Source organism: Pseudophryne corroboree, chromosome 8, assembly GCF_028390025.1.
Source record: "Pseudophryne corroboree isolate aPseCor3 chromosome 8, aPseCor3.hap2, whole genome shotgun sequence".
Taxonomy (NCBI): Eukaryota; Metazoa; Chordata; class Amphibia; order Anura; family Myobatrachidae; genus Pseudophryne; species Pseudophryne corroboree.
The window spans coordinates 441,601,133-441,889,490 of NC_086451.1; the positions used below are offsets into that span (position 1 = coordinate 441,601,133).

General features: G+C 48.8%; 4 protein-coding genes and 3 long non-coding RNA genes across 21 annotated transcripts; 2 read left to right on the plus strand and 5 right to left on the minus strand.

Moving 5' to 3' along the window:
• Positions 1 to 44,544: 44,544 nt before the first annotated feature.
• Positions 44,545 to 162,407, minus strand: BAG6 (BAG cochaperone 6). Of its 9 annotated transcripts, none has more exons than XM_063938101.1 (28): positions 161,921 to 162,407; positions 158,750 to 158,835; positions 87,067 to 87,184; positions 86,801 to 86,988; positions 85,748 to 85,807; positions 85,292 to 85,348; positions 82,547 to 82,621; positions 69,431 to 69,561; positions 69,210 to 69,336; positions 64,920 to 65,114; positions 64,493 to 64,751; positions 64,356 to 64,406; positions 63,125 to 63,223; positions 60,932 to 61,068; positions 60,716 to 60,788; positions 59,588 to 59,892; positions 52,895 to 53,180; positions 52,601 to 52,770; positions 51,988 to 52,041; positions 51,740 to 51,842; positions 51,515 to 51,639; positions 50,636 to 50,782; positions 50,464 to 50,523; positions 49,233 to 49,292; positions 48,298 to 48,447; positions 48,021 to 48,131; positions 47,790 to 47,936; positions 44,545 to 46,841 (listed from the first exon to the last, which is right to left on the minus strand). In XM_063938101.1, the coding sequence occupies exons 2-28, from the start codon at positions 158,825 to 158,827 to the stop codon at positions 46,746 to 46,748; spliced, it is 3,462 nt and encodes a 1,153-aa protein (XP_063794171.1). In that variant the 5' UTR covers positions 158,828 to 158,835; positions 161,921 to 162,407; the 3' UTR covers positions 44,545 to 46,745. The 9 variants fall into 9 exon arrangements, with proteins under 9 accessions (XP_063794171.1, XP_063794169.1, XP_063794170.1 ...); XM_063938099.1 differs by having other exon boundaries at positions 48,298 to 48,450; XM_063938100.1 differs by having other exon boundaries at positions 48,298 to 48,450; positions 50,464 to 50,520; positions 161,921 to 162,406.
• LOC134949498 (uncharacterized) lies at positions 162,287 to 190,079 on the plus strand. The gene is made up of 4 exons (XR_010183169.1): positions 162,287 to 162,380; positions 176,875 to 177,185; positions 185,479 to 185,543; positions 189,760 to 190,079. It is a non-coding gene; the product is annotated as an uncharacterized LOC134949498 (long non-coding RNA).
• Positions 177,232 to 178,288, minus strand: LOC134947945 (uncharacterized). The gene is made up of 2 exons (XR_010182876.1): positions 178,170 to 178,288; positions 177,232 to 177,460 (listed from the first exon to the last, which is right to left on the minus strand). It is a non-coding gene; the product is annotated as an uncharacterized LOC134947945 (long non-coding RNA).
• LOC134949497 (uncharacterized) lies at positions 186,037 to 187,235 on the minus strand. The gene is made up of 4 exons (XR_010183168.1): positions 187,190 to 187,235; positions 187,018 to 187,057; positions 186,193 to 186,211; positions 186,037 to 186,064 (listed from the first exon to the last, which is right to left on the minus strand). It is a non-coding gene; the product is annotated as an uncharacterized LOC134949497 (long non-coding RNA).
• Positions 190,080 to 225,161: 35,082 nt separating the features above from the next.
• TYW5 (tRNA-yW synthesizing protein 5) lies at positions 225,162 to 246,298 on the minus strand. Of its 6 annotated transcripts, none has more exons than XM_063938113.1 (9): positions 246,275 to 246,298; positions 243,312 to 243,400; positions 241,882 to 242,036; positions 234,540 to 234,609; positions 231,111 to 231,155; positions 230,475 to 230,612; positions 229,352 to 229,439; positions 226,605 to 226,721; positions 225,162 to 225,675 (listed from the first exon to the last, which is right to left on the minus strand). In XM_063938113.1, the coding sequence occupies exons 2-9, from the start codon at positions 243,393 to 243,395 to the stop codon at positions 225,419 to 225,421; spliced, it is 954 nt and encodes a 317-aa protein (XP_063794183.1). In that variant the 5' UTR covers positions 243,396 to 243,400; positions 246,275 to 246,298; the 3' UTR covers positions 225,162 to 225,418. The 6 variants fall into 6 exon arrangements, with proteins under 6 accessions (XP_063794183.1, XP_063794181.1, XP_063794179.1 ...); XM_063938111.1 differs by lacking the exon at positions 246,275 to 246,298 and adding an exon at positions 246,138 to 246,218; XM_063938109.1 differs by lacking the exon at positions 246,275 to 246,298 and adding an exon at positions 245,782 to 246,044.
• Positions 246,299 to 254,146: 7,848 nt separating this feature from the next.
• STK19 (serine/threonine kinase 19) lies at positions 254,147 to 267,812 on the minus strand. Of its 2 annotated transcripts, none has more exons than XM_063938115.1 (7): positions 267,666 to 267,812; positions 266,344 to 266,497; positions 265,240 to 265,385; positions 264,710 to 264,945; positions 254,737 to 254,834; positions 254,516 to 254,663; positions 254,147 to 254,419 (listed from the first exon to the last, which is right to left on the minus strand). In XM_063938115.1, exons 1-7 carry the CDS (start codon positions 267,795 to 267,797, stop codon positions 254,374 to 254,376), a joined length of 960 nt encoding a protein of 319 aa, XP_063794185.1. In that variant the 5' UTR covers positions 267,798 to 267,812; the 3' UTR covers positions 254,147 to 254,373. The 2 variants fall into 2 exon arrangements, with proteins under 2 accessions (XP_063794185.1, XP_063794186.1); XM_063938116.1 differs by lacking the exon at positions 267,666 to 267,812 and adding an exon at positions 267,596 to 267,637.
• Positions 267,813 to 267,905: 93 nt separating this feature from the next.
• On the plus strand, positions 267,906 to 274,001 carry DXO (decapping exoribonuclease). The gene is made up of 7 exons (XM_063938114.1): positions 267,906 to 268,011; positions 270,494 to 270,881; positions 271,257 to 271,483; positions 271,734 to 271,953; positions 272,848 to 272,983; positions 273,333 to 273,427; positions 273,508 to 274,001. Exons 1-7 carry the CDS (start codon positions 267,975 to 267,977, stop codon positions 273,617 to 273,619), a joined length of 1,215 nt encoding a protein of 404 aa, XP_063794184.1. The 5' UTR covers positions 267,906 to 267,974; the 3' UTR covers positions 273,620 to 274,001.
• Positions 274,002 to 288,358: the final 14,357 nt, after the last annotated feature.

Sequence of the window (288,358 nt, forward strand, 5' to 3'; positions counted from 1 at the left end):
ACTCGGAATGACCCCCATAGAGCTTTCATCGTCGGATGAATCATCCTGTGTAATCTGTGAATTTGACGGTTTACTTACACTTGGTTTTTCAGCTTGTCTCTTTGGAGAAGCTGTTGAGGGGAATGGTATACCATAGGTAGGGAGTTGCATGTATGGGTTATTAGTGTACCCCATTCCTGGTAGCGAAGCTGTAGGAATTACCCGTTCAGCTATACTGGACATGGTCTGTGCAAACATTGCCTAAGGTGGATCTATCTGTACCTGACGTTGAACAGGGATCTGCCTTGTAATCTGCTGAAACGCAAAACAATTTGCACATAAACCATCCTGGACCAGATCCTGAGAGGATAATACAGTTTTGCAAGATGAACATGATATGAGTGTTGGTGTTACTGTGAGTGTACCCTCGTCACCTTTGCCGCTCTTAGACATGATAAAGCACTTTAACAGTGTACTACACAATTTGTGACTGTAATCACTTTAACCTTCTAAAGTGATATCAATCTGACCCTACCCATGCACCAGCATTGAGGACCAGAAGAAGCAACTGACAAACATATAATAAAGTCAGAAATCACCCTAGCAGTTAGTCACATGTTATATATTGGTCATATGAGCACATAATCAACTACAAACACATTTTAAAGTATGTAGGAGTACATATTACTGAATTCTGTTTTATACAGATCTTAAAGTATTCAGACGCAATGCGAAGAGAACCACAGTAATGTACACAGACTCATATGCAATAGGCACTTAAACTTAACTATTCATACTGACAAAAGTAGATAGAAATTTTAGTGCTGTGTAACCCATACTCAGTAGAGTGGGATACAGGGAGACTCACCTCACTTCCAAGATCGATCAATACGTTAGGGAATGCTGAGTGGATCCAGACGCTACTAGTGTACACTGCCGCTCTGGGAACTTTAAGTGGACACAGTCGCACTGTGCATACAGACGCACCGGTCATACAGACGCCTGTACTGCGACCGGGTCTCCTCGTGGTAGCTCTTAGTGAACACAGACACAGCGGCCTATGCTGCGACCAAGACCCCTCGTGGTAGCATCTGAGATGGAAGTGAGGCAACAGTTCATAGCGGGAGACTCGCGGAAACTGGTCATGAACTGGGGGGAGGGGCGACCAGGAGAGCGTCTAACTCCCCACCGCTGACATCAACCCTAGGGATCGCAGCCTCATACTAATCCTGGTGCCTTATGATCCCTAAGGCCTAGCGCTGGAGCACCCGTGGTGGCGGCGTGTCAGCTACTGTTTGGTAGTCTCCCAATACAGTGCGGCTGTGTCCGTATTTCCCGACTACGTGGAACCGATGCCTTATCTTGTCCCCGTGCTCCGGCCACAGCCTGGTAGCGTCTGCTGGACCTGCTAGTATATCCGACACAAACGCCCGTCGAGCAGCACTGTACACATGGGTAAGCGTTGTTGCGACCCGGCGGAGAGTTGTTGGAGTGACTCTTTCCAATATGCATATAAGACGCTGTTAAGAAAGATCGCTCAAAAACATAGTAAGACTATAAAAATAAAATAAGAAAGCTTAGGACTGCCCTAGAACAGCAGCCCTGTGACCATGGTCCGGCTCCTGCCGCACCAAACACAAAACTGATTTGCCTGAGCCAGTGAACGGGGATATATGGATGGGCCCATTGCATCCTGGGAGGACTGAAAGCTTGTGATCGACATGCGGGGCGGACTAGCCCTGTGCTGGGCGTCCCCTCGCATGCCTGTGTCAGTGATCGTAGCTGTGCTAAATTTAGCACAGCTACGATCAACTCGGAATGAGGGCCTTTGTCCATTTCCAGACCAAACAGCATATCCACCGTAAAAAGGAGAATTGTGATAGCCTTCTTTGATTTAGTGAATGTACCCGAGTATTTCGAGGAGTGAATGTCTACAGGTCTATAGCTACTTTTCCTAAATAGGAATTTCCTTTACATATGTTATCCACCTGGGTTAATAAGTCGGAACGTGGGGTCCCTGACCTGAGCCCTTCCTCCAGGGAATATACCCACCTTTCTACGGCCTTGGACACCCACACCAGGGCAAGAGTAGGAGGTAGTGACCCTCCAGAGTTGCAGAAAATGAACTTCAGAAAATGTATCCATTTTCTGATCTGTTGCGTCCTTGAGAGAGGCCACATTAGGTATATGCAGGTTGGTAGACTTCACTAATCTTGTAGTCTGTGTGTTCACAGAAGGCAGGGCTTCCTAATAAGCCCTTTCCACTATAGGGTGGAGATAAAATATTAAAATCCTCTTTGAAACCAGAAGACCATTTTATTTGTATGAGACCAAGCTTCTGCTAGAAGGTTCTCCAATTGAGCAGAGGATGGAAAGGAAGCAAACTCCTCCTTAAACCAACCCAACGAAAAGTCAGAGACATACCCAGATTGTAGAGGGCTAGAACCGCCACATCTAGAGGGTTTCAGTATGGCCGAAAGATCCAACATTTTCTGAAGAGAGTTCAAATGTAAAGTAGGCCCTGGCCGGTTCAACTGGAGCTGGAGGCAGACCCCCAAGGATGGGTTGAGTGCTACTGGAAGGACTTCCACTGGGGGGAGGAGCCAATAAAAGGGTGGCCATAGAAGCTGCTAACTGATTAGCTAGTTCTAACATGTCCTGGGACAGGTGTGATGCCCCTGATTGTCCACACTGGTGGTCCACAACCTGGGGGACCCCGCAAATCACTGATCACACTGGCCACCATGATCCTGCGCAGATCTGAAGAATTTTCATAACAGTTTTTGCAGGTATAAGATTTGAGCACAGGAGCTCACATCTCCAGGGTAGCCCTAGAGTAGCTGCCGTAGAAGGCAAGTCTTTAATGGGAGACACACCCCAAAAGAAACACTATACAGTGGTTGTGTGGCACAGAGAGCACAGAATAGGTGGGACACCCCAAATAAACTAATAAGTGGACCACCAGGACGCCTGGATCACGACCGCCAGAATGCCAGCAGCTGAGTTAGAGCCAGGGGAGTTTTAAGAGAGGAGTGGACCCGGGTGCAGCCTCCGTCGTGGGCCCACTCCTCTCCGGCAGCAGTAGACTACACTTGCGCTGGTCTCCGGGAACATGGCCGCCGTCGCGGGACTCCGGAGGGGTAAGTATAATATTGGTGCAGTGTGTGGAGTGTTGGACCCAGGGGCCTGTGTGCACCGCACACACTGCACCCATTATAGAAACGCCTATTATGGCTAGGGTTATTCCTACTTGTGGGTGTTTATGACGCCCATAGAGTGCGAGTAGGACCTGTGGTGAGCTAGCAACCCTGCAAGGGGCTTCATTGCGCTCGTCCCCGTGCCGGCATTCTGGCAGCTGGGATCATATACCCAATGTGTAAAAATACCCCTAAAAGAGTAGATAGCTGGAACTGTTAAGGAAATAAATATATAAATATATATATATATATATATATATATATATATCTCCTATATAATAGCCCAGATCTGTGACTCTGTGCCTGGCCATAACGCTTGGCGGAGTCACAGATCTGGGCGGAGTCACAGATGGAGGAGAGGTGGCTGGATCCAGCCTGCGATTCCCCGGCACGCTCCCCCTGGCTCCTCCACACGGCGGGTACTGGGGTGAGGGCTGTCACTCTCACCCGCCAGGGACCCTCCCTCACGTGGATGACGGCATGATGAGAGCCGCAGGAGCCGCCAGAGCGGTTTACAGGCCAGAACCGCTGCTGCGCCCCGCCACCTGCCCCTCGCCCAGGCGGGCGGCTCTGCTCAGGGAGCCAGTGGGGCGCACAACTGTCAGTGCCGGTAGGTGAGGGGGAGACGGCGGCATCCCCGTGCGCCCGATGCTGGGGTCTCTGTCCCCCTATTTGTCTCCATCCGGCCCACACACCCACCTGCCGCCATTGCGCCTGCGCAGCACATCAGGGGGGAGAGGGACTGAGAGAGGAGGGGGCTGCAGCACAGACCCCATGCACCCTGCACCCAGCCACATGTAACAGGCTCCCACCTCCTCCTATGTTGGGATGGGAGCTGGTGACATAACTGCACTCACCAGGTTACCACAATGACACATCCAAAATCACACAACAAATAAAATGTACAGGTGCAGCTCACTCCCACGTGGCTAAATGTATTGCTGGGCAAAACAGTCCCATCACACACCCGCCCCTCCCCCGGACCCCTCCCCCATGCACAGCACCCCCGCCAATCCCCCACCTGCAGCTCTCCCAAATTTCCTCCCCCATCTAAGGCACCACCGCACAAGCCCATCCCCCAGCCATGGCGCCTCCTGATCCCCTGCCCCAACCGCCACACCACCGCACCCACCTCTCCACCACCCGCAGCGCCTATGGACCCCATCTCCTACCGGCGACACCCACACACCTGCCACTCCCCCACCTGCGTCAACCCCACCGCTCCCCCACCCGCCCCACCTCCCGACCCCCTATTCCACTCACTGCACCCCAGCACCCGCACCTTCCCCACCCGCAGCGCCACCGGAACCCCTCCCCCATCCACCTCACCCCCTCCTCTCCCCCCACCCGCAGCGCCTCCGGAACTCATCCACAGCCCCCACTCCCCCCGCCCCTCCACCAGCCGCATCACCTCCCAAACCCCTCCCCCATACGCAGTACCCACCCCTCCCCCACCCGCCCCTCCCTCACCCACAGCACCTCCAGGCCCCCGCCTCCATCCCTCCCCCACCCACTGCATCTACAGACCCCTTCCGCGGCACCCCGTAACTACCCCTCCCCCACCCGCAACACCTCTGGAACCCCTCACTCAACCGCACCCCCCCTGCACCCGCACCTCCCCCAAACGCACCCAAAAAAAATAAAAATGTAAAGGTGCTGCATAGACAGGCCAGCCTATGGAGCTCACTTCCACATGGCTAAATGTATTGCTGGGCAAAACAGTCCCGTCACACACCCGCCCCTCCCCCACCTACAGCTCCCCCAGACCCCCTCCCCCATCCATGGCACCCCCCAACCCAACCCTCCCCCAGCCGTGGCACCTCCAGACCCCCTACCCCACCCACCGCACCCACCCCTCCACCACCCTCAGCGCCTATGGACCCCATCCACCATCGCCGACACCCCTGCACCTGCCACTCCCCCACCAGCATCAACCCCACCCCTCCCCACCACGACACCTCCCAACCCCCTATTCCACTTGCGGCACCCCAGCACCCGCACCTTCCCCACCCGCAGCGCCACCGGAACCCCTCCCCCATCCACCACAGCACCTCCACTTCACCCACCTGTGACACCCCCGCCCCTCCCCCACCCGCAGCACCTCCGGAACTCATCAACAACCCCCACTCCCCCGCCGCTCCACCAGCCGCAACACCTCCCCAACCCCTCCCCCATCCGCAGTTCCTACCCCTCCCCCACCCACAGCACCTCCAGACACCCGCCTCCATCCGCAGCCACTCATCCCCCACCCACTGCATTTACAGACCCCTTCCGCGGCACCCCGCAACTACCCCTCCCACCCGCAACACCTCTGGAACTCCTCACCCAACCGCACCCCACCCCCTGCACCCACTCCTCTCCCAAACGCACCCAAAAAAACCCAAAAATTTAAAGGTGCACTATAGACAGGCCAGCCTATGGAGCTCACTTCCACGTGGCTAAATGTATTGCTGGGCAAATCAGTCCTGTCACACACCCGCCCCTCCCCCACCTACAGCTCTCCCGGACCCCCTCCCCCATCCACGGCACCGCGCACCCACCCCTCCCCCACCCGTGACGCCTCCAGACCCCCTACCCCACCCCCCGCACCCGCAGCGCCTAAGGTCTCCATCCACCATCAGCGACACCACCCGCACCTGGAACTCCCCTACCCGCATCAACCCCGCCCCTCCCCCAACCACAGCACCTCCTGACCCCCTATTACACTCGTGGCACCCCAGCACCCGAAACTTCCCCACCCACAGCCCCATCGGAACACCTCCCCTATCCACCACAGCACCTCCCCCTCCCCCACCCGCGACACTCCCGCCCCACCCGCAGCGCCTCCGGAACTCATCTACGGCCCCCACTCCCCCGCCCCTCCCCCAGCTGCAACACCTGCCTCCTCCCATCCGCAGTACCCACCCCTCCCCCACCCACAGCACCTCCGGACCCCCGCCTCCATCCGCGCCCCACCCGCAGCCACTCATCCCCCACACACAGCATCTACATACCCCTTACGCGGCACCCCGCAACCACCCCTTACCCACCCTCAGCACATCTGGAACCCTTCACCCAACCGCACCCCCTTGCACCCACCCCCCCTTCACATGCCCCTCCCCCATGCACAGCACCTCCAGACCCCCTCCTTCATCCGTGGCCCCTCACCCACCAGCAACATCTACAGACCCCCTCCTTCATCCGCCCCACCAGCAGTCTCTCTGGACCCCCTCCACCATCCGCACCCCCACTTCTCCCCCACCTGCAGTACCTCTGGACCCGCTCCAACATCCACAGGCCACCTCTCCACCACACGCAGCACCTTGGACACCATCCGTAGCCGCTACCAGTGAGTCCCTGAATCAGGGGTGATCAGCGGCACAGAGAGCCACCTCCACCTCACTGCACCCACCCCCTTTTCAAGCCCCCCCCCCCCACGCTGAACTTACACCTACATTCTGTACATCGTGCCCTGCAGGCGCTGTTCACGCCGTCGCAAGGAGCTACGCCCCCTTCACCATCGGATGCCCTTTTGTTGCGCAATATTTAACCACTAACAAAACTAGCAATGCTGGTAATACTCCATATAATACAAATATTGAACGGCAGAAAGGCGTGCAGGGGTTAAGGGGGCGTAGCCCCTTGCGACGGTGTGAAGAGCGCCCGTAGGGCGCGATGAATCACCTAGTATATATATATATATATATATGTATCTCTGAACCAACCGCACACACTAAGTCCAATCTTGGAGTGCCAGTCACATAATAAGTTGCAATATGGTCCAATATGAGGCCGGCACCTCCATTTAAATGCAAAAAACTTTTATAAGTGATAAAAAGTAGTACAAAAGCATATGTACAAAAAATGCCTCTGCTGCATTTTTTGTACATGTGCTTTTGTACTACTTTTTATCACTCATAAACGTTTTTTGCATTTAAATGGAGGTGACTGCCTCTTATTGGACTATATATATATATATATATATATATATATATATATACATACACAAACAGAAAACCCTGCACTCTCCTAAGCAGCTTTATTCACCTTAATGCTTTAATATACATCTGAATAAACAATGGGGTTTTGGTTTATGAATTGTACAATGCATGTAAGCTTGCGGCCCACTCCACGGGACCCCATTTCACCGCAAGTCCTACTCTATCACATAAACTTTCACATAGATTTTATAGAAACCTGGCAACTGCTGTCACATAGGGGAAAATGTGCTTATCTGGTTTAAAGCTTACCTGCCACACTTATGGCTTTTAAAAGGTAAGACAGTCACCAACACAAATAACAACTACATAAGTGTGCTTACCTGGTTTACAGCTCACCTGCCAACAGACTACTGGCTTTCAAAGTGAGACAGTCACCAACACACCTACATAGCAGCTGATCCAGGTTAAAGGTAAATGAGCTTAGGGGTGTATGAGAGAGAGATATGGTCACAAATGGGCCAATTATAAATTAACCCTGTTATACAAACAAACACGAGGAACCACTGCACTCGCCATTCCCAAGGGTTGGGTTGGGGTGCGGTGGGCTGTGACCACCAAACTACGGGCGCTCTTCACACCGTCGTTAGGGGCTACGCCCCGTTCACCCCTGCAGGCCTTTGAACATACGCAGGCCGGTAGATAACAGAATCAGAAACGCAGGGCAGTATGGAGGGCATACAGAAATGGGGTCCGGTTGAGAAAAGATAGAGAGGCTTAGGGGGGGGGGGGGGGGGGGGGGGGGAGGGAATGTACAGAAACGCTGTGCGATCGGTAAAGGATAGGGAGAGGGAGGGTGGTAGGGAGAGGATAAAGAGAGGAAAGGTGTTAGAGAGAAAATACCGTTGCAAGAGGCTACGACCTGTTAACCCCTGCACGGGCTTCAGCTGTGCTATAATTGTTATTATATGGAGTATTACCTGTAAAAAAAATTATGGCAGTGGGTAAATATTGCAAGGGGGAAGGGCGTGTGATTGTCAAGGGGGCGTGGCCCTTTGTGAGGGCGTGGAGAGTGGCCGCAGGGCACAATGAATAACATAGAGTAGTATATACTGCTAGTGTCTGCATCATGAAGTACCAGATGACTAACAGCAATGCACTGTAGATAAGACACCAAAGTGCTGTGGCCACAGGTAGCAGAGCCGCTTATACACACAATACCCACAGGTAGCAGAGGCGCTTATACACACAGTGCCCACAGGCAGCAGAGGCACTTATACACACAATGGCCACAGGTAGCAGAGTTGCTTATACACACAATACCCACAGGTAGCAGAGCCGCTTATACCCACAATACCCACAGGTAGCAGAGGCGCTTATACACACAGTGCCCACAGGTAGCAGAGGCGCTTATACACACAGTGCCCACAGGTAGCAGAGCCGCTTATGCAAACAATACCCACAGGTAGCAGAAGCGCTTATACACACAGCGCCCACAGGTAGCAGAGGCGCTTATACACACAGTGCCCACAGGTAGCAGAGGCGCTTATGCACACAATGGGCACAGGTAGCAGAGCCACGTATACACACAATACCCACAGGTAGCAGAGCCACGTATACACACAGTGCCCACAGGTAGCAGAGTTGGTTCTACACACAATGGCCACAGGTAGCAGCGCCACTTATACACAATGGCCACTGGTAGCAGTGTCGCTTATACACACAATGGCCACTGGTAGCAGAGCCACTTATACACACAGTGCCCACAGGTAGCAGAGTTGGTTCTAGACACAATACCCACAGGTAGCAGAGCCGCTTATACACACAGTGCCCACAGGTAGCAGAGCCGCTTGTACACACAATGCCCACAGGTAGTAGCTTTGTTTATACACACAGTGCCCACAGGTAGCAGCGCCACTTATACACAATGCCCACAGGTAACAGTGCCACTTATACACAATGCCCACAGGTAGCAGTGTCGCTTATACACATAATGGCCACAGGTAGTAGCTGCGTTTATACACACAGTGCCCACAGGTAGCAGCGCCACTTATACACAATGGCCACTGGCAGCAGAGCCGCTTATACACACAGTGCCCACAGGTAGCAGAGTTGGTTCTACACACAATGGCCACAGGTAGTAGCTGCGTTTATACACACAGTGCCCACAGGTAGCAGCGCCACTTATACACAATGCCCACAGGTAGCAGTGTCGCTTAGACACATAATGGCCACAGTATTAGTGTTTCTTATTAATCCAATGTCCATTGGTAGCAACTATACTCACAGAAGGTCAGTGAGTGTGTGGGGGGTTTGGAAAGGGGGTGGGTTCAGTGAGGTGGAGGTGCCTATCCATGCCGCTGATCACCCCGATTCAGGGAATCACTTGTAGCGGCTGCGGATGGTGTCCGAGGTGCTACGTGTGGTGGAGGGGTGGGTGCGGGAGGGGGTCCAGAGGTGTTGCTGGTGGAGGAGGGGTGGGTGCAGGGGCACGGATGGCGGAAAGGGTGAAGAGGTGCTGTGGGTGGGGGGAGGGGTAGGTGTAGAGGGGGCGCGGATGGGGGAGGGGGTCTAGAGGTGCTGCAGGTGGGGGAGGGGCGGGTGTGGATGGGGAGTGTAGATGCTGTTGGTGGGGTGGGTGCAGGGGGCTGTGGATGAAGGAGGGGGTATGGAGGTGATGTGTGTGCGGGAGGGGCGATGTAGGGGTGTGCGTTTGGAGGTGCGGGGGGGTGAGCTTAGGTGATGGGTTTCAGAAGTGCTGTGGGTGGGAGAGGTGTGTGTGTGGGATGGCACGGATGGGGGATGTAGATGCTGTGGATGGGGGAGGGGTGGCTGCGGGGGAGCTGTGGATGGGGGAGGGAGTCCGGAGGTGCTTCGGGTGGTGGTCCAGAGGTCTTGTGGGTGGGGGAGGGGCAGGTGTGGGAGGTCCGCAGATGGGGAGGGTGTCTGTAGATAATGCTGGTGGGTAGGTGCTGTGGTTGGGGGAGTAGTGGGTGCGGGGGTGTTGCGGGTGGGGTAGGTGATCTGGATGTGCAGTAGCCAGGGGAGGAGCGGGTGCGGGGATGGCACGGATGGGGGCGGGGGTCTGTGGTCGCTGTGGATGAGTGAGGGGTTGGTGCAGGGTTACGGCGGTTGTGGCGGGCCAGGTGTGCTGCTGCGGTGGGTGGGGGAGGGTGCCGGTGCGGTTATACCGTGGTCGGGGTAGGGCCGGGGGTGCTGCTGCGGCGGGTGGGTCAGGGGCGGGGGTGCGGCAGTGAGGGAGGGGTGGGTGTGGGGATGCTGCGGGTGGGGTGCCAGGGGTGGGCGGCGGGGCGTGAGGGGGTGCGGATGGGGTCTGTAGATGCTGCTGGTGGTGGAGGGGCGGGTGCGATCGCCTGTGGATGAAGGAGGGGGTCTGGAGGTGCTGTGAATGGGGGAGGGGTGATGTAGTGGTGGTGCGTAGGGGGAGGGGGGGTATGGGGGTGGGGTGGGGGAGGGGCGGGGGGTGCTGCAGGTGTGGGAGCTACGGTTGGGGGCGGGAGTGCCGCGGGTGGGGGAGGGGCCATGGGTGTCGGTGCTACGGGTGGGGGAGGGGGCGGGAGTGCCGCGGGTGGGGGGCGGATGTGGTGGGTGCCGCAGGTGGAGGGCCACGGGTGTTGGTGCTACTGGTGGGGGAGCAGGCGGGAGTGCCGCGGGTGTTGGTGCTACGGGTGGGAGTGCCGCGGGTGGGAGGGGGGGGCAAGTGCGGCTGTCAGTGATCTTCTATGGCACATTGGCATTTTCCCCTGAACTCTGCGGCAGCCGCAAGACTGAGGCGGTTAGTGCGAGTTCCGCTTACAGTCTGCGGCTGCACTGCCACCAGGGAGTGTACGGGGAGGAGGGAGAGAGGGGAGTGGGCGGAGACGGGGAGGGAACTGGCCGGGGATGGGCGGACAGAGGTAGGGGACTGCTCCTGGTAGATCTGTGACTGTGACTCCGCCCAGCGTTACGGCCAGGCACAGAGTCACAGACTTGGGCTAATATATAGGAGATATATAGAATATAACAAAGCTGTGGAGACAAGTGAGCATAAAAATGATCACATACACAGACCCCGCAGCAAGGAACACAGGAAAATTCAAGTGCTCAGAAACGGAAATAGAAAATGCTACCAGCACCAACAGGTGACGTAGTGAAGAAACTATGGGGGTCATTCCGACCCGATCGCAACCTGCAGATTTTCGCAACGATGTGATCGGGTCTGGACTGCGCATGCGCTGCGACCACAATGCACAGGCGCGTCACTGCCCGGCGACGGGAAACACCCATGGGTCCTTGCAAAGAAAGCGATTGCAGCAGCGATCGCAAGGTGATTGACAGCAAGTAGGCATTTCTGGGTGGCAACTGACCGTTTTCTGGGAGTGCCGTGGAAAATGCAGGCGTGTCCAGGCGTTTGCAGGGCGGGTGTCTGACGTCAATTCCGGGACCTGACAGGCTGAAGTGATCGCAGTGGCTGAGTAAGTTCTGGGCAACTCAGAAACTGCACAAAAACTTTTTGCACAGCTCCCCTGCACATGCGATCACACACTTGCACAGCTGAAATACACTCCCCCATAGGCGGCGACTACCTGATCGCACGGCTGCAAAATACTGCTACCATGCGATCAACTCGGAATGACCCCCTCTGACCGGACACCGGGCTGTGTGAGGTATAGGGGAGGCAGGAGAAGCTTCCTTTCTGGAGCAACCAGTACAGGTGAGTAAAATGGCTTCCTGGCATCTGTGGGGAGAAGGCAGAGAGGGAACCTTTGGGGGCTGTTCTAGGCAGGAGGCATGCCAAATGGTGGGGGAGAGGTCAACAGGGCCAATGCTCCTCTTCCGTACTAGACCCACAGGGACTTGCTGCCACTTACATGGTACCCTGTTACAACTAGTGTACTTGGTGGTCCGGAAAAGACCGGGGCCCGGTCCCTCCACCGGCCTCCTCTATAGGAGCCTGTGCTGGCTACAAACATTAGCTATTTGGTGCCCAGAATCCACAAGGTCCGCTGTACCCATGGTTACCAGTGTCCCCCATGCAGGGCCTGATTAACAATGGTGCAGATACGCTACAACTCCAGGCCTTCCCTTAAAAATAGGCCCATCATAATGGCAGAATGATGATGACCAGCCACCCAGCTGGCCACACTATCGGCCATAAACCATAAGCATTAAAATTGTTTCTGCAGCGGGGTACATTGTATTCCACAGGTAATAACATCGGGGTGTAGAGTAGGATCTTGATCCGAGGCACCAACAGGCTAAAAGCTTTAACTGTTCCCACAATGCATAGGGCCGCCCCCTCTATAACCCCGCCTCCGTGCACAGGAGCTCAGTTTGTAAGTTGTTGCCTGCGGGCAGGTCATTAACAGGGATGCTGCTCCAGCAGCCCTGAAAAGAGCTTTTATATTGGAAAATAGAAGACTTCAAGGGCTGCAGCATAGGTATTGAATATTAGATGTCACTCTGACTTCTCATGCTGCAGCTCCATCGCCTCCTCCAGCGGCGCTGTATACTCCCGCGCCCTGGTTGCCGGGTACTTACAGCTCCGGTCTCCATCAGGGCACACACACTCACCGCTGCTCTCCAGGATCGCGTGGCCGCACCAAGTAGGGAGGTAAGAGGGTAACAGGGTCCCCCAGGCGAAATCGCGATCCGGCGCGATCTTTAGGAGACGGACCGCGCACGCTGGCGTGGACACTGTGGTCGTATAAGGACCCCACTAGACCACCAGGGCAAGGGCACAGGTCGGATTTGACTAAAAATCCGTTTTAACAAGGCCTGCAGTACCCGGTGGTGAAGTTCAAAAAGGGGATAAGTCTTTAACCTGTAGCCCCTCCCCTAGCCCCAGGCGCCATTTACTGCATATGTTCCCGCCCTGGAGCTGCATCTCTCTCTCTCCCTCACTCCCTGTCAGCGTTTCGGCGCCATTTCTCACATGCTGCGCTGATCCTGGGACTGCTGGGCTCTGTCTCCTCTGAGAGGCAGAGAGGTTCCTGCATTAGGAGGAGGTGCAGGCCCTGACATGCCACATGGAGCATTATGGGGTTGTTCCAAGGTAGGTAGCTCTTAGCTTAGACATATTGTAGTAAGGAGCCATTATCATGTGGCTCCTTGCTGGTTAATCTTAGACCCAGATTGGGGTAATGGAGGTGTGAGGTGTGGTGCCTCTGGACTGGCTGGGCTGGATGGCCTTAGTGTGGCATACCTTTACATTCTATTAACACGTTTCACTTATTAATTTCTTAACACTATTTCTCTATTTTAATTGCATTTCATTTTAGCATCACTTTCTCTATAGCTTCGGCTTCCTAAATACTAATTTATTAACACTATAGTTTTTTCACTGGTATGCTACGCTGGGCTTTCTGGCTTATGCTGGTGTTTTGGGGTGCCACACCATGCACCTAGATATAGCGCTAGGGACCCCAAATATACAGAGACGCCTTGATGCGGCTTTGGGGCTTATTCACACATTTGCGCAAATATGTGTAATGAAGATCTCTGAATTCTATTATCATGTGGGATTTATATCTGGTTACGGTTATCATTCAGGGTGCTGGGGGAAACAAATGGCTTTTTTTCTTGCTTAGAAATACCCCTTCCTTTCGAGCACCTGAATGATATCACTAAGCTAATTGAGCATCTACCAATATATATCCTCTGTAAAGCCGCCTGCATCCAGCGCTGTGCATTTACAGTATTCTACATGTCTTTAGACAGCGTTGGTTAAGAAAGAGCGCATACATTCAGGGTTATTTAGTACAAGTACCCTGTGATATACATCCAGTTTCACTGTGTATTGTTATATATATATATATATATATATATATATAATTATATAGCATTACTCTGTAGTCCAGTTACTTAGATTGCTAGTCCAGTGCAGTTTTATTGTTTGTAGTAATTCCTGCATTGTACATGTGACTGATTGTGTGTGCCAGTAGCTGCTGTGTGATTTCTATTCCGTGTATCCCACAGGTCTTGCTATCCCTATATTCTGTACCCTGAGGGAAACTATGTGCGTCAGGGTCCTATAGATATAGTGTTTCACAGGATATACTTGTTTGGTATTTTCTCTGTGAAGTTACAGTCACCGTATACCTCTTAAATTCCATATTTTGTGTTCTGCTTGCAGCCACACTGTAAGGGTCTGTTTTTTGCCAGGTATTCTGTCTGCTTATATTGTACTTTTGGTCACCCTAAGGATACGCTTACAAGTAATGTCTGCTAGACAGGGTGAGGACTCCGGGGCTGATTCTGCACCAGGCAGTGCTGACGCCATGGATGGTCATGAGGAAAATATAGCAGCAGAGGGTTCAGGTACGGGGGTCTCTGCACCCCAGGGTCAGTCGGCAGCACCAGGGGCAGATCAAGTCCCGCCATGGGCTATCTTTACTACTTTACTGACTACGCTGGTAACTAGGCTTACGCCCCCTATGGGGCCTCCTGTGCCATTACAGCCACATATTGTCCCTGCAGTTAATCCGCCATGGCAGTTACAGCAAATTAAACCAGACTCTGGTTAAACAAACAGCTATCCCTCGCCCACCTAAGACCAAGGGGTCTTCTAAATGGGCCATTACCTCCTCACAATCCACACATGTCCCAGATACTTCTTCCGATGAAGATGGCGCTTACACTGACCCCACTGATACTGATCCAGATACTTCAGATGGGGAAACTCTGACACAAGTGGATGTTCCTGACCTCTTGGAGGCCATCAGGCTCATTCTTGAAATTGAGGATGATGGGGAGCCTCCTACTACCTCTAAGAAACCAGATAAGTTTAAACGTCAGAAGGTTACTAAATTGCTTCTGCCCCATTCTGACGACCTGGTTGATATACGTCAGGAATCCGGGGAATCTCCAGGTACGAAATTTTCACTGTCTAAAAAGATGCTGGTTCGTTATCCCCTCGCTGCAGAAATCAGTAAGAATTGGGAAATCCCACCTCCGGTGGATTCACAGGTTGCAGGCCTGGTGGTGTCCTCGGCTCTGCCTGTCACTACTATCTTGCAGGTTGCACGCCTCATGGTGTCAGCTTTCGACATGGTAGAGTACGCTCAAGTTCACTCTCGCCCTCTCCAGAAGTTGATTCTCTCCAAATGGGACGGCTTCCCCCACCGGATCAGGACTCACATGAGCTCCCTGGCTCTGGAGGTTCGCCTGTCTCTGTCCTGGTAGCTCCAGGATTAGCGATTGAGCAGGGGTCATCCCTTCTGGATCTCCAACTGAGTCCTGCTGATGACGGATGCCAGTCTGAGGGGTTGGGGCACGGTATTGGAGCAACACTCTCTTGAAGGGTCGGTGGACCAGGGAGCAGTCTTTCCTCCCGATAAACATTCTGGAACTGCGGGCAGTGTTCAGTGCACTGACACTAGCCCTGCCTTGGATACAGAACAGGCCTGTTCAAGTACAGTCAGAAAACACCACCATGGTGGCGTACATAAATCATCAAGGCAGCACTTGAAGCTGCATGGCAATGAGGGAAGTGTCAAGAATACTTCAGTGGGCAGAACGCCATCTGCCAGCCATATCGGCAGTGTTCATTCTGGGGGTCCTCAACAGGGAAGCGGACTTCCTCAGTCGCCAGGACGTTCACGACAGAGAGTGGAGCCTTCATCCAGAAGTATTTCAACTCCTAGTGGACGAGTGGGGCCTACCAGATGTAGACCTGATGGCGTCTCGCCACAATCACTAGGCTCCGGTCTTCAGAGCAAGAACAAGGGATCCTCAAGCAGCGTTCGTGGATGCACTGGCAATTCCATGCAACTTTCTTCTGCCGTACGTGTTCCCTCCAGTGTCACTCCTGCCTAGGGTAATAAGGAAGTTCAAGCAAGAAAGCGGAATCCTACTTCTACTCGCTCCAGCGTGTCCCAGATGGCATTGGTTCTCAGACCTACAGTGTCTCTCGATAGAGTATCCTCTTCTACTTCCACAACGCCCAGACCTCCACGTTCAGGGCCCCTGTGTCTACCAGGATTTGGCCCGACTGGCTTTGACGGCGTGGCTCTTGAAACTTCCATCCTAAGGGCCAACGGTTTTTCTGAGGCGGTCATTCAAACTATGTTGAAAGTCCGTAAACCGGCTTTGGCTCGGATTTATTATAGGGTCTGGAATTCTTATTTCACATGGTGTGCTGCTAAGAATGTTGATGTATTCAAATTCAGTACTGCCAATCTGTTGGCTTTTCTGCAACAGGGCCTGGACTTAGGCTTGCGTCTGGCCTCTCTCAAGGTTCATATTTTGGCCTTGTCGATTTGGTTTTAGAGAAAGATTGCGACTTTGCCTGATGTTCATACCTTCACTCAGGGTGTTCTCCGAATTAAACCTCCCTACGTTCCTCCTGTGGCTCTTTGGGATTTCTCGGTTGTTCTGGACGCCTTACAAGAGGCTCCTTTTGAACCTTTAGTGTCGGTGGACCTTAAATGGCTTACTCTTAAGGTCTTGTTTTTGCTGGCTATTGCCTCTGCTAGAGGAGTTTCGGATTTAGGTGCCATATCCTGTCGGTCACTTTACCTGATTTTTCACCGTGACCAGGCAGTTTTTAGGACCCGCCCTGGTTATCTGCCCAAGGTGGTGTCTTCCACCTTAACCAAGAAATTGTGGTTCTGGCATTTACCTCAACAGGTTTGTCATCCAAAGAGAAGTCTTTGGATGTGGTACGGGCTCTCCGTATATATGTGAAAGAACGGAGTCGGTTCAGAAATCCGACTCTCTGTTTGTTCTTTTTGGTTTTCACAAACGTGACTGGCCTACTAATAAGCAGACCTTGGCCAGATGGATTAGAATGGTGATTGCACATGCTTATGTACAGGCTGGCATTCCAGCTCCTGATACCATTAAAGCCCATTCTACTCGGTCTGTTGGACCTTCTTGGGCGGCGCGCCGTGGTGTGACCCTTGAACAATTGTGCAAAGCAGCTACATGGTCCTCAGTGAACACGTTCATTAGGTTCTATGCCTTCGATACTTCCGCCTCCCAGGATGCTTCCTTTGGACGCTGGGTTCTTGTGCCCGCTACAGTGCGTCCCCTCCCTTGAGGAACTGCTTTAGGACATCCCCGATGTTATTCCCTGTGGAATCCAGTGTACTCCACTGCAGAAAAGGAGATTTATGGTAAGAACTTACCTTTGTTAAATCAGGATTTTGGTACTCACCGATAAATCCCTTTCTCCGATTCCACAGGGGACACTGGAGCGCAGTTACAATGGGGAGATAGTAGGCAGTAACTGGGAGCTGGCACTTTAAAACTCAAACACTGTGGCTAGCTCCTCCCCTACTATATCCCCCTCCAAGGCAGTCTACATAAAACTGTGCCCGAGGAGAGCTGGAATAAACTAACATTAAAGTAGAGGAGGTTAACGCCGCCATGTAAACCAGGTAAACACAAAACCAACTTGGAACCTAACCTAACAAAAGGTTAACCTGAACCAAACAAGCAGTCACATAGTGATCTGCGAACCGTTAAGCGAAAAAGGAGGAAACAGCGCTGGGTGGGCGTCCAGTGTCCCCATGGGATCGGAAAAAGGGATTTATCGGTAAGTACCAAAATCCTGATTTCTCCTTCATCCACTAGGGGACACTGGAGCGCAGTTACAATGGGGACATCCCAGAGCTCCCAAGACGGGCGGGAGAGCGCTGAGAGTCATGTTAAACCGCTCGGCCAAACTGTGATGCAGAGGCCGCAAAAGTGTCAAACCTGTAGAATTTGACAAACGTATGTCGGCGCAACCAAGTAGCCGCCCGACATAAAGTAGTCATGGATACCCCACGGGCAGCCGCCAACGAAGGCCCCACCGAACGCGTAGAGTGCGCTGAAATTGAAGACGGAGGTTCCCGAGAAACTGCCAAATAAGCTTGTCTGATGGTCAGCCGAATCCATCGAGACAAAGTCTGCTTAGAAGCCGGCCAACCACGGCGGGCAGCATCGTATAGAACAAATAAGGAGTCGGACCGAATAGCCGAAGTTCTATCCACATAGATCATGAGCGCCCTGACCACGTCCAATGATCTCAAATCCGGAGAGTCCACCGAGAGGGCCGGAACCACAAGTGGCTGATTGATGTGAAAATCGGACACCACCTTAGGCAAAAAAGACATGCGAGTACGGAGCTCGGGCCTATCAGCATGAAACACCAGGTAAGGAGGTCGACAAGAGAGAGCCCCAAGTTCCGACACCCATCTGGCCAAAGCGAGAGCCAGGAGAAGAACCACCTTCCAGGTGAGATATTTCATCTCCACTGACTCCAGAGGCTCAAGCAACGAAGATTGCAGAAAAGAGAGGACCAGATTGAGGTCCCATGGTGCTATCGGAGGGCGAAAGGGAGGCTGTATTCGTAGAACCCGCTGAAAGAAAGTCTGAACTTCCAGCAGCAAGGCTAACTTCTTCTGGAAGAAAACCGAAAGAGCAGAGACCTGCACCTTTAGTGAACCCAGTCTTAAGCCTGCCGAGGAAACCCGCCTGCAAAAAACTGAGAAGGCGGGCTAAGCGAAAAACTGAAGGAGAAAACTCTCGACGTTCACACAAGGCCACATAGGCCTTCCAAATACGGTAGTAGTGAGATGATGTGACTGACTTTCTAGCCCGAAGCATAGTAGGTATAACCGTACGAGGAATCCCCTTCTTTTTCAAGATGGCCTACTCAACAGCCAAGCCGTCAAACGTAGCCTGCTTAAGTCTGGATAAAGAAAAGGACCCTGTTGTAGAAGATCGTCCCGTAGTGGCAGAGGCCAAGGCTCGGCCACTGACAACAGGTGTAGGGTGGAGTACCAAGCCCTGCGTGGCCAATCTGGAGCCACCAGCAGGACCAGAGCGTTTTCTCTCTTGATGCGTTGCAGAACCCGAGGCAACAGCAGGAAAGGAGGAAAAAGGTAAACAAACTGGAAATTCCAAGGAGCCGTGAGGGCATCCACGCCCGCCGCCGCCGGGTCCCTCGTTAGAGAGTAATAAATAGGCAGCTGATGGTTCAGGCAGGACGCGATGAGGTCGATCTGTGGTTTTCCCCACCGGCTGACCAACTGTCAAAACACCTGGGGATGGAGTGACAACTCTCCCGAGTACACGTCCTGTCGGCTGAGATAATCGGCTTCCCAATTGTCCACTCCTGGAATGAATATCACCGAGAAGGACAGAGCATACTCCTCCGCCCAGAGAAGGATGTTGGTGACCTCCCTCATGGCCGCACGGCTGCGAGTTCCGCCCTGACGGTTGATGTACGCTACCTTCGTGGCGTTGTCGAACTGAACTCTGACCGCACTACTGCGCAGCAGGTGATGTGCCTGAAGTAGGGCATTGTATACCGCTCGTAATTCGAGAATGTTTATGGGGAGAGCTGATTCGTGGACCGACCAGCGCCCCTGAAACAGATGTTCGAGGGTCACTGCCCCCCCAGCCTCGCAGACTTGCGTCCGTGGTGAGGAGAGTCCAATCCCACACTCCGAACCATCTTCCTTCCAATAGATGAGCCGACTGGAGCCACCAGAGAAGCGACGACCTTGCCTTTGGAGATAGCGTCACCCGCTGATGAAGGAACAGATGAGATCCTGACCACTGATGTAGAAGACACAGATGAAACGGTCGATAGTGGAAGCGACCGTACGAAAGAGCTTCGAACGTCGCTACCATCTTTCCCAGAAGACGAATGCACAGGTACACTGACACCCGACGGTGTCGAAGTACCAACCTTACCAGCAACTGCAGAGACAGGATCTTGTCCTGAGGAAGGAAAATCTTCTGACGGACCGTGTCGAGAATCATCCCCAAAAACAGCAACCGGTGTGAGGGGCATAAGTGAGACTTTGGGAAGTTCAGGATCCACCCGTGCCGAATCAGAAGGTCCCGCGTTATCTGGATATTCTGAAGTAAAAGCTCCGCCGAGCGCGCCTTTATGAGCAGATCGTCCAGATAGGGAACAATCGTCACACCCTGCTTCCGAAGTAGGGTCATCATGACCGCCATGACCTTTGTGAACACTCTGGGAGCAGTAGAGAGACCGAACGGAAGGGCCTGGAACTGGAAATGAGCGTCCTGAATCGCGAACCAGAGAAAAGCCTGATGAGGAGGCCAAATGGGAACATGCAAGTATGCATCCTTGATGTCTAAGGACGCCAGAAACTCGTTTTGTTCCAACCCCGCAATAACAGACTGGAGGGACTCCATCTTAAACTTGAATACCCTCAAATACGGATTGAGACCCTTCAAGTTCAGGATTGGTCTGACCGAGCCATCCAGCTTCGGTACGAGAAACAGGCCTGAGTAATAGCCCTGTTTTCGATGATGAGCGGGAACAGGGATCAGTACTTTTGTGGATAGAAGCTTCTGGACCGCTGCCTGTAAGGCAACTCTTCTGTTGTCGGAAACTGGTAAACCCGTGGTAAAAAACCGCTGGGGCGGTCGGGTTTGAAAATCGAGCTTGTAACCGCAAATGATGAGATCCCTGACCCAAGCATCTGGACAGGACTGTACCCAGACCTCACTGAAGTCCCGCAGACGAGCTCCCACCCTGTGGTCTCCCAGGTGGTAGGGAAGCCAGTCATGCAGTGGTAGTGGTGGAGGACTTAACCTCTGACTGGGTTAAGGCTGTGGAACCTCTGCCTCTAGCCCTATGGCCACGGGAGGCGGAAGCTCCTCCCCTGGCCTCGAAACCTGGAAGGGGCACGAAAGGATCGAAAGGAGGGACCCCTATAGGGCCTGCGAGGGGCTGGAGCAGCAGAAGGAAGATAAGTCGACTTACCTCCGGTGGCCTGAGAAATCCAGGCATCCAGACCCTTACCGAACAGGACCTCCCCCATAATGGGCAACGCTTCTGCAGCCCGTTTGGACTCTGTATCCGCCTTCCACTGCCGCAGCCAGAGAGCGCTGCAGGACGAAATTGCTAAAGTGGAAATCCAAGCACCGAGAATACAGATGTCCTTGGAAGCCTCGCAAAGATAAAGGGCTAATTCATGGATGTGTTCCGCCAACTGTATCAGCTGATCCGCCGGCAAATCGTCAAGAATTCCAGAGGACAATTGCTCCGCCCAAGCTTCCATCTCCTTGTTGACCCAACAACCTACCTGCGCCGGGCGATGTAATACCCCCGCCGCCGAGTAAATAGTCTTCAAGGTGGATTCCAACTTCCTGTCCGACGCCTCCTTAAGCGAAGTCGCTCCAGGAACCGGTAGAACCAACTTCTTGGACAGATGAGACACGAAGGATCCACAATCGGAGATGTCTCATAACGCGTTCTGCTATCTGCGGGAAAAGGATAGGAAGAAAACATTTTTCTTGATACCTGAAACTTCGCGTCTGGATGTTTCCAGGCTGCCGTTATGAGCGCATCCAGCTCCTCCGAAACTGGAAAAGTCACCGGCAAGCATTGATTGGTGCCAAACCTTGAAGGGCGTAAGGCATCCTGCTCCGTCTAGGATATAGAGAGATAGACGGATCTCTAGTGGTATGCCAGTCCCACTCTCCCGTGGCTTATATATATAAAACATTTTTATATTAATATAATCCTTTATAAAAAATATTAAAAAATATATATAACCAGTATAAGCAGACAGCAGCGAATGTCTTGAGACTTGGTCAGAGTCTCTAGCATAAACTAAACAAGGAAAGATCTATAAGACATCGCGCTTAGGAATGTATACTATAATTATATAATATAACGATATAGCAAAAAATATATATAATAATTTTTTTGTTTTGAGAGAATGGCTGTGAAGTGGTCAGAAATGAGGTTGGGAGACTGTTTATAAATAATAAAAAAGATACATTTTATTTTATACCAAATAATCCATCATATGAAAGATAAAATAACATAGTTTTTAAAAAGCATCAATTAATTAATATATTCCAAAAATACGTAGCTAGCTATTTATTCCAACTCTAAGTTGTGTTTATAATAAGATGAATCCTAAAATGTCCTCTTAGGAAGCAATAAATATCGGTAATTACACTCCTTTGAAATATCCACACATTTATAAATGATGGCTGAGGGTGCTGGCGTCCCGGCCACAGTTTTTGGTTAAATAAGGACTGAAGACCGTTGCCCGTAATTCTCACAAATGTAGTTAGGCAGTCTCTCTTATCCCGGTGGTGAGGCTATCACCGCGCCGGGTATAGTGTAGCGTATGTCCGTATGGCAGATAGGATCAAAGGACTCACCCGTCTCCCCGCTTAGATGTTTGCTGCCGTCTCTCCGCTCCCCGGTGGTGAGGCCGTCACCGCCCCGGGTGATGTACTCGGAGGGTCCGTAGTTGTTACTTGCAGAGATCTCGTCGTCTGCACTCTGCGGCGTGATAGTAATTAGCTGACGGGTTGACAGGCGGGTTGTTGCCAAGTGTAATGCAGGAAGGAGCCCTTTGATGATAATAGGCAGCGGTACCTCTGTGAGTTATTATCCAAAGCCAAACAAGTTCTATCATGGTGGACTGGTGTACTGCTGATTATTCAATGGTGTCAACGCGTTTCGTCCCACAATGCCTTGGGATTTCCTCAGGAATATCCTGCTCCGTCTCCTCCACCTGTAATACTGAGCGAATAGCAGTAATAAGAGCCTCAATACCCTGAGTTACTGGTTCAGAGTCCTCATACACCTGTTCGTCATCAGTATCCTGTAGATCTACCACTGCCTCATCTAATTGAGGCATATCATCATCAGATTCCTGCAACACAGAGGCTAGCAATCTCTTTTTAGAAGCCAGGGGAGGGGGGGGGGACTAAATGACGGGGCTTGGGAAGGGATTACAGCCCTAGAGAGCCCTTCAACTGATTTTGCCAGGGAAACAGCCCATGCTGGTTCTGGCTCCGGTACTGGGACAAGCTGTCGGTACCGGGTCGCCTCTCTATCTTCCCGAGAGGCGTTCAGTTCCCTTGTCAACATGGACATAACCTCAGTGAGCTGTGATGTCCATGCAGGGGTGCTCTGGGGTTCTGATGAGGGCTGGGCAGATGGTTCTGACCCACCATCCTCACATAAAAGGTGTCCCTGTTTTTGTGCTGCCTTGGAGCCTTTGCTGGTCATGGCAGCACCTGTCACCGTCCCCCTACAAACACAGCAACAGGCAGAAGGGGAGGGGGGGAAGCAGGAAGGAGCGCAGCCACAGCAGCCCTAAGATCTTCTGCACGCTACTGTGCAGTGTAAGCAGCCCTAATAAAGCATAGGTGCCCCAGTGCCCCCTGTAACTAGCTCACTGTGCCGAATGGACCACTATCCGCTTCTCCTCCCGCGCTGCAGCCTCGGAAAATGGCCGCCAGCGTGCGCTGAGCCCCGCGGAACAGAGCAGGACTTAGCTCCGCCCCCTTCCATAAAGGCGCAAAATTCAAACATGCTGTGCGCCTCCAGCGGGATCCCCGTGCCGAGCGGGGATCCCAGCGGGGGGAGCGAGCCGTGGCTGCCGGGACCAGCCTTCAGAGCGGGGGAGCGGGTAGTGTGATCCGCGGCCGCCGGGACCAGTGATAAGAGCAGGGAGTGTGAGCCGCCGCCGGGACCAGTGATAAGAGCCGGGGAGTGTGAGCCGCGCCGAGCGGGATCCCAGCAGGGGGAGTGTGCAGCATGTGCCACATGTTAAATAAAAATAAAATAATAAAATCATAAAATAATAGCCACCTTAAAGTACAGCTTTTTACTCACCGCTGTGTTGCTCTCGGTGGGGCGGCCCCGACACGCACCGCGCGCAGCGGTGTCCGGTCGCACATACTTACCGCTGCCGTGCTGCCGGAATCTTCTGCCAACGGAGCAGCCCCGACACGCGCCGCACGCAGCGGTGTCCAGCCAGCTCCGGAGAGCCAGTGTCTCCTTCAGCCGGGGCCCATCCCGAGCCGCATGCAGCTGCGATGGGACCCCGCCGGCAGCTCCAGCGGTGCAGACTGGCAGAGGCAGAGCTGCCAGTCTGTGAAGAAAGAAGAAAAAAAATAAGATTTTACTCACCGGTAAATCTATTTCTCGTAGTCCGTAGTGGATGCTGGGACTCCGTAAGGACCATGGGGAACAGCGGCTCCGCAGGAGACTGGGCACAACTAAAGAAAGCTTTAGGACTACCTGGTGTGCACTGGCTCCTCCCACTATGACCCTCCTCCAGACCTTAGTTAGGATACTGTGCCCGGAAGAGCTGACACAATAAGGAAGGATTTTGAATCCCGGGTAAGACTCATACCAGCCACACCAATCACACCGTATAACTCGTGATACTATACCCAGTTAACAGTATGAAATATAACTGAGCCTCTCAACAGATGGCTCAACAATAACCCTTTAGTTAGGCAATAACTATAAACAAGTATTGCAGACAATCCGCACTTGGGATGGGCGCCCAGCATCCACTACGGACTACGAGAAATAGATTTACCGGTGAGTAAAATCTTATTTTCTCTGACGTCCTAAGTGGATGCTGGGACTCCGTAAGGACCATGGGGATTATACCAAAGCTCCCAAACGGGCGGGAGAGTGCGGATGACTCTGCAGCACCGAATGAGCAAACTCTAGGTCCTCCTCAGCCAGGGTATCAAACTTGTAGACTCTTGCAAAAATGTTTGAACCCGACCAAGTAACAGCTCGGCAAATTTGTAAAGCCGAGACCCCTCGGGCAGCCGCCCAAGAAGAGCCCACTTTCCTCGTGGAATGGGCTTTTACAGATTTAGGGTGCGGCAGTCCAGCCGCAGAATGTGCAAGTTGAATCGTGCTACAGATCCAGCGAGCAATAGTCTGCTTAGAAGCAGGAGCACCCAGCTTGTTGGGTGCATACAGGATAAATAGCGAGTCAGTTTTCCTGACTCCAGCCGTCCTGGAAACATATACTTTTCAGGGCCCTGACTACGTCCAGTAACTTGGAATCCTCCAAGTCCCAAGTAGCCGCAGGCACCACAATAGGTTGGTTCACATGAAAAACTGATACCACCTTAGGAAGGAATTGGGAACGAGTCCTCAATTCCGCCTTATCCATATAAAAAATCAGATAAAGGCGTTTGCATGACAAAGCCGCCAATTCTGATACATGCCTGGCCGACGCCAAGGCCAACAGCATGACCACTTTCCACGTGAGGTATTGTAGCTCCACGGATTTAAGTGGCTCAACCCAATGCGACTTCAGGAAATCCAACACCACGTTGAGATCCCACGGTGCCACTGGAGGCACAAACGGGGGCTGACTATGCAGCACTCCCTTAACAAAAGTCTGAACTTCAGGCAGTGAAGCCAGTTCTATTTTGGAAGAAAATCGATAGAGCCGAAATCTGGACCTTAATGGAACCCAATTTTAGGCCCATAGTCACCCCTGACTGTAGGAAGTGCAGAAATCGACCTAGCTGAAATTCCTCCTTTGGGGCCTTCCTGGCGTCACAGCACGCAACATATTTCCGCCATATGCGGTGATAATGGTTTGCGTTCACTTCTTTCCTAGCTTTAATTAGCGTAGGGATAACTTCCTCCGGAATGCCCTTTTCCTTCAGGATCCGGCGTTCAACCGCCATGCCGTCAAACGCAGCCGCGGTATGTCTTGGAACAGACAGGCCCCCTGCTGCAGCAGGTCCTGTCTGTGCGGCAGAGGCCATGGGTCCTCTGAGATCATTTCTTGGAGTTCTGGGTACCAACTCTTCTTGGCCCATCCGGAACAATGAGTATAGTTCTTACTCCTCTCCTTCTTATTATTCTCATTACCCTGGGTAAGAGAGGCAGAGAAGGGAACACATACACCGACTGTTACACCCACGGTGTTACCAGAGCGTCCACAGCAATCGCCTGAGGGTCCCTTGACCTGGCGCAATATCTTTGTAGCTTTTTGTTGAGGCGGGACGCCATCATGTCCACCTGTGGCCTTTCCCAACGGTGTACAATCATTTGGAAGACTTCTGGATGAAGTCCCCACTCTCCCGGGTGGAAGTCGTGTCTGCTGAGAAAGTCTGCTTCCCAGTTGTCCACTCCGGGAATGAACACTGCTGACAGAGCTAACACATGATTTTCCGCCCATCGGAGAATCCTTGTGGCTTCTGCCATCGCCATCCTGCTTCTTGTGCCGCCCTGTCGGTTTACATGACCGACCGCCGTGATGTTGTCTGACTGGATCAGCACCGGCCGGTGTTGAAGCAGGGGTCTAGCCTGACTTAGGGCATTGTAATGGCCCTTAGTTCCAGAATATTTATGTGTAGGGAAGTCTCCTGACTTTTCCATAGTCCTTGGAAGTTTCTTCCCTGTGTGACTGGCCCCCAGCCTCGAAGGCTGGCATCCGTGGTCACCAGGACCCCGTCCTGTATGCCGAATCTGCGGCCCCCTAGAAGATGAGCACTCTGCAGCCACCACAACAGCGACACCCTGGCCCTTGGAGACAGGGTTATCTGCCGATGCATCTGAAGATGCGACCCGGACCACTTGTCCAACAGATCCCACTGGAAGATCCTTGCATTGGACCTGGCGAATGGAATTTCTTCGTAAGAAGCTACCATCTTTCCAAGGGCTCGCGTGCCTTGATGCACCAACACCTGTATTTGTATTAGGAGGTCTCTGTCTAGAGACGACAACTCCTTGGACTTATCCTCCGGGAGAAACCCTTTTTATCCTGTTCTGTGTCCAGAACCATACCCAGGAACAGTAGACGCGTCGTAGGAACCAGCTGCGACTTTGGAATATTTAGAATCCAGCCGTGCTGTTGTAGCACTTCCCGAGATAGTGCTACTCTGACGAACAACTGCTCCCTGGACCTCGCCTTTATAAGGAGATCGTCCAAGTACGGGATAATTATTTCGGCCATTACCTTGGTAAATACCCTCGGTGCCGGGGACAGACCAACGGCAACGTCTGGAATTGGTAATGACAATCCTGTACCACAATTTTGAGGTACTCCTGGTGAAGAGGGTAAATAGGGACATGCAGGTAAGCATCCTTGATGTCCAGTGATACCATGAAATTCTCCAGGCTTGCAATAATCGCCCTGAGCGATTCCATTTTGAACTTGAACCTTCGTATATAAGTGTTCAAGGATTACAATTTTAGAATGGGTCTCACTGAACCGTCTGGTTTCGGTACCACAACATTTTGGAATAGTAACCCCGGCCTTGTTGAAGGAGGGGTACCTTGATTTCACCTGCTGGAAGTACAGCTTGTGAATTGCCGCCAGTACTACCTCCCTTTCTCCGAGGGCAGCAGGCAAGGCTGATGTGAGGTAACGGCGAGGGGGAGTCGCCTCGAACTCCAGCCTGTATCCCTGTGATACTACTTGTAGAACCTAGGGATCCACCTGTGGGCAAGCCCACTGGTCCCTGAAGTTCCCGAGACGCGCCCCCACCGCACCTGTCTCCACCTGTGGAGCCCCAGCGTCATGCGGTGGACTCAGAGGAAGCGGGGGAAGATTTTTGATCCTGGGAACTGGCTGTCTGGTGCAGCTTTTTCCTTCTTCCCTTGTCTCTGTGCAGAAAGGAAGCGCCTTTGACCCGCTTGCTTTTCTGAAGCCGAAAGGACTGTACCTGAAAATACGGTGCTTTCTTAGGCTGTGAGGAAACCTGAGGTAAAAATTTTTCTTCCCAGCTGTTGCTGTGGATACGAGGTCCCAGAGACCATCCCCAAACAATTCCTCACGCTTATAAGGCAGAATCTCCATGTGCCTTTTAAAGGCAGCATCACCTGTCCACTGCCGGGTCTCTAATACCCTCCTGGCAGAATGGACATTGCATTAATTCTGGATGCCAGCCGGCAAATATCCCTCTGTGCATCCTTCATATATAAGACGACGTCTTTAATATGCTCTATGTTAGCAAAATATTATCCCTGTCTAGGGTATTAATATTATCTGACAGGGTATCAGACCACGCTGCAGCAGCACTATTTATGCTGAGGCAAATGCAGGTCTCAGTATAGTACCTGAGTGTGTATATACAGACTTCAGGATAGCCTCCTGCTTTTTATCAGCAAGCTCCTTCAAAGTGGCCGTATCCGAAGACGGCAGTGCCACCTTTTTTGACAAACGTGTGAGCGCCTTATCCACCCTAGGGGATATCTCCCAACGTGACCTATCCTCTGCGGGAAAGGGTACGCCAGCAGTAACTTTTTAGAAATTACCATTTTCTTATCGGGGGAACTCACGCTCTTTACTCACTTCATTCACTCATCTGATGGGTGAACAAAACACTGGCTTTTTTTTCTCCCCAAACATAAAACCCCTTTTATGTGGTACATGGGTTCATGTCAGAAATGTATAACACATTTTTCATTGCCGAGATCATGCAACGGATGTTCCTAGTGGATTGTGTATATGTCTCAACCTCGTCGACACTGGAGTCAGACTCCGTGCCGACATCTGTGTCTGCCATCTGAGGTAACGGGCGTTTTTTGAGCCCCTGATGGCCTTTGAGACACCTGGGCAGGCGCGGGCTAAGAAGCCGGCTGTCCCACAGCTGTTACGTCATCCAGCCTTTTATGTAAGGAGTTGACATTGTCGGTTAATACCTTCCACCTATCCATCCACTCTGGTGTCGGCCCCACAGGGGGCGACATCCCATTTATCGGCCTCTGCTCCGCCTCCACGTAACCTTCCTCATCCAACATGTCGACACAGCCGTACCGACACACCGCACACACACAGGGAATGCTCTGACTGAGGACAGGACCCCACAAAGTCCTTTGGGGAGACAGAGAGAGAGTATGCCAGCACACACCAGAGCGCTATATAATGCAGGGATTAACATTATAACTGAGTGATTTTTCCCCCAATAGCTGCTTGTATACACATATTGCGCCTAAATTTAGTGCCCCCCCTCTCTTTTTAACCCTTTGAGCCTGAAAACTACAGGGGAGAGCCTGGGGAGCTGTCTTCCAGCTGCACTGTGAAGAAAAAATTGCGCCAGTGTGCTGAGGGAGATAGCCCCGCCCCTTTTTCTGCAGACTTTTCTCCCGCTTTTTTTATGGATTCTGGCAGGGGTAATTTATCACATATATAGCCCTGGGACTATATATTGTGATGATTTGCCAGCCAAGGTGTATTATATTGCCCTCAGGGCGCCCCCCCCCCCCCCCAGCGCCCTGCACCCATCAGTGACCGGAGTGTGAGGTGTGCATGAGGAGCAATGGCGCACAGCTGCAGTGCTGTGCGCTACCTTGTTGAAGACAGAAGTCTTCTGCCGCCGATTTTCCGGAACACTTCTTGCTTCTGGCTCTGTAAGGGGGCCGGCGGCGCGGCTCCGGGACCGAACATCGAGGTCGGGTCCTGTGGTCGATCCCTCTGGAGCTAATGGTGTCCAGTAGCCTAAGAAGCCCAAGCTACCACCAGTTAGGTAGGTTCGCTTCTTCTCCCCTTAGTCCCTCGCTGCAGTGAGTCTGTTGCCAGCAGATCTCACTGTAAAATAAAAAACCTAAAATATACTTTCTTTCTAGGAGCTCAGGAGAGCCCCTAGTGTGCATCCAGCTCAGCCGGGCACAAGATTCTAACTGAGGTCTGGAGGAGGGTCATAGTAGGAGGAGCCAGTGCACACCAGGTAGTCCTAAAGCTTTCTTTAGTTGTGCCCAGTCTCCTGCGGAGCCGCTATTCCCCATGGTCCTTACGGAGTCCCAGCATCCACTTAGGACGTCAGAGAAATAATAATAATTCTTAAGAGAGAACCCAAGAGTGACCAGCTCCCTTGGGCACTAAAATAAGACTGGCTTGGAGGTGGATATAGTAGGGGAGGAGCTAGTCACAGTGTTTGAGTTTTAAAGCGCCAGCTCCCAGTTACTGCCTACTATCTCCCCATTGTAACTGCGCTCCAGTGTCCCCTAGTGAATGAAGGAAAAATCTCTTTCTGCGAGTTACACTGGATTCCACAGGGCGCCCACCCCGACGCACTTAGCTTCTTTGGGTTTGTATGGCATTAGCCGCTGATACCTTCTCCTGTCGTGAGAATGTGGTTGTGTGTGGCTACGAACTGTTGTCGTCTCTTTTCTACCTGCTACTGCATTGGACTGGTTAACAAAACTGAGCTCCTGTGAATGGAGGTGGGGTTATAGAGGATGCGGCCCTATGCATCTTGGGAATAGTCAAAGCTTTTAGCGTGTTTGTGCCTCGGATCAAAATCCTACTCTACACCCCAATGTTATTCCCTGTGGAATCCAGTGTACCTTGCAGAGAGAGATTTAACAAAGGTAAGTTCTTACCACAAATCTCATTTTTTTTCTAGTTTTCTCAGAGACATATGCATTTTTTGTTTTTATGTCGTTAGGGAAACAGTGGGGCTGATGGTGTACACCTCGTACCCCCCCCCCCTGAGGCTCTGCCCCCACCCACACCCACCCTGATCACAGCTCCTCCGCATCTCACAGTAGGCCCTTGGATATTTTCAGCTCCAGGCCCATGTTGCTCTTAATCCGGCCCTGTCCCCATGGGTGATAAAGTAGTATACTGTAACCCAGGCGTTCCCAACCATGGCCCTCAAAGCACACTAACTGACCAGGTACTAAGGATTGCCATACCAGAGCACAGATGACTTAAATAGTCTCTAGTACCAGAGCCAGTTTACACACAATGGTGGTCATTCAGAGTTGTTCGCTCGCTGCTATTTTAGCAAAATTGCTAATAGGATAAAGTCCGGCAGTTCTGCGCATGCGTATGCACAGCAGAGCGCACGCGCTAAGCAATTTTACACAAAACTATGCTATTTTACTCACGGGCGAACAAAGCTTTTCAATCGCTCTGCTGATCGTAGTGTGATTGACAGGAAGTGGGTGTTTCTGGGCGGAAACTGTCCGTTTTCAGGGAGTGTGCTAAAAAACGTAGGCGTGCCAGGTAAAAACGCAGGAGTGGCTGACCGGACGCTGGGCGTTTTTGGGACGTCAAACCAGGAACTAAACGGACTGAGGTGATCGCAGTCTAGGAGTAGGTCTGGAGCTACCTCGAAACTGCAAAGAAATACTTAATAGCAGAATTGCTAATCTTTCGTTAGCAATTCTGCTATGCTAAGATACACTCCCAGAGGGCGACGGCTTTGTGTTTGCAATGCTGCTAAAAGTAGCTAGCGAGCGAACAACTCGGTATAAGGGCCTATATATGAGCCCAAGGGTTCATGTGAGCATTAAACACAGGTGCAGCAAAGGATACTGCTTGAGATTTGGAGAGCTTTGATCAGAGATGTGTGGACAAGGTAGGCAGGGGAGAATATTCACTATAAAAATTATTAGAATAATAGAAAATAAGATTTTAAACCTACCGGTAAATCTTTTTCTCCTAGTCCGTAGAGGATGCTGGGGACTCCGTAAGGACCATGGGGTATAGACGGGCTCCGCAGGAGACTGGGCACTCTAAGACTTTAGATGGGTGTGAACTGGCTCCTTCCTCTATGCCCCTCCTCCAGACCTCAGTTATAGAACTGTGACCAGAGGAGACGGACAGTACGAGGAAAGGATTTTTGTTAATCTAAGGGCGAGATACACACCAGCCCACACCATACACACCGTACAACATGGTATATACTAAACCAGTTAAAAGCATGAACAAAACAGCATCAGCCAGAGACTGATCTCAACTGTAACATAACCCTTATGTAAGCAACAACTATATACAAGCCTTGCAGAGTAAGTCCGCACTGGGACGGGCGCCCAGCATCCTCTACGGACTAGGAGAAAAAGATTTACCAGTAGGTTTAAAATCTTATTTTCTCTTACGTCCTAGAGCAGAGGTTCTCAAACTCAGTCCTCGGGGGCCCACACAGTGCATGTTTTGCAGGTCTCCTCACAGAATCACAAGTGAAATAATTAGCTCCACCTGTGGACCTTTTAAAATGCGTCAGTGAGTAATTAATACACCTGTGCACCTGCTGGGTTACCTGCAAAACATGCACTGTGTGGGCTCCCGAGGACCGAGTTTGAGAACCTCTGTCCTAGAGGATGCTGGGGACTCCGTAAGGACCATGGGGATTATACCAAAGCTCCAGCCCGGACGGGAGAGTGCGGATAACTCTGCTGCACCGATTGAGCAAACATGAGGTCCTCATTAGCCAGGGTATCAAACTTGTAGAATTTTGCAAAAGTGTTTGAACCCGACCAAGTAGCTGCCCGGCAAAGCTGTAATGCCGAGACGCCTCGGGCAGCCGCCCAAGAAGAGCCCACCTTCCTAGTGGAAGGGGCCTTTACCGAATTAGGTAACGGCAATCCAGCTGTAGAATGATCCTGCTGAATCGTGTTACAGATCCAGCGAGCAATAGTCTGCTTAGAAGCAGGAGCACCAACCTTGTTGGCTGCATACAGGACAAACAGTGCCTCTGTTTTCCTAACTCGAGCCGTCCTGGCTACATAAATTTTTAAGGCCCTGACTACATCAAGGGACTTGGAATCCTCCAAGTCACTCGTAGCCGCAGGCACCACAATAGGTTAGTTCATATGAAACGACGAAACCACTTTAGGCAGAAATTGAGGATGATTCCTGAACTCTGCTCGATCCACATGGAAAATCAGATAGGGGCTCTTGTGAGACAAAGCTGCCAATTCGGACACCCGCCTCGCAGATGCCAAGGCCAACAACATGACCACCTTCCAAGTGAGAAATTTTAATTCAACTATTTGAAGAGGTTCAAACCAGTGAGATTTTAGGAACTGTAACACCACGTTAAGGTCCCATGGTGCCACTGGGGGCACAAAAGGAGGTTGGATGTGCAGCACTCCCTTTACAAAAGTCTGGACTTCTGGGAGAGAAGCCAATTCCTTCTGAAAGAATATAGATAAGGCCGAAATCTGCACCTTAATGGAGCCTAACTTTAGGCCCATATCCACTCCTGTCTGCAGAAAATGGAGAAAACGACCCAGCTGAAAATCTTCCGTAGGAGCATTCTTGGCTTCACACCAAGATACATATTTCCTCCAGATACGGTGATAATGCTTCGCCGTTACCTCCTTCCTAGCTCTGATTAAAGTAGGGATGACTTCCCCCGGAATACCTTTCCTAGCTAGGATTTGGTGTTCAACCGCCATGCCGTCAAACGTAACCGCTGTAAGTCTTGGAACACACAGGGCCCCTGTTGCAACAGGTCCTCCCTGGGAGGAAGAGGCCACGGATCTTTTGTGACCATTTCCTGAAGATCTGAATACCAGGCCCTTTGAGGCCAATCTGGAACAATTAGTATTGTCTGCACTCTTGTTCGTCTTATGATTGTCAATATTTTTGAGATAAGAGGAAGTGGAGGGAACACATAGACCGACTGAAACACCCACGGTGTCACCAGGGCGTCCACCGCCACTGCCTGAGGGTCACTCGACCTGGAACAATACGTCCAAAGCTTTTTGTTGAAGTGTGACGCCATCATGTCTATTTGAGGAAATCCCCAACGACTTGTTACCTCTGCAAATACCTCCTGATGAAGTCCCCACTCTCCTGGATGGAGATCGTGTCTGCTGAGGAAGTCTGCTTCCCAGTTGTCTACTCCCGGAATGAAGACCGCTGACAGAGCGCTTACATGATTTTCCGCCCAGCGAAGAATCCTGGTGGCTTCTGCCATTGCTGCTCTGCTCCTTGTCCCGCCCTGGCGGTTTACATGCGCCACGGCTGTGACGTTGTCTGATGGCTTGACCATATTCCCTGAAAATTTTTTCCTTGTGCGACTGCTCCCCATCCTCGGAGGCTCGTGTCCGTGGTCATAAGAACCCAATCTTGAATGCCGAACCTGCGACCCACTAGAAGGTGAGCACTCTGGAGCCACCACAGGAGAGAGACCCTGGCCCTGGGGGACAGGCTTATCCTCCGATGCATCTGTAGATGGGACCCTGACCACTTGTCCAGAAGGTCCCAATGAAAAGTTCTCGCATGGAACCTGCTGAACGGAATGGCCTCGTAGGCTGCCACCATCTTTCCCAATACTCGAGAGCATTGATGAACTGACACTCTTTTTGGTTTCAGCAGGTCCTTGACCATGTTCTGGAGTTCCTGGGCTTTTTCCATTGGGAGAAAAACCCTCTTTTTTTCCGTGTCCAGAACCATGCCCAAAAATGACAGCCGAGTTGTTGGAACCAACTGTGACTTTGGTAGATTTAGAATCCAGCCGTGTTGTTGTAGTACTCTCAGGGAGAGAGACACGCTTTTTAGTAACTGATCCCTTGATCTTGCCTTTATCAGGAGATCGTCCAAGTATGGGATAATTGTGACCCCCTGCTTGCGCAGGAGCACCATCATTTCCGCCATTACCTTGGTGAAAATTCTCAGGGCCGTGGAAAGCCCAAACGGCAACGTCTGAAACTGGTAATGACAATCCTGTACAGCGAATCTCAGGTACGCCTGATGAGGCGGATATATGGGGACATGAAGGTATGCATCCTTTACGTCTAGTGACACCATAAAATCCCCCCCTTCCAGGCTGGAAATCACTGCCCAGAGAGATTCCATCTTGAATTTGAACCTCTTCAAATATAGGTTTAGGGATTTTAGATTCAGAATTGGTCTGACCGAGCCATCCGGCTTCGGGACCACAAATAGGGTTGAATAAAGCCCTTTCCCCTGTTGCACTAGGGGAACCTTGATAATCACCTGCTGTTGACACAGCTTTTGTATGGCAGCTGAAACTATTTCCCTCTCTGGGGGAGAAGCTGGCAAGGCCGATTTGAAAAATTGGTGTGGAGGCACCTCTTCGAACTTCGAAGCCTTGGGATACAAATTCGACCACCCAAGGATCCAAATCCGACTGAACCCAGACTTGGCTGAAGAGTCGAAGACGTGCCCCCACCGATGCGGACTCCCGTAGCGGAGCCCCAGCGTCATGCGGTGGATTTTGTAGAGGCCGGGAAGGATTTTTGTTCCTGGGAACTAGCCGTAGCTGGTGTTCTTTTCCCTCTACATCTGGCGAGGAAGGAAGAGCCACGACCCTTTCTGAACTTATGAGACCGAAAGGACTGCATCTGGTATTGAGGTGTTTTCTTTTGCTGTGGAGGAACGTAAGGCAAAAAAGACTTACCCGCGGTAGCTGTGGAAACCAGGTCCGCGAGGCCCTCCCCCAAATAAAACTTCACCTTTGTAAGGCAAAGCCTCCATATGTCTCTTTGAGTCAGCATCACCAGTCCATTGACGGGTCCACAGGGACCTTCTAGCAGAAACTGCCATGGCATTGGCTCTTGAACCCAACAGCCCAATATCTCTCGCAGCCTCTCTCATATGTAACGCTGCGTCCTTGATGTGACCTAAGGTCAACAAAATACTATCTTTATCTAGGGTGTCAATGTCAGATGACAAGTTATCTGCCCACGCTGCAATTGCACTACCCACCCATGCCGACGCTACTGCAGGTCTGAGCAGGGCTCCCGTAATCGCATAAATTGATTTTAAGGTAGTTTCCTGCCTGCGATCCGCAGGATCCTTTAGGGCCGCCGTGTCCGGGGACGGTAGTGCCACCTTTTTGATAAGCGCGTCAAGGCCTTGTCCACCGTGGGCGAGGATTCCCACCGTAACCTGTCCTTTGAGGGAAAGGATACGTCATGATAATTCTCTTGGGAACCTGCAGTCTCTTGTCTGGAGTTTCCCAAGCCTTTTCAAATAAAGCGTTCAGCTCATGAGATGGGGGAAAAGTTACCTCAGGTTTCTTTTCTTTAAACATGCAGACCCTTGTGTCAGGGACAGAGGGGACCTCTGTGATATGCAAAAAGGTGATTTTTGTTACTTACCGTAAAATCTCTTTCTCTGATTCCATCTGGGGGACGCTGCACCATTACTTGTGGGTTAGAGGTGTGTGGTTGTGGAGTTTGGCACAGAACTATTAAAACATGACTCCTCCCCCCTCTAACCCCTCCCATCTCCTTCCTGCCTAGCCAGTACCTCAGTTAACGTTTAGCCAAGCCAAAGGAGATAGATCAAAGAAAATTAACTGGTTAACCCAGACAAACATCTGGGAGGGATCGCAGCGTCCCCCAGATGGAATCAGAGAAAGAGATTTTACGGTAAGTAACAAAAATCACCTTTTCTCTTTCATCCATCTGGGGGACGCTGCGCCATTACTTGTGGGATTTCCCAAAGCAAGCTAATAAGAGGAGGGGGACGGCATAGCCGTCCGCAAAAAGTGACGCCCAACAAAGGCAGTCTACAAACTGAAAGTCTGAAAACTGTAAAACTGTATGCACAGACGAGCAGGTCGCCGCCCGACACAGCTGCTCTATAGATGTAACCCCGCGAACAGCCCAAGAAAACTCCAACAGCTCGAGGCAAAGGAGCTCGGATCGATTTAGGAATTGAAACATCAGAAGACTGTTTGCTGACCGAAGTTACCCAACGAGCCATAGTGTACTTGGAAGTTGTCCAATCTCGTTTTGGACGCATCAATCAAAAACCAACAAAAGCATCCGTTTGATGGATAGAATCCGCACGAGATAAAGAAATCCGTAAGGCCCTAAGGACATCTACAAGTCAACTGGGAATCCTCCTTGGAAGGAAAAGGAGTAAACGCTAGAGGGACGATGAAGAAGTTAACGCTGGAGGGACGATGTCCTGATTAGATGAAACACTGACACAACCTTCGGAAGAAAGGTTTTGTTCGCAGAACCACCCGATTTTCCTGAAAAACCAACAAGGGTGGTCTGTAAGACCATAGCTTCCAATACAGAAACTCATCTTGCGGAGGCAATTTTTAATAGAAAGACAACAGCGGAACGTTCGCCAAAGGCTCAATGTAGATCTGTAAGGACTAAGTTAAAGTCCCAGGGAATAACCGGAGGAACAAAAAGTGGTTAAATCCGCAGAAATCCCTGATGGAACGTGAGAACGTCTGGAATGATAGCCATTCTCTTTTGAAAAAGAACCGACAAGGCAGAAGCCTGACCCATTTGTGAAGAAAGTCTCAGACCCTTATTGAGACCCTCCTAAAGGAAGAATAACAGACAAGGAACTCTAAACAAATCCGGTAGTAAACCACGCTTTTTACATCAAGCACTGTAAATATGCCACAGTCTGTGGTAATTCCAGAAGCCACCGGCATGAATCATAATTTATACAACAGGACGGGAATAAAACTTTTTTTTTTTTAAGAAAACCAGCCGATCCAACCTGGGTGGTGAGATGTTCCTTGAATCATAAGATGTGGATGCAGAGGGAGTCGGAATGGTTCCCTGATGACCACAGTGCGCAGAAGAGCGTACCACTGTCAGTTTGGCCAATCTGGGGCCACCAGAATGATTGGAAGACCGTCTCTCTGAATGCGTTGAAGCAGACTTGGGATCAGTGGAAGTGGTGGCACATATCTCAGTTGAAAGTGCCACAGCGCCATCAGTGCGCCGATTAAAATTGCTTGAGGGTCCTGAGTACACGACCCGTAGAGATGAAATTTTTTGTTGAGACGAGACGCCATCAGATCTACATCGGGCATCCCCGACCGGGCTACTAGAGTCAGAAACCCCACCCGGTGAAGTTCCCACTCTCCCGGATGCACCGTGTGACGGCTTAAGAAATCCACTTTTTAGGTCTCGAGTCCTGGCATGTGAATCGCGGGTCTGGCCGGAACCCAATGTTCCGACCATAGGAGAATCTGATCGTGTCAAGGCAGATCAGCTTCGAGTGTCTCCTTGCTTGTTTATGTAAGTAACTGCCGTGGTGGTGTCGGACTGAATCCGCACTGGATGACCCTGTACTCTGGTTTGAATCTGCAGTAGTGTCTACTGGATTGTCCTCAACTCCAAGATGTTGATCTGCAACTTCTACTCTTTGACTGACCCAGAACCCCTGAAATTGAAGAGTCTGAAAAGCCGTACTCCAACCTATGAGGTTGACATCAGTAGTGACCATCACCCAAGGCCAAAATGTGAACTGAACTTTTGTTAAATTGGAGCTGTAAAGCCACCAGCGAAGCAACTGACAAGTCTGTACCGACAAGCGAAACAGCTGTAAGTGGAGATGAGTTCCTGTACAAGTCCAACGGATGAGAATCTGCGCCTGAAGGAGTCGAGCATGAACCTGGTATATGGAACTGCCTCGAAGGTTGCCACCATCTCGTCTAACACCTGCATGTATCGGAGAACCGAAACCACCTGTAAATGCCGCAGTGTTCAAATTCGGGACTGTATGTCCTGACTGAGGAAGAAATACTTTCTGGTTGTTGGTATCGAATAAGAGTCCCAGAAAATTATTTTCTGAGAAGGAAGCCAAGACGACTTTTGGACAATTTATTATTGATCCGAATGGCTGTAGAGTCTCTATTGTGAAACGCAAGTTCTGTTGAAGAATCAACTCTGACTGTATCCTGAGTAACAGATCATCCAAATACAGAGTAATGTTGACTTCCTGACACTGCCACCGCATGGTCCATGATCTTTGTGAATACCGGAGAAGCCGTGGATAAGCCAAAGGGAAGAGTATCAATAGGAACAAGCAGATAGGCGTCTTATGTCTAATGAAGCCAAATATCCCCCTGGTTCCATGGCGATGATAATCGAGTGGATGGAGTCCATTCTGAGCTTTTGTTGAAACGAACAGTCTAGTTTCTCCACGAGTACAATCCCCGACCTCTCTGCGGAGTGGGAACTAGAAAAATTTTACTTCATTTCGTAGAAGAGTGGCTGTTGCATGATGAAAAGCTCGACATCTGGAGGGACCGTTTGGAAGAGAAGTGAAGAATACACGATATGGGACTGGTTCCTCAAGATCTAACGTATATCCTTTGGATATGACCTCCGTCACTGACCTATCTGGTTTCGACAGGAGCCACCCTTCGTTGAACTGTAGTAACCGAGTCCCAACCGTCACTGCTCCCTCCGGCGTCATGCAGTAGGTCTGTCGGAAGGTTTACTTCCACCTCTGAAACTCTTTTCATGGATATGTGGAGACAGCACGAAAGGAATGGAACTACCGCTGTCCTGTACATGAAAGGAACGATCCCTTGTAGTATTCGGTTTCGGAGGAACCGCCAGAAGAAAGGGACTCCTGCCCTTCTGTAGTAGCTGAAATAATCTTCTTTGATTCCGACCCAAAGAGAACTCACCTTCAAAGGGTACCGCCGCCAAGGTCTGTTTGGAGTCACAATCGGCATTCCAAACCCGAAGCCAAAGAGACCGTCTTGCTGACACTGTCAAGGCAGAAATACGGGAGCGCCGCGTAGTAGAATCAATCAAGGTCTCACCCACATAAGTAAGCCGAAATTTGTTCTGCTAATTGAATGTCTTCTGATGGATCGTCAGACTGCATTCCAGATATGACCTGTGTTAGTCAGTCATCCACGGCCCTGAGGATCCAAGCGCCAGCTAGAATCGTGATGAAGAAAACAGATTTAGGCATTGCTGCCATCGTCCTATCTGTAGGATCTTTCAATGTCACCGACTGTACCGAAGGAATAGCCGTAGCTCCTGCTAAATGGGAAATGGAAGCGTCTACCTTTGGGGCTGTTTTCTGTAAAAGAATATAGAAATTTTAACTTCTGAGGAACTTGGGAACGAGAAACCGGCTTAAGTTAGGGCTCCTTTAAAATATCCCTGTTAGTAATAGTCTGACGGATGGTGCCTATCAGCACTCTAACACCTGAGCTATTAGACCAATCACTTTCCCAGACCGAAACTTCGTCCCACTCTGGGTCTACGTCCCCATTTTCCCATGGAAATGACTCCAACTCCTCCCCCATAAAGTTATAGCGGGCAATGGTTGTGGCTGTGTTGTATCAGAAAAACTGCCGGCAGAGTTTATAAACTTGTTTAGGGATTGAGTTAAATTAGTAATACATGTGCCCATATTTTTTGAGTCCACAGAGACAGGTCCGCAGAACTTCCCTGTTGGACCACCCCAGATGCACCAGAACATGTCCGTTCACATTGTACGCAGGCAATTTAAACCCCCGAGGGTGTCTTCCCCCTTGTAGATCTGTTTAAAACAAATGCACTACCAAAGAACTATAAACACAGTAGAGTAGTGGACAGTATTGTGAAGCGTACTGTGTAATTTATATTGAAACAAATACTATTAACTTTAATAGAAATCCTCTAGGTGACACTAGGATTGAACCCAGGTCCCTCTATACCACAGATCTCTGTATAGAATAACACAATGCCCCCAAAGTATACTTGCTGTTAGGTGATCCCCCCTGAATAAACAGGGTGAGTAGTACTGAAACATTTTCCAAGTTGTGTGCTGCACCGCGTCCCCTGTACTGCCTCTGGAGAAAATGGCACCCGGCTCTGTAGACGCTGGATCAGAGTGTGTGAGGTAGTGCAGGGCGGGAATCCCTTCTTTGAAGCAAGTAAGCGCCGGGTAGCTCAGCATAGGCGCGCTATAACCGGAAGTCTGCAGATTCTGTGTTCGGGTAGCGGCTCCCGCGCACCGCTACATACAGCGTGTCTCTTCGGGAAGCGGCTCCCGGGTGCCGTTACCTACAGCATCTGTTGTTCTAGCAGTGGCTCCCGCACGCCGCTATGTACAGCGGCTCGATCGGTAGTGGCTCCCGCGCGCCGCTACTTACAGCGGCTCTGTTCGGCAGCATCTAGTAAACCCCCAGGGAGTGACTCACCACTCTCCCGGGCTACTCAGAGGTGACCCCCCCTGTAGCAAAAATAAATAAATGCTTGTGCGGGAGGTTGGGGGGGGGGGGGGGGGGGGGAGGAGGGGGGACACGCAAGGTAATAAAAATAAAATCAAATATATATATCTATATGAAAAATATAGAAAGATATAGGAAAGGATAGACCAATACTGTCAGAGACAGATTGTGTCTATCCTGTACCTTCTCACTGCCGACTTCTTAGAAATAGGAATCCAGCCCCAGTGACCGAAGTATGGTGACCTCCAGCGGCAGATTATAGAGTGGGACTTCTATCTAACCCCACTCTAGTAGTACCTGTCACCTGTATACAGGGACTAGGCACTCCAATCATAAAATAAGAAAAAAACCTAACTAAAATCTTCAGAGAAAAAAATCTGTGTCTGTACTCCACAGGCACAAAACAAAAACTGAGGTGCTGGCTAGACAGGAAGGAGATGGGAGGGGTTAGAGGGGGGAGGAGTCAGGTTTTAATAGTTCTGTGCCAAACTCCACAACCACACACCTCTAACCCACAAGTAATGGCGCAGCATCCGCCAGATGGATGAAAGAGAAACATCTTTTATTGCCATAATCATATAATGAATACTCTTGGGTGCAACCTTGCATCATCATAGTCGACACTGGAGTCGGAATCCGTGTCGGTATCAGTGTCTGCTACCTGGGAAAAGGGATGTTTATGGGACCCTGAAGGGTCTTGTAACACAGTCAAAGCCATGGATTGACTCCCTGCTTTGTCCTTGGACTCTGCTTTGTCCAATCTCTTATGTAATAAAGTCACATTAGCATTTAACACATTCCACATGTCCAACCAATCAGGTGTCGGCTATGCCGACGGAGACACCACCACCATCTGCTCTGCATCCTCCCTATACGAGCCTTCCGCTTCAGACATGTCGACACACACGTACTGACACCCCCACACACACTGGGATATATGAATATGGGGACAGACCCACAATAAGGCCCTTTGGAGAGACAGAGAGAGTATGCCAGCACACACCCAGCGCCACTAGATACTGAAACGAAGTCCCAGCCTGTACAGCGCTTTTATACACAAATTAGCACCAAATAAATGTGCCCCCCCCTCCCCCCTCGTTTTTGCCCCGTTACTTGTTCAGCAGGGGAGAGTCCGGGAGCAGCTTCTCTGCAGCTTGCTGTGGAGAAAATGGCGCTGGTTAGTGCTGGAGGATCAAGCTCCGCCCCCTCAACGGCAGGCTTCGTTCCCGCTATTTTCTTTATACTGGCAGAGGATTTTTCATATACTGCCTCTGCAGTATCTATTTATGTGCCAGGCTTATGTGAGGTAAAAATTGCTGCCCAGGGCGCCCTCCCTGCGCCCTTGCTGTGCCTGTGTGTGATGTGGGAGCAGTGGTGCGCAGCGCGACCGCTGCGCGGTACCTCATGAAGAACCGAAGTCTTCTGCCGCCTTTGAAGTCTTCTTGCTTCCTATACTTACCCGGCTTCTATCTTCCGGCTCTGTGAGGATGGCGGCGCGGCTCTGGGACGAACAGAAAGGACAACACCTGTGTTCCGACCCTCTGGAGCTAATGGTGTCCAGTAGCCTAAGAAGCAGAGCCTATCAGTTAAGTAGGTCTGCTTCTCTCCCCTCAGTCCCACGATGCAGGGAGCCTGTTGCCAGCAGTGCTCCCTGAAAATAAAAAAACTAACAAAAGTATTTTCAGAGAAACTCAGTAGAGCTCCCCTGCAGTGCATCCAGTCTCCTCTGGGCACAGGATCTAACTGAGGTCTGGAGGAGGGGCATAGAGGGAGGAGCCAGTTCACACCCATCTAAAGTCTTAGAGTGCCCATGTCTCCTGCGGAGCCCGTCTATACCCCATGGTCCTTACGGAGTCCCCAGCATCCTCTAGGACGTAAGAGAAAGATATTTATAATAACTAGTTTGTATTTTTCATATCATTCTTATAGTCAAAACTCTGGAGGATAAATATGACAGGAAAGGGTCTTCCTCCCCTGCCTACCTCGTCTGCAGGTCACTGCACTGGACTGGATGCAAAATGACTAGAGATGTGCAGCCTGAGTTGAGCTTCCAACTGTTATGGCCAGATGGTCAGTTATGAGTGTGGAGAAAACCCCAAGGCAATGAGCCCTGCATGCCATGCCAACAAGGGACAGTCCAGGGTAGTGGTGGTGGCTCTATGGCATGAGGTGTTTCAGCTGGCATGCACTAAGACCCTGGATACATCACTGAGCGACGGACGCTACGTAACCATCATTACGGATCATTTGCACCCACATGGGAGTGAGCTTTTAGCACAATGCACCACCACATAGGCCCTTAGCCACCAGATTACAGCTGGCGGAGCATTCCACAGAGTTTGGATTCATGGGTTGACCTCCCTGTTCATTGGATTTGTACCCGATGCAACACTTGTTGATGCAGTTCCATTCGCCATCAAAGGCCAGGATTCCATCACTGGCGAGTATTAGGGAACTGTGGAGCATTACTCAAGAGGTATGACGTACTGTACACTAGCTACACAGTATCTTAGAGAGCTCACAGTCCATGCCCTGTTGTGTGGATTCTGTAATCAGATCAAAAGCAGGAGCTACCCATTACTGGACAGGTGTAAGTCTCAGTATTTTTGGCACATGAGTGTATGTGGATAGATCAGTTCCAGAGAGAAAGATAGGCGGGATGTACTAACACTAAAATGCTGTCAAACCACCAAAAACTGCGTTAATAAACACTGCTATGCATGCGATAAGTGGTGGGACATATTGCATGCAATATGCGATGCATGATACATCCAAACATTAATATTGTACAATGCAAAAAAGTGTTTGGCCAGAATGCAAACAATCAGTGACCAGATCATGTATTACTTCAGTGGTTCGCAAACTCGGTCCTCAAGGAGCTTAAACAGTCCAGGTTTTAGATATATCCATGGCTCAGCACTGACAGTTTAATCATATTGACAGAGTTAATAATTAAGTCGCCTGTGGCCAAGCATGGATATACTTAAAACCTGGACTCTTAGTGCTCAATGAGGACTGAGTTTGGGAACCTCTGTATTACATCTACAATCAGACAAGCTTATATATAAAGCTCACTCTAACTGCTCTGTGGAGCTTCTTGCATGGGGTGGCCCACGTGGACCTCTGTCCAGGATAGTTTGGTATCATGGCGGTCACTTGACCGCCACTGAAATCACAACACCGGCGCCGGGACACTGACAGCTGACATACCGCAGATAAGTATCACTGTGGGTATTAGGGTTATGGATGAAGGGGAGGAGGTGGTTGGGGGTAGAGCTAGGGTTAGGCACTAGGAGGGTGGTAAGCCATAGCCACCAGAATTAGCCCTATATTGGGAAGGGGCCAGCAGAGGTTAAGGCACACACCTTCAGGACCTAGAAGTGTACCCAGATGGATTTAGAGAAACCGTTTTAACGGTAAGTACCAAAAGTCCTACTTTTAAATTCACTACATAAAAAAACAACATAGAAAACACATAGTCTACAGCAATAGTTTTATGTTTCAAAGATACTGTGTAAGTCAGGTACGAACACACTTCAACTGTGACCTTCTTCAGGGGGGTAACTCAATGTGTCTTCCTACCCACACCAGTTATGCTGCAGCTCACGTTCTGTGATCCGCCAGCATGCTACAATATGTAACCACGGGTCCTCAGTCGCGTCTCACTATGTGGGCCGAGTGACCCGAATTACAAGCAACCTGCCAACTTAAAGGGCAATGGCATCCCAGTGCTGCGTAATACCAAGCCCCACTGGAGGGAATGCCGAGCCAATGAAAGGTATATTAAAATATTGGCTACTATGGACCCGATTCGGATTTGTATACAAGCCCGATGGTTTACCTACAAATCCAGTGGTGGGGTAACTGCACATGCGCAGTAGGTGTGGCACAGCCGCTTCCCTATGGTTGTGCAATACGGGCCAACCAGAATCGGGCCCTATGGCAATAATAATACCGGGAATTTACTGTAATCAGTGTTAAATATTGTAAGTTACGGACACTACAGAGGTAGGATACTACAGCAGAAACAATAGTTTAATCAGTCAGCAGTTTTTATTGTCCCCTACATTCTCTGGCTCCTTTAGCATTGGGGGTAAAACAACCTTACCCATAAAGAGGTTCCATGATCAGCAGCAGGATCCAGTACAGGTAAAATGCCAGGAGCCCCAATTACATCACTAGTACATGCATAATAAATCAGCAAAGTCCAATAATAGAGCTCTACAATCCCAGCCTGAAAAACAGCTCTGATCATTATCACTCCTCCCCCTTCCCCAACTCGGTCATCAGGAACCCACACAGTTGATGTTTTCCAGGTCACCTGTAGATTTTTAGGAGGGGAATTCAATTAGCAGTGAAAACACACGCAAAATTACTGCAAATCGCGGTAAATTCGCCAAAGTGCCTATTCAATTGTCCGCAAAAATGTTTTTGTGGTAATTTTACAGCGAATATCAATACACCAACTCTGTGCAGGCGATAAACTTGGGGGAAAAAAATCCCTATTTTAAGTTAAAAATGTCGAGATTTGGTTCTGAAACCCTGGGACAACCCCCTGAAAGACTAATTAGGCACTTAGAAATTGTTAATTATTTTTGACTGGCCAATATTGACATGTCAAGGTATGGGACAGGTATATAGGGGTGCTTTATGAGTGGGACAAGTGTTTTTAGACATGCACGTGGGAGTAATCGGTCCGTTTCCACTTTTTTTTTTTAAAGTCCCCTAAAATGATGCAAATATATACAGTACTCATACCCATTTTTATGTACCCCAAATTTAATGAGAGCACTTATTGTGCAGAAAAAAATAGCTTATTTAAAAATAAAAAAAAAAACAATTAAAAATGCACATAACAGCCATTTGACCCAATTTAAGTACCAGAAGTAAGTTTATTATAACTAATAATAAACTTTTATACTGTTATCCAATGTTAGTTTAGCTTATTTGGGTGGTATGGACAGATTTACCCATTTTTCACTTACTGCACCAATTTTCGCAGCAATCCCGTTTTCGCTATATTTGCATTTGAATAAGGTGGAGTGCAGGAGCGCAAATACCCGCGAAAAGTCAGTTTTTGCTGCAAAAATGGCAAAACCACTAATCATAGATTGCTGCAATTACGCCACCAATTAAATACCCCCATAATGTGTGACAGATGGTGATACACAGTGCACCCGCTGGGTGACCTGGAAACCGTGACCCGTGTAGGGTCCTGAGGACTGAGTTTCAGAACTACTAGTCTAACCCATAGGTTCTAAAACTCTGTCCTCAGGAACCCAAACAGTTCATGTTTTCCAGGTCTCCTCACTAAATCACAAGTGAAGTGGGTCTTTTAAAATGTGTCAATGAGTAATGAGGACGCCTGTTCACCTGCTAGATGACCTGGAAAACGTGACCTGTTTGGGGTTATGGAGGACAGAGTTTGAGAACCACTGGTCTAACCCACAACTTATATAAACATATAAGGGGGAGACACCTGATTCCTATCTCTCCTGGGGAGACACCAGATTCCTATCTCTCCTAGAAAAGACAAACACGTTGGTCATGGTTCTTTCCAAATAAAACACAATGACATAGCCCTAGTACTGTATGATTTAGACAATACCAGATACAGTATATAGACCAGCAAAACAAGCATTCTAGTAGGTATTACGCTCATATCTACTTAGCGTTGTACACTGTACACAGCCAGGAAACAAACTTGCGTAGAAAATTAGAGCAACGCGTTTCAGAATTTTGTCACAACAAACCACAGTGAATTATTCCATCTCCGATGTAACACACATCCACAGTCATTTGCTCTAAGACTTTTATTCATGGTTTCAGCATTTTTTGCGGGAGTGCAGAGGGACTGTGCGCGGCTTCTGGTAAAATGGGCTTGGAATTCTAGATCAACAAGGTTAAAAAAAATAAAATAAAAAAAAAAGATGTCTTAAGCAGACAAATCTGGCGATAATGAAGGTCACACGATTTGGAAGGGGTCCGATGGCGTGAAGCACACTGTTCCATGTAATATTATAGACGCATCCTCCCAGGAGCTGTAAGTCTTGTAGCACGTCAGAATTCAGTGAGAGTACTTGGGGAACACAAGGATATTTATCAAGTCTCCCAAAGACACTTTTTGGAGAACAGTCATAAGCAATATCCGTACAATAGATTCGAGGTACGCTTATTAACGGTTATTACACAGGCAAGGGGGCGTTTTCCAGGATCACGAAGTGGGGTACGGTGTCTAGGGGTCTCCCCTAAACACTCTCTGAGTGTTTGGGAATCTCTGGGTGTTGTAGGACTCATTATCTTCAATAATTTTCTGGATATCCTGACAAAGCTAAGAGGAAAAAGATTTCATTAGCGGCCACTAAAAGTCTTCCGAGATGTATACATGCTACAGTAACTAATGTATCGTGCGGTACAGTTATACCTTTATAATTCGCCATCTACTAACATTTTCAGTAACATGAATAATCGCATTGGGTATGCGTTACCGACCGCTGGGATCCCGACGGTCAGCCAGCATACCAACCCCTGGGAACCAGGCAGCAGAATGCCGACGTGGAAGGGGGCGCAACAAAGCCCCTTGCGGGCTCGCTGCACTCACAACATGTTCTATTCCCACTCTATGGGTGCCGTGGACAACAGGAATAGAGTCTGTGGGTCAGCATTTCTAGCGTTTGGGATTCCGGCGTCGGCATGCTGACTGCTGGGATCCCGAGCGCCGGTAAGATAACGGCATCACAAATAATCATGTTATTTTATGGCATAGTCAGACTTTAGCAAGTTAGCAATCGGGCAAAACAGTGTTGCACTGCAGGTGGGGCAGATGTAACATGTGCAGAGAGAGTTAGAGTTGGGTGGGTTATATTGTTTCTGTGCAGTGTAAATACTGGCTGCTTTATTTTACACTGCAATTTAGATTTCAGTTGGAACACACCCCACCCAAATCTAACTCTCTCTGCACATGTTACATCTGCCCCACCTGCAGTGCACATGGTTTTGTCCAATTGCTAACTTAATTTTGGTTTGCTAACATAACCCCCTTTTATAAACTGCAACCTGTGTCTGAACAGCTGCATCTATTACAATTTCCATCTTGATATGAAAGAGACAGGAAGTGGTAACAGATTTTCTTTAATACCTCCCATAAGGAATTATCTGCCCCCTTCACCCATCTCCTAAAACCCCTTGTTAAGTCAACAAAGCCCACTCCTGAGACACTTGTTCCTGCCGTCTTAACCGAGTCGCCCATAATTCCAGATACCCACTTCTTTCTCCTCACCTGTTCTCGGTACCTCATTTGTACCTCACTGTTGTCTAGCTCTCTCCTCAGACTCTCTGCGCTGCTCTCGGGTTTGGCTCCTGTAAATCTCATAGCTCGATTTACAGCCTCTGAGAGGGAGAGGTGAGGCCCCTCGCCCTGCATTGTCTGGAAAGAAAAGGCGGGAGGTACAGGTCAAGGGCAATCAGAGGTTACCATGGCACGCGCGCAAAATGCCGGCCAGACACTTACCTTACGTCGCTTAGCCGGCATCCCACTCAGGTAGGCGTCACTCAGGGGTGGCTGTTGCTGCTTCTGCTTTCTCTGGCTCTGTATATCCTGCCTAATTACCGGAACCCACTCCTAAGGTTGGGAAGAAGCGCACAACACAAAAAAAGACTCAGAAACAAACTCTCTCTTTAGTAAGACACCAAGAGAAGCCACGAAAAGGAGGATGGAAGCGAAAAATTATACAGACAGGAGAAAAAGGATGAAGGGTTAGGAGAGTAGAGAGGTGGCAGGCACTCACTGGTGGTACAGCGGCTGCCCATGGCTCAGATCCAGCCTCTTCTTGTGGGGGAAGCTCGGAGTCTGGGCACAGTGTTGGTGCTGAACTTTGAGGTGGAAGGAACAGAGCCTCCTCCACTGTGGTAGCAGGCGCTGGAGAGGAGGCACCCGGCTGCTGAACAGACAACAGAGGAAACAAAAGCAGGCAGTGAGGAGGACATATCAACTACGGGCAAATACAGAACATCGGAAATAACTGATCACTGGACATAACAGATATCTGGGGGATTTTCCCAGCATGTGCAGTGCTCACCGAAACAGCAACATACTTAAAATGGACCTCCCACCACATGCTCACCATGTAACCAAAACCGGATCCTCTCACCAAATGCTCACCGTGCAACCAAAACCGGACCCCTCGCCACATGCTCACCGTGCAACCAAAACTGGGCCGCTCACCATGCAATCGAAACCAGATCCCTCGCCACATGCTCATTGTGCAACCGAAACCGGACCGCTCACCACATGCTCACTGTGCAACCAAAACCGGACCACTCACCACATGCTAACTGAGCAACCAAAACCGGACCTCTCACCACATGCTCACTGTGCAACCAAAACCGGACCTCTCACCACATGCTCACTGTGCAACCAAAACCGGACCACTCACCACATGCTAACTGAGCAACCAAAACCGGACCTCTCACCACATGCTCACTGTGCAACCAAAACCGGGCCACTCACCACATGCTAACTGAGCAACCAAAACTAGACATCTCACCACATACTTAGTGGCCTACAACTTGGCTACAAGTCTAGCAGGGTGGAAAAAAAACCCCAAGGGAAAGGAGTCTTGGAAACCCTGCAAAGTTGCATGGAATAACCTTATAAAAGGAAGTGGTTGAGGTCACATGACACATTCCAAGCCAAGTGGAGCTAGGTCTGGATTACTCTTACCAGTACATCCGTTTCCATTAATCCTCCATGACAGCACCACTGAGAGGCAGGCCCTCCTCCCTAGTAGGGGACAGGAAATAGAAACGGTTAAAGCCATTGCCCACTCTCCAATCACCAGTGATTACATATGACTACACAGACATAATCCATCGGCAAAGCTAAAATGTATTATCAGAGGGGTCAGGGTGCTGTCATGAAGGCGTCATGGAAACAATTACCGGTGAGAGTTTTCCTGACTCCACTGTATCACCCATTACAGCATCACCAAGACACATCAGCGGGTAATTCAGGGAGGGACCAAATGCCAGATCCCAGTTTGCCAAAACATCCAGATTAAAATCCGTGATAATGGTGCCCCACAATGACCATGGCAAATGCATTACAGATATAAGCCATAGCTCCATCAGCCCAAGACGTGGATAAAGCTCTTCTGCAATGGTTCTACTGCTTGAAGGATTCTTTATCATGACTTCATCACCGCGGCATAGTCTGCTTCTTCCATTGCATAGTGGTATCCGTTAGCTCACTAGGACTTTTGTTGCACCATGTACAGCAGGGCCATCAGAAAACAATGCCGGAACGTCAAAGGGCGATTTGATTTTTACCAACTAGCTATCCATCGAATGATTAATAGTCAAACAAACTTTGATGAGCTGCTGGACGGGAAACACATCTGTCTACAGACATCAGTACATGTTCTGGAAACGGATCAGCAGAACCTGCTTGGGTATTGAGAAGGCCAATAGTGATCTTTGTGAATATCCTCTGTGCTGTGAGAAGCCAGGATGACCGTTTGGCGGGACTGCAGTAATAGTGTACGAGGACACATCTGTAGTTCTTATGTTCCCCAGCAGAATCAGAGACAGACTAACCAGAGCATATGTACAGTCTAAGGTGGTCTTCAGTAGAGGGATCACGGTCTACGGTCGATGGCAAATGTCCCTCCCCTTGCCCCGTATTAATGGCAGTGCCCGATTCTGAGAAAACATTGGCATCAGCAGTCCAATGGTCATGGTTTGCGCATATGCAGCACTCAGCCATCGATGGCTTTCACTACTGCCTAGTACAGGCAGGGACACAATGGTGATTGGGGAGGGAGGAGAGGCTTAAACATTTTCTATTTCCTGTGTCAAATAAGTAGGAGGGCCTATCTCACACTGTACTGTCATGGGGACATAGAGAAACAAATCTAGAACTACGCAATTACTGAATATTAGGTTTAATATTTTACCTGCGTTTCAGCAGGTGAGGTTTCCATCGGCTGCTCCTGCGATACGGGTTCAGAAACCTGCTTGGGAACGCAAAGAGAAGAGAAGTAAAAGGATTGGTAAATGAACTAATATTATTACTATATCTAATAACTACGGCAGAACCTTCATCTTCGTGTCAGCTCCCAAACTCACTTGAGGAGCATCTCCAACCCTGCGGACGTGTCTCTGCACCTCTGCTTCCGTCACTGGCATTTGACCTAGCAGGACTTGGAGTCGAAGGGACAAGACAGACGTCATCCAGGACACTAACTCAGGCGATACATCCAAGGAGAGACGCCTCTGATGGGCAAACAGGAGGAAACCGGAAGGTCAGAATAGGTCATATAACAAAAGTGTCATAAGCCTGAACAGTAGCGTCAGGATAGTACACAGCCGTGGGAACCAATCACGTTTCCTGCTCATGTTGCCAGTGATGAAGCACATGAGTATTACATAATATTGATAAATTAGTCCCAAGTATCTTATACAGATGGAGCCTAGCTCATCTAGCCTTCTCTGCTGCGCCTAGGTGCACCAATGCTTATTAGCATAAGCCTTTGATCTATGGTTCTCAGCTGCAATACAATACAGAGAGAACAATACAGCAAGGGGATTAAGTCATTACAGCAGGGGATTAAGTCCGACTGCCCTGGCTCAGTTAAGCCTAATTAAAGGGATAGATGAGCAGGGCTCCATCTGTAAGTGCACAATTCAAAGTCACTTTCAGGGAAAACGATGGAAGATCTTCTCAACCTCATCTTCAATCCTTACTGTGATATCTGTTACAGCAGAATATTTAAACCATAAACTGATCTAATAGTACAGACCTGAAACACAACTCAGCCGTCATGGCACTTACGTTATACTGAAGACCACAGGCTGCAGAGGGGAGGAGCTACTCTCTGACCGTTATACTGGTCTAATTAATGCCAGCTCCTAAGTCCCCCCCCCCCCAGCAACCCATTGTCCAGTGTCCCCCAAATAGGAAGAAAGAGGAAGTGCGATATAATGCAGGACAGAGGCGCAGCTTACTATTCTCTCATTGATGACCGATGTTAGCGCATTCTGGTCTCCCCTGAGACAGTACAAATTGAGAGCGAGCCATTCAAACAGCGACTGGTTGCACATCTCCAGGAGGCGCTGCCCAAACGTGGAGTCTACAAGATGAAATAGGGAGAAGATAAAGTTAAATGAGAATCACCCCCTGGTACAGGGGAATAAGCCCTCGATTCTATACAGGGCGATCCGCCGACCTACCAGCGCAGTGCAGGATGTGTGTGGTAATCCGGTTAAACTGTTCCTGTAAGAACTCGAGGTTTGTCCTTGTGATGTCTACATCTTCTCGGACAGGAGCAGTGGCCTGTGTGTAAGGAGAGAGAATGGGGAAAGATGAAGAAATGAGATATCAGGGGCGCTGTAGTATCATTAGAGATGTGTCACACTGAATGAAGGACGGCGATAAAACCGGGCGAACACAAAACAAGACAGGAGTAAGGGACACTTACAAAACTCTCACGGATATACTCTTCCAGTCCGTTAAAAAGATTTCGGGATGCCATCTGAAAGTGGAAAATTAAATCGTTCAGAGATTTCCTGATAGGACCAGAACACTTGTTAATGAGTTTGAACAGGATAAAACCTCTGCCCAGGCCCTGCAGAAAGACAGCAGCTCTAATGTCACTCAGACACCGGTGCTTGCATTAGGTCGTTCCTAAGAAAGAGGGACAGACAGGAGTGCAGGAGGTGCTTGTTCCTTACTCCGTAGAGTGAATGGCCGGCTTTCCCTTTGTAGAGCGACACAGAAAAAATGCACTAGGAGCCTGCTGATCCTTTTTGCATGAGACACAGAGAGATGAACACTAAGAGGCCAATACCATGAGCTGCGAGTTCCCTTTATGCCGCACTCCCAGTACGTCCAGACTCGCTGACGTTTGGGGCTGAAAACAAAAATGTAGGAGTCTGAGGCAAGATCACGTTGTGAAGGGACAGAGTTGCAGAGCAGCTGCCAGCGTTTCTGTGCCGCTGCAACGTCAAATCGCCCGGCTTGGACCTAACATATTATTGCCCCCTGCAAGTCTGTACTTTCCATTGCAGGGTGAAAGACATTTGGGAACTTACCTGGATATTGTGTGGTGTGGGGTCAGCCTGATGTAAATACTGCTGGAGGAAGAAGGAGCGAAGCTGAGGCTGAAGGTTCTGTAATGGCTGGGAGTGTCCATGTAACAGCATAACCATATCCACCAATGAGAAGTGATGGCAGATCAGGGACAAGAGGTCACCGAAGAATCCTTGAGGAAGGAAAGATCACCAGAAGCATATTTAGTAGACAAGGGTAAAGCATTAAACTGCAATCTATAAAAAGGGACCATAACACAGAAGTAGTAATGATAGATCACATGACAGATTACCTACCCCCAGGTCCCTCTGCGTCTGGCTGGAAGATGTTGCGGGAGCCGCTGAGGCGCTGGATGAAGGCTGCAATACTCTCGTTACCGCTCTGCTCGGCCGCACTCAGAGATCCCAGCAAGGTGGACAGGACACCATGAACCACACTGGTGAAGAACTCTGGGGGAAGGGAATCAGCAGCAGCCGCAGACTGAGGTGGAGCGGTGGAGGTAGTAAGGGGTGAGGGAGACGCAGGTGTGGGCTGAGCGAATGCCTGGGGTGCAGCGGTGGACGCCTGGATATTCTGTGTAGCCTGTATTGGAGAGAAACGTACAGACAGATACTGTATAGGACTAAATGGTGGAATTAAATAGTTCACCTCGCTGCCTCACAGAACTGAGGTCTTGGGTTCCATTCCCACCACAACCCTAACTGTGTGGAACTTGTTATTCTCCCCGTACTCCACACTCCAAAAATAAACTGGCAGGTTAAATGCTCCAGAAACAAAAATTAACTCTGTGTACGTGTGTGGTAGGTAACACGGATTGTAAACTCCACTGGCGCATATGTGTGCGCTACATAAATCACTGGTAATAAAATAAGAATTTACTCACCGGTAATTCTATTTCTCGTAGTCCGTAGTGGATGCTGGGAACTCCGTAAGGACCATGGGGAATAGCGGGCTCCGAAGGAGGCTGGGCACTCTAGAAAGATCTTAGACTACCTGGTGTGCACTGGCTCCTCCCACTATGACCCTCCTCCAAGCCTCAGTTAGTTACTGTTCCCGGACGAGCGTACACAATAAGGAAGGATTTTGAATCCCGGGTAAGACTCATACCAGCCACACCAATCACACCGTACAACTCGTGATATGAAACACAGTTAACAGTATGAAACAATAGAGCCTCTCAACAGATGGCTCAACAATAACCCGATTTAGTTAACAATAACTATGTACAAGTATTGCAGATAAACCGCACCAGCATCCACTACAGACTACGAGAAATAGAATTACCGGTGAGTAAATTCTTATTTTCTCTAACGTCCTAGTGGATGCTGGGAACTCCGTAAGGACCATGGGGATTATACCAAAGCTCCCAAACGGGCGGGAGAGTGCGGATGACTCTGCAGCACTGAATGAGAGAACTCCAGGTCCTCCTCAGCCAGGGTATCAAATTTGTAGAATTTTGCAAACGTGTTTGCCCCTGACCAAGTAGCTGCTCGGCAAAGTTGTAAAGCCGAGACCTCTCGGGCAGCCGCCCAAGATGAGCCCACCTTCCTTGTGGAATGGGCATTGACAGATTTTGGCTGTGGCAGGCCTGCCACAGTATGTGCAAGCTGAATTGTACTACAAATCCAACGAGCAATAGTCTGCTTAGAAGCAGGAGCACCCAGCTTGTTAGGTGCATATAGGATAAACAGCGAGTCAGATTTTCTGACTCTAGCCGTTCTGGAAACATATATTTTCAGTGCCCTGACAACGTCTAGCAACTTGGAGTCCTCCAAGTCCCTAGTAGCCTAGGCACCACAATAGGCTGGTTCAGGTGAAACGCTGACACCACCTTTGGGAGAAACTGGGGACGAGTCCTCAATTCTGCCCTATCCATATGGAAAATCAAATGAGGGCTTTTACAAGACAAAGCCGCCAACTTTGATACTCGCCTGGCAGAAGCCAAGGCCAATAACATAACCACCTTCCACGTGAGATATTTCAGATCCACGGTTTTTAGTGGTTCAAACCAATGTGATTTTAAGAAACTCAACACCACGTTGAGATCCCAAGGTGCCACAGGAGGCACAAACGGGGGCTGACTCTGCAGCACTCCTTTTATAAATGTCTGAACTTCAGGTACTGAAGCTAGTTCTTTTTGAAAGAAAATCGACAGAGCCGAGATCTGTACCTTAATGGAACCCAATTTAAGGCCCATAGTCACTCCTGCTTGCAGGAAATGCAGAAATCGACCTAGTTGAAATTCCTCTGTTGGGGCCCTTTCGGCCTCACACCATGCAACATATTTTCGCCATATGCGGTGATAATGAGTTGCTGTAACCTCTTTCCTGGCTTCAGTAAGCGTAGGAATGACTTCCTCCGGAATGCCCTTTTCCTTCAGGATCCGGCGTTCAACCGCCATGCCGACAAACGCAGCCGCAGTAAGTCTTGGAACAGACAGGGCCCCTGCTGCCGCAGGTCCTGTCTGAGTGGCAGAGGCCATGGGTCCTCTGATATAAATTCTTGAAGTTCTGGGTACCAAGCTCTTCTTGGCCATCCACGAGTATCGTTCTTACTCCTCGCCTTCTTATTATTCTCAGTACCTTTGGTATGAGAGGCAGAGGGGAGAACACATAAACCGACTGGTACACCCACGGTGTTACCAGAGCGTCCATAGCTATCGCCTGAGGGTCCCTTGACCCGGTGCAATATATTTTATAGCTTTTTGTTGAGGCGGGACGCCATCATGTCCACCTGTGGCCTTTCCCAATGGTGTACAATCCTATTGGAAGACTTCTGGAGGAAGTCCCCATTCTCCCGGGTGGAGGTCGTGTCTGTTGAGAAGATCTGCTTCCCAGTTGTCCACTCCGGGAATGAACACTGCTGACAGTGCTAACACATGATTTTCCGCCTATCGGAGAATCCTTGTGGCTTCTGCCATCGCCATCCTGCTTCTTGTGCCGCCCTGTTGGTTTACATGGGCGACTGCCGTGATGTTGTCTGATTGGATCAGTACCGGCTGGTTTTGAAGCAGAGGCCTTGCCGGCCTCAGGGCATTGTAAATGGCCCTCAGGTCCAGAATATTTATGTGTAGGGAAATAACCTGACTTGACCAAAGTCCCTGGAAATTTCTTCCCTGTGTAACTGCCTCCCAGCCTCAAAGGCTGGAATCCATGGTCACTAGGACCTAGTCCTGTATGCCGAACCTGTGGCCCTCTTGAAGATGGGCACTCTGCAGCCACCACAGTAGAGATACCCTGGTCCTTGGAGACAGGGTTATCAGCCTATGCATCGGAAGATGCGATCCGGACCACTTGTCCAACAGGTCCCTCTGAAAAGTTCTTGTATGGAACCTGCCTAATGGGATTGCTTCGTAGGAAGCTACCATTTTTCCCAGGACTCGCGTGCAATGATGCACCGCTACCTATTTTGGCTTCAGGAGGTCTCTGACTAGAGATGACAACTCCTTGGCTTTCTCCTCCGGGAGAAACACTATTTCTGGTTTATGTCCAGAACCATCCCCAGGAACAGTAGACGTGTCATAGGAACCAGCTGTGACTTTGGACTGTTTAGAATCCAACCATGCTGTTGTAGCACTTTCCAAAATAGTGCTACCCCGACTACCAACTGCTCCTTGGACCTCGCCCTTATAACGAGATTGTCCAAGTACGGGATAATTACAACTCCCTTTTTTTTGAAGGAGTATCAACATTTCGGCCATTACCTTGATAAAACACCCTCGGTGCCATGTACAGTCCAAACGGCAGTGCCTGGACTTGGTAATGGTAATCCTGTACCACAAATCTGAGGTACTCCTGGCGAGGATGGTAAATGGGGACATGCAGGTAAGCATCCTTGATGTCCCAGGATACCATGTAATCCCCCTCGTCCAGGCTTGGAATAACCGCCCTGAGCGATTCCATCTTGAACTTGAATTTTTGTGTTCAAGGATTTTAAATATAAAATGGGTCACACCGAACCATGCGGTTTCGGTACCCCAACCCGTGTGGAATAGTAACCCCGTCCTTGTTGAAGTAGGGGCACCTTGAGTATTACCTGCTGGGAATACCGCTTATTAATTGCCTCTAGCACAGCCTCCCTGCCTGAGGGAGTTGTCAGCAAGGCATATTTTAGGAAACGGCTGGGGGGAGACATCTCGAATTCCAGCTTGTACCCCTGAAATACTACTTGAAAAAAACAGGGATCCACCTGTGAGCGAGCCCACTAATTGCTGACATTTTTGAGACGGCCCCCCACCGTACCTGGCTACACCTGTGGAGCACCCGCGTCATGGTGTGGCCTCACAGGAGGCGGGGGAAGAATCTTGATTCTGGGAACAGGCTGACTGGTGCAGCTTTTTTCCCTCTACCCTTGTCTCTGTACAGAAAGGAAGCGCCATTTGACCCGCTTGCTTTTCTGAAGCCGAAAGGACTGTACCTTTGTCTGTGAGGAAACCTGAGGTAAAATTATTTCTTCCCAGCAGTTGCTGTGGATACGAGGTCCCAGAGACCATCCCCAAATAATTCCTCACCCTTATAAGGCTCTCTATGCGCTTTTTAAGTCAGCATCACCTGTCCAGTGACAGGTCTCTAATACCCTCCTGACAGAATGGACATTACATTTATTTTGGATGCCAGCCGGCAAAATACCCCTCTGTGCATCCCCCATATATAAGACGACGTCTTTAATATGTTTTTATGTTTGCCAACTAGTATCCCTGTTTGACAGGGTCACCGACCACGCTGCAGCAGCACTATCTGCAGGTCTCAGTCTAGTACCCGAGTGTGTAAATACAGACTTCAGGATAGCCTCCTGTTTTTTATCAACAGGTACCTATTAAAGTGGCCGTATCCTAAGACGGCAGTGCCACCTTTTTTGACAAACGTGTGAGCGCCTTATCCACCCTAGGGGATATCTCCCAGCGTAACTTATCCACCTGGCGGGAAAGGGTACGCCATCAGTAACTTTTTATAAATTACCAGTTTCTTAACGGGGGAACCCACGCTTTTACACACTTCATTTATTCATCTGATGGGGGAACAAAACACTGCCTGTTTTTTTTTTTTTTTTTCTCCCCAAACCTAAAACCCATTTTTAGAGGTGCTTGGGTTAAAGTCAGAAATGTATAACACATTTTTTATTGCCGGGATCACGTCACGGATGTTCCTAGTGGATTGTGTATATGTCTCCACCTTGTCGACACTGGAGTCAGACTCCGTGTCGACATCTGTGTCTGCCATCTGATAGAGCGGGCGTTTTTGAGCCCCTGATGGCCTTTGAGACGCCTGGGCAGGCGCGGGCTGCGAAGCCGGCTGTCCCACAGCTGTTACGTCATCCACCCTTTTATGTAAGGAGTTGACACTGTCGGTTAATACCTTTCACCTATCCATCCACTCTGGTGTCGGCCCCACAGGGGGCGACATCACATATATCGGCCTCTGTTCTGTCACCATATAAGCCTCCTCATTTAACATGTCGACACAGCCGTACCGACACACCGCAGACACACAGGGAATGCTCTAAACGAGGACAGGACCCACAAAAGCCCTTTGGGGGGACAGAGTAAGAGTATGCCAGCACACACCAGAGCGCTATATATATACAGGGACTAACTGAGTTATGTCCCTAATAGCTTTTATATAATATACTGTATACAGTGCCAATTTTAATGCCCCCCCTCTCTTTTCCCTCTTACTGTACTGTAGAATTGCAGGGAAGAGCCAGGGAGCTTCCCTCCAGCCGAGCTGTGAGGGAAAAATGGCGCCAGTGTGCTGAGGAGATAGGCTCCGCCCCTTTTCGCGGTCTATTCTCCCGTTTTTTATGGAATTCTGGCAGGGGTATTTACCTCATATATAGCCCCTGGGGCCATATATTGAGGTATTTTAGCCAGCCAAGGTGTTTTTATTGCTGCCTCAGGGCGCCCCCCCCAGCGCCCTCAGTGACCGGAGTGTGAAGTGTGTGAGAGGAGCAATGGCGCACAGCTGCAGTGCTGTGCGCTACCTTGGTGAAGACAGAGTCTTCATGCCGCCGATTTTCCGGACCATCTTCTTGCTTCTGGCTCTGTAAGGGGGACGGCGGCGCGGCTCCGGGACCGAACATCAAGGCTGGGCCTGCGGTCGATCCCTCTGGAGCTAATGGTGTCCAGTAGCCTAAGAAGCCCAATCCGGCTGCAAGCAGGCGAGTTCGCTGCTTCTTCTCCCCTTAGTCCCTCGCTGCAGTGAGCCTGTTGCCAGCAGGTCTCACTGAAAATAACAAATTCTAAGACTATAACTTTCTAAGAGCTCAGGAGAGCCCCTAGTGTGCATCCAACCTCGGCCGGGCACGAAATCTAACGGAGGCTTGGAGGAGGGTCATAGTGGGAGGAGCCAGTGCACACCAGGTAGTCTAAGATCTTTCTAGAGTGCCCAGCCTCCTTCGGAGCCCGCTATTCCCCATGGTCCTTACGGAGTTCCCAGCATCCACTAGGACGTTAGAGAAATAAACATTATACACAAGTACAGCTATTAACACATCAAATATACTACAATTCCCTCACCAATGTGACAGAATAGTCATCACTACTCTGTCCCGCTGAGATACCTTAGGATGTAACCATCTATGTCCCTGCAAGCCCCGTCTTCAGTTACTCATCGCACAATTCCACAAGGTGGCCACCTAACGCGCTGCTAGAACCAACTAAGACTGGCTTGGAGGGGAGATAGTAGGGGAGGAGCTAGCCACAGTGTGAGAATTTTAAAGTGCCAGCCCCCAATTACTGCCTACTATTTCCCCATTGTAACTACACTCCAGTGGCCCCTAGTGGATGAAGGAGAAATACTGAATTTCATTATAACAGTACATTTATAATCTATATTAATAAGTCCTGGTGCAACAGAACCTGTTCTCTTTCTTTCCACACTATGGAACCAGAAAGTGATAATTCAGGATGAACAGTACAACAAAATAAGGTCATCTAGAATGACAATCTACAGCCTCTCCCCACCAGAACCACAGACAGATGGGACACATACCTGTAAAATATCGGTGACTCCTTGGAGAAAGGCTGGCATTCCCGGAACTGCCACAGCAATACTCGGTGAGCCCATAGCTATGTTTGCCACACCCGAGCTGGCAGAGCCCAGTAAGGAGCCCAGCAGCTGGGACAAATGTTGGTCAGGTCCTGGAGGTGGCTGTGCAGATGGAGCAGATGGTGCAGAAGGAGTGCTCGGGAAGGTGGACGTGGTGGAGGTCGTGGATGAGGACGTGGAAGTAGATGAGGAAGAGGAGGTGGAAGTAGACGAAGAAGAGGAGGTGGGGGTTGTGCTGCCGCTCTGAGCTGTATGACGGGAAGAAACAGGACTAGTAAGAGGACGTAGCAGAGGACACAATCACAGAGAGCTAGGCACCATGTAGACTCCACAGACAAAGTCGCTGACGCAGCTGAACAGAAGTCAGATGTAACGGCTATCGCGGTGCGTCCACAGAAATAAATCACAAACCTAGATGTACGCATCTCTGCGGCTTAACCATAGGCTGGGTGTCATAGCCATCAGCATTATTCCCGTGCACTTGCAGAGCGTACTTGTGATTACACAATGTGAAAGACTCATCCAAGACTAGGCGTAATCTCATCTCTGCAATAGCTGGCAATGCCTTTCCATGCTCCCTCTCTACAATGCCCTATTGCTTCCCAGTTACGCCACGCTAGTCACGTGGGAGGTGTCTGAGAGGTGTATAACCTGCATCACGTGTAGATGCTTACCCTTGGTCTCAGAGCATGCAATGCGCGAAAAAACTCAGCAAACGGACTAGCAGTCAGTTCTGCATCAGTCCGGAATGTCTGGGTGTAGGAAGCTAGCTAGATTATGCACAAACATTTCTCACGGGTTAGGATGTGCACCATATTCTACTGTATGTCCATTTCTTTGTACACTATGTTTTCAATAAAGATATTTATCAATGATTGAATAAAAAAGAGAGGAGCTATGACATAACGACAGCATATAAGGTGTAAGTAAAAGAAAAAAAAAAAAAAAAAAAAAAGTTCCTGTAACTTTATTACTAACCTGGGATATAACTAGTACTCATTTGCTTCTGGTTCGGTAAATAAAGACCACACACACAGGAAGGAGAGAAGACCACGGGGACAGGCCACTTACCTACAATGACCGGATGCATGAGCAGCTGTCCCACCAGACCACTGATCATCTGAGTTAGTGAGTTTGGGGCAGCCTGGGACAGATACAGATGTAGAGTTAGCAAGGGTTACATTCCCACCCAGAAGAATGGCAGTATAGTGACGGGACATGGACTTTATTACCAGCAAGGACATTATATAAGTAGTACAGTAGTATATTAATGCCATAACTCCTCACCGTAGTCCCAGGTCCTGTTCCGGGTGCTACTCCAGGTCCTGTAGGAGGGGTGGGGGTTCCAGTCTGGGGTGGCTGAGGAGGGGCGGTGGGTCTTGTAAAAAGTAACCGAGGAACGGGAAAGCCGGGAATCTGTTGCACTGTGTGTAAAAAATGAGCTGGTTAAGTGTACATCATGCAGTTACAGAGAGATAGAGCGGCACAGGAATAAAGCGCTATTAAGCAAAGACTTGTTAGACAACAGGTGGCAGTGATGTCACCTAGCCTCATATTGTTTAGTACAGAGAGATAGATTCCTGCTCGCTGACAGACATAGTATAAATGCACAAATCACTGGCTCAGTTACAAAGATATTTCATTATCTGAAAAAAATATTTGCATGAAAAAAAGCATTCACCAACATTCACTGGAAAATAGAACATGAGGACACAGGGTCAGCAACAGCCAAGGTCCATGCAAGTACAACACTTAGGGGGACATTTACTAAGCAATGATAAGAGCAGAGAAGTGAGCCAGTGAAGAAGTTGCCCATGGCAACCAATCAGCACTGAAGTAACATCTATACAGTAATTTGCATACTATAAAATCATACAGAGCTGCTGATTGGTTGATGGAGCAACTTCTCCACCGGCTCTCTTCTCCGCTCTTATCATCGCTTAGTAAATGCCCCCCAAAGACCTTATTTTTCCTCTTATGGGAAGCATAGGAGAGACGTTGCTTTGTAGCCTCCCCTAACCGGCTAACAAGTACTTATGGGCATCGCTGTCTCTCCAGCTGGCCCTCCCTCTCTCCAGCTGGCCCTCCCTCCTCTCCTGGCCGATTTTAGAAGCTGGAGGAGCAGAATTATGGGGCTGGATAAATTTAATTCAGTCTGTTCCATCGGTAATTAATAAGTTGGACAGGCAGATCAGAGTCTTTGCAGTCCCAGCTGGGAAAGTTTCATATACAGATCTACAAGTGCCCCTCATTTCTGGAACCAATAGCTTAGGGAGGAATTCTTTTCTATAGAGCAGTAATGTCAGTGCAAACGGTTGGGGCATCAGTTTGTTTGCCAATGGTTGGCAGAACAAACCAATGGGAACATTTCCTCCCTGGTCCTCAGCCTAGCCAGTTACTTCTCTTACAGAAAGTAGCCTTTACTACTGACAAAGTAAAAAATTAAAAACAGTAAAAATGAATCTGTCAAGAAGTACAGTGGGAAGGAACCCTAGTGGGTCTTACCGAACTGACGTTACACATCCTAAGATTATAATTTACGTTATTGGGATTTTTGGACTTTTGTTAAATACTTTTCAACCGATTCAATTGGGTAACACGAAGACCACAGAGATGCTTACTGGCATTTTAAAAAAACAAAACAAAAAAAACAAAAAAAAAACGCCTCAAGCTTTCGCTACTATATCCCCCCCATCCCGAAGGAGACAAAATATCATCCTCCTCCTCTGAAAAAAACGTAAGAGGAGAACCAGACAGGTAGAGCCTCTTGGTTTCTGAACAAAAAAAAGGCTTGAAAAGAACACCCAACACTCTAACCTACTGGAACTGGGATGACCGCTCTGTGACTAAACACTGAATGGCACATGGTAAGGCTGAATGTTTTCTGGCCACCCAAAACAGCTAGGACAGAACAGACTGGGATGAATAGAAGGGCAATCTATGATACATCGTTGTTTTACTATGCCCCTCACCTAGGAATCTGAAGGGGAGATGAACAACTAATCCAGAAGCAGCCAGCATCCTACGGCCGCCACTGCAGGATAAGCGGATATGCCTAATATTCCGTAATGCGGACAAGCCGTCTGATGGCTCAACCAGCGGTTTAGAGACAGACACAGCCAATTTATCTGCCACTCAGATTAATTCTATCAGTCTAGTATGGGTATTGGGTCAATCTGCACTTATGCTAGTAACCTCGGTCAGATGAAATCCCAAGAGTAGCAGTTCCTTTGTTTTCCCATACATTAGGAATAGCCAGATACACTGTCCATGTCTCTTTGCACAGATGTTTGACTATACATTGAAGATAAAAGGATTTTAAAAAAAGGGGGGGGGGGGGGCGGATGGGCGGAACTGAAGTATATTTGGTCATATATGAAAGAAGATTTAAAAAAAAGAAAAGAAAAAGTAAGACTACGTAAAGTAGATGAATAGTTTATTATCCTGGTTTATTCCAGGAGCAGGCAGTCTGTTACATACCACCTGATGCGGCCGCAATGGCTTGCTGGGTGATCTGATGGGAAATGGCCTGCATGAACTCCGGAGGCAGCCCTGGCATGTGCATGGGGGTCCCAGTACCTAAACAGAAAAAAGTACACGGTTCTATTACAAACACGTTCAAAAGAAGCCCCTGTAGAGGACTAATGTGCACTGCTAATCAACCACTGCCCCTCGCTCAGTCTAGCAGTGCACTGGTCCGTGTTCTCTAGTGACTTACTGTGAACCCGAGCCGAAGCTGGGCACACACCTGAACAATCTGGTGATGTTGTGACGGCCTTATACAATGTAACAGTATGTCGTGTATGCATGCAATCCATGCCATGGCACAATATATCTTTACAGTATCAACGTTATAACTATACAATGGTTGTTGTGATCCATCGCGGATTGCAAGATTGGCCAATATGTAGTATAGTGTGCACCCAGCTTTATGCAGCACACAGCATGACAGGATAAGAGGGTGAATGCTACATAAAAGCCCCCCACGAAAGCAGTTTGCACTTTTATCTCTCGTTTTCTTCTAAAACTTTGTTTTGACAGATAGACCGTTATGGAAACTGCGGCTCTACAAAAGGTTCAACCAATGATCCCCCTACAGTGTTAGCGACAGAGACAAGAATTAAACGCAACTGTCCAGTAGTGTGGGCTGTACAGGGCACAACATAAAAAGGCAACTGTGGATTCCCCACTACCCAAAGCCCCGGGACAATCCTCTAGGCCACAGGTTCTCAAACTTGGTCCTCAGGACCCCACACGGTCCATGTTTTGCAGGTCACTGTAGATTTTTGAAATGTGACAGTTGGTGATACACAGTGCAGCTGCTGGGTGACATGGAAACCGTGAACCGTGTGGGGTCTTGAGGACAGAGTTTGAGAACCACTGCTCTAGGATATGAATTCACCCCCTATACTGGTGGAATATACAAGACGTGGGTCAACATAACACTGATTGGTTAGCTCTGCTAGACCACGGTCATCTCTCCTGACGCCTTACACCTACTTTTTCCATGTCACGTCCTTCTTTAGGGCTAACTGACATGAATTTGGAAGGCATAGAGCATAAAGCACCCAAACACAATAAGTAACACAACTGTAAGAATGGAACAGGCTTTTAATCACCTGATTGTCTGCACTACACGTATCCCCAACAGTGCTTTAGGCAACGGTTCCCCTAGTTACATTCAGATATAAATCACTGCTTAGTGTCTCACCATGAGCCGCTGAGGGCGGGGAAATGTTTGATGAGCCACTGGATCCTGAATCTAACAAGGAGAAACAAACAAACTGCAGTCAAAGTATTGTGGGGAGGACCGGATTGCCACAACGGATAGCCGGCCGACTACCTCACCCTGGATATTCATCATCATCATAACTGGCTCCACTGTCTGGTGTGTGATACGTATAACCCGTGGGTGTGGTGGAGGAGCTGGGGCAGAGGGGACCTGTGATGGTGTGGTTTCCGCGGTGGCAGGACCCTGGTTCTCAGTGGTACCTTGTGGTGGATCAGAGGCACTGGTGGGAGCGGTTGGAGCGGAGGTTGCTTCAGGGGCTGCCTGACCAGCATGGGCTCCATTACCTGTCATTGTGACCGTGGTGCCAAGATTTATCTAAGAAGAAATTCATTGGATTAGCAAAAAGAAGAGGAGGTATATGAAGAGAGAAAAGTAAAAGGTAATTCAGATTTACGTAAGGATAGGGAGTAAATATATGGGGAAAGAAGGTGGTAAGAGCGGAGAGTGAAATGATGCTACAGAGAGGAGAGGGATCATACACACCTGTATAGGAATGGCTGCTTGCTGGAGTAACATGGGACCTGTGTAGTGTGACATGGGTCTGACTACGTGCATGTGTCGGGGTATAGCCATGGACAGATTGCAGCGCAAGTCCGACACAGCAACCAGCGCATTTCCCAGAAGCCTTAGACACTCCCCAACAAGGTTGATAATACGCTGAGCCTGTGCCCTCTCATCCTGTTGGAAGAAGACACAGAGAGGAGAATGGTTGGCACGGTTCTTCGGATCATCTGTACAAAGAATATCCCCCAATGTGAGGTACAGAATGCGGGAACAGGATGGGGTAACGATGGAAGCCTAGCATCCAACCTCAGGAATCAATACAACAGGTCAACCTGCATCCTAAGCTTACGCACACTCTTACCATTGCCCTACTCACCCAAGGCTCATGCATGGCTCTATTCTCCCCAGGTTAGTTCATGCTCCACCACTGGCTCTATCTTACGAAGCTAGTCCATGTTCCTACCGCTGGCTCTAACCTACCAGGCTAGCCCATGTTCCCTACAACTGGTTCTATCCTACCCAGACTAGCCAATATTCCCTACCGCTGGCTCTATCCTACACAGCCTAGCCCATGCTCCCTACCGCTGGCTCTATCCTACACAGCCTAGCCCATGCTCCCTACCGCTGGCTCTATCCTACCCAGACTAGTCCATGATCCCTACCACTCGCTCTAACCTTCCCAGGCTAGCCCATGTTCCCTACCACTGGCTCTATTCTACCCAGGCTAGCCTATGCTCCTATTGCTGGAGCCACTGTATTGTCCCCAGGCTGCCCGTGTTCCCTACCACTGGCTCTATTCTCCCCAATGCTAACCCACTCTCCACGGCTGACTCTATCCTACCAAGACTTGTCAATCTTCCACCACTAGCTTAATTTTTCCTAGGCTCATATATGCTCACATCTGCCTGTATTATACCCAGGCTTACCCAAGTCTCCATTCTCCCCAGGCTAGCCCATGCTCCTATTGCTGGCGCCACTGTATTGTCCCCAGGCTAGCCCATGATCCTATTGCTGGCACCACTGTATTGTCCCCAGACTAGCCCATGCTCCTATTGATGGCACCACTGTATTGTCCCAGGCAAGCCCATGCTCATATTGTTGGCGCCACTGTATTGTCCCCAAGCTAACCCATGCTGCTATTGCTGGCACCACTGTATTGTCCCCAGGCTAGCCCATGCTCCTATTGCTGGCACCACTGTATTGTCCCCAGGCTAGCCCACGCTCCTATTGCTGGCACCACTGTATTGTCTCAAGGCTAGCCCACGCTCCTATTGCTGGCACCACTGTATTGTCCCCAGGCTAGCCCACGCTTCTATTGCTGGCACCACTGTATTGTCTCCAGGCTAGCCCATGCTCCTATTGATGGCAACACTGTATTGTCCCCAGGCTAGCCCATGCTGCTATTGATGGCACCACTGTATTGTCCCCAGGCTAGCCCACGCTCCTATTGATGGCACCACTGTATTGTCCCAGGCATGCCCATGTTCATATTGTTGGCGCCACTGTATTGTCCCCAAGCTAACCCATGCTGCGATTGCTGGCACCACTGTATTGCCCCCAGGCTAGCCCATGCTCCTATTGCTGGCACCACTGTATTGTCCCCAAGCTAACCCATGCTGCTATTGCTGGCACCACTGTATTGTCCCCAGGCTAGCCCACGCTCCTATTGCTGGCACCACTGTATTGTCCCCAGGCTAGCCCACGCTCCTATTGATGGCACCACTGTATTGTCCCAGGCAAGCCCATGTTCATATTGTTGGCGCCACTGTATTGTCCCCAAGCTAACCCATGCTGCGATTGCTGGCACCACTATATTGCCCCCAGGCTAGCCCATGCTCCTATTGCTGGCACCACTGTATTGTCCCCAAGCTAACCCATGCTGCTATTGCTGGCACCACTGTATTGTCCCCAGGCTAGACCACGCTCCTATTGCTGGCACCACTGTATTGTCCCCAGGCTACCCCATGCTCCTATTGCTGGCACCACTGTATTGTCCCCAGGCTACCCCATGCTGCTATTGCTGGCACCACTGTATTGTCCCCAGGCTAGCCCACGCTCCTATTGATGGCACCACTGTATTGTCCCCAGGCTAGCCCACGCTCCTATTGCTGGCACCACTGTATTGTCCCCAGGCTAGCCCACGCTCCTATTGCTGGCACCACTGTATTGTCCCCAGGCTACCCCACGCTCCTATTGCTGGCACCACTGTATTGTCTCCAGGCTAGCCCATGCTCCTATTGATGGCACCACTGTATTGTCCCCAGGCTAGCCCATGCTGCTATTGCTGGCACCACTGTATTGTCCCCAGGCTAGCCCACGCTCCTATTGCTGGCACCACTGTATTGTCCACAGGCTAGCCCACGCTCCTATTGATGGCACCACTGTATTGTCCCCAGGCTAGCCCACGCTCCTATTGCTGGCACCACTGTATTGTCTCCAGGCTAGCCCATGCTGATATTGCTGGCACCCCTGTATTGTCCCAGGCTAGCCCACGGTCCTATTGATGGCACCACTGTATTGTCCCCAGGCTACCCCATGCTGCTATTGCTGGCACCACTGTATTGTCCCCAGGCTACCCCATGCTGCTATTGCTGGCACCACTGTATTGTCCCCAGGCTAGCCCATGCTCCTATTGATGGCACCACTGTATTGTCTCCAGGCTAGCCCACGCTCCTATTGCTGGCACCACTGTATTGTCCCCAGGCTAGCCCACGCTCCTATTGCTGGCACCACTGTATTGACCCCAGGCTAGCCCATGCTGCTATTGCTGGCACCACTGTATTGTCCCCAGGCTAGCCCATGCTGCTATTGCTGGCACCACTGTATTGTCCTCAGGCTAGCCCACGCTCCTATTGATGGCACCACTGTATTGTCTCCAGGCTAGCCCACGCTCCTATTGCTGGCACCACTGTATTGTCCCCAGGCTAGCCCACGCTCCTATTGCTGGCACCACTGTATTGTCCCCAGGCTAGCCCATGCTCCTATTGCTGGCACCACTGTATTGTCCCCAGGCTAGCCCATGCAGCTATTGCTGGCACCACTGTATTGTCTCCAGGCTAGCCCACGCTCCTATTGCTGGCACCACTGTATTGTCCCCAGGCTACCCCATGCAGCTATTGCTGGCACCACTGTATTGTCTCCAGGCTAGCCCATGCTCCTATTGCTGGCACCACTGTATTGTCCCCAGGCTACCCCATGCAGCTATTGCTGGTACCACTGTATTGTCCCCAGGCTAGCCCACGCTCCTATTGCTGGCACCACTGTATTGTCCCCAGGCTACCCCATGCTCCTATTGCTGGCACCACTGTATTGTCCCCAGGCTAGCCCATGCTCCTATTGCTGGCACCACTGTATTGTCTCCAGGCTAGCCCATGCTGCTATTGCTGGCACCACTGTATTGTCCCCAGGCTAGCCCATGCTCCTATTGCTGGCACCACTGTATTGTCCCCAGGCTACCCCATGCTGCTATTGCTGGCACCACTGTATTGTCCCCAGGCTAGCCCATGCTGCTATTGTTGGCACCACTGTATTGTCCCCAGGCTACCCCATACTGCTATTGCTGGCACCACTGTATTGACCCCAGGCTAGCCCACGCTCCTATTGATGGCACCACTGTATTGTCCCCAGGCTACCCCATGCTCCTATTGCTGGCACCACTGTATTGTCCCCAGGCTAGCCCATGCTCCTATTGATGGCACCACTGTATTGTCCCCAGGCTAGCCCACGCTCCTATTGATGGCACCACTGTATTGTCCCCAGGCTAGCCCATGCTCCTATTGCTGGCACCACTGTATTGTCCCCAGGCTAGCCCATGCTCCTATTGATGGCACCACTGTATTGTCCCCAGGCTAGCCCATGTTGCTATTGCTGGCACCACTGTATTGTCCCCAGGCTAGCCCATGTTGCTATTGCTGGCACCACTGTATTGTCCCAGGCTTGCCCACGCTCCTATTGATGGCACCACTGTATTGTCTCCAGGCTAGCCCATGCTCCTATTGATGGCACCACTGTATTGTCCCAAGGCTAGCCCATGCTGCTATTGCTGGCACCACTGTATTGTCCTCAGGATAGTTGTGTTCTCTACCACTGGCTCTATTCTGCCCAGGCTTGTCCATGCTCCTGCTGCTATGTTTAAAATGTAAAAAAGAAATATATTTTAAAAGTGATAAGGAGACAGTAATAGGACAGGCGGAGGGCACACCAAGACCGCAGCTGAGAGGAATCAGCTCAGACCACACAAATATGGATGCCAAATGGAGCAGCTCTTACATTCTCATACACGCTATTTGCTGCATTGCTTATGATATCCCGGTAGCGCTCCATAAATGGGGCGAGACGTTCCTCCACCCTGGACAAGGACTGGAGAATCTCCACGTGTTCGGCAGGGGTGGGATGACTGCAGAAAGAGGAACAGACATGTAATCACACACAGCATTATAGAGAGTACACAGAAATGGAACAGATGCAGAGAGCTGAACATTATGTGTTACCCTGTTGGTGCTGTACCAGCCTGCACATCAGCGGGAGGGGTGCCTTGTGCTGGTGTTTCCCTACTGCCAGATTCACCATCAGACCCAGAGGTCTCCATAGGCTCTGCAGACTGGTCACCAGCAGGTTGTTGCTGCAATAGGTACACAAGAAGTGATATACCGTACAGACTACAGCACTGCCAGTCTCCCCTCATACACTACTACATCATGCACACACAGCACAGGTACAGTACAGACAGCAGCAGCGCTAGTCTCCTCCTCCTCACACACTACTACACCATGACATGTACACACAGCACAGGTACAGTACAGACAGCAGCAGTGCCAGTCTCCTCACACACTACTACACCATGACATGTACACACAGCACAGGTACAGTACAGACAGCAGCAGTGCCAGTCTCCCCTCACACACTATTACACCATGACATGTATACACAGCACAGGTACAGTACAGACAGCAGCAGTGCCAGTCTCCTCACACACTACTACACCATGACATGTACACACAGCACAGGTACAGTACAGACAGCAGCAGTGCCAGTCTCCCCTCACACACTACTACACCATGACATGTATACACAGCACAGGTACAGTACAGACAGCAGCAGTGCCAGTCTCCTCCTCACACACTACTACACCATGACATGTACACAGAGCACAGGTACAGTACAGACAGCAGCAGTGCCAGTCTCCCCTCACACACTACTACACCATGACATGTATACACACCACAGGTACAGTACAGACAGCAGCAGCAGCGCCAGTCTCCTCTCACACACTACTACACCATGACATGTATACACAGCATAGGTACAGTACAGACAGCAGCAGTGCCAGTCTCCTCCTCACACACTACTACACCATGACATGTATACACAGCACAGGTACAGTACAGACAGCAGCAGTGCCAGTCTCCTCCTCACACACTACTACACCATGACATGTACACACAGCACAGGTACAGTACAGACAGCAGCAGTGCCAGTCTCCCCTCACACACTACTACACCATGACATGTACACAGCACAGGTACGGTACAGACAGCAGCGCCAGTCTCCCCTCACACACTACTACACCATGACATGTATACACAGCACAGGTACAGTACAGACAGCAGCAGTGCCAGTCTCCCCTCACACACTACTACACCATGACATGTACACAGCACAGGTACAGTACAGACAGCAGCAGTGCCAGTCTCACCTCATACACTACTACACCATGACATGTATACACAGTACAGGTACAGTACAGACAGCAGCAGTGCCAGTCTCCCCTCACACACTACTACACTAGTGTTCACTCTAGGTGTCTTTCACAGGGCGCTGCGCCCTGCCCCTTTTTTAGACACCTGAATGCCGCCCTGCCCATTTGTGTGCGCCCTCCCGCCCCGCACTTTGCTGCCCGCCGGACCCCGCCAAGCCACCGGACACATCACTGCAGTAATCCAGTGTGCTTAATCACAGTCACACTGTCTCCCTGCATGAGAGACAGAGACCTCCGCGGCCCGCCCCGTCTGTACCGCCCCATCTGTCCCGCCCACCTCGTCCGTCCCGCCCGCCCACCTCGTCCGTCCTTAGTTGTCAGCCGCCGCATCTCCCCTCCTCTGCGAGAGACAGGAGGGCTGGGTTTGCCTCTCCCGCCGAGGCAAACCCAGCCCTCCCTCCTCTCTGTGTGCATGGCCAGACACCCGCGGGCAGCCCCCATCTCCCACCAGCCAGTGCCACTGGCCAGCGTACCCATCTACCGGAGTGTGACCCTCAGCTGCCAGAGTGTGAGTAAGTAGATACACACAAAGTAATGAACATGTATTTTAATGCATTGCCATATCCTGCCCCCACCCCCTGCATGTGACCCCATTTACCCCCAGCCTTTGTGTGTGGCACACTTTACCCCCCTCACCCTGGTTTGTGCGCCCCCCCCCCCCCCCCCCCCGTGTGTGTGACACCTTGTGCCCTCCTGCCCCCCCAACCCCCTGTGTGTGGCCCCACTACCCCTTGTCTTATGTGTGTGCGGAACCATCTACCCCCCCCCCCCTCCTCCTCCAGTGTGTCTCAGTGCTTTCTACCTGGTGCAATGTTTCTCGGTGCTCTCTACCTGGTGCAATGTTTCTCGGTGCTCTCTACCTGGTGCAATGTTTCTCGGTGCTCTCTACCTGGTGCAATGTTTCTCGGTGCTCTCTACCTGGTGCAATGTTTCTCGGTGCTCTCTACCTGGTGCAATGTTTCTCGGTGCTCTCTACCTGGTGCAATGTTTCTCGGTGCTCTCTACCTGGTGCAATGTTTCTCGGTGCTCTCTACCTGGTGCAATGTTTCTCGGTGCTCTCTACCTGGTGCAATGTTTCTCGGTGCTCTCTACCTGGTGCAATGTTTCTCAGTGCTCTCTACCTGGTGCAATGTTTCTCAGTGCTCTCTACCTGGTGCAATGTTTCTCGGTGCTCTCTACCTGGTGCAATGTTTCTCGGTGCTCTCTACCTGGTGCAATGTTTCTCAGTGCTCTCTACCTGGTGCAATGTTTCTCGGTGCTCTCTACCTGGTGCAATGTTTCTCAGTGCTCTCTACCTGGTGCAATGTTTCTCGGTGCTCTCTACCTGGTGCAGTGTGTCTCAGTGCTCTCTACCTGGTGCAGTGTGTCTCAGTGCTCTCTACCTGGTGCAGTGTGTCTCAGTGCTCTCTACCTGGTGCAGTGTGTCTCAGTGCTCTCTACCTGGCGCAATGTGTATAACGTGCTCTGCCTGGCGCAAAGTGTAGAATGTGCTCTGCCTGGCGCAATATGTATAACGTGCTCTACCTGTCGCAGTGTGTATAGGAGGTTCTACCTGGTGCAGTGTGTATTAGCTGCACTATTGTGTGGTGTAATGTGAATTGCCACTATTATGTGGCCATGCCCCTAACCCCACGAAAAACAACGCCCCTAAATTTTCGCCTTTGGCGCGCACTGCCCATTCTTTATCATGTGGGAATGGGAGGACCAAGCATTATAGTATGTACCTAATTTTGCCCTTCTAATTGAAAAATGTGCCCTACCCGTGATCAGCACCCTGCCCTAAAAAATTCCTAGAGTGAACACTACTACACCATGACATGTATACACAGCACAGGTACAGTACAGACAGCAGCAGCACCAGTCTCCTCTCACACACTACTACACCATGATATGTATACACAGCACAGGTACAGTACAGACAGCAGCAGTGCCAGTCTCCTCTCACACACTACTACATCATGACATGTACACACAGCACAGGTACAGTACAGACAGCAGCAGTGCCAGTCTCCTCCTCACACACACTACTACACCATGACATGTATACACAGCACAGGTACAGTACAGACAGCAGCAGTGCCAGTCTCCTCCTCCTCACACACTACTACACCATGACATGTACACACAGCACAGGTACAGTACAGACAGCAGCAGTGCCAGTCTCCCCTCAAACACTACTACACCATGACATGTACACAGCACAGGTACAGTACAGACAGCAGCAGTGCCAGTCTCCTCCTCACACTACTACACCATGACATCTATACACAGCACAGGTACAGTACAGACAGCAGCAGTGCCAGTCTCCTCCTCACACACTACTACACCATGACATATATACACAGCACAGGTACAGTACAGACAGCAGCAGTGCCAGTCTCCTCACACACTACTACACCATGTCATGTACACACAGCACAGGTACAGTACACACAGCAGCAGTGCCAGTCTCCCCTCACACAATACTACACAATGACATGTATACACAGCACAGGTACAGTACAGACAGCAGCAGTGCCAGTCTCCTCCTCACACACTACTACACCATGACATGTACACACAGCACAGGTACAGTACAGACAGCAGCAGTGCCAGTCTCCTCCTCACACACTACTACACCATGACATGTGCACACAGCATAGGTACAGTACAGACAGAAGCAGTGCCAGTCTCCCCTCACACACTACTACACCATGACATGTATACACAGCACAGGTACAGTACAGACAGCAGCAGTGCCAGTCTCCTCCTCACACACTACTACACCATGACATGTATACACAGCACAGGTACAGTACAGACAGCAGCAGTGCCAGTCTCCCATCACACACTACTACACCATGACATGTATACACAGCACAGGTACAGTACAGACAGCAGCAGTGCCAGTCTCCCCTCACACACTACTACACCATGACATGTATACACAGTACAGGTACAGTACAGACAGCAGCAGTGCCAGTCTCCTCTCACACACTACTACACCATGACATGTACACACAGCACAGGTACAGTATACACACCAGAAGTGCCAGTCTCCTCCTCACACACTACTACACCATGACATGTATACACAGCACAGGTACAGTACAGACAGCAGCAGTGCCAGTCTCCTCCTCACACACTACTACACCATGACATGTATACACAGCACAGGTACAGTACAGACAGCAGCAGTGCCAGTCTCCTCTCACACACTACTACACCATGACATGTACACACAGCACAGGTACAGTACAGACAGCAGCAGTGCCAGTCTCCCCTCACACACTACTACACCATGACATGTATACACAGCACAGGTACAGTACAGACAGCAGCAGTGCCAGTCTCCTCCTCACACACTACTACACCATGACATGTATACACAGCACAGGTACAGTACAGACAGCAGCAGTGCCAGTCTCCTCCTCACACACTACTACACCATGACATGTATACACAGCACAGGTACAGTACAGACAGCAGCAGTGCCAGTCTCCTCTCACACACTACTACACCATGACATGTATACACAGCACAGGTACAGTACAGACAGCAGCAGTGCCAGTCTCCTCCTCACACACACTACTACACCATGACATGTATACACAGCACAGGTACAGTACAGACAGCAGCAGTGCCAGTCTCCCCTCACACACTACTACACCATGACATGTATACACAGCACAGGTACAGTACAGACAGCAGCAGTGCCAGTATCCCCTCACACACTACTATACCATGACATGTTTACACAGCACAGGTACAGTACAGACAGCTGCAGCAGTGCCAGTCTCCCCTCATACACTACTACACCATGACATGTATACACAGCACAGGTACAGTACAGACAGCAGCAGTGCCAGTCTCCTCTCACACACTACTACACCATGACATGTATACACAGCACAGGTACAGTACAGACAGCAGCAGCGCCAGTCTCCTCTCACACACTACTACACCATGACATGTATACACAGCACAGGTACAGTACAGACAGCAGCAGTGCCAGTCTCCTCCTCCTCACACACTACTACACCATGACATATATACACACAGCACAGGTACAGTACAGGCAGCAGCAGTGCCAGTCTCCTCTCACACACTACTACAGCATGTCATGTATACACAGCACAGGTACAGTACAGACAGCAGCAGTGCCAGTCTCCTCCTCACACACTACTACACCATGACATGTATACACAGCACAGGTACAGTACAGACAGCAGCAGTGCCAGTCTCCCCTCACACACTACTACACCATGACATGTACACACAGCACAGGTACAGTACAGACAGCAGCAGTGCCCGTCTCCCCTCACACACTACTACACCATGACATGTATACACAGCACAGGTACAGTACAGACAGCAGCAGTGCCAGTCTCCTCCTCACACACTGCTACACCATGACATGTATACACAGCACAGGTACAGTACAAACAGCAGCAGTGCCAGTCTCCTCCTCACACACTACTACACCATAACATGTACACACAGCACAGGTACAGTACAGACAGCAGCAGAGCCAGTCTCCTCTCACACTACTACACCATGACATGTATACACAGCACAGGTACAGCACACACAGCAGCAGTGCCAGTCTCCTCTCACACTACTACACCATGACATGTATATACAGCACAGGTACAGTACAGACAGCAGCAGCGCCAGTCTCCTCCTCACACACTACTACACCATGACATGTATACACAGCACAGGTACAGCACACACAGCAGCAGTGCCAGTCTCCTCTCACACACTACTACACCATGACATGTATATACAGCACAGGTACAGTACAGACAGCAGCAGTGCCAGTCTCCTCACACACACTACTACACCATGACATGTATACACAGCACAGGTACAGTACAGACAGCAGCAGTGCCAGTCTCCTCCTCACACACTACTACACCATGACATGTATACACAGCACAGGTACAGTACAGACAGCAGCAGTGCCAGTATCCTCCTCACACACTGATACACCATGACATGTATACACAGCACAGGTACAGTACAGACAGCAGCAGTGCCAGTCTCCTCTCACACACTACTACACCATGACATGTATACACAGCACAGGTACAGTACAGACAGCAGCAGTGCCAGTCTCCTCTCACACACTACTACACCATGACATGTATACACAGCACAGGTACAGTACAGACAGCAGCAGTGCCAGTATCCCCTCACACACTACTACACCATGACATGTATACACAGCACAGGTACAGTACAGACAGCTGCAGCAGTGCCAGTCTCCCCTCATACACTACTACACCATGACATGTATACACAGCACAGGTACAGTACAGACAGCAGCAGTGCCAGTCTCCTCTCACACACTACTACACCATGACATGTATACACAGCACAGGTACAGTACAGACAGCAGCAGTGCCAGTCTCCCCTCACACACTACTACACCATGACATGTATACACAGCACAGGTACAGTACAGACAGCAGCAGTGCCAGTCTCCCCTCACACACTACTACACCATGTCATGTATACACAGCACAGGTACAGTACAGACAGCAGCAGTGCCAGTCTCCCCTCACACACTACTACACCATGACATGTATACAGAGCACAGGTACAGTACAGACAGCTGCAGCAGTGCCAGTCTCCTCCTCACACACTACTACACCATGACATGTATACAGAGCACAGGTACAGTACAGACAGCAGCAGTGCCAGTCTCCCCTCACACACTACTACACCATGACATGTATACACAGCACAGGTACAGTACAGACAGCAGCAGTGCCAGTCTCCCCTCACACACTACTACACCATGACATGTATACACAGCACAGGTACAGTACAGACAGCAGCAGTGCCAGTCTCCTCCTCACACACTACTACACCATGACATGTACACACAGCACAGGTACAGTACAGACAGCAGCAGTGCCAGTCTCCCCTCACACACTACTACACCATGACATGTATACAGAGCACAGGTACAGTACAGACAGCTGCAGCAGTGCCAGTCTCCCCTCACACACTACTACACCATGACATGTATACAGAGCACAGGTACAGTACAGACAGCAGCAGTGCCAGTCTCCCCTCACACACTACTACACCATGACATGTATACACAGCACAGGTACAGTACAGACAGCAGCAGCGCCAGTCTCCTCCTCACACACTACTACACCATGACATGTACACACAGCACAGGTACAGTACAGACAGCAGCAGTGCCAGTATCCCCTCACACACTACTACACCATGACATGTATACACAGCACAGGTAGAGTACAGACAGCAGCAGTGCCAGTCTCCCCTCATACACTACTACACCATGACATGTATACACAGCACAGGTACAGTACAGACAGCAGCAGTGCCAGTCTCCTCTCACACACTACTACACCATGACATGTATAGTACAGACAGCAGCAGTGCCAGTCTCCTCCTCACACACTACTACACCATGACATGTATACACAGCACAGGTACAGTACAGACAGCAGCAGTGCCAGTCTCCTCTCACACACTACTACACCATGACATGTATACACAGCACAGGTACAGTACAGACAGCAGCAGTGCCAGTCTCCCCTCACACACAACTACACCATGACATGTATACACAGCACAGGTACAGTACAGACAGCAGCAGTGCCAGTCTCCCCTCACACACTACTACACCATGACATGTATACACAGCACAGGTACAGTACAGACAGCAGCAGTGCCAGTCTCCTCCTCACACACTACTACACCATGACATGTATACACAGCACAGGTACAGTACAGACAGCAGCAGTGCCAGTCTCCTCCTCACACACTACTACACCATGATATGTACACACAGCACAGGTACAGTACAGACAGCAGCAGTGCTAGTCTCCTCCTCACACACTACTACACCATGACATGTATACACAGCGCAGGTACAGTACAGACAGCAGCAGTGCCAGTCTTCCCCTCACACACTACTACACCATGACATGTATACACAGCACAGGTACAGTACAGACAGCAGCAGTGCCAGTCTCCTCTCACACACTACTACACCATGACATGTACACACAGCAAAGGTACAGTACAGACAGCAGCAGCGCCAGTCTCCTCTCACACACTACTACACCATGACATGTACACACAGCACAGGTACAGTACATACAGCAGCAGTGCCAGTCTCCTCCTCACACACTGCTACACCATGACATGTATACACAGCACAGGTACAGTACAGACAGCAGCAGTGCCAGTCTCCTCTCACACACTACTACACCATGACATGTATACACAGCACAGGTACAGTACAGACAGCAGCAGTGCCAGTCTCCTCTCACACACTACTACACCATGACATGTATACACAGCACAGGTACAGTACAGACAGCAGCAGTGCCAGTCTCCCTTCACACACTACAACACCATGACATGTATACACAGGACAGGTACAGTACAGACAGCAGCAGTGCCAGTCTCCTCTCACACACTACTACACCATGACATGTATACACAGCACAGGTACAGTACAGACAGCAGCAGCGCCAGTCTCCTCCTCACACACTACTACACCATGACATGTATACACAGCACAGGTACAGTACAGACAGCAGCAGTGCCAGTCTCCTCCTCACACACTACTACACCATGACATGTATACACAGCACAGGTACAGTACAGACAGCAGCAGTGCCAGTCTCCCCTCACACACTACTACACCACGACATGTATACACAGCACAGGTACAGTACAGACAGCAGCAGCGCCAGTCTCCTCCTCACACACTACTACACCATGACATGTATACACAGCACAGGTACAGTACAGACAGCAGCAGCGCCAGTCTCCTCCTCACACACTACTACACCATGACATGTATACACAGCACAGATACAGTACAGACAGCAACAGTGCCAGTCTACCCTCACACACTACCACACCATGACATGTATACACAGCACAGGTACAGTACAGCAGCAGCAGTGCCAGTCTTCCCTCACACACTACTACACCATGACATGTACACACAGCACAGGTACAGTACAGACAGCAGCAGTGCCAGTCTCCTCCTCACACACTACTACACCATGACATGTATACACAGCACAGGTACAGTACAGACAGCAGCAGTGCCAGTCTCCTCCTCACACACTACTACACCATGACATGTACACACAGCACAGGTACAGTACAGACAGCAGCAGTGCCAGTCTCCTCTCACACACTACTACACCATGACATGTATACACAGCACAGGTACAGTACAGACAGCAGCAGTGCCAGTCTCCTCCTCACACACTACTACACCATGACGTGTATACACAGCACAGGTACAGTACAGACAGCAGCAGTGCCAGTCTCCCCCTCACACACTACTACACCATGACATGTACACACAGCACAGGTACAGTACACACAGCAGCAGTGCCAGTCTCCTCTCACACACTACTACACCATGACATGTATACACAGCACAGGTACAGTACAGACAGCAGCAGCAGTGCCAGTCTCCCCCTCACACACTACTACACCATGACATGTACACACAGCACAGGTACAGTACACACAGCAGCAGTGCCAGTCTCCTCCTCACACACTACTACACCATGATATGTATACACAGCACAGGTACAGTACAGACAGCAGCAGTGCCAGTCTCCCCTCATACACTACTACACCATGACATGTATACACAGCACAGGTACAGTACAGACAGCAGCAGTGCCAGTCTCCTCTCACACACTACTACACCATGACATGTATACACAGCACAGGTACAGTACAGACAGCAGCGCCAGTCTTCCCTCACACACTACTACACCATGACATGTACACACAGCACAGGTACAGTACAGACAGCAGCAGTGCCAGTCTCCCCTCACACACTACTACACCATGACATGTGTACACAGCACAGGTACAGTACAGACAGCAGCAGTGCCAGTCTCCTCTCACACACTACTACACCATGACATGTATACACAGCACAGGTACAGTACAGACAGCAGCAGTGCCAGTCTTCCCTCACACACTACTACACCATGACATGTACACACAGCACAGGTACAGTACAGACAGCAGCAGTGCCAGTCTCCCCTCACACACTACTACACCATGACATGTATACACAGCACAGGTACAGTACAGACAGCAGCAGTGCCAGTCTCCCCTCACACACTACTACACCATGACATGTGAACACAGCACAGGTACAGTACAGACAGCAGCAGTGCCAGTCTCCTCTCACACACTACTACACCATGACATGTATACACAGCACAGGTACAGTACAGACAGCAGCAGTGCCAGTCTCCCCTCACACACTACTACACCATGACATGTATACACAGCACAGGTACAGTATAGACAGCAGCAGTGCCAGTCTCCTCCTCACACACTACTACACCATGACATGTACACACAGCACAGGTACAGTACAGACAGCAGCAGTGCCAGTCTCCCCCTCACACACTACTACACCATGACATGTACACACAGCACAGGTACAGTACAGACAGCAGCAGTGCCAGTCTCCCCTCACACACTACTACACCATGACATGTATACACAGCACAGGTACAGTACAGACAGCAGCAGTGCCAGTCTCCCCCTCACACACTACTACACCATGACATGTACACACAGCACAGGTACAGTACAGACAGCAGCAGTGCCAGTCTCCCCTCACACACTACTACACCATGACATGTATACACAGCACAGGTACAGTACAGACAGCAGCAGTGCCCGTCTCCCCCTCACACACTACTACACCATGACATGTACACACAGTGCCAGTCTCCCCCTCACACACTACTACACCATGACATGTACACACAGCACAGGTACAGTACACACAGCAGCAGTGCCAGTCTCCTCCTCACACACTACTACACCATGACATGTACACACAGCACAGGTACAGTACAGACAGCAGCAGTGCCAGTCTCCCCTCACACACTACTACACCATGACATGTATACACAGCACAGGTACAGTACAGACAGCAGCAGTACCAGTCTCCCCTCACACACTACTACACCATGACATGTATACACAGCACAGGTACAGTACAGACAGCAGCACCTGTCTCCCCTCACACACTACTACACCATGACATGTATACACAGCACAGGTACAGTACAGACAGCAGCAGTGCCAGTCTCCTCACACACTACTGCACCATGACATGTATACACAGCACAGGTACAGTACAGACAGCAGCAGTGCCAGTCTCCTCCTCACACACTACTACACCATGACCTGTATACACAGCACAGGTACAGTACAGACACCAGCAGTGCCAGTCTCCCCTCACACACTACTACACCATGACATGTATACACACCACAGGTACAGTACACACAGCAGCAGTGCCAGTCTCCCCTCACACACTACTACACCATGACATGTACACACAGCACAGGTACAGTACACACAGCAGCAGTGCCAGTCTCCTCTCACACACTACTACACCATGACATGTATACACAGCACAGGTACAGTACAGACAGCAGCAGTGCCAGTCTCCTCCTCACACACTACTACACCATGACGTGTATACACAGCACAGGTACAGTACAGACAGCAGCAGTGCCAGTCTCCCCCTCACACACTACTACACCATGACATGTACACACAGTGCCAGTCTCCCCCTCACACACTACTACACCATGACATGTACACACAGCACAGGTACAGTACACACAGCAGCAGTGCCAGTCTCCTCCTCACACACTACTACACCATGATATGTATACACAGCACAGGTACAGTACAGACAGCAGCAGTGCCAGTCTCCCCTCATACACTACTACACCATGACATGTATACACAGCACAGGTACAGTACAGACAGCAGCAGTGCCAGTCTCCTCCTCCTCACACACTACTACACCATGACATGTATACACAGCACAGGTACAGTACAGACAGCAGCAGTGCCAGTCTCCTCCTCACACACTACTACACCATGTCATGTATACACAGCACAGGTACAGTACAGACAGCAGCAGTGCCAGTCTCCCCTCACACACTACTACACCATGACATGTATACACAGCACAGGTACAGTACAGACAGCAGCAATGCCAGTCTCCTCCTCACACACTACTACACCATGACATGTACACACAGCACAGGTACAGTACAGACAGCAGCAGTGCCAGTCTCCTCCTCACACACTACTACACCATGACATGTATACACAGCACAGGTACAGTACAGACAGCAGCAGTGCCAGTCTCCCCTCATACACTACTACACCATGACATGTATACACAGCACAGGTACAGTACAGACAGCAGCAGTGCCAGTCTCCCCTCATACACTACTACACCATGACATGTACACACAGCACAGGTACAGTACAGACAGCAGCAGTGCCAGTCTCCTCGTCACACACTACTACACCATGACATGTATACACAGCACAGGTACAGTACAGACAGCAGCAGTGCCAGTCTCCCCTCATACACTACTACACCATGACATGTATACACAGCACAGGTACAGTACAGACAGCAGCAGTGCCAGTCTCCTCTCACACACTACTACACCATGACATGTACACACAGCACAGGTACAGTACAGACAGCAGCAGCGCCAGTCTCCTCTCACACACTACTACACCATGACATGTATACACAGCACAGGTACAGTACAGACAGCAGCAGTGCCAGTCTCCCCTCACACACTACTACACCATGACATGTACACACAGCACAGGTACAGTACAGACAGCAGCAGCGCCAGTCTCCTCTCACACACTACTACACCATGACATGTATACACAGCACAGGTACAGTACAGACAGCAGCAGTGCCAGCCTCCCCTCATACACTACTACACCATGGCAGTACAGTACAACCTACCCCAGTCACACTTACCTCCAGGCGATCCAGTATTGACTGTATATCCTGTAACATGTGCTGCGCCAGAATGAGACGGACACGAGGCTCACACTGCATAGAGGGATAGAAGGAATAGTATAGGGAGGTGGATACAAAGGAGTTAGCGAGAAGAGGAGGCATGAGGTGAGATAACAAGGGAATGGTAGGATGTGCAAATTACAGACCAGTGAAGGTGGGGGGGATAGTAAGAAGGTCACAACGGGACAGGTGACAGGGACAGCGAAGGAGATGAAAGGAAGCAAACAAAGAAAGCATTAGATTGTTGGTGCAAGAAACAAGGGAGAACGTAGGTTAGTGCAGCTCGCATGAACCCTCCACCTGCTCTCTGCGTCTTCTATGCCTATCCCTACGTATCTTCTAGCGGCAGGTGTGTATAGAATGGCACAAGGGGAATGCCAACACCCCGCTCACTACTATACTCACAATGTGCAGCCCGTAGACAGGTGTAAAAATCGTCATTAACGGCTGTAGCAGAACTGTTCTAGGAAGACTGTACACCGTGAGGTGTCTAGCTAATCCTTCCGACATGCCATGTTGGGCTGCATCCTGGCATACATGTAATTACCCAAGCCCCTGATGCCCAGGGGATCTGCTCACAGTGCTGGCAGAGAGGGAGTGGGGCGCTGCCGTGGAAAGGAACAGTAATTAGAGTACATGTGCAATACCTGCAGGCCTAGATAGAATATCCCAGCTCCACAGAGGAGAGTGAAGAAGGAGGAGACAGTGACTTAGGGGCAGATGTATTAAGCCGGGAGAAGTGATAAAGAGGTGATAAAGCAGTGATAACACACCAGCAAATCAGCTCCTATCTGCCAATTTACATACTGGAGCTGATTTGCTGGTGCGTTATCACCTTCCACTTATCACTGCTTTATCACTTCTCCAGGCTTAATACATCTGCCCCTAAATTACCTTGATAGGTCTGAGCGCCATGTAATCCTGAGAAAGCTGAGCTAGAGGGTATACTGCAGAAATATCTCAGCGGGTTGGGATCGGGATCCCAGCGGTCAGCAAACCGATGCCGAGGTCCCGGCCGCCAGATTACCGGCAGGCGAGCGCAACTAAGCCCCTCGCTTGCTCGGTGGCTCGCTGCGCTCATCACAGGTTCTATATCCCCTCTATAGTTGTCGCGTACACCCACGAGTGGGAATAGTCCCTGGTAATTGGCATGCCGACTGTCGGGATTCCGGCGTCACTATACTGACCGGCGGGTTCATGGCTAAGTGCGCATGCACGAAACGCGTTGGAACGTTTTACAGCTGTTTTGGGAGGAAATAAAGACATTGGGGACGCCAAGCCATAAGGAGACCCGCCGCACTGAGCATCCGAGAAGCCGCTAATAGAAGCGCCCGGCTCCGGCACGCAAAGCCGTAAGCAGACCTGCCGTACTGAGCCGCTGCACTGAGCTGCTAAAAGGAGCGCCCGGCTAATAACCAGCTCCGGTCAGAGAACAAACGGAGCATAAAGGTTAGAACTAGGGATAGTTTAGTATTCAATTAAGGCGGTGTAAGATCTATAATAAAGGACTCCTTCCCCCTTTTTTTTGCCCTCACCAAACAGCAACTTATCACAAAAGAGCTTAAACATTTTATTTTTATTTTTTATTTTTTTATTGTTATATTCTATTTCTTGCTGCTTCTTTCCCCTCTGCATCTTTCCTCTCCAGCATTGTTCATCTAGCGCTTTGTTTTTCTAAATCTATATCATAACCAATATATACAGAGCTGCTCAAATTACATTCACAAGCGCAGCAAACGGTTCTATTTTTTAACCATATTACAAAAAGGATATCCTGGAGCTAGAAAAGGTTCAGAGGCGGGCGACCAAACTAATCAAGGGCATGGAGACACTGGAATACGAGGAAAGGCTTGCAAGGCTAGGCATGTTTACATTGGAAAAGAGGAGACTAAGAGGGGACATGATCAACATCTACAAATATATAAGGGGTCAATACAGAGAGCTTGGGAGGGACCTGTTTTCTATAAGATCAGCACAGAGAACACGTGGTCACTCGCTTAGGTTAGAGGAGAGGAGTTTCCGCACATTGAGGCGAAAAGGTTTTTTCACAGTAAGGACGATACGTGTTTGGAATTCCCTGCCTGAGAGAGTAGTAACTGCGGACTCAGTCAACACCTTTAAGAATGGGTTAGATAAATTCCTATTGGATAAAGATATTCAGGGTTATGGTGCGTAGGCACGCATTATAGTTAATATAACTAGTCCTAACATAAAAATAACTAGTCCTATAATAAGACTGCATAGGAGACCACAAATAGGTTGCATTCGATGGACAATTATCTTTTTTCAACCTTAGTTACTATGTTACTGCATTCATCTGCCAGTTATGGGAGGGAAATGCTGCAGACCCATAGGCTGCAATCATAATCTGCCGCCGGGACACATTCTGTGCATAACTGAATCTGCCGCTTAACGTTCCCACTAAACTAATCTGACCACTAAGAAAAGAGGAGTCCCCAATCTATGCTGCAATGGCTTTGCAGAAGGCGGACTCGTCCTCTCCTGAGCTGAAGTCAGTAGCAGTGTTGTAGACCACAGATATGGCACACGGTGAAATGCACAACTGCACGTTATCCCGTCCCCAGTGTTCAGAGTTTTTGAAGCTCGTTAACAAATACATCAGCATTAATGTAACCAGTAAGAACTACAATCTGTGATAAAACAAGTCACGGGCTTTCGAGGCAGAATCTCTAATTCTCGTACCTGGATGGGGAGCTGCTGATCCAAGTTAATATGGACGTCGAGAGAGGAGCCATCAGTCTGAGCAGAGAAGAAAGGAAGGAAGGCGACAGCGTAGGCGGGGAAAGGTAGGAAGGACGTAGAGAAGGTTAGGAGGATGAAGAAAATGTAGAGAAAATAAAAATGGCAGAAAGAAGAAGACCGGGAAGAAATAAAAAAATAAAGTTGGAAAAATTAATAAGGGTGTGAGGGCAAGAACAACAAAAAGGTGGGTGTGTTAGTAGAAAGGACGAAGGACGAGGATGAAAGAGGAATAGAGAGGGTGAAGAAGAGAGGAGGGCAACAGTAAACAGTATAAAATCAGAGATTTGTTTAGTACATTTCACGTCTCTTAATCTACATGTAAGAAGCCCACCCGGGAAGGTGGCGCACAGGAGAGAATACATCACGCACGGGAAACAAACTGAATTATGCACCTACCCCGTTAACTGTGGTAGCACGAGGCGCTCGGCCAGCCTCGCCGAGACCGGACATGACATGCTGGGGGAAGAAGGAGAGCGAGCAAGTCAGGGATGACTGCAGGGAAAGCCATACAAACCAAATACAACGTGTTACATACAATTACACTGAATAATAGAGGGAATATGGTTTATTCGAGAAACAATGTCCAAATACTTTTCCCCTTTTGTGCAAAACGTAAGCCCAAGTGGTAAAGCAGGCTTAGAACCATCTGCAGAATAGACAACCAGCATGCACTGCTTCCACCTTCCATCAAATCTTCAGCATCTGCAGATGAATGGCCAAGAATAAAGGGACTAAATGCACTCCCTCCACCCTCCGTTATTACTACTCGCCACTCCGTCCGTATGCTGCCATCCAGACCAGTGGTTGGCAACAGGCAGCACAGCAAGACGCCAAGCTCTGTGCACCCACTCCATCTTATTCTCTGATGTCCTATAAAGCATAGGAGTACAGACTGAACCAGAGCAGGTGGCTTCCACATTACATGACGGCATCAGCGAGTAGCAGAGAGGTCACGCTGCACTTCCTGTCGGAGGAAGGTAGAGGGCAGTGTATTCTGCACCACACTGTTCCTCTGGACTACAAATATTTTATTAAAGTTTAGTAGATTAGGTAGTGAGTGGGGAAATGTTGGGAGGTTTGAGTGGCATTTGTGGAAGGTCTTGGGATGTGGAGTAGTTCTGTAGCCCATATGCAATCTGTGTGATTGTGGGGTCATTCTGTGGCAAGTGGAGGAATTTTGGGGCCAGAGTCCAGGCATTTTGCAATGAGTGACACGGTATTATTGGGAAATAATGGCCTTTTTGAAGTCGGCACTAGCGGCCCTTGAGCCGACCCAGGTTGCCAATCACTGGCAAAAGCAGCCTGTCCCGCTAAACTTACGCAAAAGCATATTCTGTTTATATCGAGCCAGTTGCACAGACCTATATCCGTCACCTTGTTTCTCTGTGGTGGCTAAAGCCTTCTTACACTTACACATTAGAAAGAGAAAAAACTCCTGCATTTCCTCACCGGTAGGTTAAACGTTCCCATCACCACATAGCTGTTCCCATTCCTCTCCGGACCCCCGGAACCTGTACCACCTGCTGCTGGGCCGATGTTGGTGGTGGAGGTGCTTGACGAGGTCGAGGCTCCCCCAGTAGTGGCTTGTGTCTGGGGTGGGGCACGTTCCACCAGGTGAATGACTTTCCCATCCACATCTAAGCGAGACAGGGGGGTAGAGGAGTCAGTAGCCGCACAGTAGCCAGCATACCAAGCAGAAGTAAACGTGTACTCACTGTATTCCTTCAGTTTCTTATCTTCTTGCAATACGCGACCCTGATATATGAGCCGCTGTTTCTCTGGAGGAATACCAACAGCGGAGGATATATGATCCTTGAAGTCCTTCACGGTTATCTGGAGGAGAAGTAGTACAGTGACAGCTTGGAGGGGGGAGACAGCGCCGATCTGCATACCAAACGCATCCCAGGCTCATTTACCTAATCATCACTATGCAGATATCACCTATCGGACGCAGTTATTTTACATAGGAAACTCAAATTAATATGACCTACTTATTTCTGTATTGATAGTTCCCTCTATGCAATAAAAAGAAAGAAAACATAAAGCTAAATCGATGACACTTCTCTTTGGTTGGTAGAATCTCATTTACAGAGCCTGTAGTTAATGGAAGCTTTACGATCACATGTATGTACCATGTGTCACTACATACATGTTGGCAGGTACGCATACTCAGTACAGTTATATTAGGCACAAAAACATCCTATTGTGCAAACGCTGACACACCGTTATATATTTATATATTACTTGTTTCCGTTCTTTTGTTCTCACACATTATATTATTGTTTCACTTTTATACATCTATTTCATGTAAAGTAGGGCACCTGTATAGCACGGACATGTATACACGCAGACTGCAGCATCAAGTACATAAACGTTTATAGTGCACCAGTCACTAAGCCTATATTCTTGCAAGTGCAGCCTAATAACTCACTGGGAACCAGGGATACCATTGCTGTACCAATTTATAACATCAGGCCCTGACCCACTTACTGCTTACAAATGGTCTTTGAATCACAAAGCAATTAAAGTACACTGGCGGCACAGCTCTCAGGGAAATAGACATACCCCACCGCAGGGTGTAGATGAGCAGAGTTAGTCTCTTATAGGTGAAAAGCAGGTCACTGCCACCAATAGGATGCAGACAGACAGCCTGGCCCCACCTCTCGTCTACACACTTATCATTCACACCTAGACTGCTACAGGTACATGGGACAGACCAAGCACTATTACAGACTGAGGTGACCTAGCATATGCCAGGTCCCTTTACTAGTGTGTCTACATATATACAGATGAGTCCTCATACATCTTTCTTCAGCAAGCCACGCAGCGGGAGGTGCCTGGCATGAGTGAGCAGGCAGGTCCCGAGCAACTCCGTTAGCGGCAGGGCACTCAATTTACCTGGTTTAGGGTGAAGCACAAGGGGGAAGGTTAGGCTGCAGCAAGTAGAGGATTAGGGGGAGGGTAAGGAGAAGGGTATGTGGTGAACATCCCGGCTGTCGGGATCACGGTGATCAGGATACAGACGCTACAATCCCGACCACCGGCAAAATGCCGGCCGTCAGAATACCGACACAAGCCTGGTATTCACCCGAGGAGGAATATAATAGTTTGGCGACCAAAGGTCGCCACCAGGCCCGATGAGTGGTAAGCGCAGTGAGCCCGCGAGGGAACACCCTGTGCTCGCTGGCGGGATTCCACATGCTGGGATCCAGGCGTCGGTCTCCTGACCGCCGGGATCCCATACCGATCCCAGGAGAAGGGTTAGCAGACTTACTAAAATGTGTCGGGAATCTGACCGTTGGGATGCCGCACCCAACCTACATACTATAGCAATGTTTCATAGCAGGATTCAATCATTTTTTTCCTTAAAACAAAAATAAAACTTGGTTAAACCAAAAGAATTTTATTTTTGTTTTTCCCCCAACCCTGTTGCATGGTATTACTCTATGACCTCAAACAGAATGTTTATCACTCTCTTTATAGCTGCACGATAATGGTAATGCTGTAATATTCTTACAACCCAAATATAAACATAAAAAAGTAGTCGTATACACATAACAATAGTAATCCACCTGGCACCATCTAACGCCCTCTTATCTGCCTTTGTTTCTTTATATACTTTGGGGGTAATTCTGAGATGATCGCAGCAGCAAATTTGTTAAAAGATGGGCAAAACCATGTGCACTACAGGGGGGGGGGGGGGGGGGCAGAAATAACATATGCAGAGAGAGTTAGATTTGGGTGGGTTATATTGTTTCTGTGCAGGGTAAATACTGGCTGCTTTATTTTTACACTGCAATTTAGATTTCAGACTGAACACACCCCACCCAAATCTAACCCTCTCTGCACATGTTACATCTGCCCCCCTGCACTGCACATGGTTTTGCCCAACTGCTAACAAATTTGCTGCTGCGATCGACTCTGTATTAGGGCCTTTATACGTTTCTCCTGGGTTATTTCTATGCTATACTCTACCTAAAGTCCCAGTGTTGCAGTAATTTCTCCCCCCTCCCTGTTACTTTCCCTCTATTTAATGCTCTCCTGCTGGAGCCATTTCCCCAAAACTCTAGAGTACCTCCCCTTCCCTCCTTGTCTCTCCTGTATGTATGCCTGATGGCCTGTATTCCCTGTACTACTGGCCATTTCCTTGTCTCTCCTGTATGTATGTCTGATGGCCTGTATTCCCTGTACTACTGACCCTTTCCTTGTCTCTCCTGTATTCCCTGTACTACTGGCCCTTTCCTCAGCTCTCCTGTATGTATGACTGATGGCCTGTATTCCCTGTACTACTGGCCCTTTCCTTGTCTCTCCTGTATTCCCTGTACTATTGGCCCTTTCCTCAGCTCTCCTGTATGTATGACTGATGGCCTGTATTCCCTGTACTACTGACTCTTTCCTTGTCTCTCCTGTATGTATGTCTGATGGCCTGTATGCCCTGTACTACTGGCCCTTACCTTGTCTCTCCTGTATGTATGCCTGATGGCCTGTATTCCCTGTACTACTGGCCCTTTCCTTGTCTCTGCTGTATTCCCTGTACTACTGGCCCTTTCCTTGTCTCTCCTGTATTCCCTGTACTACTACCCCTTTCCTTGTCTCGCCTGTATGTATGTCTGATGGTCTGTATTCCCTGTACTACTGGCCCTTTCCTTGTCTCTCCTGTATTCCCTGCACTACTGGCCCTTTCCTTGTCTCTCCTGTATGTATGCCTGATGGCCTGTATTCCCTGTACTACTGGCCCTTTCCTTGTCTCTCCTGTATTCCCTGTACTACTGGCCCTTTCCTTGTCTCTCCTGTATTCCCTGTACTACTGGCCCTTACCTTGTCTCTCCTGTATGTATGCCTGATGGCCTGTATACCCTGTACTACTACCCCTTTCCTTGTCTCTCCTGTATGTATGCCTGATGGCCTGTATTTTCTGTACTACTGGCCCTTTCCTGGTCTCTCCTGTATTCCCTGTACTACTGGCCCTTTCCTTGTCTCTCCTGTATGTATGCCTGATGGCCTGTATTCCCTGTACTACTGGCCCTTTCCTTGTCTCTCCTTTATTCCCTGTACTACTGGCCCTTTCCTCGTCTCTCCTGTATGTATGTCTGATGGTCTGTATTCCCTGTACTACTGGCCCTTTCCTTGTCTCTCCTGTATTCCCTGTACTACTGGTCCTTTCCTTGTCTCTCCTGTATGTATGCCTGATGGCCTGTATTCCTTGTACTACTGGCCCTTTCCTTGTCTCTCCTGTATGTATGTCTGATGGCCTGTATACCCTGTACTACTACCCCTTTCCTGGTCTCTCTTGTATGTATGCCTGATGGCCTGTATTCCCTGTACTACTGGCCCTTTCCTTGTCTCTCCTGTATGTATGCCTGATGGCCTGTATTCCTTGTCTCTTCTGTATGTATGTCTGATGGCCTGTATACCCTGTACTACTACCCCTTTCCTTGTCTCTCCTGTATGTATGCCTGATGGCCTGTATTCCCTGTACTACTGGCCCTTTCCTTGTCTCTCCTGTATGTATGCCTGATGGCCTGTATTCCCTGTACTACTGGCCCTTTCCTCGTCTCTCCTGTATTCCCTGTACTACTGGCCCTTTCCTCGTCTCTCCTGTATTCCCTGTACTACTGGCCCTTTCCTTGTCTCTCCTGTATGTATGCCTTGTTTTTCCCCCAACCCTGTTGCATGGTATTACTCTATGACCTCAAACAGAATGTTTATCACTCTCTTTATAGCTGCACGATAATGGTAATGCTGTAATATTCTTACAACCCAAATATAAACATAAAAAAGTAGTCGTATACACATAACAATAGTAATCCACCTGGCACCATCTAACGCCCTCTTATCTGCCTTTGTTTCTTTATATACTTTGGGGGTAATTCTGAGATGATCGCAGCAGCAAATTTGTTAAAAGATGGGCAAAACCATGTGCACTACAGGGGGGGGGGCAGAAATAACATATGCAGAGAGAGTTAGATTTGGGTGGGTTATATTGTTTCTGTGCAGGGTAAATACTGGCTGCTTTATTTTTACACTGCAATTTAGATTTCAGACTGAACACACCCCACCCAAATCTAACCCTCTCTGCACATGTTACATCTGCCCCCCCTGCACTGCACATGGTTTTGCCCAACTGCTAACAAATTTGCTGCTGCGATCGACTCTGTATTAGGGCCTTTATACGTTTCTCCTGGGTTATTTCTATGCTATACTCTACCTAAAGTCCCAGTGTTGCAGTAATTTCTCCCCCCTCCCTGTTACTTTCCCTCTATTTAATGCTCTCCTGCTGGAGCCATTTCCCCAAAACTCTAGAGTACCTCCCCTTCCCTCCTTGTCTCTCCTGTATGTATGCCTGATGGCCTGTATTCCCTGTACTACTGGCCATTTCCTTGTCTCTCCTGTATGTATGTCTGATGGCCTGTATTCCCTGTACTACTGACCCTTTCCTTGTCTCTCCTGTATTCCCTGTACTACTGGCCCTTTCCTCAGCTCTCCTGTATGTATGACTGATGGCCTGTATTCCCTGTACTACTGGCCCTTTCCTTGTCTCTCCTGTATTCCCTGTACTATTGGCCCTTTCCTCAGCTCTCCTGTATGTATGACTGATGGCCTGTATTCCCTGTACTACTGACTCTTTCCTTGTCTCTCCTGTATGTATGTCTGATGGCCTGTATGCCCTGTACTACTGGCCCTTACCTTGTCTCTCCTGTATGTATGCCTGATGGCCTGTATTCCCTGTACTACTGGCCCTTTCCTTGTCTCTGCTGTATTCCCTGTACTACTGGCCCTTTCCTTGTCTCTCCTGTATTCCCTGTACTACTACCCCTTTCCTTGTCTCGCCTGTATGTATGTCTGATGGTCTGTATTCCCTGTACTACTGGCCCTTTCCTTGTCTCTCCTGTATTCCCTGCACTACTGGCCCTTTCCTTGTCTCTCCTGTATGTATGCCTGATGGCCTGTATTCCCTGTACTACTGGCCCTTTCCTTGTCTCTCCTGTATTCCCTGTACTACTGGCCCTTTCCTTGTCTCTCCTGTATTCCCTGTACTACTGGCCCTTACCTTGTCTCTCCTGTATGTATGCCTGATGGCCTGTATACCCTGTACTACTACCCCTTTCCTTGTCTCTCCTGTATGTATGCCTGATGGCCTGTATTTTCTGTACTACTGGCCCTTTCCTGGTCTCTCCTGTATTCCCTGTACTACTGGCCCTTTCCTTGTCTCTCCTGTATGTATGCCTGATGGCCTGTATTCCCTGTACTACTGGCCCTTTCCTTGTCTCTCCTTTATTCCCTGTACTACTGGCCCTTTCCTCGTCTCTCCTGTATGTATGTCTGATGGTCTGTATTCCCTGTACTACTGGCCCTTTCCTTGTCTCTCCTGTATTCCCTGTACTACTGGTCCTTTCCTTGTCTCTCCTGTATGTATGCCTGATGGCCTGTATTCCTTGTACTACTGGCCCTTTCCTTGTCTCTCCTGTATGTATGTCTGATGGCCTGTATACCCTGTACTACTACCCCTTTCCTGGTCTCTCTTGTATGTATGCCTGATGGCCTGTATTCCCTGTACTACTGGCCCTTTCCTTGTCTCTCCTGTATGTATGCCTGATGGCCTGTATTCCTTGTCTCTTCTGTATGTATGTCTGATGGCCTGTATACCCTGTACTACTACCCCTTTCCTTGTCTCTCCTGTATGTATGCCTGATGGCCTGTATTCCCTGTACTACTGGCCCTTTCCTTGTCTCTCCTGTATGTATGCCTGATGGCCTGTATTCCCTGTACTACTGGCCCTTTCCTCGTCTCTCCTGTATTCCCTGTACTACTGGCCCTTTCCTCGTCTCTCCTGTATTCCCTGTACTACTGGCCCTTTCCTTGTCTCTCCTGTATGTATGCCTGATGGCCTGTATACCCTGTACTACTACCCCTTTCCTTGTCTCTCCTGTATGTATGCCTGATGGCCTGTATTCCCTGTACTACTGGCCCTTTCCTTGTCTCTCCTGTATGTATGCCTGATGGCCTGTATTCCCTGTACTACTGGCCCTTTCCTCGTCTCTCCTGTATTCCCTGTACTACTGGCCCTTTCCTCGTCTCTCCTGTATTCCCTGTACTACTGGCCCTTTCCTCGTCTCTCCTGTATTCCCTGTACTACTGGCCCTTTCCTTGTCTCTCCTGTATTCCCTGTACTACTGGCCCTTTCCTTGTCTCTCCTGTATTCCCTGTACTACTGGCCCTTTCCTTGTCTCTCCTGTATTCCCTGTACTACTGGCCCTTTCCTTGTCTCTCCTGTATTCCCTGTACTACTGGCCCTTTCCTTGTCTCTCCTGTATGTATGCCTGATGGCCTATATTCCCTGCACTACTGGCCCTTTCCTTGTCTCTCCTGTATGTATGTCTGATGGCCTGTATACCCTGTACTACTACCCCTTTCCTGGTCTCTCTTGTATGTATGCCTGATGGCCTGTATTCCCTGTACTACTGGCCCTTTCCTTGTCTCTCCTGTATGTATGCCTGATGGCCTGTATTCCTTGTCTCTTCTGTATGTATGTCTGATGGCCTGTATACCCTGTACTACTACCCCTTTCCTTGTCTCTCCTGTATGTATGCCTGATGGCCTGTATTCCCTGTACTACTGGCCCTTTCCTTGTCTCTCCTGTATGTATGCCTGATGGCCTGTATTCCCTGTACTACTGGCCCTTTCCTCGTCTCTCCTGTATTCCCTGTACTACTGGCCCTTTCCTCGTCTCTCCTGTATTCCCTGTACTACTGGCCCTTTCCTTGTCTCTCCTGTATGTATGCCTGATGGCCTGTATTCCTTGTCTCTCCTGTATGTATGTCTGATGGCCTGTATACCCTGTACTACTACCCCTTTCCTTGTCTCTCCTGTATGTATGCCTGATGGCCTGTATTCCCTGTACTACTGGCCCTTTCCTCGTCTCTCCTGTATTCCCTGTACTACTGGCCCTTTCCTCGTCTCTCCTGTATTCCCTGTACTACTGGCCCTTTCCTCGTCTCTCCTGTATTCCCTGTACTACTGGCCCTTTCCTTGTCTCTCCTGTATTCCCTGTACTACTGGCCCTTTCCTTGTCTCTCCTGTATTCCCTGTACTACTGGCCCTTTCCTTGTCTCTCCTGTATTCCCTGTACTACTGGCCCTTTCCTTGTCTCTCCTGTATTCCCTGTACTACTGGCCCTTTCCTTGTCTCTCCTGTATGTATGCCTGATGGCCTATATTCCCTGCACTACTGGCCCTTTCCTTGTCTCTCCTGTATGTATGCCTGATGGCCTGTATTCCCTGTACTACTGGCCCTTTCCTTGTCTTTCCTGTATGTATGCCTGATGGCCTGTATTCCCTGTACTACTGGCCCTTTCCTTGTCTCTCCTGTATGTATGTTTGATGGCCTGTATACCCTGTACTACTACCCCTTTCCTTGTCTCTCCTGTATGTATGTCTGGTGGCCTGTATTCCCTGTACTACTGGCCCTTTCCTTGTCTCTCCTGTATGTGTGCCTGATGGCCTGTATTCCCTGTACTACTGGCCCTTTCCTTGTCTCTCCTTTATTCCCTGTACTACTGGCCCTTTCCTCGTCTCTCCTGTATACCCTGTACTACTGGCCCTTTCTCTAACGTCCTAGTGGATGCTGGGAACTCCGAAAGGACCATGGGGAATAGCGGCTCCGCAGGAGTCTGGGCACAACTAAAAGAAAGCTTTTAGACTACCTGGTGTGCACTGGCTCCTCCCACTATGACCCTCCTCCAAGCCTCAGTTAGATTTTTGTGCCCAGCCGAGCTGGATGCACACTAGGGGCTCTCCTGAGCTCTTAGAAGAAAGTATATATTTTAGGTTTTTTATTTTACAGTGAGACCTGCTGGCAACAGGCTCACTGCAACGAGGCACTAAGGGGAGAAGAAGCGAACCTACCTGCTTGCAGCTAGCTTGGGCTTCTTAGGCTACTGGACACCATTAGCTCCAGAGGGACCGACCGCATGGAACTGGCCTTGGTGTTCGGTCCCGGAGCCGCGCCGCCGTCCCCCTTACAGAGCCAGAAGCAAGAAGAAGTCCGGAAAATCGGCGGCATGAAGACTTTTGTCTTCTCCAAGGTAGCGCACAGCACTGCAGCTGTGCGCCATTGCTTCTCATACACACTTCACACTCCGGTCACTGAGGGTGCAGGGCGCTGAGGGGGGGGGGGGGCGCCCTGAGCAGCAATAAAAACACCTTGGCTGGCAAAACAATCACAATATATAGCCCCAGAGGCTATATATGTGATAATTCCCCCTGCCAGAATCCTTAAAAAAGCGGGAGAATAGTCCGCGAAAAAGGGGCGGAGCTATCCCCCTCAGCACACTGGCGCCATTTTTCCCTCACAGTTCCGCTGGAAGGAAGCTCCCTGGCTCTCCCCTGCAGTCTACACTACAGAAAAAGGGTAAAAAAAAAAAAAGAGAGGGGGGGCACTAAATTTAGGCGCAGTAAATATTATAGCAGCTATAGGGGACATAATTCAGTTAGTCCCTGCAGTATATAGCGCTCTGGTGTGTGCTGGCATACTCTCTCTCTGTCTCCCAAAAGGGCTTCTGTGGGGTCCTGCCCTCTGTTTAGAGCATTCCCGGTGTGTGTGCGTTGTGTCGGTACGGCTGTGTCGACATGTTTGAGGAGGAAAATTATGTGGAGGCGGAGCATGTCACCCCCTGCGGGGCAGACACCTGAGTGGATGGTTTTATGGAAGGAATTACGTGCAAGTGTCGACTCCTTACACAAAAAATATGACGACATGCCAAATGCGGGACAGCCGGCTTCTCAGCTTGTGCCTGCCCAGGTGTCTCAAAGGCCATCAGGGGCTCTAAAACGCCCGCTACCTCAGATGGCAGACCCAGAGGTCGACACGGATACTGATACCAGTGTCGACGACGATGAGTCTAATCTAATGTCCACTAAGGCCATTCGCTGCATGATTGAGGCAATGAAAGAGGTGTTACACATTTCAGATTTAAACCCAGGTACCACAAAAAAGGGTATTATGTTTGGGGAGAAAAAACTACCCGTAGTTTTTCCCCCATCTGAAGAATTAAATGAAGTGTGTGAAGAAGCGTGGGCTTTCCCTGATAAAAGATTGATAATCTCAAAAAAATTACTAATGGCGTTCCCTTTCCCGCCAGAGGATAGGGCACGTTGGAAAACACCTCCTAGGGTGGATAAAGCGCTCACACGTTTGTCTAAAAAGGTGGCACTTCCGTCTCCGGATATGGCCGCCCTGAAGGAGCCTGCGGATAGAAAACAGGAGGCAATCCTGAAGTCTATATATACACACACAGGCATTATACTTAGACCAGCTATTGCGTCAGCATGGATGTGCAGTGCTGCCGCTGCGTGGTCAGATTCCCTGTCAGAAAATATTGACACTCGAGACAGGGACACTATTCTGCTAACCATAGAGCATATAAAAGACTCAGTCTTATACATGAGAGATGCACAGAGGGAGATCTGCCGGCTGGCATCTAAAATAAGTGCATTGTCCATTTCTGCTAGGAGAGGCTTATGGACCCGGCAGTGGACAGGGGATGCAGATTCCAAAAGGCACATGGAAGTTTTGCCTTATAAGGTTGAGGAGTTATTCGGGGATGGTCTCTCGGACCTCGTTTCCACAGCGACAGCTGGGAGGTCAGCATTTTTACCCCATGTTCCCTCATAGCCTAAAAAAGCGCCGTTTTATCAGGTACAGTCCTTTCGGACCCAGAAAAACAGGCGAGGAAAAGGCGGGTCTTTTCTGTCCAGAGGCAGAGGTAGGGGAAAAAGGCTGCAACAAACAGCTAGTTCCCAGGAACAAAAGTCCTCCCCCGCTTCTTCCAAGTCCGCCGCATGACGGTGGGGCTCCACAGGCGGAGCCAGGTACGGTGGGGGGCCGCCTCAGAAATTTCAGCGATCAGTGGGCTCGCTCACAGGTGGATCCCTGGATCTTTCAAGTAGTATCTCAGGGGTACAAGCTGGAATTCGAGGCGTCTCCCCCCCCGCCGTTTCCTCAAATCAGCCTTGCCAGCAACTCCCTCGGACAGGGAGGCTGTGCTAGAGGCAATTCACAAGCTGTATTCCCAGCGCGCGATAGTCAAGGTGCCCCTACTTCAACAAGGACTGGGTTACTATTCCACACTGTTTGTGGTACCGAAACCGGACGGTTCGGTGAGACCCATTTTAAATTTGAAATCCTTGAACACATACATTAAAAAAAAAAAAAAAAAAAAAAAATTCAAGTTCAAGATGGAATCGCTCAGGGCGGTTATTGCAAGTCTAGACGAGGGGGATTACATGGTATCCCTGGACATCAAGGATGCTTACCTGCATGTCCCCATTTACCATCCTCACCAGGAGTACCTCAGATTTGCGGTACAGAATTGCCATTACCAATTCCAGACGCTGCCGTTTGGTCTGTCCACGGCACCGAGGGTGTTTACCAAGGTAATGGCGGAAATGATGATACTCCTTCGAAAAAAGGGAGTTTTAATTATCCCATACTTGGACGATCTCCTAATAAAGGCGAGATCCAAGGAGCAGTTGTTGGTAGGAGTAGCACTATCTCAGGAGGTGCTACACCAGCACGGTTGGATTCTAAATATTCCAAAGTCACAGCTGGTTCCGACGACACGTCTACTGTTCCTGGGAATGATTCTGGACACAGTCCAGAAAAAAGTGTTTCTCCCAGAGGAAAAAGCCATGGAGCTGTCGTCTCTAGTCAGAAACCTCCTGAAACCAAAACAGGTGTCAGTGCATCACTGCACGCGAGTCCTGGGAAAGATGGTGGCTTCGTACGAAGCAATTCCGTTCGGCAGGTTCCATGCCAGAATCTTTCAGTGGGACCTGTTGGACCAATGGTCCGGATCGCATCTTCAGATGCATCGGCTAATAACCCTGTCTCCAAGAACCAGGGTGTCTCTGCTGTGGTGGCTGCAGAGTGCTCATCTTCTAGAGGGCCGCAGATTCGGCATACAGGACTGGGTCCTGGTGACCACGGATGCCAGCCTTCGAGGCTGGGGGGCAGTCACACAGGGAAGAAACTTCCAAGGACTATGGTCGAGTCAGGAGACTTCCCTACACATAAATATTCTAGAACTGAGGGCCATTTACAATGCCCTAAGTCAGGCAAAATCCCTGCTTCAAAACCAGCCGGTACTGATCCAATCAGACAACATCACGGCAGTCGCCCATGTAAACCGACAGGGCGGCACAAGAAGCAGGACGGCGATGGCAGAAGCCACAAGGATTCTCCGATGGGCGGAAAATCACGTGTTAGCACTGTCAGCAGTGTTCATTCCGGGAGTGGACAACTGGGAAGCAGACTTCCTCAGCAGACACGATCTTTACCCGGGAGAGTGGGGACTTCATCCAGAAGTCTTCACACTGATTGTAAATCGTTGGGAACGGCCACAGGTGGACATGATGGCGTCCCGCCTAAACAAAAAACTAGAGATATTGCGCCAGGTCAAGGGACCCTCAGGCGATAGCGGTGGACGCTCTAGTGACACCGTGGGTGTACCAGTCGGTTTATGTGTTCCCTCCTCTGCCTCTCATACCAAAGGTACTGAGAATAATAAGAAAACGAGAAGTAAGGACAATACTCGTGGTTCTGGATTGGTCAAGAAGAGCGTGGTACCCGGAACTTCAAGAGATGCTCTCAGAGGACCCGTGGCCTCTACCGCTCAGACAGGACCTGCTACAGCAGGGGCCCTGTCTGTTCCAAGACTTACCGCGGCTGCGTTTGACGGCATGGCGGTTGAACACCGGAACCTGAAGGAAAAGGGTATTCCGGAAGAAGTCATTCCTACGCTTATTAAGGCCAGGAAAGACGTTACAGCAAAGCATTATCACCGCATATGGCGGAAATATGTTGCGAGGCAAAAAAGGCCCCAACAGAGGAATTTCAGCTGGGTCGATTTCTGCACTTCCTACAAGCAGGAGTGTCTATGGGCCTAAAATTAGGCTCCATTAAGGTGCAGATATCGGCTCTGTCGATTTTCTTCCAAAAAGAACTAGCTTCACTACCTGAAGTTCAGACATTTGTAAAAGGAGTGCTGCATATTCAGCCCCCTTTTGTGCCTCCAGTGGCACCCTGGGATCTCAACGTGGTGTTGAATTTCCTAAAATCACATTGGTTTGAACCACTGAAGACCGTGGATCTTAAATATCTCACGTGGAAAGTGGTCATGTTATTGGCCTTGGCTTCGGCCAGGCGTGTTTCAGAATTGGCGGCTTTGTCATGCAAAAGCCCTTATCTGATTTTCCATATGGATAGGGCAGAATTGAGGACTCGTCCCCAGTTTCTCCCTAAGGTGGTATCAGCTTTTCTCTATCGTCCTAAGTGGATGCTGGGGTTCCTGAAAGGACCATGGGGAATAGCGGCTCCGCAGGAGACAGGGCACAAAAAAGTAAAGCTTTTACCAGATCAGGTGGTGTGCACTGGCTCCTCCCCCTATGACCCTCCTCCAGACTCCAGTTAGATTTTGTGCCCGAACGAGAAGGGTGCAATCTAGGTGGCTCTCCTAAAGAGCTGCTTAGAGAAAGTTTAGCTTAGGTTTTTTACTTTACAGTGAGTCCTGCTGGCAACAGGATCACTGCAACGAGGGACTTAGGGGAGAAGTAGTGAACTCACCTGCGTGCAGAGTGGATTTGCTGCTTGGCTACTGGACACTAGCTCCAGAGGGACGATCACAGGTACAGCCTGGATGGTCACCGGAGCCGCGCCGCCGGCCCCCTTGCAGACGCTGAAGAGAGAAGAGGTCCAAAATCGGCGGCTGAAGACTCCTGAGTCTTCATAAAGGTAGCGCACAGCACTGCAGCTGTGCGCCATTTTCCTCTCAGCACACTTCACACAACAGTCACTGAGGGTGCAGAGCGCTGGGGGGGGCGCTCTGAGAGGCAAATAAAAACCTTATTAGAGGCAAAAAATACCTCACATATAGCCCACAGAGGCTATATGGAGATATTTAACCCCTGCCTAACTTCAAAAATAGCGGGAGACGAGCCCGCCGGAAAAGGGGCGGGGCCTATCTCCTCAGCACACAGCGCCATTTTCTCTCACAGAAAAGCTGGAGAGAAGGCTCCCAGGCTCTCCCCTGCACTGCACTACAGAAACAGGGTTAAAACAGAGAGGGGGGGCACGGATTTTGGCGATATTGTATATATATAAAAGATGCTATAAGGGAGAAACACTTATATAAGGTTGTCCCTATATAATTATAGCGTTTTTGGTGTGTGCTGGCAGACTCTCCCTCTGTCTCCCCAAAGGGCTAGTGGGTCCTGTCCTCTGTCAGAGCATTCCCGGTGTGTGTGCTGTGTGTCGGTACGTGTGTGTCGACATGTATGAGGACGATGTTGGTGAGGAGGCGGAGAAATTGCCTGTAATGGTGATGTCACTCTCTAGGGAGTCGACACCGGAATGGATGGCTTATTTAGAGAATTACGTGAGAATGTCAACACGCTGCAAGGTCGGTTGACGACATGAGACGGCCGACAATCTATTAGGACCGGTCCAGGCGTCTCAGAAACACCGTCAGGGGTTTTTAAAAAACGCCCATTTACCTCAGTCGGTCGACACAGACACAGACACGGACACTGAATACAGTGTCGACGGTGAATAAACAAACGTATTTCTCATTAGGGCCACACGTTAAGGGCAATGAAGGAGGTGTTACGTGTTTCTGATACTACAAGTACCACAAGAAAGGGTATTATGTGGGAGTGAAAAAACTACCTGTAGTTTTTCCTGAATCAGATAAAATAAAATGAAGTGTGTGATGATGCGTAGGGTTATCCCGATAGCAAATATTGGCGTTATACCCTTTCCCGCCAGAAATTACGGTACGTTGAGAAACACCCCTTAGGGTGATAAGGCGCTCACACGCTTATCAAGTGGCGTTACCGTCTCCAGATACGGCCGCCCTCAAGGAGCCAGCTGATAGGAAGCTGGAAAAATATCCTACAAAGTATATACACACATACGGTGGTTATACTGCGACCAGCGATCGCCATCAGCCTGGAGATGCAGTGCTGGGTTGGCTTGGTCGGATTCCCTGACTGAAAATATTTTATTCATGTAGAGCATTTAATAGGATGCATTCTATATATATGTATGTGAGATGCACAGAGGGATATTTGCTCTCTGGCATCAAGATAAGTGCGTTGTCCATATCTCCCAGAAGATGTCAGGGACACGACAGTGGTCAGGTGATACAGATCCCATACGGCAGATGGAAGTATTGCTGTATAAAGGGAAGGAGTTATTTGGGGGTCGGTCCATCGGACCTGGGGACCACAGCAACAGCTGGGAAATCCAACCTTTTTTACCCCAAGTTACATCTCAGCTAAAAAAGACACCGTCTTTTCAGCCTCAATCTTTCCTTTCCCATGAGGGCATGCAGGCAAAAGGCCAGTCATATCTGCCCAGACATAGAGGTAAGGGAAGTAGACTGCAGCAGGCAGCCCTTTCCCAGGAAAAGAAGCCCTCCACCGCGTCTGCCAAGTCCTCAGCATGACGCTGGGGCCGTGCAAGCGGACTCAAGGTGGGGGGGTAGTCTCAAGAGTCTCAGGGCGCAGTGGGATCACTCGCAAGTTGACCCCTAGATCGTACGAGTATTATCCCAGGGGTAAAGATTGGAGAGTCGAGACATCTTCTCCTCGCAGGTTCCTGAAGTCTGCTTTACCAACGGCTCCCTCCGACAGGGAGGCAGCATTGGAAACAATTCACAAGCTGTATATCCAGCAGGTGATAATCAAAGTACCCCTCCTACGACAAGGAAAAGGGTATTATTTTTCCACACTATATTGTGGTACTGAAGCCAGACGGCTTGGTGACACATAGTCTAAATCTAAAATGTTTTGAACACTTACATAAAAGGTTCAAATCGAGATAAAGTCACTCAGAGCAGTGATAGCGAACCGGAAAAAAGGGGACTATATGGTGTCCCTGGACATCAAGGATTACCTCCATGTCCAAATTTTGTCCTTCTCATCAAGGGTACCTCTGGTTCGTGGTACAGAACTGTCAATATCAGTTTCAGACGATGCCGTTTGAATTATCCACGGCACCCCGGGCCTTTTTACCAAGGTAATGGCCGAAAAGATGTTTCTTCAAAGAAAAAAGGCATCTAAATTATCCCTTACTTGCACGACCTAAAAAGGGCAAGTTCCAGAGAACAGTTGGAGGTCGGAAGAGCACTATCTAAAGTAGTTCTTCGACGGCACGACTGGATTCTAAATTTTCCAAGAATCGCAGCTGTTTTCCGACGATACGTCTGCTGTTCCTAGGGATGATTCTGGACACGGTTCAGAAAAAGGTTTTTCTTCCCGAGGAAAAAGCCAAGGAGTTATCCGACCTGTCAGGAACCTCCTAAAACCAGGAAAGGTGTCTGTACATCAATGCACAAGAGTCCTGGGAAAAATGGTGGCTTTTTACGAAGCAATTCCATTCGGCAGATTCCATGCAAGAATTTTCCAAAGGGATCTGTTGGACAAATGGTCAGGGTCGAATCCTCAGATGCACCTGCGAATAACCCTGTCGCCAAGGACAAGGGTATATCTTCTGTGGTGGTTGCAAAAGGCTCATCTATTGGAGGGCCGCAGATTCGGCATACAGGATTTGATCCTGGTGACCACGGACGCCAGCCTGAGAGGTTGGGGAGCAGTCACACAAGGAAGAAACTTCCAGGGGGTATGGACGAACCTGGAAAAGTCTCTTCACATAAACCTTCTGGTACTAAGAGCAATCTAAAATGCTCTAAGCCAGGCGGAACCACTCCTGCAAGGAAAACCGGTGTTGATTCAGTCGGACAACATCACGGCGGTCGCCCATGTAAACAGACAGGGTGGCACAAGAAGCAGGAGTGCAATGGCAGAAGCTGCCAAGATTCTTCGCTGGGCGGAGAATCACGTAATAGCACTGTCAGCAGTGTTCTTCCCGGGCGTGGCAACTGGGAAGCAGACTTCCTCAGCAGACACGATATTCACCCGGGAGAGGGGGGTCTTCATCCAGAAGTCTTCCACATGCTAATAAACTGTTGGGAAAGACCAATGGTAGACATGATGGCGTCTCGCCTCAACAAGAAACTGGACAAGTATTGCGCCAGGTCAAGAGATCCACAGGCAATAGCTGTGGACGCACTGGTAACACCTTGGGTGTACAAATCAGTATATGTGTTTCCTCCTCTGCCTCTCATACCAAAGGTATTGAAGATTATACGGTGAGGAGGAGTAAGAACAATACTAGTGGCTCCGGATTGGCCAAGAAGGACTTGGTACCCGGAACTTCAAGAGTTGGTCACGGACGAACCGTGCCCTCTACTTCTGAGAAGGGACCTGCTACAACAGGGTCCCTGTCTCTTTCAAGACTTACCGCGGCTGCGTTTGACGGCATGGCGGTTGAACGCCAGATCCTAAAAGGGAAAGGCATTCCAGAAGAAGTCATTCCTACCTTGATTAAGGCAAGGAAGGAAGTCACCGCGAAACATTATCACCGCATTTGGCGAAAATATGTCGCGTGGTGCGAGGATCGGAGTGTTCCGACGGAGGAATTTCAACTGGGTCGTTTCCTACATTTCCTACAATCAGGATTGTCTATGGGTCTCAAATTGAGATCTATTAAGGTTCAAATTTCGGCCCTGTCAATATTCTTCCAAAAAGAATTGGCCTCAGTTCCTGAGGTACAGACTTTTGTTAAAGGAGTACTGCATATACAGCCTCCTGTGGTGCCTCCGGTGGCACCGTGGGATCTAAATGTAGTTTTAGATTTCCTCAAATCCCATTGGTTTGAACCATTGAAAAAGGTGGATTTTAAATATCTCACATGGAAAGTGACTATGTTACTGGCCCTGGCTTCCGCCAGGAGAGTATCTGAATTGGCGGCTTTATCTTATAAAAGCCCTTATCTAATCTTCCATTCGGATAGGGCAGAACTGAGGACTCGTCCGCATTTTCTCCCTAAGGTGGTATCAGCGTTTCACCTGAACCAACCTATTGTGGTGCCTGCGGCCACTGGCGACTTGGAGGACTCCAAGTTGTTGGACGTTGTCAGAGCCTTAAAAATATACATTTCAAGGACGGCTGAAGTCAGAAAATCTGACTCGCTGTTGATACTATATGCACCCAACAAGTTGGGTGCCCCTGCTTCTAAGCAGACGATTGCTCGTTGGATTTGTAACACAATTCAACTTGCTCATTCTGTGGCAGGCCTGCCACAGCCTAAATCTGTTAAGGCCCATTCCACAAGGAAGGTGGGCTCATCTTGGGCGGCTGCCCGAGGGGTCTCGGCATTACAATTCTGCCGAGCAGCTACGTGGTCGGGGGAAAACACGTTTGTAAAATTCTACAAATTTGATACCCTGGCAAAAGAGGACTTGGAATTCTCTCATTCGGTGCTGCAGAGTCATCCGCACTCTCCCGCCCGTTTGGGAGCTTTGGTATAATCCCCATGGTCCTTTCAGGAACCCCAGCATCCACTTAGGACGATAGAGAAAATAAGAATTTACTTACCGATAATTCTATTTCTCGGAGTCCGTAGTGGATGCTGGGCGCCCATCCCAAGTGCGGATTATCTGCAATACTGTACATAGTTATTGTTAACAAATTCGGGTTATATTGTTAAGGAGCCATCTTTAAGAGGCTCTTTCTGTTATCATACTGTTAACTGGGTTTAGATCACAAGTTGTACGGTGTGATTGGTGTGGCTGGTATGAGTCTTACCCGGGATTCAAATTGCCTCCCTTATTGTGTACGCTCGTCCGGGCACAGTACCTAACTGGAGTCTGGAGGAGGGTCATAGGGGGAGGAGCCAGTGCACACCACCTGATCTGGTAAAAGCTTTACTTTTTTGTGCCCTGTCTCCTGCGGAGCCGCTATTCCCCATGGTCCTTTCAGGAACCCCAGCATCCACTACGGACTCCGAGAAATAGAATTATCGGTAAGTAAATTCTTATTTTCACTTGAACCAACCTATTGTAGTGCCTGCGGCTACTAGTAACGTGGAGGATTCCAAGTTGCTGGACGTAGTCAGGGCCTTGAAAATGTATGTTTCCAGGACGGCTGGAGTCAGGAAAACTGACTCGCTATTTATCCTGTATGCACCCAACAAACTGGGTGCTCCTGCTTCTAAGCAGACTATTGCTCGCTGGATTTGTAGCACAATTCAGCTGGCGCATTCTGCGGTTGGACTGCCGCGTCCTAAATCAGTTAAAGCCCATTCTACAAGGAAGGTGGGCTCATCTTGGGCGGCTGCCCGAGGGGTCTCGGCTTTACAACTTTGCCGAGCTGCTACTTGGTCAGGGGCAAACACGTTTGCAAAATTCTACAAATTTGATACCCTGGCTGAGGAGGACCTTGAGTTCTCTCATTCGGTGCTGCAGAGTCATCCGCACTCTCCCGCCCGTTTGGGAGCTTTGGTATAATCCCCATGGTCCTTTCGGAGTTCCCAGCATCCACTAGGACGTTAGAGAAAATAAGATTTTACTCACCGGTAAATCTATTTCTCGTAGTCCGTAGTGGATGCTGGGCGCCCGTCCCTAGTGCGGATTGTCTGCAATAATTGTACATAGTTATTGTTTAATAACGGGTTATTGTTATGAGCCATCTGTTGAGAGGCTCAGTTTTGTTTCATACTGTTAACTGGATATGGTAACACGTGTTGTACGGTGTGATTGGTGTGGCTGGTATGAGTCTTACCCGGGATTCAAAATCCTTCCTTATTGTGTCAGCTCTTCCGGGCACAGTATCCTAACTGAGGCTTGGAGGAGGGTCATAGTGGGAGGAGCCAGTGCACACCAGGTAGTCTAAAAGCTTTCTTTTAGTTGTGCCCAGACTCCTGCGGAGCCGCTATTCCCCATGGTCCTTTCGGAGTTCCCAGCATCCACTACGGACTACGAGAAATAGATTTACCGGTGAGTAAAATCTTATTTTCCTTGTCTCTCCTGTATGTATGTCTGATGGTCTGTATTCCCTGTACTACCGGCCCTTTCCTTGTCTCTCCTGTATTCCCTGTACTACTGGCCCTTTCCTTGTCTCTCCTGTATTCCCTGTACTACTGGTCCTTTCCTTGTCTCTCCTGTATGTATGCCTGATGGCCTGTATTCCTTGTACTACTGGCCCTTTCCTGGTCTCTGCTGTATGTATGCCTGATGGCCTGTATTCCCTGTACTACTGGCCTTTTCCTTGTCTCTCCTGTATGTATGCCTGATGGCCTGTATTCCCTGTACTACTGGCCCTTTCCTTGTCTCTCCTGTATTCCCTGTACTACTGGCCCTTTCCTTGTCTCTCCTGTATTCCCTGTACTACTGGCCCTTTCCTTGTCTCTCCTGTATTCCCTGTACTACTGGCCCTTTCCTTGTCTCTCCTGTATTCCCTGTACTACTGGCCCTTTCCTTGTCTCTCCTGTATTCCCTGTACTACTGGCCCTTTCCTTGTCTCTCCTGTATTCCCTGTACTACTGGCCCTTTCCTTGTCTCTCCTGTATGTATGCCTGATGGCCTGTATTCCCTGCACTACTGGCCCTTTCCTTGTCTCTCCTGTATGTATGTCTGATGGCCTGTATTCCCTGCACTACTGGCCCTTTCCTTGTCTCTCCTGTATGTATGCCTGATGGCCTGTATTCCCTGTACTACTGGCCCTTTCCTTGTCTCTCCTGTATGTATGCCTGATGGCCTGTATTCCCTGTACTACTACCCCTTTCCTTGTCTCTCCTGTATGTATGTCTGATGGCCTGTATACCCTGTACTACTACCCCTTTCCTTGTCTCTCCTGTATGTATGTCTGATGGCCTGTATTCCCTGTACTACTGGCCCCTTCCTGGTCTCTCCTGTATGTATGCCTGATGGCCTGTATTCCCTGTACTACTGGCCCTTTCCTTGTCTCTCCTGTATTCCCTGTACTACTGGCCCTTTCCTTGTCTCTCCTGTATACCCTGTACTACTGGCCCTTTCCTTGTCTCTCCTGTATACCCTGTACTACTGGCCCTTTCCTGGTCTCTCCTGTATTCCCTGTACTACTGGCCCTTTCCTGGTCTCTCCTGTATTCCCTGTACTACTGGCCCTTTCCTGGTCTCTCCTGTATGTATGCCTGATGGCCTGTATTCCCTGCACTACTGGCCCTTTCCTCGTCTCTCCTGTATGTATGCCTGATGGCCTGTATTCCCTGCACTACTGGCCCTTTCCTGGTTTCTCCTGTATGTATGTCTGATGGCCTCTATTCCCTGTACTACTGGCCCTTTCCTTGTCTCTCCTGTATGTATGCCTGATGGCCTGTATTCCCTGTACTACTGGCCCTTTCCTTGTCTCTCCTGTATGTATGCCTGATGGCCTGTATTCCCTGTACTACTACCCCTTTCCTTGTCTCTCCTGTATGTATGTCTGATGGCCTGTATACCATGTACTACTACCCCTTTCCTTGTCTCTCCTGTATGTATGTCTGATGGCCTGTATTCCCTGTACTACTGGCCCTTTCCTTGTCTCTCCTGTATTCCCTGTGCTACTGGTCCTTTCCTTGTCTCTCCTGTATTCCCTGTACTACTGGCCCTTTCCTTGTCTCTCCTGTATTCCCTGTACTACTGGCCCTTTCCTTGTCTCTCCTGTATTCCCTGTACTACTGGCCCTTTCCTTGTCTCTCCTGTATGTATGTCTGATGGCCTGTATTCCCTGTACTACTGGCCCTTACCTTGTCTCTCCTGTATTCCCTGTACTACTGGCCCTTTCCTTGTCTCTCCTGTATGTATGCCTGATGGCCTGTATTCCCTGTACTACTACCCCTTTCCTTGTCTCTCCTGTATTCCCTGTACTACTGGTCCTTTCCTTGTCTCTCCTGTATTCCCTGTACTACTGGCCCTTTCCTTGTCTCTCCTGTATGTATGCCTGATGGCCTGTATTCCCTGTACTACTGGTACTTTCCTTGTCTCTCCTGTATTCCCTGTACTACTGGCCCTTTCCTTGTCTCTCCTGTATTCCCTGTACTACTGGCCCTTTCCTTGTCTCTCCTGTATTCCCTGTGCTACTGGTCCTTTCCTTGTCTCTCCTGTATTCCCTGTGCTACTGGTCCTTTCCTTGTCTCTCCTGTATTCCCTGTACTACTGGCCCTTTCCTGGTCTCTCCTGTATTCCCTGTACTACTGGCCCTTTCCTTGTCTCTCCTGTATTCCCTGTACTACTGGCCCTTTCCTTGTCTCTCCTGTATTCCCTGTACTACTGGCCCTTTCCTTGTCTCTCCTGTATGTATGTCTGATGGCCTGTATTCCCTGTACTACTGGCCCTTACCTGGTCTCTCCTGTATTCCCTGTACTACTGGCCCTTTCCTTGTCTCTCCTGTATGTATGCCTGATGGCCTGTATTCCCTGTACTACTACCCCTTTCCTTGTCTCTCCTGTATTCCCTGTACTACTGGTCCTTTCCTTGTCTCTCCTGTATTCCCTGTACTACTGGCCCTTTCCTTGTCTCTCCTGTATGTATGCCTGATGGCCTGTATTCCCTGTACTACTGGTACTTTCCTTGTCTCTCCTGTATTCCCTGTACTACTGGCCCTTTCCTTGTCTCTCCTGTATTCCCTGTACTACTGGCCCTTTCCTTGTCTCTCCTGTATTCCCTGTGCTACTGGTCCTTTCCTTGTCTCTCCTGTATTCCCTGTGCTACTGGTCCTTTCCTTGTCTCTCCTGTATTCCCTGTGCTACTGGTCCTTTCCTTGTCTCTCCTGTATTCCCTGTGCTACTGGTCCTTTCCTTGTCTCTCCTGTATTCCCTGTACTACTGGCCCTTTCCTTGTCTCTCCTGTATTCCCTGTGCTACTGGTCCTTTCCTTGTCTCTCCTGTATTCCCTGTGCTACTGGTCCTTTCCTTGTCTCTCCTGTATTCCCTGTACTACTGGCCCTTTCCTTGTCTCTCCTGTATTCCCTGTACTACTGGCCCTTTCCTTGTCTCTCCTGTATTCCCTGTACTACTGGCCCTTTCCTTGTCTCTCCTGTATTCCCTGTACTACTGGCCCTTTCCTTGTCTCTCCTGTATGTATGTCTGATGGCCTGTATTCCCTGTACTACTGGCCCTTACCTTGTCTCTCCTGTATTCCCTGTACTACTGGCCCTTTCCTTGTCTCTCCTGTATGTATGCCTGATGGCCTGTATTCCCTGTACTACTACCCCTTTCCTTGTCTCTCCTGTATTCCCTGTACTACTGGTCCTTTCCTTGTCTCTCCTGTATTCCCTGTACTACTGGCCCTTTCCTTGTCTCTCCTGTATGTATGCCTGATGGCCTGTATTCCCTGTACTACTGGTCCTTTCCTTGTCTCTCCTGTATTCCCTGTACTACTGGCCCTTTCCTTGTCTCTCCTGTATTCCCTGTGCTACTGGTCCTTTCCTTGTCTCTCCTGTATTCCCTGTACTACTGGCCCTTTCCTTGTCTCTCCTGTATTCCCTGTACTACTGGCCCTTTCCTTGTCTCTCCTGTATTCCCTGTACTACTGGCCCTTTCCTTGTCTCTCCTGTATTCCCTGTACTACTGGCCCTTTCCTTGTCTCTCCTGTATTCCCTGTACTACTGGCCCTTTCCTTGTCTCTCCTGTATTCCCTGTACTACTGGCCCTTTCCTTGTCTCTCCTGTATTCCCTGTACTACTGGCCCTTTCCTTGTCTCTCCTGTATTCCCTGTACTACTGGCCCTTTCCTTGTCTCTCCTGTATTCCCTGTACTACTGGCCCTTTCCTTGTCTCTCCTGTATTCCCTGTACTACTGGTCCTTTCCTTGTCTCTCCTGTATTCCCTGTACTACTACCCCTTTCCTGGTCTCTCCTGTATGTATGCCTGATAGCCTGTACTACTGGCCCTTTCCTTGTCTCTCCTGTATGTATGTCTGATGGTCTGTATTCCCTGTACTACTGGCCCTTTCCATGTCTCTCCTGTATTCCCTGTACTACTGGCCCTTTCCTTGTCTCTCCTGTATTCCCTGTACTACTGGCCCTTTCCTTGTCTCTCCTGTATGTATGTCTGATGGCCTGTATACCCTGTAGTACTGGCCCTTTCCTTGTCTCTCCTGTATGTATGTTTGATGGCCTGTATTCCCTGTACTACTACCCCTTTCCTTGTCTCTCCTGTATGTATGCCTGATGGCCTGTATTCCCTGTACTACTGGCCCTTTCCTTGTCTCTCCTGTATGTATGCCTGATGGCCTGTATTCCCTGTACTACTGGCCCTTTCCTTGTCTCTCCTGTATTCCCTGTACTACTGGCCCTTTCCTTGTCTCTCCTGTATTCCCTGTACTACTACCCCTTTCCTTGTCTCGCCTGTATGTATGTCTGATGGTCTGTATTCCCTGTACTACTGGCCCTTTCCTTGTCTCTCCTGTATTCCCTGCACTACTGGCCCTTTCCTTGTCTCTCCTGTATTCCCTGTACTACTGGCCCTTTCCTTGTCTCTCATGTATTCCCTGTACTACTGGCCCTTTCCTTGTCTCTCCTGTATTCCCTGTGCTACTGGTACTTTCCTTGTCTCTCCTGTATTCCCTGTGCTACTGGTCCTTTCCTTGTCTCTCCTGTATTCCCTGTACTACTGGCCCTTTCCTTGTCTCTCCTGTATTCCCTGTACTACTGGCCCTTTCCTTGTCTCTCCTGTATTCCCTGTACTACTGGCCCTTTCCTTGTCTCTCCTGTATTCCCTGTACTACTGGCCCTTTCCTTGTCTCTCCTGTATGTATGTCTGATGGCCTGTATTCCCTGTACTACTGGCCCTTACCTTGTCTCTCCTGTATTCCCTGTACTACTGGCCCTTTCCTTGTCTCTCCTGTATGTATGCCTGATGGCCTGTATTCCCTGTACTACTACCCCTTTCCTTGTCTCTCCTGTATTCCCTGTACTACTGGTCCTTTCCTTGTCTCTCCTGTATTCCCTGTACTACTGGCCCTTTCCTTGTCTCTCCTGTATGTATGCCTGATGGCCTGTATTCCCTGTACTACTGGTACTTTCCTTGTCTCTCCTGTATTCCCTGTACTACTGGCCCTTTCCTTGTCTCTCCTGTATTCCCTGTACTACTGGCCCTTTCCTTGTCTCTCCTGTATTCCCTGTGCTACTGATCCTTTCCTTGTCTCTCCTGTATTCCCTGTGCTACTGGTTCTTTCCTTGTCTCTCCTGTATTCCCTGTACTACTGGCCCTTTCCTTGTCTCTCCTGTATTCCCTGTACTACTGGCCCTTTCCTTGTCTCTCCTGTATGTATGTCTGATGGCCTGTATTCCCTGTACTACTGGCCCTTACCTTGTCTCTCCTGTATTCCCTGTACTACTGGCCCTTTCCTTGTCTCTCCTGTATGTATGCCTGATGGCCTGTATTCCCTGTACTACTACCCCTTTCCTTGTCTCTCCTGTATTCCCTGTACTACTGGTCCTTTCCTTGTCTCTCCTGTATTCCCTGTACTACTGGCCCTTTCCTTGTCTCTCCTGTATGTATGCCTGATGGCCTGTATTCCCTGTACTACTGGTACTTTCCTTGTCTCTCCTGTATTCCCTGTACTACTGGCCCTTTCCTTGTCTCTCCTGTATTCCCTGTACTACTGGCCCTTTCCTTGTCTCTCCTGTATTCCCTGTGCTACTGGCCCTTTCCTTGTCTCTCCTGTATTCCCTGTGCTACTGGTCCTTTCCTTGTCTCTCCTGTATTCCCTGTGCTACTGGTCCTTTCCTTGTCTCTCCTGTATTCCCTGTGCTACTGGTCCTTTCCTTGTCTCTCCTGTATTCCCTGTGCTACTGGTCCTTTCCTTGTCTCTCCTGTATTCCCTGTACTACTGGCCCTTTCCTTGTCTCTCCTGTATTCCCTGTGCTACTGGTCCTTTCCTTGTCTCTCCTGTATTCCCTGTGCTACTGGTCCTTTCCTTGTCTCTCCTGTATTCCCTGTACTACTGGCCCTTTCCTTGTCTCTCCTGTATTCCCTGTACTACTGGCCCTTTCCTTGTCTCTCCTGTATTCCCTGTACTACTGGCCCTTTCCTTGTCTCTCCTGTATTCCCTGTACTACTGGCCCTTTCCTTGTCTCTCCTGTATGTATGTCTGATGGCCTGTATTCCCTGTACTACTGGCCCTTACCTTGTCTCTCCTGTATTCCCTGTACTACTGGCCCTTTCCTTGTCTCTCCTGTATGTATGCCTGATGGCCTGTATTCCCTGTACTACTACCCCTTTCCTTGTCTCTCCTGTATTCCCTGTACTACTGGTCCTTTCCTTGTCTCTCCTGTATTCCCTGTACTACTGGCCCTTTCCTTGTCTCTCCTGTATGTATGCCTGATGGCCTGTATTCCCTGTACTACTGGTCCTTTCCTTGTCTCTCCTGTATTCCCTGTACTACTGGCCCTTTCCTTGTCTCTCCTGTATTCCCTGTGCTACTGGTCCTTTCCTTGTCTCTCCTGTATTCCCTGTACTACTGGCCCTTTCCTTGTCTCTCCTGTATTCCCTGTACTACTGGCCCTTTCCTTGTCTCTCCTGTATTCCCTGTACTACTGGCCCTTTCCTTGTCTCTCCTGTATTCCCTGTACTACTGGCCCTTTCCTTGTCTCTCCTGTATTCCCTGTACTACTGGCCCTTTCCTTGTCTCTCCTGTATTCCCTGTACTACTGGCCCTTTCCTTGTCTCTCCTGTATTCCCTGTACTACTGGCCCTTTCCTTGTCTCTCCTGTATTCCCTGTACTACTGGCCCTTTCCTTGTCTCTCCTGTATTCCCTGTACTACTGGTCCTTTCCTTGTCTCTCCTGTATTCCCTGTACTACTACCCCTTTCCTGGTCTCTCCTGTATGTATGCCTGATAGCCTGTACTACTGGCCCTTTCCTTGTCTCTCCTGTATGTATGTCTGATGGTCTGTATTCCCTGTACTACTGGCCCTTTCCATGTCTCTCCTGTATTCCCTGTACTACTGGCCCTTTCCTTGTCTCTCCTGTATTCCCTGTACTACTGGCCCTTTCCTTGTCTCTCCTGTATGTATGTCTGATGGCCTGTATACCCTGTAGTACTGGCCCTTTCCTTGTCTCTCCTGTATGTATGTTTGATGGCCTGTATTCCCTGTACTACTACCCCTTTCCTTGTCTCTCCTGTATGTATGCCTGATGGCCTGTATTCCCTGTACTACTGGCCCTTTCCTTGTCTCTCCTGTATGTATGCCTGATGGCCTGTATTCCCTGTACTACTGGCCCTTTCCTTGTCTCTGCTGTATTCCCTGTACTACTGGCCCTTTCCTTGTCTCTCCTGTATTCCCTGTACTACTACCCCTTTCCTTGTCTCGCCTGTATGTATGTCTGATGGTCTGTATTCCCTGTACTACTGGCCCTTTCCTTGTCTCTCCTGTATTCCCTGCACTACTGGCCCTTTCCTTGTCTCTCCTGTATTCCCTGTACTACTGGCCCTTTCCTTGTCTCTCCTGTATTCCCTGTACTACTGGCCCTTTCCTTGTCTCTCCTGTATTCCCTGTACTACTGGCCCTTTCCTTGTCTCTCCTGTATTCCCTGTGCTACTGGTCCTTTCCTTGTCTCTCCTGTATTCCCTGTGCTACTGGTCCTTTCCTTGTCTCTCCTGTATTCCCTGTACTACTGGCCCTTTCCTTGTCTCTCCTGTATTCCCTGTACTACTGGCCCTTTCCTTGTCTCTCCTGTATTCCCTGTACTACTGGCCCTTTCCTTGTCTCTCCTGTATTCCCTGTACTACTGGCCCTTTCCTTGTCTCTCCTGTATGTATGTCTGATGGCCTGTATTCCCTGTACTACTGGCCCTTACCTTGTCTCTCCTGTATTCCCTGTACTACTGGCCCTTTCCTTGTCTCTCCTGTATGTATGCCTGATGGCCTGTATTCCCTGTACTACTACCCCTTTCCTTGTCTCTCCTGTATTCCCTGTACTACTGGTCCTTTCCTTGTCTCTCCTGTATTCCCTGTACTACTGGCCCTTTCCTTGTCTCTCCTGTATGTATGCCTGATGGCCTGTATTCCCTGTACTACTGGTACTTTCCTTGTCTCTCCTGTATTCCCTGTACTACTGGCCCTTTCCTTGTCTCTCCTGTATTCCCTGTACTACTGGCCCTTTCCTTGTCTCTCCTGTATTCCCTGTGCTACTGGTCCTTTCCTTGTCTCTCCTGTATTCCCTGTGCTACTGGTCCTTTCCTTGTCTCTCCTGTATTCCCTGTACTACTGGCCCTTTCCTTGTCTCTCCTGTATTCCCTGTGCTACTGGTCCTTTCCTTGTCTCTCCTGTATTCCCTGTGCTACTGGTCCTTTCCTTGTCTCTCCTGTATTCCCTGTACTACTGGCCCTTACCTTGTCTCTCCTGTATTCCCTGTACTACTGGCCCTTTCCTTGTCTCTCCTGTATGTATGTCTGATGGCCTGTATTCCCTGTACTACTGGCCCTTACCTTGTCTCTCCTGTATTCCCTGTACTACTGGCCCTTTCCTTGTCTCTCCTGTATGTATGCCTGATGGCCTGTATTCCCTGTACTACTACCCCTTTCCTTGTCTCTCCTGTATTCCCTGTACTACTGGTCCTTTCCTTGTCTCTCCTGTATTCCCTGTGCTACTGGTCCTTTCCTTGTCTCTCCTGTATTCCCTGTACTACTGGCCCTTTCCTTGTCTCTCCTGTATTCCCTGTACTACTGGCCCTTTCCTTGTCTCTCCTGTATTCCCTGTACTACTGGCCCTTTCCTTGTCTCTCCTGTATTCCCTGTACTACTGGCCCTTTCCTTGTCTCTCCTGTATTCCCTGTACTACTGGCCATTTCCTTGTCTCTCCTGTATTCCCTGTACTACTGGCCCTTTCCTTGTCTCTCCTGTATTCCCTGTACTACTGGCCCTTTCCTTGTCTCTCCTGTATTCCCTGTACTACTGGTCCTTTCCTTGTCTCTCCTGTATTCCCTGTACTACTACCCCTTTCCTGGTCTCTCCTGAATGTATGCCTGATAGCCTGTACTACTGGCCCTTTCCTTGTCTCTCCTGTATGTATGTCTGATGGTCTGTATTCCCTGTACTACTGGCCCTTTCCATGTCTCTCCTGTATTCCCTGTACTACTGGCCCTTTCCTTGTCTCTCCTGTATTCCCTGTACTACTGGCCCTTTCCTTGTCTCTCCTGTATGTATGTCTGATGGCCTGTATACCCTGTAGTACTGGCCCTTTCCTTGTCTCTCCTGTATGTATGTTTGATGGCCTGTATTCCCTGTACTACTACCCCTTTCCTTGTCTCTCCTGTATGTATGCCTGATGGCCTGTATTCCCTGTACTACTGGCCCTTTCCTTGTCTCTCCTGTATGTATGCCTGATGGCCTGTATTCCCTGTACTACTGGCCCTTTCCTTGTCTCTGCTGTATTCCCTGTACTACTGGCCCTTTCCTTGTCTCTCCTGTATTCCCTGTACTACTGGCCCTTTCCTTGTCTCTCCTGTATTCCCTGTACTACTGGCCCTTTCCTTGTCTCTCCTGTATTCCCTGTGCTACTGGTCCTTTCCTTGTCTCTCCTGTATTCCCTGTGCTACTGGTCCTTTCCTTGTCTCTCCTGTATTCCCTGTACTACTGGCCCTTTCCTTGTCTCTCCTGTATTCCCTGTACTACTGGCCCTTTCCTTGTCTCTCCTGTATTCCCTGTACTACTGGCCCTTTCCTTGTCTCTCCTGTATTCCCTGTACTACTGGCCCTTTCCTTGTCTCTCCTGTATGTATGTCTGATGGCCTGTATTCCCTGTACTACTGGCCCTTACCTTGTCTCTCCTGTATTCCCTGTACTACTGGCCCTTTCCTTGTCTCTCCTGTATGTATGCCTGATGGCCTGTATTCCCTGTACTACTACCCCTTTCCTTGTCTCTCCTGTATTCCCTGTACTACTGGTCCTTTCCTTGTCTCTCCTGTATTCCCTGTACTACTGGCCCTTTCCTTGTCTCTCCTGTATGTATGCCTGATGGCCTGTATTCCCTGTACTACTGGTACTTTCCTTGTCTCTCCTGTATTCCCTGTACTACTGGCCCTTTCCTCGTCTCTCCTGTATTCCCTGTACTACTGGCCCTTTCCTTGTCTCTCCTGTATTCCCTGTGCTACTGGTCCTTTCCTTGTCTCTCCTGTATTCCCTGTGCTACTGGTCCTTTCCTTGTCTCTCCTGTATTCCCTGTACTACTGGCCCTTTCCTTGTCTCTCCTGTATTCCCTGTACTACTGGCCCTTTCCTTGTCTCTCCTGTATTCCCTGTACTACTGGCCCTTTCCTTGTCTCTCCTGTATTCCCTGTACTACTGGCCCTTTCCTTGTCTCTCCTGTATGTATGTCTGATGGCCTGTATTCCCTGTACTACTGGCCCTTACCTTGTCTCTCCTGTATTCCCTGTACTACTGGCCCTTTCCTTGTCTCTCCTGTATGTATGCCTGATGGCCTGTATTCCCTGTACTACTACCCCTTTCCTTGTCTCTCCTGTATTCCCTGTACTACTGGTCCTTTCCTTGTCTCTCCTGTATTCCCTGTACTACTGGCCCTTTCCTTGTCTCTCCTGTATGTATGCCTGATGGCCTGTATTCCCTGTACTACTGGTACTTTCCTTGTCTCTCCTGTATTCCCTGTACTACTGGCCCTTTCCTTGTCTCTCCTGTATTCCCTGTACTACTGGCCCTTTCCTTGTCTCTCCTGTATTCCCTGTACTACTGGCCCTTTCCTTGTCTCTCCTGTATGTATGTCTGATGGCCTGTATTCCCTGTGCTACTGGCCCTTTCCTTGTCTCTCCTGTATTCCCTGTGCTACTGGTCCTTTCCTTGTCTCTCCTGTATTCCCTGTGCTACTGGTCCTTTCCTTGTCTCTCCTGTATTCCCTGTGCTACTGGTCCTTTCCTTGTCTCTCCTGTATTCCCTGTGCTACTGGTCCTTTCCTTGTCTCTCCTGTATTCCCTGTACTACTGGCCCTTTCCTTGTCTCTCCTGTATTCCCTGTGCTACTGGTCCTTTCCTTGTCTCTCCTGTATTCCCTGTGCTACTGGTCCTTTCCTTGTCTCTCCTGTATTCCCTGTACTACTGGCCCTTTCCTTGTCTCTCCTGTATTCCCTGTACTACTGGCCCTTTCCTTGTCTCTCCTGTATTCCCTGTACTACTGGCCCTTTCCTTGTCTCTCCTGTATTCCCTGTACTACTGGCCCTTTCCTTGTCTCTCCTGTATGTATGTCTGATGGCCTGTATTCCCTGTACTACTGGCCCTTACCTTGTCTCTCCTGTATTCCCTGTACTACTGGCCCTTTCCTTGTCTCTCCTGTATGTATGCCTGATGGCCTGTATTCCCTGTACTACTACCCCTTTCCTTGTCTCTCCTGTATTCCCTGTACTACTGGTCCTTTCCTTGTCTCTCCTGTATTCCCTGTACTACTGGCCCTTTCCTTGTCTCTCCTGTATGTATGCCTGATGGCCTGTATTCCCTGTACTACTGGTCCTTTCCTTGTCTCTCCTGTATTCCCTGTACTACTGGCCCTTTCCTTGTCTCTCCTGTATTCCCTGTGCTACTGGTCCTTTCCTTGTCTCTCCTGTATTCCCTGTACTACTGGCCCTTTCCTTGTCTCTCCTGTATTCCCTGTACTACTGGCCCTTTCCTTGTCTCTCCTGTATTCCCTGTACTACTGGCCCTTTCCTTGTCTCTCCTGTATTCCCTGTACTACTGGCCCTTTCCTTGTCTCTCCTGTATTCCCTGTACTACTGGCCCTTTCCTTGTCTCTCCTGTATTCCCTGTACTACTGGCCCTTTCCTTGTCTCTCCTGTATTCCCTGTACTACTGGCCCTTTCCTTGTCTCTCCTGTATTCCCTGTACTACTGGCCCTTTCCTTGTCTCTCCTGTATTCCCTGTACTACTGGTCCTTTCCTTGTCTCTCCTGTATTCCCTGTACTACTACCCCTTTCCTGGTCTCTCCTGTATGTATGCCTGATAGCCTGTACTACTGGCCCTTTCCTTGTCTCTCCTGTATGTATGTCTGATGGTCTGTATTCCCTGTACTACTGGCCCTTTCCATGTCTCTCCTGTATTCCCTGTACTACTGGCCCTTTCCTTGTCTCTCCTGTATTCCCTGTACTACTGGCCCTTTCCTTGTCTCTCCTGTATGTATGTCTGATGGCCTGTATACCCTGTAGTACTGGCCCTTTCCTTGTCTCTCCTGTATGTATGTTTGAAGGCCTGTATTCCCTGTACTACTACCCCTTTCCTTGTCTCTCCTGTATGTATGCCTGATGGCCTGTATTCCCTGTACTACTGGCCCTTTCCTTGTCTCTCCTGTATGTATGCCTGATGGCCTGTATTCCCTGTACTACTGGCCCTTTCCTTGTCTCTGCTGTATTCCCTGTACTACTGGCCCTTTCCTTGTCTCTCCTGTATTCCCTGTACTGCTACCCCTTTCCTTGTCTCGCCTGTATGTATGTCTGATGGTCTGTATTCCCTGTACTACTGGCCCTTTCCTTGTCTCTCCTGTATTCCCTGCACTACTGGCCCTTTCCTTGTCTCTCCTGTATTCCCTGTACTACTGGCCCTTTCCTTGTCTCTCCTGTATTCCCTGTACTACTGGCCCTTTCCTTGTCTCTCCTGTATTCCCTGTGCTACTGGTCCTTTCCTTGTCTCTCCTGTATTCCCTGTGCTACTGGTCCTTTCCTTGTCTCTCCTGTATTCCCTGTACTACTGGCCCTTTCCTTGTCTCTCCTGTATTCCCTGTACTACTGGCCCTTTCCTTGTCTCTCCTGTATTCCCTGTACTACTGGCCCTTTCCTTGTCTCTCCTGTATTCCCTGTACTACTGGCCCTTTCCTTGTCTCTCCTGTATGTATGTCTGATGGCCTGTATTCCCTGTACTACTGGCCCTTACCTTGTCTCTCCTGTATTCCCTGTACTACTGGCCCTTTCCTTGTCTCTCCTGTATGTATGCCTGATGGCCTGTATTCCCTGTACTACTACCCCTTTCCTTGTCTCTCCTGTATTCCCTGTACTACTGGTCCTTTCCTTGTCTCTCCTGTATTCCCTGTACTACTGGCCCTTTCCTTGTCTCTCCTGTATGTATGCCTGATGGCCTGTATTCCCTGTACTACTACCCCTTTCCTTGTCTCTCCTGTATTCCCTGTACTACTGGTCCTTTCCTTGTCTCTCCTGTATTCCCTGTACTACTGGCCCTTTCCTTGTCTCTCCTGTATTCCCTGTACTACTGGCCCTTTCCTTGTCTCTCCTGTATTCCCTGTGCTACTGGTCCTTTCCTTGTCTCTCCTGTATTCCCTGTGCTACTGGTCCTTTCCTTGTCTCTCCTGTATTCCCTGTACTACTGGCCCTTTCCTTGTCTCTCCTGTATTCCCTGTACTACTGGCCCTTTCCTTGTCTCTCCTGTATTCCCTGTACTACTGGCCCTTTCCTTGTCTCTCCTGTATTCCCTGTACTACTGGCCCTTTCCTTGTCTCTCCTGTATGTATGTCTGATGGCCTGTATTCCCTGTACTACTGGCCCTTACCTTGTCTCTCCTGTATTCCCTGTACTACTGGCCCTTTCCTTGTCTCTCCTGTATGTATGCCTGATGGCCTGTATTCCCTGTACTACTACCCCTTTCCTTGTCTCTCCTGTATTCCCTGTACTACTGGTCCTTTCCTTGTCTCTCCTGTATTCCCTGTACTACTGGCCCTTTCCTTGTCTCTCCTGTATGTATGCCTGATGGCCTGTATTCCCTGTACTACTGGTCCTTTCCTTGTCTCTCCTGTATTCCCTGTACTACTGGCCCTTTCCTTGTCTCTCCTGTATTCCCTGTGCTACTGGTCCTTTCCTTGTCTCTCCTGTATTCCCTGTACTACTGGCCCTTTCCTTGTCTCTCCTGTATTCCCTGTACTACTGGCCCTTTCCTTGTCTCTCCTGTATTCCCTGTACTACTGGCCCTTTCCTTGTCTCTCCTGTATTCCCTGTACTACTGGCCCTTTCCTTGTCTCTCCTGTATTCCCTGTACTACTGGCCCTTTCCTTGTCTCTCCTGTATTCCCTGTACTACTGGCCCTTTCCTTGTCTCTCCTGTATTCCCTGTACTACTGGCCCTTTCCTTGTCTCTCCTGTATTCCCTGTACTACTGGCCCTTTCCTTGTCTCTCCTGTATTCCCTGTACTACTGGCCCTTTCCTTGTCTCTCCTGTATTCCCTGTACTACTGGCCCTTTCCTTGTCTCTCCTGTATTCCCTGTACTACTGGCCCTTTCCTTGTCTCTCCTGTATTCCCTGTACTACTGGCCCTTTCCTTGTCTCTCCTGTATTCCCTGTACTACTGGTCCTTTCTTTGTCTCTCCTGTATTCCCTGTACTACTACCCCTTTCCTGGTCTCTCCTGTATGTATGCCTGATAGCCTGTACTACTGGCCCTTTCCTTGTCTCTCCTGTATATATGTCTGATGGTCTGTATTCCCTGTACTACTGGCCCTTTCCATGTCTCTCCTGTATTCCCTGTACTACTGGCCCTTTCCTTGTCTCTCCTGTATTCCCTGTACTACTGGCCCTTTCCTCGTCTCTCCTGTATGTATGTCTGATGGCCTGTATACCCTGTAGTACTGGCCCTTTCCTTGTCTCTCCTGTATGTATGTTTGATGGCCTGTATTCCCTGTACTACTACCCCTTTCCTTGTCTCTCCTGTATGTATGCCTGATGGCCTGTATTCCCTGTACTACTGGCCCTTTCCTTGTCTCTCCTGTATGTATGCCTGATGGCCTGTATTCCCTGTACTACTGGCCCTTTCCTTGTCTCTGCTGTATTCCCTGTACTACTGGCCCTTTCCTTGTCTCTCCTGTATTCCCTGTACTACTACCCCTTTCCTTGTCTCGCCTGTATGTATGTCTGATGGTCTGTATTCCCTGTACTACTGGCCCTTTCCTTGTCTCTCCTGTATTCCCTGCACTACTGGCCCTTTCCTTGTCTCTCCTGTATTCCCTGTACTACTGGCCCTTTCCTTGTCTCTCCTGTATTCCCTGTACTACTGGCCCTTTCCTTGTCTCTCCTGTATTCCCTGTGCTACTGGTCCTTTCCTTGTCTCTCCTGTATTCCCTGTGCTACTGGTCCTTTCCTTGTCTCTCCTGTATTCCCTGTACTACTGGCCCTTTCCTTGTCTCTCCTGTATTCCCTGTACTACTGGCCCTTTCCTTGTCTCTCCTGTATTCCCTGTACTACTGGCCCTTTCCTTGTCTCTCCTGTATTCCCTGTACTACTGGCCCTTTCCTTGTCTCTCCTGTATGTATGTCTGATGGCCTGTATTCCCTGTACTACTGGCCCTTACCTTGTCTCTCCTGTATTCCCTGTACTACTGGCCCTTTCCTTGTCTCTCCTGTATGTATGCCTGATGGCCTGTATTCCCTGTACTACTACCCCTTTCCTTGTCTCTCCTGTATTCCCTGTACTACTGGTCCTTTCCTTGTCTCTCCTGTATTCCCTGTACTACTGGCCCTTTCCTTGTCTCTCCTGTATGTATGCCTGATGGCCTGTATTCCCTGTACTACTGGTACTTTCCTTGTCTCTCCTGTATTCCCTGTACTACTGGCCCTTTCCTTGTCTCTCCTGTATTCCCTGTACTACTGGCCCTTTCCTTGTCTCTCCTGTATTCCCTGTGCTACTGGTCCTTTCCTTGTCTCTCCTGTATTCCCTGTGCTACTGGTCCTTTCCTTGTCTCTCCTGTATTCCCTGTACTACTGGCCCTTTCCTTGTCTCTCCTGTATTCCCTGTACTACTGGCCCTTTCCTTGTCTCTCCTGTATTCCCTGTACTACTGGCCCTTTCCTTGTCTCTCCTGTATTCCCTGTACTACTGGCCCTTTCCTTGTCTCTCCTGTATGTATGTCTGATGGCCTGTATTCCCTGTACTACTGGCCCTTACCTTGTCTCTCCTGTATTCCTTGTACTACTGGCCCTTTCCTTGTCTCTCCTGTATGTATGCTTGATGGCCTGTATTCCCTGTACTACTACCCCTTTCCTTGTCTCTCCTGTATTCCCTGTACTACTGGTCCTTTCCTTGTCTCTCCTGTATTCCCTGTACTACTGGCCCTTTCCTTGTCTCTCCTGTATGTATGCCTGATGGCCTGTATTCCCTGTACTACTGGTCCTTTCCTTGTCTCTCCTGTATTCCCTGTACTACTGGCCCTTTCCTTGTCTCTCCTGTATTCCCTGTGCTACTGGTCCTTTCCTTGTCTCTCCTGTATTCCCTGTACTACTGGCCCTTTCCTTGTCTCTCCTGTATTCCCTGTACTACTGGCCCTTTCCTTGTCTCTCCTGTATTCCCTGTACTACTGGCCCTTTCCTTGTCTCTCCTGTATTCCCTGTACTACTGGCCCTTTCCTTGTCTCTCCTGTATTCCCTGTACTACTGGCCCTTTCCTTGTCTCTCCTGTATTCCCTGTACTACTGGCCCTTTCCTTGTCTCTCCTGTATTCCCTTTACTACTGGTCCTTTCCTTGTCTCTCCTGTATTCCCTGTACTACTACCCCTTTCCTGGTCTCTCCTGTATGTATGCCTGATAGCCTGTACTACTGGCCCTTTCCTTGTCTCTCCTGTATGTATGTCTGATGGTCTGTATTCCCTGTACTACTGGCCCTTTCCATGTCTCTCCTGTATTCCCTGTACTACTGGCCCTTTCCTTGTCTCTCCTGTATTCCCTGTACTACTGGCCCTTTCCTTGTCTCTCCTGTATGTATGTCTGATGGCCTGTATACCCTGTAGTACTGGCCCTTTCCTTGTCTCTCCTGTATGTATGTTTGATGGCCTGTATTCCCTGTACTACTACCCCTTTCCTTGTCTCTCCTGTATTCCCTGTACTACTACCCCTTTCCTTGTCTCTCCTGTATGTATGCCTGATGGCCTGTATTCCCTGTACTACTGGCCCTTTCCTTGTCTCTCCTGTATGTATGCCTGATGGCCTGTATTCCCTGTACTACTGGCCCTTTCCTTGTCTCTGCTGTATTCCCTGTACTACTGGCCCTTTCCTTGTCTCTCCTGTATTCCCTGTACTACTACACCTTTCCTTGTCTCGCCTGTATGTATGTCTGATGGTCTGTATTCCCTGTACTACTGGCCCTTTCCTTGTCTCTCCTGTATTCCCTGCACTACTGGCCCTTTCCTTGTCTCTCCTGTATTCCCTGTACTACTGGCCCTTTCCTTGTCTCTCCTGTATTCCCTGTACTACTGGCCCTTTCCTTGTCTCTCCTGTATTCCCTGTGCTACTGGTCCTTTCCTTGTCTCTCCTGTATTCCCTGTGCTACTGGTCCTTTCCTTGTCTCTCCTGTATTCCCTGTACTACTGGCCCTTTCCTTGTCTCTCCTGTATTCCCTGTACTACTGGCCCTTTCCTTGTCTCTCCTGTATTCCCTGTACTACTGGCCCTTTCCTTGTCTCTCCTGTATTCCCTGTACTACTGGCCCTTTCCTTGTCTCTCCTGTATGTATGTCTGATGGCCTGTATTCCCTGTACTACTGGCCCTTACCTTGTCTCTCCTGTATTCCCTGTACTACTGGCCCTTTCCTTGTCTCTCCTGTATGTATGCCTGATGGCCTGTATTCCCTGTACTACTACCCCTTTCCTTGTCTCTCCTGTATTCCCTGTACTACTGGTCCTTTCCTTGTCTCTCCTGTATTCCCTGTACTACTGGCCCTTTCCTTGTCTCTCCTGTATGTATGCCTGATGGCCTGTATTCCCTGTACTACTGGTACTTTCCTTGTCTCTCCTGTATTCCCTGTACTACTGGCCCTTTCCTTGTCTCTCCTGTATTCCCTGTACTACTGGCCCTTTCCTTGTCTCTCCTGTATTCCCTGTGCTACTGGTCCTTTCCTTGTCTCTCCTGTATTCCCTGTGCTACTGGTCCTTTCCTTGTCTCTCCTGTATTCCCTGTACTACTGGCCCTTTCCTTGTCTCTCCTGTATTCCCTGTACTACTGGCCCTTTCCTTGTCTCTCCTGTATTCCCTGTACTACTGGCCCTTTCCTTGTCTCTCCTGTATTCCCTGTACTACTGGCCCTTTCCTTGTCTCTCCTGTATGTATGTCTGATGGCCTGTATTCCCTGTACTACTGGCCCTTACCTTGTCTCTCCTGTATTCCCTGTACTACTGGCCCTTTCCTTGTCTCTCCTGTATGTATGCCTGATGGCCTGTATTCCCTGTACTACTACCCCTTTCCTTGTCTCTCCTGTATTCCCTGTACTACTGGTCCTTTCCTTGTCTCTCCTGTATTCCCTGTACTACTGGCCCTTTCCTTGTCTCTCCTGTATGTATGCCTGATGGCCTGTATTCCCTGTACTACTGGTACTTTCCTTGTCTCTCCTGTATTCCCTGTACTACTGGCCCTTTCCTTGTCTCTCCTGTATTCCCTGTACTACTGGCCCTTTCCTTGTCTCTCCTGTATTCCCTGTGCTACTGGCCCTTTCCTTGTCTCTCCTGTATTCCCTGTGCTACTGGTCCTTTCCTTGTCTCTCCTGTATTCCCTGTGCTACTGGTCCTTTCCTTGTCTCTCCTGTATTCCCTGTGCTACTGGTCCTTTCCTTGTCTCTCCTGTATTCCCTGTGCTACTGGTCCTTTCCTTGTCTCTCCTGTATTCCCTGTACTACTGGCCCTTTCCTTGTCTCTCCTGTATTCCCTGTGCTACTGGTCCTTTCCTTGTCTCTCCTGTATTCCCTGTGCTACTGGTCCTTTCCTTGTCTCTCCTGTATTCCCTGTACTACTGGCCCTTTCCTTGTCTCTCCTGTATTCCCTGTACTACTGGCCCTTTCCTTGTCTCTCCTGTATTCCCTGTACTACTGGCCCTTTCCTTGTCTCTCCTGTATTCCCTGTACTACTGGCCCTTTCCTTGTCTCTCCTGTATGTATGTCTGATGGCCTGTATTCCCTGTACTACTGGCCCTTACCTTGTCTCTCCTGTATTCCCTGTACTACTGGCCCTTTCCTTGTCTCTCCTGTATGTATGCCTGATGGCCTGTATTCCCTGTACTACTACCCCTTTCCTTGTCTCTCCTGTATTCCCTGTACTACTGGTCCTTTCCTTGTCTCTCCTGTATTCCCTGTACTACTGGCCCTTTCCTTGTCTCTCCTGTATGTATGCCTGATGGCCTGTATTCCCTGTACTACTGGTCCTTTCCTTGTCTCTCCTGTATTCCCTGTACTACTGGCCCTTTCATTGTCTCTCCTGTATTCCCTGTGCTACTGGTCCTTTCCTTGTCTCTCCTGTATTCCCTGTACTACTGGCCCTTAACCTTGTCTCTCCTGTATTCCCTGTACTACTGGCCCTTTCCTTGTCTCTCCTGTATTCCCTGTACTACTGGCCCTTTCCTTGTCTCTCCTGTATTCCCTGTACTACTGGCCCTTTCCTTGTCTCTCCTGTATTCCCTGTACTACTGGCCCTTTCCTTGTCTCTCCTGTATTCCCTGTACTACTGGCCCTTTCCTTGTCTCTCCTGTATTCCCTGTACTACTGGCCCTTTCCTTGTCTCTCCTGTATTCCCTGTACTACTGGTCCTTTCCTTGTCTCTCCTGTATTCCCTGTACTACTACCCCTTTCCTGGTCTCTCCTGTATGTATGCCTGATAGCCTGTACTACTGGCCCTTTCCTTGTCTCTCCTGTATGTATGTCTGATGGTCTGTATTCCCTGTACTACTGGCCCTTTCCATGTCTCTCCTGTATTCCCTGTACTACTGGCCCTTTCCTTGTCTCTCCTGTATTCCCTGTACTACTGGCCCTTTCCTTGTCTCTCCTGTATGTATGTCTGATGGCCTGTATACCCTGTAGTACTGGCCCTTTCCTTGTCTCTCCTGTATGTATGTTTGATGGCCTGTATTCCCTGTACTACTACCCCTTTCCTTGTCTCTCCTGTATGTATGCCTGATGGCCTGTATTCCCTGTACTACTGGCCCTTTCCTTGTCTCTCCTGTATGTATGCCTGATGGCCTGTATTCCCTGTACTACTGGCCCTTTCCTTGTCTCTGCTGTATTCCCTGTACTACTGGCCCTTTCCTTGTCTCTCCTGTATTCCCTGTACTACTACCCCTTTCCTTGTCTCGTCTGTATGTATGTCTGATGGTCTGTATTCCCTGTACTACTGGCCCTTTCCTTGTCTCTCCTGTATTCCCTGCACTACTGGCCCTTTCCTTGTCTCTCCTGTATTCCCTGTACTACTGGCCCTTTCCTTGTCTCTCCTGTATTCCCTGTACTACTGGCCCTTTCCTTGTCTCTCCTGTATTCCCTGTGCTACTGGTCCTTTCCTTGTCTCTCCTGTATTCCCTGTGCTACTGGTCCTTTCCTTGTCTCTCCTGTATTCCCTGTACTACTGGCCCTTTCCTTGTCTCTCCTGTATTCCCTGTACTACTGGCCCTTTCCTTGTCTCTCCTGTATTCCCTGTACTACTGGCCCTTTCCTTGTCTCTCCTGTATTCCCTGTACTACTGGCCCTTTCCTTGTCTCTCCTGTATGTATGTCTGATGGCCTGTATTCCCTGTACTACTGGCCCTTACCTTGTCTCTCCTGTATTCCCTGTACTACTGGCCCTTTCCTTGTCTCTCCTGTATGTATGCCTGATGGCCTGTATTCCCTGTACTACTACCCCTTTCCTTGTCTCTCCTGTATTCCCTGTACTACTGGTCCTTTCCTTGTCTCTCCTGTATTCCCTGTACTACTGGCCCTTTCCTTGTCTCTCCTGTATGTATGCCTGATGGCCTGTATTCCCTGTACTACTGGTACTTTCCTTGTCTCTCCTGTATTCCCTGTACTACTGGCCCTTTCCTTGTCTCTCCTGTATTCCCTGTACTACTGGCCCTTTCCTTGTCTCTCCTGTATTCCCTGTGCTACTGGTCCTTTCCTTGTCTCTCCTGTATTCCCTGTGCTACTGGTCCTTTCCTTGTCTCTCCTGTATTCCCTGTACTACTGGCCCTTTCCTTGTCTCTCCTGTATTCCCTGTACTACTGGCCCTTTCCTTGTCTCTCCTGTATTCCCTGTACTACTGGCCCTTTCCTTGTCTCTCCTGTATTCCCTGTACTACTGGCCCTTTCCTTGTCTCTCCTGTATGTATGTCTGATGGCCTGTATTCCCTGTACTACTGGCCCTTACCTTGTCTCTCCTGTATTCCCTGTACTACTGGCCCTTTCCTTGTCTCTCCTGTATGTATGCCTGATGGCCTGTATTCCCTGTACTACTACCCCTTTCCTTGTCTCTCCTGTATTCCCTGTACTACTGGTCCTTTCCTTGTCTCTCCTGTATTCCCTGTACTACTGGCCCTTTCCTTGTCTCTCCTGTATGTATGCCTGATGGCCTGTATTCCCTGTACTACTGGTACTTTCCTTGTCTCTCCTGTATTCCCTGTACTACTGGCCCTTTCCTTGTCTCTCCTGTATTCCCTGTACTACTGGCCCTTTCCTTGTCTCTCCTGTATTCCCTGTACTACTGGTCCTTTCCTTGTCTCTCCTGTATTCCCTGTGCTACTGGTCCTTTCCTTGTCTCTCCTGTATGTATGCCTGATGGCCTGTATTCCCTGTACTACTGGTACTTTCCTTGTCTCTCCTGTATTCCCTGTACTACTGGCCCTTTCCTTGTCTCTCCTGTATTCCCTGTACTACTGGCCCTTTCCTTGTCTCTCCTGTATTCCCTGTACTACTGGTCCTTTCCTTGTCTCTCCTGTATTCCCTGTGCTACTGGTCCTTTCCTTGTCTCTCCTGTATTCCCTGTGCTACTGGTCCTTTCCTTGTCTCTCCTGTATTCCCTGTGCTACTGGTCCTTTCCTTGTCTCTCCTGTATTCCCTGTACTACTGGCCCTTTCCTTGTCTCTCCTGTATTCCCTGTGCTACTGGTCCTTTCCTTGTCTCTCCTGTATTCCCTGTGCTACTGGTCCTTTCCTTGTCTCTCCTGTATTCCCTGTACTACTGGCCCTTTCCTTGTCTCTCCTGTATTCCCTGTACTACTGGCCCTTTCCTTGTCTCTCCTGTATTCCCTGTACTACTGGCCCTTTCCTTGTCTCTCCTGTATTCCCTGTACTACTGGCCCTTTCCTTGTCTCTCCTGTATGTATGTCTGATGGCCTGTATTCCCTGTACTACTGGCCCTTACCTTGTCTCTCCTGTATTCCCTGTACTACTGGCCCTTTCCTTGTCTCTCCTGTATGTATGCCTGATGGCCTGTATTCCCTGTACTACTACCCCTTTCCTTGTCTCTCCTGTATTCCCTGTACTACTGGTCCTTTCCTTGTCTCTCCTGTATTCCCTGTACTACTGGCCCTTTCCTTGTCTCTCCTGTATTCCCTGTGCTACTGGTCCTTTCCTTGTCTCTCCTGTATTCCCTGTACTACTGGCCCTTTCCTTGTCTCTCCTGTATTCCCTGTACTACTGGCCCTTTCATCGTCTCTCCTGTATTCCCTGTACTACTGGCCCTTTCCTTGTCTCTCCTGTATTCCCTGTACTACTGGCCCTTTCCTTGTCTCTCCTGTATTCCCTGTACTACTGGCCCTTTCCTTGTCTCTCCTGTATTCCCTGTACTACTGGTCCTTTCCTTGTCTCTCCTGTATTCCCTGTACTACTGGCCCTTTCCTTGTCTCTCCTGTATGTATGCCTGATGGCCTGTATTCCCTGTACTACTACCCCTTTCCTTGTCTCTCCTGTATTCCCTGTACTACTGGTCCTTTCCTTGTCTCTCCTGTATTCCCTGTACTACTGGTCCTTTCCTTGTCTCTCCTGTATTCCCTGTACTACTGGCCCTTTCCTTGTCTCTCCTGTATTCCCTGTACTACTGGCCCTTTCCTTGTCTCTCCTGTATTCCCTGTACTACTGGCCCTTTCCTCGTCTCTCCTGTATTCCCTGTGCTACTGGTCCTTTCCTTGTCTCTCCTGTATTCCCTGTACTACTGGTCCTTTCCTCGTCTCTCCTGTATTCCCTGTACTACTGGCCCTTTCCTCGTCTCTCCTGTATTCCCTGTACTACTGGTCCTTTCCTTGTCTCTCCTGTATTCCCTGTACTACTGGTCCTTTCCTTGTCTCTCCTGTATTCCCTGTACTACTGGCCCTTTCCTCGTCTCTCCTGTATTCCCTGTACTACTGGTCCTTTCCTTGTCTCTCCTGTATTCCCTGTACTACTGGTCCTTTCCTCGTCTCTCCTGTATTCCCTGTACTACTGGCCCTTTCCTCGTCTCTCCTGTATTCCCTGTACTACTGGTCCTTTCCTTGTCTCTCCTGTATTCCCTGTACTACTGGCCCTTTCCTGGTCTCTGCTGTATGTATGCCTGATGGCCTGTATTCCCTGTACTACTGGCCTTTTCCTTGTCTCTCCTGTATGTATGCCTGATGGCCTATATTCCCTGTACTACTGGTCCTTTCCTTGTCTCTCCTGTATTCCCTGTACTACTGGTCCTTTCCTTGTCTCTCCTGTATTCCCTGTACTACTGGCCCTTTCCTTGTCTCTCCTGTATTCCCTGTACTACTGGTCCTTTCCTTGTCTCTCCTGTATTCCCTGTACTACTGGCCCTTTCCTTGTCTCTCCTGTATTCCCTGTACTACTGGTCCTTTCCTTGTCTCTCCTGTATTCCCTGTGCTACTGGTCCTTTCCTTGTCTCTCCTGTATTCCCTGTACTACTGGTCCTTTCCTTGTCTCTCCTGTATTCCCTGTACTACTGGCCCTTTCCTTGTCTCTCCTGTATTCCCTGTACTACTGGCCCTTTCCTTGTCTCTCCTGTATGTATGTCTGATGGCCTGTATTCCCTGTACTACTGGCCCTTACCTTGTCTCTCCTGTATTCCCTGTACTACTGGCCCTTTCCTTGTCTCTCCTGTATTCCCTGTACTACTGGCCCTTTCCTTGTCTCTCCTGTATGTATGCCTGATGGCCTGTATTCCCTGTACTACTACCCCTTTCCTTGTCTCTCCTGTATTCCCTGTACTACTGGTCCTTTCCTTGTCTCTCCTGTATTCCCTGTACTACTGGCCCTTTCCTTGTCTCTCCTGTATGTATGCCTGATGGCCTGTATTCCCTGTACTACTGGTCCTTTCCTTGTCTCTCCTGTATTCCCTGTACTACTGGCCCTTTCCTTGTCTCTCCTGTATTCCCTGTGCTACTGGTCCTTTCCTTGTCTCTCCTGTATTCCCTGTACTACTGGTCCTTTCCTTGTCTCTCCTGTATTCCCTGTACTACTGGCCCTTTCCTTGTCTCTCCTGTATTCCCTGTACTACTGGCCCTTTCCTTGTCTCTCCTGTATTCCCTGTACTACTGGCCCTTTCCTTGTCTCTCCTGTATTCCCTGTACTACTGGCCCTTTCCTTGTCTCTCCTGTATTCCCTGTACTACTGGCCCTTTCCTTGTCTCTCCTGTATTCCCTGTACTACTGGCCCTTTCCTTGTCTCTCCTGTATTCCCTGTACTACTGGCCCTTTCCTTGTCTCTCCTGTATTCCCTGTACTACTGGCCCTTTCCTTGTCTCTCCTGTATTCCCTGTACTACTGGTCCTTTCCTTGTCTCTCCTGTATTCCCTGTACTACTACCCCTTTCCTGGTCTCTCCTGTATGTATGCCTGATAGCCTGTACTACTGGCCCTTTCCTTGTCTCTCCTGTATGTATGTCTGATGGTCTGTATTCCCTGTACTACTGGCCCTTTCCATGTCTCTCCTGTATTCCCTGTACTACTGGCCCTTTCCTTGTCTCTCCTGTATTCCCTGTACTACTGGCCCTTTCCTTGTCTCTCCTGTATGTATGTCTGATGGCCTGTATACCCTGTAGTACTGGCCCTTTCCTTGTCTCTCCTGTATGTATGTTTGATGGCCTGTATTCCCTGTACTACTACCCCTTTCCTTGTCTCTCCTGTATGTATGCCTGATGGCCTGTATTCCCTGTACTACTGGCCCTTTCCTTGTCTCTCCTGTATGTATGCCTGATGGCCTGTATTCCCTGTACTACTGGCCCTTTCCTTGTCTCTGCTGTATTCCCTGTACTACTGGCCCTTTCCTTGTCTCTCCTGTATTCCCTGTACTACTACCCCTTTCCTTGTCTCGCCTGTATGTATGTCTGATGGTCTGTATTCCCTGTACTACTGGCCCTTTCCTTGTCTCTCCTGTATTCCCTGCACTACTGGCCCTTTCCTTGTCTCTCCTGTATTCCCTGTACTACTGGCCCTTTCCTTGTCTCTCCTGTATTCCCTGTACTACTGGCCCTTTCCTTGTCTCTCCTGTATTCCCTGTACTACTGGCCCTTTCCTTGTCTCTCCTGTATTCCCTGTGCTACTGGTCCTTTCCTTGTCTCTCCTGTATTCCCTGTGCTACTGGTCCTTTCCTTGTCTCTCCTGTATTCCCTGTACTACTGGCCCTTTCCTTGTCTCTCCTGTATTCCCTGTACTACTGGCCCTTTCCTTGTCTCTCCTGTATTCCCTGTACTACTGGCCCTTTCCTTGTCTCTCCTGTATTCCCTGTACTACTGGCCCTTTCCTTGTCTCTCCTGTATGTATGTCTGATGGCCTGTATTCCCTGTACTACTGGCCCTTACCTTGTCTCTCCTGTATTCCCTGTACTACTGGCCCTTTCCTTGTCTCTCCTGTATGTATGCCTGATGGCCTGTATTCCCTGTACTACTACCCCTTTCCTTGTCTCTCCTGTATTCCCTGTACTACTGGTCCTTTCCTTGTCTCTCCTGTATTCCCTGTACTACTGGCCCTTTCCTTGTCTCTCCTGTATTCCCTGTACTACTGGCCCTTTCCTTGTCTCTCCTGTATTCCCTGTACTACTGGCCCTTTCCTTGTCTCTCCTGTATGTATGCCTGATGGCCTGTATTCCCTGTACTACTACCCCTTTCCTTGTCTCTCCTGTATTCCCTGTACTACTGGTCCTTTCCTTGTCTCTCCTGTATTCCCTGTACTACTGGCCCTTTCCTTGTCTCTCCTGTATGTATGCCTGATGGCCTGTATTCCCTGTACTACTGGTACTTTCCTTGTCTCTCCTGTATTCCCTGTACTACTGGCCCTTTCCTTGTCTCTCCTGTATGTATGCCTGATGGCCTGTATTCCCTGTACTACTACCCCTTTCCTTGTCTCTCCTGTATTCCCTGTACTACTGGTCCTTTCCTTGTCTCTCCTGTATTCCCTGTACTACTGGCCCTTTCCTTGTCTCTCCTGTATGTATGCCTGATGGCCTGTATTCCCTGTACTACTGGTACTTTCCTTGTCTCTCCTGTATTCCCTGTACTACTGGCCCTTTCCTTGTCTCTCCTGTATTCCCTGTACTACTGGCCCTTTCCTTGTCTCTCCTGTATTCCCTGTACTACTGGCCCTTTCCTTGTCTCTCCTGTATTCCCTGTACTACTGGCCCTTTCCTTGTCTCTCCTGTATTCCCTGTACTACTGGCCCTTTCCTTGTCTCTCCTGTATTCCCTGTACTACTGGCCCTTTCCTTGTCTCTCCTGTATTCCCTGTACTACTGGTCCTTTCCTTGTCTCTCCTGTATTCCCTGTACTACTACCCCTTTCCTGGTCTCTCCTGTATGTATGCCTGATAGCCTGTACTACTGGCCCTTTCCTTGTCTCTCCTGTATGTATGTCTGATGGTCTGTATTCCCTGTACTACTGGCCCTTTCCATGTCTCTCCTGTATTCCCTGTACTACTGGCCCTTTCCTTGTCTCTCCTGTATTCCCTGTACTACTGGCCCTTTCCTTGTCTCTCCTGTATGTATGTCTGATGGCCTGTATACCCTGTAGTACTGGCCCTTTCCTTGTCTCTCCTGTATGTATGTTTGATGGCCTGTATTCCCTGTACTACTACCCCTTTCCTTGTCTCTCCTGTATGTATGCCTGATGGCCTGTATTCCCTGTACTACTGGCCCTTTCCTTGTCTCTCCTGTATGTATGCCTGATGGCCTGTATTCCCTGTACTACTGGCCCTTTCCTTGTCTCTGCTGTATTCCCTGTACTACTGGCCCTTTCCTTGTCTCTCCTGTATTCCCTGTACTACTGGCCCTTTCCTTGTCTCTCCTGTATTCCCTGTACTACTGGCCCTTTCCTTGTCTCTCCTGTATTCCCTGTGCTACTGGTCCTTTCCTTGTCTCTCCTGTATTCCCTGTGCTACTGGTCCTTTCCTTGTCTCTCCTGTATTCCCTGTACTACTGGCCCTTTCCTTGTCTCTCCTGTATTCCCTGTACTACTGGCCCTTTCCTTGTCTCTCCTGTATTCCCTGTACTACTGGCCCTTTCCTTGTCTCTCCTGTATTCCCTGTACTACTGGCCCTTTCCTTGTCTCTCCTGTATGTATGTCTGATGGCCTGTATTCCCTGTACTACTGGCCCTTACCTTGTCTCTCCTGTATTCCCTGTACTACTGGCCCTTTCCTTGTCTCTCCTGTATGTATGCCTGATGGCCTGTATTCCCTGTACTACTACCCCTTTCCTTGTCTCTCCTGTATTCCCTGTACTACTGGTCCTTTCCTTGTCTCTCCTGTATTCCCTGTACTACTGGCCCTTTCCTTGTCTCTCCTGTATGTATGCCTGATGGCCTGTATTCCCTGTACTACTGGTACTTTCCTTGTCTCTCCTGTATTCCCTGTACTACTGGCCCTTTCCTTGTCTCTCCTGTATTCCCTGTACTACTGGCCCTTTCCTTGTCTCTCCTGTATTCCCTGTGCTACTGGTCCTTTCCTTGTCTCTCCTGTATTCCCTGTGCTACTGGTCCTTTCCTTGTCTCTCCTGTATTCCCTGTACTACTGGCCCTTTCCTTGTCTCTCCTGTATTCCCTGTACTACTGGCCCTTTCCTTGTCTCTCCTGTATTCCCTGTACTACTGGCCCTTTCCTTGTCTCTCCTGTATTCCCTGTACTACTGGCCCTTTCCTTGTCTCTCCTGTATGTATGTCTGATGGCCTGTATTCCCTGTACTACTGGCCCTTACCTTGTCTCTCCTGTATTCCCTGTACTACTGGCCCTTTCCTTGTCTCTCCTGTATGTATGCCTGATGGCCTGTATTCCCTGTACTACTACCCCTTTCCTTGTCTCTCCTGTATTCCCTGTACTACTGGTCCTTTCCTTGTCTCTCCTGTATTCCCTGTACTACTGGCCCTTTCCTTGTCTCTCCTGTATGTATGCCTGATGGCCTGTATTCCCTGTACTACTGGTACTTTCCTTGTCTCTCCTGTATTCCCTGTACTACTGGCCCTTTCCTTGTCTCTCCTGTATTCCCTGTACTACTGGCCCTTTCCTTGTCTCTCCTGTATTCCCTGTGCTACTGGCCCTTTCCTTGTCTCTCCTGTATTCCCTGTGCTACTGGTCCTTTCCTTGTCTCTCCTGTATTCCCTGTGCTACTGGTCCTTTCCTTGTCTCTCCTGTATTCCCTGTGCTACTGGTCCTTTCCTTGTCTCTCCTGTATTCCCTGTGCTACTGGTCCTTTCCTTGTCTCTCCTGTATTCCCTGTACTACTGGCCCTTTCCTTGTCTCTCCTGTATTCCCTGTGCTACTGGTCCTTTCCTTGTCTCTCCTGTATTCCCTGTGCTACTGGTCCTTTCCTTGTCTCTCCTGTATTCCCTGTACTACTGGCCCTTTCCTTGTCTCTCCTGTATTCCCTGTACTACTGGCCCTTTCCTTGTCTCTCCTGTATTCCCTGTACTACTGGCCCTTTCCTTGTCTCTCCTGTATTCCCTGTACTACTGGCCCTTTCCTTGTCTCTCCTGTATGTATGTCTGATGGCCTGTATTCCCTGTACTACTGGCCCTTACCTTGTCTCTCCTGTATTCCCTGTACTACTGGCCCTTTCCTTGTCTCTCCTGTATGTATGCCTGATGGCCTGTATTCCCTGTACTACTACCCCTTTCCTTGTCTCTCCTGTATTCCCTGTACTACTGGTCCTTTCCTTGTCTCTCCTGTATTCCCTGTACTACTGGCCCTTTCCTTGTCTCTCCTGTATGTATGCCTGATGGCCTGTATTCCCTGTACTACTGGTCCTTTCCTTGTCTCTCCTGTATTCCCTGTACTACTGGCCCTTTCCTTGTCTCTCCTGTATTCCCTGTGCTACTGGTCCTTTCCTTGTCTCTCCTGTATTCCCTGTACTACTGGCCCTTTCCTTGTCTCTCCTGTATTCCCTGTACTACTGGCCCTTTCCTTGTCTCTCCTGTATTCCCTGTACTACTGGCCCTTTCCTTGTCTCTCCTGTATTCCCTGTACTACTGGCCCTTTCCTTGTCTCTCCTGTATTCCCTGTACTACTGGCCCTTTCCTTGTCTCTCCTGTATTCCCTGTACTACTGGCCCTTTCCTTGTCTCTCCTGTATTCCCTGTACTACTGGCCCTTTCCTTGTCTCTCCTGTATTCCCTGTACTACTGGCCCTTTCCTTGTCTCTCCTGTATTCCCTGTACTACTGGCCCTTTCCTTGTCTCTCCTGTATTCCCTGTACTACTGGTCCTTTCCTTGTCTCTCCTGTATTCCCTGTACTACTACCCCTTTCCTGGTCTCTCCTGTATGTATGCCTGATAGCCTGTACTACTGGCCCTTTCCTTGTCTCTCCTGTATGTATGTCTGATGGTCTGTATTCCCTGTACTACTGGCCCTTTCCATGTCTCTCCTGTATTCCCTGTACTACTGGCCCTTTCCTTGTCTCTCCTGTATTCCCTGTACTACTGGCCCTTTCCTTGTCTCTCCTGTATGTATGTCTGATGGCCTGTATACCCTGTAGTACTGGCCCTTTCCTTGTCTCTCCTGTATGTATGTTTGAAGGCCTGTATTCCCTGTACTACTACCCCTTTCCTTGTCTCTCCTGTATGTATGCCTGATGGCCTGTATTCCCTGTACTACTGGCCCTTTCCTTGTCTCTCCTGTATGTATGCCTGATGGCCTGTATTCCCTGTACTACTGGCCCTTTCCTTGTCTCTGCTGTATTCCCTGTACTACTGGCCCTTTCCTTGTCTCTCCTGTATTCCCTGTACTGCTACCCCTTTCCTTGTCTCGCCTGTATGTATGTCTGATGGTCTGTATTCCCTGTACTACTGGCCCTTTCCTTGTCTCTCCTGTATTCCCTGCACTACTGGCCCTTTCCTTGTCTCTCCTGTATTCCCTGTACTACTGGCCCTTTCCTTGTCTCTCCTGTATTCCCTGTACTACTGGCCCTTTCCTTGTCTCTCCTGTATTCCCTGTGCTACTGGTCCTTTCCTTGTCTCTCCTGTATTCCCTGTGCTACTGGTCCTTTCCTTGTCTCTCCTGTATTCCCTGTACTACTGGCCCTTTCCTTGTCTCTCCTGTATTCCCTGTACTACTGGCCCTTTCCTTGTCTCTCCTGTATTCCCTGTACTACTGGCCCTTTCCTTGTCTCTCCTGTATTCCCTGTACTACTGGCCCTTTCCTTGTCTCTCCTGTATGTATGTCTGATGGCCTGTATTCCCTGTACTACTGGCCCTTACCTTGTCTCTCCTGTATTCCCTGTACTACTGGCCCTTTCCTTGTCTCTCCTGTATGTATGCCTGATGGCCTGTATTCCCTGTACTACTACCCCTTTCCTTGTCTCTCCTGTATTCCCTGTACTACTGGTCCTTTCCTTGTCTCTCCTGTATTCCCTGTACTACTGGCCCTTTCCTTGTCTCTCCTGTATGTATGCCTGATGGCCTGTATTCCCTGTACTACTGGTACTTTCCTTGTCTCTCCTGTATTCCCTGTACTACTGGCCCTTTCCTTGTCTCTCCTGTATTCCCTGTACTACTGGCCCTTTCCTTGTCTCTCCTGTATTCCCTGTGCTACTGGTCCTTTCCTTGTCTCTCCTGTATTCCCTGTGCTACTGGTCCTTTCCTTGTCTCTCCTGTATTCCCTGTACTACTGGCCCTTTCCTTGTCTCTCCTGTATTCCCTGTACTACTGGCCCTTTCCTTGTCTCTCCTGTATTCCCTGTACTACTGGCCCTTTCCTTGTCTCTCCTGTATTCCCTGTACTACTGGCCCTTTCCTTGTCTCTCCTGTATGTATGTCTGATGGCCTGTATTCCCTGTACTACTGGCCCTTACCTTGTCTCTCCTGTATTCCCTGTACTACTGGCCCTTTCCTTGTCTCTCCTGTATGTATGCCTGATGGCCTGTATTCCCTGTACTACTACCCCTTTCCTTGTCTCTCCTGTATTCCCTGTACTACTGGTCCTTTCCTTGTCTCTCCTGTATTCCCTGTACTACTGGCCCTTTCCTTGTCTCTCCTGTATGTATGCCTGATGGCCTGTATTCCCTGTACTACTGGTACTTTCCTTGTCTCTCCTGTATTCCCTGTACTACTGGCCCTTTCCTTGTCTCTCCTGTATTCCCTGTACTACTGGCCCTTTCCTTGTCTCTCCTGTATTCCCTGTGCTACTGGCCCTTTCCTTGTCTCTCCTGTATTCCCTGTGCTACTGGTCCTTTCCTTGTCTCTCCTGTATTCCCTGTGCTACTGGTCCTTTCCTTGTCTCTCCTGTATTCCCTGTGCTACTGGTCCTTTCCTTGTCTCTCCTGTATTCCCTGTGCTACTGGTCCTTTCCTTGTCTCTCCTGTATTCCCTGTACTACTGGCCCTTTCCTTGTCTCTCCTGTATTCCCTGTGCTACTGGTCCTTTCCTTGTCTCTCCTGTATTCCCTGTGCTACTGGTCCTTTCCTTGTCTCTCCTGTATTCCCTGTACTACTGGCCCTTTCCTTGTCTCTCCTGTATTCCCTGTACTACTGGCCCTTTCCTTGTCTCTCCTGTATTCCCTGTACTACTGGCCCTTTCCTTGTCTCTCCTGTATTCCCTGTACTACTGGCCCTTTCCTTGTCTCTCCTGTATGTATGTCTGATGGCCTGTATTCCCTGTACTACTGGCCCTTACCTTGTCTCTCCTGTATTCCCTGTACTACTGGCCCTTTCCTTGTCTCTCCTGTATGTATGCCTGATGGCCTGTATTCCCTGTACTACTACCCCTTTCCTTGTCTCTCCTGTATTCCCTGTACTACTGGTCCTTTCCTTGTCTCTCCTGTATTCCCTGTACTACTGGCCCTTTCCTTGTCTCTCCTGTATGTATGCCTGATGGCCTGTATTCCCTGTACTACTGGTCCTTTCCTTGTCTCTCCTGTATTCCCTGTACTACTGGCCCTTTCCTTGTCTCTCCTGTATTCCCTGTGCTACTGGTCCTTTCCTTGTCTCTCCTGTATTCCCTGTACTACTGGCCCTTTCCTTGTCTCTCCTGTATTCCCTGTACTACTGGCCCTTTCCTTGTCTCTCCTGTATTCCCTGTACTACTGGCCCTTTCCTTGTCTCTCCTGTATTCCCTGTACTACTGGCCCTTTCCTTGTCTCTCCTGTATTCCCTGTACTACTGGCCCTTTCCTTGTCTCTCCTGTATTCCCTGTACTACTGGCCCTTTCCTTGTCTCTCCTGTATTCCCTGTACTACTGGCCCTTTCCTTGTCTCTCCTGTATTCCCTGTACTACTGGCCCTTTCCTTGTCTCTCCTGTATTCCCTGTACTACTGGCCCTTTCCTTGTCTCTCCTGTATTCCCTGTACTACTGGTCCTTTCCTTGTCTCTCCTGTATTCCCTGTACTACTACCCCTTTCCTGGTCTCTCCTGTATGTATGCCTGATAGCCTGTACTACTGGCCCTTTCCTTGTCTCTCCTGTATGTATGTCTGATGGTCTGTATTCCCTGTACTACTGGCCCTTTCCATGTCTCTCCTGTATTCCCTGTACTACTGGCCCTTTCCTTGTCTCTCCTGTATTCCCTGTACTACTGGCCCTTTCCTTGTCTCTCCTGTATGTATGTCTGATGGCCTGTATACCCTGTAGTACTGGCCCTTTCCTTGTCTCTCCTGTATGTATGTTTGAAGGCCTGTATTCCCTGTACTACTACCCCTTTCCTTGTCTCTCCTGTATGTATGCCTGATGGCCTGTATTCCCTGTACTACTGGCCCTTTCCTTGTCTCTCCTGTATGTATGCCTGATGGCCTGTATTCCCTGTACTACTGGCCCTTTCCTTGTCTCTGCTGTATTCCCTGTACTACTGGCCCTTTCCTTGTCTCTCCTGTATTCCCTGTACTGCTACCCCTTTCCTTGTCTCGCCTGTATGTATGTCTGATGGTCTGTATTCCCTGTACTACTGGCCCTTTCCTTGTCTCTCCTGTATTCCCTGCACTACTGGCCCTTTCCTTGTCTCTCCTGTATTCCCTGTACTACTGGCCCTTTCCTTGTCTCTCCTGTATTCCCTGTACTACTGGCCCTTTCCTTGTCTCTCCTGTATTCCCTGTGCTACTGGTCCTTTCCTTGTCTCTCCTGTATTCCCTGTGCTACTGGTCCTTTCCTTGTCTCTCCTGTATTCCCTGTACTACTGGCCCTTTCCTTGTCTCTCCTGTATTCCCTGTACTACTGGCCCTTTCCTTGTCTCTCCTGTATTCCCTGTACTACTGGCCCTTTCCTTGTCTCTCCTGTATTCCCTGTACTACTGGCCCTTTCCTTGTCTCTCCTGTATGTATGTCTGATGGCCTGTATTCCCTGTACTACTGGCCCTTACCTTGTCTCTCCTGTATTCCCTGTACTACTGGCCCTTTCCTTGTCTCTCCTGTATGTATGCCTGATGGCCTGTATTCCCTGTACTACTACCCCTTTCCTTGTCTCTCCTGTATTCCCTGTACTACTGGTCCTTTCCTTGTCTCTCCTGTATTCCCTGTACTACTGGCCCTTTCCTTGTCTCTCCTGTATTCCCTGTGCTACTGGTCCTTTCCTTGTCTCTCCTGTATTCCCTGTACTACTGGCCCTTTCCTTGTCTCTCCTGTATTCCCTGTACTACTGGCCCTTTCCTTGTCTCTCCTGTATTCCCTGTGCTACTGGTCCTTTCCTTGTCTCTCCTGTATTCCCTGTACTACTGGCCCTTTCCTTGTCTCTCCTGTATTCCCTGTACTACTGGCCCTTTCCTTGTCTCTCCTGTATTCCCTGTACTACTGGCCCTTTCCTTGTCTCTCCTGTATTCCCTGTACTACTGGCCCTTTCCTTGTCTCTCCTGTATGTATGTCTGATGGCCTGTATTCCCTGTACTACTGGCCCTTACCTTGTCTCTCCTGTATTCCCTGTACTACTGGCCCTTTCCTTGTCTCTCCTGTATGTATGCCTGATGGCCTGTATTCCCTGTACTACTGGTCCTTTCCTTGTCTCTCCTGTATTCCCTGTACTACTGGCCCTTTCCTTGTCTCTCCTGTATTCCCTGTGCTACTGGTCCTTTCCTTGTCTCTCCTGTATTCCCTGTACTACTGGCCCTTTCCTTGTCTCTCCTGTATTCCCTGTACTACTGGCCCTTTCCTTGTCTCTCCTGTATTCCCTGTACTACTGGCCCTTTCCTTGTCTCTCCTGTATTCCCTGTACTACTGGCCCTTTCCTTGTCTCTCCTGTATTCCCTGTACTACTGGCCCTTTCCTTGTCTCTCCTGTATTCCCTGTACTACTGGCCCTTTCCTTGTCTCTCCTGTATTCCCTGTACTACTGGCCCTTTCCTTGTCTCTCCTGTATTCCCTGTACTACTGGCCCTTTCCTTGTCTCTCCTGTATTCCCTGTACTACTGGCCCTTTCCTTGTCTCTCCTGTATTCCCTGTACTACTGGCCCTTTCCTTGTCTCTCCTGTATTCCCTGTACTACTGGCCCTTTCCTTGTCTCTCCTGTATTCCCTGTACTACTGGTCCTTTCTTTGTCTCTCCTGTATTCCCTGTACTACTACCCCTTTCCTGGTCTCTCCTGTATGTATGCCTGATAGCCTGTACTACTGGCCCTTTCCTTGTCTCTCCTGTATATATGTCTGATGGTCTGTATTCCCTGTACTACTGGCCCTTTCCATGTCTCTCCTGTATTCCCTGTACTACTGGCCCTTTCCTTGTCTCTCCTGTATTCCCTGTACTACTGGCCCTTTCCTTGTCTCTCCTGTATGTATGTCTGATGGCCTGTATACCCTGTAGTACTGGCCCTTTCCTTGTCTCTCCTGTATGTATGTTTGATGGCCTGTATTCCCTGTACTACTACCCCTTTCCTTGTCTCTCCTGTATGTATGCCTGATGGCCTGTATTCCCTGTACTACTGGCCCTTTCCTTGTCTCTCCTGTATGTATGCCTGATGGCCTGTATTCCCTGTACTACTGGCCCTTTCCTTGTCTCTGCTGTATTCCCTGTACTACTGGCCCTTTCCTTGTCTCTCCTGTATTCCCTGTACTACTACCCCTTTCCTTGTCTCGCCTGTATGTATGTCTGATGGTCTGTATTCCCTGTACTACTGGCCCTTTCCTTGTCTCTCCTGTATTCCCTGCACTACTGGCCCTTTCCTTGTCTCTCCTGTATTCCCTGTACTACTGGCCCTTTCCTTGTCTCTCCTGTATTCCCTGTACTACTGGCCCTTTCCTTGTCTCTCCTGTATTCCCTGTGCTACTGGTCCTTTCCTTGTCTCTCCTGTATTCCCTGTGCTACTGGTCCTTTCCTTGTCTCTCCTGTATTCCCTGTACTACTGGCCCTTTCCTTGTCTCTCCTGTATTCCCTGTACTACTGGCCCTTTCCTTGTCTCTCCTGTATTCCCTGTACTACTGGCCCTTTCCTTGTCTCTCCTGTATTCCCTGTACTACTGGCCCTTTCCTTGTCTCTCCTGTATGTATGTCTGATGGCCTGTATTCCCTGTACTACTGGCCCTTTCCTTGTCTCTCCTGTATTCCCTGTACTACTGGCCCTTTCCTTGTCTCTCCTGTATTCCCTGTACTACTGGCCCTTTCCTTGTCTCTCCTGTATTCCCTGTACTACTGGCCCTTTCCTTGTCTCTCCTGTATTCCCTGTACTACTGGTCCTTTCCTTGTCTCTCCTGTATTCCCTGTACTACTGGTCCTTTCCTTGTCTCTCCTGTATTCCCTGTACTACTGGCCCTTTCCTTGTCTCTCCTGTATTCCCTGTACTACTGGTCCTTTCCTTGTCTCTCCTGTATTCCCTGTACTACTGGCCCTTTCCTTGTCTCTCCTGTATTCCCTGTACTACTGGTCCTTTCCTTGTCTCTCCTGTATTCCCTGTGCTACTGGTCCTTTCCTTGTCTCTCCTGTATTCCCTGTACTACTGGTCCTTTCCTTGTCTCTCCTGTATTCCCTGTACTACTGGCCCTTTCCTTGTCTCTCCTGTATTCCCTGTACTACTGGCCCTTTCCTTGTCTCTCCTGTATGTATGTCTGATGGCCTGTATTCCCTGTACTACTGGCCCTTACCTTGTCTCTCCTGTATTCCCTGTACTACTGGCCCTTTCCTTGTCTCTCCTGTATTCCCTGTACTACTGGCCCTTTCCTTGTCTCTCCTGTATGTATGCCTGATGGCCTGTATTCCCTGTACTACTACCCCTTTCCTTGTCTCTCCTGTATTCCCTGTACTACTGGTCCTTTCCTTGTCTCTCCTGTATTCCCTGTACTACTGGCCCTTTCCTTGTCTCTCCTGTATGTATGCCTGATGGCCTGTATTCCCTGTACTACTGGTCCTTTCCTTGTCTCTCCTGTATTCCCTGTACTACTGGCCCTTTCCTTGTCTCTCCTGTATTCCCTGTGCTACTGGTCCTTTCCTTGTCTCTCCTGTATTCCCTGTACTACTGGCCCTTTCCTTGTCTCTCCTGTATTCCCTGTACTACTGGCCCTTTCCTTGTCTCTCCTGTATTCCCTGTACTACTGGCCCTTTCCTTGTCTCTCCTGTATTCCCTGTACTACTGGCCCTTTCCTTGTCTCTCCTGTATTCCCTGTACTACTGGCCCTTTCCTTGTCTCTCCTGTATTCCCTGTACTACTGGCCCTTTCCTTGTCTCTCCTGTATTCCCTGTACTACTGGCCCTTTCCTTGTCTCTCCTGTATTCCCTGTACTACTGGCCCTTTCCTTGTCTCTCCTGTATTCCCTGTACTACTGGTCCTTTCCTTGTCTCTCCTGTATTCCCTGTACTACTACCCCTTTCCTGGTCTCTCCTGTATGTATGCCTGATAGCCTGTACTACTGGCCCTTTCCTTGTCTCTCCTGTATGTATGTCTGATGGTCTGTATTCCCTGTACTACTGGCCCTTTCCATGTCTCTCCTGTATTCCCTGTACTACTGGCCCTTTCCTTGTCTCTCCTGTATTCCCTGTACTACTGGCCCTTTCCTTGTCTCTCCTGTATGTATGTCTGATGGCCTGTATACCCTGTAGTACTGGCCCTTTCCTTGTCTCTCCTGTATGTATGTTTGATGGCCTGTATTCCCTGTACTACTACCCCTTTCCTTGTCTCTCCTGTATGTATGCCTGATGGCCTGTATTCCCTGTACTACTGGCCCTTTCCTTGTCTCTCCTGTATGTATGCCTGATGGCCTGTATTCCCTGTACTACTGGCCCTTTCCTTGTCTCTGCTGTATTCCCTGTACTACTGGCCCTTTCCTTGTCTCTCCTGTATTCCCTGTACTACTACCCCTTTCCTTGTCTCGCCTGTATGTATGTCTGATGGTCTGTATTCCCTGTACTACTGGCCCTTTCCTTGTCTCTCCTGTATTCCCTGCACTACTGGCCCTTTCCTTGTCTCTCCTGTATTCCCTGTACTACTGGCCCTTTCCTTGTCTCTCCTGTATTCCCTGTACTACTGGCCCTTTCCTTGTCTCTCCTGTATTCCCTGTACTACTGGCCCTTTCCTTGTCTCTCCTGTATTCCCTGTGCTACTGGTCCTTTCCTTGTCTCTCCTGTATTCCCTGTGCTACTGGTCCTTTCCTTGTCTCTCCTGTATTCCCTGTACTACTGGCCCTTTCCTTGTCTCTCCTGTATTCCCTGTACTACTGGCCCTTTCCTTGTCTCTCCTGTATTCCCTGTACTACTGGCCCTTTCCTTGTCTCTCCTGTATTCCCTGTACTACTGGCCCTTTCCTTGTCTCTCCTGTATGTATGTCTGATGGCCTGTATTCCCTGTACTACTGGCCCTTACCTTGTCTCTCCTGTATTCCCTGTACTACTGGCCCTTTCCTTGTCTCTCCTGTATGTATGCCTGATGGCCTGTATTCCCTGTACTACTACCCCTTTCCTTGTCTCTCCTGTATTCCCTGTACTACTGGTCCTTTCCTTGTCTCTCCTGTATTCCCTGTACTACTGGCCCTTTCCTTGTCTCTCCTGTATGTATGCCTGATGGCCTGTATTCCCTGTACTACTGGTACTTTCCTTGTCTCTCCTGTATTCCCTGTACTACTGGCCCTTTCCTTGTCTCTCCTGTATTCCCTGTACTACTGGCCCTTTCCTTGTCTCTCCTGTATTCCCTGTGCTACTGGTCCTTTCCTTGTCTCTCCTGTATTCCCTGTGCTACTGGTCCTTTCCTTGTCTCTCCTGTATTCCCTGTACTACTGGCCCTTTCCTTGTCTCTCCTGTATTCCCTGTACTACTGGCCCTTTCCTTGTCTCTCCTGTATTCCCTGTACTACTGGCCCTTTCCTTGTCTCTCCTGTATTCCCTGTACTACTGGCCCTTTCCTTGTCTCTCCTGTATGTATGTCTGATGGCCTGTATTCCCTGTACTACTGGCCCTTACCTTGTCTCTCCTGTATTCCCTGTACTACTGGCCCTTTCCTTGTCTCTCCTGTATGTATGCCTGATGGCCTGTATTCCCTGTACTACTACCCCTTTCCTTGTCTCTCCTGTATTCCCTGTACTACTGGTCCTTTCCTTGTCTCTCCTGTATTCCCTGTACTACTGGCCCTTTCCTTGTCTCTCCTGTATGTATGCCTGATGGCCTGTATTCCCTGTACTACTGGTCCTTTCCTTGTCTCTCCTGTATTCCCTGTACTACTGGCCCTTTCCTTGTCTCTCCTGTATTCCCTGTGCTACTGGTCCTTTCCTTGTCTCTCCTGTATTCCCTGTACTACTGGCCCTTTCCTTGTCTCTCCTGTATTCCCTGTACTACTGGCCCTTTCCTTGTCTCTCCTGTATTCCCTGTACTACTGGCCCTTTCCTTGTCTCTCCTGTATTCCCTGTACTACTGGCCCTTTCCTTGTCTCTCCTGTATTCCCTGTACTACTGGCCCTTTCCTTGTCTCTCCTGTATTCCCTGTACTACTGGCCCTTTCCTTGTCTCTCCTGTATTCCCTGTACTACTGGCCCTTTCCTTGTCTCTCCTGTATTCCCTGTACTACTGGTCCTTTCCTTGTCTCTCCTGTATTCCCTGTACTACTACCCCTTTCCTGGTCTCTCCTGTATGTATGCCTGATAGCCTGTACTACTGGCCCTTTCCTTGTCTCTCCTGTATGTATGTCTGATGGTCTGTATTCCCTGTACTACTGGCCCTTTCCATGTCTCTCCTGTATTCCCTGTACTACTGGCCCTTTCCTTGTCTCTCCTGTATTCCCTGTACTACTGGCCCTTTCCTTGTCTCTCCTGTATGTATGTCTGATGGCCTGTATACCCTGTAGTACTGGCCCTTTCCTTGTCTCTCCTGTATGTATGTTTGATGGCCTGTATTCCCTGTACTACTACCCCTTTCCTTGTCTCTCCTGTATGTATGCCTGATGGCCTGTATTCCCTGTACTACTGGCCCTTTCCTTGTCTCTCCTGTATGTATGCCTGATGGCCTGTATTCCCTGTACTACTGGCCCTTTCCTTGTCTCTGCTGTATTCCCTGTACTACTGGCCCTTTCCTTGTCTCTCCTGTATTCCCTGTACTACTGGCCCTTTCCTTGTCTCTCCTGTATTCCCTGTACTACTGGCCCTTTCCTTGTCTCTCCTGTATTCCCTGTGCTACTGGTCCTTTCCTTGTCTCTCCTGTATTCCCTGTGCTACTGGTCCTTTCCTTGTCTCTCCTGTATTCCCTGTACTACTGGCCCTTTCCTTGTCTCTCCTGTATTCCCTGTACTACTGGCCCTTTCCTTGTCTCTCCTGTATTCCCTGTACTACTGGCCCTTTCCTTGTCTCTCCTGTATTCCCTGTACTACTGGCCCTTTCCTTGTCTCTCCTGTATGTATGTCTGATGGCCTGTATTCCCTGTACTACTGGCCCTTACCTTGTCTCTCCTGTATTCCCTGTACTACTGGCCCTTTCCTTGTCTCTCCTGTATGTATGCCTGATGGCCTGTATTCCCTGTACTACTACCCCTTTCCTTGTCTCTCCTGTATTCCCTGTACTACTGGTCCTTTCCTTGTCTCTCCTGTATTCCCTGTACTACTGGCCCTTTCCTTGTCTCTCCTGTATGTATGCCTGATGGCCTGTATTCCCTGTACTACTGGTACTTTCCTTGTCTCTCCTGTATTCCCTGTACTACTGGCCCTTTCCTTGTCTCTCCTGTATTCCCTGTACTACTGGCCCTTTCCTTGTCTCTCCTGTATTCCCTGTGCTACTGGTCCTTTCCTTGTCTCTCCTGTATTCCCTGTGCTACTGGTCCTTTCCTTGTCTCTCCTGTATTCCCTGTACTACTGGCCCTTTCCTTGTCTCTCCTGTATTCCCTGTACTACTGGCCCTTTCCTTGTCTCTCCTGTATTCCCTGTACTACTGGCCCTTTCCTTGTCTCTCCTGTATTCCCTGTACTACTGGCCCTTTCCTTGTCTCTCCTGTATGTATGTCTGATGGCCTGTATTCCCTGTACTACTGGCCCTTACCTTGTCTCTCCTGTATTCCCTGTACTACTGGCCCTTTCCTTGTCTCTCCTGTATGTATGCCTGATGGCCTGTATTCCCTGTACTACTACCCCTTTCCTTGTCTCTCCTGTATTCCCTGTACTACTGGTCCTTTCCTTGTCTCTCCTGTATTCCCTGTACTACTGGCCCTTTCCTTGTCTCTCCTGTATGTATGCCTGATGGCCTGTATTCCCTGTACTACTGGTACTTTCCTTGTCTCTCCTGTATTCCCTGTACTACTGGCCCTTTCCTTGTCTCTCCTGTATTCCCTGTACTACTGGCCCTTTCCTTGTCTCTCCTGTATTCCCTGTGCTACTGGCCCTTTCCTTGTCTCTCCTGTATTCCCTGTGCTACTGGTCCTTTCCTTGTCTCTCCTGTATTCCCTGTGCTACTGGTCCTTTCCTTGTCTCTCCTGTATTCCCTGTGCTACTGGTCCTTTCCTTGTCTCTCCTGTATTCCCTGTGCTACTGGTCCTTTCCTTGTCTCTCCTGTATTCCCTGTACTACTGGCCCTTTCCTTGTCTCTCCTGTATTCCCTGTGCTACTGGTCCTTTCCTTGTCTCTCCTGTATTCCCTGTGCTACTGGTCCTTTCCTTGTCTCTCCTGTATTCCCTGTACTACTGGCCCTTTCCTTGTCTCTCCTGTATTCCCTGTACTACTGGCCCTTTCCTTGTCTCTCCTGTATTCCCTGTACTACTGGCCCTTTCCTTGTCTCTCCTGTATTCCCTGTACTACTGGCCCTTTCCTTGTCTCTCCTGTATGTATGTCTGATGGCCTGTATTCCCTGTACTACTGGCCCTTACCTTGTCTCTCCTGTATTCCCTGTACTACTGGCCCTTTCCTTGTCTCTCCTGTATGTATGCCTGATGGCCTGTATTCCCTGTACTACTACCCCTTTCCTTGTCTCTCCTGTATTCCCTGTACTACTGGTCCTTTCCTTGTCTCTCCTGTATTCCCTGTACTACTGGCCCTTTCCTTGTCTCTCCTGTATGTATGCCTGATGGCCTGTATTCCCTGTACTACTGGTCCTTTCCTTGTCTCTCCTGTATTCCCTGTACTACTGGCCCTTTCCTTGTCTCTCCTGTATTCCCTGTGCTACTGGTCCTTTCCTTGTCTCTCCTGTATTCCCTGTACTACTGGCCCTTTCCTTGTCTCTCCTGTATTCCCTGTACTACTGGCCCTTTCCTTGTCTCTCCTGTATTCCCTGTACTACTGGCCCTTTCCTTGTCTCTCCTGTATTCCCTGTACTACTGGCCCTTTCCTTGTCTCTCCTGTATTCCCTGTACTACTGGCCCTTTCCTTGTCTCTCCTGTATTCCCTGTACTACTGGCCCTTTCCTTGTCTCTCCTGTATTCCCTGTACTACTGGCCCTTTCCTTGTCTCTCCTGTATTCCCTGTACTACTGGCCCTTTCCTTGTCTCTCCTGTATTCCCTGTACTACTGGCCCTTTCCTTGTCTCTCCTGTATTCCCTGTACTACTGGTCCTTTCCTTGTCTCTCCTGTATTCCCTGTACTACTACCCCTTTCCTGGTCTCTCCTGTATGTATGCCTGATAGCCTGTACTACTGGCCCTTTCCTTGTCTCTCCTGTATGTATGTCTGATGGTCTGTATTCCCTGTACTACTGGCCCTTTCCATGTCTCTCCTGTATTCCCTGTACTACTGGCCCTTTCCTTGTCTCTCCTGTATTCCCTGTACTACTGGCCCTTTCCTTGTCTCTCCTGTATGTATGTCTGATGGCCTGTATACCCTGTAGTACTGGCCCTTTCCTTGTCTCTCCTGTATGTATGTTTGAAGGCCTGTATTCCCTGTACTACTACCCCTTTCCTTGTCTCTCCTGTATGTATGCCTGATGGCCTGTATTCCCTGTACTACTGGCCCTTTCCTTGTCTCTCCTGTATGTATGCCTGATGGCCTGTATTCCCTGTACTACTGGCCCTTTCCTTGTCTCTGCTGTATTCCCTGTACTACTGGCCCTTTCCTTGTCTCTCCTGTATTCCCTGTACTGCTACCCCTTTCCTTGTCTCGCCTGTATGTATGTCTGATGGTCTGTATTCCCTGTACTACTGGCCCTTTCCTTGTCTCTCCTGTATTCCCTGCACTACTGGCCCTTTCCTTGTCTCTCCTGTATTCCCTGTACTACTGGCCCTTTCCTTGTCTCTCCTGTATTCCCTGTACTACTGGCCCTTTCCTTGTCTCTCCTGTATTCCCTGTGCTACTGGTCCTTTCCTTGTCTCTCCTGTATTCCCTGTGCTACTGGTCCTTTCCTTGTCTCTCCTGTATTCCCTGTACTACTGGCCCTTTCCTTGTCTCTCCTGTATTCCCTGTACTACTGGCCCTTTCCTTGTCTCTCCTGTATTCCCTGTACTACTGGCCCTTTCCTTGTCTCTCCTGTATTCCCTGTACTACTGGCCCTTTCCTTGTCTCTCCTGTATGTATGTCTGATGGCCTGTATTCCCTGTACTACTGGCCCTTACCTTGTCTCTCCTGTATTCCCTGTACTACTGGCCCTTTCCTTGTCTCTCCTGTATGTATGCCTGATGGCCTGTATTCCCTGTACTACTACCCCTTTCCTTGTCTCTCCTGTATTCCCTGTACTACTGGTCCTTTCCTTGTCTCTCCTGTATTCCCTGTACTACTGGCCCTTTCCTTGTCTCTCCTGTATGTATGCCTGATGGCCTGTATTCCCTGTACTACTGGTACTTTCCTTGTCTCTCCTGTATTCCCTGTACTACTGGCCCTTTCCTTGTCTCTCCTGTATTCCCTGTACTACTGGCCCTTTCCTTGTCTCTCCTGTATTCCCTGTGCTACTGGTCCTTTCCTTGTCTCTCCTGTATTCCCTGTGCTACTGGTCCTTTCCTTGTCTCTCCTGTATTCCCTGTACTACTGGCCCTTTCCTTGTCTCTCCTGTATTCCCTGTACTACTGGCCCTTTCCTTGTCTCTCCTGTATTCCCTGTACTACTGGCCCTTTCCTTGTCTCTCCTGTATTCCCTGTACTACTGGCCCTTTCCTTGTCTCTCCTGTATGTATGTCTGATGGCCTGTATTCCCTGTACTACTGGCCCTTACCTTGTCTCTCCTGTATTCCCTGTACTACTGGCCCTTTCCTTGTCTCTCCTGTATGTATGCCTGATGGCCTGTATTCCCTGTACTACTGGTCCTTTCCTTGTCTCTCCTGTATTCCCTGTACTACTGGCCCTTTCCTTGTCTCTCCTGTATTCCCTGTGCTACTGGTCCTTTCCTTGTCTCTCCTGTATTCCCTGTGCTACTGGCCCTTTCCTTGTCTCTCCTGTATTCCCTGTACTACTGGCCCTTTCCTTGTCTCTCCTGTATTCCCTGTACTACTGGCCCTTTCCTTGTCTCTCCTGTATTCCCTGTACTACTGGCCCTTTCCTTGTCTCTCCTGTATTCCCTGTACTACTGGCCCTTTCCTTGTCTCTCCTGTATTCCCTGTACTACTGGCCCTTTCCTTGTCTCTCCTGTATTCCCTGTACTACTGGCCCTTTCCTTGTCTCTCCTGTATTCCCTGTACTACTGGCCCTTTCCTTGTCTCTCCTGTATTCCCTGTACTACTGGCCCTTTCCTTGTCTCTCCTGTATTCCCTGTACTACTGGCCCTTTCCTTGTCTCTCCTGTATTCCCTGTACTACTGGCCCTTTCCTTGTCTCTCCTGTATTCCCTGTACTACTGGCCCTTTCCTTGTCTCTCCTGTATTCCCTGTACTACTACCCCTTTCCTGGTCTCTCCTGTATGTATGCCTGATAGCCTGTACTACTGGCCCTTTCCTTGTCTCTCCTGTATATATGTCTGATGGTCTGTATTCCCTGTACTACTGGCCCTTTCCATGTCTCTCCTGTATTCCCTGTACTACTGGCCCTTTCCTTGTCTCTCCTGTATTCCCTGTACTACTGGCCCTTTCCTTGTCTCTCCTGTATGTATGTCTGATGGCCTGTATACCCTGTAGTACTGGCCCTTTCCTTGTCTCTCCTGTATGTATGTTTGATGGCCTGTATTCCCTGTACTACTACCCCTTTCCTTGTCTCTCCTGTATGTATGCCTGATGGCCTGTATTCCCTGTACTACTGGCCCTTTCCTTGTCTCTCCTGTATGTATGCCTGATGGCCTGTATTCCCTGTACTACTGGCCCTTTCCTTGTCTCTGCTGTATTCCCTGTACTACTGGCCCTTTCCTTGTCTCTCCTGTATTCCCTGTACTACTACACCTTTCCTTGTCTCGCCTGTATGTATGTCTGATGGTCTGTATTCCCTGTACTACTGGCCCTTTCCTTGTCTCTCCTGTATTCCCTGCACTACTGGCCCTTTCCTTGTCTCTCCTGTATTCCCTGTACTACTGGCCCTTTCCTTGTCTCTCCTGTATTCCCTGTACTACTGGCCCTTTCCTTGTCTCTCCTGTATTCCCTGTGCTACTGGTCCTTTCCTTGTCTCTCCTGTATTCCCTGTGCTACTGGTCCTTTCCTTGTCTCTCCTGTATTCCCTGTACTACTGGCCCTTTCCTTGTCTCTCCTGTATTCCCTGTACTACTGGCCCTTTCCTTGTCTCTCCTGTATTCCCTGTACTACTGGCCCTTTCCTTGTCTCTCCTGTATTCCCTGTACTACTGGCCCTTTCCTTGTCTCTCCTGTATGTATGTCTGATGGCCTGTATTCCCTGTACTACTGGCCCTTACCTTGTCTCTCCTGTATTCCCTGTACTACTGGCCCTTTCCTTGTCTCTCCTGTATGTATGCCTGATGGCCTGTATTCCCTGTACTACTACCCCTTTCCTTGTCTCTCCTGTATTCCCTGTACTACTGGTCCTTTCCTTGTCTCTCCTGTATTCCCTGTACTACTGGCCCTTTCCTTGTCTCTCCTGTATGTATGCCTGATGGCCTGTATTCCCTGTACTACTGGTACTTTCCTTGTCTCTCCTGTATTCCCTGTACTACTGGCCCTTTCCTTGTCTCTCCTGTATTCCCTGTACTACTGGCCCTTTCCTTGTCTCTCCTGTATTCCCTGTGCTACTGGTCCTTTCCTTGTCTCTCCTGTATTCCCTGTGCTACTGGTCCTTTCCTTGTCTCTCCTGTATTCCCTGTACTACTGGCCCTTTCCTTGTCTCTCCTGTATTCCCTGTACTACTGGCCCTTTCCTTGTCTCTCCTGTATTCCCTGTACTACTGGCCCTTTCCTTGTCTCTCCTGTATTCCCTGTACTACTGGCCCTTTCCTTGTCTCTCCTGTATGTATGTCTGATGGCCTGTATTCCCTGTACTACTGGCCCTTACCTTGTCTCTCCTGTATTCCCTGTACTACTGGCCCTTTCCTTGTCTCTCCTGTATGTATGCCTGATGGCCTGTATTCCCTGTACTACTACCCCTTTCCTTGTCTCTCCTGTATTCCCTGTACTACTGGTCCTTTCCTTGTCTCTCCTGTATTCCCTGTACTACTGGCCCTTTCCTTGTCTCTCCTGTATGTATGCCTGATGGCCTGTATTCCCTGTACTACTGGTACTTTCCTTGTCTCTCCTGTATTCCCTGTACTACTGGCCCTTTCCTTGTCTCTCCTGTATTCCCTGTACTACTGGCCCTTTCCTTGTCTCTCCTGTATTCCCTGTGCTACTGGCCCTTTCCTTGTCTCTCCTGTATTCCCTGTGCTACTGGTCCTTTCCTTGTCTCTCCTGTATTCCCTGTGCTACTGGTCCTTTCCTTGTCTCTCCTGTATTCCCTGTGCTACTGGTCCTTTCCTTGTCTCTCCTGTATTCCCTGTGCTACTGGTCCTTTCCTTGTCTCTCCTGTATTCCCTGTACTACTGGCCCTTTCCTTGTCTCTCCTGTATTCCCTGTGCTACTGGTCCTTTCCTTGTCTCTCCTGTATTCCCTGTGCTACTGGTCCTTTCCTTGTCTCTCCTGTATTCCCTGTACTACTGGCCCTTTCCTTGTCTCTCCTGTATTCCCTGTACTACTGGCCCTTTCCTTGTCTCTCCTGTATTCCCTGTACTACTGGCCCTTTCCTTGTCTCTCCTGTATTCCCTGTACTACTGGCCCTTTCCTTGTCTCTCCTGTATGTATGTCTGATGGCCTGTATTCCCTGTACTACTGGCCCTTACCTTGTCTCTCCTGTATTCCCTGTACTACTGGCCCTTTCCTTGTCTCTCCTGTATGTATGCCTGATGGCCTGTATTCCCTGTACTACTACCCCTTTCCTTGTCTCTCCTGTATTCCCTGTACTACTGGTCCTTTCCTTGTCTCTCCTGTATTCCCTGTACTACTGGCCCTTTCCTTGTCTCTCCTGTATGTATGCCTGATGGCCTGTATTCCCTGTACTACTGGTCCTTTCCTTGTCTCTCCTGTATTCCCTGTACTACTGGCCCTTTCATTGTCTCTCCTGTATTCCCTGTGCTACTGGTCCTTTCCTTGTCTCTCCTGTATTCCCTGTACTACTGGCCCTTTCCTTGTCTCTCCTGTATTCCCTGTACTACTGGCCCTTTCCTTGTCTCTCCTGTATTCCCTGTACTACTGGCCCTTTCCTTGTCTCTCCTGTATTCCCTGTACTACTGGCCCTTTCCTTGTCTCTCCTGTATTCCCTGTACTACTGGCCCTTTCCTTGTCTCTCCTGTATTCCCTGTACTACTGGCCCTTTCCTTGTCTCTCCTGTATTCCCTGTGCTACTGGTCCTTTCCTTGTCTCTCCTGTATTCCCTGTACTACTGGCCCTTTCCTTGTCTCTCCTGTATTCCCTGTACTACTGGCCCTTTCCTTGTCTCTCCTGTATTCCCTGTACTACTGGTCCTTTCCTTGTCTCTCCTGTATTCCCTGTACTACTACCCCTTTCCTGGTCTCTCCTGTATGTATGCCTGATAGCCTGTACTACTGGCCCTTTCCTTGTCTCTCCTGTATGTATGTCTGATGGTCTGTATTCCCTGTACTACTGGCCCTTTCCATGTCTCTCCTGTATTCCCTGTACTACTGGCCCTTTCCTTGTCTCTCCTGTATTCCCTGTACTACTGGCCCTTTCCTTGTCTCTCCTGTATGTATGTCTGATGGCCTGTATACCCTGTAGTACTGGCCCTTTCCTTGTCTCTCCTGTATGTATGTTTGATGGCCTGTATTCCCTGTACTACTACCCCTTTCCTTGTCTCTCCTGTATGTATGCCTGATGGCCTGTATTCCCTGTACTACTGGCCCTTTCCTTGTCTCTCCTGTATGTATGCCTGATGGCCTGTATTCCCTGTACTACTGGCCCTTTCCTTGTCTCTGCTGTATTCCCTGTACTACTGGCCCTTTCCTTGTCTCTCCTGTATTCCCTGTACTACTACCCCTTTCCTTGTCTCGTCTGTATGTATGTCTGATGGTCTGTATTCCCTGTACTACTGGCCCTTTCCTTGTCTCTCCTGTATTCCCTGCACTACTGGCCCTTTCCTTGTCTCTCCTGTATTCCCTGTACTACTGGCCCTTTCCTTGTCTCTCCTGTATTCCCTGTACTACTGGCCCTTTCCTTGTCTCTCCTGTATTCCCTGTGCTACTGGTCCTTTCCTTGTCTCTCCTGTATTCCCTGTGCTACTGGTCCTTTCCTTGTCTCTCCTGTATTCCCTGTACTACTGGCCCTTTCCTTGTCTCTCCTGTATTCCCTGTACTACTGGCCCTTTCCTTGTCTCTCCTGTATTCCCTGTACTACTGGCCCTTTCCTTGTCTCTCCTGTATTCCCTGTACTACTGGCCCTTTCCTTGTCTCTCCTGTATGTATGTCTGATGGCCTGTATTCCCTGTACTACTGGCCCTTACCTTGTCTCTCCTGTATTCCCTGTACTACTGGCCCTTTCCTTGTCTCTCCTGTATGTATGCCTGATGGCCTGTATTCCCTGTACTACTACCCCTTTCCTTGTCTCTCCTGTATTCCCTGTACTACTGGTCCTTTCCTTGTCTCTCCTGTATTCCCTGTACTACTGGCCCTTTCCTTGTCTCTCCTGTATGTATGCCTGATGGCCTGTATTCCCTGTACTACTGGTACTTTCCTTGTCTCTCCTGTATTCCCTGTACTACTGGCCCTTTCCTTGTCTCTCCTGTATTCCCTGTACTACTGGCCCTTTCCTTGTCTCTCCTGTATTCCCTGTGCTACTGGTCCTTTCCTTGTCTCTCCTGTATTCCCTGTGCTACTGGTCCTTTCCTTGTCTCTCCTGTATTCCCTGTACTACTGGCCCTTTCCTTGTCTCTCCTGTATTCCCTGTACTACTGGCCCTTTCCTTGTCTCTCCTGTATTCCCTGTACTACTGGCCCTTTCCTTGTCTCTCCTGTATTCCCTGTACTACTGGCCCTTTCCTTGTCTCTCCTGTATTCCCTGTACTACTGGCCCTTTCCTTGTCTCTCCTGTATGTATGTCTGATGGCCTGTATTCCCTGTACTACTGGCCCTTACCTTGTCTCTCCTGTATTCCCTGTACTACTGGCCCTTTCCTTGTCTCTCCTGTATGTATGCCTGATGGCCTGTATTCCCTGTACTACTACCCCTTTCCTTGTCTCTCCTGTATTCCCTGTACTACTGGTCCTTTCCTTGTCTCTCCTGTATTCCCTGTACTACTGGCCCTTTCCTTGTCTCTCCTGTATGTATGCCTGATGGCCTGTATTCCCTGTACTACTGGTACTTTCCTTGTCTCTCCTGTATTCCCTGTACTACTGGCCCTTTCCTTGTCTCTCCTGTATTCCCTGTACTACTGGCCCTTTCCTTGTCTCTCCTGTATTCCCTGTACTACTGGTCCTTTCCTTGTCTCTCCTGTATTCCCTGTGCTACTGGTCCTTTCCTTGTCTCTCCTGTATGTATGCCTGATGGCCTGTATTCCCTGTACTACTGGTACTTTCCTTGTCTCTCCTGTATTCCCTGTACTACTGGCCCTTTCCTTGTCTCTCCTGTATTCCCTGTACTACTGGCCCTTTCCTTGTCTCTCCTGTATTCCCTGTACTACTGGTCCTTTCCTTGTCTCTCCTGTATTCCCTGTGCTACTGGTCCTTTCCTTGTCTCTCCTGTATTCCCTGTGCTACTGGTCCTTTCCTTGTCTCTCCTGTATTCCCTGTGCTACTGGTCCTTTCCTTGTCTCTCCTGTATTCCCTGTACTACTGGCCCTTTCCTTGTCTCTCCTGTATTCCCTGTGCTACTGGTCCTTTCCTTGTCTCTCCTGTATTCCCTGTGCTACTGGTCCTTTCCTTGTCTCTCCTGTATTCCCTGTACTACTGGCCCTTTCCTTGTCTCTCCTGTATTCCCTGTACTACTGGCCCTTTCCTTGTCTCTCCTGTATTCCCTGTACTACTGGCCCTTTCCTTGTCTCTCCTGTATTCCCTGTACTACTGGCCCTTTCCTTGTCTCTCCTGTATGTATGTCTGATGGCCTGTATTCCCTGTACTACTGGCCCTTACCTTGTCTCTCCTGTATTCCCTGTACTACTGGCCCTTTCCTTGTCTCTCCTGTATGTATGCCTGATGGCCTGTATTCCCTGTACTACTACCCCTTTCCTTGTCTCTCCTGTATTCCCTGTACTACTGGTCCTTTCCTTGTCTCTCCTGTATTCCCTGTACTACTGGCCCTTTCCTTGTCTCTCCTGTATTCCCTGTGCTACTGGTCCTTTCCTTGTCTCTCCTGTATTCCCTGTACTACTGGCCCTTTCCTTGTCTCTCCTGTATTCCCTGTACTACTGGCCCTTTCATCGTCTCTCCTGTATTCCCTGTACTACTGGCCCTTTCCTTGTCTCTCCTGTATTCCCTGTACTACTGGCCCTTTCCTTGTCTCTCCTGTATTCCCTGTACTACTGGCCCTTTCCTTGTCTCTCCTGTATTCCCTGTACTACTGGTCCTTTCCTTGTCTCTCCTGTATTCCCTGTACTACTGGCCCTTTCCTTGTCTCTCCTGTATGTATGCCTGATGGCCTGTATTCCCTGTACTACTACCCCTTTCCTTGTCTCTCCTGTATTCCCTGTACTACTGGTCCTTTCCTTGTCTCTCCTGTATTCCCTGTACTACTGGTCCTTTCCTTGTCTCTCCTGTATTCCCTGTACTACTGGCCCTTTCCTTGTCTCTCCTGTATTCCCTGTACTACTGGCCCTTTCCTTGTCTCTCCTGTATTCCCTGTACTACTGGCCCTTTCCTCGTCTCTCCTGTATTCCCTGTGCTACTGGTCCTTTCCTTGTCTCTCCTGTATTCCCTGTACTACTGGTCCTTTCCTTGTCTCTCCTGTATTCCCTGTACTACTGGCCCTTTCCTCGTCTCTCCTGTATTCCCTGTACTACTGGTCCTTTCCTTGTCTCTCCTGTATTCCCTGTACTACTGGTCCTTTCCTTGTCTCTCCTGTATTCCCTGTACTACTGGCCCTTTCCTCGTCTCTCCTGTATTCCCTGTACTACTGGTCCTTTCCTTGTCTCTCCTGTATTCCCTGTACTACTGGTCCTTTCCTTGTCTCTCCTGTATTCCCTGTACTACTGGCCCTTTCCTCGTCTCTCCTGTATTCCCTGTACTACTGGTCCTTTCCTTGTCTCTCCTGTATTCCCTGTACTACTGGCCCTTTCCTGGTCTCTGCTGTATGTATGCCTGATGGCCTGTATTCCCTGTACTACTGGCCTTTTCCTTGTCTCTCCTGTATGTATGCCTGATGGCCTGTATTCCCTGTACTACTGGTCCTTTCCTTGTCTCTCCTGTATTCCCTGTACTACTGGTCCTTTCCTTGTCTCTCCTGTATTCCCTGTACTACTGGCCCTTTCCTTGTCTCTCCTGTATTCCCTGTACTACTGGTCCTTTCCTTGTCTCTCCTGTATTCCCTGTACTACTGGCCCTTTCCTTGTCTCTCCTGTATTCCCTGTACTACTGGTCCTTTCCTTGTCTCTCCTGTATTCCCTGTGCTACTGGTCCTTTCCTTGTCTCTCCTGTATTCCCTGTACTACTGGTCCTTTCCTTGTCTCTCCTGTATTCCCTGTACTACTGGCCCTTTCCTTGTCTCTCCTGTATTCCCTGTACTACTGGCCCTTTCCTTGTCTCTCCTGTATTCCCTGTACTACTGGTCCTTTCCTTGTCTCTCCTGTATTCCCTGTACTACTGGTCCTTTCCTTGTCTCTCCTGTATTCCCTGTACTACTGGTCCTTTCCTTGTCTCTCCTGTATTCCCTGTACTACTGGTCCTTTCCTTGTCTCTCCTGTATTCCCTGTGCTACTGGTCCTTTCCTTGTCTCTCCTGTATGTATGCCTGATGGCCTGTATTCCCTGTGCTACTGGTCCTTTCCTTGTCTCTCCTGTATTCCCTGTACTACTGGCCCTTTCCTTGTCTCTCCTGTATTCCCTGTACTACTGGCCCTTTCCTTGTCTCTCCTGTATTCCCTGTACTACTGGTCCTTTCCTTGTCTCTCCTGTATTCCCTGTACTACTGGCCCTTTCCTTGTCTCTCCTGTATTCCCTGTACTACTGGCCCTTTCCTTGTCTCTCCTGTATTCCCTGTACTACTGGTCCTTTCCTTGTCTCTCCTATATTGTTTGACTGTTGATATAAATAAACCTTTAAAAAACAACAACAAATGTAAATAAAGCCGTCTGTGTATTTGTTGCTAGTGGAGAGGCAGTGTATGATGCACAGCACATGACTTGCTGCCTGGTGCTGACGTTACGGAGACACGCCCCTACTGTATCCGGTAACAGATATATCCTGCCACATCACAACTGTTTTGAAAATCAAGTGAAAGAATGGCTCCCAAATCGCTGTCTGTGCAGCCCCGCAATGACCGTAATCTCAATCATTCCCCAACCAGGACGGATCGGCTGTCCGACGGGAGGACAATTCAGCTGGCTGATGACTATTTGCAGCATGCACAGGTAGCAATGGATTGCAATAGGTCCCCATGGCAACCGGTCACATGCTGCTTCGTCTAATAGGGCAACGTGTGAGTCTGCCACCAGGCACTGGCTGTAAATGTTTTACACCCTGACAAACATATTGTATGTACAAATAGTATACTGTCCGCACCTCAGCCTCTACTGTGAAGGTCCGAGTCTGAGAGTCCAGCGTCTTTACAGTCACCTCCATCTTCTCATCAGCCGCCATCTCTCACCCTGGAACATAAGAGAGGACAAATGGAGATCAGGTTCCCCTGCGACAGGACGGCTGATATCGCTAGATCACATCAGCAGCTTTAGCACAACTAAAGGACAACAAGGCCCAGCTATCCAGCGTGAGAGGGACAAACACGAGAGCATAAAACCGCAATACATTCTGCCTAATCCGAAATCAGACAAATTATTGTTACAGGGACCTTACAGGTACACAATTCCAGCACTGCCTTACAGCGAGTCGAGAACAGGAATCCATATAGCAAGTTCTGGGGTACAAAGTTAACACATATTTAATTTTCACTCTTAGAACAGATTGCTACATAATATTCATCACATGCATAATTGACATATTAAGTTACACCTGCCCAGGGGACCAAACTACCATGAGTGCAGTAGATGGGACTGCAACTGGGGCCACTCACACTCTACAGAGGCTGTTATCCCATATTCAAACAATTATGTCTGAGTACATGTGATGGATGATGCCGACAGAGCCTTTTAAGTGTTCTACCCAACAGGATATGACGCACCAGTTAAGAATGTGCTCTGAGTACCGGTAAAACGGGAATGGTGTTACCTTGGCAACCAAATTATTTTGCCAAGACTGTGGGTTCTAAACAGCACGAGCTGTTCCTGTTTCAGGATGGATATGAAGACATATTACACTTATGAAGCCACACCATGTAACCAAATACAGTTTTAAAGAGACCTATAAAATACTATATGACATAGCTCCCATCTACAGACATCTAGCTGGTCCCCGTGTCTAATGCCACACCACGATGCAAACTCTGTGTTATTCTCCTGTGATGAAGGCCCTTCCTACATGTAACAGTAGTGAGCTCTGTCCTCACGCCTGGCTAGGGGGAAAGACACTTTGTAGAATTTGTCATTGGCACCTATGACTGGATGGCTCAGTGTTGCCTAATCTTTCCCACGCTGGCCATCCAGCTTACATCACCCATCAGGACAGGTCCAGTTTGCCTATGTGAATATAAGGGAGAACTGGAAACTGCTTTTGGGTCTACAAGCAGAGCCCATGTAGGTGTGTAACCCCAAAACCTTTAACTGGTGTGTTTAACAGCTACAGGAGCAATACATAATTCATTCCTTTCAGACACATGGATCTGCGACCAACAGATCACTGTGCACACTTTAGTGCATTCCTTGAGGACTGTGCCCAGCCTGATACCCAGCAGCCAGACACTTGCGGATGGCATGTGGTTATTTGGTCAGGTAGCACCAGCAACGACGGTCAGTGATGGGAAATTACTGACATACACCTCAAATCTACTAAACATTCAAGATCCTATCCCCTCAAAATAATACATTATAAAATCCTATTAAACGTCTAATGAATAGGACATACAACAAGCCATGTACAAAACATAGGGGAAAAACCAGAATAAGGACTTATTAGCATATATGACTGAAATGGGGCCTAATTCAGACCCGATCGCTCCTCTGCGTTTTTGCGATCAGATAGCCGCCGCCCATAGAGAGTGAAAAACCGCCCCATGCAAGTGTGTGAATGCATGCGTACACCGTGCGAAAACCTCACCAGATGGCGGACATCTGCAAATCCAATCGCAACTCACTATCGAAAGATTTTTCCAGTCTGTGCGTAGCCCAGGACTTACTCCTACAGTGCGATACAACAGGCTGATCGGGGCCGGAGCTGACGTCACACACCCGCCCTGAAAATGCTTGGGGACGCCTGCGTTTTTCCGGACACTCCCAGAAAATGGCCAGTTTCCACCCCCAAATGCCCGCTTCCTGTATATAAGCCTGTGCCCGTCTAGCAATAAAAAAAAAAAAAAAAATGAAGGATTTTTTCAATGTTTGGCGTTGCGGTGCATATGCAATCGATAATCGGCCGCTGTGCGAAAAAGCACAACAGCGTTCAGGTCTGAATTAGGCCCAGTCGCCAATGGGATAACAAGCCATAGTAAGGGGCTTTGCGACCAACGCTAAGAACTGTTTTATACCAATCTAGGAATACTTTACAACCCTCTGAGAGCCTACGATATTAAATAGAGAAATGTACAATGTGTCACATATATGAAACAATGGGGGTAATTCCAAGTTGAACGCAGCAGGAATTTTGTTAGCAGTTGGACAAAACCATGTGCACTGCAGGGGGGGCAGATATAACATGTGCAGAGAGAGTTAGATTTGGGTGAGTTATTTTATTTCTGTGCAGGGTAAATACTGGCTGCTTTATTTTAACACTGAAAATTAGATTGCAGATTGAACACACTACACCCAAATCTAACGCTCTCTGCACATGTTAAATCTGCCTCCCCTGCAGTGCACATGGTTTTGCCCAACTGCTAACAAAAAACCTGCTGCGATCAACTTGGAATTACCCCCAATGTTTTACTACCTTACCTAACCACGCACAGAGCCAGCGCTGCTACTGGGGAACCCTAGGCAGCCACCTAGGTCACCCGGGATTATAGGACACCTAAACCACTCAGAGCGTGACAATTTCACTCGCCCAGCGGCTTTGTCTCTGTCCCCCGGACGCTGAACTGTAAAGCTTCCGGCTGATGAACCTGCATATCGTCCTGATGGTGCAGCAGAGGACCCGGATGTCACAGGCCGCCACCACACTCCTGAGACATCAATGTGCTGTTCCTTACCCACCCCACACTATTGGGATAATCACCTATGGGGGCGGGTGACGGGAGAGTGAGGCTGTGCCCGGTGTCCATTGAGGAAGTATGCTCCAGCCAATGGCACTGCTGGTAAACACTGGGCCCAGGCCTGGTGTAATCTGGAGCCCAGTGGGAGAGATAAGCAGCTTGTCCCATGCCAGCTGTTGGAAAGCCATATGTCGGCTTGCATCTAGCTGGCAGGGCATGCTGGGGCATATAGTGCCAGGGCAGCTTAGCTGGGGCCACAGGGAGCCAGGACTCTATGTGGATGGAGAGCTCCCCGTGGTGGCGATGGGGATTACACAGCGCCGACTGTCCCATGGGAGATAACAGGGGAGCCATGTTGGCCTATTACAGCTGCCAGTACAGCCCTAGCACCCCTTGGGCCTCTGCCCACATCCCTACATTACCCATCTGCTACTCACCTGCGATCCCGGTCTCCCTGGTGACCTGAGACACGGACAACTGACAAGGGCTAGAACGCAGCCAACAGCCGACAGTACACTTCCGGGTTCTTGCAGTAACTTCCGTCTCCGGGGCGTAACAGATGACCTTAGCCGTATTTCCGGCCTTTGGAACGCACACCGGGAGGGTTCCTAACGCCGCCACTTCCGCCCTTACTTTATGCCAACACCATTGAATACTCGCCAGTGGAGACGGTTCCCAGGGGGTTATGGGAAAGGTCCTCTCCACGAAGGTAATCTAGACGCTACCTACGCTATACTGCAGGACACTTCCGGGAGCCTCCACTACACCCATTCACATGACCAGAGTCAGCTGAGCGTCGGGTCACGTGGGTGTGTGCAGAGCAGCAGCAGCCAATAATGATAGACCGAGCTGTGTGTGTTCGGGTTACTTGTCTCCAACTGCAGGGAGATAGCGCCGGTGAGTGACGCTGATAAGGTGTGTGTTCGGTCACACACACACACACACAGCAACCCCCTCCTGTATATAGCTGCTGTACCGCCGCACTGCCTGTATCACTGCCGCCTATATATAGCTGCTGTACCGCATACTCTCCAACATGACCCGCCCCACTAGGGTTGGTTCTATATCGGAGGGGCTGAAGGGACCTTGTGACGTATCTAGGGGAGGAGCTACGTCACCAGGGGGAGGAGCTACGGGCGAACATGGTACCCGAAAAGTACCCTCGCGGGCTCGCTTCGCTCGCCACGCTTCGGGCACGGTGGCTCGCTCCGCTCCGCTTCGCTCACCACCTAATTACTAAAGGTAATAGTTGGTGGCGTGGACAGTAGAGGAACTATCCCGCTGGCGTAGCTCCTCCCCCTTGTGTCGTAACTCCTCCCCCAAATGGAAAAGGTCCCTTAGCCCACTTGATTCTAGCAGCTACCGCCCCACTAGGTACAAAATGCTCTGTATCTGGACTTCCCTCTTAATTTATTATTGCCATCACCTGTGAAGAAACAGCTTTCTTATCATTTAACTAGTTCAACACAGGTGATGGAAATCATAAATTAAGAGGGAAGTCCAGGAACAGAGCATTTTGTACCTAGTGGGGCGGGTCATGTTGGAGGGTCTGGTACCGCCGCACAGCCCCTGCCTGTATGTAGTTGCTGTACCGCCGCACAGCCCCTGCCTGTATATAGCTGCTGTACCGGTGCACAGCCCCTGCCTGTATCACTGCTGCCAGTATGTAGATGCTGTACCGCCGCACACGCAACCCCTGCCTTGTATCACTGCTGCCTGTATATAGCTGCTGTACCGGTGCACAGCCCCTGCCTGTATCACTGCTGCCAGTATGTAGATGCTGTACCGCCGCACACGCAACCCCTGCCTTGTATCACTGCTGCCTGTATGTAGCTGCTGTACCGCCTCACAGCCCCTGCCTTGTATCACTGCTGCCTGTATATAACTGCTGTACCGCTGCACAGCCCCTGCCTGTATCACTGCTGCCAGTATGTAGATGCTGTACCGCTGCACACACAGCCCCTGCCTGTATCACTGCCACCTGTATGTAGATGCTGTACCGCCTCACAGCCCCTGCCTGTACAACTGCCGCCTGTATATAGCTGCTGTACCGCCGCACACACAGCCCCTTTCCTGTATCACTGCCGCCTGTATATAGCTGCTGTACCGCTGCACAGCCCCTGCCTGTATCACTGCTGCCAGTATGTAGATGCTGTACCGCTGCACACACAGCCCCTGCCTGTATCACTGCCACCTGTATGTAGCTGCTGTACCGCCTCACAGCCCCTGCCTGTATAAACTACCGCCTGTATATAGCTGCTGTACCGCCGCACACACAGCCCCTTTCCTGTATCACTGCCGCCTGTATATAGCTGCTGTACCGCTGCACAGCCCCTGCCTGTATCACTGCCGCCTGTATATAGCTGCTGTACCGCCGCACACACAGCCCCTTTCCTGTATCACTGCCGCCTGTATATAGCTGCTGTACCGCTGCACACACAGCCCCTGTCCTGTATCACTGCCGCCTGTATATAGCTGCTGTACCGCCGCACACACAGCCCCTGTCCTGTATCACTGCCGCCTGTATATAGCTGCTGTACCGCCAGGTGTAGTATGGCATGCCGGCGGCCGGGCTCCCGGCGAGCAGCATACCGGCGCCGGGAGCCCGACAGTCGGCATACTGAAGACCACCCGTACCGCCGCACACACAGCCGCCGCCTGTATATAGCTGCTGTACCGCTGCACACACTGCCTGTATCACTGCTGCCTGTATATAGCTGCTGTACCGCTGCACACACTGCCTGTATCACTGCTGCCTGTATATAGCTGCTGTACCGCTGCACACACTGCCTGTATCACTGCTGCCTGTATATAGCTGCTTTACCGCTGCACACACTGCCTGTATCACTGCTGCCTGTATATAGCTGCTGTACCGCCGCACACACTGCCCCTGCCTGTATCACTGCTGCCAGTATATAGCTGCTGTTCCGCCGTACAGCGCCGCCTCCCTGCACACACTGCCCTTATTATTACACTCACATGGAGGACATGGCGTGCCCGGTACACAGCACTGTACATACTGGGGGTGGCAGCTCATGTTATGAGAGCTGACAGTCATCGCTCCTCCTAATTACAGCCGCAGCACTATGAGCCAGATGCACACACACCCAATGGCTTACATACACCTCCAATGTCCTCACATCTACTCCAGTGCAGGGTCCGTGCTGCGCGTGTGTGGGGTCTGTACTGCCGGTGTGCTGGGTCTGTACTGTGTGCGTGTGTGGGATCTGTGCTGCCGGTGTGCTGGGTCTGTACTGTGTGCGTGTGCTGGGTCTGTACTGTGTGCGTGTGCGGGGTCTGTACTGTGTGCGTGTGCGGGGTCTGTACTGTGTGCGTGTGCGGGGTCTGTACTGTGTGCGTGTGCGGGGTCTGTACTGCCGGTGTGCGGGGTCTGTACTGCCGGTGTGCTGGGTCTGTACTGTGTGCGTGTGCGGGGTCTGTACTGCCGGTGTGCTGGGTCTGTGCTGCGCGTGTGTGGGATCTGTACTGCCGGTGTGCTGGGTCTGTGCTGCACGTGTGTGGGGTCTGTTCTGCGCATGTGCAGCCAGGAGGCCAAGGACGCAGTGAGCCAGCTGCCTGAGGACATGATGGGTGACATGCTGCGGGACAAGGAGAGGCTGCCTGCCCCTCCTTTATGTGTGAGAGAGCCCGGTGCTGCTGCTGCCCCTCGTGTGTGTGTGTCTGTGTCATGTGTGAGAGAACCCAGTGCTGCTGCTGCCCCTCGTGTGTGTGTGTGTGTGTGTCATGTGTGAGAGAGCCCGGTTCTGCATTTTCCGCTCCTGTGTGAGAGAGCCCGGTGCTGCTGCTGCCCCTCCTGTGTGTGCCATGTGTGAGAGAGCCCGGTGCTGCTGCTGCCCCTCCTGTGTGTGTCATGTGTGAGAGAGCCCGGTGCTGCTGCTGCCCCTCCTGTGTGTGTGTGTCATGTGTGAGAGAGCCCGGTGCTGCTGCCCCTCCTGTGTGTGTGTCATGTGTGAGAGAGCCCGGTGCTGCTGCTGCCCCTCCTGTGTGTGTGTCATGTGTGAGAGAGCCCGGTGCTGCTGCTGCCCCTCCTGTGTGTGTGATGTGTGAGAGAGCCCGGTGCTGCTGCTGCCCCTCCTGTGTGTGTGTCATGTGTGAGAGAGCCCGGTGCTGCTGCTGCCCCTCCTGTGTGTGTGTCATGTGTGAGAGAGCCCGGTGCTGCTGCTGCCCCTCCTGTGTGTGTGATGTGTGAGAGAGCCCGGTGCTGCTGCTGCCCCTCCTGTGTGTGTGTCATGTGTGAGAGAGCCCGGTGCTGCTGCTGCCCCTCCTGTGTGTGTCATGTGTGAGAGAGCCCGGTGCTGCTGCTGCCCCTCCTGTGTGTGTCATGTGTGAGAGAGCCCGGTGCTGCTGCTGCCCCTCCTGTGTGTGTCATGTGTGAGAGAGCCCGGTGCTGCTGCTGCCCCTCCTGTGTGTGTCATGTGTGAGAGAACCCGGTGCTGCTGCTGCCCCTCCTGTGTGTGTCATGTGTGAGAGAGCCCGGTGCTGCTGCTGCCCCTCCTGTGTGTGTGTCATGTGTGAGAGAGACCGGTGCTGCTGCTGCCCCTCCTGTGTGTGTCATGTGTGAGAGAGCCCGGTTCTGAATTTTCCCCTCCTGTGTGTGTGTGTGTCATGTGTGAGAGAGCCCGGTGCTGCTGCTGCCCCTCCTGTGTGTGTGTGTGTCATGTGTGAGAGAGCCCGGTGCTGCTGCTGCCCCTCCTGTGTGTGTGTGTCATGTGTGAGAGAGCCCGGTGCTGCTGCTGCCCCTCCTGTGTGTGTGTGTGTGTCATGTATGAGAGAGCCCGGTGCTGCTGCTGCCCCTCCTGTGTGTGTGTGTCATGTATGAGAGAGCCCGGTGCTGCTGCTGCCCCTCCTGTGTGTGTGTGTGTCATGTGTGAGAGAGCCCGGTGCTGCTGATGCCCCTCCTGTGTGTGTCATGTGTGAGGGAGCCCGGTGCTGTGTGTCCTGTGTGTGTTTGGAATTTGTATGTTTTACCGATAGACAGGGTGCCAGCAACGACTCGTATAGCGGGTTCGCTTCGCTCGCCATATGTTATATTGCCACTCGTTTGGTGGCGAGGTCCCACCAACCGAGTGGGTGTATTATGCGGAGGTCAGGATACCGTCCGGCTATATTTCACCAGCTGTCGGGATTCCGGCGTCTGTCTCCTAAACTTCGGGATACCGACAGCCGGTATTTCTCTAACGTCCTAAGTGGATGCTGGGGACTCCGTAAGGACCATGGGGAATAGCGGCTCCGCAGGAGACTGGGCACATCTAAAGAAAGCTTTAGGACTATCTGGTGTGCACTGGCTCCTCCCCCTATGACCCTCCTCCAAGCCTCAGTTAGATCTCTGTGCCCGAACGAGAAGGGTGCACACTAGGGGCTCTCCTGAGCTTCTTAGTGAAAGTTTTAGTTTAGGTTTTTTATTTTCAGTGAGACCTGCTGGCAACAGGCTCACTGCATCGAGGGACTAAGGGGAGAAGAAGCGAACTCACCTGCGTGCAGAGTGGATTGGGCTTCTTAGGCTACTGGACATTAGCTCCAGAGGGATCGAACACAGGTCCAGCCGTGGAGTCCGGTCCCAGAGCCGCGCCGCCGGCCCCCTTACAGAGCCAGAAGGCAGAAGAGGTCCGGAAAATCGGCGGCAGAAGACGTCCTGTCTTCAACAAGGTAGCGCACAGCACTGCAGCTGTGCGCCATTGCTCTCAGCACACTTCGGTCACTGAGGGTGCAGGGCGCTGGGGGGGGGCGCCCTGAGACGCAATAAAAACACCTTGGATGGCAAAAGAAATGCATCACATATAGCTCCTGGGCTATATGGATGCATTTAACCCCTGCCAGAATACATAGAAAAACGGGTGATAGGCTCCGCCCCCTTATCGGCGGCCTTATCTCCTCAGCACACTGGCGCCATTTTCCCTCACAGCTCCGTTGGAGGGAAGCTCCCTGGCTCTCCCCTGCAGTCACTACACTACAGAAAGGGTTAAAAAAGAGAGGGGGGCACTAATTAGGCGCAGTATTAACTATACAGCAGCTATAAGGGGAAAAACACTTATATAAGGTTATCCCTGTATATGTGTATATATATATATATATATATATATATATATATATACTAGGTGCTTCATCGCGCCCTACGGGCGCTCTTTACACCGTCGCAAGGGGATACGCCCCCTTAACCCTTGCATGCCTTTCTGGGGTTCAATATTTGTGTTATATGGAGTATCACCTGCATTCCTTTGTTAGTGGTTAAATACTGCACAATGAAAGGGTGTGCGATGGTGAAGGAGGCGCAGCCCCTTGCGACGGCGTGAACAGCACCTGCAGGCCACAATGTACAGAATGTAGCGGGTGCGGAGGGTACTGCGGATGGTGTCTGTAGATGCTGCGGATGGTGGGGGTGGGGCCCGGATGGGGAAGGGTTGGGAGGTGCTGCGGGTGGGGGAGTGGCAGAGGAGTGGGGGATGCAGATGGGGGAGGGGTCCGGAGGCACTGCAGGTGGGGGAGGGGCAGGGGTGCCATGGGTGGGGGAGGGGCAGGTGTGGGGATGTTGCAGATGGGTGAAGGGTTCCGGAGGTGCTGTGGGATGGGAAGGGGCGGGAGTGCCGCTGGTGGGGTAGGGGTCCGCAGGCGCCATGGGTAGGGGAGGGGCAGGTACGGGTGTTGCGGCGGATGGGGAAGGAGGTCCGGAGGTGCTGCAGGTGGTGGAGGGGCAGGTGCGGGGGTGCAATTGGTGGGGGAGGGGTGGGTGAGGGGGGGACCGCGGATGGAGGAGGGTGTCTGCAGATGCTGCGGGTGGAGGGGGGCAGGTGTGGGGGAGACATATAAGGGGGGTGAATGGTGGAGGGGGCCTGGAGATTGCTGGGGGTGGTGAAGGGGCGGAGGAGTGGGAGCCGCGGGTGGTGTAGGGGGTCTGGAGGCACAGCATGTGGGGGAGGGGTGGAGTGCCGCATGTGGTGGAGGGGAAGGTGCGGAGGTGTGGTGCATTGGGGAGAGGTCTGGAGGTGCTGCGGGTACTGTACCTGCCAAAAAGCTAGTTGGAGGGTATGCAGTAACAGGGCCAGGACAGGGGTGACAGGGTCAGGACAGGGTTGACTGGGCCAGGACAGGGGTGACAAGGTCAGAACAGGGATGACGGGGCCAGGACAGGGGTGACGGGGCCAGGACAGGGGTGACGGGGCCAGGACAGGGGTGACGGGGCCAGGACACGGGTGACGGGGCCAGGACACGGGCGACGGGGCCAGGACAGAAATGACAGGGACATGATAGGGGTGACAGGGTCAGTGTAGGGGCGGCAGGACCAGGACAGGGGTGACAGGGCCAGTATAGGGTTGACAGGGCAAGCACAGGGGTGACAGGGCCAGGATAGGGGTAGCAGGGCCAGCATAAGGATGACAGGGCCAGGATAAGGGTGAAAGGGCCAGGATAAGGGTGGCAGGTCAAGGCCAGGGGTGACAGGGACATGACAGAACACAGGGCACGGGAGAGATTGGTATTAGGGACAGAACAGTGGTGACAGACAGATGTGTGTTACCGGAGTCACTGCTGCTGGCTGCTGCTGTTCCACTCCAACCTGTTGGGATCTGCTGCTGGTGGAGACTTGGCATGGCTGACTCTCTTAGGCTGTAGTCCTGCTTCCTCTGCCCGTCCGCATCCCTCCCCCCCTCCTCAGTCACACACCGCAGACCTCGCGCAGCTGCCGGGCACTGTGGTAAGGTGAGACTGGAAATGACTGGTTAGCCCCCAGGAGATGCTGCGGCTGGAGGGAGGAGGGGGTCAGAGCCTGAAAGCAGCGCGGACTTCTGCAGCGCTACCCGCCGGCTAAAGTGTGTGAAGGAGCTGGGCGCACCTCACTGCGGGTGGCAGCGCTGCAGCTAGCGGTGGGGTTGCCGGGGCTGGAGATAACAGAGGCAGTACGGAAAGTGCACAGCATCAGGTGCCCCACAAAACTACAGCTAAGAAGCGTGGAGTGTGCCAGAAAGTGACGCTCCTCCCCGCCAGAGAGACCCTGCTGAGTATGCTGATGTGGGGGTCAAGTATGGCATACCCCCTCACACACCCCCAAACCTCCCAAATGTCCCAATTTTCGCGGGACAGTCCCATTCTTTGGGGTCTGTCCCGCTGTCCCACCCGCGGGTCGCAGTGTCCCACGGTGGGGGGGGGGGGGGGGGGGCAGTTGGAAAGCTCATGTACTCGCTGTTCTGCTTAGCAGAGCAGCGGTGAATAGTGGAGACAGAGGGAGAGGGGGCATCAGGGGGTACGGATTAAGGGGGGGGTTCCAGCAGCAGAGCCGGATTAAGGGGGGCGGCAGGCGGTACGTACCGTTGGCCCCACAGTTTTAGGGGGCCCCCCGGCTGGAGTAGCTCTGTCCCAGCTCAGAAGCTCACCGCCCTGCCAGCAACAACATTGTGCTACAGTCGGCACACGCTGCTGCGTATTGGCAGGTCTGTGGTTTTGCAGGGAGGCAGCAGTCTCCCTGCTTTCTTCTGCCTCTGCGGGTGTGTAGGGGGAAGCGACCACCTCCTCTGAATTTAGCCCTAGCTGAGGGGCCAAAATGCCATAAAAAAATATATATATATCCCGGAATTTGCATAAGGGGCGTGGCCTCGCGTCCCGCGATTAGGCCACGCCCCCAACCCCACAGCAGGCACAGCAATGAGATAGGGCTCCCCTTTCTCAAGTACCCTGTGCCCCCCGGACTCATAATCAGCCCCTGGGGGCATGCCAGCAGCTCACAGAGCGCTGGGCATGCCCCCTCACTGACGAAAACGGGGCCCTCCCGTGAAGCCACGCCCCCTTTTCGGTGTGTGTGTGTGTGTGTGTGTGTGTCCTGAAGAAGCTGGGAGGTATGCACCCTGCCTGTGCCATGTCCATACTATCTGCTTCTGCAGCTGCTCCTAGTGTCCTATAGATTTGGCCAGATCTGTGACTCATTTGACTAACTCCGCCCACTGTTGTGACTCCGCCCAGCGTTAGCAAATGAATCACAAAATCACAGATCTGGGCTATTATATAGGAGATAGCGCTCTGGTGTGTGCTGGCAAACTCTCCCTCTGTCTCCCCAAAGGGCTAGTGGGGTCCTGTCCTCTATCAGAGCATTCCCTGTGTGTGTGCTGTATGTCGGTACGTTTGTGTCGACATGTATGAGGAGGAAAATGATGTGGAGACGGAGCAGATTGCCTGTAATAGTGATGTCACCCCCTAGGGGGTCGACACCTGAGTGGATGAACTGTTGGAAGGAATTACGTGACAGTGTCAGCTCTGTATAAAAGACAGTGGTTGACATGAGACAGCCGGCTACTCAGCTTGTGCCTGTCCAGACGTCTCATAGGCCGTCAGGGGCTCTAAAGCGCCCGTTACCTCAGATGGCAGATATAGACGCCGACACGGATACTGACTCCAGTGTCGACGGTGAAGAGACAAATGTGACTTCCAGTAGGGCCACACGTTACATGATTGAGGCAATGAAAAATGTTTTACACATTTCTGATAATACGAGTACCACCAAAAAAGGGGTATTATGTTCGGTGAGGAAAAACTACCTGTAGTTTTCCTGAATCTGAGAAATTAAATGAGGTGTGTGATGATGCGTGGGTTTCCCCCGATAACAACTGATAATTTCTAAAATGTTATTGGCATTATATCCTTTCCCGCCAGAGGTTAGGGTGCGTTGGGAAACACCCCCTAGGGTGGATAAAGCGCTCACACGCTTGTAAGGGCTCTACCTTCGCCTGAGATGGCCGCCCTTAAGGATCCTGCTGATAGAAAGCAGGAGGGTATCCTAAAAGGTATTTACACACATACTGGTGTTATACTGCGACCAGCAATCACCTCAGCCTGGATGTGCAGTGCTGGGTTGGCGTGGTCGAATTCCCTGACTGAAAATATTGATACCCTAGATAGGGACAGTATATTTTTGCCTATAGAGCATTTAAACGGTGCATTTCTATATATGCGTGATGCACAGCGGAATATTTGCCGACTGGCATCAAGTCTAAGTGCGTTGTCCATTTCTACCAGTAGAGGGTTATGGACACGTCAGTGGTCAGGTGATGCGTATTCCAAACGGCATTTGGAAGTATTGCTTTATTAAGGGGAGGAGTTATTTGGGGTCGGTCTTTCAGACCTGGTGGCCACGGCAACAGCTGGGAATTCCACGTTTGTACCCCAGGTCGCCTCTCAACATGAGAAGACGCCGTATTATCAGGCGCAGTCTTTTCGTGGACAAGCGGGCAAAAGGTTCCTCATTTCTGCCCCGTGACAGAGGGAGAGGAAAAAGGCTGCAGAAATCAGCCAGTTCCCAGGAACAGAAACCCTCTCCCGCCTCTGCCAAGCCCTCAGTATACGCTGGGGCTTTACAAGCAGAATCAGGCACGGTGGGGGGCCCGTCTCAATGAATTTCAGCGCGCAGTGGGCTCACTCGCAAGTAGACCCCTGAGGTGATATCTCAGGGGTACAAATTAGAATTCGAGACGTCTCCCCCTCGCCGTTTCCTAAAGTCGGCTTTACCGATGTCTCCTTCTGACAGGGAGACAGTTTTGGAAGCCATTCACAGCTGTATTCCCAGCAGGTGATAATCAAGATACCCCTCCTGCAACAGGGAACGGGGTATTATTCCACACTGTTGTGGTACCGAAGCCGGACGGCTCGGTGAGACCGATTCTAAATCTAAAATCTTTGAACACTTACATACAGAGGTTCAAATTCAAGATTGAGTCACTCAGAGCAGTGATTGCGAACCTGGAAGAAGGGGACTACATGATGTCTCGGGACATCAAGGATGCTTACCTTCATGTAAAAATTTACCCTTCTCACCAAGGGTACCTCAGGTTTATGGTACAGAACTGTCACTATCAGTACAGACGCTGCCGTATGGATGGTCCACGGCACCCCGGGTCTTTACCAAGGTAATGGCCGAAATGATGATATTCCTTCAAAGGAAGGGAATTTTAGTTATCCCTTACTTGGACAATTCCCTGATAAGGGTAAGATCCAGGGAACAGTTGGAGGTCAGTGTAGCACTATCTCAGGTAGTGTTGCGGCAGCACGATTGGATTCTCAATATTCCAAAATCGCACCTGGTTCCGACGACGTGTCTTCTGTTCCTAGGGATGATCCTGGACACAGTCCAGAAAAAGGTGTTTCTCCCGGAGGAGAAAGCCAGGGAGTTATCCGAGCTAGTCAGGAACCTCCTAAAACCGAGCCAAGTCTCAGTGCATCAATGCACAAGGGTTCTGGGTAAAATGGTGGCTTCCTACGAAGCAATCCCATTCGGCAGATTCCACGCAAGAACTTTCCAGTGGGACCTGCTGGACAAATGGTCCGGGTTGCATCTTCAGATGCATCAGCGGATAACCCTGTCACCAAGGACAAGGGTGTCCCTCCTGTGGTGGTTGCAGAGTGCTCATCTTCTAGAGGGCCGCAGATTAGGCATTCAGGACTGGGTCCTGGTGACCACGGATGCCAGCCTGCGAGGCTGGGGAGCAGTCACACAGGGAAGGAATATCCAGGGCTTATGGTCAAGCCTGGAGACATCACTTCACATAAATATCCTGAGGCTAAGGGACATTTACAATGCTCTAAGCTTAGCAAGACCTCTGCTTCAAGGTCAGCCGGTGTTGATCCAGTCGGACAACATCACGGCAGTCACCCACGTAAACAGACAGGGTGGCACAAGAAGCAGGAGGGCAATGGCAGAAGCTGCAAGGATTCTTCGCTGGGCGGAAAATCATGTGATAGCACTGTCAGCAGTATTCATTCCGGGGGTGGACAACTGGGAAGCAGACTTCCTCAGCACGACCTCCACCCGGGAGAGTGGGGACTTCACCCAGAAGTCTTCCACATGATTAAAAACTCGACAGGTATTGCGCCAGGTCCAGGGACCCTCAGGCAATAAGCTGTAGACGCTCTGGTAACACCGTGGGTGTACCAGTCAGGGTATGTGTTCCCTCCTCTGCCTCTCATACCCAAGGTACTGAGATTGATAAGATGGAGAGGAGTAAGCACTATATTCGTGGTTCCGGATTGGCCAAGAAGGACTTGGTAACTGGAACTTCAAGAGATGCTCACGGAGGATCCGTGGCCTCTACCTCTAAGAAGGGACCTGCTCCAGCAAGGACCCTGTCTGTTCCAAGACTTACCGCGGCTGCGTTTGACGGCATGGCGATTGAACGCCGGATCCTGAAGGAAAAAAGGCATTCCGGATGAAGTCATTCCATATCCTGATCAAAGCCAGGAAGGATGTAACCGCAAAAACATTATCACCGCAATTGGCGAAAATATGTTGCGTGGTGCGAGGCCAGTAAGGCCCGACGGAGGAAATTCAACTGGGTCGATTCCTACATTTCCTGCAAACAGGAGTGTCTATGGGCCTGAAATTGGGGTCCATTAAGGTTCAAATTTCGGCCCTGTCAATTTTCTTCCAAAAAAGAACTAGCTTCAGTCCCTGAAGTTCAGACGTTTGTAAAAGGGGTACTGCATATACAGCCTCCTTTTGTGCCTCCAGTGGCACTTTGGGATCTCAATGTAGTTTTGGGTTCCAAAAGTCACATTGGTTTGAACCACTTAAATCTGTGGAGTTAAAATATCTCACATGAAAAGTGGTCATGCTGTTGGCCCTGGCCTGGGCCAGGCGCGTGTCAGAATTGGCGGCTTTATCCTGAAAAAGCCCTTATCTGATTTTCCATTCGGACAGGGCGGAATTGAGGACTCGTCCTCAGTTTCTCCCCAAGGTGGTTTCAGCGTTTCACCTGAACCAACCTATTTGTGGTGCCTGCGGCTACTAGGGACTTGGAGGCCTCCAAGTTGCTAGACGTTGTCAGGGCCCTGAAAATATATGTTTCCAGGACGGCTGGAGTCAGGAAATCTGACTCGCTGTTTATCCTGTATGCACCCAACAAGCTGGGTGCTCCTGCTTCTAAGCAGACTATTGCTCGTTGGATTTGTAGTACAATTCAGCTTGCACATTCTGTGGCAGGCCTGCCACAGCCAAAAATCTGTAAATGCCCACTCCACAAGGAAGGTGGGCTCATCTTGGGCGGCTGCCCGAGGGGTCTCGGCTTTACAACTTTGCCGAGCAGCTACTTGGTCAGGAGCAAATACGTTTGTAAAATTCTACAAAATTGATATCCTGGCTGAGGAGGACCTGGAGTTCTCTCATTTGGTGCTGCAGAGTCATCCGCACTCTCCCGCCCGTTTGGGAGCTTTGGTATAATCCCCATGGTCCTTACGGAGTCCCCAGCATCCACTTAGGACGTTAGAGAAAATAAGAATTTACTTACCGATAATTCTATTTCTCATAGTCCGTAGTGGATGCTGGGCGCCCATCCCAAGTGCGGATTGTCTGCAATACTTGTACATAGTTATTGTTACAAAAATCGGGTTATTATTGTTGTGAGCCATCTTTCAGAGGCTCCTCTGTTATCATGCTGTTAACTGGGTTCAGATCACAGGTTATACGGTGTGATTGGTGTGGCTGGTATGAGTCTTACCCGGGATTCAAAATCCTTCCTTATTGTGTACGCTCGTCCGGGCACAGTATCCTAACTGAGGCTTGGAGGAGGGTCATAGGGGGAGGAGCCAGTGCACACCAGATAGTCCTAAAGCTTTCTTTAGGTGTGCCCAGTCTCCTGCGGAGCCGCTATTCCCCCTGGTACTTACGGAGTCCCCAGCATCCACTACGGACTATGAGAAATAGAATTATCGGTAAGTAAATTCTTATTTTTAACTGCGTCCCGTGTGTGTCAGGCTGCTGTGAATATATGTGTGTTATGTGTGTGTGTCAGGCCGCTGTGCATCTATGTGAGTGTGTTAAAGGTGGCTAGTGTAATGTGCTATGCAGCAAAGGTGGCTGGGCAAATTGCAGTGCCACAGAGGTGGCTGGGCAAGGTGCAGTGCCGCAAAGGTGGCTGGGCAAGGTGCAGTGCCGCAAAGGTGGATGGGCAAGGTGCAGTGCCGCAAAGGTGGCTGGGCAAGGTGCAGTGCCGCAAAGGTGGCTGGGCAAGGTGCAGTGCCGCAAAGGTGGCTGGGCAAGGTGCAGTGCTGCAGAGGTGGCTGGGTAAGGTGCAGTGCCGCAGAGGTGTCTGGGCAAGGTGCAGTGCCGCAGAGGTGTCTGGGCAAGGTGCAGTGCTGCAGAGGTGTCTGGGCAAGGTGCAGTGCTGCAGAGGTGGCTGGGCAAGGTGCAGTGCCGCAGAGGTGGCTGGGCAAGGTGCAGTGCCGCAGAGGTGGCTGGGCAAGGTGCAGTACCTCAAAGGTGTCTGGGCAAGGTGCAGTGCTGCAGAGGTGTCTGGGTAAGGTGCAGTGCACAGAGGTGTGTTGGCAAGATGCAGTGCGGCAAAGGTGGCTGGGCAAGGCGCAGTGCTCCAAAGGTGTCTGGGCAAGGTGCAGTGCCGCAAAGGTGCAGTGGCGCAGAGGTGTCTGGGCAAGGTGCAGTGCTGCAGAGGTGTCTGGGCAAGGTGCAGTGCTGCAGAGGTGTCTGGGCAAGGTGTAGTGGTGCAGAGGTAGACATCGGTACTTTTGCGCAGGATGCAGGTTCTTTGGGATCTGAATTAGCCCCGCTGTGTAGACCACTCTGCAGCGGAGCATACTGTATGTGACTTTGAGCAGCTGCGGGCACAATCCAGCCTCCAGATGAGTAGATGTAACTGGGAGGTAACGGCATAGTCACATGTAGGGTAAGGGAGCGTGGCGGGAGTGTAGACAGGAATACGGCTTTTACACAGAGGAGAGGAACCAATGCGATAGTAGTGATGGCTACATCCACATGTGGATCGGCGGGGGCGGAGTGGCTGCATAGGTGTGTGCAGCTCTGACTATAGGTGACTATACAGCAGCATCTATGTCACAGACACACAGTGTTACCGCTTATATGGGCGACTAGTGTGTAACTCTGAATCAGGCCAGCGAGTGTTCTGGAATGAGACTGTGCAGGTATACCCACATCATTATCAGTACCGGGGGCATAGGAATACTGAGGCCTAAACCTCACACCCACACACAGCTACTAGGAATAGTTATGGATCCTCTAGGACAGCAGCTTCTGTATCCAGAGACCCTGCACATCTCCTCCACATATCCTTACCAGGTCACCTTCCCCCTGTTCTCCCCTTCCCCATAATACCTAAGCTCTGACGTGCAGGGCCCTTGTCTTCTCCTCCCAGCACTAACATTGGCAGCAGTGCTCTGCTCTTTTGCCAGTTTCTCTTTCAGCACCTCTGACCCTATTTCTAGGTGGTGGTGAAGGAGCATGAATTGTGTTCTCTGGTCTTTTGTAGCTCCTCAATAAACGTCACCTAGGATATCCATTGTTACTGTCTTCATCTGGAAGATGTTCAGCAATATGTGCAATTTCAGTCAGAGCTATTATTGTGTAAATCACTACTTTTTGTTTTTTCAGTTCCTCGGCCTGCAGTACCACTGAGCAGCTGCAGCGGCGCCTGGAGCAACACAGCAATCAGCAAGAGGCTTTGAAGATGGTGGTAGTCCGGAGACCACAACAGAGGGTCAGCGCCATAGGAGCATTCAGCAGGAAGGGGACAGGCAGCTGTGAGTAATCCAGAGGCAGGAATAGAAGCTCCACCAGACAGCGGGGCCACAGACAGGAGAGCAGAGTAATGGCGGCTTAGCATCTGGAAGCGTGGCGGGCCGCAGTGCAGAGTGGAGGATCAGGGAAGCACACAGAGGTCAGTAGATGGACATCAGGTACAGGTAAGCAGGAGTCTCAGGGTAACCACTGACTTAAGACCCAGGATGATTTAAGATTCAAAGGTTTTATTGTCATTATAACAGTGTTGTTATTATCATCCTTTATATGCTGGTAGGAGGAGATTTGGTGCATTAGACAATGCAGTACACTCATTGGTTGTGGGAGCTGCAGGACTTTCTTCTTCCACCATGCATGTCCAGGTCCCACCCCACATATATGTAATTATTGCTGTCTCCAGCAGGTGGAATAATGGAGTGGGGTCTCTGGTGATGGTAACCTGTAATTAGTGGAAATAAAGTCCTGTTACTGTGATATACATAGCATATGTGGAAACAGGATTATTACCCCCCCGATTTAGGGGTCAGGAAGCCCCTAGGCACAGTAGTATTAGTAGTAGGAGGGACACCTTAGCACAGGTATAAGGGACACACACAATGACAGGTCCTCCAACACCTCACCACCACCGCCCATTACACCTATAATACTTACCACACTGGCTACTCTGTCTGCAAGGTCACAGACTCGCTTATGCTGAGAGCAAGGGACAGTCTGCATACTACTTGCCATTATACAAGTGTATGCAGCAGTGTGTGAGTACACGTGTACAGTGGCAAGTAGTTTGCAGACTGTCCCTTGCTCTCAGCGGGTGTGAGATCTTACAGACAGGGAGATCATCTGTACTGTCACCCACAACCCGGCAGATGTGGCTCCTGGTAAGTATTACTTATTATTAGATTAATCCTCACCCACGTTGCACCATAACCCTCACCCTGATTGCACCATAACCCTAACTGCAGCCTAACCCTAAATTCATGTGTTGACATTCTGCCTGTCGACATGTTTAATGTCAACATTATGAACACGTTGACATCACGGATGTCAAAAATTATGATGACTGCGTAATCTCCAGTGCTCTTTATGTCTAATATATATTGCTGCACATTATTAATAAATGATAAGTGTAACAGGTACAGTAAGTGACTTACCTTCATTGTGAAATTACAGGAAACACTGGTGCTGTAGCTTCCACTCTCAGTGTATGGAGGGCATGGAGTCAGGATGATAAGTGGCTCTTCCCTCTTTCACTGTTCATCTGCTGGAGTTGAATTGGAGTGGGGGGGGGGGGGGGGGGTGCGCCAGATGGCGGTTTTGGAGGGAGGAGGGGGTGGTGCCAGATGGCGATTTTGGAGGGAGGGGGGGGGGGGATGTGTGCCAAATGGCGGTTTTGGAGGGATGGAGAGGGGGGGGGGGGGGGGAGGTGCGCCAGATGGCAGTTTTGGAGGGAGAGGTGCGCCAGATGGTGGTTTTGGAGGGAAGGGGGGGGGGGGGGGGGACGTGCGCCGGATGGCGATTTTGGAGGGAGGGGGGGGGGGGGGTGCGCCAGATGGCAGTTTTGGAGGGAGGGGGGGGGGGAGGTGTGCCAGATGGCGGTTTTGGGGGGAGGGCAGGGAGTAATAGGAAGGGGAGGAAAGAAGAGTGCGGGGAGGAATAGGAAAAAGGGGACCTAAGGGAACAAAAAAAAATCACTGTCAGGGGGCTGGCGTGTAATAGAATAGGTCCAGACACAGTAAGCCCTGGTCCCCAGACTGCCTCTGCCATTGAATAAATTGCATTTGAAGGGGGTAGCGGCCTGTTGTGCCCATCCCAGCAGGTGGCGCCCACCAGGCCTCGGGTACCTAGTGGGAAATCCACCAGTGATTATTACTGAATACATTCTTATCTCCAGTAACATGGGGAACAGGGGAGGAGAAATGTGATGTTGCTGATAGACAATGTGTAATACCTCTTTTCCAACAAAAATCGCGGGTCACAGCCGGGAGCCTGTCACGGGTGCTACCTGGCTGCGACCCACGTCAACCCCCTTTCCCACCGCAGTCACCAGCCCGGCATATTGCCGGGTTGGTGACATTGCCTGTGACGCAGCGAGGGCGGCGCTGGGAGATCACACGGGTTATGCACATCTATATGCAATAACCCGTGTTATATGCTGGCGGTGTAATAGAGGTATTAGTACTGTTCGTGAATATAGTTTTGCTGTTTGTGGAGCATTGGAATGAACTGGTATAGTTATCATTCTTATTATTTAAGGGACTGGGAGGAAAAGTGACGCTGCAGACCGCAGCCCCCATTATTCTGGTTCTCACCGTGTAATTACCATTCAGGCTTCATGCCATGAATGTAAAGTCGCTATCTTGCCAGAACACCATAACTATCCCTAAAGGCAATCTGAGGAGATGGCACCAACTCTACAACGTCCCTGACACTACTGTGGTGCTGTGGTAACGAGCGTCAGTATCCCTCTGGCCTGTAATGTGACCTACCCCTGTGAGCCTCCTGTGTACTTACCTTACTGGCCAGTAAGGCCACTTGCTGTGAGACAGCAGCAGAAGTACCTACAGTGGGAAATAATGTGCATTTAGATACCATCACATGCCAAGAAACAGTCACTTTGTCAGAGATTCCTGATCCCTCATTCACGTCTCCTTTTATAGGTTATATTAAAACGGGGGCGAAATCTCTGGTAATGCTCCAGTCGCCACCACTTCAATGTAAATGAACCCTTAAAATAGGGCATGGGTCTTCAACCTGCGACCTTCTGGCTGATGTAGTACTACACATCCCAGCATGCCCTGCCATGGTTTTGCTATTAAGACATGCTAAAATGGAGGCAGTGCTGGGATTTGTAGTTCCACAGCAGCTGGAGGGCCACAGGTTGAAGACCCATGAAATAGGGTAATGCCAAAATGAGAAGGGATTATAATCCGGGTTATTACTCACTTTAGGCACTTGGCACGCCACCACAGGCGCGAGAATCGCCTAGGCTTTCTGAAAAACAAAACACAGACGCTTAGTTCGGGTGCGTGGGCCTGTGCAGTGGGACTGACTTTTTGCTTCAAATTAATAAAGAAGGTAATTACATAACAATAGACATTACTTATTTTAAAACTGTAAAAAATATTTTAACACCTTAGACCAGTGGTTCTCAAACATGGTCCTCAGGACCCCACACAGTGCATGTTTTGCAGGTAACCCAGCAGGTGCACAGGTGTATTAATTACTCACTGACACATTTTAAAAGGTCCACAGGTGGAGCTAATTATTTCACTTGCGATTCCCTGAGGAGACCTGCAAAACATGCACTGTGTGGGGTCCTGATGACCGAGTTTGAGAACCTGTGCCTTAGACAATAGAAGATGCATTGGTCCAGTAAAGTAGCATTTTTATAAATAATACTCAGAACAACAACAATAGGTGTTATTAGTAGTGAGAGCAGTGTTACCATTAACCCTTTATTGCAGTAGTTCTCAAACTGTCACCCCACACGGTCATGTTTTCCGGGTCACCTAGCAGGAGCACAGGTGTACTCATTACTAACTGACTAATTTTATAAGACCCACAGGTGAAGCTAATTATTTCACTGGTGGTTCTGTAAAGAAGAGACCTGGAAAACATGCCCTGGATGGGGTCCCGAGGTCCTATAAATACAACATGTTATAATATACATACGTCTCCTCCTGAGACTCTTCCTCCGATGGTGAACTACAAATAGAGGAAAAGAAAATGTGTGAGACTCTAATTCATGCTATGTAGCTGTAGAGCAATATTCAGCATTATTTTATAACCATAATGATTAAATGTTGAAAGTATATGATCATACATAACATCTGTTAGAATATTAAAAAAGAGAATGTAGGTACTTACTCATAAAAAGTCATGACAGGATCACTCCACACAGTGCTGTTAGTCAAGAATAATACAAAGTTAAACTATATCTGATGCACAAGCACATCATTAGCACATAGGCCCTCATTCCGAGTTGATCGCTTGTTGCCGTTTTTCGCAGCGATTAGGTGACAAAAATGGCAAATCTGCGCATGGTACGCAGCACACATGCGCTAAGTACTTTCACACAAAAGTTTGTAGTTTTACCCAAGCTCGAGCAACGTTTTTCAGTCGCTCGAGTGTTCGTAGTATGATTGACAGGAAGTGGGTGTTTCTGCGCGGCAACACAGCGTTTTCAGGGAGTGTGCTAAAAAAACGCAGGCGTGCCAGGGAAAAACGCAGGAGTGGCTGAAGAAACGGGGGAGTGGCTGGCTGAACGCAGGGCGTGTTTGACGTCAAACCAGGAACTAAACAGACTGCAGTCATCGCAAGGAAGGAGTAGGTCTGGAGCTACTCAGAAACGGCATGAATTTTTTTAGTAGCAATTCTGCTATGCTAAGGTACACTCCCAGAGGGCGGCGGCTTAGTGTGTGCACTGCTGCTAAAAGCACCTAGCGAGCGATCAACTCGGAATGAGGGCTATAGGTACGTTATTTCTATATCCTATAATACAACATGTAGAAAATGCAAACGGAGCACTCACCAGACTTCTCAGTAACATGGACCAATTTTAATGTATAGACCGCATATACTCAGCTTCCCATTGTAGTATAAAGATTTCAGTTATCCTCAAACGTTTTCGGTCAAGTACTGACCTTCATCAGGAGACACTACCATATCTCAGAGCTGTCTCATCCATATCCTTGAACGCCAGCAGTCTATCTGACCATGCCTCACTGGCTCCTTATCTAACCCCAAATCACAAACAAGCGCCAAAACGGCCACCAGAGTGACATCATAACATAGGTGGAGTCACAATAGTAAACACATATTAGCAGTGGCACTCGAAAAGAAAGGATCGCATCTCAAGTATAAGTACAATAAAAGTACAGTAAAAGTTCCGAACCCAGCATGTTAAACGAATTAGTGCCAAAGTTTTAACAGTGTGCTACTCACCTACCACACAGAGCGCGCATACAGCGTGACCGCTGGAACACACCAGCTACTTCCTGTGTCCGTGAACCGCATCACATGCGCCCGGAAGTGACATACCCGGAAGGTAACCATCGTAACCGCTACACTACTAGCGGTGTACACTACTCATAGATCGTCAGTTAATTCATTGAATACTCAATAAAAGTACTGCATCATGAGATAATATAACAGAAGACAAAAATACCTTGCTACGCAAGCACGATAGACCGATGTATACTACATATCACAAACCCCAGAAATACATACCCGGGTAGTAACCATAGCGACCATTACTGGCATTAACAACATGCAATTCTCATCAATTATTAATTAAACTCTGAGCAATTAATTAGGGTATCAGAAAACAAATATCCCCAACACTAGAATAGGGTAGCAGGAGCCGGTAGAGCATGGATGATAAGGCCTTGCAGCACGAGCATAGAAACTGACATACAATACTGATAAAAATTAACAATACATTAATCATACATTAATTACATTAATGAGAAGTGCATTGGTCAGAGGGAAAAACGAAAAAATGAAGATTTTTTTTTTTTAAATATCATAGGCAAATAGAAAAAAGACTATCTTAATAAAATACCCAAAGGATTTGACTCATTCAGCCCATCAGGGGCCAAAGTGCCCAGTCTGAATACCCATCTTGCCTCTAACTTCCTCAGAATCAAGGCACGGTCTCCACCTCTCTCCGGGGCTGGCACCCAATCAATCATTCTGCATCTAAGTGCTGACACTTGATGCCCGGCTGTCAAGAAATGTTGTGCAACAGGTTTATCTGTTGCCCCAGAGGATATGGCCTGGTGTATCAAGCTTCTGTGATTTGCCATTCGTTTGTGGAACGTACAAGTGGTCATCCCAACGTAGGCTAAACCACAAGAGCATAGCAACATATATACCACAAAATTCAATCTGCAATGGAGCTTGTATCGAATATTTATTGGCCTGCCAGTATGAGGATGTGGAAAGGTACTGCCAGGCAAGAGCGAACGACAGGTCACACATCCCACGCATTTAAAGCAGCTCGGTTTCTTAGTGTTTAACCATGTCACATACTCCTTAGCCCCAAAACGTCATGCAGGCTGCATAAGAATCTGCTTAAGGTCTATAATACAATATGATATACATACATCTCCTCCTGAGATTCTTCCTCCGATGGTGGACTACACAGAGGAAAAGAAAATGTGTGAGACTCTAATTCATGCTATGCAAGTGTGTACCAGTATTCAGCAATATTATGTAACTTAATAAAGTAGATTTTTCTTTTAACAAGGAACTGATTAAATGATTAAAATATACGATCATAAATAACTTATCTGTTAGAACATTAAACGAGAGTATGTAGGTACTTACTTGAAAGTTGTGACTGGGTCACTCCACGCAGGGCTGTTAGAAAAAGAATAATAAGGAATAAAAAAGTGTAAACTATATCCAATACTCCATCTCACTTGCACATAGGTTATTTCTATATTCCATAATAAGACATGTTACAAAGATATACATACATCTCCTTCGAGGGATCCTCCTCAGATGGTGTACTATATATAGAGGAAAAGAGAAGTGTGTGAGAATGTAAATCATACTATACCTGTTATATAGCTGTATTACAGGAATCAATATGGTAAATCAGTGGCCGGGATCCCGACATTCGAAATACCGGCGTCGGGATCCCTATAGCGAAGAAGCCGACAAGGGTGGGTAAGGGGTGCTATACCCTCTCCCCTACCCACTGCCTGACCCTAACCTCCCCCTTAGTGCCTAACTCTAACCCCCTGTCCCCACTGCCTAAATTTAACCCTCCTGACCCACAGCCTAACTCTAACCCACGGAGTGGGGTGCCTAACCCCCCCTCCCCGCAAGCTAACCCCAACCCTACCGGGGCACAGCCTAACCCTCCCCCTGCAGCCTAAACCTAGACCCACCCCCCGGCAGATTGCCTCCTCAACGATGTGATGTCAGGATGTTTGCATCCCGGCTGTCCGGATTCCGACGCCGGGATGTATACCTGTTCGGGATGCCGGTGTCGGCATTCTGAATAGTGTTGTGATTCCGGCATTGGTAATCTGATTGCCGGGATCTCGACAGGCGGGATCCTGAGTGCATCCAGTATTACAGTATTCAGTATTATGTTAATTAATAAAGGAGATTGTTGTTTCAACAGCTAAATGATCAAAATATACGATTATAAGGGACTTATTTGTTATAAATATAAAGAATGTAGGTACTTACTCATATGGCAGATCAGGGCTGTTAGAAAAAGAAGAAAAAGTTAAAACTATATCTGATTGTCAAGCACAACATTAGCACATAGAGATGTTATTTCTGTATCCCATAAGACATGTTACAAAGATATACTTACATCTCACTCGAATCTCCCTCAGATGACGTACTACACAGAGGAAAAGAAAGTGTGAGAATGTAAATCATACTATACCTGTTATAGAGCTGTATTACAGTATTCAGTATTATGTTACTTAATGAAGTAGATTTTTTAACAGCTAAATGATTAAAATATACCATCATAAGTAACGTATCTGTTAGAAATATAAATAAATAATGTAGGTACTTACTCATAGGGCAGCTCAGGGCTGTTAGAAAAAGAATAAGAAAAAGTTAAAACTGTGTCTGATTGTTAAGCACAACATTAGCACATAGAGATGTTATTTCTGTATCCCATAGTAAGACATAGAAAGATATACTTACATGCCAAACATGGTGTCATCAGAAGACAAGCTACACAGAGGAAAAGGAAATATGTGAGAATCTTAATCATAATATACCTGCTATATAGGTGTATAACAGTATGCAGCATTACTACAGATACGCGTTGTCTATATTCCATAATACAACATGTTACAATGATATACATACCTGAGCCTGTCATCCCATACCATTCTTGGTGGGTTATTACACATAGAGGAAAAGAAAACGTGTGAGAATGTAAATCATACAATACATGCTGGATAACCGTATACAGCATTACTTTCTGCTACTTTGTGATGTACAGTTTTGTAACAAGGAGCTGATTAAATTATTAAAATATATAATCCTATGTGACTTATCTGTTAGAAAAATAAAACAAGACTGTAGGTACTTACGAAGATGTCATCACAGCTCTGTTAGAAAAAATAATTTAAAAAAGTTAATACGATATCAGATGCACAAAGCACAACAAAGCAGTATTGCAATCTAAAGGAAAAAAGTGACACAACACTGCCTGACTATACAGAATAATAATAATGGGGGTTTTGGAAACCGGTTATTCTCAACAGGTTCGACCCTGAAATTCAAAATGGCATCAATATTAAATTTAAAACCAGTTGTGTTTGTTTTAAATTTCCGGGCCAAATCTGCAGAGAATTGGTAGCTGGTAAAAGCCGCTGCATAGTACTGTGTATCTAGACCATGGTCTGACCTCAGCCTGTGGGAATAAACTTGCTGTAGAATTTATGCTTTCCCCCTCCCCCCCCTCTTTTTAAACAGGGGATGACTACGTGAATCAAAGTGGATCACCCTGGACACACAGGACTTCAGAGATAAATAAACCGGTAAGTAAAGGTTTATGTGAGGGTGTTTGTTTTGTCTGTATTTGGCAGTCACTGCGTTGTCTCTGTATTATTACAGTCACTGCGTTGCTCTTTATATTATATGATGTCATTGCATTGCTATGTATTATATGGCCGTTACTGCATTGCTTTCTATTATATGGCAGTCACTGCATTGCTCTCTGTATTATAAGGACGGAAATTGTGATACTCTGTCACACCCCTTCAATCAGCTGACCACACCTCCCTTCCGTGGGCCCCCTACCAGTCCATTTCCCCTGAGGGCCCTTCATGCACCAGTACGTCACTGCCAGAATGTTAAGTTGTTACAGAGCATTCACTTTTTTTTTTTTTTTTTTTTCAAGTAACCTCATCGGTTTATAAAAGAACATCTTACGGTATTTTATTATAAAAATGATGTTTAGACCTGTGCTATTATTAATGTGGTTCTACCAGACCTAAAATATCCAAACGTTAAATAAAATAATATAATTACCCGTCCTCCTCCTCCCATGGCTGTATCTCTGAAACATAAAATGAGTATTTTTAGATTTATATCTTTTTTTAAAAACGTTTGCATATAATAAAACTTATTTCGTACTCTTGGCTGGTATAACAGAGAGTAAAAGCCATATAACATCTTGGGACTTACCTGGTACATCAAAGCCTTGCTGCAGAAGGGAGAAAAAGAAAAGGATCAGTAGACAATATAAACTTTTAAATATGTATTATACATTTCACTATTCCTGTCTGTGTGCGTGTATTAAACTAGCTGAATACCCGTGCTTCGCTATGGAATTTCAAGTATTTTTGTGCGTTTAACATTGAAGGACTTCCTGGAAAACTTAATTTTTAGTCTTTCCTTCAGGCTGAAGAATGGCCGGGCTGTCAGAGCAGCTGACTCTGGAACCGGCAATATATATCTCCATAGGATAAGCCGTAATTCCTCAGATCCACACCAGCCACTTTCACACTCTGCCCCTGAGCTTTGTTACTGGTCATGGCGTAGCCAACCTTTACCGGGAACTGCAGCCATTGAAATGGAAATGGTAGTCTGATGGGATCAGAGGAATTCTGGGGAATGGAGAGAGTTTCGGGTGAATTAAACAAAAATCGACAGATTGTCAGTTAAAAAAAATAAAAAATAATTGTTTTTAAACCTAGATTATCATGCTGCTAAAAATATATGCACCTACTCAGGCACTTAATTTGGTAACGTTTGTATGCACAAACCAAATCTAAGTCTTATCTGGATTAGGAGATAATGAAAAATGTATCTTAAAAAAAAAAAAAAATTCACCCCTTTGCACCCCTTTGGGGTGGACTTTAGAAAACTCCCTTCTTAGTGGGTGCCTACGTTACAAAGCAAAGCTGCTGTCCAAATGTCAAGTTCCTATTCCTCATGGTTCTGGAGATTTGGTGATGAGTCAGTGAGTCAGTCAGTGATATTTGGCTTTTATATATGTAGATCACTTACATGACCAGGTGCCCGTATATTCATTCCTCTATAGAACTCCCTACAAGTAGAAAATACAGAATATTATGGAACACAGAAACTCACAACACATACTACGTATCACATATATGGCTGCCCTGAGGGTTGTGTTATAGGTAATTGGGAGTTACAGTGAGAAGAAAACATCACTTACTCTCTCTGCAAACACAAAAACTGCTGAAACTCCTGAAACTCCTACAGAGGGAAAGAGAGAAGTTTAACATTTTATTTAACTAAAACTAAACATCTCCCTCTGGAAGAGATGGATCAGCAGTTTATTGATGACCGAAACAACAAGAGCTTCGGTGTCTACTCCTGTGTGTTACGCACAGTTAGTTGATGTCTATGTCAGTGTGTATGAACACCTGAGCACAAGCAGGGCAGTAACTAGAAGTGGTACTGCCCAGGGCACAAGGCAGAGGATGTGGGACCATCGCTGGCACCCTGCAGCCTGGAGAGCCACCTGATGAGTCCTTAGGATGCTCAGCTCCCTGGTCCAGACCCCCCTTAGTGACCTCATGATGTCTCATATACGTTGGGGGTGGAGGGCCCATTAGTACCCGGCTACAGCATTGTGTACAAGACCCACTTTGATACAATGTGTGAGAAAACGGCATATTAATGATGTGTGTATATATAGAGAGAGAGCGTGGTCGCAGTTGGTGGGCAGTGGGTAGCATGAATGGGCGGCTCCCAGCATCCGAGTGAAAGAGTAGCAGATCCTGCTCTTACTGAATGAGGCCCTAAGCCTGTTATTTTCAGGTTACGCCACTAGATGGCAAAATTCACATACTAGCCTTAGCTTTAGTTAAATATTGTGTATAGGTGTTTATTAACAAATTAACAGTGAAATAACAGTTTTTAATGTCTTTTATATCTATAATATATTTGATATACATCGTGCATTACTATTATACACCGCACTCGTATCTCTAAGGCAGTTTTAAGAGTGCTCGTTTCACTAAACTTTATTGTACTTTTCTCTAATACAGTCTGTGACCGTGGTGATGGGTACACTATTGGTGACGTCATCAGGAGCATGCGTACTGGCGGGACCTGTGTGAGGCAGCGCGCCTGAATGGGGAGTAAGAAGTCTATTTACTAAGCCTTGGATGGAGATAAAGTACCAGCCAATCAGCTCCTGTCATTTATCATACACAGCCTGTAATATGACAGTTGGGAGCTGATTGGCTGGTGCTTTCTCTCCGGCCACTTTATCTCCATCTAAGGCTTAGGATGTAGACCTCCCTAATTGTAAAGCGCAACAGAATATGCTGCGCTATATACGAAACTGTTAATAAATAAATCATTCTCCACTTAGCCTGTTATTTTCAAGTTGCGCCACTAGATGGCGACATTCACATACTAGCATTAGCTTTAGTTAAATATCATCTATAGGTGTTTATTAATACATTAACAGTGAAATAAGTTTATATATATATTTCTATCATAGGCCCAAATGTATTAAGCGTTAACAAGAGATACATCTGAGAAACATAAGGAAAGATAAATGACCAGCCAATCAGCTCCTTACTGCCAGGTCACATGCTGTGTTTGAAAAATGACAGTTAGGAGCTGATTGGCTGGTGCTTTCTCTCTCCTTATGTGTCTCAGATTTATCTCTTGTTAGCGCTTAATACATTTGGGCCATAAACCTATGTAGATAGATACAAATAAAATATATATTTACATATAAATAGCCTCAAATTTTTGACATTATTTTATCTTAATTACATGAAGTAACAATGTAACACATCAGTGAGATGGAGCTGAACATGCCGCAGTACAGAGAAGATGAGGAGAGGGCAGAGTATAATAATGCTGCAGAGGCTGATGGGAATATTTTCCCCGCTCCCTGCATTTTTCGTCAAAATGAAGGATTTTCCTTATATAACGACATTCTGAAGTGGCGTTATATAAAGTAAGGATTCTCAGGAAGAATAACGTTTTTATGATTGCTGAATTTCAGCCAGATGGGTATGAACGGATAAGATAATTGCGTTATCTTCTCCGTTAACCCTTTCCTGAATAGCCGGTTGTGTTAAATGTGGTAACCCTCCTTTCTGCGTTTTTTACGAGACATTGAACGTCCTGGATAGAGCCCTAAATGACAATGACGTTTTGTGATAACGGAGAATAGTTTAGGACAGGATAAGAGGCTGAAAATAAAAGAAATGAGAGAGCTAAAATGAAACCTACCTCCATCCTGCAACTCGTATTGAGAAGTGGATTCCAAACCAACCGCTCAGTGTGTCTGTGACATCATCGCCAGGCATGATCAGCTGATGTAGGAGCTCCTGAGACAGGATTACAGTGTGATCCTTATAGTCAGTAGGGGGGGGAATAAATGGGGGTCGCGACACTTTCAGGGATTTTAAACTAAAGATCAGTTGGTAGAAAAAGTGATAAAATATTTCTCAGTGTTTTGCAGCTTCATTGTCACATCTTTGCATCTATTTGGGAATTAGGCCTATAAATCGCAGTTTCCTATATATTGCTATGTGGTTTCCACAGATGTACTGTTATCCCTGTGTCACCTGTATTACAGCGAGCAATGTTACTATGAGTATACTATGACAGGTGCCTCCACCCAAGCATTTATGTCCACAGGAGGATGGTCTGTGGATTTAGGGTCAGCTTGGGATGACCCTTCTGTGTACAAAATGTGGTGAATCTTATGGGTATTATACCATAAACTCTGTTCCCTTGTGATGTTTTTTCCAGGAGTATCGGCCGTTACCTGGGTGATCCTCTCTCCTCCATGTTTAATGACCAAGGTAAGTACTTGCAGTAGTGACGATTTCTGAAGCAGTATTTATACCACTCTGGTAAGAAGGATAGAAAACAGAGAGTTGTGGTAAATGGAGTGCATTCACAGGAGGGAAATGTTACCAGTGGAGTACCCCAGGGATCTGTACTTGGACCAGTGCTTTTTAATATCTTTATTGGTGACATTGCAAATGGCATTAAAGGGAAAGTATGCCTTTTTGCAGATGACACAAAGGTATGCAACAGGGTAGACACACCAGGTGGGGTAAAACAAATGATTGAGGATCTAGGTAGACTAGAGGAATGGTCAAGAGTCTGGCAATTACAGTTTAATGCCAAAAAATGCAAAATCATGCACTTGGGTCTCAAAAATCCTAAAGCTAAATACAGTATTAATGGCACTATACTGGAAACTACTGAGGAGGAAAGGGATCTAGGAGTCACTATTTCAGATGACTTAAAGGCAGGTAAGCAATGTAACAAAGCAATGAGGGAAGCTAATCAGATGCTTGGCTGCATTGGGAGAGGAATCGGCAGCAGAAAGAAAGAAGTAATAATGCCACTGTATAGGTCATTGGTACGGCCTCATCTAGAATACTGTATTCAGTTCTGGAGGCCATATCTTCAAAAGGATATTAATACATTAGAAACTGTACAAAGGAGGGCAACTAAAATGGTGCATGGCCTACATCACAAAACATACCGAGAAAGACTAAGAAATCTCAATATGTATAGTTTGGAGCAGAGAAGGGAAAGGGGGGACATGATAGAAACTTTCAAATATATCAAGGGTTTTAACAAAGTCCAGGAGGGAAACATTCTCCAAATGAAGAGAAGCAAAAGGACACGAGGACATGCACTGAGACTGGAGGGGGGGAGGTTCAGGGGAAATTTGCGGAAAAATTATTTCACAGAAAGGGTAGTGGACAAGTGGAATAGCCTCCCATCAGAGGTGGTAGAGGCTAAGACAGTAGAGCAATTTAAACATGCATGGGATAGACATAAGGATATCCTTACAAAGAAATAAGGATCAAATAAGGTTAGAGATAAAAATAATATAAAAAAAAAAAAGGGGCAGACTAGATGGGCCAAGTGGCTCTTATCTGCCGACAAATTCTATGTTTCTAAGAATCCATTATACAGCTATGATCATATGGCTACATATAACCTTTACTGTATAATTGTCAATTTATACGGTTTCACCATAATGTGTGTGCATATATATCTGTGTGTATATGTGTATGTGTGTGTGTGTGTGTGTGTGTGTGTGTATGTGTATATATATATATATATATATGTATATATGTATATATATATATATATATATATATGTGTATATATATATATATATATATATATATATATATATATAAAATAATTTATATATTTCATGGTAAAATGCTGGATTTATTCCAGAAAAGAGGAACATAAAGTCAACAACGAAATATTGGGTAAAATATTAAGGTATGCGAAAAGACTGAGAATAGTGTGAATAAAAGATCTCCGCTGTGAACCTTTTAATGTGTCTTTATTTTTGTTATGTCTCCATTTCTTATTACTTATCCGAGCCTTCTATTCTCAACACTGGTATCTCTGATAAATCTTTAAGAAGAAGTTTTGCATAGTTTCAAGAGAGACTTAAGGCCCATACACACTTGACGATAAAATGAGCGACGTCGTTCATTTTAGCCCTCATCAACGACGTCGCTCATTATATCGTCAAGTGTGTATGCATCCGACGACCACCGATGCGCGGCCCCGCGGGACGTTAACGACCCTCGCTTATCTGTGGAGCATGTATGCTCAATTTCCACTATGGTTGTTACCGACCAGAGACGTCGTTGCATGTGTATGGTGTGAACGACCAACGACAACGACCACCAACGACCAAGCCACTGTTCACCAGCCCTGTTCCCAGCTCATTATTTTAATAAACTGTTCAGCTTGGATGCTTCAACAATGAATGGTCTTTGGTCGTTGTTCTTTGGTAGTGTGTATGCTCATGTCGTTTGCTCAGCTGTTCAAGGGAAGTTCAAGGGAAGTCGTTAACGATGTGTGCATCGTCAAGTGTGTATGGGCCTTTAAGGGGTATATTCAATTGTGGTCGGATCCATTCTGACATGCATTTGTCACAATGGATCTGACAAGGGCTATTCAATGCCATCTCAATTCGTCTTTACAAAAGTGGAATTGAGATGAGGGACCGGAGACGGGGGACAGCCGCGGGCAGACGCGGTACAGCAGCGCTGCAGGAGGATGTGTCACAGCCGCCAGACCTCACGGCAGCGTCCACCCGGCTCCAGCAAGCTGGACCTCACTTGCTGGAGCCGGGTGGACGCTGCCGTGAGCGGCGGCTTTGACACATCCTCCTGTAGCGCTGCTGTCCCCTGTCTGCCCGCGGCTCTCCCCCGTCTATCCGCGGCTCTCCCCCCTCTCCTCCTCTCAGGTCCCTCATCTCAGTTCAACTTTTTATTAAGTCGAACTGAGATGGTCAGAAACTGGGACAAAACCTGTGGAATTTGGCCCCGTTTCCCTCAGAAGCACGCGGATCGGCAGCTATACCGCCAATTCACGTACTATTCGACAAGTTGAATTCCCCGACTTGTCGAATAAAAATGCTGAGGATTGAATAGGTCGGAACCCCTTTCGACCTGAAAAAGTCAAAAACTGCCCTCTTTTCCACAAGACTGCAATTTCGACCTTAATTGAATTTACCCCATAGTGTATATTAATTAGGTCTTCAGGGTGTAGACAGTATTACCAATTCATTTGATTGGTCATATGGTGGGAATGTATTGCCTTATGTAGGGTCAGAGATACATTTATTTAGCATCGATTGAAACCAGCTCCAATGTCAATACCTACATAGTAATAATTACCTTGGCATCTGACGTATATGTGGTAGTATTGTCACTCTGGTTATTCATGATTTGTTGACCCAACATATACTATACTGTATAAATTGGGAGCATTCCATGCAGGGTCACCCAGGCATGACACCCACCACCCAGAGTTTCATGATACTTTGTACACTTGATACTACCACGTAGCTACTAACCCATGTCAAAAAAAAATTCTCTAGGCCTCACAGTTTTTGAGATATAGGGGGCAAAGTTTAAAAAAAATTGCTGGGAAATGCCACTCCTGATGCTCCGTTTTCTCTGAAGTGTATCTGGAAAAATTTCACACCTCCGTACCTAATCCACTGTTATCTCGGTGCCTAATCCACGTATCACTATTATCTCTGTGCCTAATCCACGTATCACTATTATCTCGGTGCCTAATCCACATATCACTATTATCTCCGTGCCTAATCCACGTATCTCTATTATCTCAGTGCCTAATCCACATATCAATATTATCTCAGTGCCTAATCCACATATCAATATTATCTCAGTGCCTAATCCACATATCAATATTATCTCAGTGCCTAATCCACGTATCACTATTATCTCGGTGCCTAATCCACGTATCACTATTATCTCGGTGCCTAATCCACATATCACTATTATCTCGGGGCCTAATCCACATATCACTATTATCTCGGTGCCTAATCCACGTATCACTATTAACTCAGTGCCTAATCCACGTATCACTATTATCTCAGTGCCTAATCCACGTATCACTATCAGGGGCAGATTGTGATGGAAAACCAGCCCGGGAAATTTATGGAAGTAGCCCTAATGATGTTGCAGTCTAATTAGGGGAGGGGTCTGTTGAGGGGGATGGAATCCCTCCTCTTTGGTACTGATTGTACGCAATTGGGCCTTCCGTGCATCTTTTGCTGCAGTTGTGTCTGAGACCAGGGGCAGATTGGGAACTAAAAGTGGCCCAACATGGGCAGCACAGGAGGTATAACATACTGTGTAGCTATGGCAGCATCACTGGATGGCAGAGTTGTTGCAGTGCAGAGATAGAATAACAATGAATGGGGACAATGCAGTGTACTGAGTGCGGTGGGCTGCCTGTCATGTGGGGGTCACATGACAACACGCAAAACAGGCCCCACAGACACGTCAGCCTACCAGGAATCTTCCTGGTGAGCCCTATGGGCAATCCACCCCTGATCACTATTATCTCAGTGCCTAACCCACGTATCACTATTATCTCAGTGCCTATTCCACGTATCACTATTATCTCAGTGCCTAACCCACGTATCACTATTATCTCAGTGCCTAATCCACGTATCACTATTATCTCAGTGCCTAATCCACGTATCACTATTATCTCAGTGCCTAATCCACGTATCACTTTGAAATTTTGACCCTTTGTCATCTGTATCAATCTTCCCTGACTCCGAGACTTAATTATACATTCCTTTACTTCATACTTAATAATTTTTATGAGCAAAAAAAAAAAGTGGGTTTAATTTACATTATCAACCTAAGGCAGATGAGTTATCATGTCCCTTTTTTGTTTAAATTGAACCTTAAAGTGTACTTTAAAAGGCTATTAAAGAAAAATAATGGGATTTTGATTGCCTGTATGAGTATTTTAATGTTTCATTATAATTCTCGTTAAAAACAAAAATTACCATTAAGTATAATTTTGCCCACCAGAGCAGTTTTTTCATTTGTATATTTCTATGTATATGTGCAGATTCTAATTACACATAGGGGAGTATTCCGTTAGCTGCGATAACCATTTTTTTGCGCAAAAAACTGTGATTTTACTGCAAATTGTGTAAGACCCCTATGCAATTAGCCACAATACTTTTTCTCTGACGTCCTAGTGGATGCTGGGAACTCCGTAAGGACCATGGGGAATAGCGGCTCCGCAGGAGACTGGGCACAAAAGTAAAAGCTTTAGGACTACCTAGTGTGCACTGGCTCCTCCCCCTATGACCCTCCTCCAAGCCTCAGTTAGATTTTTGTGCCCGGCCGAGAAGGGTGCACACTAGGGGCTCTCCTGAGCTTCTTAGTGAAAGTTTAGTTTTAGGTTTTTTATTTTCAGTGAGACCTGCTGGCAACAGGCTCACTGCATCGAGGGACTAAGGGGAGAAGAAGCGAACTCACCTGCGTGCAGAGTGGATTGGGCTTCTTAGGCTACTGGACACCATTAGCTCCAGAGGGACCGAACACAGGCCCAGCCTCGGAGCTCGGTCCCGGAGCCGCGCCGCCGGCCCCCTTACAGAGCCAGAAGCAAGAAAAGGTCCGGAAAAATCGGCGGCAGAAGACATCAGTCTTCAACAAGGTAGCGCACAGCACTGCAGCTGTGCGCCATTGTTACTCAGGCACACTTCACACTCCGGTCACTGAGGGTGCAGGGCGCTAGGGGGGGGCGCCCTGAGCAGCAATGTAAAACACCTTGGCTGGCATAAATACACCACATATAACCCCCAGGGCTATATGGGTGTATTTTAACCCCTGCCAGAACTCACCTAAAAAGCGTGAGAAAAGGCCGCCGAGAAGGGGGCGGAGCCTATCTCCTCAGCACACGGGCGCCATTTTCCATCACAGCTCCGCTGGAAGGACGTCTCCCTGACTCTCCCCTGCAGTCCTGCACTACAGAAAAGGGTAAAAAAGAGAGGGGGGCACTAATTTGGCGCAGTTTTATACTAACAGCAGCTATAAAGGGAAAAGCACATTTTATAGTGGTATTCCTGTATATATATAGCGCTCTGGTGTGTGCTGGCATACTCTCCCTCTGTCTCCCCAAAGGGCTAGTGGGGTCCTGTCCTCTATCAGAGCATTTCCTGTGTGTGTGCGGTGTGTCGGTACGATTGTGTCGACATGTTTGAGGAGGAAAATGAGATGGAGGCGGAGCAATTGCCTATTATCCAGTTGTCACCCCCTAGGGAGTCGACACCTGAGTGGATGAGCTTGTGGAAGGAATTGCGTGACAGTGTCAGCTCCTTACGACAGACAGTTGACGATATGAGACAGCCGGCTACTCAGCTTGTGCCTGTCCAGGGGTCTCAAACGCCATCAGGGGCTTTAAAACGCCCGTTACCTCAAATGGCAGACACGGATACTGACTCCAGTGTCGATGATGAGGAGACAAACGTGACTTCCACTAGGGCCACACGTTACATGATTGAAGCAATGAAAAATGTATTGCATATATCTGAAAATACAAGTACCACTAAAAAGGGTATTATGTTTGGTGAGAAAAAACTGCCTGTAGTTTTTCCTGTATCCGAGGAATTAAATGAAGTGTGTGATGAGGCGTGGGTTTCCCCCGATAAAAAACTGATAATTCCTAAAAGGTTATTGGCATCGTACCCTTTCCTGCCAGAGGATAGGGCACGTTGGGAAACACCCCCTAGGGTGGATAAAGCGCTCACACGCTTGTCTAAACAGGTAGCACTACCCTCTCCTGATACGGCCGCCCTAAAGGAACCTGCCGATAGAAAGCTGGAGAATATCCTAAAATGTATATACTCTCACACGGGTGTTATACTGCGACCAGCAATCGCCTCAGCCTGGATGTGCAGTGCGGGCCTGGCGTGGTCGGATTCCCTGACTGAAAATATTGATACCCTAGATAGGGACAGTATATTATTGACTATAGAACATTTGAAGGATGCATTTCTATATATGCGTGATGCACAGAGGGATATTTGCCGACTGGCATCAAGAGTTAGCGCGCTGTCCATTTCTGCAAGAAGAGGTTTATGGACGCGGCAGTGGTCAGGTGATGCGGATTCTAAAAGGCACATGGAAGTATTGCCTTATAAGGGGGAGGAGTTATTTGGGGTAGGTCTATCAGACCTGGTAGCCACGGCAACTGCTGGAAAATCCACATTTTTACCCCAGGTAGCTTCTCAACCTAAAGACGCCATATTATCAGGCGCAGTCCTTTCGGCCCCATAAGGGCAAGCGGGCAAAAGGCGCCTCATTTCTGCCCCGTGGCAGAGGGAGAGGAAAAAGGCTGCAACAAACAGCCAGTTCCCAGGAATAAAAGCCCTCTCCCGCCTCCGCAAAGTCCTCAGCATGACGCTGGGGCTTTACAAGCGGACTCAGGCACGGTGGGGGCCCGTCTCAAGAAGTTCAGTGCGCAGTGGGCCCACTCGCAAGTGGACCCCTGGATCCTTCAGGTGGTATCTCAGGGGTACAAATTGGAATTCGAGACGTCTCCCCCTCGCCGTTTTCTAAAGTCTGCTTTACCGACGTCTCCCTCAGACAGGGAGGCAGTATTGGAAGCCATTCACAAGCTGTATTCCCAGCAGGTGATAATCAAGGTACCCCTCCTACAACAGGGAAAGGGGTACTATTCCACACTATTTGTGGTACCGAAGCCGGACGGCTCGGTGAGACCAATTTTAAACCTAAAATCCTTGAACACTTACATACAAAGGTTCAAATTCAAGATGGAGTCACTCAGGGCAGTGATTGCAAACCTGGAAGAAGGGGACTATATGGTGTCTCTGGACATCAAAGATGCTTACCTACATGTCCCAATTTACCCTTCTCACCAAGGGTACCTCAGGTTTGTGGTACAGAACTGTCACTATCAGTTTCAGACGCTGCCGTTTGGATTGTCCACGGCACCCCGGGTCTTTACCAAGGTAATGGCCGAAATGATGATACTCCTTCGAAGGAAGGGAGTTTTAGTTATCCCTTACTTGGACGATCTCCTGATAAGGGCAAGATCCAGGGAACAGTTGGAAGTCGGAGTAGCACTATCTCAGATAGTGCTGCGCCAGCACGGTTGGATTCTCAATATTCCAAAATCGCAGCTGATCCCTACGACACGACTTCTATTCCTAGGGATGATCCTGGACACAGTCCAGAAAAAGGTGTTTCTCCCGGAGGAGAAAGCCAGGGAGTTATCCGAACTAGTCAGAAATCTCCTAAAACCAGGCCAAGTCTCAGTGCATCAATGCACAAGGGTCCTGGGAAAGATGGTGGCTTCTTACGAAGCAATCCCATTCGGCAGATTCCACGCAAGAACCTTCCAGTGGGATCTGCTAGACAAATGGTCCGGGTCGCAGCTTCAGATGCATCAGCGGATAATCTTGTCACCAAGGACAAGGGTGTCTCTCCTGTGGTGGTTGCAGAGTGCTCATCTTCTAGAGGGCCGCAGATTCGGCATTCAGGACTGGGTCCTGGTGACCACGGATGCCAGCCTGAGAGGCTGGGGAGCAGTCACACAGGGAAGAAATTTCCAGGGCTTGTGGTCAAGCCTGGAGACATCACTTCACATAAATATCCTGGAGCTAAGGGCCATCTACAATGCTCTAAGCCTAGCAAGACCTCTGCTTCAAGGTCAGCCGGTGCTGATCCAGTCGGACAACATCACGGCAGTCGCCCACGTAAACAGACAGGGCGGCACAAGAAGCAGGAGGGCAATGACAGAAGTCGCAAGGATTCTTCGCTGGGCGGAAAATCATGTGATAGCACTGTCAGCAGTGTTCATTCCGAGAGTGGACAACTGGGAAGCAGACTTCCTCAGCAGACACGACCTCCACCCGGGGGAGTGGGGACTTCACCCAGAAGTCTTCCGCATGATTGTGAACCGTTGGGAAAAACCAAAGGTGGACATGATGGCGTCCCGCCTCAACAAAAAACTAGACAGGTATTGCGCCAGGTCAAGGGACCCTCAGGCAATAGCTGTGGACGCTCTGGTAACACCGTGGGTGTACCAGTCAGTGTATGTGTTCCCTCCTCTGCCTCGCATACCCAAGGTACTGAGAATCATAAGAAGGACAGGAGTAAGGACTATACTCGTGGCTCCGGATTGGCCAAGAAGGACTTGGTACCCGGAACTTCAAGAGATGCTCACAGAGGACCCGTGGCCTCTACCTCTAAGAAAGGACCTGCTCCAGCAGGGACCCTGTCTGTTCCAAGACTTACCGCGGCTGCGTTTGACGGCATGGCGGTTGAACGCCGGATCCTGAAGGAAAAAGGCATTCCGGATGAAGTCATCCCTACCCTGATCAAAGCCAGGAAGGATGTAACCGTACAACATTATCACCATATTTGGCGTAAATATGTTGCGTGGTGAGAGGCCAGGAAGGCCCCTACAGAGGAATTTCAACTGGGTCGTTTCCTGCATTTCCTGCAAACAGGACTGTCTATGGGCCTAAAATTAGGGTCCATTAAGGTTCAAATTTCGGCCCTGTCGATTTTCTTCCAAAAAGAACTGGCTTCAGTTCCTGAAGTTCAGACGTTTGTCAAGGGGGTACTGCATATACAGCCTCCCTTTGTGCCTCCAGTGGCACCTTGGGATCTCAATGTAGTTTTGGGGTTCCTAAAATCACATTGGTTTGAACCACTCTCCACTGTGGACTTAAAATATCTCACATGGAAAGTGGTAATGCTGTTAGCCCTGGCTTCAGCCAGGCGTGTCTCAGAATTGGCGGCTTTATCCTATAAAAGCCCTTACCTAATTTTTCATACGGACAGGGCAGAATTGAGGACTCGTCCTCAATTTCTCCCTAAGGTGGTTTCAGCGTTTCACTTGAACCAGCCTATTGTGGTACCTGCGGCTACTAGGGACTTGGAGGACTCCAAGTTGCTGGACGTAGTCAGGGCCCTGAAAATATATGTTTCCAGGACGGCTGGAGTCAGAAAGTCTGACTCGCTGTTTATCCTGTATGCACCCATCAAGCTGGGTGCTCCTGCTTCTAAGCAGACTATTGCTCGTTGGATTTGTAGTACAATTCAGCTTGCACATTCTGTGGCGGGCCTGCCACAGCCAAAATCTGTAAAAGCCCATTCCACAAGGAAGGTGGGCTCATCTTGGGCGGCTGCCCGAGGGGTCTCGGCTTTACAACTTTGCCGAGCAGCTACTTGGTCAGGGGCAAACACGTTTGCTAAATTCTACAAATTTGATACCCTGGCTGAGGAGGACCTGGAGTTCTCTCATTCGGTGCTGCAGAGTCATCCGCACTCTCCCGCCCGTTTGGGAGCTTTGGTATAATCCCCATGGTCCTTACGGAGTTCCCAGCATCCACTAGGACGTCAGAGAAAATAAGAATTTACTTACCGATAATTCTATTTCTCGTAGTCCGTAGTGGATGCTGGGCGCCCATCTCAAGTGCGGATTGTCTGCAATACTTGTACATAGTTATTGTTACAAAAATCGGGTTATTATTGTTGTGAGCCATCTTTTCAGAGGCTCCTCTGTTATCATGCTGTTAACTGGGTTCAGATCACAGGTTGTACGGTGTGGCTGGTATGAGTCTTACCCGGGATTCAAAATCCTTCCTTATTGTGTACGCTCGTCCGGGCACAGTATCCTAACTGAGGCTTGGAGGAGGGTCATAGGGGGAGGAGCCAGTGCACACCAGGTAGTCCTAAAGCTTTTACTTTTGTGCCCAGTCTCCTGCGGAGCCGCTATTCCCCATGGTCCTTACGGAGTTCCCAGCATCCACTACGGACTACGAGAAATAGAATTATCGGTAAGTAAATTCTTATTATTGTCTATAATTTTACTGTGAATTTCACTTCACCTACTCTGAGCAGGTGCAAAGTTGGGGAAAATCTCTATTTTAAGGTAAAAATGTCAGGATTTGGTTCAGAACCCCCTGGGACACCCAAATCTAACTCTCTCTGCACATGTTACATCTGCCCCCCCTGCACTGCACATGGTTTTGCCCAACTGATAACAAATTTGCTGCTACGATCAACTCTGAATTAGACCCTTAGAGTGCTCCGCTTGTTGCTGCTGTAATTCTATGGACACGGCCCCCCATCTGGCAGGTAACGTTGACGCTGACCTATACCATATACTTTTTACTCATTATGGTGGGCACCTCCTTTGACTACACATAGGTATATATACTCGCTGTAATAAACATAAGGATGATTTCAGAAGTTTATTATTGTATTATAAGTTCTGCTTAAGCAGCCAGCTCACCCAGAGAAACATCCGGTAACATCCAATGTTTGGGACTAAACGCAGATTTCTTTCCATGTCCCATCCCTATTTATACTTGAGCACAGGTTGAGCGTTCCTAATATAAACATCCAAAATGCAAACTCCCATGGCAGAGACAGCGACACCTTCGGCTTTCTGATGGTTCCGTGTACACAAGCCGTGTTCTATGCACACAATTACTGTATTCATAATATTGTATAAAATGACCTTCAGGTTATGTGTATATGAAACATAAATGCATTTCTTGTTTAGACTCGTGTCCCATCTCCAAGATATCTCATTGAGGGGGAGATGTACTAACCTGCAGAGAGAGATAAGGTACCAGACACTCAGCTCCAAACTGGCATGTTACAGGCGCCGTTTGAAAAATTATAGGAGCTTATTGGTTGCTACTTTATCTCTCCCCATTTTATCTCTCTCCAATGCTTAGTACATCTGCCCCCAAAGTGTATACAAATATTCCAAAATGTGAAACCGTTGTGTGTAGTGTCTCCTTGGGATAGTCAGTGGCTGAGCGCACGTTTGGCTGGCTCTGACTGCGCTAGTGCAGCAGCATACCTCCCAAGTGTCCCAATTCCTGCGGGACAGTCACGTGTTCCTGGGACTGTCCCTCCCACAGGTGGGGGGAGGGGGGGTCACTGACACCACTGCATTGCAGAGCAGCAGAGAATGGAGGGCGGGCACATACGTTTCTCATCCACACACACTGTGCCGGCTCCTGCAGAGTCTGACAAGCCCCCAGCATGGAGAAAACAGGGGGCGTGGATCTCGTGAGCAGCGTTCTGGTTGAGGTCACGCCCCCTTGCCACTAAGTCACATTTGTACCGCCCATCACAGATGAAAGGTTGGGAGGTATGCAGCAGTGGTAGGTGGACGTTATTACCATCGGGCAGCAGGTGAGTAGGCTGGCACCTCATCATGGGCAGAGCTGGGAGGAAGGCCTCTGTCCCTCCTCATAGACACAAGCAAGGGTAACTGGCGGACGCGCGCAGATCTATGTGTGATCATGTGACCTCCAAGATGGAGTCTTTAAAGTGATGAAGGAGCAAGGCCAGCACAGAACTAGGGAATGACATCATTATGGCATTGCCAGAAGCACTTCCTTTGAGGCCCCCATACATTACTGCGACTTGTCTGAGGCACAAGTCGGATCCGATTTCCCTTGAACTCCCCCGGCAGCTCCCTGGGAGTGTTTCCATCCAATGCTGCTGCCGCTGTGTGGGTGGGTTGGGAGCGTCCAGAGAACAGCCACTCAAGCAAAGACATCCGAGAAATCGTATGCGATATATCACAGGTGCTAAAAAACTAGCCACGATGTACACCTGATGGCTGCGATTCCAATGTATCCTATCTGCAGCACGTCCGACCACCGACTCCGTCCCGTGGCGCACAGGACCTCGGATCAGATCAGATGTCAAACACCTGCGATTTGGCCACTTCTCACCCATCGGAATCGGGTGATAAGAGGCCATATCGTACAAGTGTATGGCCAGCTTTATAGTAACACTGTAACATCAACTCATGCAGCATGCCAGATAGCGCTAGCATAGACCTTAGGGCTGTACGCGCGCCATCCACTAACCATTCCGCAGCATCTGTGGTAGGTGATAAAGCGTAGAGTCAGAGTGATCTTAATATATATGTGTTCAGATATGAAGCAACGTCTAATGTATATCTACAGATCGGCATTGGAAATATTGGGAACTGCGCTGAGACAGCTGTCACATTAGTAGAACATTATGCAGCATGTGACCTGTCTGCTTCCCAACCACGCTCCTCAAGGCGCACGAACAGTCCAGGTCGCAAGGATAGCCATACTTGAGCACAGGTGACTAATTACTACCAGTTATTTTGACTTAGGGGGTCATCCCGAGTTGATCGCACGCTGCAGATTTTCGCTGCGCTGCGATCAGGTCTCTACTGCGTATGCACTGCAATGCGCAGGCGCGTCGTACGGGTACAATGCGGTTCATTGCTGAGCTATGGATTTAACAAATAATCCATACACACAGCCGATCGCAAAAAGATTGACAGAAAGAGGGCGTTTATGGGTGGCAACTGACCGTTTTCTGGGAGTGGTAGGGAAAACGCAGGCGTGTCCGGGCGTTTGGAGGGCGAGTATCTGATGTCAATTCTGGGAGCGGACAGGCTGAAGTGATTGCAAGGGCTGAGTAAGTTCAGATCTACTCTGAAACTTCACAAAATGTTTTTGCAGAGCTCGGCTGCACAGGCGTTCGCACACTTACAAAGCAAAAATACACTCAACCGTGGGCGGCGACTATGCATTTGCACGACTGCTAAAAACAGCGTGCGATCAACTCGGAATGACCCCCCCCTTAACCATCTGTGCGACATTTGGAAATATTTGAATAAAAGCGCCATTAACCCCTTCAGTGCTGAAGGGATGAACAGGGCTTCATGACCCATCACACCAGGGGGCAGTGCTGAACGGATGGACGGGGCTTCATGACCCATCACACCAGCGGGCAGTGCTGAAGGGAGGGACAAGGCTTCATGACACCTGACACCAGGGGGCAGTGCTGAATGGATGGACAAGGCTTCATGACACCTGACACCAGGGTGCAGTGCTGAATGGATGGACGGGGCTTCATAACACCAGGGGGCAGTGCTGAAGGGAGGGACAAGGCTTCATGACACCTGACACCAGGGGGCAGTGCTGAAGGGAGGGATGGGGCTTCATGACACCTGACACCAGGGGGCAGTGCTGAAGGGAGGGATGGGGCTTCATGACACCTGACACCAGGGGGCAGTGCTGAAGGGAGGGATGGGGCTTCATGACACCTGACACCAGGGGGCAGTGTGTAATTGAGCACCAACCCCTCTAGCCAAGATACTACGCACTACTCAAAGCTCATTAGGAAAATGATTCCCCCCCCCCTCTTTTAAAGTACATCTCCCTGTTCGTAGTTATTGTCTTAGAAGACCTCAGTATAAATGGCCTATAGCCATAAATTTAAAATGGCTCCCATGGGAAAGCCGGGGCGGGAGGATAGGTGTTCCTATATAACCACAAACAGTCCCCTTTATAACACTGGCAGATGTAAAGAGACACTACCCTTAGGCAGCAATTATATAACAGCACTCGGGGCGATGTATCAAACTTTCCAGTGAGATAAAGTTGAGAAGTTGCCCATAGCAACTAATCAGTGTCTGTCATTTTTCTAGCACAGTCTCTAAAATGGCATGGATCGGTGTACAACATGTAGAGGAGCCGGAGTACGTCAGCATCCAGTCCCGAAGGTTATTAGGTGTGGGGATTCCACAGGGGATGACCAGATCTGACCCCTCCTGACACTTACACTACTTATCACCCGTTACCTTTCTTTCACAGCAGTTTCCATATAATCTGCTAGATATCCACACAACACTGTATACAGTAATGTCAGTGTGCAGCACAGCCCTTCCCGCACTGTAACAGTAATGTCAGTGTGCAGCACAGCCCTTCCCGCACTGTAACAGTAATGTCAGTGTGCAGCTCAGCCCTTCCCGCACTGTAACAGTAATGTCAGTGTGCAGCGCAGCCCTTCCCACATTGTAACAGTAATGTCAGTGTGCAGCGCAGCCCTTCCCACATTGTAACAGTAATGTCAGTGTGCAGCGCAGCCCTTCCCGCATTATAACAGTGATGTCAGTGTGCAGCGCAGCCGTTTCCGCACTGTAACAGTGATAGTGTGCAGCACAGTGCTTCCCGCACTGTAACAGTAATGTCAGTGTGCAGCACAGCCCTTCCCGCACTGTAACAGTAATGTCAGTGTGCAGCCCTTCCCGCACTGTAACAGTAATGTCAGTGTGCAGCGCAGCCCTTCCCACATTGTAACAGTAATGTCAGTGTGCAGCGCAGCCCTTCCCGCATTATAACAGTGATGTCAGTGTGCAGCGCAGCCCTTCCCGCACTGTAACAGTAATGTCAGTGTGCAGCACAGCCCTTCCCGCACTGTAACAGTAATGTCAGTGTGCAGCGCAGCCCTTCCCGCACTGTAACAGTAATGTCAGTGTGCAGCACAGCCCTTCCCGCACTGTAACAGTAATGTCAGTGTGCAGCGCAGCCCTTCCCGCACTGTAACAGTGATGTCAGTGTGCAGCACAGCCCTTCCCGCACTGTAACAGTAATGTCAGTGTGCAGCACAGCCCTTCCCGCACTGTAACAGTAATGTCAGTGTGCAGCTCAGCCCTTCCCGCACTGTAACAGTAATGTCAGTGTGCAGCGCAGCCCTTCCCACATTGTAACAGTAATGTCAGTGTGCAGCGCAGCCCTTCCCACATTGTAACAGTAATGTCAGTGTGCAGCGCAGCCCTTCCCGCACTGTAACAGTAATGTCAGTGTGCAGCGCAGCCCTTCCCGCACTGTAACAGTAATGTCAGTGTGCAGCGCAGCCCTTCCCGCACTGTAACAGTAATGTCAGTGTGCAGCGCAGTCCTTCCCGCACTGTAACAGTAATGTCAGTGTGCAGCGCAGTCCTTCCCGCACTGTAACAGTAATGTCAGTGTGCAGCGCAGTCCTTCCCGCACTGTAACAGTAATGTCAGTGTGCAGTGCAGTCCTTCCCGCACTGTAACAGTAATGTCAGTGTGCAGCGCAGTCCTTCCCGCACTGTAACAGTAATGTCAGTGTGCAGTGCAGTCCTTCCCGCACTGTAACCGTGTTGGTTTTCCGCCCATATTGAAGTAGCAGTAGTAAAACAATCACAGAATGATGGTCGCCCCAATATTTCTGAAATGGTACCAGCACCCCAACATTTGTCTTCCCAATTACAGTCCATTACACAGACAGGTGCATTTTCTCTGACGTCCTAGTGGATGCTGGGACTCCGTAAGGACCATGGGGAATAGCGGCTCCGCAGGAGACAGGGCACAAGAATAAAAGCTTTAGGATCAGGTGGTGTGCACTGGCTCCTCCCCCTATGACCCTCCTCCAAGCCTCAGTTAGATTTTTGTGCCCGAACGAGAAGGGTGCAGGCTAGGTGGCTCTCCTGAGCTGCTTAGAATAAAAGTTTAATTTTATTTTCAGTGAGTCCTGCTGGCAACAGGCTCACTGCATCGTGGGACTAAGGGGAGAAGAAGCGAACTCACCTGCGTGCAGAGTGGATTGGGCTTCTTAGGCTACTGGACATTAGCTCCAGAGGGACGATCACAGGTTCAGCCTGGATGGGTCACCGGAGCCGCGCCGCCGTCCCCCTTACAGAGCCAGAAGAGACGAAGAGGTCCGGTGAAATCGGCGGCAGAAGACAATCCTGTCTTCAGACTAAGGTAGCGCACAGCACCGCAGCTGTGCGCCATTGCTCTCAGCACACTTCACACTCCGGTCACTGAGGGTGCAGGGCGCTTGGGGGGGAGCGCCCTGAGACGCAATATAAATGATAATACCTTAGGTGGCAAAAGAATACATCACATATAGCTCCTGGGCTATATGGATGTATTTTAACCCCTGCCATTTTTACACAAAAAAGCGGGAGATAAAGACGTCGTGAAGGGGCGGAGCCTATCTCCTCAGCACACAAGCGCCATTTTCCCTCACAGTTCCGCTGGAAGGACGGCTCCCTGACTCTCCCCTGCAGTCCTGCTTCAGAATCAGGGTAAAAAAGAGAAGGGGGGGCACTATTGGCAGCAAATGACAATATAAACAGCAGCTATAAGGGAATAACACTTATATAAGGTTATCCCTGTATATATATATAGCGCTGGGTGTGTGCTGGCAGACTCTCCCTCTGTCTCTCCAAAGGGCTCGTGGGGTCCTGTCCTCTATCAGAGCATTCCCGGTGTGTGTGCTGTGTGTCGGTACGTGTGTGTCGACATGTATGAGGAGGAAAATGATGTGGAGGCGGAGCAATTGCCTGCGTTAGTGATGTCACCCCCTAGGGAGTCGACACCTGACTGGATGATCGTGTTCAAACAATTAAGTGATAATGTCAACACTTTGCAAAAAACTGTTGACGACATGAGACAGCCGGCAAATCAATTAGTGCCTGTCCAGGCGTCTCAGACACCGTCAGGGGCCCTAAAACGCCCGTTACCTCAGTGGGTCGACACAGACACAGATACGGAGTCTAGTGTCGACGGTGATGAGTCGAACGTAATGTCCAGTAGGGCCACACGTTACATGATCACGGCAATGAAGGAAGCATTGCACATTTCTGACACTACAAATACCACTAAGAAGGGTATTATGTGGGGGGTGAAAAAACTACCAATAGTTTTTCCTGAGTCAGATGAATTGAATGAGGTATGTGATAAAGCGTGGGTTTCTCCCGACAAAAAACTGCTAATTTCTAATAAATTATTGGCACTATATCCTTTCCCATCAGAGGTTAGGACACGTTGGGAAACACCCCCTAGGGTAGATAAGGCGCTCACACGTTTATCTAAACAAGTAGCGTTACCGTCTCCTGATACGGCCACCCTCAAAGAACCAGCTGATAGAAGGCTGAAAAATATCCTAAAAAGTATATACACACATACTGGTGTTATACTGCGACCAGCAATCGCTTCAGCCTGGATGTGCAGTGCTGGAGTCGCGTGGTCGGATTCCCTGACTGAAAATATTGATACCCTGGATAGGGACAATATATTGTTAACTATAGAGCATTTGAAGGATGCATTACTATATATGCGTGATGCACAGAGGGATATTTGCACCCTGGCATCAAGAGTAAGTGCTATGTCCATCTCTGCCAGAAGAACGTTATGGACGCGTCAGTGGTCAGGGGATGCGGATTCCAAATGACATATGGAAGTATTGCCGTATAAAGGGGAGGAGTTATTTGGGGCTGGTCTTTCGGACCTGGTGGCCACGGCAACGGCTGGAAAGTCCACCTTCTTACCCCAGGTCACTTCACATCAACAGAAAAAGACACCGTCTTTTCAAACTCAGTCCTTTCGTTCCCATAAATACAAGCGAGCAAAAGGCCATTCCTTTCTGCCCCGGGGCAGAGGAAGGGGAAAAAGACTGCACCATGCAGCCGCTTCCCAGGATCAGAAGCCTTCCCCTGCTTCTGCCAAGTCTTCAGCATGACGCTGGGGCTTTACAAGCAGACTCAGGCTTGGTGGGGGCCCGTCTCAAGAATTTCAACGCGCAGTGGGCTCACTCGCAAGTGGATCCCTGGATTCTACAGGTAGTATCGCAGGGGTACAAACTGGAATTCGAGGCGTTTCCCCCTCGCCGGTTCCTGAAGTCTGCTCTGCCAAAGTCTCCCTCCGACAGGGAGGCAGTTCTGGAAGCCATTCACAAGCTGTATTCCCAGCAGGTGATAATCAAGGTACCCCTCCTACAACAAGGAAAGGGGTATTATTCCACGCTGTTTGTGGTACCGAAGCCGGACGGCTCGGTGAGACCAATTTTAAATCTGAAATCCTTGAACACTTACATAAAAAGGTTCAAATTCAAGATGGAATCACTCAGAGCGGTGATAGCGAACCTGGAAGAAGGGGACTATATGGTGTCTCTGGACATCAAAGATGCTTATCTCCACGTCCCAATCTACCCTTCTCACCAAGGGTATCTCAGGTTTGTAGTACAAGACTGTCATTATCAGTTTCAGACGCTGCCGTTTGGGTTGTCCACGGCACCTCGGGTCTTTACCAAGGTAATGGCCGAAATGATGATTCTTCTTCGAAGAGAAGGCGTATTAATTATCCCTTACTTGGACGATCTCCTGATAAGGGCAAGGTCCAGGGAACAGTTAGAAGTCGGAGTAGCACTATCTCAGATAGTGTTACGTCAGCACGGGTGGATCCTAAACATTCCAAAATCGCAGCTGATTCCAACGACACGTCTTCTGTTCCTAGGAATGATTCTGGACACAGTCCAGAAGAAGGTTTTTCTCCCGGAGGAGAAGGCCAAGGAGTTATCCGAGCTAGTCAGGAACCTCCTAAAACCAGCCCAGGTGTCAGTGCATCAGTGCACGAGGGTCCTGGGAAAAATGGTGGCTTCTTACGAAGCAATTCCATTCGGAAGATTCCATGCAAGAACGTTTCAGTGGGATCTACTGGACAAATGGTCCGGTTCGCATCTTCAGATGCAGCAGCGGATAACCCTGTCACCAAAGACAAGGGTGTCTCTCCTGTGGTGGTTGCAGAGTGCTCATCTTCTAGAGGGCCGCAGATTCGGCATTCAGGATTGGATCCTGGTGACCACGGATGCAAGCCTGAGAGGCTGGGGAGCAGTCACACAGGGAAAAAACTTCCAGGGCTTGTGGTCAAGCAGGGAAACATCTCTTCATATAAACATTCTGGAACTACGGGCCATTTACAATGCCCTAAGTCAAGCGAAACCCCTGCTTCAGGGTCAGGCGGTATTGATCCAATCGGACAACATCACGTCAGTCGCCCACGTAAACAGACAGGGCGGCACGAGAAGCAGGAGGGCAATGGCAGAGGCTGCAAGGATTCTTCGCTGGGCGGAAAATCATGTGATAGCTCTGTCAGCAGTGTTCATTCCGGGAGTGGACAACTGGGAAGCAGACTTCCTCAGCAGACACGACCTTCACCCGGGAGAGTGGGGACTTCACCCAGAAGTCTTCCACCTGATTGTAAACCGTTGGGAAAAACCAAAGGTGGACATGATGGCGTCACGTCTAAACAAAAAATTAGACAGATATTGCGCCAGGTCAAGGGACCCTCAGGCAATAGCGGTGGACGCTCTGGTGACACCGTGGGTGTACCAGTCAGTGTATGTGTTCCCTCCTCTGCCTCTCATATCAAAAGTACTGAGAATCATAAGAAGGAGAGGAGTAAGAACGATACTCGTGGTTCCGGATTGGCCAAGAAGGACTTGGTACCCGGAACTTCAGGAGATGCTCACGGAAGACCCGTGGCCTCTACCTCTAAGAAAGGACCTGCTCCAGCAGGGGCCTTGTCTGTTCCAAGACTTACCGCGGCTGCGTTTGACGGCATGGCGGTTGAACGCCGGATCCTGAAGGAAAAAGGCATTCCAGATGAAGTCATCCCTACCCTGGTCAAAGCCAGGAAGGATGTAACCGCAAAACATTATCACCGCATTTGGCGAAAATATGTTGCGTGGTGTGAGGCCAAGAAGGCCCCTACAGAGGAATTTCCTCCATTTCCTGCAAACAGGACTGTCTATGGGCCTAAAATTAGGGTCCATTAAGGTTCAAATTTCGGCCCTGTCGATTTTCTTCCAGAAAGAACTGGCTTCAGTACCTGAAGTTCAGACATTTGTAAAAGGGGTACTGCATATACAACCTCCTTTTGTGCCTCCAGTGGCACCTTGGGATCTCAATTGTTGTTTTGAGGTTCCTTAAGTCACATTGGTTTGAACCACTCACCACTGTGGACTTAAAATATCTCACATGGAAGGTGACGATGCTGTTAGCCCTGGCTTCAGCCAGGCGTGTGTCAGAATTGGCGGCTTTATCATATAAAAGCCCTTACTTAATTTTTCATTCTGACAGGGCAGAATTGAGGACTCGTCCTCAATTTCTCCCTAAGGTGTTTTCTGCTTTTCACATGAACCAACCTATTGTGGTGCCTGCGGCTACTAGGGACTTGGAGGACTCCAAGTTACTTGACGTTGTCAGGGCCCTGAAAATATATGTTTCCAGGACGGCTGGAGTCAGAAAGTCTGACTCGCTGTTTATCCTGTATGCACCCAACAAGCTGGGTGCTCCTGCTTCTAAGCAGACTATTGCTCGTTGGATTTGTAGTACAATTCAACTTGCACATTCCGTGGCAGGCCTGCCACAGCCTAAATCGGTAAAAGCCCATTCCACAAGGAAAGTGGGCTCATCTTGGGCGGCTGCCCGAGTGGTCTCGGCTTTACAACTTTGCCGAGCAGCTACTTGGTCAGGGGCAAACACGTTTGCTAAATTCTACAAATTTGATACCCTGGCTGAGGAGGACCTGGAGTTCTCTCATTCGGTGCTGCAGAGTCATCCGCACTCTCCCGCCCGTTTGGGAGCTTTGGTATAATCCCCATGGTCCTTACGGAGTCCCAGCATCCACTAGGACGTCAGAGAAAATAAGATTTTACTTACCGATAAATCTATTTCTCATAGCCCGTAGTGGATGCTGGGCGCCCATCCCAAGTGCGGATTGTCTGCAATACTTGTACATAGTTATTGTTAACAAAATCGGGTTATTGTTGTTGTGAGCCATCTTTTCAGAGGCTCCTTCGTTGTTATCATACTGTTAACTGGGTTCAGATCACGAGTTGTACGGTGTGATTGGTGTGGCTGGTATGAGTCTTACCCGGGATTCAATATCCTTCCTTATTATGTACGCTCGTCCGGGCACAGTATCCTAACTGAGGCTTGGAGGAGGGTCATAGGGGGAGGAGCCAGTGCACACCACCTGATCCTAAAGCTTTTATTCTTGTGCCCTGTCTCCTGCGGAGCCGCTATTCCCCATGGTCCTTACGGAGTCCCAGCATCCACTACGGACTATGAGAAATAGATTTATCGGTAAGTAAAATCTTATTATAACCCATCTGTGGTAACTGTACAGTAGGAGCGGAAACATGAACCTGCAGCTTATAGCGGTGTCACACCTTGTATAGAGCACACGTGTGTTCTGTACCATACTCCACACATTACAGCGATGTCACACCTTGTATAGAGCACACGTGTGTTCTGTACCATACTCCGCACATTATAGCGGTGTCACACCTTGTATAGAGCACACGTGTGTTCTGTACCATACTCCACACATTATAGCGGTGTCACACCTTGTATAGAGCACACGTGTGTTCTGTACCATACTCCACACATTATAGCGGTGTCACACCTTGTATAGAGCACACGTGTGTTCTGTACCATACTCCACACATTATAGTGGTGTCACACCTTGTATAGAGCACACGTGTGTTCTGTACCATACTCCACACATTATAGCGGTGTCACATCTTGTATAGAGCACACGTGTGTTCTGTACCATACTCCGCACATTATAGCGGTGTCACACCTTGTATAGAGCACACGTGTGTTCTGTACCATACTCCGCACATTATAGTGGTGTCACACCTTGTATAGAGCACACGTGTGTTCTGTACCATACTCCACACATTATAGCGGTGTCACATCTTGTATAGAGCACACGTGTGTTCTGTACCATACTCCGCACATTATAGCGGTGTCACACCTTGTATAAGGCGCACGTGTGTTCTGTACCATACTCCGCACATTATAGCGGTGTCACACCTTGTATAGAGCACACGTGTGTTCTGTACCATACTCCGCACATTATAGCGGTGTCACACCTTGTATAAGGCGCACGTGTGTTCTGTACCATACTCCGCACATTATAGCGGTGTCACACCTTGTATAGAGCACACGTGTGTTCTGTACCATACTCCGCACATTATAGCGGTGTCACACCTTGTATAAGGCGCACGTGTGTTCTGTACCATACTCCGCACATTATAGCGGTGTCACACCTTGTATAGAGCACACGTGTGTTCTGTACCATACTCCACACATTATAGCAGTGTCACACCTTGTATAGAGCACACATGTGTTCTGTACCATACTCCGCACATTATAGTGGTGTTACACTTTGTATAGAGTACACGTGTGTTCTGTACCATACTCCGCATATTATAGCGGTGTCACACCTTGTATAGAGCACACGTGTGTTCTGTACCATACTCCACACATTTTAGTGGTGTCACACCTTGTATAGAGCACACGTGTGTTCTGTACCATACTCTGCACATTATAGCGATGTCACACCTTGTATAGAGCACACGTGTGTTCTGTACCATACTCTGCACATTATAGCGATGTCACACCTTGTATAGAGCACACGTGTGTTCTGTACCATACTCCGCACATTATAGCGGTGTCACACATTGTATAGAGCACACGTGTGTTCTGTACCATACTCCGCACATTATAGCGGTGTCACACCTTGTATAAGGCGCACGTGTGTTCTGTACCATACTCCGCACATTATAGCGGTGTCACACCTTGTATAGAGCACACGTGTGTTCTGTACCATACTCCACACATTATAGCGGTGTCACACCTTGTATAGAGCACACGTGTGTTCTGTACCATACTCCACACATTATAGCGGTGTCACACCTTGTATAGAGCACACGTGTGTTCTGTACCATACTCCGCACATTATAGTGGTGTCACACCTTGTATAGAGCACACGTGTGTTCTGTACCATACTCCACACATTATAGCGGTGTCACATCTTGTATAGAGCACACGTGTGTTCTGTACCATACTCCGCACATTATAGTGGTGTCACACCTTATTTAAGGCACACGTGTGTTCTGTACCATACTCCGCACATTATAGCGGTGTCACACCTTGTATAGAGCACACGTGTGTTCTGTACCATACTCCGCACATTATAGCGGTGTCACACCTTGTATAAGGCGCACGTGTGTTCTGTACCATACTCCGCACATTATAGCGGTGTCACACCTTGTATAGAGCACACGTGTGTTCTGTACCATACTCCACACATTATAGCAGTGTCACACCTTGTATAGAGCACACGTGTGTTCTGTACCATACTCCGCACATTATAGCGGTGTCACACCTTGTATAGAGCACACGTGTGTTCTGTACCATACTCCGCACATTATAGCGGTGTCACACCTTGTATAAGGCGCACGTGTGTTCTGTACCATACTCCGCACATTATAGCGGTGTCACACCTTGTATAGAGCACACGTGTGTTCTGTACCATACTCCGCACATTATAGCGGTGTCACACCTTGTATAAGGCGCACGTGTGTTCTGTACCATACTCCACACATTACAGCGATGTCACACCTTGTATAGAGCACACGTGTGTTCTGTACCATACTACACACATTACAGCGATGTCACACCTTGTATAGAGCACACGTGTGTTCTGTACCATACTACACACATTATAGCGGTGTCACATCTTGTATAGAACACACGTGCGTTCTGTACCATACTCCGCACATTATAGTGGTGTCACATCTTGTATAAAGCACACGTGTGTTCTGTACCATACTCCGCACATTATAGTGGTGTCACATCTTGTATAAAGCACACGTGTGTTCTGTACCATACTCCGCATATTATAAGTGTCACACCTTGTATAGAGCACACGTGTGTTCTGTACCATACTCCGCACATTATAGCAGTGTCACACCTTGTATAGAGCACACGTGTGTTCTGTACCATACTCCGCACATTATAGCGATGTCACACCTTGTATAGAGCACACGTGTGTTCTGTACCATACTCCGCACATTATAGTGGTGTTACACTTTGTATAGAGTACACGTGTGTTCTGTACCATACTCCGCATATTATAGCGGTGTCACACCTTGTATAGAGCACACGTGTGTTCTGTACCATACTCCACACATTTTAGTGGTGTCACACCTTGTATAGAGCACACGTGTGTTCTGTACCATACTCTGCACATTATAGCGATGTCACACCTTGTATAGAGCACACGTGTGTTCTGTACCATACTCTGCACATTATAGCGATGTCACACCTTGTATAGAGCACACGTGTGTTCTGTACCATACTCCGCACATTATAGCGATGTCACACCTTGTATAGAGCACACGTGTGTTCTGTACCATACTCCACACATTATAGCGGTGTCACACCTTGTATAGAGCACACGTGTGTTCTGTACCATACTCCACACATTATAGCGGTGTCACACCTTGTATAGAGCACACGTGTGTTCTGTACCATACTCCACACATTATAGCGGTGTCACACCTTGTATAGAGCACACGTGTGTTCTGTACCATACTCCGCACATTATAGCGGTGTCACACCTTGTATAGAGCACACGTGTGTTCTGTACCATACTCCGCACATTATAGCGGTGTCACACCTTGTATAGAGCACACGTGTGTTCTGTACCATACTCCGCACATTATAGTGGTGTCACACCTTGTATAGAGCACACGTGTGTTCTGTACCATACTCCGCACATTACAGCGATGTCACATCTTGTATAGAGCACACGTGTGTTCTGTACCATACTCTGCACATTATAGCGGTGTCACACCTTGTATAGAGCACACGTGTGTTCTGTACCATACTCCACACATTATAGCGGTGTCACACCTTGTATAGAGCACACGTGTGTTCTGTACCATACTCCGCACATTATAGCGGTGTCACACCTTGTATAAGGCGCACGTGTGTTCTGTACCATACTCCGCACATTATAGCGGTGTCACACCTTGTATAGAGCACATGTGTGTTCTGTACCATACTCCACACATTACAGCGATGTCACACCTTGTATAGAGCACACGTGTGTTCTGTACCATACTACACACATTATAGCGGTGTCACACCTTGTATAGAGCACACGTGTGTTCTGTACCATACTACACACATTATAGCGGTGTCACACCTTGTATAAGGCGCACGTGTGTTCTGTACCATACTCCGCACATTATAGCGGTGTCACACCTTGTATAGAGCACACGTGTGTTCTGTACCATACTCTGCACATTATAGCGGTGTCACACCTTGTATAGAGCACACGTGTGTTCTGTACCATACTCTGCACATTATAGCGGTGTCACACCTTGTATAGAGCACTCGTGCGTTCTGTACCATACTCTGCACATTATAGCGGTGTCACACCTTGTATAGAGCACTCGTGCGTTCTGTACCATACTCCGCACATTATAGCGGTGTCACACCTTGTATAGAGCACACGTGCGTTCTGTACCATACTCCGCACATTACAGCGATGTCACATCTTGTATAGAGCACACGTGTGTTCTGTACCATACTCTGCACATTATAGCGTTGTCACACCTTGTATAGAGCACACGTGTGTTCTGTACCATACTCCTCACATTATAGCGGTGTCACACCTTGTATAGAGCACACGTGCGTTCTGTACCATACTCCGCACATTACAGCGATGTCACATCTTGTATAGAGCACACGTGTGTTCTGTACCATACTCTGCACATTATAGCGGTGTCACACCTTGTATAGAGCACACGTGTGTTCTGTACCATACTCCACACATTATAGCGGTGTCACACCTTGTATAGAGCACACGTGTGTTCTGTACCATACTCCGCACATTATAGCGGTGTCACACCTTGTATAAGGCGCACGTGTGTTCTGTACCATACTCCGCACATTATAGTGGTGTCACACCTTGTATAGAGCACACGTGTGTTCTGTACCATACTCCACACATTACAGCGATGTCACACCTTGTATAGAGCACACGTGTGTTCTGTACCATACTACACACATTATAGCGGTGTCACACCTTGTATAGAGCACACGTGTGTTCTGTACCATACTACACACATTATAGTGGTGTCACACCTTGTATAGAGCACACGTGTGTTCTGTACCATACTACACAAATTATAGCGGTGTCACACCTTGTATAAGGCGCACGTGTGTTCTGTACCATACTCTGCACATTATAGCGGTGTCACACCTTGTATAGAGCACACGTATGTTCTGTACCATACTACATGTTCTGTACCATACTCTGCACATTATAGCGGTGTCACACCTTGTATAGAGCACTCGTGCGTTCTGTACCATACTCTGCACATTAAAGTGGTGTCACACCTTATATAGAGTACACGTGTGTTCTGTACCATATTCCGCACATTAAGCGGTGTCACATCTTGTATAGAGCACACATGTGTTCTGTACCATACTCCGCACATTATAGTGGTGTCACATCTTGTATAGAGCACACGTGTGTTCTATACCATACTCTGCACATTAAAGTGGTGTCACACCTTATATAGAGTACACGTGTGTTCTGTACCATATTCCGTACATTAAGCGGTGTCACATCTTGTATAGAGCACACGTGTGTTCTGTACCATACTCCGCACATTATAGCGGTGTCACATCTTGTATAGAGCACACGTATGTTCTGTACCATACTCCGCACATTATAGTGGTGTCACACCTTGTATAGAGCACACGTGTGTTCTGTACCATACTCTGCACATTATAGCGGTGTCACACCTTGTATAGAGCACACGTGCGTTCTGTACCATACTCCGCACATTATAGCGGTGTCACACCTTGTATAGAGCACACGTGTGTTCTGTACCATACTCCGCACATTATAGTGGTGTCACACCTTGTATAGAGCACACGTGTGTTCTGTACCATACTCCGCACATTACAGCGATGTCACATCTTGTATAGAGCACACGTGTGTTCTGTACCATACTCTGCACATTATAGTGGTGTCACATCTTGTATAGAGCACACATGTGTTCTGTACCATACTCCACACATTATAGCGGTGTCACACCTTGTATAGAGCACACGTGTGTTCTGTACCATACTCCGCACATTATAGCGGTGTCACACCTTGTATAGAGCACACGTGCGTTCTGTACCATACTCCGCACATTATAGCGGTGTCACACCTTGTATAGATCACACGTGTGTTCTGTACCATACTCTGCACATTATAGCGGTGTCACACCTTGTATAGAGCACACGTGCGTTCTGTACCATACTCCGCACATTATAGTGGTGTCACATCTTGTATAGAGCACACATGTGTTCTGTACCATACTCCACACATTATAGCGGTGTCACACCTTGTATAGAGCACAAGTGTGTTCTATACCATACTCTGCACATTAAAGTGGTGTCACACCTTATATAGAGTACACGTGTGTTCTGTACCATATTCCGCACATTAAGCGGTGTCACATCTTGTATAGAGCACACGTGTGTTCTGTACCATACTCCGCACATTATAGTGGTGTCACATCTTGTATAGAGCACACGTGTGTTCTATACCATACTCTGCACATTAAAGTGGTGTCACACCTTATATAGAGTACACGTGTGTTCTGTACCATATTCCGTACATTAAGCGGTGTCACATCTTGTATAGAGCACACGTGTGTTCTGTACCATACTCCGCACATTATAGCGGTGTCACATCTTGTATAGAGCACACGTATGTTCTGTACCATACTCCGCACATTATAGTGGTGTCACACCTTGTATAAGGCGCAAGGGTGTGTTCTGTACCATACTCCGCACATTATAGTGGTGTCACATCTTGTATAGAGCACACGTGTGTTCTGTACCATACTCCGCACATTATAGCAGTGTCACACCTTGTATAGAGCACACGTGTGTTCTGTACCATACTCCGCACATTATAGTGGTGTCACACCTTATTTAAGGCACACGTGTGTTCTGTACCATACTCCGCACATTATAGCGGTGTCACACCTTGTATAGAGCACACGTGTGTTCTGTACCATACTCCGCACATTATAGCGGTGTCACACCTTGTATAAGGCGCACGTGTGTTCTGTACCATACTCCGCACATTATAGCGGTGTCACACCTTGTATAGAGCACACGTGTGTTCTGTACCATACTCCACACATTATAGCAGTGTCACACCTTGTATAGAGCACACGTGTGTTCTGTACCATACTCCGCACATTATAGCGGTGTCACACCTTGTATAGAGCACACGTGTGTTCTGTACCATACTCCGCACATTATAGCGGTGTCACACCTTGTATAAGGCGCACGTGTGTTCTGTACCATACTCCGCACATTATAGCGGTGTCACACCTTGTATAGAGCACACGTGTGTTCTGTACCATACTCCGCACATTATAGCGGTGTCACACCTTGTATAAGGCGCACGTGTGTTCTGTACCATACTCCACACATTACAGCGATGTCACACCTTGTATAGAGCACACGTGTGTTCTGTACCATACTACACACATTACAGCGATGTCACACCTTGTATAGAGCACACGTGTGTTCTGTACCATACTACACACATTATAGCGGTGTCACATCTTGTATAGAACACACGTGCGTTCTGTACCATACTCCGCACATTATAGTGGTGTCACATCTTGTATAAAGCACACGTGTGTTCTGTACCATACTCCGCACATTATAGTGGTGTCACATCTTGTATAAAGCACACGTGTGTTCTGTACCATACTCCGCATATTATAAGTGTCACACCTTGTATAGAGCACACGTGTGTTCTGTACCATACTCCGCACATTATAGCAGTGTCACACCTTGTATAGAGCACACGTGTGTTCTGTACCATACTCCGCACATTATAGCGATGTCACACCTTGTATAGAGCACACGTGTGTTCTGTACCATACTCCGCACATTATAGTGGTGTTACACTTTGTATAGAGTACACGTGTGTTCTGTACCATACTCCGCATATTATAGCGGTGTCACACCTTGTATAGAGCACACGTGTGTTCTGTACCATACTCCACACATTTTAGTGGTGTCACACCTTGTATAGAGCACACGTGTGTTCTGTACCATACTCTGCACATTATAGCGATGTCACACCTTGTATAGAGCACACGTGTGTTCTGTACCATACTCTGCACATTATAGCGATGTCACACCTTGTATAGAGCACACGTGTGTTCTGTACCATACTCCGCACATTATAGCGATGTCACACCTTGTATAGAGCACACGTGTGTTCTGTACCATACTCCACACATTATAGCGGTGTCACACCTTGTATAGAGCACACGTGTGTTCTGTACCATACTCCACACATTATAGCGGTGTCACACCTTGTATAGAGCACACGTGTGTTCTGTACCATACTCCACACATTATAGCGGTGTCACACCTTGTATAGAGCACACGTGTGTTCTGTACCATACTCCGCACATTATAGCGGTGTCACACCTTGTATAGAGCACACGTGTGTTCTGTACCATACTCCGCACATTATAGCGGTGTCACACCTTGTATAGAGCACACGTGTGTTCTGTACCATACTCCGCACATTATAGTGGTGTCACACCTTGTATAGAGCACACGTGTGTTCTGTACCATACTCCGCACATTACAGCGATGTCACATCTTGTATAGAGCACACGTGTGTTCTGTACCATACTCTGCACATTATAGCGGTGTCACACCTTGTATAGAGCACACGTGTGTTCTGTACCATACTCCACACATTATAGCGGTGTCACACCTTGTATAGAGCACACGTGTGTTCTGTACCATACTCCGCACATTATAGCGGTGTCACACCTTGTATAAGGCGCACGTGTGTTCTGTACCATACTCCGCACATTATAGCGGTGTCACACCTTGTATAGAGCACATGTGTGTTCTGTACCATACTCCACACATTACAGCGATGTCACACCTTGTATAGAGCACACGTGTGTTCTGTACCATACTACACACATTATAGCGGTGTCACACCTTGTATAGAGCACACGTGTGTTCTGTACCATACTACACACATTATAGTGGTGTCACACCTTGTATAGAGCACACGTGTGTTCTGTACCATACTACACACATTATAGCGGTGTCACACCTTGTATAAGGCGCACGTGTGTTCTGTACCATACTCCGCACATTATAGCGGTGTCACACCTTGTATAGAGCACACGTGTGTTCTGTACCATACTCTGCACATTATAGCGGTGTCACACCTTGTATAGAGCACACGTGTGTTCTGTACCATACTCTGCACATTATAGCGGTGTCACACCTTGTATAGAGCACTCGTGCGTTCTGTACCATACTCTGCACATTATAGCAATGTCACACCTTGTATAGAGCACTCGTGCGTTCTGTACCATACTCCGCACATTATAGCGGTGTCACACCTTGTATAGAGCACACGTGCGTTCTGTACCATACTCCGCACATTACAGCGATGTCACATCTTGTATAGAGCACACGTGTGTTCTGTACCATACTCTGCACATTATAGCGTTGTCACACCTTGTATAGAGCACACGTGTGTTCTGTACCATACTCCTCACATTATAGCGGTGTCACACCTTGTATAGAGCACACGTGCGTTCTGTACCATACTCCGCACATTACAGCGATGTCACATCTTGTATAGAGCACACGTGTGTTCTGTACCATACTCTGCACATTATAGCGGTGTCACACCTTGTATAGAGCACACGTGTGTTCTGTACCATACTCCACACATTATAGCGGTGTCACACCTTGTATAGAGCACACGTGTGTTCTGTACCATACTCCGCACATTATAGCGGTGTCACACCTTGTATAAGGCGCACGTGTGTTCTGTACCATACTCCGCACATTATAGTGGTGTCACACCTTGTATAGAGCACACGTGTGTTCTGTACCATACTCCACACATTACAGCGATGTCACACCTTGTATAGAGCACACGTGTGTTCTGTACCATACTACACACATTATAGCGGTGTCACACCTTGTATAGAGCACACGTGTGTTCTGTACCATACTACACACATTATAGTGGTGTCACACCTTGTATAGAGCACACGTGTGTTCTGTACCATACTACACACATTATAGCAGTGTCACACCTTGTATAAGGCGCACGTGTGTTCTGTACCATACTCCGCACATTATAGCGGTGTCACACCTTGTATAGAGCACACGTATGTTCTGTACCATACACTGCACATTATAGCGGTGTCACACCTTGTATAGAGCACACGTATGTTCTGTACCATACTACATGTTCTGTACCATACTCTGCACATTATAGCGGTGTCACACCTTGTATAGAGCACTCGTGCGTTCTGTACCATACTCTGCACATTAAAGTGGTGTCACACCTTATATAGAGTACACGTGTGTTCTGTACCATATTCCGCACATTAAGCGGTGTCACATCTTGTATAGAGCACACATGTGTTCTGTACCATACTCCGCACATTATAGTGGTGTCACATCTTGTATAGAGCACACGTGTGTTCTATACCATACTCTGCACATTAAAGTGGTGTCACACCTTATATAGAGTACACGTGTGTTCTGTACCATATTCCGTACATTAAGCGGTGTCACATCTTGTATAGAGCACACGTGTGTTCTGTACCATACTCCGCACATTATAGCGGTGTCACATCTTGTATAGAGCACACGTATGTTCTGTACCATACTCCGCACATTATAGTGGTGTCACACCTTGTATAGAGCACACGTGTGTTCTGTACCATGCTCTGCACATTATAGCGGTGTCACACCTTGTATAGAGCACACGTGCGTTCTGTACCATACTCCGCACATTATAGCGGTGTCACACCTTGTATAGAGCACACGTGTGTTCTGTACCATACTCCGCACATTATAGTGGTGTCACACCTTGTATAGAGCACACGTGTGTTCTGTACCATACTCCGCACATTACAGCGATGTCACATCTTGTATAGAGCACACGTGTGTTCTGTACCATACTCTGCACATTATAGTGGTGTCACATCTTGTATAGAGCACACATGTGTTCTGTACCATACTCCACACATTATAGCGGTGTCACACCTTGTATAGAGCACACGTGTGTTCTGTACCATACTCCGCACATTATAGCGGTGTCACACCTTGTATAGAGCACACGTGCGTTCTGTACCATACTCCGCACATTATAGCGGTGTCACACCTTGTATAGATCACACGTGTGTTCTGTACCATACTCTGCACATTATAGCGGTGTCACACCTTGTATAGAGCACACGTGCGTTCTGTACCATACTCCGCACATTATAGTGGTGTCACATCTTGTATAGAGCACACGTGTGTTCTGTACCATACTCTGCACATTATAGTGGTGTCACATCTTGTATAGAGCACACATGTGTTCTGTACCATACTCCACACATTATAGCGGTGTCACACCTTGTATAGAGCACAAGTGTGTTCTATACCATACTCTGCACATTAAAGTGGTGTCACACCTTATATAGAGTACACGTGTGTTCTGTACCATATTCCGCACATTAAGCGGTGTCACATCTTGTATAGAGCACACGTGTGTTCTGTACCATACTCCGCACATTATAGTGGTGTCACATCTTGTATAGAGCACACGTGTGTTCTATACCATACTCTGCACATTAAAGTGGTGTCACACCTTATATAGAGTACACGTGTGTTCTGTACCATATTCCGTACATTAAGCGGTGTCACATCTTGTATAGAGCACACGTGTGTTCTGTACCATACTCCGCACATTATAGCGGTGTCACATCTTGTATAGAGCACACGTATGTTCTGTACCATACTCCGCACATTATAGTGGTGTCACACCTTGTATAAGGCGCAAGGGTGTGTTCTGTACCATACTCCGCACATTATAGTGGTGTCACATCTTGTATAGAGCACACGTGTGTTCTGTACCATACTCCGCACATTATAGCAGTGTCACACCTTGTATAGAGCACACGTGTGTTCTGTACCATACTCCGCACATTATAGTGGTGTCACACCTTGTATAGAGCACACGTGTGTTCTGTACCATACTCCACACATTATAGCGGTGTCACATCTTGTATAGAGCACACGTGTGTTCTGTACCATACTCCGCACATTATAGTGGTGTCACATCTTGTATAAAGCACACGTGTGTTCTATACCGTACTCTGCATATTATAAGTGTCACATCTTGTATAGAGCACACGTGTGTTCTGTACCATACTCCGCACATTATAGCAGTGTCACACCTTGTATAGAGCACACGTGTGTTCTGTACCATACTCCGCACATTATAGCGGTGTCACACCTTGTATAGAGCACACGTGTGTTCTGTACCATACTCCGCACATTATAGTGGTGTCACACCTTGTATAAGGCGCACGTGTGTTTTGTACCATACTCCACACATTATAGCAGTGTCACACCTTGTATAGAGCACACGTGTGTTCTGTACCATACTCCGCACATTATAGCGGTGTCACACCTTGTATAGAGCACGCGTGTGTTCTGTACCATACTCCGCACATTATAGCGGTGTCACACCTTGTATAAGGCGCAAGTGTGTGTTCTGTACCATACTCCGCACATTATAGCGGTGTCACACCTTGTATAGAGCACACGTGTGTTCTGTACCGTACTCCGCATATTATAAGTGTCACACCTTGTATAGAGCACACGTGTGTTCTATACTATACTCCACATATTATAATGGTGTCACACCTTGTATAGAGCACACGTGTGTTCTGTACCATACTCCACACATTATAGCGGTGTCACACCTTGTATAGAGCACACGTGTGTTCTGTAGCATACTCCACACATTACAGCGGTGTCACACCTTGTATAGAGCACACGTGTGTTCTGTACCATACTCCACACATTATAGCGGTGTCACACCTTGTATAGAGCACACGTGTTTTCTGTACCATACTCCGCACATTATAGCGGTGTCACACCTTGTATAGAGCACGCGTGTGTTCTGTACCATACTCCGCACATTATAGCAGTGTCACACCTTGTATAAGGCGCACGTGTGTTTTGTACCATACTCCACACATTATAGTGGTGTCACACCTTGTATAGAGCACACGTGTGTTCTGTACCATACTCCGCACATTATAGCAGTGTCACACCTTGTATAGAGCACACGTGTGTTCTGTACCATACTCAGCACATTATAGCGGTGTCACACCTTGTATAGAGCACACGTGTGTTCTGTACCATACTCCGCACATTATAGCGGTGTCACATCTTGTATAGATCACACGTGTGTTCTATACTATACTCCACATATTATAATGGTGTCACACCTTGTATAGAGCACACGTGTGTTCTGTACCATACTCCACACATTATAGCGGTGTCACACCTTGTATAGAGCACACGTGTGTTCTGTACCATACTCCACACATTATAGCGGTGTCACACCTTGTATAGAGCACACGTGTGTTCTGTACCACACCCCGCACATTATAGCGGTGTCACACCTTGTGTAGAGCACACGTGTGTTCTGTACCATACTCCGCATATTATAGCGGTGTCACACCTTGTATAGAGGACACGTGTTCTGTACCATGCTCCACACATTCTAGCGGTGTGACACCTTGTATAGAGCACACGTGTGTTCTGTACCATACTCCACACATTATAGCGGTGTCACACCTTGTATAAAGCACACGTGTGTTCTGTACCATACTCCGCATATTATAGCGGTGTCACACCTTGTATAGAGGACACGTGTTCTGTACCATGCTCCACACATTCTAGCGGTGTGACACCTTGTATAGAGCACACGTGTGTTCTGTACCATACTCCACACATTATAGCGGTGTCACACCTTGTATAGAGCACACGTGTGTTCTGTACCATACTCCACACATTATAGCGGTGTCACACCTTGTATAAAGCACATGTGTGTTCTATACTATACTCCGCATATTATAACGGTGTCACACCTTGCATAAAGCACACGTGTGTTCTATACTATACTCCGCATATTATAACGGTGTCACACCTTGTATAAAGCACACGTGTGTTCTATATATACTCCGCACATTATAACGGTGTCACACCTTGTATAAAGCACACGTGTGTTCTATACTATACTCAGCATATTATAGCGGTGTCACACCTTGTATGAAATGCACATATGTGTTCTGCACCATACTCCGTGGAATGAGGTGATCACACAACTAAACCGCTACAGACTATGCTAGCGCTATATAAACATCTGGTATAGCAACAGTTGTGTAAAAGTAACCAGGGGAAGAGATGTGGGAATGGGATGTTTTTCTACAACATTTACATATAATATAAAAATATATTTTCTTTATTCTTGTATTGTAAGAAGTAGTTACAAGAAACACACAATATGAAGAGCAACAGTATGTACTAACACATAAAACATGTGCTGTCTGTAAAACAATGGACAAAAAAAAAGTAAATTGCCCTGGATCACAGACAAGTGGAACCAACCAATCATGAGATACTGTATGTATTTACCCCCATCCCACCCCATAATCCTGGACAATGTCCTTTCATTTGCAGCCTGTGTATAAAGTTCCAGTGTTATTCATAGTTTGCACTGTAGGCTTTGGCCTGTACACGTAGAACCATTTTCCTAGCATAGAAATCTTTATATTCCTCAGGCAGTTCATCGAGAGTCTTCAAGGCCCGATCTAAGATCTGCGTCGCCCTGGAGGCCGCCGTGAGGTCCTTGTTACCATACGTGTCTGTTCTGTCATAGAACTCCGGGGTCAGGTGCTTCCAAAACACATTGACCCCCACTCCAAACTCTTCCGCCACTGTATTGTGGAACCAGAGGGCTAGAACCAACAAGAGGAAGTAAGTAACATTTACATAGATAGTTTATAGTAGCTTTAGTGATTATAGTTGGGAAAAAGAAAAATCATCATATCTAAAATCTAATTCCAGACATGCAGATCCGGAATACAGCCGCTTGGAGCAGCTGGTGACCGGTATTGCACAGTTATGACTTATTCAGGTCAGGAAAGAGAGGAGTAACACTGGGCCTGATTCACCGCGCAATGCACATCCGCTTTGCAGACGGATGTCACGATTTGTTAGCCACTGTGCGTTGCATCGGAGCCTGCGTGCACAACTTTAGGCCAGTTAGAGTTGTATCCATCTCAGCCACATTTCCGCTTGTAGATATAACGGCGGGTTATTCGGACGTGGGCGTATGTAGAGACATAGCGGATTTCAGACGGATGTCTTGCACCAAGGATAGACTGACTTGCGCCAGCAGATGATCGGGAGCAGTGCAGCAGCATAAATGCGGGTGACTCTAAATACGGGCGGAAATCCGCATTTATTTTCAAGCAGGCAATGTCGCCGGGATGCGCGTGTCTCTGAATGGGGCCCATTGTGACACAAGTGCTGCAAGACACCTCTGCTGGTAAATGGTGATACACGGCTGTCCTCAAATGGACACTGTCGGAAGCCTGCGTGGTAATTAGCACAACATACATGTACTGATCCCCGTTTAATAACTTTCTTAACGACCACCGTAAAGCCCACTACTGTAGCAGCTTCTCTCTGCCTGGCTGAGGTCTATTCTGGCCAGATGAGTATCACCATCACACCATGACTCAGTGTTAGGACACCTTCATATAACAGCGTCTGTGCTGTGCTTAGTGTAGCAATGCCGGATAACACTAAAGTAGTAGTCCTTAATGTTGCCTGGAAACGGCTGATGTGGGGCAGTGACTATGGGATGTATAACGGGACTCACCTGGGATAAACAGCACATCTCCTGCGTGTAAGGTACATTCATATCTCCTCGCCTGGGAGAACAGAGGATACTTGGCCAAGTCTGGCTTATCTACATCTAACACCTCAGATTTGTCACCTGAAAACAAGACAAAAAAACCATCATGGCAAAAGCATAGGGCGATTGAGCACAGGTCACAAAAAAAAAATTTTTATTGAAAAAAAACCCCAAAACGGACAATTAATTACCCTATAACGTGGGTACGAGAAAATATATATAATATTTTTCTCCTAAATACTGTCCTCATTGGTGGTGCGCCCAGAGCCAGAAAGTACATTGAGTAACAAGGGAGAAAGAGAAGGCTCTTGTGTGGGCGCACTCTATACAGGATAGAAAATTCCTATGATGTATGAGAAATAACAAAGAATGTTAAAACATAACTTTTATTAGTAATAATGAAAACACATTTTACCCATCTAAATGATCCAAAAAATAAAGAAAAATGTTAAAATGTTCTGGTCTCTTCATATAGAGAATGATTGGAAAGGTTTGTAGACACGAAATTATCATACCACCTGTTCCCCTGACCAGTACAGATAACTGTATTGATAGGACCGAGGAGTGGAAAAGGCGTTCATATGTAAATTTTCAACTATAATCACTTAAATTAAGTAGATATATAGTTGTTTGACGGTCACCAGACTCTAGCACCTGAGTCATTCGATAAATATCATGATTATGAATAGAAAGAACACATTAATCTGCATTGAAAATCCACTGGATGGATAAGAGAATATAGGAAAGAAAAAGTGGTGATACCGCTGTTGGCGTGTTCTTCTCATACAGAGAGGAAAGAAATTCCTGATCTACAACACCAGGTAGTCTACCTGGTGTTGTAGATCAGGAATTTCTTTCCTCTCTGTATGAGAAGAACACGCCAACAGCGGTATCACCACTTTTTCTTTCCTATATTCTCTTATCCATCCAGTGGATTTTCAATGCAGATTAATGTGTTCTTTCTATTCATAATCATGATATTTATCGAATGACTCAGGTGCTAGAGTCTGGTGACCGTCAAACAACTATATATCTACTTAATTTAAGTGATTATAGTTGAAAATTTACATATGAACGCCTTTTCCACTCCTCGGTCCTATCAATACAGTTATCTGTACTGGTCAGGGGAACAGGTGGTATGATAATTTCGTGTCTACAAACCTTTCCAATCATTCTCTATATGAAGAGACCAGAACATTTTAACATTTTTCTTTATTTTTTGGATCATTTAGATGGGTAAAATGTGTTTTCATTATTACTAATAAAAGTTATGTTTTAACATTCTTCGTTATTTCTCATACATCATAGGAATTTTCTATCCTGTATAGAGTGCGCCCACACAAGAGCCTTCTCTTTCTCCCTTGTTAGTCAAAAACCATCATGGTTCAAGCTTTGGAGAGCCTGTAAATATAACGTAAGAGAACAAGAAGTGCTAGAAGTATCCTGTGAGGCTGGTGTCAGGAACGTGTGTCATTATAGGGGGTAACATAACATGCCCTTGGCAGGATAAGATTTGGGACAGGAGGCCTTGATATGGAGTATAAGAGAATCTGGTGACTGCAGAGCTTACTGCATATGCAGACCATACTATATTGTGTAGACCAGTAGTACTGTGTAGTGTGAGGCTGGATTATGGGGGTAATTCAGATCTGATAGCAGCAGCAAATTGTTAGCTAATGGACAAAACCATGTGCACTGAATGGGGGCAGATGTAACATGTGCAGAGAGAGTTAGATTTGGGTGGGTTATATTGTTTCTGTGCAGGGTAAATACTGGCTGCTTTATTTTTTACACTGCAATTTAGATTTCAGTTTGAACACACCCCACCCAAATCTAACTCTCTCTGCACATGTTACATCTGCCCCACCTGCAGTGCACATGGTTTTCCCCAACTGCTAACAAATTTGCTGCTGCGACCAGATCTGAATTAGGCCCTATGAGCAGATATAAAGGGGAGAGTAATATAAAGTGTGCTGCACATGACGTCAGTGCCTCATTATCCAGCAGCGACCGCCGTGCACACTGAGGGGTGAGACACCACTGTGATCAGACACCAGACCTATTACTGCTGGGACTCACCTGTGTAGCTAATACCCCTTCCCCACCGCCTGAGGTGGGTCGCACCCGGGAGCCAGACACAGAAGCTCCCAGGGTATGACCCGCCTCAGGCCCCCCGCTGCCGCTGACTGCAACCCTGAACATTGCCGGGTTGGTGACGTCAGTGGTGACGCAGTGGGGGACGATGCTAGTAGATCACATGATCTCCAAGCGCCGCCTGTACACACACAGTGAATAGGAAATGGGTGACATCGACCCGGCTCCTGTTCACACCACACAGCAACTCGGGTTGAACACAAGTTCAACCCTGCTCGCTACCAGGGTTGAAGTACCGGGTCGCTTGACCCGGTATTTTTCCTCTAGCACCTTTCAGACCGCACCTGAACACAGGTTATGCGCGCTCATGTGCCATTATCCCGTGTTCACAGGTGGCGGTCTGAAAGGGGTATAAGTAACTGCTTATTCAGTAAATACCTATTTCCACAATACTGGCTGCTGTTGTGTCACTGTTACCGATGAACACCTTACCCAGACTGTGAGTGTAACTTGTGTGACAAATGTGCCGCCCTTATTGTGATTTATGCAACTTACATAAAAAAACAAAAACAACCTTTTGGTAACACAGACTTCAGGGGACAGCCTACTTTCCGTACCTGACAGGTATAAATATGGTGCATCCCGTGGACTATACAAGACGACTCTTTTTTTCCCAGTCACTTGAATAAGCAAGTTATCCATAACCTGAAAGTAGAATAATTGCCTGTCAGTCACAAGAGAGACAGTGAGCGGCTAGACTGATGGACAGGCACTATTGATGATCACAAATAAAAATTATCTTGTGTCCTGACAGCGCAGGGTCCCTGCCGTTGCCCCACTCCCTCATCAGGAGTGGCAGGCGTCTGGAGGAGACACCTGGAACGGTACTTCCGCAGCCCACTCGGGTATTGCAGACAGGCCAAAAGGAAAAAGGGATGATGAACAACTTACACTACAGACCGCGGATGTGTCCTAGCATTAAAGCATCTGTACTTGGGGCAATGTAGAGAAAAACGGAATCGATGTTGAATGGGGGGGCACAGCGAAGGGAGGAACACAAGCAGTAGCGGTTCTTGCTACAGGCACACAGGATTTTTGCCCGGGGCACCGCCTTCCGGAGGGCGCCGCCGCCATGGCAAGATCCGCTAGTGGTGGTGCCCCACGGTGCTGACTGTCACTGCTGTGCAGTGCGCGATGATGGCATTGTGGAACGGCACATAGACACTAGGGGTCATGATTGACCTCTAGTGTCTATGCGGTGCTATGGGAGAGACTCAGAGGAGCGGCGCCGGCGGCTGGAGACAGTGGGCAGCAGCGGTCGGGAATCAGGAGCGTGGATGGTGAGTATTAATTTAATTTTTTATTTATGTATTTGTAAGTGGTGCAACTAGGGGGCACAAACGGGGCACAACTGTACTGGGGGCAATACCACTGGGGGCACAATCGGGGTACAACTCTACAGGGGGCATAACTGACCACGCCCCTTTATGAATCCACACTCCTATTTTCACCCGGGGCACCACAAGTGCTAGAACCGGCCCTGAACACAAGCACGGACAATCATTTCAATGCTTATGCCCTGGCACTTTCCATTCACACCCCATGGTAGCAGGGTCCTTCACAGGATGAAAGAGAAACAAGGAATGACACTTTATGGGTTAGTGTGGGTGCATCTGCTAGTGTATAATCTAGGTTTTGCCTAAATGCCTGTCTATTCCCTATACAGTCCCGGTACCGTACATCATAGTGCGTCCAGAGCTGCAGTCCTGGAGAGCTGATACGGAACACACTGGAGAAGAATTGGTCTTTCTGGAAGAACTCCGGAATCTGGATGTCTGCCGCCAACTCTGGGAACTGCGTAGCGATGTCTGCAATATCCTGCATAGACAAAAAGGCGACAGAAACAAAAGGTGTCAGAAAATGACAAAAAAGGCCCCAACATCAGTCACCTCATAGTACTGGGATCTCCTGTGGCTACAACATTTACATTAGGATTCCCCACGCTTCATATAAAACAGGACAGGTTATCTGGCAACCAGTCCCTCATGGAGGGGAGCAGGATCAGGATCACACAGGCTGCGGCTAAAAACAATAGGATATAGGGACTTACTCGGGTCTGTTATCAAAGCAAAAAAGTAAGCAATTGGGCAAAACCTGCAGGTGGGGCAGATGTAACATGCACTGCCGGTGGGGCAGATGTAACCTGTGCAGAGACAGAGCTTAGAGCTGTATAAATGACATATTGGAAGAAGTGACTTTGTCTTCTATGTAACAGCTCCCTGGCAGGAACAAGCAGCAGTATTTATTCATCATCAGGACACAGTCTGGACTGTTTGCTGTGCGGAGTAATATTTCCTATGTGTGCTTACTTTTTACCTTGCGAGGGTCTTCACCCAATGATCTAAGATAGTATTTCTCATCCTAAAAGAGAGCAACAAAGTCACATTTGGAGAAATTAGTTGTGAAGTGTAATGGAGACCTCAGTAACAATAATCGCTTGCATTAGTGAGAGCACACACTCGGGGCTGGATCCGATTAGGGGTGAGGGGGTCAGTAACAGTCCCACAACTCGCCCCCCTCGTGGCTCAATCTCGCCCCAATTTGCAGATACCTATATACCGTCCTATGAAGCCGCAATCAAAAGTCAATGAATTTGGAGCTAATGCAATTGTGCAATTACTCGTCACATTCCGGCTCACCGCTAATAGAATCACACCCTAAGTGGGTGTTCTGGCAATTCTCGTCATACAGCAAACTGATTCCCATACAAAGATGTAAATAACTAATTACAACCATGGAAAAATAATGGATAAGTGGCTTCAATATTACAGTCTGTCCCACCAATTAGGGGAACCGGTTAGATTGGGGGTTTCTTACTAATGCGCCTGATTCTACAGACAAATGGCGTTTCTTCTGGTGGGAGGAAATAGTCCAATGAACTTTACAATGTGAAGACTGTGCATTAAGGGGGAACTCAAGATTTACAGGATGTCCATAGTGCACAGCCTGTTCTCTGCAACGATGGCAACGATCAAACACCAATGGTTACCTGTAACGTCTTTGGCATCATCAGGAAATATCAAATGTGTGTACCATACTTTTGCAAAATAATACCCCTTTTCCACTGCAGTAGCACGGGTCGCAGCCGTGTCGCCTAGACAGCTAGCCGGGTTGAACACGTGTTTTCAAATCGGCTAGCTACCCGGGTAGGATTCCCGGATCACTTGATCCGGGAATTTGCCAGGGGACCCTTTTCCACTAGGGAAAAACATGGGTAAATGCGCGCCCCCACGCATTTACCCGTGTTTTAAAAAGCTAGTGGAAAAGGGGTATTAGTGATATACAGTTAAGAAAAAGCACTTGATTATCTTTCTTAGAGGGGTATCCCATTACCTGCGTAATTTACCGCACGCCAAAAAAGCTCATTTACAGCTATGGGCTAACCAATTATAGCCAGTTTTTACTGTGCAGTAAATTACCCTGTATCACACGGAATTACATAGGTTCCACGAAAAAGCCGTGGCCCTATCTGTGACCCTGGCAGTGATCGCGGCTTCTGAGAAGACTTATCAGTGATTTGGTCTCGCCTGCCTGAGGCAGGATGAACCAAACACCTGATAAGTGCCGGCACCCGGGGCTAATAGGAGAGCCTGGGCATACTAATTAGGCATGGTAATTAACCGCGGCTAATTACATACTGTCCATAAAGACACACGACTTATTGGAGACAGTAATTAAGCTCTGAGAAGTATTTTAGGAGAACACAGAGAAACATTTGCAATTAATTAGTGGTGGTCCAAAAGAATTGTAGTCAGTAATTTAAAGTGTCCTTTTTTAGCTTCTGCCAACATGGTCATACCAAAACCACAGCACAATCTCATAATTTACCATGCAAAGGATCTGCAGAGTCGGCCCCACGCATATCCGGGGTACGCGGCTGAGTAAGGGGCCACACTGAGGAGGGCGCCGGGTAGCAGGAGTCAGACATTGCGTCTGCTCCTGTTTGGAACCGGCGCCTTCCCTGATGCCAGAGATAGGACCCTCTCAGTGACTGCAGCGGAGCCTCGGTAAGAAGCAATGCTGGGTCAGGGGGCCTTTGTGTACCTGCCACTGGGGGCATATGTGTAGCTGCCACTGCTGGGGGCATATGTGTACCTGGCACTGCTGGGGGTATATGTGTAGCTGGCACTGCTGGGGGCATGTGTGTACCTGGCACTGCTGGGGGCATGTGTGTAGCTGGCACTGCTGGGGGAATATGTGTAGCTGGCACTGCTGGGGGAATATATGTATCTGGCACTGCTGGGGGAATATATGTATCTGGCACTGCTGGAGGCATATGTGTAGCTGGCACTGCTGGGGGCATATGTGTAGCTGGCACTGCTGGGGGAATATGTGTATCTGGCACTGCTGGGGGCATATGTGTACCTGGCACTGCTGGGGGCATATGTGTAGCTGGCACTGCTGGGGGAATATGTGTATCTGGCACTGCTGGGGGCATATGTGTAGCTGGCACTGCTGGAGGAATATGTATATCTGGCACTGCTGAGGGAATATATATATCTGGCACTGCTGGGGGAATATCTATATCTGGCACTGCTGGGGGCATCTGTATATCTGGCACTGCTGGGGGCATCTGTATATCTGGCACTGCAGATTGTCTGGCCATGCCCATGTATATCTGGCACTGCTGGGGGAATATGTATATCTGGCACTGCTGGGGGCATATGTGTACCTGGCACTGCGGATTGTCTGGTCATGCCCATGTATATCTGCACTGCAGATTGGGGTAAAATTGTCTGGCCTGTCCCTTTCTTGTGAGAAAACACCCCTTTTTATGGTTAGAGCCTTCGACACGCGCTGTCCCTTTAAGAAGTTTATCCCATCAAAGGGCGCCAAAACTTACTATAAAAAATAGGCTTGGGCCGGCCCTGTGCAGAGGTGCAAGTCTAAAAGCAGAATGTGACGGGCCCATGACATCCACAGAACAATGCAATTATGCCCCCTGCCCCCTTTATGGTTCCCAGCCCCAAACATGTCATACACCTAGGAGATTGCAGGTGGCCACCACTAATGCTAGCTGTTATGGGAGACATGTATGAGATTATGGGGAGACATGTATGAGATTATGAGGAGACGTGTATGAGATTATGGGGAGACGAGATTATGGGGAGACATGTAGGAGATTATGGGGAGACATGTAGGAGATTATGGGGAGACATGTAGGAGATTATGGGGAGACATGTAGGAGATTATGGAGAGACATGTAGGAGATTATGGAGAGACATGTAGGAGATTATGGAGAGATGTAGGAGATTATGGGGAGACGTGTATGAGATTATGGGGAGACGTGTATGAGATTATGGGGAGACATGTAGGAGATTATGGGGAGACATGTAGGAGATTATGGGGAGACATGTAGGAGATTATGGGGAGACATGTAGGAGATTATGGGGAGACATGTAGGAGATTATGGGGAGACATGTAGGAGACATGTAGGAGATTATGGAGAGACATGTAGGAGATTATGGGGAGACATGTAGGAGATTATGGGGAGACATGTAGGAGACATGTAGGAGATTATGGAGAGACATGTAGGAGATTATGGGGAGACATGTAGGAGATTATGGGGAGACATGTAGGAGATATGTAGGAGATTATGGAGAGACATGTAGGAGATTATGGGGAGACATGTAGGAGATTATGGGGAGACATGTATGAGATGATGGGGAGAAATGTATGAGATGATGGGGAGACATGTATGAGGACAACACACTATGGCCCGGTCGTGCTGCAGACAGGCGCTACCTCTGAGATGAAGAAGTCTCTGTGCTTGTTCTCCGCTGCCCGCTGCACAAATACATTAAATGGCAGAGATCTGAAACAGAACAGGCAGGTCACTTACACACAACACAATGTTTCTTTTCAACTGCGTAGGAATTGTGTAACGGACCATGCAAATGGCAGAATGACACATACAGGAAAAAATAGGATTTTAATACCTACTGGTAAATCCTTTTCTCTTAGTCCGTAGAGGATGCTGGGGATGCTTCAAGAACCATGGGGTATAGATGGGATCCGCAGGAGACATGGGCACTTTAAGACTTTAAAAGGGGTGTGAACTGGCTCCTCCCTCTAAGCCCCTCCTCCAGACTCCAGTTATAGGAACTGTGCCCAGGGAGACAGACATTTTGAGGAAAAGGATTTATTTAATTATTTTAAAACTAAAGTGAGATACATACAAGCTCACACCTCAAACACGCCGTACAACATGGCATTCAACAACAACGCATGCAACGGCATGACCAACAACAGCCATAGACTGACTGTACTTAACTCAACACGAGTGTAACCATAACCAAACTGCAGATACAGCCCACACTGGGACGGGCGCCCAGCATCCTCTACGGACTAAGAGAAAAGGATTTACCGGTACGTATTAAAATCCTATTTTCTCATACGTCCTAGAGGATGCTGGGGATGCTTCAAGAAACATGGGGTTTATACCAAAGCTCTAGAACGGGCGGGAGAGTGCGGATGACTCTGCAGCACCGATTGACCAAACAAGAGATCCTCCTCAGCCAGGGTATCAAACTTGTAAAACTTCGCAAAGGTGTTTGATCCCGACCAAGTAGCAGCTCGGCAAAGCTGTAATGCAGAGACCCCGCGGGCAGCAGCCCAGGATGAGCCCACCTTTCTGGTAGAATGGGCCTTCACCGATTTCGGTAACGGCAATCCTGCCGTAGAATGAGCCTGCTGAATCGTATGACAGATCCAGCGCGCAATAGTCTGCTTAGAAGCAGGAGTCCCAATCTTGTTGTGAGCCCACAGGACAAACAGAGCCTCGGTTTTCCTAATCTGCACCGTTCTGGTGACATAGATTTTCAAAGCTCTAACCACATCGAGAGACTTCGATTCCGCCAAGGCCTCAGTAGCCACTGGCACCACAATAGGTTGGTTTACGTGAAATGAGGAAACCACTTTTGGCAGAAATTGCTGACGAGTTCTCAACTCCGCTCTATCAGCATGGAAGATTAAATAAGGGCTTTTGCGAGACAAAGCCGCCAACTCAGACACCCGCCTTGCGGATGCCAAGGCCAACAACATGACTACTTTCCAAGTAAGGAATTTCAACTCAACCTTACATAAAGGTTCAAACCAAGGAGATTGCAGGAACTGCAATACCACATTAAGATCCCATGGTGCCACAGGAGGCAATTCTTTCTGAAAGAAAATTGATAAGGCCGAAATTTGTACTTTAATAGAGTCTAACTTTAGGCCCGCATCCACACCTGCTTGCAAACAATGGAGCAAACGCCCCAGCTGAAATTCTTCCGTAGGAGCCTTCTTGGATTCACACCAAGACACATATTTCCTCCAAATATGGTGGTAATGCTTCGCCGTTACTTCCTTTCTAGCCTGAAGAAGTGTGGGAATGACTTCACTGGGAATACCTTTTCTGGCTAGGATTTGGCGTTCAACCGCCATGCCGTCAAACGCAGCCGCGGTAAGTCTTGATACACGCACGGACCTTGTAACAGGTCCCCCCGTAGAGGAAGAGGCCAGGGATCTTCTATGAGCAACTCCTGAAGATCTGGATACCAGGCCTTCTTTGGCCAGTCCAGAACAATGAGTATCGCCTGAACCCTTGTTCTTCTTATAATCTTTATCACCATTGGAATGAGTGGAAGTGGAGGGAACACGTAGACCAACGGAAATACCCACAGTGTCACTAGGGCATCCACCGCTATTGCTTGAGGGTCCCTCGACCTGGAACAATATCTCTGAAGTTTCTTGTTGAGGTGGGACGCCATCATGTCTATTTGAGGAATTCCCCAACGACTTGTCACTTCTGCAAAGACCTCTTGATGAAGACCCCACTCTCCTGGATGGAGATCGTGTCTGCTGAGGAAGTCTGCTTCTCAGTTGTCCACTCCTGGAATGAAGACTGCTGACAGAGCGCTTGCATGTTTTTCCGCCCAGCTAAGAACTTTCGTGGCCTCGGCCATCGCCGCTCTGCTCTTTGTACCGCCCTGGCGGTTTATGTACGCCACTGCTGTTATGTTGTCTGACTGAATCAAGACGGGCAGACCGCGACAAAGATGTTCCGCTTGCAGAACGCCGTTGTAAATGGCCTTCAATTCCAGAATGTTTATATGTAGTCAAGCTTCCTGGCTTGCCCATTTTCCCTAGTTGAAGGAAAGAGAGAGATACAAACTTAAAGCGCTCCTATAAAAACCCAAGTTTACAAACACACACCCAGTGGGTAATTAAAATCAATTGGTCACATACACTGGTGTTTCAAGAGATGAATAGGAATCCAACGTTGGTTATAGGCAGGTGGATCTAATTCTCATATAAAATGTAAGACAAAGAAAAAGTGCAATAGTGCGATTATCCTTTTAAAAGTGCATGAATTTATTTTAATATTGCACTTACACCAAGCAGATGAGACCAGTAGCATATAAAATAAATCCTCATTGGCAGTACAGCAGCAAAGGACTGAATGATAACAGTCCTTATAATATCCAGCGCTGATATCAAACAAATGCAGCTAGACCTCATAAAAGATAAACAGCAGAAGAAAGTGCAATAGTGCAATTATCCTTTTTTTAAAAACAAGGGTTTATTTTTAAACATTGCACTTACATCAAATAGATGAAATAAAAGCATATAGGTAAATCCCCAATGAAAGGTACAGCCACAGGAAGCAAGGTCTGGAAGGGGCCAGATAGATAAAGCACCCAAGGATAATGGCTCCGGAAACCAGGATCCAACACAGTCCCTCAGCGTCCAGTGCAGACGGTAAGACTCAAAAGGGGGTCACAAGTAAAGCGGGAGAGTACACGCTTAACGCGTTTCAAACTTTCATAGTTCTTCTTCAGAAGCGTGTATCTCTCTCTTTCCCTCAACTTGTGTGTTTTAAGTGTAAAGGGATGTACACTTTGAGATATAATTTTTAGCTGCACCTGTGAATCAATTTGCGCATGTTTTTAAACTATCTTTCTACTATAAGTATCTCCTTTGACCATTTTCCCTGAAAATTTCTCCCCTGTGTGACTGCTCCCCAGCCTCGGAGACTTGCATCTGTGGTCACCAGGATCCAATCCTGAATCCCGAACCTGCGTCCCTCCAGAAGGTGAGAACTGTGCAGCCACCACAGAAGGGAGATCCCGGTCCTGGAAGATAGAATTATTTTCCGGTGCATGTCCAGGTGAGATCCGGACCACTTGTCCAACAGGTCCCACTGAAACACCCTGGCGTGGAACCTGCCATATGGAATGTCCTCGTAGGCCGCCACCATCTTCCCCAGCAACCGAGTGCATTGAAGAACTGACACTTTTGCCGGTTTCAGAATCTGTTTTACCATGTTCTGTATTTCCAGAGCTTTTTCCACTGGAAGAAAAACTCTCTGTAATTCTGTATCCAGAATCATACCCAGGAACGACAGCCGTGTCGTCGGAACCAACTGTAATTTTGGCAAGTTTAGGAGCCAACCATGTTGTTGCAGAATCGTCAGTGAGTGCGCAACATTTTTCAGCAATTGCTCCTTGGATCTCACCTTTATGAGGAGATTGTCCAAGTACGGGATAATTGTAATTCCCTGCTTGCGCAGGAGAACCATCATTTCTGCCATAACCTTGGTGAAAATCCTTGGTGCTGTGGACAGACCAAACGGCAACGTCTGAAATTGGTAATGACAATCCTGAACAGCAAACCTCAGGTATGCCTGATGTGGAGGATATATGGAAACGAGTAAGTAAGCATCCTTTATGTCGACCGACACCATAAAATCCCCCTCCTCCAGACTGGAGATCACTGCTCGGAGAGATTCCATCTTGAATTAGAATTTTTTCAGAAAGAAATTGAGGGTTTTTAGGTTCAGAATCGGTCTGACTGAGCCATCAGGCTTCGGGACCACGAACAGACTCGAATAGAAACCCTCCCCCTGTTGTGACGGGGGTACTGTGACAATTACTTGATTTTGACACAGCTTTAGTATTGCAGCGCATACTACCTCCCTTTCTAGAAGAGAAGCTGGCAAAGCCGATTTGAAAAATCGGTGAGGGGACACGTCTTGAAACTCTAATTTGTACCCTTGGGTTACTATTTCTAATATCCAAGGATCCAGGTCCGAGTGCACCCAGACCTGACTGAAAAGTTTGAGACGTGCCCCCACCGGTGCGGACTCCCGCAGAGGAGCCCCAGCGTCATGCGGTGGATTTGGTAGAAGCCGGAGAGGACTTCTGCTCTTGGGAACTTGCCACAGTCTGTGACCTTTTTCCCCTTCCTCTTCCTCTCGTAGCAAGGAAGGAGGACCCTCATCCTTTTATGTATTTATTGGGCCGAAAGGACTGCATCTGATAGTGGGGCGTTTTCTTCTGTTGTGCAGGAACATAAGGTAAAAATGACGACTTACCCACGGTAGCCGTAGATACCAGGTCAGTGAGGCCGTCACCAAACAAGACACTACCGTTAAACGGTAAAGACCCCATTGCCTTCTTAGAGTCAGCATCATCATTCCATTGATGAATCCACAATGCTCTCCTAGCTGAGACTGCCATGGCAAAGGCACGCTATCCCTGTCCAGGGTATCTATCTCAGATGACAAGTTGTCTGCCCACTTTTCAATAGCGCTACTCACCCATGCCGAAGCAACGGCAGGCCTGAGTAGCGAAACCGTAGTGACATAAATGGATTTTAGTGTATTTTCCTGCTTACGATCCGCAGGATCCTTTAGGGCTGCCGTGTCAGGAGACTGAAGCGCCACCTTTTTGGATAGACACGATAGAGCTTTGTCTACCGTGGGGGTTGACTCCCACTTTTCCCTCCCCAAAAGGAAACGGATATGCCACTGGAATTCTTTTGGGAACCTGTACCTTCTTGTCAGGATTTTCCCAAGCCTTTTCAAAAAGAGAGTTCAGTTCATGAGAGGGAGGAAACGTTATCTCAGGTTTCTTTCCTTTAAACATACAGACCCTAGTATCAGGAACAGCAGGGTCCTCTGTTATATGCAACACTTCTTTTATCGCCACAATCATGTACTGAATGCTCTTGGCCAGTTTAGGATTCAATCTGGCATCATTATAGTCGACACTGGAATCAGAATCCGTGTCGGTATCCGTATCTGCTATCTGGGTAAATGCATGTTTCTGTGACCTCAAAGGGGTCTGAGCTTGTGACAATGCATCCTCCATGGATTTCCTCCATGTCTGGTTCTTAGACTCAGATTTATCTAATCTCTTAGTCAACCGAGCCACATTTGCATTCAAAACACTCAACATATTTACCCAATCAGCCGTCGGCGGTGCCGACACGGTCACTCCCCCAGCCTTTTCTGTCCCCACTCCAGCCTCCTCCTGGGAAGAGAACTCAGCCTCAGACATGTTGACACACACGTACCGACACCCACACTGGGGCTATAGGAGACAGACCCACAACAAAGCCTGTTAGAGAAACACAGAGGAAGTTCTGCCAGCTCACAACCCAGCGCCTATCCCGGTTCTGAAGTGAGTAAAATACTGCCAAGACCCTGTCAGCGCTTTTACTTTCAAATAATTAGCACCAAATCTCTTGTGCCCCCCCGTTTTGCACCCTGTTACTTGTACAGTAGTGTGGGAGGCCAGGCTCAGCGTCTCTGTAGCTTCTGTGAAGAGAAAATGGCGCTGGTCAGAGCTGTGAGGGCTAAGCCACGCCCCCTTAATGGCGCACTTCAGTCCCGCTTAATTTTAGATATTTATACTGGCGGGGGTCTGTAATTAGTGCCCAGGCACTTTATACACTTCTGCCAGTGCTGATCGGACCCTCTGGAGCTAATGGTGTCCAATAGCCTAAGAAGCAGAGCCTTTGAACTCACAGAAGTAGGTCTGCTTCTCTCCCCTCAGTCCCACGATGCAGGGAGCCTGTTGCCAGCAGGTCTCCCTGAAAATAATAAACCTAAATCTTTTTTCTGAGAAACTCTGGAGAGCTCCTCAGTGTGCATCCAGTCTCACTGGGCACATATTCTAAACTGGAGTCTGGAGGAGGGGCATAGAGGGAGGAGCCAGTTCACACCCCTTTTAAAGTCTTAAAGTGCCCATGTCTCCTGCGGATCCCGTCTATACCCCATGGTTCTTGAAGCATCCCCAGCATCCTCTAGGACGTATGAGAAAAAGGAAAAACAAATAAATTATATTCTACAAACAAAGTGAATTTAGAAAGAAATCAGCGGTCTGTGTCTGCAGGCGTGAGGTCATGTACGTCTACTGTATCCAGAGAGAAGTACATTACAATAAGTGACTAATGCTCTATCCTGTATCAGTGTGAGCCATGGGAAATAATACAGAAGTGTCAGGCTGGGTACACACCTGACGATGCGCATAAGGGGGGTCATTCCGAGTTGATCGCTCGCTAGCTGTTTTTAGCAGCCGTGCAAACGCACAGTCGCCGCCCACGGGGGAGTGTATTTTCACTTTGCAAGTGTGCGAACGCCTGTGCAGCCGAGCTGTGCAAAAACATTTTGTGCAGTTTCTGAGTAGGTCTGGACTTACTCAGCCGCTGCGATCACTTCAGTCTTTTTTGGTCCTGGAATGGACGTCAGATCCCCGCCCTCCATACGCCCGGACACGCCTGCATTTTCCCAAACACTCCCAGAAAACGGTCAGTTGCCACCCACAAACGCCTTCTTCCTGTCTATATCCTTGCGATAGGCTGTGCGAACGGATTCTTCGTTAAATCCATCGCTCAGCAACGATCCGCTTTGTACCCGTACGACACGCCTGCGCATTGCGGTGCATACGCATGCGCAATATTTACCTGATCGCTGCGCTGCGAAAAACTGCAGCGTGCGATCAACTGGGAATGACCCCCAAGATGCGACATCGTTAAGTGAAAAGATATCGGACATACAGTACACACTGAGCTATATTGTCAGTGATGGCGTCCACCCACATCCGGGTGCATGCAGTCTTGTCCAATATCTTTAGATTTCAAGGCTGGAACTAAAGATATTGGACTTCATTAATGACCCGCAGGAGCGCGCATCAGTAACGATATAGTGTATACACACTGGGCGATGTGAACAGTATATTGTCTGAACCGCCAGTTCGGACGATATATCGGGTGCATATCGTCAAGCATGTACCCAGCCGTAGAGTCCTGGCCTCATCACCTGTACAGGAAATTCTTCTGGATAAAATCCATCTGTGGCAGCTCAGAAACGTGGATCTTCACCTGGCGCTCTCCACCTCTCCTGCTCATGTAATCCAGACTCCACTGGGTTTTACAGGCCCCCAAATCCAGGTCTGTCAGCACAGCCGGCTTTCTCTACAAATCACACATCGTTCCCGTTACATGCAAACATCACATGTTATACACCGTAGTGTCTGTGTAATTACTACATTACCAAGTGCAGACCTATGACGTGCCTAGATATGTTCCATCTACTTGTATGGGGAACGGGGTACAGCATCTAAGGGAAGCCTATGACCCAGGACTCGAGAGTTCTCTATGGAGGAGTTTCAGAATAGAGATTATTTTAATAAAAATATTTTTGCCAAGTAACCGGAATGGAAGAGATAAAGTGATATCACATCTTACTGCTGGGAACAGGCAACATGACCATTGTGGTCGGCCAACATTACAGATTAAGGGGGATATTTAATAAGTAGCGACAACATGTTTAAGCACGTCAATTAAACACGCCATGTTTTACTTTAAGTAGTATTGCAATTTTAAATGTCTAGCTTAAACACGCCAAGACATGGCAGCTCGGGAAATATAACATGGCGACTCGGGAAATATAACATGGCGGCTCGGGAAATATACCGCAGAGGATAGCAGATAAAACGGAAGTGACCCTTCCACCCCCATGTACTGTTTATACAAGACTGCACAAGCAGCGTTTTGGTCCTCAATAAAAGCATAAAACGGTTCTATTATATATACTTTTTCTCTTCATCCCCAAGAAATGGTTATTACTACTATACAACAAGAGCTCATTTACACAAACAGGTTCAGGACTCATGTTCCACCAAATTGATAGTTTTGGCCATTCAGCATTGTCTCTGATTTTAATTGGGACTGGCAATTAAGCTGGGTACACACTGGAGCAATGCCGTTTCAAAATGCCGCTTTGGAACGACATATCGCTTACATCGCTCAGCGTGTACCCAGGATAGCGCGCTCCCGCGGTCACTAGAGTCCTTGTTTATACTAATGAAGGACGGAACATGGTTGTTCCGTTCTTCATTTACATCATGCCAGTGCTTACTGGCAGTCCTCACTGGCGGGCAATGTTGGAATGAATGCCCGTCGCTCAGTGTGTACACATAACCAGTAATTTGGTGGCATCTGGTCTATAACTAGCAGGTGATGCCGCTGCATGTACGGGCAGACTTATTAATAATAGGATTGCTGCATGTGAGTGTATGTATGTGATAGGGAATATAGAGTGTAAGCTCCGCTGGGGCAGGGGCTGATGGGAATGACTGACATATTCTCTGTACAGCGCAGAGGAATAGGCGTGCCCCGTATACCTTAATTACTCATTCCACGTATTGTGCTGCGTGCAGAACATTCGCTCACATGTTATACACTCACCAAAGGATACAGTTCATGTAGAAACCGCTGTTTATCTACTCCGGAGAACCTCGGCACAGGGATTCTTGTTGGATGAAACGCCATAGCACCTGTACAAGAAATATATGGTGAGAATTATTTCCAGTCAGTTTCCAGCCAGCAGAGGCTTGTAGGTGAGACTTTGTTTCTATGGGGGTCATTCTGAGTTGATCGCTCGCTGTCGATTTTCGCAGCACAGCGATCAGGTAAACGGCAAAACTGCGCATGCGTAGGCACCGCAATGTGCACGCACGACGTACAGGTACAAAGAGCATCGCTGCTGTGCACTGCATCTAGCGAAGATTCCATTCGCACAGCCGATCGCAAGAAGATTGACAGGAAGAGGGCGTTTACGGGTGTCAACTGACCGTTTTCTGGGAGTGTTTGGAAAAACGCAGGCGTGTCCAGGCGTTTGCAGGGCGGGTGTGTGACGTCAATTCCGGGACCTCCATCGCTGTATTCATCGCTCCATCCGCTGCACAGGCGTTTGCACACTTGCAAAGCGAAAATACACTCCCCCGTGGGCGGCGACTATGCGTTTGCACAGCTGCTAAAAGTAGCTAGCGAGCGATCAACTCGGAATGAGGGCCCATATGCGGGGTGTAGTATGGTCTGCCGGCGATTGGGGTCCTGGCGACCAGCATACCGGCGCCGAAATCCTGACCGCCGGCATACCGACAGCTGGGCTAGCGCAAATGAGCCCCTTGCGGGCTCGCTGTGCTCGCCATGCTGAGGGCACAGTGGCGCGCCACGCTATCTATTCTCCCTCCAGGGGGGTCGTGGACCCCCAAGAGGGAGAAAAGATGTCGGTATGCTGGCGGTCAGGATTCCGGCGCCGGTATGGTGGTAACCTGTAGACCACCCCATATGCGGAGTACAAACGCTGCAATGAATTCCCAGCCGCGGTACAGGACACCAATTCTATCAGTGCAGACTCGGCTCAGGCTTCACAGGGGAAATTTTCAAAACAAATCTAAGAAAAGTCCGCAGCAGCAATATGCAGGGCTGGGATTGTTCTCTCTTATTTTTATTACGGGAGTAGCTGTGCGAGAGTGTCACAGAAATATGGCAGTGTGCAGCAAGCAATTCTGAAGAACTCAAATCAAGAGTTCTTGTCACCTCCAAGAAGTGGTAAAACGATGCATCTCCTCCATATCTATCATACCTAAGGGCGCAGATGTGCAGTAACACTGCTAGGACCTAACCCAACAGCGTAAGCTTTCGCAGCTACTGTAAGGTCGCTACCATCAACCGGGACCCAACCAAGCGGAGCAGTAACATGCGAATAAGTGCACCGGGGTAAAATAATAGCCTCCATCACATGATGGAGCCGGGGCAGACCCTCCACCATTACTACACAGATTTATATCATTCCTGCGACGATGGGGGAAGATTATCAAAGTTTGGAAAGAGATAAAGTACTAACCAATCAGCATCTGTTTTATTACAGGCTGTGCTAGAAAAATGACAGAAGCTGATTGGTTTATTACCAGTTATTTATACAGTGCACACATATTACGTGACGTCACGGAGCCGCATAGGCCGCCCCACCTCCCCCGCCCCCAACGGGCCGGACACGCCTCCGTTGTCCAGACCACGCCCCCCCCCCCTCCCAACGACATTCAAACACCGTTGGCCCGCCCCGCGACCGCCTCTGCCTGATTGACACGGCTGATAGCATCTCACTGGGCTCCCGAGTTGCGCACGCGCAGTGCGTTCTGACTGGGATCGCTGCCGCAATCCAGTCTGAATTAGCCCCTCTGTTTGTCAGCAGTAGTCTCTGTGTCTTGACTCCACCAGCTCTCTCTCCCATCACTCCGGCTCTCTCTGACTGTCTCTCTGTCTCATCACTCCCCCAACTCTGTGATTGTCTCTCTATCCCATCACTCCCACAGCTCTGTCTCTGTCAGCAGTAGTCTCTGTGTCCTGACTCCACCAGCTCTCTCTCCCATCACTCCGGCTCTCTCTGACTGTCTCTCTGTCTCATCACTCCCCCAACTCTGTGATTGTCTCTCTATCCCATCACTCCCACAGCTCTGTCTCTGTCAGCAGTAGTCTCTGTGTCCTGACTCCACCAGCTCTCTCTCCCATCACTCCGGCTCTCTCTGACTGTCTCTCTGTCTCATCACTCCCCCAACTCTGTGATTGTCTCTCTATCCCATCACTCCCACAGCTCTGTCTCTGTCAGCAGTAGTCTCTGTGTCCTGACTCCACCAGCTCTCTCTCCCATCACTCCGGCTCTCTCTGACTGTCTCTCTGTCTCATCACTCCCCCAACTCTGTGATTGTCTCTCTATCCCATCACTCCCACAGCTCTGTCTCTGTCAGCAGTAGTCTCTGTGTCCTGACTCCACCAGCTCTGTCTCTCTGTCCCATCACTCCCCCAGCTGTCTTAGTCAGCACAGTCTGTGTCCAGATTCCCCCAGCTCTCTCTGACTCATCACTTACCCCACCTCTCTCTCTGCGCCATTCCATCCCCAGTCTCTCTACTGTGACTGCCATGGCTCTCTCCATTTGCTTGCTGCATCTCCATTAGCACTGCAGTCTGTATGCCTCCCTAGGCTCTCTCTGTATCTCACCTCCGTTGCTTTGCACAGTTTCCCTTCATGGAAAGGACCTTTCCCATAATTCAAGGTAACACCAGACACAACCACGTCTATTTTCCCTTCATGGCAAGGACCAGGAAGTGACAGCAGAAGAGGGCGGAAGTTTTGTATTGCCCTTACAGTACGTTTATGTTTTCTCCATTCTGCATTTGTTTTAGGGTATTTAGTTTTATCTATGCACCATTGTACGCTTAGGGGCTCACTTTGCTCTCCACGCTTCATGCTCGGTGTCTTGCTCCGCTCGCCACAGGTTACTATTCCAAATAGTTGGTGACATAGACACAGTGGATTATGGGAAAAGTCCTCTCCACGAAGGAAAACTAGGTTGTGTCTATGTTACCTTCGTGCTCAGGACCTGGAAGTGACAAAACGAGAGGGCAGGAGAGAACTTCCGCCCTTACATCACCTAAATGTTTTCTCCGTTCTCCGTTCGTTTGGGGTAATTTTTTTTTCTATGCAGCATTGGGCCCTCGCGGGCTCCCACTATCGAATAGCTGTGCATGCGCAGAAGAAGCTTTTTGAATGATATAGTCAGCGGCGCGCAAAGTTTCCTCTGCGCATGCGCGCCCCCTCCGCTGGATGTTGTGCATGTGTGTTGCGGTGTTGACTGTTGTCATACTGATGCTTTTGCATGCGCAGCGGGCATCGACCAGCAGCTTTCCGAGTCTGGACTCAGGAGTCACTTACTCTACGGCGGGCGGTCATGACAAGCCCCGTAGCCAGTCACTGACGAGTCTCTCCTACCTGATAGGCTGCCGCTGACCACGCACGACCCCACATAGGCTCAGGCTGAGCAAAATACAAGTACCTGTAGAGTAGGCATGTCCAAACTGCGGCCCTCCAGCTGTTGAGAAACTAAACATCCCAGCATGCCCTGACACAGCTTTTGCATTCTCTGACAGCAAAACTGTGGCAGGGCATCCTGGGATATGTAGTTTCACAACAGCTGGAGGGCCGCAGTTTGGACATGCATGCTGTAGAGAGACTACAGTGGTTGCCGGGGAGAGGCGGGACAGGGCGGCCCTGACTTCTGAGTCAAGTCTGTATGCTGCACTTTTTCAATGGAAAAAAAACCTAAACCATTGCCATCAGCTCCCACGCCCGCCATCGATGGCTGAAAACTATCTGCACTTCTTCTATCTATGGCAAAACCATCGAGCACTAGGTCACAACCATCGATGTATCAGAAACATCGATGGTCATTGGCCATCCCTCGCCTAGGTAGGGATGGCCATCGGTGGGTTGTCCGATGGATAGCCTCGACGGTGTGAAACCATCTGGAAGGGATCCATCAATAATGTTATCCCTGCATTACTGTACAATGAAATGTGGGCCAATCAGAGCATGGGGGCGTGGCTTTGTGGGTGTCAGTGGGTGTTGCTAGGCTCCATGCCCTGACACTTTGAGAAGAAAAAAAAATCGGTAGCACTGAACCATCAATGGCGGGAAACCATCTGGTTCTCCCCCATCAATGGTAAAAGTATTAGACATCGGTCATAGAGCATCGATAATTTTGAACCATCGATGGTCAATGGCCATCCCTAGCCTGGTTATGCGCTGCAATACAGGAGAAAACACGATGCAATAAGTTTAAAAAAATGCTTGATAACATCTGATGCACTTAGCGCTGCAATAGGAGCCTATGGCAGCGAGATAAATCACCCACACAGCTAGCGCAGGGAGCAGAACAGAACATCCTTTAGTACATATCGAGAAATGGTATGTAGTAGGATTTTCACAGCCTTTAATGCATTTACACCTTAACCCCAGTTAGTAAATAGAGCTCTTACTGGTGATTTCTGTGTCACTTCTTATGTAATGTAAAAAGGTGCATTGTTTCCTGCTATTGCTACCAATGCGTCACTCTGACAGCACATCATGAGTGCAGAGCTGTCTTTTCGTATGGGCTCAGTGGGCAGTTGCCCAAGGGCCCCAGGAGTGTAATGGCCTAGGCTGATAGCTGAGGGTCCCCTTTGCAGGGGTACCAGATTTTTTAGAATCGGCCCTGGGGAGCCAGAGAGATCCGACTTCAAAGCAGTGGTCCCCATCCAAGTTTGTTTATTACTCTTCCTAGACAGATATCTCAGTTTCTATCTGACTTAGAGTGTTTCTGAGGGTATACTCCAAAAGCTGGGACTCTCCCCTTTCATTGGCAGCTTGTCTCTACTATACCCAGAACCAGAGATATCAGCCTTCCAGCAGCTGGTCCCTGCTCCAGCTCCACACGCCCGGTATGCAGTTTTATATTTTCATCGGTTGATTGCTCTGGCTCCTGAACTCTGATCCCCAATCCCCCAGTATCTCCTGAAAGGTGGGACTCTCTAGTTTTTCATTCCAGTGAAAGAAAGAAATCTATTTGCAGGAATTGGAGATATCTGCAGTAAAGCACGCTGTCCTCCCACCGGAAAATGATGAAAATGAAATCCACTCCACTATCAACGACTCGCCTGCATATATTATTAAACACCACCCTGGAAGTCATGTACTGGGGCACCTTCATTCTGCCCAATGCCCCCTTCTGTACTTTAGTGTTCTCCTTCCCACCCCATCTCCCACCATCTGTGCAGTAAAGGAGTAATTAGTAGAAATTACTGCTCCAGGTCCTACATGCTGAGCGGGAGATAGAACACCCCCTACCGCCCGCGGGACATCAAAGCTGCCACTGATAGCTCCCCCCACCCCTATCGCTGGAGGATGAGTAGGGGCCCCAGTGTATTACTTTGCCCAGGGGCCTACACTGCTGTTAAGATGGCTCTGCATGAGTATTTCAGGTGCAGGTCTTTGGAAGGCGCAGCAGTGTACAGCATTGTAACAGAGCACCGTTAAAGTCTATGGGGTCTATTCATAAGGCAGAGAAAAGCCCTGCTTTGCGGAAAACAGCTTTTCTCTGTTATTCTTGGAGCAGGTTGCCATGAAGTCCCTGACTCCTGCAGCGTCCCCCCCCCCTCAGTGACTGAATCGCATCACCATACTTTGGTATGGTAAATGCGATTCATGAAGGAGCATTAAGCTCAGCTTTCCACTCCCTCATGGAGTTCAGGTTCTCCATCTCAGGATGGTGCAAATTGAACTGTGGTGCGGTAACTGCAGGGAAGCTCAATGCTGCCCTGGTCTCTGGCTCCAACCCCCAGACCTCCCATCAGCCACTGCGGCCTTCTGGGAGGTCAACCGGCAGCACATGGTTCAAGACGGCAGAGGAACACCGCTGGAGAAGAGAGCGTCGCTGGAGCCCGGGATACCGCAACGCTTCGCTGGAAGGGTGAGTATACATGAATTGCTACTTATCACAGCGGAATCAGTATGATTTATCAGCGGTGGGATACCGGCTGTCCATATCCCAACACTGGTATCCCTCCCGCCAGAATGCCGGCAGCGGGGCGAGCGCAAAGAGTCCCCTTGCAGGCTCGGTGGCTCCCCACAGGATCTATTCCCGCTCTATGGATGTTGTGGTTCTGTTCTGCCGGGATTCCGACTGGCTGCATTGGCGGCTGTCGGAATTCCGGTGTTGGTATCCTGACTGCTGGGATCCCTACAGTCGGCAAAATGAACGAAAATGAACGAATCCCATCACAGCTTTATATCGCATCGAACCGATGCGGTGTATAGTGATAAGTAACAATTCATTTTTCATTTTTTTTTATGAATAGACCCCTTAGAATACTGCAGTTTTCCGACCGGAGTTAAGCAAAGCAATCAAAAGCTGTAGTTTAGTTATGGCCATCGGTGAGTTAACCATTGGTGGTTAACTTTGATGGTATGAACCTATCAACATCGGTTTTACCCACTGATGGTCATCCCAGCTCTACTACTCAACGGGCCAATCAGAGGTTGGGGGCAGGGCTTCATGGGTCATATTAGGGGCGGAGCTAGGCACCATGTCCCGGCTCCAAGGAGAAAGGGTAACTAAAAAACCATCAGGGGGCTCTGTGCCCTCAGTAGCGGAGAACCATCAGATCTCCACCATCTATGGCAAATCCATCTATCTTCAGTGGTTACCCAACTCTACTGTAGGTTTATCAAACCTTCTTAAGAGAGCAAGTGGAGGTGTTGCTTATAGCAACCATCCAGAGTCTAGCTACAACTTATCTAGTACATTCTAAAAAGAGTAGATGCTAGGACCAATTTGGAGAAAGGACCTCTGATGTCAGGGGGAGGAGCAACGTCACCAAGGGGAGGAGCTAGACCAGCAGGATAGTTCTTCTACTATCCACACCACCAACTACTCCCTTTAGTAACCCAGTGGCGAGCGAAGCGAGCCCACATTTCGGGTACCTTGATTGTGCATGGCTCCTCCCCCTGGTGACGCCAGAGGTCCTTTCTCCAACTTGGTTTTAGCCATAACCTTATCTGATCGGATAGGATGTGACCCGTCAGATACACAGCATGTGTAGCTGCAGAGAAGATAAACTTCCCACTGCTGCCGTCTCAGAGGGACAGGAAAGTCCCTCTGCCTCCCCGCACCCTCCCCCAGTGTTTCTGGTGCTGCTGATCACTGCTGATTGGTCAGCACGGCAGGACCGCCCATCCAGCGGCTGCACACTATGGCAGCCACTGGGGAAGTGTAAATTAGCATCCGAGTGTGTATCTGGTGGCTGCGCAGCTGTAAAAAATTAAAGTCATGATGTTTCCAGTGGTCCTGATGTTTCGATGGTGCTGACCAATATTCTGATGTTTGGGAAAAAAACATTTATTTTTACAAATATAAAATAAAAAAAGTTGTTTTTTTGTTTGTTTGTTTTTTAGCTAAAATTATTTTGGATACATGTTTTTCACCTAATTCACACCACCGGTATATGCTGTCTAGCTGCTGCTGCAGGGGGTCATCCACAGTTGTTGCGACCGCAATTGCGGTCACAGCAGCTGTACAGGCCATTCCGCATGCTGGGCGGCCTCCAACATGCGATAGAAAGGAATGCAGAATCTGCACTCCTTACTGAATAAGCCCCCCTAAGGCCCAGATTTTTCAAGCCTTGGAGAGTGATAAATTGTACGGTGATAAAGTACGGCCAATCGGCTCCTGTCATGTTTACAGTCAGGAGCTGATTGGCTGTTACTTTATCACCGTGCAATTTATCACTCTCCAAGGCTTGATAAATTTGGGCCTAAGACTACTGGTAACAATCATAAACACTACAATTACCATGGGGGGTCATTCCGACCCGATCGCTCGCTGCAGTTTGTCGCAGTGCAGCGATTGGGTCGGAATTGCGCATGCAAGACAGAGGCGGTCGCTGGGCAGGAGGGGGCTGAACGGTGGTGTTAAGCCGCCGTTTAGGGGGCGCAGTCCGGCCAACGCAGGCGTGGCCAGACTGTTGGGGGGGCGGGATGTAGCGGCTGTGTGACGTCTCACACAGCCGCTGCGGCCATCGGCAGTGACAAACAACTCCCGGCCAGCCGCAGGAGCTGCTCTGGCCGGGAGTTACTCCAGGAATACAAAAGCATCGCCGCTGTGCAACGCTTTTGTATTTGTGCAGGGGTAGGGAGCGGCACTGACATGTGGGGCAGACTAGCCCTGTGCTGGCCGTCCCCCCGCATGTCAGGGAAGATGATCGTAGCTGTGATAAATTTACCACTGCTACGATCAACTCAGAATGACCCCCATGGAGTGTGAGTGAGGTTCTTAGCAAATATTTGGACAAAAATGTATGCCCATCTACTATTACTCAGGCAATGCTTCGGTGAGGTAAGCCCTCAGGCAATGCTTCGGTGAAGGTAAGCCCTCAGGCAATGCTTCGTTGAGGTAAGCTCTCAGGCAATGCTTCGGTGAGGTAAGCCCTCAGGCAATGCTTCGGTGAGGTAAGCCCTCAGGCAATGCTTCGGTGAGGTAAGCCCTCAGGCTGATGTGTAGATGACAGATCCGGTTTAATAGCCTGACCTCTTATAGGCCCTACACACTGGCCGATTTTCAGAAAGATATGAACGATCTCGTTCATATCTTTCAGTGTGGAGACTCCAGCGATGAACGATGCGCGTCCCCGCGCTCGTTCATCGCTGGTCTCCCGTCGGCTGTGCATGCAGGCCAATATGGACGATCTCGTCCATATTTGCCTGCACTTCAATGCAGCCGCGTGACGGGGGGAGTGAAGAAACTTCACTCCCCCCGTCACTGCCCCCCCGCCGCCGGGTCGCTCGTATCCGCCGTCGGGCAGCTCGGCGGCGGGTCGGCCAGTGAGTAGGGCCCCTTAGGCTGGTAGCCACCAATCTGTACACTATTGCCAAGATCAATGTCCAGTTTGGTCACACAGGTCGCTCAGTGAGGTTAGAAAATGGTCACACACATACCAATAGCTGTCAAATGCCAGCCGCATCAGGCTAAGGGGCAGATGTACTAAGCCTTGGAGAGAGATAAACTACCAACCAATCAGTTCCTGACATTTTTACAGACACCGGGGGAGATGCACTAAGCCTTGGGGAGAGATAAAGTAACAGCCAATTAGCTCCTAATTACTTACAGGCTGTGTTTGAAAAAAATGGCAGTCCAGAGCTGATTGGTTGGTGCTTTATCTCTCTCCACTTTATCTCTCTTCAAGGCTTAGAACAGTACATCTCCCCGTAATTGACCAATGGTAGTCATTCCGAGTTGTTCGCTTGCTAGCTGTTTTTAGCAGTCGTGCAAACAGTATGCCGCCGCCGCCCACTGGGAGTGTATTTTAGCTTAGCAGAAGTGCGAATGAAAGTATCGCAGAGCAGCGGCAATTTTTTTTTGTGCAGTTTCAGAGTAGCTCAATACCTACTCAGTGCTTGCGATCACTTCAGACTGTTCAGTTCCTGTTTTGACGTCACAAACACGCCCTGCATTCGCTCAGCCACGCCTGCGTTTTTCCTGGCACGCCTGCGTTTTTACGAACACTCCCTGAAAACGGTCAGTTGCCACCCAGAAACGCCCACTTTATGTCAATCACTCTGCGGCAACCAGTGCGACTGAAAAGCTTCACTAGACCTTGTGTGAAACTACATCGGCCGTTGTAAAAGTATGTCACGTGTGCGCATTGCGCAGAAATGCAGTTTTTTTGCCTGATCGCTGAACAGCGAACGAATGCAGCTAGCGATCAACTCGGAATGACCCCCAATATTAGCATTGTCTCAGAGTGTGGGATCATCTTTACTCCAAACTATTTTTACCCTGTTAGAGGAAAATACATTTTTCTAACTCACCTACAGACTGCCGGTTACTTATATCCTCGACCTATGTTTTCACTTGGAAACCTTATAGCGGGTGTAGTACGGCTGACCGGCGGTCTCCTGACAGCCGGTCAGCTTACCGACGCCGGGATCCCGGCGGGGAGGGGCGAGTGCAGCAAGCCCCTTGCGGGCTCGTGCTGACCGGCAGTCACATGAATACCACCCCTTATAGCATCCATGGTATAAGCGGTAACCCAATGTTTCTAGCCATATACTGTATGTGCCACTAGTAACTGTTTAGGGTGACCAATCCCAGGATCGGCAGGATCCAGGGATTTAGGCCAAAAAACGTCCCGGATTCAATCCCGGGGATTGAGGGATCATGCGGCCCTTTGTTTTTTTTTAAAAAGACTGGCAGCGTTGAGCGTCCTCCCGCATTCCCCTGCGCAGCATGACGTGCAGCCACAGGTCACGCTGCGCAGTCATCCGACGTCACCCACCACCGACACGGAAGGATGTTTCCCACTCTACCGCCCCCCGTCGTATGGTAAGTTATGTGGGAGGGGCGGGGCGGGGCGAGAGCGGCGGACACATAGGGAAAAGCCAATCCCAGGATTGACCATTTTTCAATCCCGATAACCGGGATTGGCCACGTTATAACTGTTAGATTGTGGATCTCCAGAGATGGGCAAGATTTACTAAAGCTTCTAAACAATCAATATTTTTTTTTAAAACAAATAAAAATCTGTGGTTTTTCCCATGGTAACCAATTATATTCTAGCTATCATTTCTCTATTGCATTCTAAAAGATAGACAAAATGTGATTGGTTGTCATGGGCAACAGCTTCACTTGTATGTTATAGAAGCTTTAGAAAAATCTACCCCAAGGAGTACAAATTCTGGATCTTATTCCCTTTCCTCCTCTGATCAGTGTTTAGTCCACAGTGGTAGATCTCCCTTCCATTCTGTCCCTCTTCTTCCTCCTTTTCTTGCTTTCTTCATGTGGCTACTGTGATGCGATTACATAATTCTACACACTTTATGGAATAAGAGGGAGCGGTTAGGAAGTCGGACAAACTGCACACACATATACATCATGAAATACTTTAATAAATTATATTATATTACTTTATTATATCTACACAGAAATAAAAATGGCACAAATTCATTGCAGAATTGAATACAGACATGTCCCACATCTGGAAGAGAAGAGGGTTCATTCTGTATATAGGTTCCACTGCTCTGGCTCAGAATTAAAGGCTATAGAAACAGAAAAAAGGTGATTTACAAAGTACAAGGATGGGAAGAGGCATGGCGCTACGTGTCTGATAAGCGGAGGAGACTTCCAGAGGGTGTGGGGATGCTGCAAGAGACAATAAGCAGAGAAAATAATAAGAAAAGGTCTTTATCTCGTATATAATGGGAAATAAGTGTTTGGCGGGTATTACATGTTACTCACCAGTCCACAAGCCCCGCCCCTATGATGTCATGGATGTGATACTCCATTCCTAACCGGACAGAGTGGGGAGGTTTACGAGTGGAGAGATCTGTGAGCAGGACTTCTTTATATCGAGATCTGCTGATCTGAGCGAGAATGGCCTTCCGCCCTGAGCGGGGAGAGAGAAGAATCAGCAAGATGGCTGGAGATCGCCCACAGGTGTATGAAATACATCGATTTACCTTTTATAAAATGTGAGATGAACCTCCCGGCACCAGGGATGGACAGCCACCAACTCCCCGCATCCCTCACTGTGAGCAGCCCGGCGTGAACCAGCTGCCTGGGGGTAAAAATAGGATTTTAATTACTTACCAGTAAATCCTTTTCTCGTAGTCCGTAGAGGATGCTGGGGTCCACATTAGTACCATGGGGTATAGACGGGTCCACTAGGAGCCATTGGCACTTTAAGAGTTTGAGAGTGTGGGCTGGCTCCTCCCTCTATGCCCCTCCTACCAGACTCAGTCTAGAAACTGTGTCCGAGGAGACGGACAACTTCGAGAGAGGGATTATACACAGATCGTGGCGAGATTCACACCAGCTCACACATACAAGGCAAACCAAGCTAACCAGCTTGAAAACTCAGCAACGGCTGAACAAGATTACTTAACCAAGTAACAAACAGTACTGAACTAAGTAACCACTGCAGGATCATGAAGCGCTGGGCGGGCGCCCAGCATCCCCTACGGACTACGAGAAAAGGATTTACCGGTAGGAAATTAAAATCCTATTTTCTCTTACGTCCTAGAGGATGCTGGGGTCCACATTAGTACCATGGGGATGTACCAAAGCTCCCAGAACAGGAGGGAGAGCGCGGAGGCTCCTGCAGAACTGATTGACCAAACTTTCGGTCCCCAGCGGCCAAAGTATCGAACTTGTAGAACTTTGCAAACATGTTCGACCCAGACCAAGTAGCCGCTCGGCAAAGTTGTAAAGCCAAGACACCCCGGGTAGCCGCCCAGGAAGAACCCACCTTACGAGTAGAGTGGGCCTTAACAGATGTAGGACACGGCAATCCTGCCGTAGAATACGCATGCTGGATAGTGAACCTGATCCAGCGAGAGATCGTCTGCTTAGAAGCAGGATACCCAAGTTTCTTGGGATCATACAGGACAAACAGAGTCCGATTTTCTGTGACGAGTAGTCCTCTACACATAGATTTTCAGAACCCTTACAACATCAAAGGACTTTGATGAAATTGAGGAGCCAGAAGCAACTGGCACCACAATAGGATGGTTGATATGAAATGCCGACACAACCTTTGGAAGAAACTGCTGACGTGTCCGGTGCTCAGCTCTATCTTCATGGAAGATAGAGTAGGGGCTCTTACAAGACAAAGCCCCCAACTCCGACACACGTCTAGCAGAAGCTAAGGCCAACAAAGTGACAGCCTTCCACGTGAGAAATTTGACTTCAACCTAGAGGTTCGAACCAATCCGATTGGAGGAACTGTAACATCAGGTTAAGATCCCAGGGCGCCGTAGGCGGCACAAGGGGAGGCTGGATGTGCAGAACCCCTTTCAGAAAAGTCTGAACCTCAGGGAGGGAAGCCAACTGTTTCTGGAAGAATGGATAGGGCCGAAATCTGGACCTTCGAGGATCCCAACCTCAGGCCCATATCCACACCTGCTTGCAGGAGGAGGAGAAACCGTCCCAGTTGAAACTCCACGGTAGGAAACTTCTAGGACTCACACCAAGATACATATTTTTTCCAAATACAATGGTAATGTTTAGATGTTACTCCATTCCTAGCCTGTATCAGGGTAGGAATAACCTTGTTCGGAATGCCCTTCCGAGCTAATATCTGGCGTTCAACCTCCATGCCGTCAAACGTAGCCGTGGTAAGTCTTGATAAGCGAACGGCCCCTGCTGCAGAAGATCCTCCCGAAGAGGAAGAGGCCTCGGCTCTTCTAGCAGTAGATCCAGAAGATCTGCGTACCAAGCCCTTCTTGGCCAGTGCGAAACAATGAGGATTGCCTGAACTCTTGTTCTCCTTATGAGTTTTAGAACTCTTGGAATGAGTGGAAGTGGAGGAAACACGTACACCGACTGGAACACCCACGGAGTCACTACGGCGTCCACCGCCACAGCTTATGGGTCCTTCGACCTGGAACAATACTGCTGAAGCTTCTTGTTGAGACGAGAGGCCATCGTGTCTATTTGAGGTACACCCCAAAGATCTGTAACCTCCGTGAACACCTTCGGATGGAGTCCCCACTCTCCTGGATGGAGATCGTGTTTGCTGAGGAAGTCCGCTTCCCAGTTGTCCACTTCCGGAATGAAGACTGCTGACAGCGCCAACGCATGTTTTTCTGCCTAGAGGATGATAATTGTTACCTCTGACATTGCAGCTCTGCTCTTCGTTCTGCCCTGTCGGTTTATGTAAGCCACAGTAGTTACATTGTTCGACTGCACTTGAATGGCTCGAACTCGCAGAAGATGGGCCGCTTGGAGAAGACCGTTGTAGATGGCTTAGTTCCAGAATGTTTATTGGAAGGCTGGATTCCAGGCTTGACCACCGTCCTTGGAAGGTTTCCCCCTGAGTGACTGCGCCCCAGCCCCGGAGACTTGCATCCGTAGTTAGAAGATACAGTCCTGAATCCCGAACCTGCGACCCTCCAGAAGGTGTGGTAGTTGCAGGCACCAGAGGAGTGAAATCCTGGCTTTTGACGACAAACGTATTCTTTGGTGCAAGTGTAGACGAGATCCAGACCACTTGTCCAGGAGATCCAGTTGGAAGGACCGAGCATGAAACCTTCCATACTGTAGAGCCTCGTAAGAGGCCACCATCTTCCTTAGAAGGTGAATGCACTGATGAAGCGAAACCCGGGCTGGCTTCAGGACACCCCGGACCATTGTCCCAGAAGAGACAACCTCCTGGTCGGCTCCAAATGTGATTTTACAAGGTTCAGGATCCAACCGTGTTCCCTGAGCAGATGAGTCGTGAGAACAATGGATTGCAATAACTTTTCCCTGGATGATGCCTTTATCAGCAGATCGTCCAGATATGGGATCATGTTCACCCCCTGTCTGCGGAGGAGAACCATCATCTCTGCCATCACCTTGGTGAACACCCTCGGTGCTGTGGAGAGGCTGAATGACAGTGCCTGAAATTGATAGTGACTGTCCAACAGTGCAAATCTGAGATAAGCCTGGTGCGGCAGCCAAATCGGAATGTGGAGGTACGCATCCTTGATATCCAGGGATACCAGAAACTCTCCCTCCTCCAGACCTGAAATCACTGCTCTGAGAGACTCCATTTTGAATTTGAACACCTTCAGGTAAGGGTTCAACGATTTCAAGTTCAAAATTGGTCTGACCGAACCATCCGGTTGAATAATAACCCTTGTTTTGCATATGAGGTGGAACTGGGAAAATGACTTGTGACTTTTCCAATTTTAGGAAGGCTTCCTGTAGGATAGCCCTGTCTGTCAGCAAAGCTAGCAAGCCTGATTTGAAGAATCGGTGAGGCGGGTGTTCTTGAAACTCCAGTCTGTACCCCTGGGACACAATATCCTGTACCAAGGGATCCAGGCCGGACAACACCCAGACGTGTCTGAAACGTCTGAGTCTCGCACCCACCAGCCCGTCCTCCAGGCTTTGTGGTCCACCGTCATGCTGAGGATTTTGAGGAACCAGAAGTAGGTCTCTGGTCCTGGGAGCCTGTGGGTGCAGGCTTTTTGGATTTTGCATGACCACCTCTAAAGAAAGTGGTAGGAGGCTTGGACTTTTTTGCCTTAGCGGTCCGAAAGGACTGCGGCACCGCTGAAGAAAATGGTTTCTTCATAGAAGGTGTAGCAGAGGGAAGGAAAGTTGACTTACCCGCGGTTGCCATGGAAATCCACGCATCCAACGCTTCCCCAAATAGAGCCTGACCTGTGTAGGGTAGGTTCTCCACACTTCTCCTGAATTCCGTGTCTGCAGAACACAGAACATTGGCATAGCCAGAGTCCCCTGCGGGCTGAGATCGACATGGAAGATATCGGTGCAGTCAGCACACACAGGTCCTTCACGGATTCCACCATGAACCCCGCAGAATCCTGTATGTTACGTAAAAACAATTCAATGTCACTTCTATCCCTTGTATCCAAATCCTGACCACCTTACTATGGCTTTAGAAATCCGTGCACAGGCAATAGTGGGCTTAACTCCACCCCTGAAGCAGTGTAAATGGATTTTAGCGTAGTGTCAATCTTACGATCAGCCAGTTCTTTTAACGCGGTAGATCCAGGGACAGGTAAAACCACCGTTTTAGACAGGCTGGAAACAGATGCATCAACAATGGGTGGGTTTTCCCATTTTTCCTATCTTCCTCAGGGAAGGGAAAAGCAACTAGAACCCTTTTTGGGATCTGGAATTTTTTCTCCGGGTTTTGCCAGGATTTTTCAAATATAGCGTTTAATTCTTTAGATGCAGGGAAGGTTAGCGAGGCTTTCTTATGGTCAGTGAAGTAACCCTTCTCAACCTGCTCAGGTGTTGTGTCATTAATGTTTAACACATCTCTAATGGCCTCAATCATGAGCTGCACCCCCTTAGCAAGGGATGCCGCCCCCCTCAGCACATGCCCAACACCGTCTGCAGTATCAGAATCGGTATCCGTGTCATCTTGCATAATTTGGGCAAGTGCACGTTTCTGTGGGAACATGCTAGGGGATTTTGCAGGAATAGGAACAGAGCCTGACCAAACTGCCATAGACTTCTTCAACCCCTGAGTTTCAGTCTCAGTATTAGCAAACCTAGTAGAGATCTGCGAGATCATTCCTTTGATAGAAGTTAACCACTCAGGTTCAACAATAGGGATCTGAGACAAAGCATTACAATCCTGTGTACATGGAATGGATCCTTCCTGAGAGGAAACCTCTTCTGCAGCATATGACACAGAGTCCCTAGACATGGCTATGGGGGTCATTCCAAGTTGATCGATCGCTAGCTAGTTTTAGCAGCCATGTAAACGCTATGCCGCCGCCCACTGGGGAGTGTATTTTAGCTTAGCAGAAGTACGAATGCATGTGCAGGCGAGATCTGCAAAAACAGTTTGTACAGTTTCAGAGTAGCTCTGAACCTACTCAGCGCTTGCGATCACTTCAGCCTATTTGTGTACGGATTTTACGTCATACACCCGCCCAGCGAACGCCTAGACACACCTGCGTTTTTGCAAACACTCACTGAAAACAGTCAGTTGACACCCAGAAACGCCCCCTTCCTGTCAATCTTCTTGTGGTCGTCAGTGCGACTGAAAACTTTGCTAGAACCTGTGCAAAACAACAAATGCCTTTGTACCCGTATGTCACGCGTGCGCATTGCGGTGCATACGGATGTGCAGAAATGCCGTTTTTTAGCCTGATCGCTGCGCTGCGAACAACGGCAGCTGGCAATCAACTCGGAATTACTCCCATTAAACACCCGCACACACACACACACAGGGAAATGTCAGACACAGTTCCCCCCCCCCCCCCCCCCCCCCAAGTATGCCACAGAGATTGGAGCCAACCCACACACAGCGCTTTTTGAGGTAGAACTAATAAAACTACCAGCGCTGTCTGTGTACCTTAATGGACTACACAGTCTTTACACAGCCTCCCCTTCTACAACCCCCTAGTACCGCACAGGATAGCTGGAGTTGCTTGGAGGGACAGCTCTCCCTGTCAGTGTCTGTGTACAGGAACTGCAGGCAGGAAAATGGCGCTGAACGCTGCTGGGTCCGCTCCTAGGAGAAGCTCCGCCCCCTGAACATGGCGCTGCTTCCCACTCTTATACTGGCCTGAGGATTTATGCTGGCAGCGATCCGGGAACCCTGACAGGCTTGCTGACCAGTGTTAGGGTATAGGCGCTGGCTCAGGGCGCCCCTCACAGCGCCGCACTATGTACCGCTGAGCCCCGGAGCGCAGTTAGTACTGCGCTCCCTACCCTGTTGCTGCCATCTTCACAACGGCTCCCCGCTTGCCAGGGGGGCCGGTGACTCACTTGCCACCAAAGTCTTCTGGCTCTGTAAGGGGGTAGCGGTCTAACGATCAGCACCCTCAGGAGCGCAGTGTCCTGTCAGCGGAGATAGTGGCTCAGACCCCACAGAGTGGACACTACTTCCCCCCTTAGTCCCACGAAGCAGGGAGGCTGTTGCCAGCAGCCTCCTTGTGCCTAAACTACGGTAACTCTTAGAAAAAAATAAAACTAAAGAAGCTCTAGGAGCTCCCCTAGCTGTGACCGGCTCCTCCGGGCACATTTTCTAAACTAAACTGGTAGGAGGGGCATAGAGGGAGGAGCCAGCCCACACTTTCAAACTCTTAAAGTGCCAATGGCTCCTAGTGGACCCGTCTAAGGACATAAGAGAAATATACTTGGTCACAACTGATCAGAGCGGAAAGCATAATCACTACCACTGGCCACAGAGAATTTGTGAACAGGATTTTCTGTCTCAGAGGCAGCAAATGATTTAATGTAATTAAAGCTTAATGACGAATGCTTCAACTAAAGTGGGAACGGGCCATGATTTAAATCTCCCGCTGCCGTGTCATCATCTGATATCAGTCTATTTTCAACCTACAGTGCAACACTTTTATATAAAGAAGAACAGTGCATCTATTTTATTTTAAATCAACTTGCTCTGTAGCATATTGGGCACTTTGTACAATGTTAGGAACGTACCTAAGACAGGACTGAGCCAAATCGGAGGGTTTAAATTCAAGATGCATCTACAGTATATTCCCTCGGTTATACTGGTGCACACAGAGTAACATTAGGAACAAATGTGGCTATAAGTTTGTAACCATTATGTGATGCAAGGGGCACAAATGTACATACACTGCTCAAAAAAATAAAGGGAACACTAAAATAACACATCCTAGATCTGAATGAATGAAATATTCTTATTAAATACTTTGTTCTTTACATGGTTGAATGTGCGGACAACAAAATCACACAAAAATTATCAATGGAAATCAAATTTATTAACCCATGGAGGTCTGGATTTGGAGTCACACTCAAAATGAAAGTGGAAAAACACACTACAGGCTGATCCAACTTTGATGTAATGTCCTTAAAACAAGTCAAAATGAGGCTCAGTAGTGTGTGTGGCCTCCACGTGCCTGTATGACCTCCCTACAACGCCTGGGCATGCTCCTGATGAGGTGGCGGATGGTCTCCTGAGGGATCTCCTCCCAGACCTGGACTAAAGCATCCGCCAAATCCTGGACAGTCTGTGGTGGATGGAGCGAGACATGATGTCTGTGCTCAATTGGATTCAGGTCTGGGGAACGGGCGGGCCAGTCCATCGCATCAATGCCTTCGTCTTGCAGGAACTGCTGACACACTCCAGCCACATGAGGTCTAGCATTATCTTGCATTAGGAGGTATCCAGGGCCAACCGCACCAGCATATGGTCTCACAAGGGGTCTGAGGATCTCATCTCAGTACCTAATGGCAGTCAGGCAACCTCTGGCGAGCACATGGAGGGCTGTGCGGCCCCCCAAAGAAATGCCACCCCACACCATTACTGACCCACTGCCAAACCGGTCATGCTGGAGGATGTTGCAGGCAGCAGAACGTTCTCCTTGGCGTCTCCAGACTCTGTCACGTCTGTCACATGTGCTCAGTGAGAACCTGCTTTCATCTGTGAAGAGCACAGGGCGCCAGTGGCGAGTTTGCCAATCTTGGTGTTCTCTGGCAAATGCCAAACGTCCTGCACAGTGTTGGGCTGTAAGCACAACCCCCACCTGTGGACGTCGGGCCCTCATACCACCCTCATGGAGTCTGTTTCTGATCGTTTGAGTAGACACATGCACATTTGTGGCTTGCTGGAGGTCATTTTGCAGGGCTCTGGCAGTGCTCCTCCTGTTCCTCCTTGCACAAAGGCGGAGGTAACGGTCCTGCTGCTGGGTTGTTGCCCTCCTACGGCCTCCTCCACGTCTCCTGATGTACTGGCCTGTCTCCTGGTAGCGCTTCCATGCTCTGGACACTACAATGACAGACACAGCAAACCTTCTTGCCACAGCTCACATTGATGTACCATCCTGGATGAGCTGCACTACCTGAGCCACTTGTGTGGGTTGTAGACTCCGTCTCATGCTACCACTAGAGTGAAAGCACCACCAGCTTTCAAAAGTGACCAAAACATCAGCCAGAAAGCATAGGAGCTGAGAAGTGGTCTGTGGTCACCACCAGCAGAACAACTCCTTTATTGGGGGTGTCTTGCTAATTGCCTATAATTTCCACCTGTTGTCTATTCCATTTGCACAACAGCATGTGAAATTGATTGTCAATCAGTGTTGCTTCCTAAATGGACAGTTTGATTTCACAGAAGTGTGATTGACTTGGAGTTAAACAACACAATGTATGTGTTCCCTTTATTTTTTTGAGCAGTGTATTTATTTCTGCATGCAGGGTAAATACTGGCTGCTTTTGCATGTAGCCCACAAGAACTGGCCAGCTTTATTTTGGCATCACAATTTAGAGTTCAGCTGCGATGTGCCCTTTCTCACAGAGACTTTAAACCCTAGCGTAACATGGTTTTGCCAAGGTGTACAGTTCCACCTCCTAGCTGAACCTCCTCATAACTCTAAATAAGGCCGCAAATCTGAACCCCGATTTCCCTAAAATTGTTATACACAGAGTGTTCACTCTAGGCTGTTTTAGCAGGACGCCGCGCCCTACCCATTTTTTAGAAGGCAAAACCCGCTCTGCCCCTTTTGCGGTGCCCTGCTAGAACAGCCGCCCGCTTCCTGCCCTCCCAGCGTGTAAAGATGCCGTGCGCATGCGCGCGGCATCCATTCACGCATTGGGAGAGAGCTGGGGGAAGCCCAGCACCGACGGAGGTGCTGGGCACACCCCCAACAGTGACGTCGACGGCCACAGACGCCCTCTATAGCAGCGTCTGTGGCCGCACCGCCCACTAAAATGACGGGGACGAGGCCACACCCCCTAATTTGCATGACCGCCCCCCCATTTCGGGCACACTCGTGGCTTCGCCGCACGCGCGCCAATGTGCCCCCGAACTCCGGCGCCCTGCCCCTTCATCATCCTAGAAGGATCACTAACACAAAAAGAGTTATTGCTTAATGAAGCTAGAATTGCTCCAAGATATTCTCCATTTGGCGGAATGTAATGGGAATTCGGTGGTCTGAATTGGGTTCGGAATTCGACTAATCATAAAACTTGGATTTCCTGCATCTCCACTCAAAACAAAAACAAAATTCCCAGCATGTCAATCATTGACCATCCCGTTACAGATCTCTGCCGATATCCAACTTGGGATTCTCAATTATTTTTCAAACTTTTCTGTCTGTAGTATTCTGTGGTTTTACCCAGTACCGTCCCCTGTGCCCTCTACCGCTGTTATCATTACAAGCAGTAAAGATCTGCTACTGAGAACTACAGATGTGTCCTCATACAACGAGCGTCTAGATGTCATACGGTGCGAGACGGCTGAGCTGCTCCGAGAGATGTAGTAACTTTGGTTCCCAGACTTAGTCCTCAGGACCCCAAACAGATCACATTTTCCAGGCCACCCGGCAGGTACACAGGTGTACTCATTACTCACCGACACATTTTTTAAAAATCCACAGGTGGAGCTAATTATTTCATTTGTAATTCTGTGAGGAGACCCTGAAAATATGACCTGCTTGGGGCCCTGAGGTCCAAGTTTGAGAACTTGTGCCTTAAGGCCCATACACATTAGACGATGTCGCTCTGTGAGCGACATCGTCTAATGTTTCCCCCTCCCGGGCCGGCCGGTCGGTCGGCGGCCGACTGTACACACTGAGCGATATGACCGCTCATATCGCTCAGTGACGTCACGCCTCCGCCAGCCCTGCATGAAGGTCGTGGACGACAGTCCACATCCTTCATGCATGCCCTACCGACAATTGTTGCCGACCCGCAGGGCCGCGCATCGGTCGTCGCTGGCGGCATACACACTTGACGATAAAATGAGCGACGCCGCTCAAGGAGGGTTGACGATAAAATGAGCGACGCCGCTCAAGGAGGGGGAAAATGAGCGACGTCGCTCATTTTATCGTTAAGTGTGTATGGACCTTTAGAAGAAGATTTATTTATTTATTTTACAGTGCGTACGGAGTCTTCTCTGTTATGTAATGCCAGGAGAAACTGCTTCATGGTGACTGCAGCCCTAATTTAAATCTCTCTCTACAAAGGCCTCTTTCTCACGTGATCTCTCCATCGCTGAATCGGTGCTTCTCCATCATTTCCTCCCTGTTGTAGCTGATCTTAGAGGAGGCAATGAGGCTGGAGTCCAGGAACTTGTGGACAACAGGGGCTCCAGAACTCCCGTCAACGCTTTTGATGACAGTTCGACGCAAATCCTCACTCATAACCACTAGGAAAGTGTCAGCATCAAACCCTGGCTGGACAAGGCAGACCTCGCCTTTCTGCTGCAAAGTGCTCTGCAAGAGGAGGTAAATGAGAAGATCTCAGGGGAGACGTACCAAGCATTGGGGAGAGATAAAATGGAGAGGTTGCCCATAGCAACCAATCACTGTCAGTCATTTATCTAGCACAGTCTTTGAAATGACAGAAGCTACTCCAGATTCTCCCTCTCTCCAAGGCTTGATACATCTCCTCCCTAAAAATGGATGCTTGAACTCCTAGTTCAACCACAACCAGACTGCCACAGACTTGCCAACAAAGATGAATAAAACAGGAAGGTAATGAGAAAGGGGGAAGGATTAGTCACTCACCAACAGTCTATCTGCAGTCGTGCGGTCTTGTATGAGACTGTACATTTGGTGCCTCAGAAAAATAGGCGGAAGAGAGTCATTGTACAGCTTACGTGGGAAGAGAGTACACAGGTACAATACAGCTTCTTGGGGCTCCTCTGTAAAATCTGAGAGTAATAGGAAACAAGAGGAAGCAAGCTGAGAGTACTGTCCTTTCGTAGGGCTAGATAATGCATGTACTGATGCAGACGGGACATTTGCTGGACCACTGCAAAGATCCACACAGAAAACAATGTCAGCAATGGGGGGTAATTCCAAGTTGATCGCAGCAGGATTTTTGATAGCAACTGGGCAAAACCATGTGCACTGCAGGGGAGGCAGATATAACATGTGCAGAGAGAGAGAGAGTTAGATTTGGGTGTGGTGTGTTCAATCTGCAATCTAATTTGCAGTGTAAAAATAAAGCAGCCAGTATTTACCCTGCACAGAAACAATATAACCCACCCAAATCTAACCCTTTCTGCACATCTTATATCTGCCTCCCCTGCAGTGCACATGGTTTTGCCCAGTTGCTATCAAAAATCCTGCTGCGATCAACTTGGAATTACCCCCAATATCAGTATAGGGGCGGCGTTGTTGATTTACGTCCGTCACCATACTCAGGCAGCTATGAAATGTATTATAGTATCGACTCAGCGCTAGGACAAGGTGTGCTGGCACAAAGGCTTACTTCTGCAGCAATACAACTGTAATCAAGTCAGCTGGAGCTACAGCGCCAACACACAGCAGCTGTACAATACGGCTGACCATTGCTAATATATAAGCAGGAAACAAAGTCAAGCCTGGTGCACCAAGAGTCTCCGCCATTCCACGGCCTGACTATCAAGTAAGATTGTGCCCATTTCAGTCTACACATTAGCAAACATGTATGGCGCGCTCTGTAACAACATATAACATTTTACATCTCGTATGAAAATTTGATTTATATATTTTTTTTTTTTATTAAATATCCCGCTACAGACACCTCCACCCCCCAAAAAGCAACTTTCTACCGGAGACAGATCGCTAAGGTTGGGGCTGCAGGCAGACGGACCAGGGGAGGAACAGATGTCCTCTGCTTATTACCTGGATAAGGTGAGGGGATTGCGCTGAAATCCGGTTTCACAGTCTCGGCCTCTTTTCGTTGTTTCTTCACTTTGAAGGTGTCACAGATCAGCTTCCGCTTGCGGTCCATGGAAGGGAAGGGGAGAGGGGGAAGGGAGGGGGAAAGCTTAATTTCCTGGCAGAAAAAAGGCGACAATAAAGGAACAGACAATTCTAAATGTAATTAGTAGGCGGGACAGAAAACTACACCTGTATATTTCCATAATTATGTACTATGATGAGACACCATTCCTTATAGCTATAAATAGAGTATGTACAGTACGTTCCCGCAACTCCTGTGATCAGGTTACTGGAAGACTATATATCTAACGTTTGTTCTGCACGTCTGGAGTGTCCATCTCTACCTATAAAATATATATATATATATATATATATATATATATATATATATACACACACACATACATACATACATACATACATACATACATATATATATATATATATATATATACACATACATACAGGTTGAGTAGCACTTAACCAAAATCACACATTTTTGGGTCCCCTACTGAGATAATGACACATATATTATATATCTATATAATCTATCTATATATACACATAATATATATTCTATATGTCATTATCTCAGCAGGGGACCCAAAAATGTGGGATTTTGAATTTTGGACAAGGGCATACTTGCCTACCTGACCCTCTCCGTGAGGGAGAAAATGCTCTGTTCCTGGACTTTCCTGGTAATGTATGATTGCCATCACCTGTGGTGAAACACCTTTCTTATCAATTACCTAGCTCACCACAGGTGATGGCAATCATACATTACCAGGAAAGTCCAGGAACAGAGCATTTTCTCCCTCACGGAGAGGGTCAGGTAGGCAAGTATGGATAAGGACTACTCAACACACACTATATATATATATATATATATATATATATATATATATATATATATATATATATATATATTTATTTATAAAAAAGGCTTAAATCCATCTGACTTCATATATCATACAGTATATATATATATATATAGAGAGAGAGAGAGAGAGAGAGATCAATAGCTCTCTGTCTCTATATATAGATCTGATAGATATAGATACACACACAAAAGATGAATGGAATTAAAAATGTGGAGCTTAAAAAGTTGATGACCAGGAGCTCTCCATCTATCATACGCCTTAATCTCCCCCCATACCCCGCCTAGTAACTGGTATGCTGGTACTTTTAGTTCAACGATACTTAGAGCTCTCACAATTACACCCATGACCCAGAAGCTTGAAGCAGGTAAGATAATAAATCCCCCCTGTAAGCAGTGCACCCACCTCCGCTATCCTCTCCGCACTTCTACACCCGGGCTGCCAGATATACACTAGTGCAGTAGCTACAGGAAAATGTCTCCGCATCTCACACTCAGAGGTGAGCGAGACGCCATTTTCTCGAAGACCAAGTCCCATAGGCGGCAGATACAATTATACCATGACGGCACCTTCGGGCTGCAGAAACCGTGGACATGAAATTAGCAAGTCTTTTCCTCTAGTGTTAGTAGTAAATGTATGAAGCGGAAAGGAAGGATCTGTGTCGGGACCTGTGCTGCTACATCCGGGGACTTTGTGTATTGTTGTAGAGGAGATATGGAGACAGATACACAGACACTGAGGGACAGTGCAGGTGAGGACGTGCCCCTAGGCCACTGTGCTGGTAGTCTTATCTATATTGTACTAGCCTGGTGCACTGTGACCAATGTACAGCATGCCTGTCCCCAGGCACTCAGGTGCTGACAGCAAAAATGGGCATTTATAGATGTTTGTGTGTATATATATATATATATATATATATATATTTATTTATTTATTTTTGTCATTCTATTAAAATGATTTGTGAGTGTAGACTTCATACTGTAGCTATAAGGACAGGCAATTGATGCCAGATTAGGCCAATTTAATCATTGGGGTTTATAAGTGGTCAGCCAATGATTGCTGTAAAATATAATGGACAAGCGTCCGCATCATCCCCTGTATAGACAACTTGCAGGCGTGTTTCTATAGAGCGTCCCCTCCTCCCGTTAGAATACATTGTTTTACAGATATGGTATATAACGTGCAAACAACAGTGTGAAGTCAGTGAGTAGGACGCTGGGCTCTGGCTTGCGCTGCGGCAGTGCTATGGATGAAAGATGCAGTGCCGCTCTTTTATAGTAAAGAAATTCCGAGGACTGATCTGGCTAAATCCAGGTTGGCTAAAGGACCTCTGACATCACCACCATGTGACCCGCTACAAGAGGGGGGAGGAGCAACGTCAGAACATGGAACCCGAAAAGTACCCTCGCGGGCTCGGTTTTACGGAAGGGAGTAGTTGTTGACGTGGATAGTAAAAGTGCTATGCACTGGCCTTGCTCCTCCCCCTGACCGCCGAGGTCCTGCAAATTGCTGCCTGGGGCATCATTCCAGAATGCCTCACAAATACTGGACAGTGGTAAGATCTGCTGACTGAGAAGGCCATGACATATGGATAACATTAGTGTCTTCATCATCAAACTATTGGGTGACAAGCTCTTTGGATGGCAGTGTTGTCATCCTGGAAGGCACAACTACCATTGGGCTTAAAATGATGCCGCAAGGGGGGTGCAGATGGTCACTCGGGACCACTAAGTTGCGATTAGCATTGGCTTTACCTTATGAGGGAAGGAGAGCACCTAAACCATGCCAGGAGCATCAGGAACCCTCAAAAACCTTTCCTTGTTTGAAGCACTCAGACCGTAGGGCTTTTTAGGTATTGCCACAGGTACACTCGCCACACACACTGCTTTGCAGTACATTGCCTGTGGTCTTTCCACCACTGAACAGCGAAACGTACAATGGGGGTCATTCCGACCTGGTCAAAACTCTGCAAAACTGCGTATGCACTGCAATGCGCAGGCGCGTCGTACGGGTACAAAGCGGATCGTTGCTGAGCGATGGATTTAACGAAGAATCCATTCGCACAGTCGTTCGCAAAGGAGATTGACAGGAAGAGGGCGTTTATGGGTGTCAACTGACATTTTTTAGGGAGTGGTTGGAAAAACGCAGGCGTGTCCAAGCGTTTGCAGGGCGGGTGTCTGACGGTAATTCCGGGACCAGACAGGCTGAAGTGATCGCAGCGGCTGAGTAAGTTCAGACCTACTCAGAAACTGCACAAAACTTTTTTGTACCGCTCGGCTGCACAGGCGTTCGCACACTTGCAAAGCGAAAACACATTCCCCCATAGGTGGCGACTATCTGATCGCAGCGCTGCAAAAAGTAGCTAACGAGCGATCAGGTTGGAATGACACCCATTGCCAGGTGTGATGAATGTTTAGGCCCTGCAACCTGACTATGTCCTGATGAGACTGGCTGCTTGTTTCTTCTTTTGCCTTGCAAACCAACGCACAGTTATCACAGTTCTTTACTATGCACTTTTGTCTGTCCTCCGTTGCTGCTGATGTTCCATGCTGACATCCTCTCAGCTGTCAGTCACAAACAGAAACAGATATACAAGTGTCATATAACAAATGAATCAGCACAGTCTCTCAGTGGGCTATATGATGTGACTATAGCATTAATGTGTGGACACATCTGTAGGTGTAATTGAGGAGCACTTTGTGACTTTTGCGGTAATTTTTGCAGTTATACCTCTTTTAAACCCAAGGCCAAATTTGATCATTTCTGGTTATTACTTGAATGTCATTTGTGTCACGGTTTTGGATTATTATTGATCAAATACTGTGTGTATCATTGCCAGAAAATCCTACTTCAATCTATTTGACACTCAAAATCTGTAGCAACAAAATGTAAAGAAAAAAAAAATTGTTGGTGTAAATAAAGCTGGGTACACACTGTACGATACATCATGCGATATTGGTTCTTTCTGCACAACCATCGTATAGAGTGTATGCTCATTCCATAATCTGTCCGTCATTCACTGAATCACCCTATTGGATGTGCTGCACATCCAATGGTACGATTCCGCGGCCAAAGTGTTATATACGATACATCGCGCCGCTGTACAGCGGATCGTGTAGTGTGTTCACCGCACTGCACAGTCTTTCAGGTGTGTTCCTGGTTTAAGATATTCTCAGGGGTTGACAAGGAGAACTGCAATTGGGTTTAATCTTTATGAACATCCTGTCTTTCAGGAAGACCCCCTAAAAGAAGCAGCCTTGATGAGGATCTCCCCGCTGCCCCACAGACGAAGTGTCCTCACATTTCCGCTCCATCTTTCAGGACACATCACTCACTCTACCATGGTCCCTTCCCATTCTTCAGGCTGCCCTCTGAAGTCGGCTCTTTCTCGCTGGATGAGAAGCGTTGTTACCATGGTGATGCCAGGCGTTTGCGCTATTTTCGACCTCCTCCGGGTACAGACTGGGATGGTGCTTCACTTTCATGGGACGTGATGGAGGGATTTGAAAATCATTATGTGCGTAGGAATGAAGATGAGAAAGAGGGTCTTCTGCATTTACTGACGTGGCTTAAAGAGAATAGAGGACTTCTGGAAGCAACCACCCGTGGTGACAGCAAGAGGTGCAGAATATGGGTGATATTGTTTATTGTGTATGAGAGGAGGAAAGCCGTGCTAGTGCACTGAAGGGATGTGGGTTTTGCAGAAATAAAGATTGGCGTTCACCGTAGAGATGTATGGAAGGAAGGTGCAGTGGAGTGAGGTAGTGATTCGCAAAAGTACAGTGGAAATGTGGGGTTGTACCAGATCCATGACAATGGCATGGTGAAACTATCGGTCACATGGTAAGACCACTACGGGGATGACAGTCGTACAGATAGAAAGACGTAAATGTGTGTCAGACTGGTACATTTATAACCTTGCGTAAGAGAACAGGGGCGTTTGGGATCTCAAAAACAATAAAAACATGATTGCTGCAAAGTTTTTCTCCTCTCCAGACCGGTGGACCGAGACTTTGTCACCTGGCGCGGTCACCTCACTAAGATCCTATGCACCCCATATGAAAACCAAGAAGGCTGGATTCTGGCAGTCACATTGTTCAAGGGCACCCTGTACATCAGTGAGAGAGAGACGGCGGCTGCCTGCAAGAAGAGGAAACAGAGGACCCAGGAGCAAGAAAAACTCATGTACTCTGGCTACAAGTTTGAAAGCTACCTCTGTGCCGGTGTGTTCCCACTATGCCATCATCTCACTCTTGCTGCAAGTTCTGGTATTGATAGAGCTAGTGCAGGCTACTGGACTCTTCTGTACAGATGGGACCCTGAGTCTGGATGAATGCACAGAACACATTTGTTGTTGACTGTCTATGTCCATTTACCATCATTCTACTCTATACATGAATACATTTATATCAGCCTCTAATAAGTTTTCTTTGAATGTCAGTAGATTCTTTGACACGTTCTCTCCTTTCCCAGACTCGCCTGACGCTGCCCCTTGCCCGTCTGAAGTGGTAAACACCAATGAGGCATATTGCAGTGTCTTATTGGGGAGGCTGAACTCGCATTCGCTCCTCCTGTCTGGAGAGGTGGACTGCTCAGATCCATCCAGTGCTAATCCATCCCCACCGTTCTGCTACGTGGAGCTGAAGTCAAGTGCCCAGATCCGAAATCCACACCAACAACGCAGCTTTAACAGGTACCGCAGTCATGGTGCTTCATGCTATGGCACCGCATGTACATCCATGTTTAGTTGCACTTTTATGTAGAAGCCTGCAGGGGGTGTAGGTGTAGGTCATTTACCACTTAGGGCTATATTCAATAAGAGTCGGAAACTGCCGTCTTGTCGGAAAGACGGCAGTTTCCGACGAATAGGTTGGAAGGGGTTCCGACCTATTCAATAGGGGCACATTTTTTCCGACTTGTCGGAAAGCAGGTGGATCGTCGAAATACCGACAGGTTTTGGCCCCCTTTCCGACAAACTCAATCCAACTTGAAAACAAGTCAGATTAAGGTGAGGAGACTGGGAGCGGTGCGGCGGGCTACGGGGATGATGGTACCTGCAGTGCCTCCTCCGCCGCCACACAGATCACTCCCGTTGCCAGCTCCGGCCGCCGCTGGGAGCTCCCCCCCCCCCCCCCCCCCGACGACGCTGGTAGCTCCCCGCCGGCCACCGCACACTGCTCCCCGCCGGCCGCCGCACACTGCTCCCCCCGCCGCTGCTGTCGGCGCACCCGGCAGTCGCTGACAGCAGCGGCAGGACAGGACACAGGGAACGGCCAAATCTGACAGTCGGATTTGCCCGCTCCTTGAATAGGGGTTGTCGGGGGCATTCCGACAACTGCATGTCGGAATGGACCCGACTCTTATTGAATATACCGCTTAAAGTGTAATAATATATAAAGTTAAGTAACATTATGGTATATCATGGCACAAATGCAGCTATAAACTGTACCACCGGTTAACAGGCACAAACACGCTTTAAGAGTACATACAAAATATCTGTAAATCTACTGAAGATGAGCATTCTAGTTTTGGAGCCTATAATCCTTCACTGTGCCTGGGGTCTCTGATATGTGCCACTTCTCACCAGGTACAAGCTCCTGAAGTGGTGGTGCCAGTCGTTCCTCCTGGGGATTCCACTCATTGTTGCAGGTTTCCGGAATCCACAAGGAAGAATCGTAGCGCTACAGAAGTATCCGACGTCAGAAATCCCTCATTTGGTTCGGGTAATAAAGCAGTGCTTGTGTTTTTCTAATCCCAAGTAATCCAGTTCAGGCCAATTGAACCCAGGACGATCTTATCTCCTAGCTCTCATTACCATTTGTTATGAGATCACTGTCTGGGCCCGTAGAGAGACAACAGGGACTACATCACGTTCTCCTTACCCTGTCCCTGCTCTGACATCTACTAGTAATATCGCCCGCACTTGCTTACTCAATAGGCATCAGTGAACTCTTTGCGAGTATAAGTCTCTCCTACTGTAGATTCCTATAAAACATTGGACCAGTTGAAAGAAGGAGATGAAATTTGCATTTACCTTGACTGTATATAAATAACGCATTACCACTTTTGTAGGAGGACAAGCAGGGCTGGGATCCTGCCACATGCATGAATTTCTGCGGCGCGTTCCTGTCTCACATGAAGAAAGTGGTGAGCACGGATGACCCGAGGTGAGATCTTTTGTATCACCGAGCGTTTCTGAAGGATTGTCACTGCCGCGGTGTTGTCACATATATTTTTCTCGTCCTAGGGTGGTCTATGTGTTTTCCTGGGAAGTCGGTTCAGACATCACCTTCACGGTTGAAACCGATCCAGACTATATTATCCTTCCGGACTGGTATGTGCAGGCCTTAGCACAGTGATCCAGGGCTGATGCATCGCAGAGTAATGAGAATTCTGCAGCGCATAAAGCCACCGATCCAGGCTACCATACTAGACGTGGACCATCTCTGATTTGTGAGAGCTAGTTCCTCCAGCAATGTCTCCTGCGATGAAGCTGAAACTTGGGATAACGCATACACTCGTTTTCAGGTGAACAAGAACAACCGTATTGGATTCCCATGTGAAAGAGGAACCAGGGGCTGGACCCTGTTTTTAAAAGAATGCATAAACTGGAGCGTCAAAAACACTTTTGTAACCGTTTTAATTTAATAGGATTGGGTGGTAAGATCTGCTTAGTTTCACTTGTGTATTTTCTTTCATTTTACTGTTACAACTAAAATATGTCTAGCCTGTTGTACTAAAGTCTTGTGTTCACATCAGTGCTGGCACAGCAATAGATTTGCACATACTCTATTAACTTATTTAAGTGGTTCCCAAACTTTTTTGGATCACGGCGCCCTACAGTATCAGAATTTTCTGCAGCGGGGTACACTGGTATTCTACAGGGAATAACATCGGGGTGTAGAGTTGGATCTTGATCCGAGGCACCAACAGGCTAAAGCTTTGACTGTTCCTATGATGCATTGCACCGCCTCCTCTATAACCACGCCTCCAAGCACTGGAGCACAGTTTGTAAGTTGGTGCCTGCAGTGCAGGCAGCTAACAGGTGGGGCTGCGCTAGTCAGCCCTGAAAAGAGCTTTTTTTTTTCTTTTAAGATTTCAAGGGCCGCAGCACTTTTATGTCAGTCTGACATTCTATGCTGCGACTCCATCACCTCCCCAGCAGCGCTGCATACTCCCGCGGCCTGGTTCCCGGGTACTTGCGGCGGAGGCGCACTGGACTTCAGGCACACCACTGACGCTCTCCTGGAGCACGTGGCTGCACATCAGGGAGGAGTTAAGAGGGTCCCCCAGGTTGGACCCGCCGGTAAATCACGATCCTGACGCGGTCCCAGGAGACGGTGGTGGACACTGTACTGCACAGGGACCCCACTATATCCACTAGGGCAAGGGAGCACAGGTCAGATTTCCTAAAATCCATTTGTTATAGGCTCTACAGCACCCGGTGGTGAGGACCAGCACAGGGGATAAGGTGCTGACCTGTATCCCCTCCCCCAGCTCCGGGCGCCATCTACTGCTGGTGTTTCCGCCCTGGAGCTGCATTTCCTTCTCCCTCACTCCCTGACAGAGATTTTGGCGCCATCTTCACTACTAGCTGGGCTCATCTCTGGGATGCAGGGCACTGTCTCCTCTGAAAAGCCGCCTGTCTCATCAGCGCTGTGATTTTACAGACACTTTAGTATTCTACATGGCATTTTAGACCGTGTTAGTTAAGAACAAGTGTACTGCTATCTGAATATTTGGTACAAGTATTCTGTGATATACATCCAGTGTTTACTGTGCATTGTTATATCTATACTCATACATAGTAATATGTAAATTACTAGTCCAGTGCAGTTTTCTTGTTTATATGTAATAACTTCTGCATTGTACATGTGACTGAGTGTGCCTGAAGCTGTTGTGTGGGATTCTATTCTCCTGTTTCACATATTGCTATCACTATATTCTGTACCCTGAGGGGCTAGGTGCGTCAGGGTCCCATTTTTATATATAATATGTGTCACACAGCGTTTACGATTTGGTATTTTTCCTGTGTTTTTCAGTCACCTCATACTGCTTAAATCCTCTGTTCTGTGTCCTGTATTTACTGTCACTTGACATAGGGGTTTATTTGCAGGTATTGTTTTTGTCTGGCTATATTGTACTGTTATGCCCTAGGGCTACATTCCTTATAATGTCTGCCACACAGTGGGAAATCCGTGGACGCTTCTGCATCTTGCAGTACTGGTGCCACGGATTTACCTTAGGGAGAAGTTGTAGCTGCTGGTTCAGGTGCTGAGTGCCATACACCCAGTCAACATGCAGCACCTGTGGCCAATCAGGACCCACCTTGGGCAGCGTTCTCAAGTATGCTATAACTACACTTGTGCCACGTCTTATGCCCCCTGTTTGACCTCCTGTGCCATTGCAGCCACATATTGTCCCTGTAGTTAAACCGTCCTGGGCGGATATCTGTTTACCCAATTACAACAATTAAATAAATCTTTGGTTAGACAAAAGTCTACCCCACACCCCTCTAGGGCCAAGGGGTCATCTAAATGGGCCATTTCTTCCTCACAATCCACTAATATTTCGGATGATTCTTCCGATGAGGATGTGGAATATACTGATCCGTAAAACACTGATACAGTTGCTTCTGATGAGGAATCTACAACCCAGGTTGATGTTCCTGACCTAGTGGAGGCCATTAAGCTAATTCTTCAAATAGATGATGACATTGAGCCTACTACTACGTCTAAGAAACCTGATAAGTTCAAACGTCAGAAGGTTGCTAAAGTAGTCTTGCCACGTTCTGAGCATTTAATTGACATACGTCAGAAATCCTGGTAGTCTCCAGGAAAGAAATTTTCCCTGTCTAAAAAGATGCTAGCTCGTTATCCTATCCCTGCGGAGTTGAGTTACAAGTGGGAAACTCCACCGCCAGTGGACTCTCATCATGTCGCCCGTCTTGTGGTGTCATCTACTCTGCCTGTCACCACCGTCACCTCCCTGAAGGTACCAACGGATAAGCGTGTGGAGGGATGCCTCTATTTACTCACTTACAGGTGCTGTACATAGACCCACTATGGCAGCCTCCTGGGCTCCGAAAGGCATTAAAAGCATGGGTTCAGGCAATTGAGAATGAGCTGCCTCAGGATTTTTCTGACACTGCCAGACAATATTTATCTTATTACCACAGGCTCCCACTATATTCAGGAGGTGGCCTCTGATGCAGGTGTAATGGCGGCCAAGGCATCTACTACGTCTATTATGGCTCATCGAAGTATGTGGTTGAGGTCCTGGAAGGTGGACCTGGACTCCAAAAAGACCTTGGAGGTGCTCCCTTTTAAAGGAGACATCCTATTTGGGGAGGATCTGAACAAGATTGCAACTGACTTGGCTACTGCCAAGACTGCATGTCTCCCAAATACTAATCCTTCTGCTCCGAAGGCTAAGAGTACCACCTTTCGTTCCTTATGACCTCCAGGGAAGGCAAAGGGTCAAGCGTATCAGCGACAGGCTCGTACTTCCAAAACCACTAAGCCTAAATCTAAACAATCCTGGGCCACCCATCAGCCTGCTTCCACACAAGACAAGCTTGCTGCATGACGGGGCGGGCCTCCCCCGGGGGACCCCAGGGTGGGAGGCTGACTTCTGCAGTTCACCCAGGCCTGGTTACAGACCACTTTGGACTGGGTGCGGGAAGTTGTCTCTCACTGGTACGCAATCTCTTGTCAAGAGACGTCCCCCTCGCCAGTTTTGCACGACGGTTATACCTACAGATCCATTAAAAGCGCAAGCTCTACACTTGGTTGTACAATCTTTCCTGGACACAGGCATGGTAGTGCCGGTACCTCTGTCCCACAGAAGCAGGGAATACTGTTCGACCCTGTTTTCTAGTTCAGAAGCCAAATGGGTCCTTCCGGCCTATACTCAACCTCATATCATTGAACAAATTTGTGAGAGTGTGCAAGTACCGTATGGAAACTGCGCTCTGTTGTACTGGCCATGGAACCTGAAGACTATATGGTATCCCAGGACATACAGGATATTCACCAAGGTAATAGCCGTGATGACGGCTCATCTCCGTCGTCAGGTAATCGGATCCTGCCGTATCTGGACGACTTGCTGATCCTGGCGAACTCCCCACGAGGTTCTCCTCAGTCATCTGGAACTGACCGTCCAATACCTACAATACCACGGGTGGCTCATCAACTGGAAAAAGTCCTCGCTGGTCCCTGCTCGGAGCATGGTGCACCTGGGGGCGCTGCTGGACACACACAGCCAGAGATTGTTTCTGTCTCCAGAGAAAGTCCTGAAACTTCAGGACAGGATCAGATACTTCCTGTCTCGCCCAAGAGTGTCGATACACTCGGCAATGCAAGTACTAGGCTTCGTGGTGTCGACTTTCTACATGGTAGAGTACGCTCAATTTCACTCTCGCCCTCTGCAGAGCTTAATCCTTTCCAAGTGGGCCTGCCTGCCTCATCGGATCAGGTCTCAAATTATCTCCTTGACTCCGGAGGTTCATCTGTCACTGAGCTGGTGGCTACAGGACCAACAGTTGAGCAGGGGCCATCCCTTCTGGATCTCCAACTGGGTCCTCCTGACAGCGGATGCCAGTCTGCGGGGTTGGGGCGCGGTGTTGGAGCAACACTCTCTCCAGTGTCTGTGGACCAGGGAGGAATCTCTCTTCTCCCGATAAACATTCAAATATGTTGACACTGGCCCTGCCTCTGTACTTGAACAGGCCTGTTCTGTACTCTTCAGACAATGCTACCACAGTGGCGTACATATATCATCAAGGAGGCACTCGAAGCCGCATGGTATTGCTGGAAGTATCAAAAATGCTACGTTGGGTAGAACGCCATCTGCCAGCAGTATCGGGAGTCCTCAACTGGGAAGCGGATTTCCTCAGTTGTCAGGACGTTCATGCCGGAGAGTGGAGTCTTCATCCAGAAGTCTTTCAACTCCTAGTAGACAAGTGGGGACTACCAGATGTAGACCTGATGGCGTCTCAACACAATCACAAGGTGTCGGTCTTCGGATCAAGGACAAGGGATCCTCAAGCAGCGTTCGTGGACGCACTGGCAATTCCATGGAACTTTTGGCTGCCCTACGTGTTCCCTCCAGTGTCACTCCTGCCCAGGGTTCTATGGATGTTCAAGCAAGAAAGAGGAATACTACTTCTCATCGCTCCAGCGTGGCCCAGACGGCATTGGTTCTCAGACCTGCAGGGTCTCTCGATAGAGCATCCCCTTCTACTTCCTCAACGACCAGACCTCCTCGTTCAGGGCCCTTGTGTCTATCCGGACCTGGCCAGATTGGCTTTGACGGCGTGGCTCTTGAAGCTTCACTCCTGAGGGCCAAGGGATTCTCCGAGGAGGTTATTCAAACTATGTTGAAAGCCTGCAAACCGGCTACTGCACGGATTTATTACAGGTCTGGAACTCTTACTTCACATGGTGAGCTGCTAAGAAATGATGCCTATTCGTTCAGTACTTCTAGGCTGTTGGCTTTTCTGCAACAAGTCCTAGATTTAGGCCTTCGTCTGGCCTCCCTCAAGGTTCATATATCTGCCTTGTCGGTGTGGTTTCAGAGGAAAATGACGTCTATTTCTGATGTTTATACTTTCACTCAGTGCGTTTTATGGATTCAACCTCCCTATGTCCCTCCTGTGGCTCCATGGGATTTGTCTGTTGTCTTAAATGCCCTATAAGAGTCTCCATTTGAACCTCTTGAGTCTGTGGATCTTAAATGTTCTACACTTAAGGTTGGGTTTTTACTGGCTATTGCTAGGAGGGTGTCGGACTTAGGCGCATTGTCCTGTCGTCCACCCTTTCTGATTTTTCACCATGACCGGGCAGTTCTTCGAACTCGCCCTGGTTATCTAAGGTGCTATCATCTTTTCATATCAACCAAGAGATTGTGGTTCCGGCCTTTATCTCTTCTGGTTTGTCCTCCAAAGAGCAGTCTTTGGATGTGGTATGGGCTCTCCATATTTATGTAGAGAGGACTGCCTCCATAAGGAGTCAGATGCCCTTTTTGTACTTTTTGGTTTTCACAAACATGGCTGGCCTGCGAATCAGCAAACCTTGGCCAGATGGATTAGAAGGGTGATTGCACAAGCTTATGCGCAGACTGGTTTACCAGCTCCTGCAGCTATCAAGGCCCATTCTACTCAGTCTGTTGGACCTTTTTGGGCGGCTCGCTGTGATGCGTCCGCTGAACAATTGAGCAAGGCGGCTACGTGGTCCTCGGTGAACACCTTCATAAGGTTCTATGCCTTTTCGATACTTCCGCCTCCCAGGATGCTTCCTTTGGCCACCGGGTTCTTGTACCCGCTACAGTGCGTCCCCTCCGATGAGGAACTGCTTTAGGACATCCCCGATGTTATTCCCTGTGGAATACCAGTGTACCTCGCTGCAGGAAAGGATATTTATGGTAGACTTACCATAGTTAAATCTTGCTGCGAGGTTCACTGGATTCCACAGGGAGCCCACCCTGACGCACTTAGCTTCTTTGGGTTTGTTTGGCATTAGCCGCTGGTCCCTTCTCCTGTCGAGAGAATGTGCTTCTATGTGGCTAACCTCTACCGTCTCTTTACCTGCTACTGCATTGGACTGGTTAACGAAACTGAGCTCCAGTGCCTGGAGGCGGGGTTATAGAGGAGACGGTGCAATGCATCCTGGGAACAGTCAACGTTTTAGCCTGTTGGTGCCTCGGATCAAGATCCAACTCTGCACCCCCCGGTGTTATCCCCTGTGGAATCAAATTACCTCGCAGAAAGAGATTTAACTATGGTAAGGCTACCATAAATCTCCTTTTTTTCACTGCACCCCTGGGCCAGAAGTTTCTTATTGAGAAATTTTTTTTTTTTTTTTATGATGTAAATGATGTTTCTATGTTATCCTTAGGTTAAATGATGTAGTGAGGAACAAGACTTGCTTCTGATTCTCCACATATTTTATGATTGAGAGCCACAAGCACTAGTTTTGCCTTTTACATTGACAATAAATAGTTTCAATTGGTCCTGGACCACCAATCTGAGGCACCCCCTGCAAGTGTCCCGCGGCTGCCACGGCACACAGTTTGAGAACCACTGGCTTATTGCAAAACTGAAATTTTTCAGGTATTGGGGGTGATTCCGAGTTGTTCACTCGCTAGCTGCTTTTAGCAGCATTGCACACGCTAAGCCGCCGCCCTCTGGGAGTGAATCTTAGCTTAGCAGAATTGCAAACGAAAGATTAGCAGAATTGCAAATAGAAATTTCTTAGCAGTTTCTGAGTAGCTCCTGACTTACTCAACCACTGCGACCAGCTCAGTCCTTTTCGTTCCTGGTTTGACGTCACAAACACACCCAGCGTTTGCCCAACCACTCCCCCGTTTCTCCAGCCACTCCTGCGTTTTGCAACTCGAACGCCTGCGTTTTTACGCACACACCCATAAAACAGCCAGTTTCCGCCCAGAAACACCCACTTCCTGTCAATCACACTACGATCAGCACAGCCATGAAAAAGCTTTGTTATGCCGTAAGTAAAATACCTAACTTTTGTGTAAAATAACTAAGCGCATGCACTCTGCGAACCTTGCGCATGCGCAGTAAGAGACTAATCGCAGTATAGCGAAAATCGGCAACGAGCGAACAACTCGGAATGACCCCCATTGTGTATAACTTGCAGTTTCCTCCTGATGGTGTTAGTATTAGTCACCACTAGAGGGCAGTACAGCTAAAGCTCAAACCTGATGCTATGAAGTACTGTAGTGTACATAATAATTGATCGTGATGTTGTAGCAGCTGCTGTTTGCACCAGTGGCAACGGGTCAACCTGTGCACTTCACTTCATCACACATAAAACAAGAGAAAAATCTGCTGACCTTACTGCATACAACATATTATTGTTACTGATTGCTACGTCAAGCAGAGACAGGTAGAAAAAACAAAACAAAACACCTGTGTATGGTATGTTGTATTAAGCTCCTCCTCTTTCCCTGAACAACGCCCCCAGCTGTCTCTGCTTTGAAAGTATATGGGTGTGATAAACCGCCGGTAAGGATGCCAGCCGTCAGTATACAAACAACGGCATGCTGACCAGCAGGGGGGCGAGCACAACAAAGCCCCTTGCGACACCCACAAGTGGGAATAGGAACTGTTAGCCGGCATTGTAAGCAGTCGGGATTCAGGCGTCTGTATCCTGACCGCTGGAAATCAACTGCATCCCCTGAATACAACATGGGTGGGAAATCTGGGCTGCCGTGATGTTATTTAAAGAATAAAATGACTTAATGTGCTGTATTCACCTTTTACTCCATGGTAACCCTTACAATGGGATGTAACCAGGCAATTTAGATAGGTGAGCTTCAAAGAAAAACCAAACCATAAAAAGCTATGCTGTGTAATAAATAGGTAACGGGTAAGTGGCATGTCTCCCAAACAACGTATCAGCTGACGATAGTACATCATTTGATGATGACTTAGGGGTTATTCCAAGTTGATCGCACGCTGGCTACTTTTAGCAGCCGTGCAAACGCATAGTCACCGCCCACCGGGGAGTGTATTTTTGCTTTGCAGAAGTGCGAACACTTGTGCAGCCGAGCTCTGCAAAATCATTTTGTGCAAAACTAGACCTACCCTGTAGTTACTCTCCGTGTGCATTGATTCTAACGACGGAGGGACGGCTTTTGACGTCTCACACCCGCTCAGCCATGCCTGCGTTTTTTCTGCCACGCCTGCGTTTTTCTAAGCACTCCCTGAAAATGGTCAGTTCATGTCAATCTTCCTGCATTCGGCCGTGCGACTGGAATGTTCGTTACACTGTGCAAACCCACGATGCTCATTGTACACGTACGACGCGCCTGCGCATTGCGGTGCATACGCATGTGCAGAAATGCTGATTTTTATTTATTTTTTTACACTTTTTTTTTTTTTTTTTTTTTTTTTTTTTAGCCTGATCGCTGTGCTGCGAACAACTGCAGCTAGCCATCAACTCGGAATGATCAGATTCCTAGCCTGCTGTATTGCAGAGCTCGCTCACTGCAACCTGTGCTCTTTCTGCCAACAGGCGTGGTGTGGGGCTCTTAACATTTGTGGCACCTTATTCCCACCTTTAATGTCTGTATGATTACATCTCTAATCCCTCTGGAAATGGCTTGTTGGAATGACGACAACCGCTGGTGCCTCTCTTCTGGAAAGTTAGCGATGGCAGGGGGATTTTTTGTTTTGTTCTTTTTATAATCCTCTGGCTGGTTGAAATAAAATTTAGATACAACCTTTGACACTTGCAGCATGTCCTGACCTTCCCATTACAAGGATGTCATCTGATTATAGCCACATGTTGGTGCAATGATTTTTTCTTCATTCCTGCAACGATCGTCACTAGTACCTTTTTATCAAGATTCTTGGTGATGCTGCTAGACAGACGGGCAACATGGAAGTTTTGTCCCGTGTATCCAAGACCTGCAAAACTTCCCGTGCTGAACTGCCACATGAAAGTAATTATCTTCTAGATCTCTGTATGTGAAAGTCTTCCTTGCTTATGCCTGTGAGGACAGAATTTACGGATCCCTCTGATCCAGAATATCGCTAAAGGATCCTCAGAATTTTATTTATTTTTTTACTTTTCAAGGAGTAGTCTGCAGTCAGATCTGAAGGAACTGGGGTTATTGCTCTGGCTATGAATCAAGATTATCTTGCAATCCCCCTGCTGCTGTTTATTGGAGTACTGGATATATTTAAATAAATCCCTGTGAATATTGATTAATCTATCCTCTAACCATTTTTTATGTTCTTGATAGAATAGGTTCTTATGTCTACATATTGCACAATCCTGCCTCCTCCTTCACAAGTGTTAAGGGCCCAATACACTACAATGATCTCATGTCGGAGGTGATCACATGCTGTGAGCCTCCCAGCACAGAGCAAGGCCGTCCAGCAATGTGTGAGGCTGCCTCCCGATGCGTCCGCAATTACATTGCGGAGGCATCGGAGCTAAGGTTGACTGCTGGCTGCGCTGTCAGGCGGTATGCCGCCATTTTTTAAATTGGAGCGGCTGCACGTCACGCTACGCAGCTGTCCCGAAAACGGTCCTGGTCTGCCCTGTTCGGCCACCCCCACAACATGGCATCGCCTCCCTGAGAACCCCGGCCGCTGTCAATCACATTGCAGTCGCATCCAGTAGGGATGCGACCGCAGTGTGTGGAGTCACGCAGCCATGATGCAGCAATCATTTACAAGGCATGGTTTTGCCTTGTAAACGATTGCCGCTTTAAAAAAAATCAGAGTTCGGCCGGCATCCCGCACTTCCGGCCATCCTGGACGTGATTACATCCGGCCCTATATTTGCACTAACACTGCCCATTCCTCAGCAGACTTCACCGCAGTGTGCTGGCACATGGCAGCCGTGATTGCCTCTGAGACAGAGGTGGTCACTCGGCAGAAGGGGGCTGGACGGTGGCGTTAAGCCGCTGTTTAGGGGGCGCGGTCCGGCCAACGCAGGCGTCACCGGACCATTGGGGGGTCGGGCCGCTGCGGCCAGTGGCAGGGACAATCCACTCCCGGCCAGCAGCAGGAGCTGCGATGGCCGGGAGTTACTCCTCAAATACAAAAGCATCGCCGCTGTGCGAAGCCTTTGTATTTGTGCAGGGGGGGGCCGGACTGACATGCGGGGCGGACTAGCCCTGTGCTGGGCGTCCCCCCGCATGTTAGGTAAGGTGATCGCAGCTGTGCTAAATTTAGCACAGCTGCGATCAACTTGGAATGACCCCCAATGTTCCCAAGCCGAACTTGGGCGTCATTACATCCGGCCAGGGGAGGGGGCCCGTGTGCACCTCCGGGTGGGCACCCTCTGTACAGCGCTGTAGACTCCGGCATTGTGCCGGAGTCTACTGCGCATGCAAAGGTCTCCAGAACCATGGCGACCGCCATGATCCGGAGACCAATTTGGCTACCGCGCATGTGCTGCGGCCATTTTGGCGGCGATTTCCGCCGTGATTGCAGGTCCCGGCGCTGGACTCCGGAAAGGTAAGTGTTAAAATGGGTGCTGGGTGGGACCGCCAATGCATCCGACCTATAGTGTGCAGACCTTGTCGAAATTTACGGTATACGGTCGTTAGGTCGACCACTATTGATCGACATGCATTTGGTCGACATGTTCTAGGTCAACATGCAAAAAGGTCGACATGAGGTTTTTCACTTTTTATTTTTTTGACCTTTTTCATACTTTACGATCCACGTGGACTACGATTGGTAACGGTAACCTGTGCCGAACGCAGCGGTAGCAGAGCGAGGCACCTTGCATGGCGAGCGGACACGGTGCACTAAATGGGGTTCCCCGCCACTTTATGAAGAGACCGATACCAAAAAAAGTTAAAAAAAACTCATGTTGACCCTTTTTCATGTCGACCTAGTGACCCTGTCGACAATGCATGTCGGCCAATAGTGGTCGACCTAATGACCCATACCCTAAATTTACCACAAAAGGTGTTCTACCAAGTACCAGTCTGCAGGTTTTGAATACTTATGCAATCAGCATTTTTCAGTTTATACAGTATTTAAAAAATAAAATAAAAAATAATAATAGTGAGTTTGAAAATGTAACATACAGTAAGAAATTACTGGTTCGCAATGAAAAAAAATACTGTCTGGAACAATAAGTGTTAATTGTAATACAAATCCGTTGACTTTGTAGTGGTATGAATACATTTGCAACCCACTGTATATATTATTCTTATTATGAAACGGACAACAGCACATGGATTGTGTTTGTAACATGCCTGATCATTAATACACTGAGGTCAGTTAAGTACGCTCTTAATGTGTACTTTATAGCGTATAGATTATCTAAGTGATCTATACAGCAATAAATGCTCATGTGATGTTTACAGTAAGTAGCCGTTCACTGATGTTCACGCTTATGGTCTCCGGCTCCTACACACATAAGCTGAAAGAGAACATCTGTGAAAGCTTTCTACAAACCTTGTACTTTGGGGGTCATTCCGAGTTGTTCGCTCGTTATTTTTTTCTCGCAACGGAGCGATTAGTCGCTAATGCGCATGCACAATGTCCGCAGTGCGACTGCGCCAAGTAAATTTGCTATGCAGTTAGGTTTTTTACTCACGGCATTACGAGGTTTTTTCTTCGTTCTGGTGATCGTAATGTGATTGACAGGAAGTGGGTGTTTCTGGGCGGAAACAGGCCGTTTTATGGGTGTGTGTGAAAAAACGCTACCGTTTCTGGGAAAAACGCGGGAGTGGCTGGAGAAACGGGGGAGTGTCTGGGCGAACGCTGGGTGTGTTTGTGACGTCAAACCAGGAATGACCAGCACTGAACTGATCGCACTGGCCGAGTAAGTCTCGAGCTACTCAGAAACTGCACAGAGAAGTCTTTTCGCAATATTGCGAATCTTTCGTTCGCAATTTTGATAAGCTAAGATTCACTCCCAGTAGGCGGCGGCTTAGCGTGTGCAAAGCTGCTAAAAGCAGCAAGCGAGCGATCAACTCGGAATGACCCCCTTTGTCCTTTTCACAGAACATTCAAGTGTTCTTGAAGCCTCTACACAGTGTAGTATATACATAGTGACTCTGCCCATGTAACGTGTCTAACATAAAGGCTTGTTAATACTGCAAGTAATGTCAAAGAGGCTTTTTTCAGGATTGTTAGCAATTGGGTAAAACCATGTTGCAGTGCAGGTGAGGCAGATGTAACATGTGCAGAGATTTCGATTTGGGTGGGGTGTGTTCAAACTGAAATCTAAATTGCAGTGTAGAAATTAAGCATCCAGTATTTACCCTGCACAGAAACAATATAACCCACCCAAATCTAAATCTCTCTGCACATATCACATCTGCCCCACCTGCAGTGCACATGGTTTTGCCCAACTGCTAACTTTTTTGGTTTGCTACCGAACCTGAATAACCCCCCCCCAAAAAAAAAAAATACAAAAAGACTTTGTAAATTGTGTCAATTTAATGCCAGTATGTATGTAGAAACCCTTAAGGCCTATACACACGTTGAGTTACGGGCTAACCCCGATTCTCACTATGCGACAGGGGCTAGGTCGGCATCGCAAGAACATAATGACTGTGCTTGCGATACTGACTATGCGTGATTTTGGCTAAGTGTCAATTTTGACTATCTTTTCTACGAGATGGTCAACATTGACTTGCCTGCACAGTCTATCTAGGCTTGCGATGCCGACAGCACGGGACCGTGCTTCGGGATCGCAAGGTGACTTTCACCTTGCGATCTGCACTAACTTTTCTTACGATTTTGACTATATAGTCAAAATCGTAAGAAACTATCTCACCGTGTGTACACACCATAAGTCCATTATTTAGTTTGTATTTATTCTTAAACAGTACAGTTTGTAATATTGCCAAAAAACAGTTTAATGATGCCCCTGTGCACTTTTGACCAGTCAATTGGTATTTAAAAAGTAAATAAAAATTAGCCAACAATTGTGGCCCCTTCCTAAACCATTCAATTTTGTTTTCATTTCATCATTGATCTTGCGGGGCAGAAACTGAAGTGGCAACGGATCCCTGTCGCTGTATGTGTCACTGGCTCACTATCATGTGGGACGTAGATCTCCTTGCAGTCTGGTCATGATGCCCAATCCACTTCACATACATATGTGGCCTCATTTCTGACAAGCCTAATCGTTAAGGGATAGGTTCTCAAATGCGGTCCTCGGGTCACACCAACAGTCCAGGTTTTAGGTTCATCTATGGCTTAATACAGATGGTCAGTGTCGGACTGGGGCATGTAGGGCCCACCGGGGGGAATGCAGTGGTAGGGGGCCCATGTTTAGGGGTGTGGCCAGTCTGCAAGGGGATGTGGCCTGCCACCTCATTGGTTTGACCAACGATTAAAGAGTTCAATGTCTGGGCCCTTTCATAAATATATACAGTGCGCAGTCTGGAACCTGATCCTTAGAGAAGGAGGTGGGGCCCCAGGCAATGGGGCCCACCGGTGGTTTCCCCTGTACCACTGTAGGCCAGTCCAAGCCTGCAGATGGTTAATTCTATATGACTGAGGTACTAATTAAGTCACCTGTGGCCAAGCATGGATAAACTTAAAACCTGGACCGTTGGGGTGCCTTGAGGACCGTGCTTAAGAACTTCTGCATTAAGGGATGGAGCCAAAAACCTGATTAGAGCGTGGTGCCAGCATTGCATATACATTCATATAAAAATTGTATAGTATTATATTTCTATTTATTGTAAGATAACAATAGGTGGAAAGATACACCGCAGAAGAATGTATCAGCCAGGGCGACCACAGCCTGAAGCGAAAAGGTGAGGAAATGAGAAGTCTGTGAAAATGAATATAATTGCCTCATTTCCCATGTCAACAAAACACGCTGAATATTTCCTTTTTATCCCCATGTCTCCCTATATAACTATCTATATTCAGTTTGTGTGGGTGTTCATTTCCCATAGCATGTCTCTATTCACCCCCAATATTGTGTTTGACCCTGCTTAATATTGGTAATATATGCAATTGTATTATGTTATCTCTGAAGCCCCATACACAGGGACGTAGCCAGAACTTTGTTGGCCTCATAGCAAAATTTTGAAGGGGCCCCCGTCCCAATGCTTCTACAGAGACACTTCTCTGCAGCAGTAGTTAATTTTATATTTAGAAAATTGTGGTTTTACTGCGCACCGTGGTATCTATATGTATCGGCGAGTGCTGCTAATATAGAACAAGTACGTCCGTCTTGTTTATTAACTACTAAACACTGTGGGTATATAGAGCTCAACCCCTTAGTTTGCACTGTCTGTTGCCAAGTATGTTGCAATAACCTGTACAACTGTATAATGTATACTACTTGATTTTATTTTTTGTGAAACTATGGTCTAATTCTGTATGATACAATTAAAACAATTGGGTCAGCTGGTGTGAACCTTCTTAATCCCTATTGGAGTTTGCAATAAGTTCCACAAATATAGACAATGTTGAAACAAAAAATGAATGAAAAATGAAAAAAATAAATGAAATAAATAAATAAAATGAAAATGATTGAATATATAGTTCAACGTTTATAGTTCAATGACTAGGGCCGCGGTGTCCCGCTGATCCGAAATTAATGGTGCGCACTCACGTATCTATTGATGGA

What these genes read in the sequence shown, in the direction of transcription:
- BAG6 (XM_063938099.1), bottom strand. Translation starts at nt 158,827, where the DNA reads ATGGCGGCTGATGAGAAGATGGAGGTGACTGTAAAGACGCTGGACTCT. An exon ending in CCCGCCCTCAGCGGCTCATG is followed by an intron (nt 63,224 to 64,355) that starts GTGAGACACTAA and finishes TTTTCTGTTTAG; the next exon opens with GTACTGGGACCCCCATGCAC. An exon ending in GAGTCACCGATATTTTACAG is followed by an intron (nt 53,181 to 59,587) that starts GTATGTGTCCCA and finishes TCTCCAATACAG; the next exon opens with GCTACACAGAATATCCAGGC.
- TYW5 (XM_063938108.1), bottom strand. Translation starts at nt 245,861, where the DNA reads ATGGAGATGCAGCAAGCAAATGGAGAGAGCCATGGCAGTCACAGTAGA. An exon ending in TACATGAACTGTATCCTTTG is followed by an intron (nt 242,037 to 243,311) that starts GTGAGTGTATAA and finishes TGTGATTTGTAG; the next exon opens with AGAAAGCCGGCTGTGCTGAC. An exon ending in CAGAAGAATTTCCTGTACAG is followed by an intron (nt 234,610 to 241,881) that starts GTGATGAGGCCA and finishes GTTCTGTTTCAG; the next exon opens with ATCTCTGCCATTTAATGTAT.
- STK19 (XM_063938115.1), bottom strand. Translation starts at nt 267,797, where the DNA reads ATGGGACTTGGTCTTCGAGAAAATGGCGTCTCGCTCACCTCTGAGTGT. An exon ending in AATCCCCTCACCTTATCCAG is followed by an intron (nt 265,386 to 266,343) that starts GTAATAAGCAGA and finishes TATTACTCTCAG; the next exon opens with ATTTTACAGAGGAGCCCCAA. An exon ending in GGGGCGGGGCTTGTGGACTG is followed by an intron (nt 254,420 to 254,515) that starts GTGAGTAACATG and finishes TGTCTCTTGCAG; the next exon opens with CATCCCCACACCCTCTGGAA.
- DXO (XM_063938114.1), top strand. Translation starts at nt 267,975, where the DNA reads ATGGAGACAGATACACAGACACTGAGGGACAGTGCAG. An exon ending in ACCCGTGGTGACAGCAAGAG is followed by an intron (nt 270,882 to 271,256) that starts GTGCAGAATATG and finishes TCTCCTCTCCAG; the next exon opens with ACCGGTGGACCGAGACTTTG. An exon ending in TGAAAGCTACCTCTGTGCCG is followed by an intron (nt 271,484 to 271,733) that starts GTGTGTTCCCAC and finishes CTCCTTTCCCAG; the next exon opens with ACTCGCCTGACGCTGCCCCT.